Source organism: Leopardus geoffroyi, chromosome A1, assembly GCF_018350155.1.
Source record: "Leopardus geoffroyi isolate Oge1 chromosome A1, O.geoffroyi_Oge1_pat1.0, whole genome shotgun sequence".
NCBI lineage: Eukaryota > Metazoa > Chordata > Mammalia > Carnivora > Felidae > Leopardus > Leopardus geoffroyi.
Window position 1 is genome coordinate 103865203 of NC_059326.1, and position 288358 is coordinate 104153560.

Below are 288358 nucleotides of genomic sequence, written 5' to 3' on the forward strand. Positions count from 1 at the left end.
TAAGCCAGGCAGAATGTGACTGACAAATATCCACTTGCTTGTCATTTCCTTCTGTATTGTTCTGCTTTCCCCACACAGGGCCTAGAGGGGATCTGTGGTATGTCTGAGAACCCGAGCAGAAAACCGTACCCATACAAGTCACAGGGATGAAAGGTACAGCCCAGGAAATACAGTCCATGGTACTGTAGTAGCGATATATGGTGAGAGATGGAAGCCACAGTGTGCTGAGCAACACGCAACGTGTACAGCTGTGGAATCACTATGTTGTATTCCTGAAACTAAGGGAACACTGTGTATCAACTACACTTCAACAAAAAAATGAAACTACACAAATGATGAATGAAAGCAAGCAAGCAAGCAAGCAAGCAAGCAAGCAAGCAAGCTGCGGGGGGAAAAAAAGAAAAGAAAATCATATCTGGAAAACCAAGTAAGAAAGCCAAGATCAAGTGCCAGGCTCTCAGATTTTGCTGGTGGGCGAATAAATTGGACCACACCTTCTCTACAGGGCAACTTGGCCATCTACCAAGGGATTTAAAATTCTGCCCATGCCTTGACCTGTCACTCCTACTCAGAGAAATTTAGCCGAAGGAAATAATTATGCCTGCGCAGGTGGTGCAGCCGAAAGGGTAGTCATTACAGTGTTGTTTATAATTGAAAAATTAGAAATGAACTGCCCGATAATGTTGGAAATGTTAAACCAGCTATGGTCCTTCCATTAAGCAAAATAAGATTCAGCCTTTCCTACTGGTTTGATAAAGTCGAGTGGTGATGTTGGAATATGTTTAATATATTAAGTGGGAAAAGCAGATTCTAAAATACTTTCTAAATGGTTCTATTTTGGGGCGCCTGGGTGGCTCGGTCGGTTGGGCGGCCGACTTCGGCTCGGGTCATGATCTCGCGGTCCGTGAGTTCGAGCCCCGCGTCGGGCTCTGTGCTGATGGCTCAGAGCCTGGAGCTTGCTTCAGATTCTGGGTCTCCCTCTCTCTCTGCCCCTCCCCTGCTCATTCTCCCTCTCTCTCTCTCTCTCTCTCTCTCTCTGTCTCTCTCTCTCTTTCTTCCTCTCTCTCTCTTTCTTCCTCGCTCTTTCTTCCTCTCTCTCTCTCTTCCTCTCTCTCTCTCTCTCAAAAATACATAAACACAAAAAAATTTTTTTTTCAAATATGTTCCAGACGAGTAGAGTCTGAGGATCCTTGATCATTAAGGTCAGTGGCCAAAAAGGAAATTTGGAAAGGAAGAGACATAGGCACCTGTCAAATATAAGCATCAACAAGAAAACTAAAACCAAGAAGGCAACTATTCCAACATAGCAAAGCTTCAAGGTAGCAGCCAACCCCTGAGAGGAGAAATTCCATGAGCCACAGGGTCCACAGCAGGGACCAGAGATGCTACAATAAACAGGTGAGGTGACACACCCACCCAACCCCCTCTTCTCCTCCTACTGAAGCGATTCTTGATATATAAACTCTTTGTATATAAAGCTGATAATGAAATAAATCCAAGTTTCTAGAGCTTTACTAAAAGTGGCTCCAGGAGCACCTGGGTGGTTCAGTTGGTTGAGCATCCGACTTCAGCTCAGGTCATAATCTCCCGGTTCATGGGTTTGAGCCCCGCATCGGGCTCTGTGCTGACAGCTCAGAGCCTGGAACCTGCATCGGACTCTGTGTCTCCCTCTCTCTCTGCCCCTAACCCACTCGCATTCCGTCTCTTTCTCTCTAAGAAATAAATAAACATTAAAAAAAATTTTAAGTGACTCTAAAAGTCTTAGCCTTGGCAAAAGATGTTGATATCCCCAAGTACATGCCTTCCCTAGTCCAGAGAAAAGTGTCCCATGTGTAAAGGAGATATCCGTACCCTTTCCTACCTAACGAAAATTAACAGCAGGCTCCAGCTTCTCTGTCAATGGTGGTTTTTAAAAGGAGACTTTGTTTCACAGAATGTTTGAATTTGTTCCCTTGTAAGTGTGAGCACTTTTAACTCAGAAACATGTTAAAATCTCAAAACAGGTTCCTTAGATTTGTGGGCCTCCAATGATTTTTTTTTTTTTTTTTGTCCTATAATCTATGCTTCCAGGCCTGTCTGCCTTTCCACAATGGGCTAAAGTGCTCTGTGGACCCCATCTCCAAAGCACGGAAGTCTGGAGGGATGATCCACAAACCCATCAATGACACTCTCTTTTTAAAAAAAAAAAAAAAAAAAAAGTTGCAAATTCCCTATTTGCATGACTTAAAGACTATCCTTTGAGACAATATTAGCTGGGACCAAAACCTCGATGTCAAAGTTACAGGTAATTTGACTCACATTTGGAGCTCCCAAGTGGCAAAAGTAATAAAAACCCAATTTTCATTTATCTGGAATCCCTTCCTTTTCATTGGTTGTATCTGAGTTCAGGGGGATTCACATAAAGCCGAGCCCTTGAGTGCTCGGCTGGTTCTTCGGTCATGATTCATAAAGGTTCCCTCCAGGCTGCACCCAGCTGCCCCAAGGGCTGAGAGGAGTCACACCTTTTTGTGTGTAGAAGTTCAACATTGTGCCAACGGTTGTTAAACCAGACGCCAAGGGGTCTATCCAGATGTGATGAGTTCAACGTGCGTTGCTGGTGTAGTGGTGAGCCTGGCCGCCTCCCCAATGTGATGCCTCCAGGGAGTGAATCTCTAGCCTCGATGAAAAAAAAGAAATCAGTCCGCAGAGTCTACAACTGGAAACTATCATTTTCTTTACCCAAGTACTTTCCCTAGGCCTTTCTGTACCAAAAATGAAAACAAACAAACAAACAAAAAGCTAGTTGCAACCCATCTTTAGTCAACTCTCTCCAAGTTTCCAATTGTTTTTACATTTTAATGATGCTAAAGTACACACTCTGGAGTATAATTAATTTAGACATAGTACGTACTTGTGTGGCTTTAGGTCATACTGGTGTATGGGTTATCCCAAGGTTAACGCTACGCTCTTCCAAGGACAATATGATGCCTCTTTCTCCTGTCAACCCAAGCTGTAGCAGGTGGTTGGTAAACGCAGGCTAGCCCCTCTTTTCCTTGTGATGATGGAGCATACTGTCACGAGTGTGGGCCCTGAACTCTGAGTGCTGGATTTGAATACTGGCCCTACTGCTTCCTAACAGGGTAATCCTAACCAAACGACTTGTGTCCGCTACATCCTGGTTCCCCCTTCTGTAGAGTAGGGTAATGATAGCACCGGGCACAGGGCCTTGTTTAAAGGATCATATGACATGATGTATATCAAGCACACAGAAAAGTGTGTGATACAAACACAGGCTATTGGTAAGATTACCATGAAATCAGATCATAAATCAGACCACCCTGAAGTGAATCGTATTTTTTCTCACACTACGCTGCAAGAGTACTATGTATTTATGTAGTTTGCTTAGGTGTTTGGTGGGGAAGCAGGTCATGTTTGTTTACCATCAAACGCCCAGCGGCTAAACCAGCAAAATCTGTAGACACACACACACACACACACACACACACACACACACACACAAGATTATGAAAATGTTAAAGCCTTATAATTGGACTTGAATTCTATATTACATTCAAATTCGAGATTAGTATGCCAACCAAACCTCTAAAATTTCATCTTAAGAAATCTTACCACCAAAATTCACTCTCACTGGATAGCACACCCATACATACCAAGACTGTCTAAATATTAAAAAAAAAAACAACTGTAAGAAGGAAAAGTCAAAAAATTGTACATGCTCTTATTTAACAGCACACTTCCAGAGAGCAATCCTCATGTATTTTATAGAAAGTGTACCAGGAAGGTGAGGAGGGCTTACCGTTCCCACAAAGAATTATAATATGCAAGATATATTCTATTGATACTATGGATACTGACTCTTTCACAAAGGCAAGATACAGTGTTGGGGTTTTATTCTTCTGATTCATCCCACGAAAAAGTCACTGATCAAGTACTCCTTAGCCAGGTAGCTAGATGCGTGTTGATTTAAAATCCTTCTAAAGATAACCCTCTGCACTGTGAAGAGGCCTTCTTAGCCCTGGGCATTTCATTCATCATCCTTAGCTTTTGCTGAAAAAATGTCGGCTGCTCACCTCTCTCTAAAGATCAAATCTACTGTGTTCAAGACAAACTGCTTCCTTCTTAGGGCTTTAAAAATATATGTTTACTTCTAAATCCTAATGAAGATGTATCACTTCGAAAGCCACAAAGTAGAGGTCCCAGATATGGCTTTTGAGTGCATCCCAAGAAAGGTTGTTAGGTTGTAGGCATAAGAGGCTTCTGCTGCCTTGAATCAATCCCTTAAAGTGTCCTCCAAGCTCTCTGCAGTCTGTGCTAACCAGCAGCCTCGGAGGGTCAAAGAAGGGCCATCCACTGGAAATGACTTGCACCCTGACACAGAACAATGAGACGATTCTTCTTCCCTTAAAGGAGAATAATCCTATGCTCTTTTCATACAATATGCTCAGAGGGGAAGACCAAAGTGGCAGCAGAAAATGCTTCTCACAAAACGTGTAATAATAATTTTCTTTACTTGAGCCCTTCGAAAGCAAGTGGTTAAGAGTATTTTACCAGACTAGGAGATTCTCAGAGAGACATCAAGGTCCAGAAGAGTTCAAAGCTCCACCAGTCAGTTGAGAACAAAGACATCACTTTGAAAGACAGATGCCAGCTCCCTCTTTTCCCAGAACCTCAAAGTGAGGCACATTCCTGTCAGAGGTCTTTATGGAAAAACAAGGGGGAAAGGAGGTGTGAAGATCCTGAGCAATTTTCAAAAGACCACTCAGCAGATCATCAGGAAGACTGTTTCCTGCCTCTAACTGGCTACTTTTCATTTTCTCTAACACAAGAACTGATCCTGGTACCCAACTACTAGATAACCACAGTAGCAAAATTTCTCTTGTTAAGGAAACCAGCCGAAAATGTAATGTGGAAAAGCAAAATATCCTCCCCACACACATCTTTATTCTCAAGATACTTCAGGCCACAATAATCTCTCCTGACTCTGGAAAGCAGATTCAGTCAGGTCCAGTGGTTTTCAAACCTGGCTCCGTGGATGCCCTTTTCGGGGAATACTTGGGAGAGTTTTAGAAGAGCCAGGTGAACTCTGCCTTCCTCGACTTCAACCAGAAAAGCTCTAAACCTACTTAAAGGGTCCATGATTTTTAAATTTTTATTTAACAATCTAGGGGAACCCTATACCTTTAAAAATGAAGGAATCGAAGAGAAGTTAAATAAGTAGAGAGAAGTGTTGGCAAGAGAATGAGTGGTGGAGATCAATATGTAAATGAAGAAACCAATGTCTGAGGTCTAAACAAGAGAAGGAGGTGAAGTTACCTGATCATAGGACCCAGAAGGATGAGCGCTTTCAAGAGATGGTTCCTCATAAGCATGAATTACAAATCCAAAGTAGGTTTTGTTGACTGACCTAATATTCCTTCCTGGGAACCTCATTTTCTCATAACAGTGAAATAAAAAAATGGCAGCATGACTATTGGCCTCTTTCATCCCAAATGCATTTTTCCTGCTGCAAATTACTTCAGTGATTCTATTCCTTTTCTTGTCTCTCCATTCTGCATCCCTCCTTCCCACAGCTACCTCTTCAAACGCCAACCCTTCCGTGAGGCTCCATTTTGAATCAGCCAAACCAATTTGGCCCCATACAACTGTGTGTAAGTTATCTTATCCAAAAGCATCAGTTCCATCTTGTACCTGTGGGCGATTTTGTTTTCTGGAAGGCTTTGAAAAGAATACTTAAAACAATACAAAAGGTAATATAAGACCATTAGCCCCCTTCATATAGTGGTAACAGTGGAACCAGATGGCATGGAGGACCTACGGCTGGAAGGGTCCTTAAACAGGCCATTCAAATCACCACCCCCTTCACAGAACAACATCCTTAGGCTCTGACAACAAGAAACAATTCGGAAAGCAACCAGAGATGAACTTTAACACTAACTTTAAATAAAACTGTTCACCTGCCTTCTCTTGTCAGTTCAATAATCCCATTTCCACACTCTGTTCTTGCATTTTTTATATTCTATTTCTAATCGTTTTCTTTTGACCCTTTTATATACTGGATCTGCAAATACCCCCTCTCATCCTGAAATGCCAGACTACCCACTAGGTTTCAATAGGGTCTGAATATGAAAAAGAACAGTTTTCTAAGCTCCTCCACATTGTATTCTTTTATGTTTTAAGTTTATTTATTTATTTTGAGAGAGAGAAAGCAAGCACATGGGTATGCGACAAGGGAGGGGCAAAGACAGAGAGGAGAGAGAGAACGCCAAGCAGGCTCCACACTGTCACTGCAGAGCCTGGCACAGGGGCTCGATCTCACGAACCATGAGATCACGACCTGAGCTGAAATCAAGAGTTGGATGCTTAATCAACCGGGCCACCCAGGCAACCCAACCATACTATCTTCTTAATTGGGCATCTGAGTTGCTTTTTCTCAAATTACCCAAAAGCCTACTGGCAAGTAAATACCTTCATTAACATCTTTGTATAGTATATTCTCTTTTTTCTCTGCAGAGGTATGGATGGATCAAGAAGGGGAGACTGAGAGAGAGAGAGAGAGAGAGAGACAGAGGGGGAAGGAGAGACAGATTGATTCAGAAACTCATTGCTCACGTTTTTGTAAGCTTTTCTGTTCAGCACTATTTTCTGGACATCTTTCAATATCTTTAAAATTGATCACCATTATTGTTTGCATGATCTGACAGTATTCCACCAACTGCACACCATAACTCGTTTAAATCCAAGATGAAGCCTGCCTTCCAAGAAATTGCTTCTTTAGTCTGGTCCAAAGTGTTGATTATTCCAAGAGTTCCTAGCTGGGGTCCTTGTCTGCTTTCCCCTCGACAACCCATTGTCTACCCACTGCTGATCTTACCCTCCTAAAACACACGGACGATCACGCTACTGCCTTTGTTACAACCCTTCTACTGCTCTTCCAGGAAAATCCAAACTCCTGCTCAGGGCATCCAAGACTCTTCCAGAACCTAGCCTGGATTTCCTGCTCCATTCCTAATACCTCCCATTTCCTCCAGCCCCTCACATAACAGATTTCTCACCATTGTCTGCTCACTCCATGGAAACTCAAGCCTCTGTGCATTCCTGTAATGTCCTTCCCCACCTTGTCTCCGTGAAAAATTTCCACTCCTCTTTTAAGAGCCTCCTCCAAAGCCTTCTGCGCCACCAACAGAGTTAGCTGATTTCTTTTCTCTGTGTCTGAAGCCACCTCTTTATTTCCATGCAAGGGCACTTATCATATTGTGTTATAATTTTTTATATACATGTTTATCTCTCCTACAGTTCTGGCTTCATCCATAATGTTTTGTACCGTAACTGTCACTCAGGAAATGTTTGTTGAGGTGAATTCAATCCCTCAACAAACAGTCCCTCCCTCTCTCTGCCCCTCCCCTGCTCATGCTTGCTCTTGCTCTCTCTCTCTCTCTCTCTCTCTCAGGCTTACAACTACATGGCATAAAACATTCAGTGAAGCTGAAATTCTGAGTCCCAAGGATGAAATGCATTTCCACCCACCAAGGTTGTATCCCCGGTACATGAGGAGCAATTGAAATGGCTAATCTATTTTTTCTCCACTAACTTCCAGCTTCTATGCAAGGGACAGAGTCTTAAGGATGCTATCATTGGTAATATTTGAGCTGTTTCTACTGGAAGGAAGGAAGGATGAATTCAGGCATTATGTCCAACATGCTATAACAATTAAAAAAAAAAAAAAAAAACCTCCTGGAAGAAGCACCCACTATGAGATTGCAGTCAGTACTGTTACAGGAAATAACAGAAGTCGGCCAACAACATATAAGTAACATTTAAATGTGATTATGGGCAAATGTGAAATATTTCATTAACTTTACCAGTCTTTATGACTTCCTGTTTCTTTCCCTTTCCAGAAAATAATACACAACTTCCTGCTGAACAGAATCAACCAAGAAATATCAAATGATAGGGGTGCCTGGGTGGCTCAGTCAGGTGAATGTTTGACTCCTGGTTTCAGCTCAGGTCATGATCTCACAGTTTGTGAGTTCGAGCCCCACGTCGGGCTCTGCGCTAATGATGAGGAGCCCACTTAGGATTCTCTCTCTCTCTCTCTCTCTCTCTCTCTCTCTCTCTCTCTCTTCCTCTCTCTGCCCCTCCCCTGCTCATGCTCTCTCTCTCTCTCTTTCTCAAAATAAATATATTAAACTTTTAAAAAATAAAAAAAAAGAAATATCAAATGATAGGTGACCTGGTCTTACATGGTATTAGGGAAGAAAATAAAAGAAAGAAAAAAAAATAGAGAAGTTGTCTGGATATATTGGTTTCAATGATATTAATGTTTAGTTTCCAGCTTCCTCGTAGGGTTTCTAGCCTTAGTGGAGCGTGACTATTGTTCTTTCAATAAAATACAGTCCTGCAGCACTGCCATAGTGATCACCTAGAGTTTGGCTTTGCTTTGTATTGCTCTTGTGTTGTTTCTAATTGCCACTGATTTATAGGATGCTTGACCTCCTCCATGTGGTTTATGTGGACACTGAAACCCAATAAAATCAAAATCAACACTGCAACAAAGCGGGTCTCAAAAAATATATAATGTTGCTAACTTAACGATTCTTTCCTTAAAAACCACCAGATGCACCCAAGCGCAGATTTCCCTGAAGCCAAAGGAAAAAGCCATCCTTCCTCGACGGCTCCACTTTTTCAAGAAGTGTAACAAATGAAAAACTGCACAAATCCTAAGTGCACAGCGCGATAAAAGTTCGCAAAGCAAGCCTGCCAAGGGACCCGGTACCTAAATCCAGGCAGCGCCCCAACATTTCCACTTGCTTGCACTGTCCAGCCTATCTACCTAAGTAACCCATATCCTGGTCGAACGGTACATTAACTTTGCCTGTTTTGGAATTTTACATAAGTGACTTACACAGCATGTACTCTTGTGTCTGGTTTCTTTTGCTCCAAATTCTATTGTTGAGATGTATCTTCATTTTCACCTGTGCCAGCAGCTTGGTTCACTGTCGTTGAGAGACAGAATCCCTCTTTCTCGGTTTCAGGAGCATCTAAACAAACAAGCCGGCCTTCCTGGGAAAACCCGTTGAGACACGTGGAGCCCAGCATCAGAATATAAACATGGTAGTCAGAAGAGGAAACAGTGAATACGATGACCTTTTGAAACAGCTCAAAGTCAACTTTTCAGAAGCAGCTGTTTGAGGTGAGAAACGGAAGGGCAAAAAGTCGTGTGAGAGAAGCCAGAAAAAAAAAAAAAAAAAAAGGTCTTGGAAAGAAATGCCCAGAACTGAATCACGGATCTTGGTTCAAAAGAAAAGAAAATTGGTCCTTCTGAAAAGATTTTGATGTAGGCTGCCTTTGCACTCATCTCTTTAGCAAAATCGTGCTTTTTTTTTTTTTTTTTTTTTTTCCTGCCTCTGCAGTTCTGCAGTTGTTCTTAGGGCCACAGCTCTGTTAAGGGAGAAGATTTTCCCACAACTTTTCTCCCACTGTATGGTATGTGACCAAATGATTCTTCACAGAAAAAAAGCCATTTCCGTTCTGTTTCTGACTCTTTTACTTTTCTCCAGTTCCTTTTCTTTTTAAGTAATCTCAGGGTACTTGGATGGCTCAGTACGTTAAGCTTTTGACTTCAGCTCAGGTCATGATCTCGCGGTTCATAGGTTTGAGTCCAGCTTCTGGCTCCGTGCTAACGGCTCGGAGCCTGGAACCTGCTTCAGATTCTGTCTCCAGCTCTCCCTCCTCCTCCTCCTCCTCTGCTCATTCTCTCTCTCTCTCTCTCTCCCCCAATGTAAATAAACATTACAATTAAAAAAAAAAAAAGCTTTAAATAATCTCTACATCCAGTGTGGGGCTCAAACCTACAACTCAGAGATCAAGAGTCACATACTTTACCGACTGAGCCAGCCAGGCACCCCCTATTTCTGCTTGTTTTATTTTTTTTTAAGTTTATTTACTTTGAGAGACAAAGAGAGAGCATGAGCAGGGTCAAGGCAGAGAGAAAGGGAGAGAGAATCCCAAGCAGGTTTCACACTATCCACATGGAGCCCAATGCAGGATTTGAACTCATGAACTCTGAGATCATACCCTGAGCAAAATCAAGAGCCAGATGCTTAATCAACTGAGCCATCCAGGCATCCCTATTTCTGCTTCCTTTAAACAGGTTATCAAAAGCTTTCTTTGTGTTTGATGTTTCCATTACAGTGAGCAATCCTGTCATAAAAGTTTATAAAATTAGTAAACTATTCTTACCAGGTAATTCTGAAATTTAAGATACTGAAATTTTTTTTCTAGTGTTTCATGAAATTGCATGCATTTAAAACATAAATTATTTTTATTCCATTATGAAGGTGTTTATTAGGACAATTATGAAAATAATCTCATAAATATCAGTGCCATACTGTGAAAATAAAAATACCTTTTTCTTTTCCCTTACAAAAAGACTCAAATTCACACACACAAAAAAATTTCACTAGTTTAAACTAGAACTCACTTGGGGCACTTGTGTGGCTCGGTCAGCTGGGCATCTGACTTCGGCTCAGGTCATGGTCTCACGGTTCGTGAGTTCAAGCCCCGTGTCGGGCTCTGTGCTGACAACTTGGAGCCTGGAGCCTGCTTCGGATTCTATGTCTCCCTCTCTCTCTCTCCGCACCTCCCCCATTCACTCTCTGTCTCTCTCTCTCTCTCTCTTAAAAATAAATTAAATTAAAAAATAATAATAATGAATAAAAATAAAATAGAACTCATTTGAAATATAATTACTATAGTTTTGAAAAGATATTAACTAAGTGAGTCCAGTGAATCTGGAAAAAAAATTTTTTTTAATCCAAGCTTTTCCCTACACCCTTCCACTTAGGGAAGGTTAATTCAACTTGTCACAGATATAAAATATTTCTCAGGATATTTACCACATAAGAGAGAGAGGAGGTGTGACTGGTCAGCACATAAGTAGCCGAATTCTGGTTTGTTTTTTTTTTTGTGTTTTATTTAATGTTTATTTATTTGTGGAGAGAGCATGAGTGGGGGGGGGGGGAGTGCAGACAGAAGGGGAGAGAGGATCCAAAGCTGACTCAGAGCTGAAAGCATAGAGCCCGACACGAGGCTCGAGCTCATGAACCGTGAGATCATGACCTGAGCCAAAGTCGGACGCTCAACCCACTGAGCCACCCAGGCACCCCGAATTCCAGTTTTAAAACCAATTCCAGGTATAAGAGGACATGGTTCATTTCGTTGGCTACTAAGATGGGCTGCAGTAGTAAATTAAAAGGGGTCTTAAATTCCTTGAGCTCTTTCCGTCAAGAGATGGAGTCTACTTCCCCACAGCTGAGTCACCTTGTGATTGCTCTGACCAAGAGAATGAGACAGATGTGCCGAACGTGACTCTGAGCTCAGGCTTCAAGAACCTCGTGACTTTGCTGCCCCACCACCCCGCCTCGTGCCCCAGACCTGTCGCCTCCAGAGGAGAAAGCGTGTGACTGGGAAGGACAGCACGTGGAGCAAAGACAAGCTGTCTATGTCGCGGTCCCTGACAGTGACGGGTGGTTTTTTATGTCAACGTGATGAGCCTCACAGCTGCCCAGATAGCTGGTAAAACATGTCTGGGTGAGTCTGTGCGAGTGTTTCTGGATGAGATTAGCATCTGATGCAGTAGATTGAGTGAAGAGACCTGAGGTCACCAATGTGGGCAGGCAGCATCCAATCTGTTGGAACAAAAAGGGGAAGAGCGGACGAACGTCTCTTTCTTCTTGAGCTGGGATGTCCATTTTCTCCTGCCTTCAGACATGGGAGCTCCTGGTTCTCAGCCTTCAGGCTTGGCCTGAATTATGCCACCAGCTCTGCGGCTTGCAGACAGCCTTCATAACTGCCTGAGCCAATTCCTACAACAAATCTCCTCATGTATATTGAGATACAATGAAACCTTGGTTTGGGAGCCTAATTCGTTGCGGACACATGCTTGTAATCCAAAGCACTTGTCTATCAGAGCGAATTTCAAGGACCATTGGCTCAGGTGTGATCATGTGACATTCAGTGTCACGTCCTACTCATATCGCAAGACATCACTCATTTCATCTAGTTAAAATATATTAGAAATGTTTGCTTATCTTGCGGAACACTCGCCGGAACAAGTTTCTCGCAATCCATAGTTTCCCTGTCTATCGTATTGGTTCTGTTGCTCTGGAGAACCCTGACTACTACACTGACCAGCAAGCTTGCACAGAGAACAACCAGCTGCATATCCCCAGGTAAGAGCAGCAAAAAGAAACGCCTAGGTAAGCCCAGCCCAACTTTATGAACAACAGCAAAACAACTGGCCATTTCAGCCACTAAATTTGAGGGAGGATTGCAAAAGAGCAACACAAAACAAAGACAGGGACCCTGAGCCCATTTCATGGGCTTTCATAAGCCCAATTCAATTCAGGAAGGAAAACAGACCAGTACACTTGGGGGGGAGAGAGCGAGAGGGAGAGCGAGAGGGAGAGGGGGTTACTATCACGTCTCCTACTTCAAATTTCTACTGCATTTTTCTGCCTAATTTAGTCCCAATTTATTTCAAATCAGAGCAACTATAATCAATGCCTAGTATCTGTCTCTGACCCCATTTATTTCCCAAACCAATCCCATCTCCATGGTACCACCAAAATATCTAGGATCCTAATTAAAATTCTCCCTGCCACTACTCTTCCCTTCAAACACACTTCTGCCCATGGGGTAAAGTCCTGAGCCTACCATTCCTACATAACCCCTCATGAGGCCCTTCCCCAAGCAGAAGAGGCAGGAGTATTGACCCATTGGCTCCCATCCCCCATGATCATGGATTGCTCCCAGATGTGTTAACCTCCCCCGTGCTTCCAAGCTGGGCATATGTCATAACCTAGAAAGTTCCTTATGGCGTGTGCAGCACCAAAGGAAATCCTGGGGCATTAGGTGAGGACTTGAAGGGGGACCTTATCACCTTAAAATGAGTGGAAGCCTGAATGGAACTGTCCACTACATTCACAGCTGAAATCTGAGCACAGTCAAGCACATGTGAGTCAATGTGCCAGATTTTTAAATTTTTTAAAATGTTTATTTATTTTTTGAGAGAGAGAGCATGAGCAGGAGTGGGGCGGAGGTGGGAGGGGTGGGGGAGAGAATCCCAAGCAGGGTCCACTCTGAGAGGCAGAGCCCAACAGGCGGCTTAATCTCAAGCACTGTGGATCATGACCTGATCTAAAATCAAGAGTCGGGTGACGTAACCAACTGAGCTCTGTAGATGCCCTGAGTACTTGTTATTATGAGTCTGAGGTCATATTTGAAGATTCATTTCCTTGGGAATCCCTCAGGAAGCCTTAAATAAAAGGTCTTCTGAGAGGGGCACCCGAGTGGCTCCGTTGTGTTGGACTCTTAATTTCAGCCAGGTCACAATCTCACGGTTGTGAGATTGAGCCCCACGTGGGATCGAGCCCCCTGTCGGGTTCCACACTGAGTGTGGAGCCTGTTGGAGATTCTTTCTCCCTCTCCTTCTGCCCCTCTCCCCAACCTGTGCTCTCTCTAAATAATAATAATAATAATAATAATAATAATAATAATAATAAATCCAGTTACTTAATTAATTTTTTTTAATTCTGCTTTAAAAAGTTCACCTGGGAAATGCCTGGAGCCCCTGAGGTGGCTTTGCAAAGCCTGGACCTCCATGAATTACTGGAACTTCTCCTTTCAGACACTATTACCTCAATTAAACCTATCTGTGGCCAGGATGGTCTTTCTGGAACAAATTTACGGCAAGACAACCAGAAACATCGCTAGAGCCACTTGATGTATGATTATTTTTTTAAAAAGCTAACTAAAAATTCTACAGTATCACCTGGGAAACCCGTTTTCCAGACTCTGTTTCCCAAGCCCCACATAAGAACTATAGGATTCTGAAATCTATAGCAATGGGTGGGAGGTGGGGGGGGGGGGGTGGGAATTGCACAAGCTCACTGTATGATTCTAAGACATAACCTGAAAGTTTGAGACAAACATTTAAGAAAAATGGCGGGTCTCTAAAACAGGCTTCATTCACCACTAGGTGGCGCCAGAATTTCAAAGATGAAACTATCTACTGTATACCTTTCCCTTTGAGAATACAGGATATTTCCCATTTTTCTCTCTCCTCCACATCTCTCCAACTTTTAGAAAAGGGCTATACCACGCCAAAATAAATATTCCACTAATTATCAATGTGGCACTTCTTCGAATTTATTTTGGTTATAACAGACAGTCTCCTTCTGCAGGGACCTTAGAGGGGGCTATTTCAGTGCCACCCCACACCTTCCCTTAGCATCCCTCCTTTCCAAGTGCAATGTTTGGAAGAAGTTAATCCACTGGCCTCCATAGCAAGGAGTGATTGGACAAAAAAAGAATTACATGACAAGTTCCCAAAAGCCATGTTTAACCATTTGTAGTTTCGATCCCTGCCCTCTCCTGGAAACCATGACTTAAAAAATACACCAGAATCACCAGTTTATCCTTTCCAAACCTCCACTGCCTCAGTGCAGAAGTATCTGATGACTTCTTCACAGTGTTGTCCTTTCTTCTATCTCAGAGTTTTTACACATTAAAAAATCCCATGCACGCCAGTCAGAGTGGCCAAAATGAACAAACCAGGAGACTATAGATGCTGGAGAGGATGTGGAGAAATGGGAACCCTCTTGCACTGTTGGTGGGAATGCAAACTGGTGCAGCCACTCTGGAAAACAGTGTGGAGGTTCCTCAAAAAATTAAAAATAGACCTACCCTATGACTCAGCAGTAGCACTGCTAGGAATTTACCCAAGGGATACAGGAGTGCTGATGCATAGGGGCACTTGTACCCCAATGTTTATAGCAGCACTCTCAACAATAGCCAAATTATGGAAAGAGCCTAAATGTCCATCAACTGATAAATGGATAAAGAAATTGTGGTTTATATACACAATGGAGTACTACATGGCAATGAGAAAGAACAAAATATGGCCCTTTGTAGCAACGTGGATGGAACTGGAGAGTGTGATGCTAAGTGAAATAAGTCATACAGAGAAAGACAGATACCATATGTTTTCACTCTTATGTGGATCCTGAGAAACTTAACAGAAACCCATGGGGGAAGGGAAGGAAAAAAAAAAGAGGTTAGAGTAGAAGAGAGCCAAAGCATAAGAGAATCTTAAAAACTGAAAACAAACTGAGGGTAGATGGGGGGTGGGAGGGAGGGGAGGGTGGGTAACAGGTATTGAGGAGGGCACCTTTTGGGATGAGCACTGGGTGTTGTATGGAAACCAATTTGACAATAAATTTCATACATTGAAAAAATAAATTAAAAAAAATCCCACGCAGATAATAATCTCATCTAAAAATTTTTCTGAATACAGGTGCCTGGATGGCTCATTCAGTTGAACGAGTGACTCTTGGTTTCCACCCAGGGTGGTGATCTCATGTTGTGGGGTGAAGCCCCATATCCGCTTCCAAGTTGGCAGTGTAGAGCCTGCTTGGGATTCTCTCCCTCCCTTTCTGCCCTCCTCCACTCACGTGTGCACATGTACTCCCTCTCTCTCTCCCTCTCTCTCTCTCTCTCTCAATTAATTAATTAATTAACATTTGGGACACCTGGGTGGCTCAGTTGGTTAAGCGTCCGACTTCGGCTCAGGTCATGATCTCACAGTTTGTGAGTTCGAGCCCCGCCTCGGGCTCTGTGCTGAAAGCTCAGAGCCTAGAGCCTGCTTTGGATTCTGCCTCCTTCTCTCTCTCTCTGCCCCTCCCCACTTGTGCTTTCTCTGCCTCTCAAAAATAAACACATGTATAAATAAATAAATAAATAAATAAATAAATAAATAAATAAATACACATTAAACATTTCTTTCCAAAAAGTACATTTGTTTGAAATCTGCTGAAGACACTGTGTGTAGCCTTACATGTGTTTGATTATTTTTAAGTGTGCGCTGAACAGAAATGGCTGGGAAGATGAGCAAGACAGATAACATTTATTTTATTAAGCCTGCAAATATCTACTGAGCCACTATATGTACGAGGCACTGTGAAACACACCAGCAGGGAGACGTGGGGTTGAACACAACAAAGAGAGGGAAGCTCTCATGGACTTACCTTCTAGTTGAGAGAAATAGGTGGGAGGGTAGCAAATAAACTAATAAAATAACAAGAGGGACAACTCCTTTGAAAAACAAAGCAGAATCATGTGATAGTTTCTGCAAAACGTGGGATCATTTCTGAAAAGGTGGTCAGGGAAGGCACCCCTGAGGAGACAACATTTGAACCAACAACAAGTGAGGATGAGAAGAGCCATCCAGGCAGAGGGCAAAGCAAGCGAAGCAATCTGGGGTTGAACAAGCCTGGTACGTTGCAGATTGGGAAAGAAACCAACGTAGGGAGGGAAGCATCGGCCAAATGAGGTTGGAGACATGAGCAAGGCCAGAGACTGCAACTTAGATCTTTTTTTTTTTTTTTTTTTTTTTTTTTTTTTTTTTTAGCGAAATGGAAAATCATCAGAAGGTCTTAAGGAGCAAAGTAACATGGTCTAAGTTTTTTCTTTCTTTATTTTATGTAACAGAACACTTAATTACATCAGCTTTCCATCAACACACTAGTCATTTAATGAGGATTATATTGGCCATTACCAGTGGTTGGCAGGAGCTCTTCCACTGAAGGCTCCCATGGTTTCCGATGTATCATTTTTCCTGCCAGACTTTTTTTCAGCCTGAAGAATCACCTCTTCTAGTTGGCCACCCTGAAGTGGGTCTTCTAATTTCTCAACATCTGGTTCCGCTTTAACCATACCCCACTTCTCATTTGTAATCCATTCTATATACTTGCTGTAAGCTGCATTTTTAGGAATTTGCTCAAGAACATCAAGAATCTTTGTGTACGATACACTTAGACTCTTGTGTGGACCCTCACATACAGCCAATCCCACAAGGCTGGTGGTCTTCCTCAGCAAACCGGCCAAGACAGTGCCTGTATTTATGTCTTAGATCATCTTGGCTCCTGATTGCAGACAGAACACAAGTAGAAACAAATGGAACAGTGCGGTAATTGTCCTCATAAGAGATGATGTAGCTTGACCAGAAATACACATGGAAATGGAGAGAAGCAGTCACATTCTAGATGTGTCTTGCAAGAACAGACTGGTTGATACACTGCACATGGTGAATGAAGGTATCAGAGAAATCAACATCTAAATTGCTGTTTGACATGGCAGACATGGAGGCCAATTACTAGGGGTTAACTGGGCAAGAAAATTTTAGAGGAAAGCTCTGAATTTAAAATGCTGGTTTGGTCACACTAAATTTGAGATGTTTATTTAATACAGGAACAGTCAAGAGAAAATTATGAGATTTCATAGTCATCAGTCATCACCACACCATAAGAATAGTATTAAAGCCCTAGGGCTGGATAATATCACCTAGAGAATGTGTAGAGATAGAGTATCGGGGATTGTGCCCACTGACTCTACATTGTTGATGTACTGTTACTCTCTCAGTAAGACTACAGTAGTTATGAAAAAAAATGATGTAGTTAAGATCAATATCAGTAAGGTGAGAATAATAATACTCCACATAGTATTGCAAGAAATAAATACGGAATACATAGAATATCTAACACAGTGCCTGACACAAAGTAGACAACCAAGAAAATATGATTTTTTTTAAAAGATTTTATTTTTAAGGGGTGCCTGGCTGACTCAGTCAGTGAAACATGTGACCCTTGATCTCAGGGTTGTGAATTCGAGCCCCATGTTGGGTGTAGAGATTACTTAAAAAGAAAATCTTAATGGGGCGCCTGGGTAGCTCAGTTGGATAAGTGTCTGACTCTTGATCTCGGCTCAGGTCATGACCTCACAGTTTGAGAGTTCTGAGTCCCACTGCACTGACCTTGTGGAGCCTGCTTAGGATTCTCCCTTTCTCCCTCTCTCTCTCTGCCCCTCCCCTGCTCTCATGTGTGCACTCTCTCTCTCTCTCTATCAAAATCAATAAACTTTAAAAAAGCAAATATTAAAATAATAATAATAATAATAAAGATTTTCTTTTGAAGTGACCTCTACACCCAACATGGGACTCAAACTTATAACCCCGAAACCAAAGTAACACATTCCACCAACTGAGCCAGCCAGGTGCCCCAAAATATTATTTTTTTCCCTGTTTCCTTCCTTGGTAGAAAGTGGAATCAATAACTGGTCACAGCACATTCATAATCACTGTATTTTTTGACCCTGATGAAAACAATTATTTGGATGGTGTTCTGGCACTGTGAATGGTGACATGTACATTATTCAGTAACTTTTGCGTGTGGGGCAGGAAGAGAGGGATGGAATCCAGAGACACTGCACACATTACATCCTATCTTACCACCCCCCATTTTGTGACCCTCTTTATATACTTTTTTGTTAAAATAAAAGCATTGTTGCTAGAAAGAAAGAAAGAAAGAAAGAAAGAAAGAAAGAAAGGGAGGAAGGAAGAGAAAGAAAGAAAGAAAGAAAGAAAGAAAGAAAGAAAGAAAGAAAGAAAGAAAGAAAGAAAATGGAATTAGCCGTAAATTGCAACAGAACGAAAGATCTATTAGCTCAGATGTCTTTATAGCCAAAGGAAATCGTAAGAATCATCTGACTGTACATTTCCAAAATGGCATTCTTCCTTTAGGTTCTTAAGAGGTTTCCAGGATCGCTATGACAGACTTCTTGAATACAGACCTTCAGAAAGGTCTCTAAGGGATGGATGGACCTTGTAGATAGCATTTTCCAACTTTCACATGGGCTAGGGAAATTGTCCACAGACCACAGTTCAGGAAAGCACTGATTGACTCCACACCCACATTTACAGATGAGGAAACTGAGCACGAGGGGGATTAAGTCACCCGGCTTGGAGCTTATTGTTCTAAAAGGCACCATTACGATGACAACACTTGCCCCCACTTTCCCACCAGGCTTCCCCGCTGAGTGGCCTCTTCCTGCTGTTTTCCCAAAAGCTGAGTTTATGAGGGGTCTACAATAGGCTTTCAGGTTGATAAGATGACTCTGGTAGGGCTCGAGTTCCTTCATGTGTCTGAAGGAGAATGCATGCGGTTCAGGAGGTACTGCCTAACTCGAAAGACGATGTTACATATCCATACTATGGAACGGGAGGCAGATTTTTAATTTTTTTCGAAAGTACAAATTAGACACTCCAACTATTACTACATTTATGGCTTTGCTATATTTATGGCTTTGCCTCTAATCACATGTGTGACTTTGGATCCATTCACATCATGTAAAATCTCTGAACTATCATTTATCTGACTGTTAATAATAAGGGCCGTAAAATTAGAGTTAATATTTGCTAAAGCTTTGGCCCATACTCAAGGTTTCTAAATCAGCAGTAACTATCTTTACCAATGATCAAAAGAACGCTGGACTCACTTTCTGAAAAGCCAAACCTTCTGTTTTTCCCTAACTTCTTTCTTTAACTGTAAAGTTGAGCAGGAGAGAGACAGAGCAGAGCTTTGCTGAGGGTCTTTCCCCACCACCGTTTTGCAGAAAAGAAAACCAGATTACATAAATGCGAAACCCTTAGCATGTCTGAGGGTTCATTATGCATGAGGCAGGAGGCAGGACTGGGGGTCACCTTTGACTGGTGCTAGCCCTTCAGTGCAAAACCCTGGAGCACAGCTGATATACGGGATGGAAGAAGGGCTTCTGTGAAAGACCCGAGAAGAGTGAGTCATGGGTAGTGCGGTCTGCTGTGCAGGGGGAGGCTAGCCTGGGGAGTGGGAATGCCGTGGGGGAGGTTGGGGAGCATGCGTGTGGGGACGTCATGGCAGCAGTTTGGAGGTCTACCGGCTACAGCTTTGAGATCTCTAACTGATGCCACCCACCTGACCTTAAAACTATGTTTTCTTGTGTCTAATAATAGCCTTCTGAAGTGCATGGGACTACAATCCCAGGAAGATTCCATTGCATGCCCTAAGTTTCCCATCTTCACTTACTGAAACCAAAGACACTCTCAAACTTACATTCGTTTAGCTCAATCAGCTGACAACAGTTAAAATATAATAGTCCCTGGGAGGACTTACTACTGACTTACACTATTAGTATTACCAACATAAGATGTGAAGTTGTTAGCTATTACCCCTTACCCGTCTCAAAACATATGCTTTATTGTATTTTTATTTTTATTTTTATTTTTATTTTTATTTTAGAGAGAGAGCAAGCAGGGGAGAGGGGCAGAGCGAGAGAGAGAGAGAATCTTAAGCAGGCTTCATGCCAGCGCAGAGCCCGACATAGGGCTCGATCCTGCCACCCTAGGACCGTGACCTGAGCTGAAATTAAGAGTCAGATGCTCAACCAACTGAACCACCCAGGTTGGCCCCTCAAAACACAGGGGTCTTAAAAATCTATTTATTATTTCTTAGGAGGCTACCGGTGGCAGGTAGTTCTACCAATCTAGATCCATCAGATTTTATCTGGGCTCGGTCTGTGGTCAGATGGCAGGTCAACTGGGAGCTGAGGGCTCCATGATAGCTAAATGACTCAGTTCTTCTCCATGTGGCCTCACATGGAGCATGCCCCAAATGCAGACTTGTTGTCATGGTGACCACAGAGAAGCCAGAGAGGGAGCAGAAACATGTAACATTTCTTGAGGTCTAGACTCAGAATTGTCACATCATCACTTCAGCCACACTGTACTGGCCAAAGCAAGTGACAAGGCCAGCCCAAATTAGAGTGAGCAGGGACTACAAAGATATTGGGCAAAGGGTACGGATAAACAGAGGCCATTAATTTAATCGAGATCATCAACACCTTCGGACAAATTTTGATTCAAAGAGTAGAAAAGGGGGGCGCCTGGGTGGCGCAGTCGGTTAAGCGTCCGACTTCAGCCAGGTCACGATCTCGCAGTCCGTGAGTTCGAGCCCCGCGTCGGGCTCTGGGCTGATGGCTCAGAGCCTGGAGCCTGTTTCTGATTCTGTGTCTCCCTCTCTCTCTGCCCCTCCCCCGTTCATGCTCTGTCTCTCTCTGTCCCAAAAATAAATAAACGTTGAAAAAAAAAAATCAAAGAGTAGAAAAGGGAGGATAGAGAATAAAAGTTGTGTACATTCTTAATAATCACATGCCTAGAAATCTTGTTCTATTATCTAGCCTTGAACTCAAGTAAATTGTACTCTTCCTTCTCATGTGTAAATCTTCGTCTTAGTTTTTCCTATACAAGTAAATCACCTCCACACATACATTTTGTTTTGCAATGGTTATAGATTAAAATTTATTAAATATTTAAAAGTAGTTTATCGTTTGAGTTCAGCCAATGTCTTTTTTTTTTCTTTTTTTCTTTTTTTTGAGAGACTGAGAGAGACAGAGGGTACAAGTGAGCAAGGGGCAGAGAGAGAGAGAGAGAGAGAGACAGAATATCCCACATGGGGCAGGAAGAGAGAGGGAGAAGGGGCTCACCCAGGGCTTGTGTTTTACCCGAAGCAGGGCTCACATTCACCCCAAGCAGGGCTCAAGCTTACCCGATGTAGGACTTGAACTCACAAACTGCGAGATCGTGACCTGAGCCGGTCAGATGCTTCATGACTGAGCCACCTAGGTGCCCTCATTCTTTTTTTATTCTTCTAATTAAGGAGCAACTTTAGTGTTTGCATTAGTGATGTGATGGAACAGCTAAAAAGAAAGAAGAATAAAAAAGATCAACGTTTTTTACAACTACTTTGCTGTAAAATAACCTTTTCTAGTATGAAAATTTATCAACAGGAAATATTTATTGAAGCCCCACCATGAGAAAAGAACCATAATGAACACAGCACAAAACACATTTCTTTAAAAGTATATTCTGGAGGGCGCCTGGGTGGCTCAGTTGGCTAAGTGTCTGACTCTTGGTTTCAGCTCAGGTCGTGATCTCGCGGTCGTGAGATAGAGCCCCACATCGGGCTCTGTGCTGACAGTGTAGAGCCTGCTTGGGATTCTCTCTCGCTCTCTCTCTGCCCCTCCCCCACGTGCACTCTTTCTCTCTCAAAATAAATAAGTAAACATTTTTTTAAATAAAAATAAATAAAATAAAAGTATATTCTGATTACAGAAAGCATAGCTGAGGCAGCAGGGATAAAACATTGATAATATCATTTAACAATCAGTATCAAAGTTGTTGTGTTGGGCATGTTCAATGTAAACAATGTACACTCATGGGGAGCCTGGGTGGCTCCATTGGTTAAGCATCTGCCTTTGGCTCAGGTCATGCTCTTACAGTTCGTGGGATTGAGCCTTGTGTCGAGCTCTGCACTGACAGCATACAGACTGCATGGGATTCTGTCTCCCACTCTCTCTGCCTCTCCCCTCTTTGTGCTGTCTCTCTGTCTCTCTCTCTCTCTCTCTCAAAATAAACAAAAACTTAAAAAAAAAAGGCACAGTCATACAAAGAGGAGGAAGTGAGAGGAGGGAGAATTGGGGTGCAATCTCTGAGGTAGCACATTCTCACTATCTTCTGAAGGGAGGAAAGACATAAAGATTGGAATAAGACATAGGTCATCATGAGCAAGGGGTCAGTGTAAGTGACCTCACACCAGCATCAAGATAAGATGAAGCTCTTGAGGTGAGAAGGAATATTATCTTAGGAGTCACACAGAATGTTGCTTTTTCATAGGTGTGTCAGGCAGGGGTAGACTTCAAACTCTGGTTTACCAGAAATCTCCAAATGACACCTGACCTGTCTGAGCTAACCACTCGCTGCGCCCATGGAGGACATGGGGAAGCATCGGTATCTGCATTTGAGTCATTTGCTGACCCACACTTGCACGTCTCAGGCGTGGCTGTGGCCGATCACATCCCCCTGAGCAGAGTCTGAAAGAGAAACCTTCTGAGATAGCACCTTATACAGTGAGGGAAAAGCAGGCCACCTGGCTGAAAGGGCTGTCACTGGCCCGATCAGGAGTAAACTCAAAGTTCCTTCCTGGTACTCCCCAGAGTTTCTTGAAGATCAGCTGACCTCTAAAAGAGAAGATCAGCGGCCTCTAAAAGATGTGGAAAAGGCAGCAGGCCATTCAAGCAAAGACGAACATCCAGCAGATCTTACAAGCCCAGCTCCCGCCCCATAAGAGCATGTTCAAGAGGAGGGAAGTGAAGCCAATGGACCCAGACCCACAACAGTAAGTGACAGGTCTCAGACCTGGAAAAGAAATAGGTGAGAAGAGGGTATTGCCTCTTTGTTATATAAAAGGTCTCTCTTTAGCATCTCAAGGACAGAAAGCCTCCACTTGAGGGAGGTCTTTGGCTGCCCATTGGGAGCATTTTCCTTGTTTATCATCAAGGGCTTGAGAAAAAACAAGAGTGATCCCACATGCTTTAGGAACCTAGGACATATTAACCTACGACACAAGCGTATTTTGCTTCTAGGGTTATTGCGTCGAAGAACTGGCAAGGTTTGAGGGTTTTTGTATTATTCAAACCGAAAAAAGAGACCTCGAGTAGAGAAGGACAATGAGCAATGCTAGGAAAGGCTTGAAAAGTATGGTTGCAGTCCAGGACTCCATTTGTTCAAGAGAATTCAGTATTTTCCAGTGAAAGGAAAATGGGACAGAAAGAAAGAAGGAGGAAGGAAGGAAGGAAGGAAGGAAGGAAGGAAGGAGGGAGGGAGGGAAGAAGGAGAGCACTGAATCCTAACCACTAGACTATCAGGGAGTATCTAAAGGAAAGGAAAAAAAAAAAGGAAGGAAGACAGGCAAGGAGGCAAGCAGAAAGACAGAGAGAAAAATACAACAAAAGAAAATGCAATTGTAACACACTTGCACTTTTGCACTTGCATGTTTGAGTTTTAAGTTCCTTTTAATCTAGAAAGATAGGTTTGGTTTTAGGTGCGATTTCATCGACTTCCTTGTAAGCAGGCACTAAGGGTGAGGTTTTTGGTGTTCTGACTTTTGCTTTGTTCTCTGGTTTACATTTTGTAAAACCTCTGGGGGAGTACCAATTATATGTGGAGGAGTTTAATTTTTTTTAAAAATTCCTCGAGAATTCCAACTCTAATTGCTTTAAAATCCCTCAAAGAATGCTGTCTTAAAAAGAAAGAGAATTTTATGGGAAGGTTGTCAGGCTCAGCCCAGACCTAGGGCAATAATAAAGAGAGAGCCTCCAGAAACACATTTAAAGGAATCACCATGGGTACACACAACACTGGGAAGACAAACATTGTCCATGAGACATGACGGGAACAGAAAACATAACATAAAATGTAAATGGGCTGACGAGACAAGAAACCACGTGCTTTCTTTTACTTCCAGGAGACCATGTGTAATAAGGGAAAGATGCGTGCCTTTTGATTCTGCAAAGTTGCCCTTCAATCCTAGTTTTGTAGCTGTTTAACTGGAAGTGTGCACTAGGATAAGAGACCATGTCTCTGGAGTTTGGTTGTCTTATCTCCTTATCTTCTGGAGATAAGGAATGCTATTCCCCAGCATTATTAAGAGGATTAAATAAGTTTCTATACGTAAAGTACCAGGCATATAGGAATTTAACAAGAATTAAGTTCCCTTGCAGTCTTTATCCTCTGTCCCTGAAAAATGAACAAACACTAGAACGGAGTTTCAGAGATAAATAGCCTATGTCCCCACAGCCCCCATGATGGTCTGGTCCAAACACCAAACCCCACCTTAATTCACAGCATTTTCGTGGGTGTGTCAGGCAGGCATAGACTTCGAACTCTGGTTTACCAGAAATTTCAAAATGACATCTGAACCCGTCTGGCTAACAGCTCCCCAAGTCTATGGAGATTGGGAAAGCATCTGGATCTGTACTCGAATCTTAGCCTGCTTACTCACAAACTAGGAGACACAGACAAGTTCATTAAACGGTCTGAGCCTCCGGCTTCTCTGCAAAACGCGGGCGATAACTCCCGTACAGAGTCACTTCCAGCACTGCACACAGCATGGTAGCAAACCGGCCACCTTCGCCACAACTGCGGTGACCTTTAAAAAACTCTGTCCATTTGTTACCCAATTAGGTCATCTTCTGCATTTTGGGGGTAACTAGGAGAGAATATTTTGTATTTGTTGATTAGCCCTGTGCATTCTTTCCTCCACAAATTGCATGCTTATGACCCGGCTCACATCTTAAAAGGTCCTATGAGCTGAATTCTCAAGACCAGACTATCCTAGACAGCACCTGTTCTGAAGTCGGCCCAGCCTCGCTGCTCTTCACTGTTTTAAAACCCTGCAGGATGAATCTTAAACCGAAGACTGGTAATCACTGGCAATAGCTCGTGCTATTATAAATGCCTGATGATTCTGTAGAGAGAGTCACCATTTTTAGTGTTCTTGGTTATTACCATTGTCACAAACAGGTGAAATAAGTACCTAAACAACACGATGTCAGGACTGTCAATCAGGATAGAGGGAAAGGAGCAAAAATGCTGGCTCTAGACTTACATAGTATACATAAAAAAGATAAAAGCCTGTGTCTCCGGGGCACCTGAGTGGCTCAGTCGGTTATGCACCCGACTTTGGCTCAGGTCAGGATCTCATGGTCCACTGGTTAGAGCCCCGTGTCAGGCTCTGTGCTGACAGCTCAGAGCCTGGAGCCTGCTTCAGATTCTGTGTCTCCTTCTCTCTCTCTCTTTGCCCCCCACCTCCCACCCCCCTGCCACTCATGCTCTGTATCTCTCTCCCTCTCTCTCTCAAAAATTAATAAAACATTTAAAAAACTTTTTAGTAAGATAATTTTTTTTAATAAAAATTTACAACATTTAAAAATTTAAAAACTTGGTACTTCAAAAGACACTGTCAAGAAAGTAGGGGCACCTGGGTGGTTCAGTCAGTTAAGCGTCCGACTTGGTTCAGGTCATGATCTCACGATTTGTGGTTTCAAATCCCACATCAGGCCCTGTGCTGACAGCCTGGAGTCTACTTCGGATTCTGTGTCTCCTCTCTCTCTGTCCCTCCCCTGCTCATGCTCTGTTCTCTCTGTCTCTCAAAAATAAATAAATGTTAAAAAGGAAAGTAATGAGACAACCTATAAAATGGGATAAAATATGTACAAATCACAAATCTGATAAAGGACTTATATCCAGAATATACAAAGGACACAACCCAATAATAAAAAGACAACCCAATTTTTAAATGGGCAAAGGATTTGAATACATTTTTCTCCAAAACAGATATATGAATGGCCAAAAAGCATAGAAGAGATGCTCAACATCATTAGTCATTAGGAAAACGCAAATAAAGAAACATGAGATACCAGTTCACCAAAAAAGAAAAAAAATAGTTAAATGTTGGCAAGCGTGTGGAGCGATCGGAACCTTCATCTATTGCTGGCTAGAAAGCAAAATGGCACAACCGCTTTGGAAAACATGTTGGCATTTCCTCAAAAAGTTAAACACAGCAATTTTACTCCTATGTATTTAGCCAAGGCCACTGAAAATACATGTGCACACAAAACTTGTACGCAAATTTCCATAGGAGCATCATTCATAATGTCCAAAAACCAGAAACAATCCAAATATGTACCAATTGAAACATGGATCCATAAGGTGTGGTATATCCATAAAATGGAATATTACTGGCTCATAAAAGGGAAATTCTGATGCCTACTACAACTTGGAGGAAACTTGAAAACATGTAGGTGAGGGAGGGGTGCCTGGCTGTCCCAACCAGCAGAGCATGCAACTCTTGATCTCAGGACGATGAGTTCAAGCCCCACATTGGGTGTGGAGTGTATTTAAAAACAACAACAACAACAACAACAACAACAAAAAGGTGAAAGAAGCCAGTTACAAAAGATTACATATAGTACCTCCCATTTATAGGAAATATCCAGACTAGCTACTTTCTATCTCTACGTGAAACGTTTCATCCATAGAGACAGAAAACAGTGGTTGCCCAGGGCAGAGAAGCAGGGAGGTAGGAGGATGGAGATTAACTGCCAATGGTTACAAAGTTTCTTTCTGACGAAGAAAACATTCCAAAAGGAGATGAGGTGAAAAGACAGTACCTCTGTAAACATGCTAAAAATCACTAAGCTAAATACTTTAAACAGGCGGACTTGATGTTATATAAACTATACGTTAAGGTGTTTTTTTACTCTTCAAAAATAGTTCCTGTAACTAAGGCCCTATGATTTTACTATAAATGTTGGTAACAATAATTATAACAGCTTATCATACAGCTGTTATATTATAAATTATAATTATAAATTATAAAAGCTTATTATGTTTCAGGCAATATTCAAAGTCTTTACAAGTACTAATTCACTTTCCTGACAAACCTGGTAGGCAAAGACCATTATTATTCCCATTTCACAGATTAGAAAACTAAGCTATTAAGAGGCATCATAAGAATTCAAACATAAAGGGGCACCTGGGTGCCTCAGTCGGTTGAGCAGTGGACTCTTGATTTTGGCTCAGGTCACGATCTCACGGTTCTTAGGATCAAGTCCTGTGTGAGGCTCTGTGCTGACAGCATGCAGCCTACTTGAGATTCTTTCTCTCTCTCTCTCTCTCTCTCTCTCTCTCTCTAATTACACACAAGTACTCTCTCTCAACGTAAATATTTAAAAAAGAAAACAGAATTCAAACACAGAGAGTCTGTGTTTTTAAATAAAATATATACCTGCTCCTGTAATCCAACAGCAAAATATGGGGAGGAAATCCCTGAAATTCAGAGAACTGGGGAAATTTTAAAATATTGTAACAAACAGGGGCACCTGGCTGGCTCAGTCAGAAGAGCATGTGACTCTTGTCTCCGGGTTATGAGGTCAAGCCCTATGGTGGGTATAGAGATTACTTAAAACTAAAAAAAAAAAAAAAAAAAAAAAATCTTTAACATAAAATAAAATATAATAAACGACAGAGCTTAAGAAAGTTAAAGCCTAAGAGCAAAATAATTTTTTTTTAGTTACTTCACACAACAGCAGTGGAAAATGAAAGGCTGAAGATGACATGGCCATGTCCCTCTCTTGTCCTACATGAAAACAATATTAGTGGCTCAGTCGGTTAAGCGTCTGACTTCACCTCAGACCATGATCTCGCGGTTCGTGGGTTCGAGCCCCATGTCGCATCCTCTCTGAGAAGGGCTCATGACTTCAGAGGAGGAATTAACCTCCTCTCCAATTGTGATCACAGAAGCCACAGACCAAAGGGGCTTGAGAGGAAGGAACAAGGGACTTGAGATATGACCTACTTCATTAGTTAGACTGAGCATTCCAGGCTGCTTGGGGGGGCCATTAGCACCAATGTCAATACCCCATGGGCACAAATTGGTAGTACTTGATCTCTCTCTCTCTCTCTCTCTCTCTCTGAGATTAGATTTTCCACAAGCCACATGCAGGCCCACAGCTGATGTCACATTCCAGAGAAGAAAATCATATCTTTGGATTGTATTATAATAAGACCACTCAACCATATCGCTAGTATCTTCTGCATGCTTACTGAGTACAGGCTTCATGCTTAAACTGTATGTTATTGTAACAAGTCCTCTCCAGAGCCTTTTGAGACTGATACTGCTATTGCCATGTTTCCAGATGTTTGGAGAGGTTAAGAACCTTTCTAAAGTAACACAGCAAGGAAACAATGGAGCTACCCTTCCAATGCAAATAACCTACCCTCCAAACACACATTATAAATCACTCTAGAAATGTGGATACATTCACAACATACTGAAACCGGTTTTCCATAGACAGCTATTCCAAGATGAAGTCTGAATTTCAGGGCAACTCCACCAGAATACACACTTTTTTGCCCAAAAGTTACTAACATACACTTAAGAGTATAAAATTAATTATATTAATAATAACCTGAGGGGCACCTGGGTGGCTCAGTCAGTTAAGTGTCTGATTCTTTTTAATTTAATTTAATTTAATTTAATTTAATTTAATTTAATTTAATTTTTTTTTAATTTTAGAGAGAGCATGCGCAAACAGGGGAGAGGGGCAAAGGGAAAGAGAGAAAGAGAGAAGGAATCTCAAGCAGGCTCCACACTCAGCGTGAAGCTCCATGCAAGACTCAATCCCACGATACTGGGATTATTACCTGAGCTGAAATCAAGTCACACACTTAACCGACTGAGCCAACCAGGCGCCCTTTTTTTTTTTTTTTAAGTTCATTTATTTATTTTGAGGGAGAGATAAAGCATGCACACACAGGTGGGGGAGGGACAGAGAGAGAGAGGGAGAGAAAATCCAAAGCAGGGTCCACACTGCCAGCACAGAGCCTAGTGCAGGGCTCGGACACAGGGCTCAAACTCACAAAAGGTGAGATAATGACCTGAGCCAAAATCAAGAATCAGATACTTAAGGGGTGCCTGGCTGGCTTAGTGGGTTAACTGTTAAACTCGTGGTTTCAGCTCATGATATCACGGTTAGTGAGTTCGAGCCCCAGGGAAGCTCTCTGCTGACAGCACGGACCCTGCTTGGAATTCTCTGTCTCCCTCTCTCTCTGCCTCTCTCTCTCTCTCTCTCTCTCTCTCAAAAATGAATAAATACTAAAAAAAAAAAAAAAAAATACTAACCTGAACACAGCATAATCCACCAGATAAATCTTAAAGCACGAATACCTGTAACATTGCTCAATTGTAGAGGAAATTTAGTGTATTTTTAAATGCATATTCACAATCCATGCCTCTGGAAAGTTCAGTTTTGAAGCTGTGATGTTTATCTGGTGTTTTCAGTTTGGTCTTGTGCCCCAGCATCCCATTCCTACACCTCAAGGAGGAAGGGCGGGGTGGGCGGGGGGGCCGAGATATAGGCATGAGTTTCCCACCCCCCACCCATCTGAGCACCAGTAAGCATATTAGGTCCCTATTTGTGGACTTCAGAATGACTAGACATAATAACTAAAGATAGTCATCATTGAACAAGACTTAAATTCTTGGAACTACAGACCTTGTTTCATTGAAGAAAGAAAACTCGGGTTTAAGGAGAGAAAATTAGGGCTAGAGGAGACTTTCAACACCATGTAAGCTGGCAGTGTTAAACTCAAAACCACGTTTTTGAGTACTCAGTGAATCAAAGCAGGCAGAATGAGCCATGGAGAGGGCTGAGGGCAGAGGCAGCCTGCAGAGATCAACCCTGCCACAAGGGGGCACTACTACTTCGTATCAGCCAACTATTACCACACTTGCGGATCCGATTTTCTAGGCAAGGTCAGATAAAAACGTTTTCTGTGAAATGCACAAGAAATTTCTACTTATGAAACATGGCAAAGGCCAAACAGCAGATGTCACCAGGCCAAATCTAGCCTAATATCTTTTCATTCAATAGCAAGGAAAAAAGTGCAGAGATGTTCATTGAACTTACCAAATGGGAGAGGTCAAATTCATTGTCCTCTTTTCTACCTCAGAACGTCTTTTACAGCCTCTACTTATAAAGATATAACATGTGACTGGGGCACCTGGGTCCGACCCTGGCTCAGGTCATGATCTCACCGTTTGCGGGTTCGAGCCCCACATGTGGGGGAGCCTGCTTGGGATTCTCTCTCCCTCTCTCTCTGCCCCTCCCCCACTCGCGTTTTCTCTCTCGAAACAAACCTTTTTTTTTTTTTTTTTTAAGAAAGATATAACGTGTGACTTACTGGAGAGCATCAGAAAAATGAGATATTTGAATCATCGGTGGTCTTGCTTCAGGCTCCCTGCTGTCAGCTTCTGTCTTGTTTGGTTTTCGTAATCTCAGTTTCCATGGGAGGAGATAATAAGGTCTCTGCAATCTTTATTTTACATGTATTCTACCTACTGCCATTTTTTTCCAGTGTGTGTGCTACTGTTATAGCTGTATTTATATAAATATCCTACTCCAGGTGTTTATCTTTGATTGCCTGATCTTTGTTTTAATTTTCACACACAAAAATGAAAGCTACGGCAAAGGCAAGCAGCACCCTAAGCAGGAGCCACGTCTAAACAGCTGAAGGGGTCAAACACGGCAGGTGGGTGCCTGCGGATGTGGATTCCTGCACAGTGGGCAACTGCCATTAATCTTAAAAATAAAGCGTCGGAATTCACGTTTTCCCTCTGTGGTCGTGTGCCTTTGGAACCTCATTCCTGCTTGACCATAAGGTCCAAACATAACGACTAGCAAATTTTGAAACATTTAGCATAGACAGCTCCTAACCAGAAGTGCAGTTCAGGGGGCACGCCACAGCGGGATCCCACACTGACGCGGGTTCACGTTGTCCATGCCACCAGCATCTGGGCATTTAAAACCTGACTGTCCTTGACTAATGAGTGATGTTCAGCATCTTTCCGTGCGACTGTTGGCCGTCTGGATGTCTTCTTTGGAGAAATGTTTGTTCATGTCTTTTGCCCATTTTTTAATTGGATTGTTCAGTGGTGTTTTTTTGTTTGTTTGTTTGTTTTGTTTTGTTTTGTTTTTATGTTGACTTGTGTAAGTTCTTTATAATTGGTGGTTACCTGAGGGGAGGTAGGTGAGAGGATGGGTGAAGTAGGTGGTGTAGATTAAGAATACATTTATAGTGATGAGTACTGAGTAATGTACAGACCTGTTGAATTGCTATACTGTACACATGAAAGTAACACAGCACTGTGTGTAAACTATACCAGGACTAAGAACAAAACAAGTGTGCCTGGGTGAGCATCCGACCTCAGCTCAAGTCAAGATCTCACGGTTCGTTGAGGTTAAGCCCTACGTCAGGCTCACTGCTCTCAGATCAGAGCCTACTTCAGTCCTCTGTCCTCTCTCTGCCTCTCCCCCACCCATGCTTGCTCATGCTCTCTCTCTCGCTCTCTCTCTCAAAAAATAAACATTTTTTAAATTTTTGTTTATTTTTTGAGAGAGACAGAACACGAGCAGGCGAGGGACAGAGAGAGAGGGAGACACAGAGTCTGAAGCAGGCTCCAGGCTCTGAGCTGTCAGCACAGACCCCAACATAGGGCTCGAACTGACAGACCACAAGATTACGACCGGAGCCTAAGTGAGATGCTTAACTGAGTCACCCAGGCGCCCCAAAAAATACACACTAAAAAAAAACAAAAAAAAACTTGAAGGTCCCTAGGGAGAACATACACACTGCCCTTTTCTACCACTTTCTGCTGGCTTCTAGCCCCACCTCACAATTTTACTTGCTTTCCAGGCTCTTGACGGTACTTGAGTATGTGACCCCTGCTCTCCACTTTCAGCAAACCTCATCTTTGACACAATTTCTTCTGATAAGAAAAGAATTCGCATCTTACATAAGAGTTCAGTCAATACTGCTTCAACTACTTCAGAGTTGCTTTCCTAAGACTGATAGCTGCTACCTGAATGAAGTAATTGTATCACCAAGACGCTTGAGGTCATTTTCTGCTTTCAAAGTATCATGTCCATGGCCTTCAAATTCACTTTGCATCTTTGTATTCCTACTACCTACAAGATAAAGCTTGAACTAGCCACTGGCGTTCGGGGTCCTTCATCACTCAGCCTCCACGTAAGTGTTCGAAACTATTACCTTCCTCACCAGTCTCCACTCACACACACACCTGGTCAGAGTCTAATTATTTGCTCATGAACTCCCCTCCCTTCCCCTTCTGCCTTTCCAATCTCTCCTCATCCTTCAGAGTTTAACTCACACTCCACCTGTCCCTGTAGGCTTTTCTAAATCTTCCCAGATTCAAAGATCTTGCCTCCTCTTAAATGTAAATAAATAATCTCTCCTCCTTTTATATGCTTAATAAACATTTGCTGAATGAACGAATGAATTGCAGCAGGGCCGCATTCTTATGGCCACTTAATTATGGCCAAGTTGCTTAACCGTTTTTAAGATAAAGTTTCATCGTCTGTAAAAATGTGGTTTGGGCAAGGATTGACTGAGACGTTATTTTAAAATTACCTAGCAGAGGGGCGCCTGGGTGGCGCAGTCGGTTAAGCATCCGACTTCAGCCAGGTCATGATCTCGCGGTCCGTGGGTTCGAGCCCCGCGTCGGGCTCTGGGCTGATGGCTCAGAGCCTGGAGCCTGTTTCCGATTCTGTGTCTCCCTCTCTCTCTGCCCCTCCCCCGTTCATGCTCTGTCTCTCTCTGTCCCAAAAATAAAAATAAACGTTGAAAAAAAAAAATGCTTAAAAAAAATAAATAAATAAATAAATAAATAAATAAAATTACCTAGCAGAGATGCTACATAGACTCAAAAGATATTAGGTAGTCCACAGATGGGAGAAGTAATAGTCTGATTTACTGCCTTCCTTCCTCCTGTACTGTTAGTTAACTTTTCAGTTATGTACAGTGTCTCTTCCTAGCTTCGTGATTGGAGAAGGACCCATTTTTTAAAAACATTTTTGTATCATGCACTGTGGCTAGCAGGGAATTTTGCTAATAAAACTTTGTTGAGGAGTCAATAGCTTCTCTACTGAAAAATGTATCCAAAGACTGCCTGCTGACACTGGAATTTCCTTCTTTAGAGGAAGTTAAGCAGTGCCCCAGCTAAAATCCAACCATGCCTGGGAGATAGTAACAAAGTCTGTTGCATTAGTTATTGATACATGTGCCGTTTAGACTTTTTTGTTTACAAGGAGCAGAAACTAGCTCGCAGGTTGTTGCTCTTATATGAAGTATGATATTGGTTTATTTATTCCAACACCTTAGTAAAAGTTTATCTAATGTCTTTCCAACATTAGCATAGAGATAAGTGGGAAAGGAGAAATACAGATATCGCACTATCAAAGAGGACAAAGAAAAGCTGGGCGAAGCGCACCATCAGAATCGCAGCCAGAAGGCGCTAGGAACCAGTGTGAGCAGGGAAGCATGGGTGGCTCAGTCAGATGAGTGTTTGACTTGACTCAGGTCATGATCTTGTCTGGCGATCCGGGAGTTCAAGCCCTGCATTGGGCTCCACGCTGAAAGTACAGAGCCTACTTGGGATTCTCATTCTCTCCCTCTCTCTCTGCCCCTTCACCACTTGCACACTCTCTTTCTCTCTCAAAATAATAAGTAAATAAAATTTTTTAAAAAGGGGGGGGGGGCGCCTGGGTGGCTCAGTCGCTTAAGCATTCGACTTTGGCTCAGGTCATGATCTCTCACCGTCCATGAGTTCGAGCCCTGCGTCTGGCTCTGTGCTGACAGCTCAGAGCCTGGAGCCTGCTTCAGATTCTGTGTCCCCCTTCTCTCTCTGCTCCTCTCCCACTCATGCTCTGTCTCAGTCTCTCAAAAATAAACAAATGTTAAAAAAAAAATTAAAAAAAGAAAGAAAGAAAGAACCAGCATGACCAGCTGTAACGGTTTGCCCCACACTGAGCGGACACAGAAAGGCCTTCAGGGCTAAACCCAGAAACTCCTGGACAAACTGGGATAAGTTGGTCACCCTATTAGGAACCACTAAAATCCCAGCAAAACACATACTTCCTTTAATTTCAAAAGTGTACTTAGAGTCAGTGCTGCACACAGAGCAGCACAAACCTGTCCCTGGCTGGTGACCAGCTAGTTAGAGAAAAGGGCTAATGAGGCCAAGGCTAAAGATTTGATCTCCCGGGGAAACTTTGCTCTCTTCCACAGTCTGTGACTCACTCAAACCACCATTCGCCAATGCCAGTACGTGTGGCCACTCTGGACCAAATCCTTCACTGCTGCTAGGAACATGGGTGGTGGGACACAGATGTTTTCCTTGTGTGTGAACACAGGGTGAGTGAATAACGTCACATAAAGAAACTCACCTGCTGAACTTCCTGCTTAAATGGGTTCTAAATAACAATAACACATAGCAGTATGGCAAATTTCCACAGCATTTTCTCCTAGATTTCATTCCCTTTTTTTTTTTTTTTAATGTTTTATTGATTTTTTGAGAGAGGGAATATGAGCGGGGGTGGAGGGGCGGGGAGGGGGAGACAGAGGATCCCAAGCAGGTTCTGTGCTGTCAGCTCAGAGCCCGATGCAGGGCTCGAACTCACAAGATCGCGACCTGGGCTGAAGTTGGACGCTCAACTGACTGAGCCATCCCAGGTACCCGAGTACTGTGAGACAGGCATAGCAGACACCACACTCAGCAGGCTGGGGATAACCGGAGGTTACACAGCCAGAAAGCAACACAGATGGAACTGGAACCCTCACCTCCTACGGATTATCTGTTTGTCTTTCTGGTGGGGGTGCGGGTGGCAGTGAAAGAGGTCACGGCTGCCCGTAACCCAGCAAAATACACAGCCTGAATCCTGAGCTTCTCTTTATACGTGTCCCCTTCCATAAGAATTCCAGAACTCTTGGAGCGTTCAGTCGGTGGGGTGGCTCCGTCGGTTGGGCGTCCGACTTCGGCTCAGATCGTGATCTCGCGGTCTGTGGGTTCGAGCCCACATCGGGCTCTGTGCTGACAGCTCAGAGCCTGGAGCCTGCTTCAGACTCTGCGTCTCCCTCTCTCTCTGCCCCTCCCCTGCTCATGCTCTCTCTGTCAAAAACAAATAAACATTAGAAAAAAAAGGAATTCCGGAACCCTTCAGGTCCCAAGGACCATGGAGCACAGCCCCCGAGCTCTTGCGAGTCTTGCCAAACTTGCCCACAGTGTGGGCTGTGGCGTGCTGGTGGGCTGGTTATCTCCTACATGCGTGAAGGCATAGAGCACGTCCACATTCTCCACCCCAGGGGTCAGGCCCAGGAGATACTGCTGACAGTTTCTGCACCCCACTTTTTTTTTTTTTTTTTTTTTTTTTTTTTCAACGTTTATTTATTTTTGGGACAGAGAGAGACAGAGCATGAATGGGGGAGGGGCAGAGAGAGGGAGACACAGAATCGGAAACAGGCTCCAGGCTCTGAGCCATCAGCCCAGAGCCTGACTCGGGGCTCGAACTCACGGACCGCGAGATCGTGACCTGGCTGAAGTCGGACGCTTAACCGACTGCGCCACCCAGGCGCCCCTGCACCCCACTTTTTATGTGTTCACTTTCCCGGACACTTTGCTGCCTAAACCCACAGAGTTGTGTGGTGTTCATATTAGTAAACCGAAAGCTGAATTTCCCAAACACGTTTATTTTTTCCTTCAGAGCAAATGTGGGCAGGATGAAAACCACTCTGTGTCATACTTCCACGTTACTCATTAACCGACTTCAAAAAAAAAAAAAAAATAGCCTCAGCCAGATTAGGCGTCACGTGAGGAGTTTCCTGCACTGGGGGAACGGAGCAAAGCCAAACGCAGGGATTTTCACATCATCGGAGGTGGGGGATTCAGAAATGAGCCTTTGAGCTTATTTCCTGACCTGCCGATCGGCACGGGCGCAATGGTGAAGAAAAGGCTGTCTTCCAGTGACACGGTGTTCCGGTTTGACATTCCGGGCAGCCCAAGAAAGGCAGGCACCGAGGCCCCACACAGTGCCACAGACTGCCCCAGCTCTGTGCTTCTCAGGTGGGTACATCTCGCGTGTCACCTTGGTGGCCTCAGCCACCTGACAGGTGTTCTGGGGAGAGCTCCTTCCTCATCCTCTGCCAAGGGGAAGGACAAGGCACAAGCCGAGGCATCTGGGCCAGTGGACTGGAAGGGGGTACACAGCAAAGAATGTGACTTGCTGAGCAAATAGAGCTATGACCATGATTAAGGGAAAATAATCGTTAGTGCCTTCTTTAGGACTTTTTTAGTACTAGATGACTAGCCAGCTGTGCCATTCTTTAATTCCTGGTCACTTTCAGGTTCATAGGAACTGAAGCCCAAATAGTTGAGCCCAAAACCTTACTTTGGTGTCAGAATTACTGTGTCAATATCAAAAAAGTAAATGCAGGGGCTTTCTAAATTAATTATCAAAACAGTATTAGCTGTGCTGTGTGGTTCAACTACTTACCGTATAGTGATTTATAGCTGCTTTGGCCTGATTCAGAACATGCTCTTTTTAGCTATAAATATTAATGCCTCTATTAACATCACTCTGATAATTACATTTTTTAAAATGTTTATTTATTTTGAAAGAGCGAGCATGCGTGCGTGCACGCACAGGGGAGGGGCAGGGAGAAAGACAGAGAATCCCAAGTAGGCTCCTAATGTCAAGACACAGCCAGATGCGTGGCTGGAACTCACAAATTGGGAGATCAAACCAAGAGTCGGACGCTTAACAGACCGAGCCACCCAGGCGCCCTTAATAATTACATATTTTTAATGAAAATTTGTGTCGCTAACTCTTTATTCATTTTGGTCTCATAATAATTCTCTAGGAACTTATACTTTATAAGTTCCTAGAGATATAATTTGACATAAGATATCAAATGCAAGTGGAAATCAATTACAAGAAAAAGTTTCTTACCCAACTTTCATGTTACTTCCATTAAACCTGTCAAAGGAAGGCAGAGAAGTGACCTCCAAACAGGAAGTTGACTTTTTACACAGCACCACAGCCAGAACGGTGGTCGTTTGTTTTGTTTTTTAATCATTTTAAATCATTTATACAAAAAAGTGCTCAGGGCACCTGGGTGGCTCAGTCATTAAGCATCTGACTTCAGCTCAGTTCATGATCTCACTGTTCGTGAGTTCAAGTCCCACATCTGGTAAGCCCACTTCTCTCTCTCTCTGTCCCTCACTCACTTGCACCCTCCCTCTCTCTCTCTAAAAAAGAAAAAGTGCTCAAAATTATAGCTTTTAAAAATTAAACAGAAACCAAGAAATCCCACTTCATTTAATGGTGTTTGGGTATCAGAATGTTGGGTTAAGAAACAAGTGAAGACATTTTTTTAAAGAAGTTTTAGGGACAAAGAGCCTGAATTTACACAAAATGTTGCATGATGCACCTATTTTAAGTTAACTTAATTTTTCCATCCATCATTAACATCCATCTATCTGATGTGAATTGTCTGAGCATGAGCACAACTCCTATGACTGAGCATGTAAAATCTTTGTATTAGTTTGTATTACTTCCACATTTGAAATGTTTCTCGAATCATTTTGTCTGCTTCATCCATCTCTTGTGTAGGCTGTAATGCGGACGTTTCTAGGAGTTCAAGGTCTAATCAGGCAAAATGAAATTAAAGTACATAAATAAATTTTTTAAATGCAAAAAATACAGAAAATATAATTTAAATAATATGCATATATTATTTAAATAAGTATAAATAAATAGGATAAAAATAAAAACCTGCATCAACCTAAATTCAAGCCCCTTTCAAAAACAGCCCAGGCCTATTTTACCTGCATATCAGAATATTCAACATTAGGGACGCCTGGGTGACTCAGTCAGTTAAGCATCCAACCTTGGCTCAGGTCATGATCTCATGGTTCATGGGTCTGAGGCGCCCACGGACTCTGCACTGACAGCTCAGAGCCTGGAGCCTGCTTCGGATTCTGTGTCTCCCTCTCTCTCTGCCCCTCCCTGGCTCATGATCTGTCTCTCAAAAACAAATAAATGTTTAAAAAAAAAATTTTTTTAAAGAATAGTCAACATCAAACGTCTATATTAGTAGCTAGAAGCATTTCTTTTTTTAATGTGTATCGGAACCAATCTAAAAACATTACACGTATCTCCAAACAGTTTGGACAATGAAGGACTTTCAGTCTAGGTGAAAAATCTGCTTAATGTATTATATATTAAATCATTCAAAATACTTCATGGAAGCACATTGGTCAATTATTTCAGGTAAAAAACAAAAACAAAAACAAAAACAGGTAAACACTTCCCTTTAACTTCTAACTAAATACTAAGAATTTATGTGGCTGATGTGGGATCCCATTACCCTTTCCATGAACTAGAGCTGAAAGGTATTCTGAGATCAACATACTGCTTCAAGTAGGCACAGATACAATTTATGCAGTTTTCTTATTCAATCATTCAACAAAGATGTAGTGTGTGACTATCATACGCTAGGCTATGTGGAATGCACAGTGGATACAGACATGAGCAAGATAGACCTAGTCTCTGCCCTCATAGAGGTTATTAGTTTAATGTCAAAGAGGATAAAAAATTATGAACGCATGAATGCATCCACACATGCATACATAATTCTTGTTTTAACATATATTATCATAGGAAACAATTACAGGGCTGATATAGAGAATAAAATAGGGAAAACTAACTTAGATGGGGTGGGAAATAAAGGACTCTTCAAGGAAGTGATAATTCAGCTGTCCAAGAGGATGAAAAAAGAGCCAACCATGGAATGACTGAGAAGGAACATGTTGCCCTGAGGTGGGGAGGATCTTATGTCTTGAGGAACCAGGGGACAGTGGCATCCAATGAAATCGGAGGGAGAAGCATTGGATGTAGGGGTTTAGAATTCTATTTTAACTGCAGTGGGAAACCAATGGGAGGTTTAGAACTTGGGAGTATCACGATGTGTTGTTCCCTGTAGAAGGGCATTCTGGCCTGTCTCTGGGTGCTTTCCAGTTTTTTGCTCTGTCAGGAAATACTGCATCCTGCCCTTGCCTTGCCATGTGCTTGTGTAAGAGTGTCTGTAAAGTATGGACCCAGCGGAGGAATTGCTGGGTCACAGATTACAGGCACGACTAACCCTGCTCATGATGTCAACCTGTGTTCCAAGCTGGTGTCATTTACGCTCTCACCCACAGCTATTCCGCTGCCTCCACAACACTGGCATTGCCTGGCTTTTAAGTTTTTTCCAATATGGAAGCTGTGAAATGCCATCTCAATGAGGTTTTCATGTTCATTGCCCTGACCCTTTGGGTCAGGAGGCAGGGGAAGATGGGTTACTGCCTTTTTCTTTCTTTTTTTTTTTTTTTTTTTTTTTAGATATTTTTTAATGTTTATTTATTTATTTTGAGAGAAAGAGGATGTGTGTGCACCCACATGCGCATGAGCAGGAGAGGGGCAGAGAAGGAGAGAGAATCCCAAGCAGGCTCCATGCTCAGTGTGGTACTTGACAACAGGGCTCGCTCTCACAGTGAGGTCATGACCTGAGATCATGACCTGAGTCAAAAGTCAGTTGCTCAAGGGGCGCCTGGGTGGTTCAGTGGGTTGAGCGGCCGACTTCAGCTCAGGTCACGATCTCGCGGTCCGTGAGTTCGAGCCCCGCGTTGGGCTCTGGGCTGATGGCTCGGAGCCTGGAGCCTGCTTCCGATTCTGTGTCTCCCTCTCTCTCTCTGCCCCTCCCCCGTTCATGCTCTGTCTCTCTCTGTCTCAAAAATAAATAAAAAAAACGTTAAAAAAAAAAAAAAAAAGTCAGGGGCGCCTGGGTGGCACAGTCGGTTAAGCGTCTGACTTCAGCCAGGTCACGATCTCGCGGTCCGTGAGTTCGAGCCCCGCGTCAGGCTCTGGGCTGCTGGCTCAGAGCCTGGAGCCTGTTTCCGATTCTGTGTCTCCCTCTCTCTCTGCCCCTCCCCCGTTCATGCTCTGTCTCTCTCTGTCCCAAAAATAAATAAACGTTGAAAAAAAAAATTAAAAAAAAAAAAAAAAAAGTCAGTTGCTCAACCAACTGGGCAACCCAAGCGCCTCTTATTTTTAGATAGTTTTAAAAACACTTCAGATACTAGATTTTTGGTCAATTATACGTGGTGTAAATATTTTATTCCAGCATATGACCTGTCTCTTCACATTCTATACCATATCCACATTCTTGTTTCTAATTTATCAATGCATTATTTTCTTAATGATTTGCACTTTCCATGACTTATGTAAGAAATCCCTCCCTACCCTGGGGCCATTAGAATGTTCTTACATATTTTCTGCTGAAAGTGTGTTTTCTTTCTTCTTTCTGTCATACATTGTTGTCTTAATTACTATGACTTTATAATTAAAAGTTTTGTTGTCTGAGACAAGAATCCTTACATAGTTCAGAAGTGATAGGCTACTCTTGACCCTTTTGCGTTTTCATTTACATTTTAGAATCGGTTTATCAAATGAAGATTTATTTTTAATTGAAATTGCATTAAGTCTATTACTCGATTTGATGAAATTGCTTTAAGTCTACTGCTCATTTTAGGGTGTTAAGTATACTTATTCATGCACGTGGTTTGTCCCTCCATTTATTTAGGACTTCTTTAATATCCTTTGATAAAGTTTTAGAATATTCTACACAAAGACCTTATACATTGTTAGATTTATTCTTAGGCACTTTACCCCTCTGTTGCTATTGGAAATATGTGTATGTGTGTGTGTGTGTGTGTGTGTGTGTGTGTGTATAATTTTTAATGTTTATTTATTTCTGAGAGACAGCACGAGCAGGGGAGAGGCAGAGAGAGAGGGAGACACAGAATCCAAAGAGGCTCCAGGCTCTGAACTGTCAGTAAACAGCTAAACAAGGGGCTCAAACCGTGAGATCATGACCTGAGCCGAAGTCGGTTGCTTAACCCACTGAGCCACCCAGGCACCCCTGGAAATACATTTTTAATTGCACTTTCTTTTGATGATGTTACAAAGAAATGTAACTAAATTTCTGAGTTTATCTTATATTCAACATTCTTGCTAAATCTTATTAATTTTAATAATCAATCTGTAAAATCTAAGACATTTTCTTTATACACAATAACATTATTTGAAATAATAAAAAAATTTGTTTTCACGATTCCATTCTTTACTCTTTCTAAATCTTTATTTTATCACACAAGCAATGAACTCCATGATAATGGTGAGAGTGAGTAGTAATTCCAGACATTCTTGTTTTGTTTCCTATTTTAAATGGAATGCTTTTAACATTTCAGGTTTTATCAGTCCTTTTCTCTCAGGTTAAAAAAGGCCTACCCCCCTCCCCCAAAAAAATTTTGTTTTAATTAAACAAAAAGGGGGGACTTAGTTGGTTAAGCATCTGACTTCAGTTTAGGTCATGATCTCACGGTTCATGAGTTCAAGCCCCACGTCATGCTCTGTGCTGACGGCTCGGAGCCTGGAGCCTGCTTCAAATTCTGTGTCTTCCTCTCTCTCTGCCCCTCCCCACTCATACACTGTCTCTCTCCCAAAAAAATAAACACTAGAAAAAAAATTAAAAACAAAAAAAAAGGTCCCTTCCAATGTTCCAAGATGTCATTGAAACTATTGAATACTTTCCTGGCCTCCACTGAGATGATCCTTGTTTGAAAATCTTTAACATCATTTCCCCAAATATACAGAACATCGGGCAACCTTGAAAAACATGAATTACTCTAACCTCCTCTTTTTTTTTCCTGAGAAAAGGTTATTTATTTATTTATTGTTAATGAAGAATAACTGACATACAGTATTGTATTAGTTTCAGATATACAATGTAGTGCTATTTATATACATTGTGAAATGGTCACCTTAATAAGTCTAGTTACCACCTGTCACCATACAAAGTTGTTACAAGATGACTGACTATATTCCCTGTGCTGTACATTACATCCCCATGTATATCTTATTTATTTTGTAACTGGAAGTCTGTACCTCTTAATCCTTTTTACCTATTTCATCCATTCTCCCACTTCCCTCCCCTCTGGTAACTCTCAGTTTGTCCTCTGATCTCATAAGTCTGCTTTGTTTTCTTTGTTTTGTTTTTTAGAATGCACACATAAGCAAAATCATATGGTAATTTGTCTTTCTCTGTCAGACTTAATTCACTTAGCGTAATACCCTCTAGCCTCTCCATATTGCCACAAATGGCAACATTTCAATTTTTATTGGCTAATGCTCCACCGTGTGTGTGTATGTGCCCGTGCGCCATATCTTCTTTATCCATTCATCTATTGGCGGACATTGAGGCTGCTTCCATATCTTGGCTACTGTAAATAATGCTGCAATGAAAAGAGACATGTGTACAGCTTTTCAAATAGTGTTTCTGTTTTCTTTGGATAAATTTGTGGAAGTGAAATTGCTGGATCCTACGGTAGTTCCATTTTTAATTTTTTGAGGAAACTCCATATTGTTTTCCATGGTGGCTGTAGCAGTTTACAATCCCACCAACAGTGCATGAGAGTTCCCTTTTTCCTGCATCCTCAATAGCCCTTGTTATTTCTTGTCTTTTCGATACTAGCCATTCTAACAGACATGAGGTGCTATTTCATTGTGGTTTCGATATACAATTCCTTGACGATCAGTGATGTTGAACATCTTTTCACGTGTCTGTCGGCCATCTGTACATATTCTTTGGAAAAATGTTTATTCAGGCCCTCTGCCCATTTTTTTAATGGGGTTGTGTGTTTTTCTGCTATTGAGTTATATGAGTTCTTTATGTATGTTGGATTTTAAACCCTTATCAGATATATCATTTGCGAATACTTTCTATTCAATAGATTGCCTTCTCATTTTGTTGGTTTCCTTTGCTGTGTGAAACGCTTTTTAGTATGATATAATCCCATTTTTTTTAAGTTTGTTTATTTTGAGAGAGAGAGAAAAAGCTGAGGAGGGGCACAGAAACAGAGAAATAGGGAGAGAGAAGCTCAAGCAGACTCCGCACCGTCAGCACAGAGCTCGACACGGGGTTCAAACTCATGAACCATCAGGTCACAAACTGAGCAGAAATCAAGAGTTGGACACTTAACCAACTGAGTCACCCGGGGGCGCCTATTTATTTTTCCTTTTGCTGTCTTTGCCTGAGAAGACAGATTAAAAACAAACAAACAAACAAACAAGATCCAAAACGATGAGGCAGCACTAAGCTGGAATGTGGGACCACAATGGGACCAGCTGAGGCTGGCTCAGACTCTTTCTGTGTTCTGCTTTGGGGACTACTCCAGGTTGCAGTCAACAACAACCCTGTCAGGTCCAAGGTAGCCCTGGAGTCCTATGCATCATGTCTCCACCTAGTGGCTCCAATGGTTCTGTTTCTATTCTGCCTACTGTCCCAGCTGCCACCAGTAAGTGGCAGAGGAAGTGTTTGCCCTTCTTCTCTCCCTTCCCACCAGTCTTGATTTTTCTTAGCGACGCCCACTCCTCCTGCTATTAGGGAAAGAACAAGAGCACTTTTTGGTACCTAAAGAAGAAGAACACTGTACATGGCATATTATGACCCATTTTCACCAGATGAGCCCATTGTCTCAGCTCCTGCTTGCTGGAGTTGTAGACATGAAGGGTTATATTTAGAACCTGGAGGGAGTAGAGTTCTGGGAAACGGGCTTCCTTCTCCAGGAAGAGGGATGAGGAGATAACAGTCAAAGAAAGCAGGACTGTGCTAAGGGGATACAGTAGTAGCAGTGTCCTAAGTGTGGAGTAAGTATTTCAGTGAATGGAGTATTCTTAGTGGGTAAGGTTCACAGGCAGGAGCTGTGAACTCGGCTGAGCCTCAGAGGAGAGTGAAGGGCGGGTTGCCAGAAGGCAGAGAAATGATGGAATACATCAGGATGAATGGGGCTATAGAAGTTGGAGCAAGAAGGTAATAAAGGACACAGGAACAGTCCTCTCTGGGAGCAGGTTTAGAATTTTCCCTGCAGGAGAAAACAGAACTCCCCCCACAGCTACCCTAGCCAGGGGAGAAAGGACCTGCAGTCTCGTTTCCAAGCTTTGCCAGACACTTCCCCACAGTCTCCTCACACCAGGCACCCAATGTTCTCTCAAAACACACGTTCTATCCTGGCCTCAGGTGTTGGAACGTGCTGGAAACCCACGTGAGTGCCTCAAAAATTCATACTCGTCTTGCCTGATGCACTTCCGGAAGGGTCTAGGATAGCATCTGGGGAGACTTCCTGCTTCCACCCCTCAGGAGTAGCAGTCTTTCTTATTTGTTGGCGCCATATGCTATATTGGCCACATATCAGAATGGATGGTCAGGAGGGATGTATTTATTATAAAGCCAGTGAAGCTTAATCTTCACTCACTCACACAGGCCTCTCCCAAGGCCCTGGGAGTGTCTACAGCAAGCTCTGCACCTAGTCCTACATTTCTGTAAACTTCTCAGACAATCTCTTAACTACAATTACGACTCTCTCTCTCTCTTCACTCCAATTTTCTCTCTGTCACACTTGCCCTCCAGTCGAGTGGGCAAGGGCATTTTTGGCATTATGAGCTAAGGGGAAGTTGTTTGGAGATACAGTGACTTTGGGATTAGTGGAATTGGTCTATGTGAGTTGCCTGTGTACATGAGTTGCTGTTAGCCAACCTGACTCTCCAGAACATTCCACCACCCACTAAAGGCCAGAGATGGCATCATGATATGAATACGTCCTCCAGGTACCATTTATCAGCAGTATGAAGGCAGTGGAAGAAAAACAAGGCTGGAAATGTACAGAACCAGAAGGTAGTCTCTGGCAAACTCTTCTAGTAATCACATGTGTAAATTGTGATTGATTCTCATCAATGCCAATGACAAACACAAGTTCTCTCCTGTTAGGACTGTAACCTCCATAATACAGCTGATATCATTATAAAAGTACACCAAACTTTCTTTTTTCTTTTCTTGTGGTAATTGCATGACTTATGAGAATTTCTGTGTTTATGGGGCAAAAACCCAAGGTAATACTAAAAAAAAAAAAAAAAAAAAAAAAGCTATTGTCTTTTTAAAGTTATTTTATTTTTTAATATTTATTTTTGAGAGACAGAGCATGAGCGGGGGAGGGGCAGAAAGAGGAGACACAGAATCCGAAGCAGGCTCCAGGCTCTGAGCTGTCAGCACAGAGCCAGACGCGGGGCTGGAACCCATGAACCGTGAGATCATGACCTGAGCCAAAGTCGGATGCTTAACTGATGGACCCACCCAGGCGCCCCATAACAGACTTAAAAAAAAAAAATCAATCAGCTTCACTTACATGCCTTCATCTCTCTCTCCTTCTCCCCTCCTTGTCTAAGGTAATGCTGGGCAAGCATACCTGAGCTACAAGTTCTAAGAGTTGCCTCCATGGGTCACTTTGTGGAGTTACAGGAGGGCAAGTTGTCCAGCCCTGCTGAGAAGTACATGAAGGATGAATGAGTACCTGTCTAGAGCCAAGAGCAGTACTAATAACCTCTTCTATTTGCACAGTGGCCTTTACTCATGGGAGCTTTTTACAGATGTGACTTTACAAACCTTAGTGGCTTTTCACTATGATTGATGGATTACAGTCATTACTGTCTACATTGCTTAGATATGAAAGCAAGGAACAGAAAAAGGAAAAAAGGTTTTCTGTTGTGGCTGCGTGGCAAAATTAAGCTAATGACATTAGTTCAGGTAGTGAATGCACAGCCAGATAGGTGGCCAAATGGCATTATCCAAGTTCACCGATCAATTTGTTTGCCTGGCGTGACTTCAAATTATTTGGGCTATTTCAGAAAATCAAATCCATCATCAGGGGTCATTGAATTCAGTTTCTTCAGCCCACCCAGGGGGACTTTGATGACCTCAGAAGGGACACCGGTTTCAGAAGTAGGCATGCAACTCGCTTTGAAAGAACAAGGTTAAGGGAGCCACCCTGGGATTCTCAGTTCTATACGGACCCATTATGTGGTTCTGTTGGTCCCCGTTAAATTCATTTGTAAAAAGACAAAGGTATTGGTCCTAGGTACTTTTCGGGAGTGGTGAAAGAACAAGTGTCATGGGTAATTTCATTTAACCAACAGTTCTGGAACACTGTTTCTGTAATCGCTGTAAGGGGACACGCTATACGGAGCCCTGTCTGGTGCGCATCTGGTTTCATCACTCACTGGCAGAGTAAACTCTCTGTGCCTCGCTTTCCTCAATGGTAAAAGGGAGACAATGGTAGGACTGTGGGGAATATGAAACAAGGTAACACATAAAGTGCCTGGCACACAGCAAATGTTCTAACGCTAGCGGTGGTTATTGTAAGGCAGGAGGGATGATCCATAGACAGATAATGGTATATTTAGTCACCACCAAGCACTCTTAGAAGCTGGAAGTACATTCTTTGCTCCCTATCCCTAGCATCTGGCACGTAGGAGAAACTATAACGAGAAGGGAGCCTTGTGAAGTAAATTAATGGCTAAAGACCCAGCTCCCACTTCCAGAGGCTCCAAATTCTGTTGGTGATGGGCGCGCGCACACACACACACACACACACACACACACACACACACACAGGCTCCTGTACAAAGCAGGCAATGTGCACGCACTATGAAGATTACATTATTACCCTAACTCTCTAATCTATAATTTCGCACAGCATGTTGATGGCTTATCCCCATGTTGCAAAACCTACATCTAGAAATGACTGCACATTTCAAATGCTAAGGGCCACAGAATAAACCTTACCTGGTGTAAAAAATACTAATAGCTGTCAGGGCTACCCTGGAGAAAAAGAAGCCTGTTTTATTATTGCCAACAAACCCACAGGGGCAGAACAATATGCCATGAATAAACCTGACTCCAAACGTGCTCCTGTGAAAAGGAAAGAAACCCAGAAGCAGGAATGGTGAGGTCAGTCAGCTGTGTGCCTTTATCCCACACACTTGTCCTCTGGACACTGGGAAATTCGTGTGTGACCTGGCCGCTTTCCCTGGTCCCACCTCCAGCTCCAGGAAGCCCCCACTCCAGCCACGGACACTAGTTCTGTCTTGGCACCTTCTGACCCGCCCACAACACTCTGGCAGGGTAAGTTCTGTGCCATCCCTCAAACCTGGACCTTCAGAAAGCCTCCCCCGGCAGCCGACTCCGTGGTACATTCTATCCTTTGCTGTCTTCCACGACAGCATTTACCACACACTGAATGGCTCCTGTTACCTTTGTCTTTCTTCCTCATCCTGCTGCCTTGTTTCTAACCAACCATTCAGCACAGTTCCTGGCGCGAAACAGACAACGATCAGTGTCGCAGGGCTGAATAAATGGTGGTGGGTGTTACAACGATAAACCGCTCCCCTGAGTTAACAAGCAAGGCTGGTGTTTGCTGGGGTGCTGCTGACCTAGCCCCGGGAAGGCCGAAGGCTCAGCAGAACACTCAGGGCACACAAGTCAGCCATCAGCTCAGTGTGGAAGAGTAGCTAGTGGCCAAGCCAAATGATGCATCAGACCTCTGACTCATAGTCCTGGACCCTTTCAGTGTTCCACAGTGATTTATTATTAGATCTGAACTGGCATTCGCCTCAGCTGTGGCCCCAAATGTTTCATCCCTGCAACTGGGAAAAGAGAAGGAAAAAATTACAAGGAACAATAGAATGGCTGAGGTTTCTGTCTGCATAAATTTAAGTGCAAACTTAATTATTTTTATGTTTTTAATGTTTATTTGTGAGAGAGAGAAAGAGAGAGAGAGAGAGCAAGCGGGAGAGGGGCTGAGAGAGAGGGGGACACAGAATCCGAAGCAGGCTCCAGGCTCTTGAGCTGTCCGCACAGAGCCCGACGCACGGCTCGAACTCAAGAACTGAGACACCATGACCTGAGCCAAAGCTGGATGCCACCCAGGGGCCCCAGTGCAAACCTAATTTTAACTTACTTTCATGTTGAATTAAGTTTAAAAATAAACCTAATTATTATAAAATTGAATTGAATTAGATATGAGAGAAAAAAGAATTTAATAAGGCATTCATTTTTAATTTAATGAATAATCCCTCACACCCGCCACACGCTTTCATACCTTCCTGCCTCTGCACTTGTTTGCTGTCTGCCTGGAATGACATTTCCCTCCAACAGTATTAAATCAGCAAATGTTTATTGTGTAATAAGGTACCAGCAATCCAGTGGTGAATACAACAGGGGTGGTCCATGTTCCAACATTGCTTTCATGAGAGGAAGACACACGTAAATAGGATTTTGAGCATCGTGCATAGGAGAGTACAGGGCACAGGTAAATGGAGCAAAGGGACTGAACCTAGCCTCCGGGTCACAAAGCAGCACCTGGGGATACGCAGTTTGCAACATAAAAAAGAAACGGCAACTGTGGGTCATGATAAAGGTGTTAGCTAACCCTACTGTAGTAATCATAACGCAATATACAAATGCATCAGAGCACCGGATTGCACAGGTCCAACTTTCACAATGTTATGTGTCCATTATAGTTCAATAAAAATAATAACTAAAAAAAAAAAAGAAATTAAATATGAGAGCTGAATGTGGGGCAAGGAGACAACACAGAAAACAGCTAGAACCCAACACTGAAGAAATAGCATTTGCTATTCTCTGTGCAACAGAAGAATGCATTTCAAATTGCTGAAAGAACCCTGAGTCTCTGGAGCAAAGAGATGCAGAGGGGAAGTCAGAGAAAATGAGGCAGAGCTCAGACACACTTTGCTCAAAGAGTAAAAATGAGGGACACCCGGGTGGCTCAGTCGGTTAAGTGCCTGATTCTTGATTTCGGCTCAGGTCATGATCTTGTGGTTCATGGGATCGAGCCCCGCATCGGGTTAAGTGCTGGCAGGGTGGAGCCTGCCTGGGATTTAGGGCTCCCCCCCTCTGTCTCTCTCTCTCTCTGTCTCTCTTTCTCTCTGCCCCTCCCCTGCATGTGCGCTCTCTCATGCCCTCTCTCTCAAGATAAATAAATTAACAAATTTTTTTAAGTTAAAAAAAAAAACGAGTATAATGAAACTCAAAGGCTTATTTGGTCCCAAGATCCGAACAAAATAAAACACCCGAGAGAAATAATAACATCCCTATTTCTCTTCCTGTCGGAGATAGTATCCAGTTGATGTAGACTTTGAGTTAGCAGTGACTCTTTCAACATGCCACGTTTGGGGAACAGAAGACATTCATTTCTCCTTTGTGGCTGTGTATCACATCACCACACAGGCTCTGCCCACTGGCCTTTGCCTGACTCCATGCTACCCAACACGCAAAAGCCAATGCAATTCCAGATCACTCATTTACCAGAACATGAAATCGACAAGGAGGCTCACTCCAAACTGAGGAAGAATGGCCAATAGAGGCTCCATGAGTTACCGACTGCTTCACAGCACGTTACACCAAAACGTTACCCCTTAAAAACATAAGCGTTTATTATCTTACGCAGTCTCTGTGGGTTTTGAATCTGGAAGGGAAAAGCTGGGTAGTGCTAGCTTAGGGTCTCCCATGAGTTGCAATCAGCCATCAACCAAGGCTGCAGTCATCCAAAGGCTGGATTGGGGCTGCGGGGTGTGTTTGCAAGCGACTCGCTTGGTTAGTACTGGTGTCTGTAGGAGGCTTTCAGTTCCTCTCCAAGTGGATAGAAGGCTGTTTACAACATGGCAGCTGGCTTCCTCCAGAGCAGGTGATTCATGAAACAGAGGAGTGTGAAAGACACGACGTCTTTTATGACCCAGTTTCTGAAATACACCACCATTTTTGCAATATCCTGTTGATTAAACAGGTCAGCCCTGTGGATTCAGTATGCAAGGGGACAATACAGGGTGAGGGTACCATCTGGGGCCATCTTAGAGGACGGTCACCACAAGAGAGCTATTGGATGACACCAAAGCTGCCACATGTTTCTAATCTGAAGGCAGTGAGAGCAGCCTTAGAATTGTGCAGGCCTGTATTTGATCACGATGCTGGTATTTGCCATTTCACCTTAATCCAGCGATCTGAACTTTCTAAACCTCAGCTTTCTCATTTGTGAGACGGAAAATATAACACCTACCTCTGAGGACTATTATGAGCATTAAGTATGGATACTATATTGTTGCTGGCAAGTAAGAGCACTCAAGAATCGCTAACTATTATAGTAACAAAGTAGGCGAAATGTTACTATGGCAACACAGTTGGAAGTCATTATCCACACAACCCTGTGTCAAACTCTAAGGGTTTTTTTTTTATTTGTTTCTCTGTCCCAATCCATTCTTTTATAACTTATAAACGCCTTAAAGCTAAACACAGGGTGGGGGCAGTACATAACGCTAAAAAATAAGTATTTCTATTAATATATTTGGAAAGACGTGGACACCATGAAAACTTTAACATCTAAACCTGAAGAACCCAGCAGCTGTCAGGCTAGTGCATTTTTTCCATGTGGCCCAAGTTCCCTATTATCATGACCTTAAAGGAACATGGAAATAAGGTAAGCAGGGGGGAAAGTATGGAGCTCGGTTGTTTTTTCAAAATCACAATTGTTCTGAAGGGGAAAATGTGATTATCTCTAGGAAAACAACCAAGTTCAAGTGGTCAAGAAATATGTTCTTCACTCAGAAATTTGAGAGTTTGTGTTCTGGCTTTGTTGCAAACTTTTCCAACCTTAGCTTCTTCACCAGTAAAATACGAGTAAAGACACTGAGAAGAAGCTTCTTCATAGTTGTACTTAGAATATTACCTCTCTAGGGGCGCCTGGGTGGCTCAGTCAGTTGAGCGTCCGGCTTCGGCTCAGGTCATGATCTCGGGGCTTGTGAGTTCGAGCCCCATGTTGGGCTCTGTGCTGACAGCTCAGAGCCTGGAACCTGTTTCAGATTCTGGGTCTCCCTCTCTCTCTGACCCTCCCCCGTTCATGCTCTGTCTCTCTCTCAAAATAAATCTCTGTCTCTGTCTCAAAAATAAATAAACGTTAAAAAAAAAATTTTTTTTAAAAAGAATATTATCTCTTTAAATTCATATACCAAGAGTTTAAGTGGAAAGAGCCCAGGCCTGGCCCTGATAGGCCTCTGTGACCTGGGACAAATCAAAGACCCTCTCTTTTTCCTCATCTCACAAAATGGAGAAATCTACCATAGAGAGGATTTTTCCGGACAATGGAGAAATTAAAGGGAGGGGGGGAGAAAAGAAATGAGGTGAAATATATACACACCTATATTTTTTAAATTATAAGCTCCTTTTGGGGGAAAAAAGTGCATAATTCTTTTCAGGGATTACTTTAGTCTTATGGAATTCAACATTTATTTTATTTAAAATAGAAAAATACACAAAAATAAACTCAAAATGGATAAAGGACCTGAATGTGAGACAGGAAACCATCAAAACCTTAGAGGAGAAAGCAGGAAAAGACCTCTCTGACCTCAGCCGTAGCAATCTCTTACTCGACACATCCCCAAAGGCAAGGGAATTAAAAGCAAAAGTGAATTACTGGGACCTTATGAAGATAAAAAGCTTCTGCACAGCAAAGGAAACAACCAACAAAACTAAAAGGCAACCAACGGAATGGGAAAAGATATTTGCCAATGACGTATCGGACAAAGGGCTAGTATCCAGAATCTATAAAGAGCTCACCAAACTCCACACCCGAAAAACAAATAACCCAGTGAAGAAATGGGCAGAAAACATGAATAGACACTTCTCTAAAGAAGACATCCGGATGGCCAACAGGCACATGAAAAGATGTTCAGCGTCGCTCCTTATCAGGGAAATACAAATCAAAACCACACTCAGGTATCACCTCACGCCAGTCAGAGTGGCCAAAATGAACAAATCAGGAGACTATAGATGCTGGCGAGGATGTGGAGAAACGGGAACCCTCTTGCACTGTTGGTGGGAATGCAAATTGGTGCAGCCGCTCTGGAAAACAGTGTGGAGGTTCCTCAGAAAATTAAAAATAGACCTACCCTATGACCCAGCAATAGCACTGCTGGGAATTTATCCAAGGGATACAGGAGTACTGATGCATAGGGGCACTTGTACCCCAATGTTCATAGCAGCACTCTCAACAATAGCCAAATTATGGAAAGAGCCTAAATGTCCATCAACTGATGAATGGATAAAGAAATTGTGGTTTATATACACAATGGAATACTACGTGGCAATGAGAAAAAATGAAATATGGCCTTTTGTAGCAACGTGGATGGAACTGGAGAGTGTGATGCTAAGTGAAATAAGCCATACAGAGAAAGACAGATACCATATGGTTTCACTCTTATGTGGATCCTGAGAAACAACAGAAACCCATGGGGGAGGGGAAGGAAAAAAAAAAAAAAGAGGTTAGAGTGGGAGAGAGCCAAAGCATAAGAGACTGTTAAAAACTGAGAACAAACTGAGGGTTGATGGGGGGTGGGAGGGAGGAGAGGGTGGGTGATGGGTATTGAGGAGGGCACCTTTTGGGATGAGCACTGGGTGTTTTATGGAAACCAATTTGGACAATAAATTTCATATATTATAAAAAATAAAAAAAAAATAAATAAAAATAAAAATAAAAAAATAAATAAATAAAAATAAAATAGAAAAATAAAAAATAAATGAATAAAATTTATTTTAGTGGCCATCTGATGTGGTAGGTTTACCACAAAGCTGATGAAGCTGAAATTTCAGGGCCGATCACCTGAACAAACCCCTTCTAATTCAATATTCTTTGCCTGCAACTAATTTTCGATTTTTTTTCTGAAAGAAGTCCCCCATATTGTCTAAGCTGCAGGTCCTACAAAACTGAATCTGCCCCAGTTGCTGTTGCTAACACACATTTTTCAACCAAGACAATTTTCTAATATTATCACAGTACCTCTTATCAATAAAAGAGATACTGTCCACTAACAACTTAGCAAATCGATACAAGAAAGGGTTTTTCCAAAATGACTGATTCCTGGAAAATATGGAAATAAAATTTATCCCCTACACATGTGTATTATATGACATTCATATTGTCATTTATACCAGATGATCATATTACATAAATTATGTAATTCATGAGTCACATATACTGGAGTATATAACATATATTGAATGTAGAATTTAATTTTAGTCTAAAACAGAAACATGGTAATATCTTGATTTTCCTTCCTAAGAGAGAGAAAAAATATTATTGAATCTTTTATTTGTCTACATTAGTACATCCCACATTTTGGGGGGTTTCAAGAAATAGAGATTCCAGAAATTCGCCAAGTTGCCCTACCGATAATAATTCCTCTTTGAGCTGAGAGAGAGGTAGCCTCGAACGGTAGTTAAGAACAGCAGGTGCTGAGCAAGACTGAGCGGGGTCCCATCTCAATGAAGAGACTGGCAAGTCTACACTTCAGGGTCTGCTCCTGTTACAAAGGGGGAGTGACAGGTGCTATCTCACAAGGTGCTTGTGGGGAGTGAATGAGTGACCATGCTTGTGAAGTGCTGAGAAACCTACCTAGCAAATGCAAGCTCTGCCTCAGTGCAGTTTACAACACCTGAGACTACTTTTCACCCTAGACTGGCACCTCGCAAACTGCTTTATCAACCTGGGTAATTAATGACTGAAATTTTCTCATTTTACCCCAATGTCACTCTCCCACTAATGACAACATCTTGCCTCTAGATCACATATTGAACTGACATATTTCTACTGGAAAAGACTATGTAATTCATCTTTGTATCATATTGTTAGCCCTGTGTCCTTAGTAAGGACAGAAGTAATCCCTAACAGTTTCTTTGGATTGCAAGTTAGTCGAGAAATAGCTAAAATAGACAACCTCATTTAAATTAAATACAGCTTCATTTAAATGCTTCGCAGTATAGATTATGTGTTTTTATTTCAAAAAGGTTCTTAATATTTGCTAAATTGTCCAGATTAGGAAATATAGTCATGCCATCACTGACCAAGAGTTTAACTTCTGATGATGAATAAACTGGCAAAATTTTAGGTTGAAATGTTTAAACAAAAGTTTTTTTAAAAAGAAAGAAGGAAGGAAGGAAATAAGGAAGAGAAAAAGAAAAAGAAAGAAAGAGAGAGAGAGAAAGAGAAAAAGAAAGACTCTTTCTGTTAAGTATTAATAAGTTTATCTCTATTGGAAGGTGCCTGTGTGTCAGACTGCAGGAGCACTGGACTAAATAGATGATTTGACTTTGAACTTTCAACAATATCTGGGTTTACAGTAATAAAACAAAGTGTGCTCTAATGTAGCCCTAAAGCACTCTGTACCTGTGAACACCAAATGATTGGATCATTAATATCGAAGTTCTGAGGTAATGCTATAAAGCACAGTAAATATTTAACGGAAATATCAAACCACTTTTCTTAAAGTCCTTCTATCCGAGTGGCAGGGAAGGAGTTTTGTTAATTTCCTTGTAATTCTATACATGGCCCTTAATTCATGAGAAATAAAAAGGAGTACACATTGTGATGAAACATCCAGTCACTGCAGATGCCAATTTTCTGCCCCTTCTTTTGATGTCGAAAAGCAAAAGCATTGTTTATTCTTGAATTCAAAAGAAATAAAATCTTCCTACTATAGACCTATCAGGTTTTTCCATGGTTCCAGAGGCTATATAACCATAAGCAAACCTAGTTTTATGTAACTTTTGCAGCCTTTCAAATATACATGGTTAAGAGCACAGTGATGACCATTGGGTAATTCTTGATATGGGCCAGCCGTGGTTCTAAAATCTTGTAATAAAAAGGACAACAACCTCACATTTATTATATGTCTCCTGTGTGCTAGGTACAGTACTAAGCCATTTTCACAAATTAGCTAATTCAAACTTCCCAATAACCTTATGAAACAGGAACTATTATTACCCCAGTTTCCAGATAGAAAAGAGGATTAAAGGGGCGCCTGGGTGGCTCAGTTGGTTGAGCATCCAACTTTGGCTCAGGTCATTATCTCACAGCTCGTGAGTTCGATCCCCACATCAGGCTCTGTGCTGAGAGCTCGGAGCCTGGAGCCTGCCTCAGATTCTGTGCCTCCCTCTCTCCGCCCAACCCACTCGCATTCTGTCTCTGTCTCTGTCTCTCTCAAAATAAATAATAATAATAATAAAAACATTTAAAAAAAAAGAAACGAGGATTTTAAAAAATGAAGTACTTAATTCCCATGATAAAAGCATTGACTCAATTTTTTTAAATTTTTTTAATGTTTACTTATTTTTGAGAGAGAGACAGAGGGTGAGTGGGAGAGGGGCAGAGAGAGAGGGAGACACGGAATCCGAAGTAGGCTGGAGTCTCCCAACGCGGGGCTCGAACTTGCGGACAGCGATATCATGACCTGAGCCAAAGTCAGACACTCAACCAACTGAGCCACCCAGGTGCCCCTTAACTCAATTTGTTTTTAATTTTTTCAATGTTTCTTTACTTTTGAGAGAGAGAGAGAGAGAGACAGAGGGTGAATGGGGGAGGGGCAGAGAGAGAGGGAGACAGAATCCAAAGCAGGCTCCAAGCTCTGAGCTGTCAGCACAGAGCCTAATACAGGGCTCGAACCCCAAAGTGTGAGATCACGAACTGAGCCGAAGTTAGACACTTAACCAACTGAGCTACCCAGGCACCCCTAGACTTGACTCAATCTTAAGACTCTAAAGCCCATGTTATTTCTACTCCACTGGACGCTAGCTCTTGTAACTGTTAATCTCTTTTCATCTTGGAATAACAGAATTGGGCTAACGGATGTAGAACTTCTAAAGTAAGTGTAGTTCTTAAAATCTGATATGCGAGTTAGATGTGACACCAAAAGTATAACCTACAAAAGAAATAATAAATAAATTTGACCTCATCAAAGTTAAATGCAAAAGACATCACCAAGGGGCGCCTGGGTGACTCAGTCGGTTAAGCATCCAACTTCGGCTCAGTCGTGATCTCAAGGTCTGTGAGTTCGAGCCCCGCGTCGGGCTCTGTGCTGACAGCTCAGAGCCTGGAGCCTGCTTCAGATTCTGTGCTTCCCCTCTCTCTGCTCCTCCCCCACTCATGCTCTATCTCTCTATGTCTCTCAAAAATAAATAAACATTAAAAAAATTTTTAACGTTTTTGACCACCAAGAAAGTCAAAGACAATCCACAGAATGGATGAAAATATTTACAAATCATTTATTACATGAAGGTCTAATATCCGGAATATATAAAGATTTCTTACAACTTGGTAATGAAAGGACAACATATTTATTTTATTATTATATATAATTTTTTTTGAGAGAGAGAAAGGGAGAGAGTATGTAAGCAGAGGAGAGGGCCACAGGGAGAGAGAGAATCCTACACAGGCTCCACACTCAGTATGGAGACAAACACAGGGCTCGATCCCCCAATGCCGGAATTATGACCTGAGCCAAAATCAAGAGTCGAATGCTTAACCAACTGAGCCACCCAAGCGTCCCTCCTTTTTTTTTTTTAAACTCATCTTCTGTAAGTACAAACCATAAAAATAATGTTTGCATGACCAACAAATTGGCATCCTGATTTTCAAAAGAAATGACATATTTTTATTAAGCTAGATCTTCTAGATCAGTATTTTCTTAATTTGCCATTTAACGTTTTGAAAACATTTCCCTTTTATCCTTTCCCTGAAATTGTGCCAGGTTAAGGTAAGGATGTAGGAGAATAAGTACTGTAAGAAAGGGGTCGTTCCAGGGTCCAGATGATTACAGCACACCCAGGGATTCACCAGCACTCACAGAACTCAGCATATAGTAGTACACAAGGCTAAGATTTAATAGCGTGATAGTAAACTGGGCCATAATGGCAAAGATTCAGGTGGAGTCTGGAGGAATCCTTATATAGGCTCCCTTATGCCCTCTCCCTCCCATGATAGGTCCCAGAGAACACCCTCCTCCCCCATCAAGGAAAATGTAACAACAGACATATGATGTTTTTGCCCGGAGAAGCCCTTTAGAGACAGGGGAACCACGGTTTTTATTGGAGGCTGGTCACATAGGAACCCTCTGCCTAGACATGCTCCAAATTTAAACTCCCAGAAGGAAAGCAGATGTTGAGCATAAGTCACACTGCTTGCATAGTCTAGGCCCCATGAGCCACTTTTACCAGCCTGGGAAAAGTGGGAACACCCCCAAAACCTAAGCTCCCAAGTGTCAGCTAAGAGCTGAGCTTGCAAACAAGCCCTTCTAAGAAGACCAGTCTCGGGCCTGCTACGGTGACTCTATTCTGCACAGGGGTGAAAAACAAAGCCCTCAGAACCACCATCCAATGACACACAGATTCTTGAGGGAAAGACAAAGAGGACTGAGACACTCTGGAATAGACTTAACAGGGTTTCAAGGCCAAGGGGACCCTGTAAGGTTTGGCTCCTACATCAAAAGTCTACCTACATCCATGACCTGGGAAGTTGGACTGGTTCAAGGACTAGCCTAGAGTCAGTTAGGCCTGAGCACTTTGAAGTAGTCCCGGGATTTTCCAGGGAAAATTACCACCTGGCTATTACCGCCATCAGGGTATTCCACTCCAGTCCTCCAGGTGAAGACACCTCCCCTAGTGCTATCCTGGAATCAGCGTGTTCTTTGGAGAAGAGATAAAAGGACAGGGAGATGAAGGGAAAAGGTTCTCTGACCTTTACCTTTCGCCTGTGGCATTCAAGAAAGAATCCTCGCAGATGTACAGGTGTTGAAATGGTTATCGCCCAGAACAGAGTTCATGACTCACTGCTGAAATACTGACCAGTCCCGCTGTTCCTGTAGCCCAGATGCAAAAGTCTACGAGGCAACCCCGAGGAAGAAACCTCAAGCAGGAGGAACCCGATTTCATCCATGTCCCCACTGCAAATGCCTCGTAAGAATATCTCATGAAAGCCTGGAAGGACCTACTTGCTGTCTCAACTGTTTCGGGAGTCAATGACCACCACAAACTAACTAGAATAGACTGGGGGAATAAAGTGGAAGGGACATCTTTTTTTTTTTTTTTTTTTTGCCCCTAGAACAATGACTTTCTATTACATAAGAACTGCTGCACTTTGAGCAGTGAGTTACAAAATGTACCGACGCAGGGCAGAACCCAAAATGCACGCCAAGCAAGAGAATGAGAGTTCAGGCTTCTGTGCCTGCTTGGCATTTCAGAAATGTCCTACCTTTTCTTGTATCACCTATTCCTAATTTCCTTCTGCTTCTTTCGCCCGCAGTCTCTTCTTCTCCCTCCCCCTCACTCCCCCAACTCCCCCGAACAGTTAGAAACTGGCTGTAATTTCCAACGGTTCAAGCAACTGAAACCAAGTGTTTTCTTTTACAATTTGATTTCTCCGATTGCCCAAAGATGGTATCTCACGAACAGATGATTTCTAGTAAAAATTCCTGCATGTTTGCCTAAGCGTCTACTGCCTCTTCCACATTAACAGTTTGATTTAAATGTTAGCTTCAGGAGGGGTGCCCAGGTGGTTCAGTTGGTTGAGCATCCCACTTCAGCTCGGGTCATGATCTCTTGGTCCATGAGTTCAAGCCCCACGTTGGGCTCTGTATGGACAGCTCAGAGCCTGGAGCCTGCTTCAGATTCTGTGTCTCCCTCTCTCTCTGCCCCTCCCCCACTCACACTCTGTCTCTCAAAAATGAATAAATGTTGTAAATATTTTTTTTAAAAAAAGAGTTTCTTAAAAAATAAAATAAATGTTAGCTTCAGCAAATATTAAAGGTCATGAAAATCAGTAAATTCTTTTTTACACTGAATTGCACTTCTGGCCCTATGAAAAAATAGACAGTAAATTCTTAGTTAGCAGCAGCCTTTCAAAGTCTTCCAAGCTCTGCCTTAACCATTGGACAGCCACATGGAGAAATCAGTTTTCCAGGATCAGACTTGGTAGCCCCATGACTCGCTTGACGGACAGGGAGGACACACTCTTGGCAGAGATCAATCACCCAGGGAGGGGCCCTGCACCAAACAATCCACATTTAATCTTCACAAGGAATCAAAAGGTCTTGAATCCAAGAAAGTCACCTTAGGCACAAGACACAGGAGGTGAAGCATTAGCAAGTAAGCCTGTTTCCAAGATAGTAAAAGCCTTCCATTTAACTTGTCTTCCACTGAGGCAAGGTTTTACTAAGACTAATGGAGAAGTTTTCTGTGAAGAGTTGAAAAAATTGCTTCCTCCAAAAAATTAAAAAGTTAAAGTTAATTTGATACCAAATAGCAAAAGTAGACTTCAGAATGAGTCACCATCCAATGCGTGTCAGGCCTTCCCTGAACCATGGTCAGGCTATGCAAAGGTAATGTTCTGCAGCATGCTCAGAGATCTGAGAGCACGAGTGAACACGCAGATCTATGTCGGCCGTGCAAGAACTGGGGATATTAGTCTGCAGAAGTAAACCTCAGAAGCCAGGTGGGGAGAGTAGGGCAAGAGGGTCAGCTCAGATACTTAAAGCTTTATCATGTTGTAGAGTCGATCTACATGGCCTGAAGGAGAAGAGATGACAGTCCAATCATTACAAAGATTTTTTTAATGTTTATTTAGTTTTGAGAGAGAGAGAGCATGAGCAGGGGAGGGGCAGAGAGAGAGAGAGGGAATACACCATCCAAAGCAGCCTCCAGGCTCTGAGCTGTCAGCACAGAGCCTGACATGGGGCTCAAACTCATGAACCTCGAGATCATGGCCTGAGCCGAAGTCACATGCTTAACCGACTGAGCCACCCAGGTGCCCCAAGTCGAATCATTATATCCATTCTGATACCCTATGTCTTTTGGTTGGCACATTTAATCCATTTACATTCAGTGTTATTATAGAAAGATACGGGTTTAGAGTCATTGTGATGTATGTATGTTTTATGCTTGTAGTGATGTCTCTGGTACTTTGTCTCACAGGATCCCCCTTAGGATCTCTTGTAGGGCTGGTTTAGTGGTGACAAATTCCTTCAGTTTTTGTTTGTTTGGGAAGACCTTTATCTCTCCTTCTATTCTAAATGACAGACTTGCTGGATAAAGGATTCTCGGCTGCATATTTTTTCTGTTTAGCACACTGAAGATCTCGTGCCAATCCTTTCTGGCCTGCCAAGTTTCAAAAGACAGATCAGACACGAGTCTTATAGGTCTCCCTTTATATGTGAGGGTACGTTTATCCCTTGCTGCTTTCAGAATTTTCTCTTTATCCTTGTATTTTGCCAGTTTCACTATGATATGTCGTGCAGAAGATCGATTCAAGTTACGTCTGAAGGGAGTTCTCTGTGCCTCTTGGATTTCAATGCCTTTTTCCTTCCCCAGTTCAGGGAAGTTCTCAGCTATTATTTCTTCAAGTACCCCTTCAGCACCTTTCCCTCTCTCTTCCTCCTCTGGGATACCAATTACCAAGTTGAATCATTATAAAAGAGAAGGTGGAACAACCAGAATTCCCAAGGATGAACTGGGCTGCTGTGAGTAGTAATGAGCTCCTTGTATCCAGAAGTATTCAAGTCTTTGATAGGTTCATTCAACATTCTGCATTCCTTTATCAAGGGTTTACTCCAGAGGCTCCACACTGGCTACACACAGGTGACTGGAAAGGTTATGATTCCTGCTTTGATCCAACTTAGGGTCTGGTGAAGTGATCTGCTCAGAGGTAGACTCTGAGGGAATTGCTAGAGGGGACTCAAACATACAACCAGATAGGACCTGTCAAGTTCTCCCTAATCTCAACAAACATTCCATGAAATAAAGCCCTAGGTTTTTCTACATTCGGAGAGCCCCAAATGTTTTTTTTTCTTGCCAAGAATGAGCCAGCCAGATTACCAACTCTTAACTATGAAACTGCTTACAGCTACCTTAAAGAACATTTGGGAGATTGTTGGGATCAGGGTTTTAAACCCATTTTCCTACAGTGAGCTATTAGAATCATTCTTCTGCTCTTGGTTACATTTCTCTTTTCTTCTTTATGCTGATTGATTGATTGATTGAGCTTGGCTTTTTTTTTTTTTGAGAGAGCGGCTGAATGGGTAAGGGGCAAAGAGAGAGGGGATCGGAAGCGGGCTTTGTGTTGATACGCTGAGCACGACGTGGGGCTCCAACTCACAGAGCGTGGGATCATGACCTGAGCGGATCCCAGACACTCAACCAACTGAGCCACCCAGGCACCCCTGTTACAGTTCTTATAACTTAGAATTACATATGCTTCATGGTTACAAGATACATTTCCTTGGGAATGACAGTGTTATATACTTAGGAAGGCAACACAAGTCTGGTATACATTGAGGAAACGTAGGAAAAGGATTCTTTTTAACGGCTCACATTTATTCTCAGAATTAATTCCTTAACACAAAGCTGATTCTCGTCTCTCTCGTTATAATTAGTGAAGTTCATTTTCTAATCACTTGGAATATGCACATTTTAAGATAGGATGACTTTGCTTCAATCTCAATTTCACAACTATGATCTCAGGTTCGAATCACATGATGATATGGAAAAATTACCTCTTGTAGCTACAAGGCCCCTGAGAGTTTGCCTAGTTTGACCATGGGACACAGGTGAGAAGCTTTGGGAAAATTCCAGGAAGTTAGCCTCAGTGAACCTCCCAGTATGCCTTTAGGCAACAAAGAATTCATAAACATGTCTTGATGGAAAATAAACTGGCACTAACAAAAGCTCATTTCACTTCTCTTTTGAAGTGTTTTTTTTTTTTTAAGTTTATTTGAGAGAGAGAGAGAGAGAGAGAGAGAGAAAGAGAGAGACGAAGAGAGCGGGGGAGAGGCAGAGAGAGAGGGAGAGAGAGAGAACGTCAAGCAGGCTCTGTGCTATCAGCACAGAGCCTGATGTGGGACTTGAACCCACAAACCATGACATCCTGACCTGAGCTGAAACCAAGAGTCAGACACTTATCCAACTGAGCCACCCAGGTGCCCCTGAAGTGTTTTTTAAATACTAAAACTAATACAAAAAAATCTACTAGGAAATTATGTGTTAATTAATGCTAGAATGCCAGAAGTTTAAAAGACAAGAAAAAGAACAATGTTAGGGACTGCCAAGTCATAAGCAGCAGGAGAGAACCTGCTACTCGGTTTCCAGAACAAGAGGGAATGCTTTCTAGAAACTTCTAGATATAGACCTGTTTTACCTAGTCCTTCAACAGAAAGGTTTACTATCAAATAGAACAATGGTACTTTCCATTAAAGTACAGTTTTCTAACCATACTCTTGAGCAGATCTTATCTCTGCTGCTGGTTAAGCTCAGGCAATTAAATACTGAGATAACCCTTAGGACCCCCAGGCATACACAGGATCACAGATGTATAAATCATACAAGTAAGATAATAAGGACAATGGGGCTAACCGAACATTGGAAAGTTTCCAGTTCGTTGTTAGGCTTTCAAATTCTAACAACACACACTGGTTGGCTTACATAGCTGAGGGTCACTTATCTCATGACAGTGCAACCAACCAGAGAGATTATCAAAAGTGTAGGAGGGGGTCCTTGAATCAGGTTTCAGGCCCAACCCTGTCCCAGTATTGGTCCTCCCCTCCAGCATCCTCAACAACATCTTGCCTTTTCCTCTATCTTTAGGGCTCCTCCCAACATCCCCAATGGGGCTCCAAACCACCCATGTACCTTCCTTCCTAGCACCGACAGTGGAAAAAAGTCTTCTCTCTAAGTAGGACAGTTCTCTCACCCAACTCAGAGAGCCTGGCTTGACGAGCAAGTAGACCTACTGATAAGAAATGTACAGCTAGGGGCGCCTGGGTGGCGCAGTCGGTTAAGCGTCCGACTTCAGCCAGGTCACGATCTCGCGGTCCGTGAGTTCGAGCCCCATGTCGGGCTCTGGGCTGATGGCTCAGAGCCTGGAGCCTGTTTCCGATTCTGTGTCTCCCTCTCTCTCTCTGACCCTCCCCCGTTCATGCTCTGTCTCTCTCTGTCCCAAAAATGAATAAACGTTGAAAAAAAAAATTAAAAAAAAAAAGAAATGTACAGCTAATGAACCTACGAGTTGGCTAAACCAAGAAGCCCTGGTAAAAAACCACCTAGAAAGATATTCTCAGCCTTCTGGTCAAAGGAGGTGATTCTCCTCTATCTCTAGGTAGGATCCCTGCTGCTCAAGAACCTGCCCAGGGTTCTGAGACTAGGACAACCTTCATTGTTTTCTTTGTTGAGCCATTATTTCTTTGGGATTCCTGGTCCACAGTCTCCTACCAGTAAATCTGAGGTAGGAAGAGCTTTGAAAACCACACCACCTTCATCACTTAGCTAGCAGAACCTGAAATGCGGTGATGTGAGGCTGTAAGCTGCCTCTCCTTAGAGGACTTAGCAGGAATAGTCACATATTTAGCTGAAGAAATATTGTTTGATTGAATTACAAGCTGGGGATATTTTGTAACAGGCAGCATATGCGTCATATTACTTTGCTAAAATCCAAAAATATCTCTGTATTCAAAACATATCTGGCCCCACGGGTTTTGGATCAATGCCTGCGGATCTGTAGTAGCTTCAAAATTAATTCCAGAATTTTCCTTCACTATTTCCCTCCAGGGCCTGAATTAATTATACTGGATTTTGTGGCTAAACGGAAAAGGTCACATATGGAAATTGGAAGTCTTCATAATTTAGTGGGGAATTTAATGGGAGGGGAGTACTTTTATAGAGCCAGGGGTTAGGGTAGAGTCTCCCCCAAAGACCTGGAGAAGACAATATTTACCCCTGAGCAACGGGTTCCTCACCCTTTTGTATACCTTTGGCTAATATTCACCCAGGAAGGAGACTACAAAGAGGGAAATTTAGGGGCACCTGGGTGGCTCAGCTGGTTAAGCAACTTACTCTTGATTTCGGCTCAGGTCATGATCTCACAGTGTGTGAGTTCGAGCCCCACATCAGGCCCTGCGCTGATGGTGCAGAGCCTGCTTGGGATTGTCTCTCTCTCTCTCTCTATGCCCGTCCCCTGCTTGTGCTCTCTCTGTTTCTCTCAAAATAAATGAATAAAAAGGGAAATCCATTCCCTGATTCAGTTGGGGAGCTCATCATAAGGTAAGAACTGCCTTCACTATACAAACAGGCTTTAAAATGAGGATTTGATTCACTAACCAAGCCAGAAAAGTTTGCTTCTGGAGTAGCAAGAACAAGAGAATTGACACTATGGGATCAGATCACTTTTATAAGCCAAGTTTGGAATCTACATTCCTTTTACATTACTTTTTATATGAGAAAATGTATTCTGCATACAAAATGCCATGTAGAGCACAACGCATTTCTAAGTCGGACACTAGCTATAAATACGTAATATTCTTCTAAGTGTCATCATTTTATTGTCCAAGAAATATGTATTGGGCACTTATAACAGGTACTCAGAACAGAAGGTTCAACAAGAGACAATGGACCAGACCTCACACTATTCAGACACTAGGCAGAGAGACAATGGGGAGAAAGTAAAACGCAGATTAAAGTAAACTCAAACTGACCAGCCGTGAGATCATGACCTGAGCAAAAGTCAGAAGCTTAACCGACCCAGCCACCCAAGTGCCGCATAAGAAACTTTCTAAATACATATATGTATCCTCCAAGTTCTGCTAGTAAGAAAGAGTTTATCTGGAAAAGAATCGCTTACAGAGTTCACAAAAGAATAAAAGCGTAATTTTCCCAAAATTTAGATGTTGAACACTATTTGAATCTCAAAACAATAGTGCGGAAGTTTGTCATTAAAAAAAAAAAAAAAGTTCTCAACTTTGCCAAAAAGGAGGTGGAGCGTTCGTGTCTGATCTGATAGCTGCCATCCACATTTTTAGAAAATGTGTCCCAATATTCTACATACCATCCTTTTGAAAACAACAGTCTAGTGCCATTGAAATGCCAAGATTAAATTTTCTAAGTGGAAACCAAAAAACAACTTCTACCTTCCCTGAAATCAGGAAATCCTAGAAAGTCCACAACACAACCCAAGGAAACAAAGCCTTGGATTCACACAAGTCCTTTTCCTAATAGCGGTTATTTGGTAGAGAGTGCATATAAAGGAAAGCAAGAAGACAAAAAAGGCTTACTTTTCCTCATGGCAGCTCATAGCGCGGTTGAGGGTACCACCGTCAGCAGAAACGGGAAGCTGTAGGTTGAAAGCACACAGAAGAATTACATGCTTGTTCCCTTAGGCCAGTTTGCATCAACCACATAATACCAAGGACCGAAAGTCAGTCCATGCTTGATGTTAATCCCCTAAAGGAACAAAAAAGAAATAACCAAGTCCTGAACTGAGTCTCGGGCATAACGCAACTACCCCTGTACTTTCAGATTTCTAAAAGGCATGAGAAATCCCGTGGGACAGAAATGCCCGCCTGGAAATCAGTAATCAGGATCCTCAAGAATAAGGTCTGGGAGGTGTGGAGTACGTACTTGATGAAGTTATTAACTTGGGAAATTTGGACCATGGGGAAAATTTTGAAGGTCATGAACCAGGAAAGTGAAATCAGTCCAGGAGGCCTGTGTTCAGTATCTAGAATTGTGAAGCACTCATCTCGGCACTAAAGGGAGAATTACAAAGATGTGTAAGACATCACTTCCATCCCATTGAAGAGATAAGCCGGTATACATATAACCAAAAATTGAGTATTGTGCACATAGTAACAACAGCTAATTATTTTTTTAACATTTATTTATTTTTTGAGAGACAGAGAGAGAGCGCGCGCGCGCGCGAGTGGGGGAGGGGCAGAAAGAGAGCCGGAGACACAGAATCCGAAGGAGGCTCCAGGTTCTGAGCTATCTGCACAGAGCCTGATGCAGGGCTCGAACTCAAAAACTGTGAGATCATGAGCTGAGCCAAAGTCAGATGCTTAACCAATTGAGTCACCCAGGCGCCACAGCAGCTAATTAGTAATACTCACAAGATACATATTACATGCCACATGTCATTCTAAAGGGTTTTCCATGTTTTATTATATATCACAACCACCCCATGAGACAGGTACCATTATTATGCTATTTTACAATGAGAAAACTTAAGCTCAGAGAATCTGAGTAACTTACGTAAGGTCACACAGCTCCTAAGTGGTAACCAGGGATGTAAACCCAGGCTCCAGATGCACTTACCTCTCTGCTCACCATACAACATAAGATGCAAAGGGTTCTAATTCTGACTATAGTAAGTTATGGAGGCAGGATGAGGTGGGGAGGTAGGGAAAGGGGAAGAGGAAACTTCAAGGAGAAAGTAGAAATTGAGAGGTATGTTGCCCAAATGGACACAATACAACCTCCAACAAAACAACTGGGTTCCCTAGATCTAGTTTCCTTATCTCTAAGCAAGACTGATGAGATTATCTCTCAAGTCCCTTTGGATCTTTTATTTTTATTTTTTGTTTTTTTAATGTTTATTTATTTTTGAGAGAGAGACAGAGCATGTGCGAGCAAGGTAGGGGCAGAAAGAAGGACAGACAGAATCCCAAGCAGGCTCCCCATTGTCAGTACAAAGCCCATTGCGGGGCTCAAACCCATGAACCATGAGATCATGACCTGAGCCATCCCCTCTTTTGACATGATCTTTTAAATCACTTCAGAATTCCACTCTTGTGCCATCACCAAAGACAGTACAAAAAGAAGGAGCTTTGGGACAAAACAATTGAATAATAGCTATGTGACACTCAGAGAGTTGTCTACCTTTTCGGAACCTTAGTTTTTTCATTGATACAATGAGATCATCTTTATAAGGTTGTTGTACAGGTTAAATAACCTATGCACAGTGCCTGGCACATAGGAGGGACTGGATTAATTTCAGTCTCTACTCCCCCTTCTTTTTTCTTTAACTACAAAAAATTTCAGTTCTTGAACCAAGCTAAACTTTAGATGAGTGACTGGCCACACATTAGGAGAATTTGGAGGAAGACTGAAAAATAAAAGGATATTTTCTAAAATATCTCAGAGATTTTGGGGCACCTGGTGGCTGGGTCAGTTGAGCATCTGACTCTTGATTTTGGATCAGGTCATGATCCTAGCATCATGGGATCAAGCCCCACATTGGGCTCTACACTGAGCATGGAGTCTGCTTAGGATTCTCTCTCTCTCCCTGTGCTGTTCTTCCCACTCATGTGCTCTCTCCAAAATTTAAAAAAAAAAAAAAAAATTTTTCCTTCTCTTGATCTTTTTTTTTTTTAATCTTTATTTATCTTTGAGAGAGAGACAGACAGACAGAGCACAAGTGGGGGAGGAACAAAGACAGAGGGAGACACAGAATCCGAAGCAGGCTCCAGGCTCTGAGCCCGACGCGGGGCTCGAACTCACAGACCACGAGATCGTGACCTGAGCCAAAGTCAGACTCTTAATTGAGTGAGCCACCCAGGCGCCCCTTGATCTCTTTCATTATACAACTCAACTACCTTAATGAACAGTCACATGATAAACTGGAAATCAAGAGGTGAATGCACATACTATTTATAAGCCATGATTTATATGGCCTAGGAAGCTTTCAGTATTCCATAAGTTACGGAAAAGTGCACTGTTAAAAGAATCAAAGTCTTTGTAATGTTACATACTGAAGTGGACTAGTTTGTTTGAAAGTTTTCAAAGTTTCAAACTGGCATAGTTTGAAGTTTTATTATCGAAGATTAAGTAAAGATAGAGATCATGAAGCATATCTGTAGAAGGGAAATGACAAATATATTGAAATCCAGGAGAAAACAAGATTATGTAAGTAGATGTTTGGTTTCTTCTTGACTAACTCAGAATACATTTTTTTTTTAACCAGCACTAGCTCAGGAGATTTGAGGCTTTTATTTCCTTCTTACTTCTTTTTAATTAAGGTTTAACTTAACATATATTAAAGTGACCAATCTTAACTGTACATTCAGTTAATTTTCATATATGCATACACCTATGTAATCATCACCCAGATCAATATAGAGAACATTTCGAGAATCCCTGAAAGTTTCCTAACCCCTTTTCAGCCCACACCCAAAAGGTAACCTCTCTCCACACTTTTAAATACAAAAATAGGCAATGATCAGTGAAAAGGTAAAGGAGTCCTAAACGTAATTTTGTTGTGTTTCCTAGGGTGTGCTAGTTTTTCATTACAAACACTACTCATGGGCAGTTTAGTAACCAACAGATACCCAAGGTGCTAAGGAATTAGCCCACTGGGTGATAAACTGAAACCCAGAGCCTAGAACGTTCTTACCCTACAAGAGTCCCATGACCCATTTCTTTCTTCTAGAGCAAAATGCTTAAAGAAAGAACTGCGAGAATTAAACCAGACTGCCAGCAAACCTAGTGTCAATATAAAAGACTCATAAGTGACTCAATGAGGGCTCAGCAAAAATTCTGCCTTGGGGTTAGCAAAGTCAAGATAGGTAATAACAATGAGTCAGACCCCAACTCTTGATTGGATCATGAAGCAGTCAACCGTGCATAGAGATGCCTCTGATTTGACACCAATGGAGCACGAACTTTGAGTTGTTTCCCAAATGTCATAGTTTGACATTCTTGCATACATTTCTTTTTTGCAACACATTTGTTCTGATAACTTTCAGGTCTTTTAGTAAAAGTTGGGAATACTATGAGTGACACAGGGGGTCTACTGGGCAGCAAGGCAATAAGATGTACAAGTTTGGTTCGTGCCTAATCTCAACACCTGAGCTAATGCCATATTTTAGTTTAGTCAAACTATAGATTGTCTGTTAATAACTTTTCCAAACATGGATACCTTTTGAGAATAAAAGGGGACTCTCTTATAAATACGCCATATAGTAGTGGGACTGAATCAGGACTCTCAAGGCAACCAGACTCTATAATCATCCTCTGTCAGACTTCATATTGATTACCTCCTAATTCCAATGACTTCTTTACCATTAAACTAAAGCTTTTAGAGTGGCAAAGACATTTGAGAGAGGAAAAAACCCAGGACACGTCAGAAACTACAGATGAGGCCTCGCAGGCTAAATATATCGATGTCACTGATCTAAGGATGGAGTCTTAGCTTGTGATATAAGGAAATCAGGTAGAAAAGGACTGAGGACTCAGAGGGGAATAGATGATACATCTTCTATAGTTGGTAATGCCTTCTAGCAGGTGACACAATGATTTAAGGGGCTGATGATCTAAGGGACGGCAGGACATTCAATTTGCTAAAATGTTATTCTCATCAATAGCAACCTGATAATGACAATCAACAGTTTACTGTACTAATTCCTTTATATACATTAGCTTTTTAAATTCCCCAATGATCCTGTAACATAGATACTACCGCTGTTCCCATTTTTTTCCCCACAGATGAGGAAACTGAGGCTTAGAGGAGGTAACTCACTAGTCAAAGGTAGTAAAATGCATATTAGGACTCTTAGATCAGTTTGAATCTCAATCATTCTGTATTTTACCTCACTTCATCCCCACCCCTCCCCTGGCCGAGACTCTTTTGCCACAGGACAATTCCCTCAAGTAACTCCAGTAAGGGGAGTTATTTACCAAAGGACAGAGACAGAGGGGCAGAAAAGCCCCTGAGACAGAGGGGCAGAAAAGCAAATACCCTAGGACTGCATGAGCAGTTCAGCTGAGAAGCCAGGAATCAAGACCATTCCCACCAGCTCTCACCTCCTGTTTCTTTGTAGTGTCTACTACTAATTTATACATTTTCTCAAAATCTGGAGACTTGGGATTCTATAGGACTAAGCATTTCCAGTGTCTGAATCTCCCCCTAATGTGTGTTTTACTAAAGCGATTATTATATGTTTTTTAATAAAAAGGAAAGATGAATTTTTAATTTTATTTCTTTTTATTTATTTATTTAAATAGTTAAATAGTTTATTTAAATAGTTAAATAGTTTATTTATTTTATTCTGAGAGAGAGAGACAGAATGTGAGCAGAGGAGGGGCAGAGAGAGCAGGAGAGAGAAAATCCCCAGAAGGCTAGGTGCTGTCACCTTGAACTCACCAAATGTGTGATCATGACCCTAGCCAAAATCCAGAGTCGGATGCTTACCCAAGTGAACCACCCAGATGCCCCTAATTTTATTTCTGACTACTACTAAAAGTAGAAATTAAATTCTGATTCTAGTCATCCTGTGATCATAACACACAGGGAAACATTCTGTTGTGATCTGGTATGCTTTTAGAGGTAGAAGCCAATACAAAGAAGCACAGGGCCCCAAAGGAAGGAGGCGAATGCACTTACTTTCCCAAGAGAATAGACTGTAATAATTACTCTCACCTCAGGAAATTTATTGAAAACTGTCATTTTGCAATTGGTACTTCCAACATTTCTGGGTAATGGGGCGGCTGGGTGGCTCAGTCGGTTGAGCGTCCGACTCGGTTCAGGTCATGATCTCATAGTCCGTGAGTTCAAGCTCCGCGTCGGGCTCTGTGCTGACAGCTCAGAGCCTGGAGCCTGTTTCAGATTCTGTGTCTCCCTCTCTCTCTGACCCTCCCCCGTTCATGCTCTGTCTCTCTCTGTCTCAAAAATAAATAAACGTTAAAAAAAAATTAAAATTAAAAAAAAAAGTTTTCCCCCCTTCATTCTTTTAGTTTCTGTAAGACGGAAAGGGATACAGCTGTAACCACGAAGTCTAGAGCCCCTTCCTTGAGGCCAGCATTCTGTTACTTCAATGCTGTATTCCATTAATAGATGCACATTCCAGCACAAAGCACAGTGCCTGGACCAGACCCCAGTTCTCCTGACTTCCAGCCTAGAGTCTTTCCAACAAGTTGTGTGCATGTGGGGGAGGGGGGGGGCACGTGGAGAGTGGGAGTGACTTGTGTGTGACCCGAAACAGAAGAACGTGAAGCATCCCATGGCCATCACCTGCCCCTTCCCACCATCTGACATCCAAGGGTCTAGTCCTGATATATAAACGTGATAGGTTTTTGACTGAGGTTCTGTGTATGTATATATTGTAAATAACCATTTACTGAACTCCTTTCCAGTGGACTGTGAACTCACTCAGAGCACATAGGTGCTTATTTATTTTTAAATCTCTATCACGCAGAATATAGCTTGGCACATGAAAGGCACCAAAAAAAAAAAAAACAAAAAAAAAAAAAAACAAAAAAAGAAAATACTGGTTAGAATAAAGGAAGGAAGGAAAGAAGGAAGGCCAGACTGCAAAATTTGCCTCAAATGATGGGTCTATTTATAAAACTGAAACTGAGGCACCTGGGTGTCTCAGTCGGTTGACTGTCGGACTTTAGCTTGGGTCATGATCTCACAGCTTGTGCTTTCGAGCCCCATCGGGCTCTGTACTGACAGCTCAGAGCCTGGAACCTGCTTTGGATTCTGTGTCTCCCTCTCTGTCCCTCCCCCATTCACACTCTCTGTCTCTCTCTGAAGATAAATAAATAAATAAAACATTAAAAAATAAAATAAGATATAAAACTGAAACAAAAAGTAAAAGCAAAATAAATCTGTGGCTACTTGAGGGAAACAAAAAAACTTTCTTGTTTGTCTGAAGGGTTTTCTGCATTCGCTCCTCCCCTGTTCCTCCTGTGCTATCGTTTTTGTTAAGTAATTCTTAGAAAGGAATACCATCAGAAAACCAATTGGAAGAAAGGATAACAAAATGCTAATAGGAATTGTTGAAAAGGAGTAACATGAAAGTATGTAAAAAGGAATGAAAATCCAAAGAAATAAAAAGTGTGCAACTGGTGATATAAAGAAAAAAATTTAACAACAGTAACTCCTTTGAATAATTCGGTATTAACTGCTTCAAAACAGTGTCCTAATTGCACTATGCAGACTGCTTCCTCAGAACATTTCACAGGGAGCAAAACAGCACATGTGAAACCCAGGCACAAGGAAAGAGCACAGCCAGTGCTTATAAGGATGGCATGATCATCAGTTCCCAGAACAAGGAAAGGAAGTTGCTGTATGAATGTTTCCCTAAGAAAAACTGAAAGATTCCCTAACTTTCAATCGTTGCCTGTGGATTATAAACAGTGATTCTTGGACTTACTTCGGAGCCAGACCATCTGGGAGTCATGGGACCTCTCTGACCCATTTGAAACACGTGCCGTCCTAGCATAAGCCAAAGGTTTTCTTTTTTAAGTTGGAGGTGCAGGGTGGGAGGATTTAATTTAAATTTCTTTTTCATGAACTCTCTTTTTCCCCTGCAAATTACACACACACACACACACACACACACACACACACACACACACACACACGACAAATGTGGGGTACCTGGTTGTCTCAGTAAGTGGAGTATGTGACTCTTCATCCCAGGATTGTGAGTTTGAGACACATGTTGGATGTAGAGATCCCTTTTAAAAATTAAAAATTCTTGGGGCGCCTGGGTGGCTCAGTTGGTTAAGCGTCTGACTTTGGCTCAGGTCATGATCTCACGGTCCGTGAGTTCGAGCCCCACATCGGGCTCTGTGCTGACAGCTCAGAGCCTGGAGCCTGTTTTGGATTCTGTGTCTCCCTCTCTCTTTCTGACCCTCCCCCGTTCATGCTCTGTCTCTCTCTCAAAAATAAATAAACCTTAAAAAAAAATTGAAAAGAAGGTCAGGGGTGCCTGGGTAGCTCGGTTGGTCGAGCATCCAACTCTTGGTTTTGGCTCACGTCATGATTTCATGATTTCGTGAGTTTGAGCCCTGCGTCAGGCTCTGCGCTGACAGTGTGGAGCCTGCTTGGGATTCTCTCTCTCCCACTCTCCCTCTGCTCCTACCCCATTCACGTTCTCTGTCAAAATAAATAAATAAACTTAAAAAAAAGGTCCAATGCTACTACTCAACATTAGAAGATCTCAGGTCATCTGGAGTTCCAAAAGATTCTGGCTGAGAACCACTGGTTAGAAACAACCACCCAGGGGCGCCTGGGTGGCGCAGTCGGTTAAGCGTCCGACTTCAGCCAGGTCACGATCTCGCGGTCCGGGAGTTCGAGCCCCGCGTCAGGCTCTGGGCTGATGGCTCAGAGCCTGGAGCCTGTTTCCAATTCTGTGTCTCCCTCTCTCTCTGCCCCTCCCCCGTTCATGCTCTGTCTCTCTCTGTCCCAAAAATAAACGTTGAAAAAAAAATTAAAAAAAAAAAGAAACAACCACCCAATGATTCCTTCATTCATTCAACACATATTTATTAAGCCCCTAACATTAACCAGGTACTGTGGATAGAATGGCAAACACAAGCCCCTTTTGGGGGGGTGGGGGGTGGGGGAAGATTCCAATCTTATGGGAGGGGACAGATAAGAAACAAATGGACACAGAAGATAATATCTCTAAGAGACCATCTCCCACCAACCTTCTCTTCCCTCCTTACACACCAGGCACAGTAGAGAACAGTGGCCTTTTTTGATGTCCCTAGACTATGGCCCAGGTCAGACCTGCCTCGACACCTTTAGCCATGTTCTCCTCAATGGCTGCCCAGATTTGCACTCAGACTTCACATGGCTTCTTCCTTCCCCTCTTTCAAGTCTGACACGTCACGTCTTAAAGAGGTTCCCTGATCTTCCTGTGTAAAATAGCCCTCCCTCATTCTCCGATGTTTTCTGTTTTTGTTGTTTGTATCTCTCATCTGTTGAAATTGTGTTCTTTATGTGCTTATTGTTCTCATTTTCAATTGTCCCACTAGAATGCAAGACCCAACACACCATGGATAATTCCTGTTTTGTTCACTTGTATACCTCATGCATGTACAAAAGTGCTGTTAGAAATGCTCACTTATGGAAAGCCTGGGTGGCTCAGTCAGTTAAGCATCAGATTCTTGATTTCTGCTCAAGACATGATCTCACAGTTCATTCAATGGAGTCCAGTGCTGGGCTCTGCGATGGCAGCATGGAGACAGCTTGGGATTCTCTCTCTCATCCTCTGCCCCTCTCCCCTTCTTGTGCTCTCTCAAAATAAGTAAACATGAAGAAAGAAAGAAAGAATGAAAGAAAGAAAGAAAGAAAGAAAGAAAGAAAGAAAGAAAGAAAAGAAAGGAAGAGAAAGAGAGAAGGAGAAAGAAAGAAAGAAAGAAAGAAAGAAAGAAAGAAAAGAAAGAAAGAGAAAGAGAGAAGGAGAAAGAAAGAAAGAATGAATGAAAGAAAGAAAGAAAGAAAGAGAAAAGGGGTTCCTGGGTGGCTCAGTCAGTTAAGTGTCAGATTCTTGGTTTCTGCTCAAAACATGATCTCACAGTTCATTCAATGGAGCCAGCTTGGGATTCTCTCTCTCATCCTCTGCCCCTCTCCCCTTCTTATGCTCTCTCTCAAAATAAATAAACATGAAAGAAAGAAAGAAAGAAAGAAAGAAAGAAAGAAAGAAAGAAAGAAAGAAAGAAAGAAAGAGAAAAGGGGTTCCTGGGTGGCTTAGTCAGTTAAGCGTCAGATTCTTGGTTTCTGCTCAAGACATTATCTCACAGTTCATTCAATGGAGTCCAGTGCTGGGCTCTGCGATGGCAGCATGGAGCCAGCTTGGGATTCTCTCTCTCATCCTCTGCCCCTCTCAAAATAAATAAACATTAAGGAAGAAAGAAAGAAAGAAAGAAAGAAAGAAAGAAAGAAAGAAAGAAAGAAAGAAAGAAAGAAAGAAAGAAAGAAAGAAGGAAGGAAGGAAGGAAAGGGAAAGAAAAGGAGCGCCTGAGTTCAGGCTCAGTTGGTTAAGCATCTGACTTCACTCAGGTCATGATCTCACGGTTCATGGGTTCGACCCCCCACTGGGCTCTGTGCTGACAGCTCAGAGCCCGGAGCCTGCTTCAGATTCTGTCTCGTGTCTCTGGCCCTCCCTTGCTCATGCTCTGTCTCTCTCTTTCTCTATCAAATACAAAATAAAACATAAAGCATTTAAAAAGAAAAAACAAATGCCCATTTATTCACATCCACACTGAAAAAGTATCCAGTCAGAGAGCCTCATCTATTATCTGCACTGTGGAAGCCACTCCCCAGACATGGTCCCTGGTAAACTACACTCCAGGTATTTACACCTTGATTGTGGGCTGGCTCTGGGGCTCACCTTTGACCACTAGAAAGCAGAGCTGAAGCTGCCTGATATCCAAGGCTATCTCATAAAAAGCCTTGTGGATTCCCCTTTAGCATTACAGAACACGTGTTCCGGAGGAAGTCAGCCATCAGGTAAAAAGTCGAAGTATACAGAGATGGCCATGTTGTAAGGAAACCCACCTGGCCACGGGGCGGGCCATGCAGGGAGACAAAATGCTCAACTACTCTGCACCTGTTCCAGCTATCCCAGCTGAAGCACCAGACATAGGAGGTGCATGTCTAGCTCCATCGAGTCTTTAAATGACTCCAACGACAGTGACTGCCTGAGAGACCCCTATGAGAACTGTGCAGCTGAGCCCTGTCAACCCACCGTACCATGAGAGGAAATATTAAATTATCGTTTTAAGCCACAAACTTTGAGGTAGTTATGCAGCAATATTTAACGACAAAATGCAGCCACCAAAGATAGCTCTAGACTCCAACAGTTCTTTGCTCACAAACATTATACACATGTAGGGTCCTTGGGATCTCCCTCCCACAAACTCTCTGATAAGGTACGTTTCTCTGCCATTCTGCTCACTCTCCTACACCCCTACAACTACCCAGTGAAACTCAGGAAAGCTGAATTTTCATTCTCAAGGGATCACTGTCATCTTGGCCAAGTCCCTCAACCCTCTGAAGCTCAGGCTCTTCTCTGAAAAATGACTGTAGATTTCATTTGAAATTTTTGTTCAGTGTGGCACAAGCAACACTTTTCCCCTTCTTCAAATAGAAACTAATACAGAACACAAATACATGAAAGAGGGGCCCCTGGGTGGCTAAGCTGGTTAGGCATCCAACTTCAGCTCAAGTCATGATCTCGCAGTTTGGGAGTTCGACCCCCGCGTGGGGCTCTCTGCTGACAGCTCAGAGCCTGGAGCCTGCTTCAGATTCTGTGTCTCCCTCTCTCTCTGCCCCTCCCCTGCTTGTGCTCTGTCTCTGTCTCTGTCTCTCTCTCTCAAAAATAAACATTAAAAACACTTAAAAAAAAAAAAAAAAACCAAATACATGAAAGAGATTTAAGAGGAAGAGGTCTAGCAGAAGCAGGAGAGGCTGTGTATCTGAGTGGTGCCAAGAGGGAGGCTGTTGTCAGAAGACCTTAGTTGAAAGGCCGGCTCCTCAACTCTCTAGTTCAAAGAGCCCTGACTCTCGCAGAACCTGGTGTGAAAACCACATACCGGATGGTCTCAGGGGCTTCCTTACTTCACATGTGACCTGTAACATTAACCATACAGAAAACAGACATCTACTTTAAAACTCTGGGGTCGATTTCAATGTATTAATTATGTGGCATTGTGTATTTTATTTTTATTTTCATTTGACACAGAGAGTATGCATGCCTAAGCAAGGGAAAAGGGCAGAGGAAGAATCCTAAGCAGGCTCCACACTCAGCACAGAGACCGAGGTGGGGCTCAATCTCACAACCCTGGGATCATGACCTGAGCTGAAATCTAGAGTTGGACACTCAACTGACTGAGCTACCCAGGTTCCCCTGTGTATTTTAATTTTTAAAAAGAACATTGGACCGGCAGAGTTTTGTTTACTGCTGCTGCTTTCTCCCAGAACATGACTTAGACTAGTGTTTCCCAGCTACCGCTGGCCCCTACACCAGGAAGCCCTTACCATCTTGTCCACTTCTCTCAACATGGATGCTAAACTTGGTTCGTGCCTCATCCCTAGAGAGAGGAAGAGAGTATTTCAAGTTTTCCCATTTGCAGTATAACCTGGCTTGGGAAATACTGGTTTAGAACCATTCTATTTGACTTTTTTTAAATATTATTCTCAAAGATGTGCATAGTAGGAGATTCCATGCCTTACTATAGATTCCCATTCCAGTGTTTAATGGCTGTGCTCATCAGCAAATTTCCCTTCCTATAAGTAAATGCTTCTCAGCTTTCATTCTTAAAACTTTTTTTTCGAAGTCTTAAAATCAAACTCTTCAGTGTCACCATGGGGCTCTCTTCTGAACTCGTGCAGTGTTTTCCATTTTCTCCTTTGAACACTGAGCTTAAATTGAAAACGGGAATGGTCTGATGAGTGTTCATGAATTTCTTTGACTTCTGACACTGATACATTGAATATTATGCATAGTTATGACAGCTTGTATCTTGGTAAGAGCATCAACAGCTTCTTAAACATGTCGTCAGACAATAGTTACGAAATTACAGGCATGTGATGATCCTTTAGTGTACCTCTATTGGCTAATAAATACATTGCCTGCCATTTGTTATCAATTAGGCAATTACTTGACCACACCTTACACTATTATCTCCACTCAAATCTCTAAACTCATATTTGAACTCTGCCCCTGAGACTATGAACGCACAGTGTATCTGATCAATGTAAAAAAGACTCTGTCTTTGATCGATATTCCAAGCCGTTAAGTAGGAGTCTTCTGCAACCTGAAAGGTGATGGATTAGGCATTTACTACTGGATCTGATTAAGTAACTGGAAAAAGTAACAGCTAGAACTCTTCTTTGATGTTAGTAACAAGAAATTAGGTGCCCAGAGGCTAGGAGGAAGAAAAGTAAAGGGTCTGTTATTGGAGCAAAATCAAAGAGCCCCCTAAAATATATTTCAGACATAATCTTACGTTTCTATTTGTCACACTACAGTGAAATTTCCCCTATCATCTACTGCTGCTGCCTTTTAAATACCGCATTCCACTTTCCTGTATGATAGCCCCACGAATAAACAAATTATGAAGCTGTCTGACAAAGTCTTTTAAACCCAGGCAAACATCACTAAGTAAAATAATAACATTTATTTGCTCCTTTGTAATTCTTCCCCGTTCTGGGGAAGGACTAGCTGCTATTTCCACCACCTGCCCCTAAACCCACCCCCCTCCCTTCCTTTCTCCCTTAAGATCACACTATTTTCAGTCCTCATCCTACACATTACAGAACAAGTTTGAGGGCACCCAAGTGCGCATTGATTGAGCTGTAAGCCCATGCTGAGGAATCTTTCAACACTGGTTTTTATTCATGCATCAAAAGAGGCCTAGCCAAGGTATCTCAAAAGGTTAAACATGTAACTACCATCTGACCAGCTATTCCACTCCTAGATATATACCCAAAAGAAATGAAAGCAGGGACGTGAACAGGTATTTGTATGTCGTTCACAGCACTATTATTCACAAGAGCCAAAAGGTAGAAACAGGTTAAGTGTCCATGAACAGGTCAACAGATAAACAAATGTGGAGTATACACACAATGGATTATTATTCAGCCATAGAAAAAGAATGAAGTGATGAGATACTCTATAACTTGGGTGGAACTTGAAAACATTATACGCAGTGATACAAGCCAAACATAGCAAGAAAAATATCACATGACGGCACTTACATGAAGTATCCAGAACAGACAAATTCAAAGACACACAAAGTAGAATAAAGGTTACCAGGGACCCAGAGGAAGGGAGGAAGGCTTATTGTTGAATGCATACAGAGTTGATGTTGGATAGGACAAAAAGTTTTGGGCATAGAGTGTGGTAACTTTTACACACACTGTGAGTATATTTAATGTCACTGAATGTACGCTGGCCAATGGCAAAAATGGTAAATATTATGTATACTTTACTGCAATAAAAAAATAGTTGGGGGCAAAAACTGAGCTCTCCTCTGAATTGTAGTGGGTGCTGTTAGGAAGGCACCTGAGATTTAAGGAAAGAGTACTACCCAGTTTAGGACGGTGATAACCTCCTATATTTCAGGCCCACACCTGTCATGAGTAGGAGAGGTGGCTAGAGAAGCGACCTGGCGGCTGAAGGTGTAATGTCCCCATGAAAAGCCAGGAAGGGATCCCTAAGAGAGCTTGCAAACCTTCTGGTCACACAAAGCCCTCCCCACCACACCCAGCCAGGCTTCCACAGGAGTCAATGGTGAAGAGCAACCCGCCCTTTGCAGCAAAATAGGTGAGAAAAAGAGAGCGCATGAGATACGGGGCACGATCTGCTAGGCCCACTCTCCTAGATTTTACAAAAACATTTTTATTTTATTTTCCAAGTGTTAGGACAATTTTGGAGCAAGCAGGCTACAAAAAGATGCTTTTGTTCTCTCAGCCTAATCACACAACTAGTAAATGAAAAGGCAAAAAGAAATCTTTGGAAAGGCCTTGATCCCCCAACTGTGTGCAGTTATCCGAAAGGGTAGGTGTTTTCTTTGACACACACCCTATATACACACATATACAAACATAAACGAAAACACTATGGTTCCGTAGTCTCTGCCATTATTCTGAAATCTAAAAATTAAGTTTAAAGAAACAGAAAGGTCTTGCAGCCGCAGGCAGGGCCAAAAGATCGCTTCCCTCTCCCTCCCCCCCCCCCCCCCCCAGCCATGTCATGAACTATTGTTGCCACTTGTAATTGTTTTAAAGTCAGTTTGGGCTTCCAACAATAAGGTTTTACATTCCTCTTATTGTCAACGACTTAGAAAATCACCAACACATACTTTATTTGTTATAATAAGGGAATGTTTAGAAGGATGCCTGGCACCTAGAAGCTCTCAAAAATATGTGAAAGAAATGAATGATGTGGTTTTTTAAAATGTTTTAATATTTAAAAATATTTATTTACTTATTTATTTACTTATTTACTTACTTATTTATTTATTTTGATGGGCTGGGAAGGGGCAGAGAGAGAGAGAGGGAGACACACAACCCAAAGCAGGCTCCAGGCTCTGAGCTGTCCGCGCAGGGGCTCAAACCCACAAACCGTGAGATCATGACCGGAGCCCAAGTCGGATGTCCAACCAACTGGGCCATCCAGGCGCCCCTGGAGGATGTTTCAAATACAAACCTTGAGACAGACTCAGCAAGCCAAAACCTCACCAAAAAACGGGAAGAAGAGGCATTCCTTTTCCAGGTGGGGGGGCACAGTCGACGCTAAGTTGCTAATGAGATTTTGAGGAACGCTCTCCCTGCACCCCCACCCCCACCCCTCTCCCCACCCCCACAACGGGGAAGGGTTAACCAGACAACCTCTAGAGACAACCACGTCTCGCTACCTTTGTCACTGAACTGACCTATTGTTGGAGCCCCGACGGAGCAGTCCCCAATGAGGCAATATCCTGTCTGAATAATTTAGGCCGGGACACCGCGCAGCCCACAGCGCGCATCTGGGAGACCGAGCGCCTCGCTCAGTCCGAACCATTTCCTGTAGCCGTAGAAAGCCGCCCGTTTTTAAAACTCCCCGGTTACAGCTGGGGTGGGGGGGGTGCTAGGAGGGCGGGAGGAAGCCCAACTTACCAGGAGGCTAAATATACGGAGCCTAGTTAGGCAACTGTTCCACCTGCGTGGCCAATTAGCTTCCTCCCCCAGCCAGACTAGTTCAACAGGTTTGCAGGCGCTCGGGCCGGGCCTCGCGGGTTGGGGCAGGAGGCTGTCAATTGCCTTCGGCCCTCCCCTTCCCTCCCCGGCCCGCACGCCGGCGCCGACCAATCGCGGCCGCCCGGACGTGTCCAGGTTGGCGGCCCCGCGGCTCCGGGCCGGCCTGGATGCGCTGAGCGGCCGGGAGCGCGCGAGGAGGGCGCACGGAGGGCGCGGGGAAAGGCGCGGCTCGCGGGGCCTGCGCCCGGGACGCTGGGAGCCGCGAGGGGACGTCTGAAGGTGCCCTCCACCCGCGGCCCCGATGACCGAACTACAGCAAGATGTGGAAGACGCAAAGCCTGCCAAAGTGCTCGCGAAGAGAGACAGCAAAGTTGGCTCAGCCCAGTAAGTAGCGTCCGGCCCGGGCGGGCGGGAGCGCTCTGCCCAAACTTCTGTGCCGGGGACGGGTTTGGCTTGGAACTTGACCGTGGACGGACAGCCCCGTGGCTTGAACTCTTTCGGGGGGCGTCCGGGCTCTTCTTTCTCTCCGATGCTGTAGTGGGGAACGAGGCACAGCAGCGTTTGAGGAACGGACCGCGGCTTGCAGTCTGGTGGGGATGTGAAGGATTGGAGCGAAAGCACGATTGGCGTGGTATCTGTCCCGAGGGAGGTCTGGGGCAGGCATTCAGATGTCTAAGTCAGGTCAAGGAACAGCGCTGACCCTTCCTTCTGTTCCTTACTTCTTCATGACGTGTATGAAGACGAAGCTACCTCGTAGATGCCATCTGGTTATTAGTTTCACAGCGATGTGTATTTTGTCATTTGATCCGGAACTAAAGGGTGTCTTTTCCCCATCTCCTTCGTTTCTGCTCAAGTGAGAGAAGTAGGAGAAAACATGAAATACGCTTTATCTTTCCCTTCAAGGACTGTCTGCCTTTGCTTGGGAACTTGACACAAACTCGCTACATACTTTTCTTTTTTCCTTTTTTTTTTTTGAGAGAGAGAAAGAGAGAGAGAGGGTGGGGGAGCGGCCGTAGGAGCACAATGAATATATAATAACGTAAAACATTTCGAACATTGGGTTATGACTATCCTCTTAAAAGATTCATGTTCATAATAGGATTGGTACATTGCTGGGCCTAGAAACTCTTCTGGTTTCAGAAACTGGAAACTCAGATACTTGGATCACAAGGATTACCTTCCTGTAACAAAACTTATTTATCTTTCCCTGTACTACTGTTTTTAAAATCCAGAAGTATTATTTCCATGCTTGTACTTGCCAAACATTCTTCTTTCCAAAAGGAAAACGATCATTATTTGGTTATTTTCTGTGTCGCTGTAACTTTAAGTGTTACTAAGGTAAATATATAAATAACCTGTTAAAGAAGCCAAAAAAAATTTTTTGGTACCAACCTGTTGGGGGTACCTAAAAAACAGTGAAAGTGTGATCTCCATTGTTTCAACATTTACTCAATTTTTATAACACGGTGTGGTTCCACATAAAGAATGGTGTTTATAAAAGCATATTCCATCTGTGTATTGGAGTTTGGGCTTAAGTTTTGGAAGAAAAATAGCTTTTACTAGCTGCTTTGATTTGTTGTGTCAAAGGCTTTGGTCATAATCTCTCCCAGTGTCTGCTTTCCTTGGCTGCCCTTTCTTCTGCCCCTCAGCTTTGTCAAGTTCAGCTGATATTCTTTCCTGTTTGAATGAACGATAAAAAGATGATTGAGGGGGAAAAAATGCCATAGGTATAACCCTCACAAAATGTTTTTGTTTTCTCTCCCCAAAATAAAGTCCTAACTCTGTTCTAATAACTCAAGCCCAAGAAAGAGATAAAGTAGCAAAGGACATTTCTTTTGCAGTTCATCCTTCTTTTATATACTTCTCTTAAAAAAGAGGGAGTGTGGGGGCGCCTGGGTGGCGCAGTCGGTTAAGCGTCCGACTTCAGCCAGGTCACGATCTCGCGGTCCGTGAGTTCGAGCCCCGCGTCGGGCACTGGGCTGATGGCTCAGAGCCTGGAGCCTGTTTCCAATTCTGTGTCTCCCTCTCTCTCTGCCCCTCCCCCGTTCATGCTCTGTCTCTCTCTGTCCCAAAAATAAATAAACGTTGAAAAAAAAAAATTAAAAAAAAAAAAAAAAAAGAGGGATTGTGGCATTCTCAACAGCACTTCATAGAGGTGACAGGAGTGTTAAGTGGGCCAAGCAAGACTAGAAATCTGGACTGTAAACTCCTAGCCTAGAAGTCAGCCCAGGCAGTGCTAAGTTCCAGTTAAACAAAGCAAAATGATTCAAGTCCACGCGGCCGCTGGTAAGTCTTTACATCTTTGCATTCCCAGTAGTCTACTCAGTTGAGGAGAGTGTTTTAATAGATTGAGAAAGCCTGTTGTCTGTTCAGATGAATTCTGTTAACTTCAAACTCTTCAGACGCTGGGGAAAATAATTTTATAGACAATAAACATAACCACCTTGAAGTGGAAGGCCCCAAACAGCCACACCTTCATTTGGAACAGCTAGTTTCACAAATTCATTTCAGTTCAACAAATACAGGAACGCCTACTATTGGTTCCATCGTGGTGGGGAATACAGGAATGAGGGCTCAGAGGACATTGCTGGGGGCTGTGGCTACCTTAAACTCAAACAAGATACTACTATAAAAAGTTTGGCCTATAACTGAATCTTCTCCACAGTTAAGGATGTTTGCCCGTTCAACAGTCTTTGGTAAGTTTTTCTTGGTTGAGGGAGATTTTTGTTTGTTTTTCCCTGCAAAATGGTCACTTCCAGCCCTGCTGAAGTCACTTCTGAATCACTCAAAGACTTGAGACACTCTATTTCCTGAGCTTTAAACTCTTGTTTTGGTACCAGAAGAAGAGTAATTTTAAGACGGAGGTAGATACATTATCAGTGTTACATATATGTGGTGATCACTCCATATTTGAAATCATTTGGGTAGGAAAATTTTGACGCTTAGGCACCCAGTCTTCTTTGTTCTGAACTTTGTAACTTAGATTAATTATGACAAAGTTCAGACTCGTTGGAATCTGGATGTCCTGATGGGCGTTTTCTTCTTGGAGTATTAGAATGGCTTGCTCTTGGGGCGCCTCGGTGGCTCAGCCACTCAAGCATCCGACTTTGGCTCTCATCATGATCTCACGGTTCATGAGTTCAAGCCCCACGTCGGGCTCTGTGCTGACAGCATGGAGCCTGCTTCAGATCCTCTGTCTGCACCCACCTGCCCACTCGCATGTGCGCTCTCTCTATCTCTCTCTCTCTCTGTCAAAAATAAATATTTAAAAAAAGAGAAGAATGGCTTGCTCTTGCCACATAGTCCTCATCACCTACAACCTGGCCTCCTAGTTAATAATAGCTGGCATTTATTGAGAATGCTTGCTGTGTGACAGGCATTGTGCTCAACATTTTGCATTCATTTTCACACAGAATGAGACGGATGCTGTCGTTATCCACTCGACACATAAGAACATGGAAGGTCTGAGAATTTAAGCACCTAGGTAGGGACACAGCTAAATTCAAGTCCAGAGCCTGCACTCTAACACTAGAGCCTGAACTTGAACACTTCTCTACTCTAGAATCTGTGATGGCCCACATGACCTCGTCTCCTCTGCCAGGAATTTAAGGACATTGGAGTACATGTAGATCATGTCAACTTCATTCCTAATACCACGAGCATGACTATCTTTTCCATCCAAACAATCACATTAACTAGCCGCTCCAGACTTAAGAGGTGATGATGCAGAAGAATAAGGAACAGGTGTGCCAAAGGGACTGCTGAAGGAAGTTACCTACATTCTTTCCCTCTCATCTCTATTCCTTTGCTCAAGCATTCCCCTCTGTTCTTTTTCTCAATATACCTGTACAAATCTACTCAAGATTTCCTTCCTTTAAAGTCCTTCCTTATCGCTGGCCATACTTACCTCTTGTTTCTCCATGTTCCCCTTGCAAGTCTGTGATCAACCCCATAGATTTTAGCTGTTGCTATTATTGCTGTTGATGAACAGTGAACATTTATTGAGCATTTATTATGTACAAAGTACTATTTCAAGCTGTTAACAGTTACTAGCTCACACACCAGTCCCATATATATTAGTGAACCTTAAATAGATTGCAAACTCTGATCACATTTTTTTCTTCCTGAATTTCTCAGGGGGCCTAGCTAATAATCACTTTCGATAACCATCTGTTAGTGAGCTAGGAAGGCTGAGACGCCATTCCCCCTAATTAAGGTGTATAATATACTTATAACTGAGGTTCAGCTTGACTATCTCAGGGGAAATTTTACTCTGTTAAAGTTGTTTAATCAAATTTTCTATCAGTAGCAGTTAGAATTTTTAGGTGCATTAACTTGCCCGAGAGCTGTGAGTTACTCATCTTTGTGTTAGCAGTAAGGCTGCAGATTTACTCATCACCAAAATGCATATTCGATTTAAAAATACCCCCTTTCTGGGGCGCATGGGAGGGTCAGTTGGTTAAGCATCTTCAGCTCAGGTCATGGTCTTGTGGTTCATGGGTTCGAGCCCCGCGTTGGGCTCTGCGCTGACAGTATGGAGCCTGCTTAGTCTTCTCTTTTTCACTCTCCCCCTGCCCCTCCCCTGCTCACGCTCTCTCTCTCTCTCTCTCGCTCAAAATAAATACATAAACTTAAAAAAAATAAAAATAAACCAATAAATAAAAATAGCCCCCTTCTTACCAAGAACTGGTAATTTAGCTGCATATTTCCTTTTGAGACCCTACTTTCCTTCCTTTGAGTACTTTTTTCATTCTGAATGTAATGTTCCCAATATATAGACATTTCTAACCTAATGTTTTTCACACACATTTTCTGAGATACACTTTTATTTCTTAAAGTCTCTTGTGGATCTGATTTATTAACGGGCTAAGTTATTTTTTCCTTCTTTCTTTCTTTCTTTCTCTCTTTTTTTCTCCCTTTCTTTCTTTCTTTCTTTCTTTCTTTCTTTCTTTCTTTCTTTTAATGTTTATATCAGGGAGACAGAGACAGAATGCGAACAGGAGAGGGGCAGAGAGAGAGGGAGACATAGAATCCGAAGCAGGCTCCAGGCTTTGAGTTGTCAGCACACAGTCCAACCCGGGCTCACACTCACAAACCGTGAGATCATGACGCGAGCCAAAGTAGGACACAACCGACTGAGCCACCCAGGCTCCCCTTAATGGCTAAGTTACTTTCAAGGAGTTACAAAAACTGTCTAAAATGACTGATACATTTCTGAGCAAAAGTTTTCTTGATTCATATTTCAAATAATAAATTACATGACCCGTAACATATTTGTAATGCAATCTTAATTTTTAAAAATTTTTTAATGTTTATTTGTTTTTGAGAGAAAGAGAGCATGAGGGGGAGAGGGACCAGAGAGAGAGGGAGACACAGAATTGGAAGCAGGCTCCAGGCTCTGAGCTGTCAGCACAGAACCTGACATGGGCTCCAACCCACAAACAGTGAGATTATGACCTGAGCCGAAGTTGGATGCCTAACTGACTGTGCCACCCAGACACCCCTTTAATTTTTTTTAATATTTATTTATTTTGGGGGGAGAGAGAGAGAGTGAGCTGGAGAGGGGCAGAGAGAGAGGCAGACACAGAATCTGAAGTAGACTTCAGGCTCTGAGCTGTCAGCATAGAACCCGACACAAGGCTCAAATTCAAAAACTTCGAGATCATGACCTGAGCTGAAGTCAGACGCTTAACCGACTGAGCCACCCAGGCACCCCCACAGTTTTTTTAAAATTCTCATTTCCAGGTCACCAATTCTGGTAATTGGTAATTCTGGTTATCCGGTATACTTTTTAATATGAACTTTGGAATAGGAAGAAAGAATTATGACATTAGAAACTATTAAAATTTTATTAAAGTGAAACAGTTGAGTTTGAAAAGACGGAGAAAAATGAAACAGCGTTCTTGTCTAAAATGTTTTTGCAAAAGGAATTTAGTGAATCAAATCAGTCCTATGGCTAAAGGTTACTATCATCGGAAATTGCTGATCTATCGAGGCAGTTCGTAAAGATGTTAAGAATTCAGGCTCTAGGGGCACCTGACTGGGTCACTTGGTGTAGCGTGCAAGTCTTGATCTTGGGGTCATGAGTTTGAGCCCCGTGTTGAGTGTAGAGATTACTTACATTTTTAAAAATTAAAAAAAGAAAGAAAGAAAGAATGCATGTTCTAGGAAAGTAGAATTTGAAATCTGACTTCTCTGTCTCCTGGAAGTGTGACCCTGGCCAGTTACTGAACGCCTCTAAGCCACCCCTTCATCATCTGTAAAGGGGAATACTTAAGTCACTGCTTCATAGATGCTTGCTATCAACTATAAATGAGAAGTGTAAGAAATTCACTTCACCCAGTGTCTGATGTTGTTAGCTCTCGATAACCATAGCTGTGTCAATCTTTCCCACTGAGCGTCTGGAACATGCTGTGGCGTTGGGGTGGGGGTGGGTGGGAGGATTACATAAAAGATAATTAGTCAAAATTCAACAGCCCTAACTCTGACAGTAGCAAGCCCAAGGGTTCTATTTTTTTTTTTTTTTTTTGTTAATGTTTACTTTTGAGAGAGAGTGAGAGCGAGTGAGCTAGCAGAGGAGGGGCACAGAGAGAGGGAGACAGAATCCCAAGCAGGCTCCATGCTATCAGCGCAAAGCCCGGTGAGGGGCTGGAACTCACAAACCATGTGAGATCATGACCTAAGCCAAAGTCAGACACTCAACAGACTGAGCCACCCAGGCGCCTCTTCCCCAGTATTCTGTTAAAAGTGAGCCTCTGTTGCAGCAGCTAGACCTCAAAGACACGTGGGGCAATACTTCCATGAAACCAACATGGTACCTTGGTTTTTACTTTATGTTAAAAACCTCTCCTACGAGAACTTCTTAGTGACTTACCAGCATATTTAAATATTGCTTACTGCTTTGGTGTTTTCCCATCTACTGTTCAAGTACTTTTATCTACAAGCCATTGATTTTCGATATCCTGCTTCCTGGCATTGAGCTTTTATCTCATGGCTCCTCATCTTTACATTGTTCATTGTTTTCCAATTGTTAAACTCTAAAAGAGCTCTCCTTCACCATCTTTCTAACTCTGTAAATGCTCAGTTCTAGGCGTCTCACACATTTTCAAAGGTCCTTGAGAGAGACTTCCAGAGCCATATCAGTGACTGTTCTTAAAGGAAACGGTGGGAGGGAGCCTGGGTGGCTCATTGGTTGAGGGTCCGAATCTTGATTTCAGCTCAGGTCATGATCCCAGAGTTGTGGGTTTGAGCCCTGCGTCCGGCTCTGCATTGAGCTTAAGATTCTGTATCTCTCTCACTCTGCCCCTCTCCCCTGTTCACGAGCTCTGTCTCTAAACTAATTAAAAAAAAATTTTTTTTAAAGGAAAGAAGGGGCTTTATCTAAACTTAAATTTAATTATTTACCCCTAGAAGAGAAGCAAAAGCAACTTAACTGCATTCTCAAAGATAAACTGGTTTGTATGTTATCATCAGTCACTCTGTGTGCTAGATTCCCACATTCTTAATGGGACATGATGTCTCAAGAGGCAGATTATTCTTTTTTTTTTTTTTTTTTTTTTTTTAATATTTTTTTCAACGTTTATTTATTTTTTGGGGACAGAGAGAGGCAGAGCATGAACGGGGGAGGGGCAGAGAGAGAGGGAGACACAGAATCGGAAACAGGCTCCAGGCTCTGAGCCATCAGCCCAGAGCCTGACGCGGGGCTCGAACTCACGGACCGCGAGATCGTGACCTGGCTGAAGTCGGACGCTTAACCGACTGCGCCACCCAGGCGCCCCAAGAGGCAGATTATTCTTAACAGGGTTCTTGAGATATATTTTCCAGGTGATAAAATGTACCCATTTCCAGCTGTATACCTCAGTAACTTTACTGAGTGGTGCACCATTGTCATACCTGGTTTTCCAACATTTTACCACACCCCACCCCAAAGATTACCTGCACCCATTTATGTTTAACCCCCATTCCCACCTTGCCCCAGGTAACCATTTGTCTACTTTCTGTTTCTATAAACTTGCCTTTTCTGGGCATTTCATATAAGTGGAATCATATAATCCTTGGTCTTTTGTATCTGCCTTCTTTCAGTTAGCCTTGGGTTTTTGAGGTCCATTTGTAAAGTAGCGTATGTCATTAGCTGAGTCATTTTTGTCACTGAATAGTATTCAGCAATACTATGTGAATATTCCACATTTTGTCCATCTGTTGGCTTGTTCAGGAACATTTAGTTGGTCTCCAGTTGTTGGTTATTATGAATAATGCTGTGAATATTTGTATGCAAGTCTTTGTGTGGACATATGCTCTCACTTCTTATATACGTAGAGGTGGAATTTCTGAGTCATATGGTCAATCTGTGTTCAACTTTTTGAAGAACCGGAAAAATTTCTCAAAGCAGCCATACTATGTTATGTTTCTACCGGCAATGCACGAGGGCATATGGTATAGCTTTAAGAGAAATCCTTTCACAATCCAGGAAAACAAGACTGTAAGTGCTTTAATTTTTTTTTTTTTTAATGTTTATTTTTTTTTTTGAGAGAGAGAGAGACCGTGCGAGCCAGGGAGGGGCGGGTGGGGGGGGGGGGGTGGAGGGAGACACAGAATCCAAAGCAGGCTCCAGGCTCTGAGCTGACAGCACAGGGCCCGACACAGGGCTTGACTCACGAACTATGAGATCATGACCTGAGCCAAAGTCGGACACTTAACTGACTGAGCCACCCAGGCATCCCAAGACTGTAAGCACTTTAAACGCAGATCAGTACCTTACACTTCAGAAGATAGTAGGTGACATTCATACTTAGGATTTTGAAAACTCCCCCAAAGTGCAGTGTTATCAAAGATGTGAACAGATGTGACAGTGCTAACAAAGATAACTCAGGCTGTCATACTTGGGTACATTTTTTACAACCTCTTAAATTTTTGCTGGTGACATTTATCACTGTTTTCTTTTTTTTTTATGACAGAGTAATACAAAGAAGAGCCTAAGAAATTGGACCATAATCTCCCCTATCTGTGTTGACATAGTTTAAAGCAATATGCGTATAAGGCTAGAAAAATAGTGTAGCCTCTGTTCAAGATGAAAAGCGAGAGCCTTCTTCCTGCCTTCCACGTTACATTTCCTCGTCTGAAGGGTAACCGCCTGCTGAGGTTTTTGTTGTGTCCCCATGCTGCTGTCATTTAAGGCCAGAATCCAGCTTTTTGTAGGTTTGGTTTGTTTTAGAATATGCATCTCCCAATATGCATGTAAAAAGGTTGGCCTTGGTGAAATGAAGTGCTTTGTGAGTGTGATCATACAGTATTTGGACTGCAAACAGTAGGAGAGTTCGGTGAATGGCAAACAGTATTCTCATAGAGCACAGTTTTCTCAAACCTCTTTGCAGAATAGTTATCTACCAATGAAGTGGCTTATTCGGTTTTAGCCCTGAAGGATAAATAACTCCATCAGAACACAACTTTCTTAAATGGATCTTAGCAAAATGGATCCATGGTATTAGAGGAACTGTTATCTGACTAAGACATTCTCAAGTTACAGATTCAGTTTCTTTTTTAAAATTTTTTAACGTTTATTTATTTTTGAAGGAGAGGGAGAGACAGAGCATGAGTGGGGGGAGGGGCAGAGAGAGAGGGAGACATGGAATCCGAAACAGGCTCCAGGTTCTGAGCTGTCAGCACAGAACCCGACGCGGGGCTCGAACTCAAGAACGACAGGATCATGAGCTGAGCCGAAGTCAGACGCTTAACTGACTGAACCACCCAGGCGCCCTTGATTCAGTTTCTTATTTCTTCTGTTCCCCTCTCCTGAATGGGTGATGCTAGACAGGCCCCTGATCAGATGAGGTAGCAGTATTTGGTCATATTAGCAGATAGGTATGTTGGCCACCTCATCTGGTCAGGGGCCTATCTGGGACCAAATGAACATGAACACGCCAACACAGGTCACAGTAGTGATGAGATGTGTTTAAAAAAGAAGAGATCCAAGTGCAGAAGTGGAAATTTGAAGGTGGAGACAATGAGTAAGGAGATGGGGAGAGAAGAGAAAAAAAAAAACTGAGGAGAGATACCGAGTTACCTTGAAAAAGGAAAGAGAAAATGTTAATTTGCCATTAATGTGTGTGTCTCCCCCTTGCATCCTGTCCGCTTTCTCTCCTCTTTTTTCCAGATACTGCTCTGTGTCATGTTGGTGAAATCTCCGGCACCAACATGAGTAGCTGACATGCCTCTTCTCCACTCATGGAGATGCTGGTCTGTGTATAAATGTTGGTGTGTGTTTTTTTTAAGTCCATATATATCAGGTTTGTGTTTATATCCATATTTGTTGCCTTCTAGATTTTTCAAATGATGTCTTCCATCTTGTGTGGTGATTTAAAAAATGTGAAGAACCTTAGAAACAGGCTAATTTTTGTCTTTTATTGTTAATACTGAGGATTATCGTCTGAAAACGATGATCTTGTGATCCTCCAAGTTACTTTGAAATCCCTAGTGTGTAGTCCTAAGCGTGTTTTGTGAATTAAGTTCCTGTATATCAACAAGGATGAAAAACTAAATTCATCATGACGGCTTTCGTTATCGCTGTATTGTTTCTGTAATTCACTGGAAAACAGCACCTCATTTGATCCCAACAACTTAAATATGGTGCTGGATGTGTTACATAACATATAGTGTGGTCTTCTGAGAGCCCATAGGAACTATCAAGAATATTTTCCTTTCCGGGGCATCTGGGTGGCTCAGTTGGTTAAGCTTCTGACTCATGATCTCACGTTCGTCAGTTTGAGCACCACGTCCGGCTCTGTGCTGACAGCTCAGAGCCTGGAGCCTGCTTCAGATTCTGTGTCTCCCTCTCTCACTGCCCCTCCCCTGCTCACGCTCTGCCTCTCTCTCTCAAAAACAAACATTAAAAAAAAAAAAACTTAAAGAATATTTTCCTTTCTTGTCATAATAAAATTCTGTAGTGTATGAAGTTAGACTAGTTTGACATCAAATTGGTAGATTCCTACGCTGGTCCTCGTTTTGATGCAAATCTTTGCTAAAAATTTTACAAGCAGTCACAGGCCCTTGGCTGAAATCAGATACTAAAATCACAAAACATCAGACCTTTCATCAGTACCTGAGAGGAGCTAATAGTAAATGGCCTATGAGCTAGGAGAAAGGTGATTATTGAACAGCTGATAATGACCAGAGAGATTTGCTCATGTTGTCAACTAACATTGAGTAAGTAGTTCTGTGTGTTGAACACCAGCCTGAGTGTCATGGCAGTCACCAAGCTGAAGAACACAAGGCCTTTGCCCATAAGGAAAGTAAGAGTAGAGAACAGCAATATTTTTTTTTTTATTTTTTTTTTTAAATTTTTTTTTTTCAACGTTTATTTATTTTTGGGACAGAGAGAGACAGAGCATGAACGGGGGAGGGGCAGAGAGAGAGGGAGACACAGAATCGGAAACAGGCTCCAGGCTCTGAGCCATCAGCCCAGAGCCCGACGCGGGGCTCGAACCCACGGACCGCGAGATCGTGACCTGGCTGAAGTCGGATGCTTAACCGACTGCGCCACCCAGGCGCCCCGAGAACAGCAATATTTTGAAGTTTGATCTTTTTTCAGAGAAGTTTCAGAAAATGTATCAAAGCTTACATGAGGTGAGGTGATACCATTATTATGTGCTAGACAGCAGTTAGAGTGCTTTCACATATATGACACAGGTACGGTTGTCATCACATTCTATGCATAACAGAGACACAGCCACTTGCCCAAGATCGTAACAGCTGTTGAAGCCAAAATTCCAGTGTGCGGTCTAATCTGAACCAGCCCCCTAAAATAATTAATGACACAACCTCACTAGATTTGGGATGAGGAAAGATAGAGAAGGCGCAGTGCCTCCCATTAAGTGTCTGTGCATCCCTGAGTAGATCTCTTAATTTTTTTTTTTTTTTAATGTTTATTTTTAAGAGAGAGAGACACAGAAACAGTCTGCAAGCAGGGGAGGGACAGAGAGAGGGAGACACAGAATCTGCAGCAGGCTCCAGGCTCTGAGCTGTCAGCACAGAGCACGACATGGGGCTCAAACCCATGAACCGTAAGATCATGACCTGAGACAAAGTCTGACGCTTAACCGACAGAGCCACCCAGGCACCCCAGATCTCTTAATTTTAATAGGTTTGTTTTCTCAACTGTGAATCCAAGATTCATTTTCATTCAACAATTCTAACATTCAAAGGATTTCTGATGTTATGTAGAGGACAGGAAAGAGGGAGCACCTCTAGCTCCCTGTTGAGCATGGAGACTTCCTCTGTGTATTGTCAGACACAGGTACCCCTCTCTGGCTCCTTCTGCATTCATCTGCACTCAGACCTGGCCACAGGGAACTTTATCATCGCATTTGCAGCTGTACAATGTGATTTGCCTGGCAGTCATTCATAAATTCCAGGTTTTGTTTATTTATTAAACATTTTTTAAAGTTTATTTATTTTTAGAGACAAAAAGCACACGCATGCATGCCTGGGGAGGGGCCGAGAGAGAGGGAAAGAATCCCAGGCAAGGCTCTGTGCTGTCAGCCCAGAGTCCGACGCTGGTCTCCATCTCATGAACCGCAAGATCATGACCTTAGTTGAGATCAGAAGTGGGACACTTAACCGACTGAGTCACTCAGGCACCTCCCCCCGCCCCACACACACACATACACACACCAGTTTTTAAAACCATGGTTGGATTCTTCTTTGCATAAGCACAGAATGTTTCTATAAAGTGATGTGACTGCTTTGTTTTAAAAACATGGGAATGTTGTCTCTTTAAAAGTAGTCACCAAAGGAACCCAAGTACTTTTCCAAAAATGCTGCAATTGCACAAAATCTTTTTGAAACTCTTCTTGCAGAGTTACTTTCAAAGCCTGGAGCCCATTCTTTGAATAGTCATAAGGTTGGCAAATCCTCGTCTTTTGAGAATGAATTCAATTTCTGGAAATACCCTAAAGCCAAATGTGGTGAATTAGGTGGATAAGAATAATTTAAATACCTTTAAAGCATTCTTGGATAGGATCATTTTTGATCCCAAAACAGGATGTGACTCTAAAATAATAAGACTGAGTTTCTAGTGACACAAACCAGTTTATACTTTCAAATTCAGGTCATTACTTTGCAACCTTTGCATGAAAACAGTAAAATGTTACAATTATTTTTCCATCCTACAGTCATTTTTCAGTGTTTGTAATATGCCCAGGTGGGTTTGGGCCAAATCCTAAGCATTAAAAAGTACATTGAGTATGCACATGTAACATGCAATATCTTCTCATTGAAGTGTATTCCCTATGTTTTAGGGAAAACAATTTTTTAAAAACTTGCCCTGAGTTCAGACGGTGAAGTAAGTGAGGTTCAGCAGTCAATATCTTGTATTATCTTCTCCTTCGTTACACGTTAAAGGAATTTGTATGCCAGTTACATTTTTTAGGCCCTCTCCCAATATCACAGCTTTATACCAGATGGACTTTTTTCACATATCCAAGATGTCACTCCTGACTTTTCCACATGATGGCTATCAGTTGTCAGCATGTAGCTTTCCTTTTTGGTTCAAGTGGATTTATTTGTTCAAATTGCATTTCCCAGTTTGGGGTCCAAATGGATTTATTAGCATAGCACTTTAATCAGAGATCTGATTTTAATGCTATGTGTTTGATACTTTGTATGTGCTATGCCTCTGCTCTTCCATAATCCCCTGGAATTCAACAAGCATTTCCCCACTGCTTACTCTCTGCTGGGATTACAAGGTAAATGGCATGTGTGCAGTACCCTTAGGAGTCTGGGGAGAAGAGAGTGGGGTACGCGTGCACACACACAATTAATACCATGCGATAAAAATTCCACAGTGGTTATCAATTGCCCATGGGAACAGAGATGTAGGCAATTTGTTTTCCTTGAAGGGAGCTGAGGTAAGAGGTGATACTTGAAGTGAGGGTGAGGGGCAGGAAAGAATTTGGCCTCAGCAGAAGGTTGAAAATTATCCCAGGCATTAGGAAGGACAAGGATAGGTTGCTTGAGAGTTCATAATCGCATTTTTGATCAGTATGTAAAGGTCTCCTGCGGCTAGCATGGTGGGGGCCGGGGGAACTAGGAAGAACACAGTGGGGGAAGAGTTGGAGCCCCCATTTAGGACGCTCTTCTTCCTTTGTTCTCTTTCTTCACTTCCGGCTTTGGCTCTGCTATGGATTCTTTGGAACTTTAGGGAATTCATTCACCCTGGTCTTCACTTTTCTCCTATGTAAAGAAAGAGGGCTGAATGACCTGATTTTTTAGATTCCTTCCAACCTGAAGAGTAAGAGTCTTTGAAGAAAAACTGCCCTACTTCTTTGCACTCTTCTACAGCCTTTGTGTAAAGAATTCTGTCAGAATGAACAAACCAAGGAAAGCCTTTTGAATGTGAATAGAATCCTTGCTCTCTCCCTTGGTTTTGGCTTCTCTTATTTTTTGCTTTTCCTTCCCTAGGTAAACGTATACCTGGTTAAGGCAGGATTGCCATTGGAACATACCTAAACCATTCTCTTACAAGTTTATAGATACTTATCAGCATTCCTGTAGCATTCAGACATCCCTGCTTTGCCCTTTGGCAGCGGCTGACAGGGTCACAATGCCTTCTGGACCAGTCATAGTAGAAATACCTAATCAGTGGGGCGCCTGGGTGGCTCAGTTGGTTAAGCATCCGACTTCGGCTCAGGTCAGGATCTCGCGGTTTATGGGTTCAAGCCCCGCGTCGGGCTCTGTGCTAACAGCTCAGAGCCTGGAACCTGCTTCAGATTCTGTGTGTGTGTCTCTTTCTCTGCCCCTCCCTTTTCATGCTCTGTCACACTCTCTCTCTCTCTCTCTCTCTCTCAAAAAGAAATAAACATTAAAATTTTTTTAAAAAAACCCTAATCAAGTTATTTAATGTCAAACCTATAACACAAATGGAGACCAAACTTATTTTTTTTAATTAATATTTATTTAGGTAATTTCTACACTCAACATGGGGCTCAAACTTCGAACTCCTGAGATCTAGAGTCCTATGCCCTTCCGACTGAGCCAGCCAGGTGCCCCTGGAGACCAAACTTCTTATCAGTCGAATTGGAAGCTTCTCAGCCGAATTGGAAGCTTCTCAGCTATAGTGCAGGTCTGAAAATAATCATCTACTTCACTTGAATACAGAGGACACTTTAAGGTTTAAAAAGCCCTTTTCCTCAGAAATGAAGTCAGGGATATTTGCTTGGCACTTCAATTTAATAATTATTAAAGCCTTTTATATTCTTTAAACATAAAGTACTTTAAATAAAATAAAATATATATAAATAAATAATAAATAAATAAAATAAAAATATAAAGTACTTTAAATATAAAGTACTTTTATTTACACCGGTAGGTGAATTTGACACACACAGACTGAGGGCTTGCTGTTATTAGGGATTGTACTATCTATTTTAAGAGTGAAACAACCATTTATTTTACCATCACAATCGGTTTATTAGGGAACAGCAGAAGAATTGCAGTCTGGGACAAGCAAGTCCAGGAAAAGCCACAGGCAAGTCCAGAGAACAAAGGAGAGGAATGCTCTTTTACAGAGGAAAAGGGGGAGTTGCGAGGGGCTGTTAAGAACAAAAGGCCATTGGTACAAACTGGGAATTTGAAGTGTAGTGGCTTCTTATTGGCTGATTGGTGACAGTTTCTCATTGGCTGAGCTCTTGCTAGGCAAGGAGAAAAATCTTCCTCCTCCTGGAGTCCTAAAGTAGGCTTCTTCTTTGGGGGACTGCAAAGCCTGTCTCTTTCTGCTGGCTGGGCTAAGTGGGGCAACTAGGGGTGCAGCTTCAGCTCCCCTCTTTCCAGGCCTCTGACTCCATTTTAGCTGAGGTTTCCTGTATTCATTTTCACAGTACTATTTTGTAAGAATATTAGGTTGTATTAGACATGGACCCTGCCCTCTAGAGCAGATGTCACTGTAATTTGATCAATGTCTTAATATGATATTAAATATGAATTTCAGTCTATTGTGACAAATAATAAGTACAGGTCAGGGGCGCCTGGGTGGCTCAGTTGGTTGAGTGTCCAGCTTTGGCTCAGGTCATGATCTCAAGGTTCACGAGTTCCAGCCCTGCGTCAGGCCCTGCGTCCAGCCCTGCTTTGTCCCCTCCCCCACTCATGTTCTGTCTCTCTCTCAAAAATAAAAAATAAAAAGGATATGTACAGGTTATTTTTTTTATTCTTCTTTTATATATAGAAAGAGCATGAGCTGGGGAGAGGGGCAGAGGGAGAGAGAGAGAGAGAGAGAATCTTTTTTAATGTTTATTTATTTTGAGGGAGAGAGAATCCCAAGCAGGCTTCACCTTGTCTGCGCTGAGCCAGACGCAGGGCTCGTTCTTAGAACTATGAGATCATGACGTGAGCCCAAGTCAAGGGTTGGATGCTCAACTAACTGAGCCACCCAGTTGCCCCTATACAGGCTATTTTTAGGAGAATAGTGTAGGAGAAAGTAGCCCAGTGTAAGGACTGAATAACAACTTCCTGGCAGGAAATAGTGACACTTAGTGAAACCTAAGTTTAACAGGAAAAATAGGAATCAGTGTGAAACAGCTAGGTGAGAGTTTTTTAGAAATGACCCCATTAGCAAGGTTTAAGGTAGATTTGATGGAGAACAAAACTGGAAGCAGGGATTCACTGGCTGTGAAACAATCCAGATGACATTGTTTTAGTAGGAGAAGTGAGGGAAGAATAGGTTTGAGAAATGTCAAAAGGCTTAAAATTGGAAGAGCCTGGTGATGAGTTGGATTGATGGAGGGAAGAAGCTAGAATGGTAATTTCTCTCTCCAGGAAGGCTCTATAGATTGCGATGCCATTCATAAAGCCATGGGAGGTAGAAGAAAAAGGAGTTTGGGGATATTAAAGTGATGAATTTCCTTTTATAAGAGTTGAGTTTGGGATAAAAGTCTGTGCTGTAATAAGAAATGTATTTTGGGGGGCGCCTGGGTGGCTCAGTCGGTTAAGCGGCCGACTTTGGCTCAGGTCATGATCTTGCGGTCCGTGAGTTCGAGCCCCGTGTCGGGCTCTGTGCTGACAGCTCAGAGCCTGGAGCCTGTTTCAGATTCTGTGTCTCCCTCTCTCTGACCCTCCCCCATTCATGCTCTGTCCCTGTCTCAAAAATAAATAAACGTTTAAAAAATTTAAAAAAAAGAAAAGAAAATGTATTTTGGGGTGCCTGGGTGGCTCAGTTGGTTAAGCATCCGACTTCGGCTCAGGTCATGATCTCACAGTCTGTGAGTTCGAGTCCGACGTCCAGCTCTGTGCTGACAGCTCAGAGCGTGGAGCCTGTTTCGGATTCTGTGTCTCCTTCTCTTTCTGCCCCTCCCCCACTCATGCTCTGTCTCTGTCTCAAAAACAAACATTTTAAAAATTTAAAAAAAAACAACAACAAAGAAATGTATTTTGTCTTTGTCCTTAATTCCTGGTACAGAGCTCCTAAAATTAGTATTTCCTGAGTGATGGTGGAGTATCTTTTGTTACTCAAAATAAGCCCCTTTTGATCACACCTGAGTTTATGCTAAAAACGTGTTTTAGGGTAGGGCCTTTAGATGGAGTGAGGGTGGGGCGGATCAACAAAACGGCCAAGTGAGAATAGGATAGGAGCTTACAACCCTACCCTTAGCCTCCTAGGAGGTGAAGGGGGCTTGAGATTAGGCGCTGTAAAAACTCTTGAACAGGAGTTGGTGATCTTTCAGATTAGCGTACCCATCGAGGTACTGCGGGATTTAACGCACCCAGTGAACACAGGGGAGCCGCCCTTGCACCCATACCTTGCCTTAGGCTTCGCTTCCATCTGATTGTTCCTGAATTGTTTTCTTGATAATAAACCCAGAAGTGAAGCATTTCCTTGAGTTCTGTAAGACATTCTAGCAAATTATCGAACCTGATGAGGGGGTCATGAGAACCCCTAATTTACAGCCGCTCGGCCTGGGGCTTAGAGCTGGCATCTTGAAGTGGGGGCAGTCTTCGGGACTGATCCCTTAACCTGTAGAGCGTATGCTAACTCCAGGTAATTTGTGTCCGGATTGGATTGTTGGATCCCCAGCTGGTGTCTGGAGAATCAGAGAATTGGTGGTGGTTGTCAGAAAACCCTAGAAGGTCAGAGCCAGGCGGCAGATTTGGGAAATGTCAGCATATAGGTGACAGTTAAAATCATGAGGGTAGACGGAATTTTCCAATGGAAAGAAGAGTCCCAAAGAGAGAACCTAGGAATGATTTTATGTCGGAATGAAGGTCAGAAGAGGCCGCAAAGGTGATGGAGAGTCAATGGCACAGCAGAAAACAAAACAATAATAAAATGAAACAAAATGGAATAGAGTCATGAAAAAACAATCCAAGGACTGAGACTCTCAAGAGATAGCAGGGGCAGGCACTACCAAGAGCAGCATTAAGAGAACTCCTGAAGGGCCCGTGGCACTTAGCAATACAGAGATCACCAGCGAACTCTGCCAGAGAAATTTTAGTGGAGCCTTGGAAATGGAGTCCGGACTGTAGTGAATTGGGTTAATGAGAAATGAAGAGGGAGACACAGCATGGATAGGCCGTAGCTTCAAGAGACTCCCCTGAGAATTGAAGGAAAGGGAGGGAGGAAACTAGAGGAAGTGAGGTCAAAGGAAGGTTTTGATTGGGGGTTTTAAATGAGAGAGCTTTGTGAGACTGTACATAAACTCTGAGCAAGCCAGCAGGGAGGGGAAAGATGACGTACCACAGAGATGGACTACGCGATGGCACAAGCCCAGCGGTGTGGGAGAATGGGCTTGCACGTCAGTATGAGGGAGCCCTTGTCTTCGGAAACTGGAGAAGTACACGGATGTGACAGATGCACACCACACACTGTGGTGGGTCAGGGGAACACACGGGGCTATGTTCCTCTGAATGCTTCCAGATTTCAGTTTTCTTAGCTGAGTAGTGACATGGCCGCTTTCATCCAGAGGGATGAGTTGTGTTTGGCTTGGGCCTTGGAACGGGATGGAAGGGATGTCCACGGGCTGCTGAGTGTCCAGTGACAGCAGCACCAGTCCACAATAAGGGCTCATTTCCGCCCTTCCGCAGTGGTCACCACCCAGGAATTAGGAGGTTAAAAGGGCTGGCTGGTTTTGAGCCCATCTTGGGATGTTGATGCTGGCAGAAGGTCTGGCATGGCTAGAAAGGCCATCAGACATGGAGGTGGTCTGAGCCGCTTCAGGAGATAAGCCAGAAGGGATTGATCAGCCAGGGAGAACATAGACTATCAAAGACAGTTATCTGTGTCTGAGGCTGAAAAGCATGTATGGCAGGACTGGTGAGGGTTGAGAACGGGAATGACAGAAGACTTCAGGCAGACAGCAGGAGAGAGGATTTCCGTAGGGAGCCGTCTGAGCAGTCAGTGATCTGATGGAGTTAGTGCCAAGTGGCTGGATGCCGTTCACGTGGACACTCAAGGAGCCAGGTTTCAAAGTTCTCAAGAAAGGGAAGTGGTCCTTCTGTTGGAGGATGAAGGCAATAAGGACCATGAGAGGCAGCTGTCAAGACTAATCCCCGGGAGGCTGGACTTCCTGTATGCTGAGTATAGGTGAAAACTGATGTCCCTTTTTAACCTCAAACAGAAACAGAGAGTAGTCAATAGATTGATCATCAGGAAATATTTTAAAATCCATTGCCTTTCACATCGACAGTAACAAATTTAGAAAACAAATTGGAGGAAAATGTACAGACAGGCAACAAGAAATATGAAGGAGCCAGAAAAAAAGTTTAAGAGGAGTGAAAACAGTACACCTACAATAGAAGACAACTTAATGGAGAGGTTTACCTCTTTGAAAGGAAAGGAAAACTTAACATTATAAGGATTGTCGTGTTCCTTAAATTTTAAGTTCAAACAGAATTTGAGCGACTCTCTCCCAACAGTAGAGAATGATTCTAAAATCCCTCTGAAAGAATAAGCATTTAAGAAGGTCTGGACTAGTGGTGCCTGGGTGGTTCAGTCGGTTAAGGATCTGACTTTTTTTTTTTTTTTTAATTTTTTTAAAAAGTGTTTGATTTATTTTTGAAAGAGAGAGATTGGGGGGGGGAGGGACAGAAGATTCAAAGCAGGCTGTGTGCTGAGAGGAGGAAGCCCAATGCGGGGCTTGAACTCAGGAACTGGAAGATCACGATCTGAGCCAAAGTCGGATACTCAACCAACCAAGCCACCCAGGTGCCCCAAGCATCTAACTCTTAATCTCAGCTTAGGTTTTGATCTTGGGGTTGTGTGTTCAAGCCACACACTGGGCTCCTTGCTGGATGTGAAGCCTACTTAAAAAAAAAAAAAAGAAAAGAATGTCCAGATAAACCTAAATGATAGACTTGTGGCTTGTTGTGTTGGATTCTCATGTTGTAAGTTTTAACTTGAGCACATCAAACCCTGTTAACTCTTAACCTCATTGCCAGCTACCTTCTTTAACTGAATATTTACAGTACTCTTAATTTTGAAACAAACTCAGTCAACACTATCTAAAATGTATTTTCCAGGGGTGCCTGGGTGGCTCAGTCGGTTAAGCGTCCGACTTCAGCTCAGGTCATGATCTCACAGTTCTTGACTTCGAGCCCCATGTCGGGTTCTGTGCCGTCAGCTCAGAGCTTGGAGCCTGCTTGAGATTCTGTGTCTCCTTCTCTCTCTCTGCCCCTCCCCCGCTCGTACTTTTTCTCTCTCTCTCTCTCAAAAATAAATAAGCATTAAAAACAATTAAAATAATAATAAATGTATTTTCCAAGGTGTATTCACATTTATGCATTATAAAACTTAGAAATTTTCCTGTGCACCTTGTGCTAAAAATTCCTCCCTAATTTGAAATTTGCTCTTGTTTACAAGACATTGAGCATAACTAGTGTCTTGAAATCCAACCTTATCCCTATGCTTCCTTCTCTTTTTAATGTTTACTTATTTTTGAGAGAGACAGCAAGAGACAGAGTGCAAGCAGGGGAGGGGCAGAGAGAGAGAGAGAGGGAGACACAATATGAAGCAGGCTCCAGGCTCTGAGCTATCAACACAGAGCCCGATGCAGGGCTCAAACCCATGAACCATGAGATCATGACCTGAGCCGAGGTCAGACACCCAACCGACTGAACCACCCAGGAGCCCGTTGTCTTTTTCAAAGAAGTTTCAAACACATTAACATCTGTGATTATGAGAGGCTACCTGTAGTAACCTTGACAATGATAGATCATAGCAAAAAATAAAACAAAAATCACGAGTAATTGTGTCTCCCAAAGAAAATTCAAACCATGGTTGGTGTTTAGACTCTGGATAATGCATTTAACTAATACAGGAACTTCATTCCTGAGGTAGCATAACATATTCATCATCAATGGGGATTATTTTTCAGAAGTACTAGTTTATGCTGATAAATTGACCCCTCTTTCCCATCTCACATTATAAGATCACTGGGTGAAAGAAACAAAAGTAATCCATTTGCTTCTCGCTTGGCCTAGTAATCTTTGGCTTGGCTTATATTCACGTCAGTAGTTCTAAGATTTTAGTGGGCATAAGACTTAAGTCTTGGGGCACCTGATTGGCTCAGTTGGAAGAGCATGCATCTCCTGATCTGGGTTTGTGAGTTGGAGCCCCACATTGAGTGTAGAGATTACTTTAAAAATCCTTTAAAAAAAAAAAAAAAAAAAAGACTTAAGTCTTAAAAGGATGTGAAGTAGGGTTAAGAACATTCAGTGTTGGGGCACCTGGGTGGCTCATTCAGTTGAGCGTTGACTTTGGGTCAGGTCAAGATCTCGAGGTTCGTGAGTTTGAGCCCTGCCTCGGGCTCTTTGCTAACAGCCTCGCTCCCCTACCCCCACCCCCACTCCTTGCGCGCATATGCTCTCTCTCTCTCTCTCTCTCTCTCGCTCTCTCGCTCTCGAAAATAAATAAACATTAAAAAAAGGGGGACTGGGTGGCTCAGTTTGCTGAGCGTCTGACTTCGACTCAGGTCATGATCTTGTGATTCATGAGTTAGAGCCCCTCATCAGGCTCTGTGCTGACAGCTCAGAGCCTGGAGCCTGCTTCGGATTGTGTCTCCCTGTCTCTCTGCCCCTACCCTGCTTGCGCTCTGGCTCTCTCTGTCTCCCAAAAAATGAATGAACTTAAAAAAAAAAAAAAAAAAAAAGTTCAGTTTTACAACTCCCCAGCATCTCCCAGGTGGTTCTAACAGAGAAGGTGCTTACATCCCACTTTGGGAACCACTAATTTATGGAGTTCGCAGACAGATTTTACTAGAAACCATATGGCTCAAGCACCCCTAAAATGACCTGTCACAGAAGAAAGGAGAGTCCTTCAGCCTTATTTGTATTCTGTGCTCTGGTTTTGCTAAATATTGTTTCATTCTGAGCATTCTAGTCTTAGGCCAGGCTCCCATTAGTTAGTAAGAAAGTGGGGCCCTCCAGGCAAAAGCTTGAGGCCACATAGCCTGCTCACACCCTTTCACATGTTTCTCCTCTATCTCCAGAGATAGCCTTTATCTGGTCACCTGCTGCTGTGCCTCTGTAAAACCAGCTTTCTCTGAGCCGTTGGTGGGAAGATGCCACCAGAGACTTCACGTGTTGGTGGTATTATGTTCGAAACAGTAAAAGAGAGAGATGCCTTCCTCTCCCCTCCCCAATTCAGTCCTACCTTGTCAGAGATTACTCTAAAGAAGTATAGGGGGGCATAATGGAGTGGGGCTGGAAGAGCAAGCAGGGATGGTGGTGAGGGGATTCAGGGATACAGCAAAAGATGGGCCCTTCGCATTGTCTCTCATGATTGAGCCAACTACACCATGCAGGTAGCTGCCTTTAAAACAAGCTTGCCTTCAGCTGAGAAAAGACATTTCCTCAGCACTCTCTGTAAGGTAACCTGACAGTTTGGTATATGAAGCTGTTGAAGGAGAGGGTAGAAATTATTGTTACATAAAAGCTCTTTTTTCATGAGCAGGATTCTAGAGGTTTTTGTTGTAAGAATGGGCAGGAGCTTCTCGCAAAGGGCGAGGGGGGCAGTTATCATTTGTGGCATATATTTATGCTTGACAGTGTCTGAGAATCTAATACTTTAGGGAGATAGCTGATCTTTGCACCTAGAATGCCATATTTTGTTTCAAACCCACATGCTACTTGCTTTTCAGATGGGTACTTTCCATCACTTTACTGTGCCCAGGAGGGCTGACCTAACCCTGCAAAGTCTCAGAAGCCAGTGAGCACATCTGTGGAAAGCCCAGACAACCTCGAATACCAAGGCCTCACTGACAAATTGTACTGATGGGCCAGAGGAAATGGGTGGTTGTGCTATCACACCACCACGTATGTCTGCCATGCGTAAGGTTTCTCTCAAGAATATCCCTTGGGTATCGAAAGGCAAGAGTTGGGAGGGGGTAGAGAGGAGCAGGTGGTACATGAGTTGCAGGCGAGATACGTGTGTGGCACTACCATCCCACCTACCGTCATGGCAGCTCATCCCGTTAGATCCGTTCCGTTCACAATGAGAACCAGCTTCTTGTTGACCCATGTAACTGCAAATCTCTCTTCCTTCAACCCCAAGAAGACCTCATTCGGCCCAGGTGTTGAGATTAGGTTCTCTTTCTGTTTCTTCTCCCCATTGTAGCCAAAGCAGCTAGGCCCCCAAGAGAAGACACTCCAGCACTTGGAGATATCAAAGGGTTACCTCCAATTGCCAAGCTGGTGCCAGCCATGTGGACTAGTGCAGGGAACATGAACCTTCCCAAGTCCCATACTAGATATTCCCGATATCCAGCACGTGCCTAGAGATGATTTCGTCCACTCAAAGCCTAAGTACTGGAGAGGGGGAAAATAATTTTCCCTCTACTCTCCCAAGTTCTTAGCCAAGACTCCTATAATAAAAGGCAGATTAACAAGAGAGGAATGTTATTAACATGTTGACCTTATGTGTATGTGGGAGATAGCCAGGAAAAAGTGAGCAACTCAGAGAGGTGGCTTTAGAATTCAGTATGAAATACCATCTTTGTAGGGAAAGGGGAGGGAAGAGATGGGCCTCTCAGGGGACACTCAATGATTTTTAGGAAAGAAGAAGGATAGGCAGGAGGTATGATAATTTATGACGGTTTGTCTGGGTGGGTGTGGTGTGAGCTTCTAGTCTGCTCTTTTGTGATGAGTCAATCCTTCATAGTTGAGGCAACTCCCCTGAGTTCCTTCTGGAGGATCCATCTTTCGGTGGGGAAAGGGAGTTCAGAGTAAGCCTCTCCATGCACCTGTTCTCCTTCAAGTGCCTACAGCTTAAAATAGTCCCCATACCAAAGCAGCATCTTTTGGGATGGCATGTCCTGCTACTCGTCCGTAATAGTATGTGATGCTAATACCTTCCCTGAACAAGAGCTAGATTTCACATATTTTCTAAATTAGTTATTATTGTTAATCTTTTTGGGGTTTGGTATCGGTATTGTGTTTATCCTTTTTTTTAATTCAACATCTAGCCTCCTACTGCAGTAGTTACAGATGCAGTGATAATATGGGGATTTGCTTCAAAATGAATGGGAGTTGGGAGGAGAGGGTGGGATACAGATGAACCGCGATTGGCCAAGAGTAGATGATTCTTTTGTCCACTTTGTATATATGATAAAACTTTTCTAATAAGTAGTTGGAAATTTTTTCTAATAATTTATGAAAATGAGTGGGAGGTTTTAATTACCCAGTCAGTTATGATGTAAGTTAAATATTAATCCCCAAAAGTAGGCCGGCCTGAGTTTTTCCAATGAGATCTGTGACTGATCTTCAAACGCTGTCACTATTCTTTTTATAAACATCATCTACCTCCATTGGCCAAATAAAAAGTGCACGCACTACCCTAAGCTCCCTTACCCCAAATTTTTTAAAATGGGGGAAAAAAAAGAATTTCTAAATTCCAGTGTGGTATGACAGAGAGCAGCTCTGGAACAGAGGCCGTGGGAGCAAGGACCTGGTGTGGGGGAGTCAAGAAAGCCAGGCTGTCATTAAGACACTGAAATATCATAACATCCCTTATGAAGGTGCCACTCCCAGAAACCATGCATTGGGCTGCTCTTAGGAAGCCACAAGATGATGGAATAGATTACTCTCCTTGAGCCTTATCCATTTCAGAGGTGTAAAACGAAGGAAGGCAATCCTGTTTTCTTCCAGCTTCTGGGAATCTGCACTATCTAAGCATTGCCCTTTAGACTCTTAAAAAAACAAAACCAACTAAGGTGTGATGGCTCCTCCCAGCAGCAGTGATGAGCTCATATGGGCTTAGTAAAGCTCTACCTTTCACCCAGTTTCCTGGGAAGAAACCATAAAGCTTCCTCAATGGAAATGTTCCTTCTTGACCCACAGTATTTGCTGTATCATTTTGTGAGATCTTTGCCTGGAAGAATTAGAAGGGCAGGCCACTGCCTCACAAAAACTACCCCTGGCCAGTTTCATCTAACTCTGCCACAAGGATATCCAACCCAGTAGGAAACTTCTCTGGTCTTTCTCATGCCAGGCTTTGTAAGTCCAGGAATCCCAAGTGAAGGACATCCCTTCATGTTGTTATTTTTGCTGTCTGGTGTAGCCACAAAAGGCTCTGGAGTAGAAATCAGAATGCCTGGTGTCTGGTGCTGATTTGATGAACCTGGTAGAAATGAGTGGAGCACTTTCCCCCTAGAGTCACAGAGACCCTGGATCCTGCCCCCCAGAGGCTTATGGTAGCCTTTCATAATTTTAAAGCAAACCTCACATTAATGCATGTAATTGCCATGGAAGTCATACCTTACAGGGTACTGGGAAGGAGCATTTTCATGGGGCGCCTGGGTGGCTCAGTGGGTTAAATGTTAGTTTCTTGATTTTGGCTCTGGTCATGATCTCATGGTTCATGAGATGGAACCACACATCAGGCTCTGCGCTGTCAGCACAGAACCTGCTTGAGGTTCGTTCTCTCTCTCTCTGTCTCTCTCTCTCTCTGTCTCTCTCTCTGTCTCTCCTCTCTCTCCCTCTCTGCCCCTCCCCCTCTCAAAAATAACTAAATTAATTTAAAAAATAAATAAATTTTAAGAAGCAACACTTCTTAAAAATGAAAATTAAAAACTAAAAGGAGCCTAAGGGGCACCTGGGTGGCTCGGTTGAGCCATCCAACTCTTGATTTCGGCTCAGGTCATGATCTCCCAACTCATGGATTCGAGCCCCACGCTGGGCTCTGTGCTGACAGTGTGGAGCCTGCTTGGGATTCTCTCTCTCTCTCTCTCTCTCTCTCTCTCTCTCTCTCTGTCTCTCTGTCTCTGTCTCTGTCTCTCTCTCTCTCTCTCTCTCAAAATAAATAAACTTTAAAAAAAGTTTTAAAAAGGAGACTCAGTCCTCAGGGCACACAGGGACTGGGAAGCTTCCGTATAGGACAAAGTCCAGCCAGAGCTAAATCTTGGAAGATAATCAGTGCTTGCCAGGGACCAGGAAAGACAGAAAGACGGCTTAAGCAGTACAAGTGCACGACTGGGGGGCAATATGACAGAAGGTTAAAAGCCAAGGAGGGAGGTTCCAAATTGCAGAGGGTCTCCTTCATTCATCCTTAGCAGCATCCTCTAGACAGTGGAGAACTGGAAATGTTTTCAATGGAGTAGTGGTGGGGAGATGATATGAGTATTGTATCATATTTGGGTTTTTCCAAGATCACAGGGTAAGGTGTGAGATGGAGGGAGTGTCTCTCATAGCTCACATGAAGTAGGGAAATACAGTAGCCCAGGCAGGAGACATTGAGGACCCTGGCAAAGCCAGCAGCAGTGGGAAAGGACAGGAGGGGACATAACTGAAAAATATTAAGCAGATAAATTCCACAGGTCTTCGTGTCTAAATGGGTTTAGTGGGAAACAGCGTATGGGAGTAACAGCTCTCAGATTATTATGTAGTCCCTCAGTGCTCTTACTTAGTTTGCTTATTTATGAAATATGGATAATACCTGTCTTACACACTCACCTCGTGAAGTCATCATGAGGCGTGGTATGGTGTCACGCTGTGGGTGTGAATGCTCTTTGAGAACAGCGATGCCAGTTTAAAGTCCTCTGGAAAATCCAATACGAATGGGTGGCAAGGGAGAAGGAAGAGGCAGACAACAGATGTTTGGCAAAGCAATACATTTTCAGCGCAGGTAGAGAAAATGCATATTTGTGGTGGGAGAAATTAAGGACAGGAAGTAAGGCTGTCAGATGTAAGACTTAATAAAATCTATTTAAACTTCTTATTTTCTTGAAATAATTTTCATGTATAAATTACACTAATTCTAACTCTTCCATCCTGTGCTAGTTAGTTATCTTTAAAATACTGGGATAAACACTTCTTTTCACCAGCAGTGAGGAGTCACTATAATTATTACCTATTTTGATACATGAAATAACAATTATGTTATATAATTTATATGATATATCATGTTAGTAGCAATATTATATGTGCTATATTATTTATATCATATGATATATTATATAAATATCAAATATTTCTCTAACACTAATAAGTAAAAAACACGGCGATAGATTCCAGCGGGAAAAAAAAACAGGTAAGAGACAGTTCACGGCTTTACTTTCATAAGCAAGTCACATGAATACTTTTGAGTCTTACAACTTGAAACAACCAAAAATGTACACTTTGTAAATTTTTTTGCCTTTGGGTAGCATGAAATGTTCTTTGCTTAAGTAAGTACCTAGTTTGGAAGTGTTTTGGTTAAACCAAAGCTTCTTATAGAAAACTATTTTCTCTAATGGCTGGGTATTGCATTTTTTAAAAGTGACAGTACCTTTCTTGTCTGGTAGTTGAGTCCTCTTAATTTTCATTGGGAAAAAAAAATCCTGATTTTTGGAAATAGAAAGGGTTTAAACAAAGAGAATTTTCAAGTGCACTCATGACGTCCAAAGGGTCTGTGCCCATTTTGATCACTGGGGGTGATGTGGCAGGAAGTCTGAAGCTGACTTTTCTGGAAATTCCTGTACAGCACAGCTCAGTGAACATCCTGAGCTGTCCTCACACACATGCAATTCTGAACCGTGAGAGCAGAGTACAGAAGACAGAGGAAGTAGTTCAAGTGGGGGGAAACAAAGGAGAGACAGTTTTCCGGAGCGCTCTCTGGTGCTATTTTGGACTCTTGTGGCAACTTTTAACTCCGCTGCGATGCCCACGTATCTGGGTTTTTCAGCTCGCTGGCTTTTGATCTCCCCCTGCGCGTGTGGACGCACGCGCGCACGCGCACGCACACACACTCACACACACACCGTTACATAGAACAGAAAGAGTTCCAGGAAATGAAGGGTGTAAGAGGAAAGAAAGCACTTCAGTCCTCACAGATGACAGCCACTGGGGGCAGAGGCGGTTCGGATCTCCCGTGCTTCCAGTCCAAATGTCTCTTCCAACAGCTGAGGGCCAAAGCAGCCCAGCCTGTCTCCACGGACACAGGTGGGGGTGGAGGGGAGGGCCTCGAAACAAAAACACACATTTCTCTCTTCAAGCCAGTATCCAGTGGCTCTGGTTTGTTTTTTTAAACCTTTAAATGTTACTGTGCTATTAATAGGTAAACTATCCCCTTCTGGTTAAGTACGTGTGTTTCTGGCATGATACGTTCCCTCTCTTTCCCATTTAAAAGTTACTATCACGTATGGTACCAAGAGAAAGGAAGCTTAATTCAGGAGGCATTATTAACATAGAGACAGGTTCTGCCCGAGTACTGGACTAGTGACGACCTGCTTTGGGGATTTGTAGCTTTTCCCCTTTCTCTCCTAACATCTGGCCCTCTTCCTTCTCTTTCCTGGAAGACAAGCTATAAATCCAGACCCCCTCCCCTTCCTTTCTTCCAGTACCCATCGATCAGAGAACAGACCGTAATTCTCTCAGGAGTATCATTTTAAGAAAGCTCTGCCTCATTTCAGGGCAGGACGCCCTGTTGCTTTCTCATAAACTTGAGTCTCCTCTGCTCAGTGACACCCTCACCCCTTCACCCGGCAGTACCATGCCTCAGCCGCTTGATTTTTATGATTCTACCCACCTCTCAGGTTCCTACACTACAGACACTTTCTCTTTGGCACTCGTGGTATACATGTTAATTGTTCCTTTTGCTTTGTATTCTGTCATTTTTTATGACTTGGGCCTGAAACCCTTATCCTTCCAATTTTGTACTACCTTTTGGTCCTCTTTTCCTTTAAAATGAAATTCCTGGGGTGCCTGGGAGGCGTAGTCTGTTAAACGTCCGACTCTTGATCTTGGCTGAGGTCATGATCTCAAGGTTCTTGAGTTTGAGCCCCACACCAGGCTCTGAGCTGGCAACGCAGAGTCTGCTTGGGATTCTGTCTCGCATTCTCTCTGTCCCTCCCCCTCTTGGGCTCTCTCTCTCTCTCTCTCCTCTGGAAATAAATAAATAAACTTAAAAGAAATTTTTAAAATAAGGTTCCAAATTCTGTGAAGGAACCCTACTGAATTCTGACACCTCCAAAATGGAGGCATTAACACTTACATTTGGGTTTTAAGGGGGTTGATATGACAGTGAGTTTGGTTTTTTATGTGTGCTGTCTTCCTTTCAAATATAAACCTATTGAGACAGAGACAGTTCTTAAATATTTGTCCTTCCCTTCTTCCTTATCATGTTCAGGATATGGTAGTTTCAAAAACTAAGCACGTGGCTATTTATCTTTTTTTTTTTTAATTATTTAATTTAACTTATTTTTTAATTTACATCCAAGTTAGTTAGCATATAGTGCAACAGTGATTTCAGGAGTAGATTCCTTAGTGCTCCTTACCCATTTAGCCCATCCCCCCTCCCACAGCCCCTCCAGTAACCCTCTGTTTGTTCTCCATATTTAAGAGTCTCTTCTGTTTTTGTCCCTCTCCCTGTTTTTATATTATTTTTGCTTCCCTTCCCTTATATTCATCTGTTTTGTACCTTATATTCCTCATATGAGTGAAGTCATAGGATATTTGTCTTTCTCTAATTTCGCTTAGCATAATACCCCCTAGTACCATCCACGTAGCTGCACATGGCAAGGTTTCATTCTTTTTTATTTCCAAGTAATACTCCATTGTATAGATATACCACATCTTCTTTATCCATTCATCCGTTGATGGACATTTGGCCTCTTTCCCTATTTTGGCTATTGTTGATAGCGCTGCCATAAACATTGGGGTGCATGTGTCCCTTCGAAACAGCATCCCTGTATCCCTTGGATAAATACCTAGTAGTGCAATTGCTGGGTCGTAGGGTAGTTCTGTTTTTAATTTTTTGAGGAACCTCCATACTGTTTTCCAGAGTGGCTGCACCAGTTTGCCTTCCCACCAGCAGTGCAAAAGAGATCCTCTTTCTCCGCATCCTCACCAACATCTGTTGTTGCCTGAGTTGTTAATATTAGCCATTCTGACAGGTGTGAGGTGGTATCTCATGGTGGTTCTGATTTGTATTTCCCTGATGATGAGTGATGTGGAGCATTTTTTCAGGTGTCGGTTTACGATCTGGATGTCGTCTTTGGAGAAGTGTCTATTCATGTCTTCTGCCCATTTCTTCACTGGATTGTTTGTTTTTTGGGTGTTGAGTTTGATAAGTTCTTTATAGATTTTGGATACTAACCCTTTATCTGATAATCATTTGCCAATATCTTCTCCCATCCTGTTGGTTGCCTTTTAGTTTTGCTGATTGTTTCCTTCGCTGTGCAGAAGCTTTTTATTTTGATGAGGTCCCGATAGTTCATGTTTGCTTTTGTTTCCTTTGCCTCCAGAGACGTGTTGAGTAAGAAGTTGCTGTGGCCAAGATCAAAGAGATTTTTGCCTGCTTTCTCCTTGAGGATTTTTATGGCTTCCTGTCTTACATTTAGGTCTTTCATCCATTTTGAGTTTATTTTTGTGTATGGTGTAAGAAAGTGGTCCAGGTTCATTTTTCTGCGTGTCGCTGTCCAGTTTTCCCAGCACCACTTGCAGAAGATACTGTCTTTATTCCACTGGATATTCTTTCCTGCTTTGTCAAAGATTAGTTGGCCATACGTTTGTGGGTCCATTTCTGGTTCTGTATTCTGTTCCACTGATCTGAGTGTCTGTTTTTGTTCCACTACCATATTATTGTCTTGATGATTACAGCTTTGTGATAACAACTTGAAGTCTGGGATTAGGATGCCTCCTGTTTTGGTTTTCTTTTTCAGGATTTCTTTGGCTATTCGGGGTCTTTTCTGGTTCCATACAAATTTTGGGATTGTTTGTTCTAGCTCTGTGAAGAATGCTGGTGTTATTTTGATAGGTATTGCATTGAATATGTAGATTGCTTTGGGTAGTATTGACATGTTAACAATATTTGTTCGTCTTATCCAGGAACATGGAATCTTTTTCCATTTTTTTGTGTGTCTCCTTCAATTTCTTTCATAAGATTTCTATAGTTTTCAGTGTATAGATTTTTCACTTCTTCGGTTAGATTTATTCCTAGGTATTCTATGGGTTTTGGTGCATTTGTAAATGGGATCAATTCCTTGATTTCTCTTTCTGTTGCTTCATTGTTGGTGTATAGGAATGCAACCGATTTCCGTGCATTGATTTTATATCTGCCACTTTGGTGAATTCATAGATCAATTCTAGCAGTTTTTTGGTGGAATCTTTTGGGTTTTCCATATAGAGTATCATGTCATCTGCAAAGAGTGAAAGTTTGACCTCCTCCTGGCCGATTTGGATGCCTTTTATTTCTTTGTGTTGTCTGATTGCTGAGGCTAAGACTTCCAATACTATGTTGAATAACATTGGCGAGAGTGGACATCGCTGTCTTGTTCCTCACCTTAGGGAGAAGGTCTCAGTTTTTCTCCATTGCGGATAATATTAATGGTGGGTCTTTCGTATATGGCTTTTATGATCTCAAGGTATGCTCCGTCTATCCCTACTTTCTTGAGGGTTTTTAACAAGAAAGGATGCTGTATTTTGTCATATGCTTTCTCTGCATCTATTTAGAGGATCATGTGGTTCTTGTCCTTTATTTTATTGATGTGATGAATCACATTGATTGTTTTGTGGGTATTGAACCAGCTGTGGCTATTTACCTTGGATACAAGATCTCTTTTGGTTTAGAGGTGTTTAAAAATCATGGCCCTCTGGAAAGCTCATTGAAAGAACTTCTTAATTATCCTTAAATTCTAGCATTCCTGCTCTGGACAATAGGCACATTTATGAACTTGAACAGTTACACGTCCAGCTCATGTAAACAGCCTTGCTTTGATCATTCAGAATTGCCTTTAGTTGCATATAGCTATTTTGATTTATCACATGGCATATTCTTTTTCTCTCTTGCCTCCTGTAAATGTATTTCTAATGACCCAGCTGCTCTCCAAAATCTAAGTTTTAATTTATAGTTATTTCTAAAGTACCTGAGGTACTTTCTGATCTTAATATTTTTGATATTTTGAGTATTTCCCATAATAGCTAAAGATTTGTTAATACTGTACTTTCACTATTGTTTTTCTGGGTTTCATGCCCTATTTTTTTTTTTATTTATTTTTTTATTTGGGGGTGGGGAGCACAGAGAGAGAGAGAATCCTAAGGAGGCTCTGCACTGTCAGGGCTCGATCCCACAAACTGAGATCATGACCTGACCCAAAATCAAACGTCAGATGCTTAACCAACTGAGCCACCCATTGTACCCTATTCTTTTGTATTCTGTCTTTCTGTTTTGGTAAGTTTTTCATTCTGCTTTTAAAAGTTAGCTCTTTCCCCAAACACATCCTTCAGGCCAAAGCTTTAATAAATGTCCTCTAATATATCTTAGGTACGTGAAAGGGGCGTATTCTGATACTTAGCAATTGCTGGTGTTTAAGTTTAAAGTCCTTGGCCCTGAGAAAATTATATTTTGTTTAAAGGAGCTGTATGAAACATATTTTTAGAAATTTTGTTAGCAGGAAACAATGCAGCATACAAAATACTGTTTACATGCTGAGGGTGTAAATAATAAAAGCGAACTATCAACAGCATCAATCTACCTTTCCTGGAAATTGGAAAAGTCAATTGCTGCCTCCTTGATATATTCTCTTGTCATTTTCTTTTGTTGTTTTCCATTTGTGCTTGGCCTCAAAATACCACTACTGAGGGGTGCCTGGGTGGCTCAGTCAGGTAAGCGTACGACTTCATCTCAGGTCATGATCTCGTGGTTCGTGGGTTCGAACCCCTCATCGGGCTCTGTGCTGACCGCTCAAAGCCTGGAGCCTGCTTCAGATTCCGTGTCCCTTGCTCTCTGGCCCTCCCCCACTCACACTCTGTCTCTCTCTCTCTCTCTCTCTCAAAATAAATAAACATTAAAAAAAAATTTTTTTAAATGCCACTACTGAGAAGTTACTTATTTGATTATGATTCTGCTTGCAATCATGGTTTCTTCCAACTATGAAGACAGTCTGTTCGAGGTGCCATAGGGTTTAAATTATCACTCACCTAACTAATGATCATTTACATACAATGCTGGTTCAGTGAAAGGGAGAGTGAAAAGACCACCTTTTTCTCCCCTCTCCCATCTTCCCCATGGCCCTCTTCCAGTACAAGCTGTAAATCACACCTGGGAAGGAGATGACCGTGTAGGTTGAGAGAGAACGTAAGCCCAAGCCCTTTTTAAAATGCTGATTGTCGTCCTGTACTGCAAATATACTCAAATTTGTGCAGTCAGCAAGTATTAATCACACAGTTTCTTATATCCAGACATCGGAAGGGAACAGATGGAGGCCAGTGTCAGAAAGGTATGTGATTCGACATGCCCTGGACATGGAACCGGGCGGTGGGGAGGTTGTGGGGAAAGAGCACAGAGAATACTCCATTGCACGGACGGAGGGCAGAACATGATACAACCAAGGCCACAGGGAGAAGACCAACATGGCTGGAACGGAGAACTCTTTCTGAAAAGTGAAGGAAGATGGCACAACTCTGGCAGGTTTTGGCTCATATCCAGATTTCACAATCTGATGCCCAATAGAAAGCCGCTGTTGGTTCTGGAGCAGTGGCCTAACATAATGGAGGCCGTGTCTCAGGAGGATGAATTGGGCATTGATGTCCCAGGGGACTTGCAGAGGGAGACCCTGGAGATCACTGCTTTGTGTTCAGATGTCGAAGGGAAACGTGTGCAGCTGCAGCTCCCCAGAGCTAGTGACTTCATCCTGAAGCAGTGACAAAAGCCCTTTTGGGCTTTTTTTTTTTTTTTTTTTTTTACACATAAGCTAGTTTGAGTTGGGTTTCTGTCCCTTCAGAATCAGAATCGTGACAATTAAATGCTTTTTGGGATTGAGTTGCCTTAAGCTTTGAAAGAAGAGCGGGGATTGGGGCACACAGAATCAGAAGATAGAAAGGTAGCAGTGAGTCACGTGATTAGTCACCAGATAGGTACGTGTCCATTTTAATGCGAACAGAGGGGAGCTCTGTGGGACCCATTTAAAGAGGTGTGGGGGCGCCTGGGTGGCTCAGTTGGTTAAGCATCTGACTTTGGCTCAGGTCATGATCTCGCAGTCCATGAGTTGGAGTCCCCGCATTGGGCTCTGTGCTGACAGCTCAGAGCCTGGAGCCTGTTTCAGATTCTGTGTCTCCCTTTCTGTCTGACCCTCCCCCTTTCATGCTCTCTCTCTGTTTCAAAAATAAACGTTAGAAAAAAAAAATTTTTTTTAATTAAAAAAAAAAAAAGGTGTGTTGGAGGGATGCCTGGGTGGCTCAGTCGGTTAAGTGTCCCAACTTCGGCTCAGGTCATGATCTCCCAGTTTGTGAGTTCAAGTCCTGCATTAGGCTCTGTGCTGACAGCTCAGAGCCTGGAGCCTGCTTCAGATTCTGTGTCTCCCTCTCTCTCTGTACTACCCCCATTCACATGCTGTCTCTCTCTCTCCCAAAAATAAGTAAACATTAAAAAAAGAGAGAGACAGAGAGACAGAGAGGTGTGTTGGGGCCAGTTGGTGGCCTGGGGTAAGCCATTCTTCCTTGCCTGGTATAGCTGCTGAGTAGGAGCTAGCCTCTTGGCTATGGCAGTGTGCTTGGGACTCGGCAGAAGTAGTTTCCAGCCAGCAGAACCTTCCTTCTGCAGTCAGATAGCCTTTTTGCTCTTGTTCTCTTGGGCTCTGATGGTTTCTGAGATGCTTTGCTAATGATATGTTAGCCATCTATTGCTGACAATAGACATCTGTTACGTCGAACTGTCACATCTAAATCTATGTTTGCAAAACCCCACTCACCCAACTCCATTCCCTCCTGTGGTCCCTGTAGTTTTTGGTGGCAGTTTTATTTTCCCCATCCCCCAGAACGTTGGGGTTATCTTGGATGTTGCTCTCCATTGCTTGTTCTCTGCTCCCTTCTGGTATTATCTCTGGATTTGTTCTCCAGTGCAGTCTCTGCTTCTTGCCTTAAACTCGTCCTCCTCTCTGCCTCCAGCACCCCCCACCCCACCCCTGTGCCTGGCCACAGATGGAGTATAATCCTCCAGAAGTATGTAGCTCATCAGGTCCTCACGATCGAAGTGTGGGAAACGGTGAGCACTTAATATCCTGTCTGCTTACAAATTCCTTCTGCTTAACAAATGTTCACTTTATCCCTGCTGCACAACAAATGAAGTCCAAAGGCAGCCCGCTCTCATGGGACTCAAACTTGACCACAACATAATTGACTCTTCTTTCTGCTGCCTATACTCCAGAGAAAACCAAACTGCTAGATTTCCTTCTGCATGTGTGACTCTACCTTGTCTGCGTGTTTTTGCTTCTGCCTTTCCTTGTATTTCTGCTGCCCTTTTGGAATCTCTACAAGTCTAAATTATATGTACCCAGCTCAAACGTCCATCCTTCCTTCCCCCAATGACCGTTGCACAAATAGAGTGTCTCTTTGGATAGAAAAGTGGCAAAGGTGACCACATTGTGATACTGGAAGGTTTTGATTTTCTCCGTCCAACGGGATTGATTGATTTTTACTTACAGCACAAATAGAAATACAATTTACACTTCCGGTTTCTTGTACTGAAATGTATTTCTGACAGCTTTAATATGTGTCTGCTAAATGAGAAAAGACATATTGCTCCCATACACACACACAGTGCTCATGCTTATTTCCTCCACAAATCTTCCCTGGTTTTCCTCTTGACAATTGGAAGAGATTTCTGAATTCCCAAGGCACTATCTTTGTGGTAGACATCTCTTATAACCTATATTATGCTTTACTTAGGTGCTAAATTAAAATTCCCTGTAGAGGCTAAGTCCTGGAGAGGGCAGCATCTGGCAGTATATTTTACACTTAGTAGGAACTCAAACATTGGAGGATAGTGGGGCGCCCAGGTGGCTTAGTCGGTTAAGCATCTGACTCTTGATTTCGGCTCAGGTCATGATCTCATAGCTGGTGAGTTTGAGTCCTGGGTTGGGCTGTGCACTGACAGTGCAGAGCCTGCCTGGGATTCTCTCTCATTTTCTCTGTCTACCCCTCCCCCCCTCATGATCGCTCTCACTCTCTCTTTCTGCCTCCTCCCCTCCCTCCCTCTCTCTCAAAATAAATAAAACATTAAAAAATAAAAAAACACTTGAAAACAAGGACTTGGATAGCAGACCCACCTACTTTTATGATTTATGCTATATTTTACAACTTCTTTATAAGGATATTAACATGTTTTTAAATGTTCACAAAATAATACAGTGCATTAAAATTTATCAAGAACTCAATTCCTGCCTCTCCCATTCTCCATCTGCCTCCCTGATAGCTTCTTCTGACTATACCTGATTTACCTCTTGTGGTTACTTCATTATCTACAAAAATGTTTATATTTTTTATTACTAACTTTAAACCTTATCTCTTCACTTTCCTGTTTTGATGGAACATAAGTCTACTCAGACTAACTCTCTGCTTCCCTCTACCTACCCCCAATGTTAAGTAGGCATATCCCTCTAAGTCCTATTTTCTCTTTTATCCCTTTGTTTTTTTAATTTTTTTAATGTTTATTTATTTGAGAGGGAGAGAGAGCACGTGCAGTGGAGGGCCAGAGATAGGGAGACAAATAATCTGAAGCAGGCTCCAGCCTCTGAGCTGTCAGTCCAGAGCCCGACACAGGGCTTGAACCCACGAACAGTAAGATCATGACCTGAGCTGAAGGTGGATGCTTAATCGACCGAGCCACCCAGGTGCCCCTCTCTTTTATCTCTTTCAATAATAGGTCAACCTAAGTCTGATGAACAGCCAGTGCACCGGTTTTCTCATGAGAGTTTGGGAGTGTGCTTGAAGGGAGGTGAGTGAGGGTGTCAGGAGCACAGGAGAGGTGGACAAGGCAGGTCACCAGGTGCCTTGTAAGCTATTATGGACTTGGACTCAGAATTGAAGAGTCGGGGCTCCTAGGTGGCTCTGCTCTGTCAATTAAGTGTCAGACTCTTGATGTCAGCTCAGGTCATGATCTCACAATTCGTGAGTTTGAGCCCCATGTTGGGCTCTGCACTGACAATGTGGAACCCCATGGGGATGGTCTCCCCTGCCCCCTCTGCCCCTCCCCCGCTCACTAACTGTCTCTCAAAATAAATAAATAAACTTACTATGAAAAAAAAAAAGAGAATTAAAGAGTCAAGGAAGGTTTCCCTTGCCCCATAATGTTTCATGGGTACCATCTTCTCTCTCAGAAGATATGCATTAGAAGACTATGGGTTTGTGCTTGTTTGGTTGCCTGTCTTAAGTTTTCTTCTGTGCTCTCAAGTCTGTTTCCTAAGGATTTTACTTCGCTGTTGGTACCAGAAAGGTTGTCAACTAAAAGACTGAACATACTTAGGTGCAGGATACCCACTATGGAGTGTGGAGCCCCACAGTGCTGTTGGTTTATGTTGGTCTTTTCGTTAAGACTTCAGGCTTTCTTCAAGGGGCTGGCAGTCCTGTGTTGTCGTCTCCTATTTCAGAAAGAGGGACTAGAGAGCTGTTCTGGGATCTATGGAAGGACATGGGTAGTGGATTGGCGCCTAGCCTGGGGACTACTTGATTCCAAATGGGAGGATGAGAAGGATTCACTGTGGGGCTCCACACTCCCTCCTGGGTGCCCTGCACCTAAGTATGTTCAGTCTTTGAGTTGACAACCTTTCTGGTATCTCACCCCCATGGCTAAGTATCTGCCAGCTTGATGGTAGGTCTGATGATGGCAGCGGGGGTCCAGAGGAGGCATTTAAAGAACTCTTATTCAGGGGCTCCTGGGTGGCTCAGTCCAGTTGAGTGTCTGACTCTGGATTCTGGCTCAGGTCACGATCTCAGGGTCATGGGATTGAGCCCCATCTTGGGCTCCATGCTAAGCGTGGAGCCTGCTTAAGATTCTCTTTCACTATATGGCCCTTTGTAGCAACATGGATGGAACTGGAGAGTGTGATGCTAAGTGAAATAAGCCATACAGAGAAAGACAGATACCATATGTTTTCACTCTTATGTGGATCCTGAGAAACTTAACAGAAACCCATGGGGGAGGGGAAGGAAAAAAAAAAAAAAAGAGGTTAGAGTGGAAGAGAGCCACAGCATAAGAGACTCTTAAAAACTAAGAACAAACTGAGGGTTGATGGGGGGTGGGAGGGAGGGGAGGGTGGGTGATGGGTATTGAGGAGGGCACCTGTTGGGATGAGCACTGGGTGTTGTATGGAAACCAATTTGACAATAAATTTCATATATTGAAAAAAAAAAAAGATTCTCTTTCACTCTTTCTCTGCCCTTCTCCCCCATTCATGCTGTCTCAAAATAAAATAAAATAAAATAAAATAAAATAAAATAAAATAGCATAAAATAATAAAATCTCCTTGACACCTTTAATTTAATCTCATGTATTCATCCACTTCTTAGTCCTCCTCCTACAGCACCTCACGGGACTCTCATAGACCAGATCACTGTTTTCTTATCTTCCATTAACGCCCATGTTCTAAGTACAGCTTCGTTACGTTGCTGCACAAGTTAATATTGTACTTTACTTTCCACTTTATATATTACAGAAATTTGGGGACTTAACACTTCTGTTGATGGTTTCCCTCCATTATCAGCAGGAGTGTTACTTTTTTTAGTTATTTTAAAGGGCTCAGAAAGGAGAGACAAACATTTGTGCTCGATCTCTCCCTCTTGAACTAGAAAGCCTGTCAGGTTTCATTAAAGGTTTCACTGAAACCAAAGAATACTATGTTTTGGGCATTTTTTTCTATCTGCCAGGAAGCCCATCAGAAAAAAAAAAAAAAAGTTAATTTGTCAGAGATATTTTATTATTTGTCAGAGACACTTATTTATTTTGAAATTTTTAATGTTAATTATTTCTTTTTGACAGAGAGACAGACAGAGCACAAGACAGGGAGGGGCAGAGAGAGACAGAGAGGGAGACACAGAATCCAAAGCAGACTCCAGGCTCTGAGCTGTCAGCACAGAGCCCTATACAAGGCTCGAACTCACAAACCGTGAGATCATGTCCTGAGCCGAAGTCGGACGCTTAACCAACTGAGCCACCCAGATACCCCGTTACTTATTTTGACAGAGAGAGAGGGGGAGGGAGGGGGAGGGAGGGAGGGAGAGAGAGAGAGAGAGAGAGAGAGAGAGAGAGAGAGAGAGAATGAATATCAATCCCAAGCAGGCTTGCGCTGACAGCACAGAGCCCGATGTGGGGCTCACTCTCACAAACCATGAGATCACCACCTGATCTGAAATCAAGAGTCTGATGCCTAACCGACTGAGCCACCCAGGTGCCCCAAAATTTTATCTTAATGTTATGCCAACCCCTAATATCCACTGAACTTCTAATTGTTTAACATCATTTATTCAAAAAGTCAATTCTAGAATATTGCAAGCATTGGTTATGTAGTTGTGATAAGACTGTGTCTCCTAAATGTTTCAATCAATTACCCATTAGAAAAATTGGCAAAATGTACATGCAAACAGCTAATTCACAATACAGGAAATTTAAAAATACATGAGAACATACTCAAACTTACTCATAAGAAGAGAACAGTAAATCAAAACGATAATGGGATTTTTCTTTACCTCTCACATTTGCAAAGATCAAAAATTTAAAATGAGTCATTAAATTACTATTGTTACCCTGTGTACCAGGCACGCAGAAATTTTTTTTTTTTTTAGTTTCACACTTTACTAGTAAGAATGTATAAACACTGTTTTATATGGTGGGTGTGGCTTACAAAACCTCTACTGAGGGCAATTTGGCAACAACTATAAATGTTTTAAATTGTGTTTGTTTTGACACAGGTGATCCATTTCCAGGAAATTATCCTATGGATGTATTCACACACATAATAAACATACAAGGATATTTGTTGCAGTGTTATTTTTATTTGTCATTAGACTGAAATCCACCTAAATGCCCATCAATAAGGAACTGATTAAATTATAATTCATCCTTTACAGTGGAACTCATGCAATCATTAAAAAGAATGAGGAAGCCCTGTATATTCTGATAGGGAAAGAGCGCCAATATAAACAGAAAAAAGAAAAGAAAAGAAAAGGAAACTATATGATAAAATGGTATCATTTGTGCTTTAAAAATACACACTCAGATGTGCCCAGCCTCTTCCTGGAAAGACACACAGTTGCCAGGAACAGTAGTGGGTGCCTCTTTGGAGAAAAACAGGGCCATAGTGAAATAGGGATAGAAAGGAGATTTGGTTTTTGATTTGTAACTTTTTTTTTTTTTTTAAGTTTATTTTTGAGAGAGCACGAGTAGGGAAGGGGCAGAGAGAGAGGAGGAAACAGGATCCAAAGCAGATTCCATGCTGGCACCAGTAAGCCCAGCGTGGGGCTTGAGCTCAAGAACAGTGACATCGTTGAGGTTTGTTGAGTTCAAGCCCCACGTCAGGCTCTGTGCTGACAGCTCAGAGCCTGGAGCCTGCTTCAGATTCTGTGTCCCCTCTGTCTCTACCCCACCCCTGCTTGTGCTCTCTCTGTGTATTTCAAAAATTAATAAACATAAAAAAAAACAAAGTAAATAAAAAAGAACAGTGAGATCATGACCTGAATTGAAGTCAGAAGCTCAACCAACTAAGCCACCCAGGCGCCCCATTTTTGTAACTTTTTTTTTCATTGAAGTCTAGTTGATACACAATGTGACAGAGTTGCAGGTGTACAACATAGTGATTCCACAGGTCTATACCTTATGCTGTGATCACCATGAGTGCAGTTACCATACAGTATTAAATACCATCCAACTGTATTCCCTGTGCTCTACCCTTCATCCCCGACTTACTCATTCCATAACAGGAAGCCGAATGTCCCCTTCACCCGTTTTCCCCATCCTCCTACTCCTACCCCTGTGGCAGCTGTCACTTTGTTCTCTGTATGTATGAGTCTCTTTCTGCTTTTAGATTGTATTTATTCATTTTTTTTTTAGACTCCCACTATAAATGAAATCGTAAGATACTTGTCTTTGCCAGTCTGACTTCTTTCACTTAGCACAATACCCTCTGGGTCTATCCATGTCGTGACAAATAGCAAGGTCTCATTCTTTTTAATGGCTGTGTGATATTCCAATGTGTATCTATACTGGATCTTCTTTATTCATCGATAGATGCTTGGCTTGGCTTCCACAGCTTGGCTTTGTAAATAATGCTGCAGTAAACATAGGGGTGCATATATTTTCTCAAATCAGTATTTTTGTTTTCTTTGGGCAAATACCCAGAAGTGGGATTGTTGGGTTGTATGGTATTTCTATTTTTAATTTTTTGAGGAACTTCCATATTGTTTTCCACACTGGCTGCCCCAAGTGACATTCCCACCAACAGTGCACAAGGGTTCCATTTTCTTCGCACCCTCACCAGCCCTTGTTAGTTCTTGTCTTTTTTAAGTCTGGCCATTCTGACGGGTGTGAGGTGATATCTCACCGTGGTTTTGATTTTCGTTTCCCTGATGACTGGCGAAGATTAGACACATCTTTCCATGTGTCTTTTGGCCTTATGGATAGCTTCTTTGGAAAAATGTCTATTCGGGTCCTCTGCCCATTTTCTTAGTGAGATTATTTATTTTTTGGTGTTGAGTTGTATAAGTTTTTTATGTATTTTGAATACTAACCGCTTACCAGATAAATCATTTGCAAATAGCTTCTTGCATTCAGTAGGTTGACTTTTTATTTTGTTCATGGTTCCCTTCACTGTATAAAGGCTTTTTATTTTGGTGTAGTCCCAATAGTTTATTTTTGCTTTTGTTTCCTTTGCCCAAGAAGACATATCTAGAAGAATGTTGCTAAGGTTAATGTCAAAGAGATTACTCACTCTGTTTTCTTCTAGGAGTGTTATGGTTTCAGGTCTCACACATAAGTCTTTAATCCATTTTGAGTTTATTTTTGTGTATGGTATAAGAAAGTGGTCCAGTTTCATTATTTTACATGTAGCTGTCCATTGTTCCCAGCACCATTTATTGAAGAGACTATCTTTTCCCTATTGTGCATTTTTGTTTCTTTTGTCATAGATTAATTGACCATATAAGTGTGGGTGTATTTCTGGGCTCTCTATTCTGTCCCATTGATCTATGTGTCTGTTTTTGTGCCGGTACCATACCGTTTTGATTACTATAGCTTTGTGTAGTATATCCTGAAATCTGGGATAGTGATGTCTCCAGGTTTGCTCTTCTTTGTCAAGATTGCTTTGGATATTTGGGGTCTTTTGTGGCTCCAAACAAATTTTAGGATTATTTGTTCTAGTTCTGTGAAAAATGCTATTGGTATTTTGATAGGGATTGCACTGACTGGGTAGATGGCTTTCGATAGGATGGACGTTTTAACCATATTCTTTGAATCCATGAACATGGGCTGTCTTTTCACTTGTGTCCTCTTTTTCTTTCGTCAATGTTTTACAGTTTTCAGAGCTCCATTTGTAACTTTTGAATTATGCCTTCTGCTTCTAATACTCAGAAATGAATATGTAGATAGATAAATAAAATGTAAAGCTAGACCAAGACAGACTGTATCTGAATTACAAACGAAACTCTTTTTCCTGACGTACAAAAATCTAGTTTGGGAGATTTGGCATTTACTTTGTAATTGGAGACGCTGAGGGGTCTTAGAGGGGTCCTGGTCTCCATCACCAACTCCTGCACCTTTGCACCCCATTCTGTTCCCTTATGGTTCCTGTGAAGTCTCAGTTTGTACTGTGGCTGCTGCCCACCCACCCCCAGAGCCCTCCTCTGTCCTTATAGCCCATCTTTTGCTTCTCACAAATTGCCACCCTTGCCTGCCAGCCAGTCTTGAAGCCACTAAGCAAGCAGCACACCCAAATCAAGGGTTTGGTGCCCCAGGCCTTGGCTTGCCCAGGTGCACATGAGTGTTCAGTACAGCATTTCAGCACAACACTGTACTGTGACAGACCTGGCCTTCATCACAACAGTCCCATTTCCAGGATTTTATCTCATGGAGACTGTCTGGGGAAACATATCCTATCTTCAGGTCACTTCCAAACTTTGTTGGTCAGGACTGTGGTTTCAGGATATGATGATCAGGGATTTTTTTGTTTAAGTGACAATGGATATAAACCTACCCTCACCCACACTACCATAAGGGAGTTTATGACATTTTTTATGCCTTCGCTTAGACCGATTTAACTTGAAGGTAGGTTCAAACACAGGAATTCACCACTGGAATTGGAAAGAAACACAGCTACCTGGACTGAACCACAGGGAGTTACCAGTTCTCATTTACCTGGAGACACAGCCCATTCACTCACATGAGATGCAACTGAATCCTCATTCTGCCCAGTAGCTCCTTGGACAGCTTGTAACTTTTGAATTATGCCTTCTGCTTGGGACTTGCTTGGGATGATGGCTAAATTCAACTCATTCCCAGCATGAGGGACAAAAGGCCTGGGAGATGAATGTGACAGGAGAAAGGAGAGTGGAGTTTACCTTAAACTCAAAGAGACTCTTTCCAGGACGAATGGGACTTGGCTTCGTGTAAGAATTCTGATTCTGAAAAATGGTGAAAGGTTGATCATCTTATCATCAGATTAATGAGGTCTGGGAATTGACACATAATGTACTGTTGATAGGGATTGTCCAACCCGTGTTTTTATTTGTAGATTGCGTAACAGCGCGGGGCAGTGTCTCTTACTGAAAATAGCACTTCCTAGCCGGTGATGAGAACGCATTCTCCTAAACAGTACTATCCGGCTTGGTTAGCATGAGCATGACTCTGTCTCACTGCTCTGGAATCCCTACTGAAAGCTTTCAGGGCCTATAAGTGGCCCTTCAGTTGGGTTGGAGATGGGAGAAGAAATAACTTGCCGAGGCCGAGTACAGATTGATCCTCTGTCCCCAGCATCTGCTGCTGCTTCTAAGCATCCTTAAAACCACCAGCCACTTGTTTGTTCAGCTGCCCAGCCCTGAGCATCCTGCCCTGCCATCGGGAACCCTTCTGATAAGCATTTGTTGAAAGAGGAAGGTTGGGGCGCCTGGGTGGCGCAGTCCGACTTCAGCCAGGTCGCGATCTCGCGGTCCGTGAGTTCGAGCCCCGCGTCGGGCTCTGGGCTGATGGCTCAGAGCCTGGAGCCTGTTTCCAATTCTGTGTCTCCCTCTCTCTCTGCCCCTCCCCCGTTCGTGCTCTGTCTCTCTCTGTCCCAAAAATAAATAAACGTTGAAAAAAAAAATTAAAAAAAAAAAAAAAAAAAAAAGAAAGAGGAAGGTTGGAACATGCCACTCCTGGGGCGTCCACTAGGGCCACCTCCAATGATCGCTGAGAAGTTCCAGCAAGTACGTCTTGCAAGTACCCAACACCAGCAATTATTTGGCGGAAAACAGCCTTTGCCATCACTGCAGTTAAGGGTGTGGGGCAAAGATCGGCTCATGGGGTGTTGGGGAGAGCAGACCTCACCCTCACCAGTAGGGCAGGAGAGCTCACTGAGGACGACATGGACCGTGTGTGTACCATGATGCGGAATCCATGCCAGTAGAAGCTCCCAGACTGGTTCTGCAAAAGACGAAAGGACGTCAAGGCTGGAAAAAATACAACCAGGTCCTGGCCAATGGTACAAACACCAAACTACGCGAAGGCCTGGAGAGACTGGCGAAGATTCAGGCCCAAAGAAGGTGGCATCCCTTCTGGGGACTTCGTGTCCGAGGCCAGCACTCAAAGACCACAGGCTGCTGTGGCCATACTGTGGGTGGGTCCAAGGAATCTTTAGGCCTTGTCTGTGAATAAATAGTTTATACATGGAAGGAAGGAAGGAAGGAAGGAAGGAAGGAAGGAAGGAAGGAAGGAAGGAGAAAGAAAAAAAGAAAAGAGGAAGGAAGGAACAAGGAAGGAAGGAAAAAGAAGGAAGGAAAGAAAAGGAAAAGAAAGATTATTCTTTTGGTTTGGTTTTGGGGTTTTTTTAGTTGACCCTCCTAGTCACTGTCCCTGAAAGGCCTTGTCTTCTTGTTTAAAAAAAACAAAGAGGGGCGCCTGTGTAGCTCAGTCATTTAAGCGTTCGACTCTTGATTCCGCTCAGGTCGTGATCCCAGGGTCGTGGGATCAAGCCTCGGGTCTGGCTCTGTCCTGAGCACGGAGCCTCCTTAAGATCTCTGTCTCCGGGGCGCCTGGGTGGCGCAGTCGGTTAAGCGTCCGACTTCAGCCAGGTCACGATCTCGCGGTCCGTGAGTTCGAGCCCCGCGTCGGGCTCTGGGCTGATGGCTCAGAGCCTGGAGCCTGTTTCCAATTCTGTGTCTCCCTCTCTCTCTGCCCCTCCCCCGTTCATGCTCTGTCTCTCTCTGTCCCAAAAATAAATAAACGTTGAAAAAAAAAAAATTAAAAAAAAAAAAAAAAGATCTCTGTCTCCTTCTGCCCCTCCCTGACTCATGTAGGTGTCTTCTCTTTCTCTCTAAGAAAAAAAAAACAAAAACGAAAAAACCTGATTTCTTTATTTTCATGCTTTAAATGAGACCTGTTACTTCCTCTCCCTTGCTGGTGAATTCAGCTTTAGTGACGGTAACTTGAGAGCCACTGAGGGGCCTCAAGGAACCGTTCCAGTCCCCTCCCACGCTCTGCTCACTCAGACACTGGCAGTCTCTGCTGTTGGGATTGTCCATAGTTTAGTCTGCTGCCACAGGACGTCAGAGGTAAGGGGTGCTTGCAGGAGTGATCTCGTCTGCGTTAGGAATCAACTTCCTTGAGTTTTCCGTTAGCATCTTCAAGTCAACAAAACTCTAAAACTGAAATCAGCCCATACAGCAGTGTCACTTTGTGTTTGAGACACTACAGGATGAATCCCATATCAGTCAACATGTATTAAGGACCACTATGAGCAGGGGCACCTCAGTGGCTCAGTCGGTTGAGTGTCTGACTTCAGCTCAGGTCACAAACTCGTGGTTTGTGAGTTCGAGCCCCGCATCGGGCTCTGTGCTGACAGCTCAGAGCCTGGAGCCTGCTTTGGATTCTGTGTCTCCCTCTCTCTCTGCCCTTCCCCTGCTTATGCTCTGTCTCTCTCTGTCTCTCAAAAATAAATAAAATGTTTAAAAAAAATTTTTTTAAAAAGGACCACTGTGAGCCAAATGCTGAGCTGAGTGCTGTGGAAAAAACACACGAGTTCCCCATTTTTAAAGAATTTAGTAATTGGATAAATAAGACATTTGCCCAGAGGTGAGGTCCCCTTAGGGCTACATCCAAACAGAGGGGCACATTTTTATGAGTGCTTCTTAGTGGGAAGGCTATTTCTACGTACACAGAAGTGCTGGATAGGACAGCAGTGGCTCGGTTCTTGTATAAAATCGGTAAATATGTAAATAAATGCTGAGTGGATTATTGAGGGTCCACACAGATTTATTCTCCCTACTTCAAGAGGGGCTCTCAAGTGGATTGCTGTCTGATGCCTTTGAAGAATCAGAATGTGTGTGTGTCTTGGGGAGGGGAGTTAGGAGAGATATGCTCTAAAGCCCCTTAAGAGTTCCCAAATTCTCTGAGTCTGTGAATTAAACTGGATGCTAACATTAAATAAAATCCTCTATTTTAAACCAGAGTGGTGTTTTCCTATTAATATTTCAAAGCCTTCCCTTTACCTTTCATCACATAATGCAATTCATTTGTGGACTGAATTCTTTTAATGTACTTAAGTGCTTTTGAGTGCTTTGAGAATTGAAGAAGTGGAAAGTTGGGCTCCTGTCCTTGAATATTTATGTACTTAGGAAGAGAGAAATACTAACCACAGTATAAGAATATCCACCATATGTAGGGATTGTCCATTGGATACCTTGTCAAATACCCTTGGTGTTGATGGTGACACTACAGCAGTATTACTGGTATGGGCTGGCAATCTCAAATACTGTGAAAAGTGTCTTAAGCAAGCAACCACAAAACTTCAACTAACCGGTGACATTTCCTGCCTGTGCGGTTATCTGCAGGTGAAGACACCAAGTAGGTGGTGAATGGGGATTAAAATTAGCCGAACGATCATAGCGACGCTACCTTAGTATTTTCCCTTTCTGTTCAGCCACCGTGGCGTTCTCACATTCTCAGAAATCTGTCTTGTGAATCCTGTGCTTTGCAGACTGACACCAAAGAAGGTCTGCTCCATGGAAATTAAAACACCGTGTATGTGCCTTCCCGCCTTCCTTTCTCTCCTCTTGCTCGTATTGGAATTGGTGTCCCCAGTCCCTGACACTGAGGGAACTCAGCACCTGTAGCCACCACACTCATTACCTCCATTGGTTTGTGATTCAGCGTGCAAACCATCCTGACTTGCTTTTGCCTCTAGTCCTTCTTTTACCAAGGTCAGCCCTTAAAGCCTAGTGATCGTGATTATATACCAGCACTCACCTAGACTCTGTGGTCAGTATAAAAGGCAATAAGATCCTCACCCCGCCCTGGAGCTCTCACACTGAAGAGCTAATATGGGGGCTAGATGGATGGACCAGTGACTGGGGGAGGGTGGTAGATGGCAGGGAGAAGAGTTAGAGAATAGGAGGGTGAGTGTGGACCCAGAGGCCTCCCAACTCAGAAACATTCTGATTCTGTGAACTTGGCCAAGTTGATAAGTGAGAGCCTCAGATTCCAGATCTGTAATCTGGGAGTAATAATTCCTACCCAGCCTGGGTGGCGGTGTAGATTAGACTGGAAATTGCTTAGAGAGGTCCTTGGTTAAAATATCGACCACCCGAACTGGGACCTCTATAACTACAACACTGGGTGTTAAGGGAAATGCAGACAAAGGGGCGGGGGCTCCCAGCAGAGGCTCACAGCTGGCTGTGAGCCTGTGTGCTGTGCACGTGTGTGCAGGGGCCCTCCCAGCCTCCAGGTGATCTGTCGCCTCAGCATGCTAGCCGGGCAGAGCTGGGCAGCGTGGGGCCCTCCTGCGCACGCCCGGCAGCCACCAAGTCCCCACAAAGTCGGATGTTTACCTACAGCAGCAGGCAGGACCTGGAGCTCCTGCCCTTGAGGCACCAGCTGAGAGGTTTCAGAATGGAGATCTGGAAAGCGCACAGCTGTCCACGCTGACTTCAGCCTGTTGTGGGGCTTGAACATCATTCCCCTCTCCAGAAAGCAAGGTTTTCTCATCGTTTTTCCTTCCACATGTCCCCCTTCCCCGGATGTCTAAGGTGAAGCGTTTTTCTCTCTTCTCCAGCTCAGAGGCTGAGAATGGTTTGGAGGAGAAAAAGAAGATCTGCAGGTCGCCGACAGCCCAGTCCCCTACCCCGTCCTGCGAGGCTGAGTCCTCAGACCAGAAGAGAATCATTTCCTTGCGGTGAGTGTCCTCACGTTGACGCTTGGTTCTTTGGGGCCTTTGGGGAGGAGGGGTGGCTGGGAGGAGCTGATGTTTCTAGTTCAATGGCCGTTGTCACAAGTGAGGATCCACTGTAACCAGATAACCCCCTGAGAAAGAAGTGGGGTGGTTTTCCTCAGTCTCGGCACGGATGCGTGCCTTCCTTTCTCATCCCTTTCTGTCAGCTAACTTTTCTCCTTCCTGCCTGCAACCTACTAACTTTTCTCCTTCCTGCCCCAACCCCTCTCTTCAAGGACTGATCTCGCTGAGTGATAAAGCCAGGATAGCCCATTGCCTGGCATAGGTTGATACGGCACCTGGAAAGGCTGGCCGGGGTGCTGGTGCGGCCCGCCCAGGTTGGAGTATCTGCTCTGCCTGTGCGTGTGCACACCTGTCTCGCTTTCCTGGCAGCCACGAAAAAGCGGAGGGGGAGCCCTGCCTGGGATCCCCGGACAGCGTGTCCATGTCTGTTTCTTGGGGCCGGTGCTGGTGGGCCCAGCGGCAATTTGGTCGTGAGCCTAGAAGGGAACAGGCAGTTTTGAGATGAGGCGCGGTCCCTGTCACTCTCAGAGACTCTTCGTTACATGCTTTTTCTCACATGCAAGGAAGAAGTAGGAGCTCAGAGGTGTTTTTGTGCCCTCATCAGAGAATGATCATTTCAGTGGTCAGTTACGGTGCATGTAGCCAGGGGTCTGCACTGAGTGGTGGAGCGATTGCTCATGTCTCTGTTACTGGAACTGTCAGAACTGTACCTTCTGGGTCTTCGGGCCTCTGCTAAAGGATAATTAAATAACTCCTGCCTCTCCCTTCCTTCCTGGCTACACAGCCCATTCCCTCTCTCCGCATCCTTCCTTCACTCAAGACCAAGCCTAAGTCTTCTCTCTCCCCCACATTTTTCTTTCCAGCCCCTTCCACTTCTCTCTTCATCAGTTCTGCATGGCTGTTTGGACACATCTCACTTTCAGCACTTCTTTCCATAGCTGTTTGCTGTCAGAGCACCTTGCCTCACTCAGCAAATGAGGCTCGGGCAAACGCACAAAGCATGTCGTTTCTTGTATCTTTCACCATTATTGACTGGCTCCAGCAGGCGCTTTAAAAACACTGTGGCTTTTTCTCTGCCTCCCCCAGGCTTTGGGTGAGAATAATACACTCATCATGAGGGCATGTTTGTCAAACGGTGTGGGTGTGTCATCTGTGCAGTTGCAAAGAGCCCCACGCTTGATGTAATGCTCTGCTCTCGCTGTCTGGAAATTCCTAATACTTGAATAAGAGGCCCTACATTTTCATTTTGCACTCGACTTCCGGTCCTGCGCATAGTGACCTGTGAGATGAGAGAGTAACAGGGTAGACACAAAGATACCAATGCCATATAAATAAGCGCCCCTTCCACCCCTTCCCCAGAGACCAGTGCTGTGCACACAAGCCCCTTCTGCTTGCGCCTCTTGAATTTGTCAGGGGTACATCTGCCTTGCCTGTCAATTTGCTTACAGTCCTTCAAAAGGCCTGATCGTTGCCTTGATGATTCCATTAACATTTACTAGTGTGAATCAGTCGAGGTAATTAATTCGGATTAGTGGATGGTATACTAATAGGTAAATTGCCATTTGTAAAAATTATTTTTGACTACAAATGTTTACTCATAATTTCAAAAAAAAAAAAAGTAATCCCTAGAATTCCAAAGTCATTTGTATCTGCAAATAGGTTCAGTGGCCAGTAGCTAAATCCAAATCTGACACCTGGAATCAATGAGAGGTATTTCACCTGTGGTTAGAGCATCATGGACCCAAACTGTTGTGGCTGGCAGCAGCTTGGAATATCATTTGGCCCATCTTTTCAGGGATGAGAAACCCAGAGTCTAAAGTCTTAACTGCAGTCATTTCTGTCTCTCAGTCACACCCTTGTGCCACTTGAATTACTCAAGATTCTTAACTCTGCTTTGAACCAAATACTCATTTTTTTTATTTTTTTTTTTAACGTTTATTTATTTTTGAGACAGAGAGAGACAGAGCATGAATGGGGGAGGGTCAGAGAGAGAGGGAGACACAGAATCGGAAACAGGCTCCAGGCTCTGAGCCATCAGCACAGAGCCCGACGCGGGGTTGGAACTCACGGACCGTGAGATCATGACCTGAGCCGAAGTCGGACACTCAACCGACTGAGCCACCCAGGCGCCCCGAACCAAATACTCATTTTAACTGAGCCTCTTTCTAAGGAATCATACTGTAGGATCATGGATTTCATGTGCCATTTTTCCAAATACATAATTGTATCATAAAAGTTGTTTGTATATACATCTCTGAAAACCATACATGCATTCCACTTGAGAATGATTCTGTTTGTCTGTCAGGTTGAAGATATGTGCAAATTCACACACCTACTCAAATGAAGAGCCAGGACTAGAATCGCCTTAGAAACAAATACTGGAGCTCTGACCTCTGTCCTTAGTAGAACAAAGGAAAACTTGACTTTCCAACATGGTCTTCATTTTTATCCTGATTTCACTTCTACTATTTTCCCACTCTGGGATGTTTTGTTTCTCTTTTCCTTATACCCAACTCCTGCTTATCCTCTGAGGCCCAGTGTATTAAACCTACGTTGTGCTGTCGATCTCTTCTTACCTCCTTTTGAACTTAGGGTCTCTATACCTCCTCCTAATAGCTGTGGTATGTATTATTATTGGGCACTACGTCTTGTACTGCCTTAGAAAAAAGATGTTGGATGCATTCACAGGCTTCTTAAGGAAAAAGACCGTCTTGCGTCCCTCTAGGCCTTTAATACAATGCCCTACTCATTTAACCCATGTTAAATATTAATAGAATGCTGAAACGAAAATATTCTTTGATCGAATTATAGCTGCAGTTTTGTTTAATAATTTGCCTACAGTACTTTTACTGCTTAAAATCCTTCGAGATGGTATAATTACCTTCACAATTCAGTTTGTATTTCTCCCTTCTAGAAGTCTGCATTTCTGCAGATTGAGGTTGTGGCCCTGTGAAACCATCCCAGCCTCCCGCACACTATGCTGTGTAAATGCTCTTAGAGTATTAGGAGTGATCACTGGTGTCCAGAAAAGCAAAACAAAACAAATGTCAGGTTTTCTTGTGAGATGGCATGCTAATCAAGATTTATTACAATAGGATTAATGAGTAGCATTACACAATTCATCTTACAGACTCCCTGGGTTCTCTTTGCTCAGGTCAAAATCCAGTTTTGATGGTGCCTCTTTAGCAAGTGATAAGAACGACTGTAAAACAGAAAGCAAAAATGAATCTAAGATGGACAGGAAGAAGTCTTCGTCTTCCAGCCAGGTAACTTGGGAATGCGGACTGCACTGATCAGAGGATGGGGCGACCCCTAGAGCCAAGGGAAAGGAAGGACCCAAATGTGTATCTTCCTGCCGTTCACGACTCTCGTAGGCAGATAGTAGAGAATCTGGAACACAGAACAGGATGCAGATCCTTCGGCCGACTATCAATCAGTTTCATATTTCCCCACTGACCTTCCGGTATGTCCTGGGTGGCGGTGAGTTGCATACCGTGACCCCTAACTCTGACAAGTGCCCCAAGAGCAGGGACCTATGTGGTCATGTGCTGGTCTAAAAACCAGCCAAGATAATTAGCTCGCCTAATGATTAAGAGAGTTGTGATGTCCTTGCATCAAAATGAAAGAGTGTGATACAGCACCTGTGTGAATGGAAGGCAACCCAGCTTCCCACTGAAGAGGAAAACCTGTGGACCGTCACGATTCTCCTCCAGAAGCAGTTCAGTTCCACTCTAAAACCCACCCCGATAGGTAACTAAGCCCAGTCCTGTGTCATGGAGTTGGCATACTTACTGGGACCAGTAGTTTGAGGTTGTTTTTTAACACTCCCCCCCGCTAAATACTCGAATATGTGTTTCCTAAGAAGGAGAACAAAAAACCGATTGGCACACACAAGAAATTTAACTGAATAGTAAATACACAAAAATATTACTCCTATAAAATCCATTTCAGAATTCCACAATCTTCCAGTAGTCACTGCCTGCATCAATGTTTTTTGCCCCCCTCCCCCCCCAAAATGAATCCAGTCAGGAGCCAAATAATGGATTTATCTGTCCCTTTTTTTTTTTAATTTTTTAATGTTTTTATTTATTTTTGAGACAGAGACAGAGCATGAGCAGGGGAGGGGCAGAGAGAGAGGGAGACACAGAATCTGAAGCAGGCTCCAGGCTCCGAGCTGTCAGCACAGAGCCTGACTCGGGGCTCGAACTCACGGACCGTGAGATCATGACCTGAGCCCAACCGACCGAGCCACCCAGGCGCCCCTATCTGTCCCTTTTAATGTACATCATTTCCACTGCCTTTTTTTTTTCTTTTTTTCTTTTTTTTTTTTTCCGTTTATTACATTCACATTTGTGAAGACTTCATGTTCCAGGTTGTTTTTTGGATTTTTTGGCTCAGGTTATTTTTCTTAAACGCTTTCATTTTTGAGAGAGACAGACAGACAGATCACGAGCAAGGGAGGGGCAGAAAGAGAGGGAGACACAGAATCCGAAGCAGGCTCCAGGCTCTGAGCTTTCAGCACAGAACCCAACAGAGGGCTCAAATCCACGAACCAGGAGATAATGACCTTAGCAGAAGTCGAACAAATAACCACCTGAGCCACCCAGGTGCCCCTTGGCCCAGGTTACTTTTATTTATTTATTTTTTTTTAATTTTGTTTTTTTCAACGTTTATTTATTTTTGGGACAGAGAGAGACAGAGCATGAACGGGGGAGGGGCAGAGAGAGAGAGGGAGACACAGAATCGGAAACAGGCTCCAGGCTCTGAGCCATCAGCCCAGAGCCCGACGCGGGGCTCGAACTCCCGGACGGCGAGATCGTGACCTGGCTGAAGTCGGACGCTTAACCGACTGCGCCACCCGGGCTCCCCGGCCCAGGTTACTTTTAAATCAACTCATGCAACCAATGCTCACTGTAGCCATTAAAAAAGAAAAAAAGTATCTCAGGAAAGCCTCCTTGGAATACCTCGCTTTAATCCGGGTAACTTTCTGGATGCAAAATGTACTTTTAGGAAGCAGCATGAGATAACCTACTTTACATGAGGCGTTTATAAAATAGCTGACTTGCGGGGCCCCATCGATCACCTGTAGGACCTTTCTAAAGCTCTTCCTTATGGCGATCTTGGGCCAATTCTGTGTGGTTTGGCATGAAGGGCCTGCTTGTACTGTCTCTCTGTTCTTCTCATAAGACTTTTTTTTTTTTATCAAAAGCATCCTGTCAGAGAGCGCCTGAGTGGCTCAGTCATTTAAGTGTCCAACTTGATTTCGGCTCAGGTCATGATCTCAGCATTTGTGAGTTCAAGCCCCGCGCTGGGCTCTGTGCTGACAACATAGAGCCTGCTTGGGATTCTCTCTCTCCCTGTGTCTCTGCCCCTCCCCTGCTCATGCGCTCTCTCTCTCTCTCTCAAAATAAATAAATACACATTAAAAAAAAAAAAAATCGTGTCAGGCAGAGGTCCTGTGGAAGGAGGACCAGTTCTGCCTCTTAGCTGAGTGGTGCCATTTAAATGACTCAGTTTCCCTGAGGCACACTGTCCACACGAATGGAATGGGGACACCAGTTCCCCGGGTTATTTTGGGGATGCTATTTGGGAAGGCATGTGACCAAATGTAAATGGCTGGCTGTACATTGTTGTTGTCACAGTTGTGGAAACACATGCCTTGAACATGAAGCGATGTGCCATCTTTCAGACTCTTGGGGCTGCTACCGCCCTGGAGAGTTAAGTTTATTTTTACGAAGTCCTAATTTGGCTGGATGGTCGTGTCACCCTGACACTGGCTAAGGATATGCCCTCACGACAAAAGGAGTGATAGGGACAATACCAAGTAGTGGGTCTTTTGGATGTATTGTCCATTTAAGCCTTATGGCGGGCCTCTGAGACAGGTAGTATATGTGCCTTCTGGCACAGAGGAGGAAGCTGAGGCCCAGCAGAGCTAACTCACTAGGTCACGGTCACACACCAAAGGGGACATGTAGCCAAGACTTGAGCTAGGTTTATCTGAGCTCTTAACCACTGCTCTCCTCCAAGAGTACTTGGATCTTTAGTGTCCTAGGATCTACTGCCTTCCCTGGTGAGATCCCTTCGTGTCATTTATTAGGAACGTCCTTGGCCAGCCACCTTGGCACAAGGCTGCAGCATGATTTCACGTGTCTTTCCAACCAGCAAGTCACTATCTTGTTGGAAAATGAAACCTTTGTGCCCTGCCTTCTTTGAGGGGTTGTGTCGAAGACTGTACGATCAGAGACAAGGAGTTCCTAAAGATACTCTGTGAAGGGAGGGGAAATCTGTTACGTAATTTACATTGAAGTTAACATTGGTGATGTTATGCCAAGAAATGCCAGCGGTGACGCCTGTGTTGTGTTCTCCTTGTAGTATAAGGCAAACATGCACTTCCACAAGCTGTTTCTTGATGTCCCCACTGAAGAACCATTGAGGCAGAGTAAGTTCTGACCTGTTTGACTGTTTTGAAAATACGCTAGTTGGCTGGGGGAGAGAAAGCGGGCTCCGTCTGGGAACAGAATCACCAAGGGGAACGTGGGTTCGAAAGTTATGATGTAACGGTGATGGCAGCTTCATTCAGCTTTCATCAAGCATCTTGAAAGATGAGAGAGTAGAATGGGAAACTGAATCCCTCCACACGACAGGGAACCCTCCAAGATGATTCCGGAATGATCTCCTCACCTTCTGTATTCACTGCTGCAGTGCACTGCATTTGGGCTGTCCTGAGATTTCAGATAACAAGGCTGGAGGAAGAGAGGCCACTAGAAGAAGGCTGAAAGGAAACACAGATTCTCATGTGCAGACACGTGTCCGTCCCTGAGCTGTACTGGGCGTGATTATCACACCAGAACATCTTATCCAGCACGCCAGTTAGGACCTACTCAGCTCCTCTTAGGTCCATTAAGACCAAGGTTCCATTCTAGCTTCCAGGATACAGATGTTGAGGCAGGATGCCTCTCATGATGGCCAAACATGTGGGTCACATGCACTTCCCACAGTGAGATCATCCACTTCAAAAGGAGTCGTTAGTGACAGTCCCAGGGAAGGAGGGGCAGGACTGCCGACATTAGCACAGGCTGACATACCTTCCTAAGTAGAGGACATTTTGAAACTCCATTCTTGAACTCTTATTCGCAATGATAGCCTTGTCTTGCCATTTTGATTGTTGTACTCCTGTGTGTAAGGCTTTGGATTAAAACACAAACCCTCTTCCCCATATCTTTATTCCACTAAAGATGACTGACAAAGAAGTGACAGATCTTTTGAGTACAAGTGTATTGCCTCTGCCAATCCTGAGTCCCCAACATACATACGCAATTTTTATTTTACATGGAAACTCTAAATGCTCTTATATATATTTTCCCAGGTTTTACGTGTGCTCTACAGAAAGAGATATTATACCAGGGGAAGCTCTTCGTATCAGAAAACTGGATTTGTTTTCATTCCAAGGTGTTCGGAAAAGACACTAAGGTTAGTATAATTTTTTTTTTTAAAGAAAGCTGTGCACTTTATTATATATTGTGAATTTCAGTCATTTTCAATGTAACAGTGTTTATAAATATTTGTATTGTTATCATACCCTTATATGTTTATTTCCTTTATTATTGTTCCTAATATTACAGGTTCTAAATGCCTCTAAATGACACTAAGTTCCCTTTTCCCCTAAAGACCACTCTCAATGTATTTCTCTGTATACATATATCCCTCCCACAACTCTATGCTAACGCCTTTTTACCCAGATGTCACCAGAGACCTCTTACAGCTATTCATTTGGAGAGTGTGCCATAATTTGTTTCAAAGACATATATTACACCCAAGACCTTTTTTTAAATAAATAATGATTTTTGCACTGTGTACATATCAGTTACCAGTCAGAGACACGTAGAAAAACAAGCCTATCAATAAGCTAGTGATTAGAGCTCACTTTGTAGCATCACCAGCACCACATGAGCAGGAACTGAAACATTTTCGGCCTGGTCTGGGAGAGTCAAACACCCACCATCCCCAGTGGACCACAACTGACAACTTGTCCTTCTCATAAAACAGATGTGGGGGAGGACAGGCCCAAGACATGTGAGCTGTTAATGAGGGTAGCTTGAAGGAACTGGCAGTTTTCCCAGTGCACTGCCTTCTAAGCAAAGACCTTGGGACTGTGTCATAAGAAGGAAAAAGATAATTCCATCCCACTGACATTCTGTCCCTTTAACCGGCGATGTCACACCATTCAGGCCACCACAGCGAGGAGTCAGAGATACACCTTCTTAGGGTCATGTGACCTAATGAGTTTTGAATCATTCTGATTCATGATTATAAATAAGCAGCTTTTATATCCATGAAGTCGCTGACTGAAAACCTTTTGTTTTGAGTGGTAGATAGGTTTTCTTTAAATAGTCTCCCTAAAGCCCCTGTCAAGCTTTTAGACAGTGACCACATCACAAATACAATGGAAATTCTCCATTTTGCTGGTGTTGGGTCAACAGACTAGCACACCACTCTTCAGGTCAGACGTGTTATTTTAATGTTGTTCCCAAATCATAAAGAGTCGTGTTTAGATACACATACTTTGGTAAACACTATTACCCGAATCAGTATCACACAAAGCACGATTAAGCAGTGCTCCACTGTATTTCTAGATTTCTCATTTATAAGAACTTGCTCATGGAGTACGGAAGGGATTGGGTAGCAATGATCTCCTGTTCAGCGTGATAGGCTAATTCTCAGGAATTCAGACAGAGCCAACGTCTCTGATGAAAGCAGCGCGTCTAGAGACATTAGTGAACAAAGACTTAGTCTTTGTTAAAGGATGGAAGGGATGGGGGAATTCTTGTTTGTTTTTTAAGTTTACTTATTTATTTTGAGAGGGAGAGAGTGCGCATGAGCAGGGGAGCAGGGGAGGGGCAGAGAGAGAATCCCAATCAGGCTCCGCACTGTCAGCACAGAGCCCAATGCAGCACTCGAACTCAAAAACCATGAATGAGTTCAAGTCCTGGCTACACGTCTCCCTTGGCGTGTGATTGTGACCTAGTGAGTTAGCCTCGCTAGGCCTTAGCTTCCTCCTCTGCACCAGAAGGCACATATACTACTTGCCTCAGAGGACCACCATAAGGCTTAAATGGACAATACATTCAATACTAGGGCCATTTCTGGGTAGTTTGGCATGAAAGGCCTGCTTGTACTGTCTCTCTGTTCTGCTCCTAAGACTTTTTTTTTTTTTTTTTTTTTTTTTTTTTTTTTTAATCAAAAGCATCCTGTCAAGGGCACCTAGGTGGCTCAGTCAGTTAAGTGTCCGACTCTTGATTTTGGCTTAGGTCATGATCTCACAGTTCATGAGTTCAAGCCCCGCACTGGGCTCCGTGCTGACAACATAGAGCCTGCTTGGGATTCTCTCTCTCCCTCTGTCTCTGCCCCTCCCCTGCTCACACACTCTCTCTCTCTCAAATAAGTAAACATTTAAAAAAAAATCGTGTCAGGCAGAGGTCCTGTGGGAGGAGGACCATTTCTGTCTCTTAGCTGAGTGGTGCCATTTAAATGACTCAGTTTCCCTGAGGCACACTGTCCACACGAATGGAATGGGGACACCAGTCCCCCGGGTTATTTGGGGGATGCTGTTTGGGAAGGCATGTGACCAAATGTAAATGGCTGGCTGTACATTGTTGTTGTCACAGTTGTGGAAACACATGCCTTGAACATGAAGCGATGTGCCATCTTTCAGACTCTTGGGGCTGCTACCGCCCTGGAGAGTTAAGTTTATTTTTACGAAGTCCTAATTTGGCTGGATGGTCGTGTCGCCCTGACACTGGCTAAGGATATGCCCTCACGACAAAAAGAGTGATAGGGACAATACCAGGTAGTGGGTCTTTTGGATGTGCTACAGCTACTCTAAGAGACAAGAGACTGGAAATTACCAGGAGGTGGGAAATAGGAACCATGAGAGTGATTTGTACGTTTCTTCCCCTCTGAGGATGGTGTCAGGGAGATTGGGTCCTCAGATCTGGGGCAGACTTTCCTTACTGGGTCCAGCACCTTCCAATATGAACTAAAGTCGACCAAACAGTGCACTCTAGGAAGAGACATTTTCTAGGCACCCTACCCTGCAAAAATATTAATAAATGTAATCAGGACCTTTTGATCATTCTGGCAGTATTTTCAGATGCTGGTAACATTAAATGAACGTATAAGATTCCATCTAGGCCCAAACGGAAAAGTGATTGATGCTTTATTTCTCAAATGTGATCTGGCTGTCATTTTATACTTAAGAAGCTGTTGGTTGAAAACTCCTTGTTAAAAGTGTTCCATTTTCTAGGTTATGAAGATACCCAAATTTATAGCCCCTAGTTTCTGTGTGTTTGTGTCACTACTCAGAAACAAAATTAGATTCACTTTTATATCCTCATCCATCTTGGTATCCCAACTTAAAACTTAGGAGTCATCTCATTCTTCAAAATTTTAGAGGGTAGAGTTCTTTAGCAAAATACTTTTTAGCAAATGTCTCATTAAGATTAGCCCCTCGGGGCGCCCAGGTGGCTCAGTCAGTTAAGCATCCAACTCTTGATTTGGGCTCAGGTCATGATCTCACAATTTGTGAGCTTGAGCCCCACATTGGGCTCTGCGCTGTCTGGAGCCTGTTTGGGATTCTCTCTGCCTCTCTCTCTCTCTCTGTTTCTCTCTCTCAAAATAAATAAATAAACTTAAAAAAGATTAGCATCTCCTTCTTCCATAGTCTTCCTATCTGGAACTTTGAGGAATAGAACATTTCCATCTCATAAGCCTAAATATGGGAATGTAAGTATTCAGAATTAAAAGCTCTTTTTTCTTCCTTCAAGTTAGCGGTACTAACCTAAGGCCCTCCTCTCCCCCCACTGACCTCGTTCTCTTTTAGAATATGCAAAGCATTTTTACAAAATGTACATGTGAGTGTGTGTACCCATGGAGGGAGTCAGGTCATTTTGCCATGGATGTGTGTTACTCTGTTTTCCAGGATCAAAGGGATATTATCCATTTCTCTGTGAATCCAAAGTGGGTTGGAGGGATATAACATAAAAGTATCAGGAAATCTGGTCTTTATAGTATCTGGTCCATGCTTGTAGTACATTGTATGAAAAACAACGCACATCTTGGATCAGATTGGTTCATCTTTGTAACCTGTTATATTTATGACCTTGGGCAAGTCACATACCTCTTGAAACACATTTCCTTATGTCTTAGAATATCTCCTTCCTGGGGTCCCTGGGTAGCTCAGTTGATTAAGCATCTGACTCTTGATTTCAGCTCAGGTCATGATTTCACAGTGAGTTCAAGCCCCACATCGGACTCGCTGCTTCAGATGCTCTGTCCTCCTCTCTGTCCCTCCCCTGCTTGCTCTCTCGCTCTCTCTCAAAAATAAAAATAAACCTAAAAAAATTTTTTGAAAAAGATGAACTCCTTCCCAGGACTGTCATAATTAGATGACATTCTCATTTGGTGACTAGGAGGCAACAAATGGTAGCTGCTTCATTTGTCATTGTTTTCATTCTCTATTGTTTGAACCAGAAAAGAAGTTAGAGTTCTTTTATTTTACCCAATCTTTGTATAGGAGACAAATGAGGAAATGACTTTTTTTTTTTTTTTTTTTTAATATGGACCACTTCATGAATTTGCACATCATCCATGTGCAGGGGCCATGCTAATCTTCTCTGTATTCTGATTTTAGTCTATGCACAGGCTTCCTAAGCGAGTACAATGAGTGACTTTCTTAATGAGTGCTAGGCATTTTCCATATATTACCTCATTTAATCAACAGAAAATCCTGGGGAAAGGTAAGATTATCTCCATTTTACACATCAGGAGACTGAGGCTTAGAAAGGGTAGCTTTTAAGGTTGACTAGGTCACATAGATAGCATGGACCTTAAAAGTAAAACAGCCAGTTGTTTTATCAGCAAAATGGGTTTATTCAGGAATAGCACTTTGAGACATGCAGGCTATGGCAAATCATAGGCAAGCCTGGAGATCAAAGGAGGGAAAGTTAAATTACGGAGAAAAGGAGGAAGTTGGGAAGGGTTGCTCTGAACACAAGCCCATTGGAGGGAAGTGAGAATTCAGGGCTTCTCACCGGATCAGATGTATTTTCTTACTGGCTGAGCTTGTTGTTGGGCAAGGAGAAATTCTTCCAGCTGGTGTGAGTAGTAAAGTGGGGGGGCTTCTTCCTGTTGGAGTCTGCAACTGAGGGCCAGCGGTGGGGGCACAAGAGCTCCCCTTTCTGGCCTCCAGGTTCGTTTAAAACAAGGTTTTCTTTTTTCAGAACTGAGCTGAGAATTCACGTCCCAGGCTTTGTGTCTCCCAGTGCTATTCAGTGTTTTCCCTACCCGCATGTGCCTCAGGATGTAGGAGAGCGGTGTATGCGGAGATTAACCCCAAGTGGATGTCCACATAACTGCTTTAGAGCCTTGGGCCTGTCTTTAAAATGACTGTGTTTCTTTGCATTCATTCCCTTGTTTCAAGATGAAGGTTTCCCACCAAGCCCTGAAGTAGAATTGATGATGTACATTTGCCCTCTGGCTGTGTAAAGAGAACTTTGAGGAGACTGGTTTTTCTTCTTGGAGGCTGGAGAGCTTACTGCTGGTTTTGATTTCTTAGTTAAACTTTAAAAAATTTTTCCCTTGAATATGACGATTTGAAATCCTGACCTATGAGGGGCGCCTGGGTGGCGCAGTCGGTTAAGCGTCCGACTTCAGCCAGGTCACGATCTCGCGGTTCGTGAGTTCAAGCCCCGCGTCGGGCTCTGGGCTGATGGCTCAGAGCCTGGAGCCTGTTTCCGATTCTGTGTCTCCCTCTCCTCTGCCCCTCCCCCGTTCATGCTCTGTCTCTCTCTGTCCCAAAAATAAATAAACGATGAAATCCTGTCCTATGAAGCCTGAACCCGTATTAACTCACTGACTCTGTTTCAGATCTCTATTCCGGCTTTCTCCGTCACCCTAATAAAGAAAACCAAAACTGCCCTTCTGGTGCCAAATGCCCTGATTATAGCGACAGTCACAGACCGGGTGAGTACGCCTCAGAGCAAGGTGCCTTTCCTTTGTCCTATTTCTGTAGTGTTGTTTCCCCTCACAAGGAACTTTGTTCTCACACACTTGTTGACAATTTTGCATTTTCTGCTGACTTCATTAGACTTGCTTGATCAAGGTCAAAAAAAAAAAAAAAAAAAAAAAAAAATTCTTTCCCAGCTTCCCTTTCCCTTTCCCTAATATCTCTTAGAACAGGCGAAACTGATATATTCACTTTCTTTAATATTTAATATTTGAAACAGCCACCACCACCCCACTGTTGATGGGGTGAGGCAGGGTGATATTGAAGAGCCCCCCCACACTCTCCCTTGGTATTTCTCCAGAACCATCCCAAATACATAAACTGGGTTCTTGCTGTACACATGTGGCTTCAGGACCAGTTCCTAGGCCCACTTTGCTTCCAGGTTGCTTTAAGTCTTGTGTTCTTCTGTATAGAAATTCTAGAGCAGCTCGGTACTGCTGGGCTGCCCCAAACGTGTGCAACCAGAAATACCTACATGTAGAGTGGTGTGGATTTCACCTTGGCCAAATAGAGGGAGTAGAATTCTATGGTTACTCATTTGTCACTGGAAATTACTGTTTTAATGTTTATTTTTCAGAGACACAGAGTATGAGCAGGGGAGGGGCAGAGAGAGAGGGAGACACACAATCCGAAGCAGGCTCCAGGCTCCCAACTATCAGCACAAAGCCTGACGCGGGGCTCGAACCCACGAACCATGAGATCATGACCTGAGCCCAAGTCGGACGCTGAACTGACTGAGCCACCCAGGCGCCCCTTGAAATTAATTGTTTTAATATTTTACTGAATATTTCTATGAAAGCATAAAAGCTACATTCCATTTCCAACCATACTGGATAAATTGAAGAGGGAAGCAGAGTGAAGGATAGATATAAGAGGCTATTCTGATGTGGTAGGAAATATATTTTGAAAAAAAAAATGTTAACATTAATGGCTAATAAGCATGTACTTCTCGCCACGCATATGCTAAACACTTTCCTTCTGTTTTCCCATTTGTCCCACACTGCTACCTATTAGGGGTAGGTGTCACGAAAACTGAAGTCAAGTGGCATCTGGGTGGCTCAGTCAGTTGGGCATCCAACTCTTGATTTCAGCTCAGGTCATGATCCCAGGGTCACGGGATGGAGACCTGCCTCAGGTTCTGCGCTGACAACATGAACTCTGCTTGGAATTCTCTCTTTCCCTATCCCTCTGCCCCTTCCCTGCCAAAATAAAAATTAAAAAAAAATTTTTTTTAATTAAAGAAAACTGAAGCCAAGAGTGGTGGGGCTGTTAGCCCAATGTCACCTACTTCCTGAGTGTCAGAGCCAGACTCTGCAAGTAGGTCTAATGCAGAACCCATAGTGTTAACTACTTTGGAATACATGCTTGCTTGGAAAGCATATCGAGGGGCGCCTGGGTGGCTCAGTCGGTTAAGCGTCCGACTTTGGCTTAGGTCATGATTTCGCAGTTTGTGAGTTCAAGCCCCACATCGGACTCTGTGCTGACAGCCCTGAGCCCAGAGCCTGCTTTGGATTCTTTGTCTCCCCCTATCCCTGCCCCTCCCTGCTCATGATCTGTGTCTCTCTGTCTCTCAATAATAAGAAAACATTAAAAAAAGAAATTAAAAAAAAAAAGCATATCGAGTGCTCTCTTTGATGAGTGAAAGGGATAATCACAGACTTCTGAAAAGGGGATGTGAAAAGATTTTGTGGCTCTAATAGGTGGAGAAAGAGGGAGTTTTAGTATTTTCTTCAATGTACCGCTTAGTAAAATTACTTTTCCTTATGTCATTTGTCTCCAAATTACTTGTCTAATCTGATTTCACTTCTTTCCCATCGCTTATGTGTAAGCATCCACTAGAAATATCTCCATATTTGTACAAGGAAGAATCTGGATGTGGCTTGAAAAAGAATGAGCCTGTGAGAGCCTCTGGGAAATTTTTAGTGGAAATCTAGGTCAGAACAGAGAAAGCAGACCCTTGGGAATTGTTAAATACCTTAAAAGAAAAGGGGTAGGCAGTGGGGAACAAGTTTTAAAGAGGACCTGGCAAATATCACCACCCTTTTTTTTTTTTTTCTTAGTGTCCGGGTCTTGCCTGCCTGTTGGGGACATCAGTGTCAGGGTATTGGAGCCTTCATACCATTTAGCATCTCTTTATTACTTGAAGGGGGCTTGAAGGTTTTGTTGCTGTTGTGGGGGAGTAGATTTTGTTCATTCCAGGAACAGAATAAAAACTGATAGAGGTGAATGAGATTGTAGACCAGGGGAAAAGAGAAGAAAACACGTATACAGATAAAGTTCTGCACTCTGAACTCTGACTTCTGGTCAGGCAGTATCTGTTTCGTAATCACTCTGTTTTGTTTTGCAGTACATATTTGTCTCCTTACTCTCCAGAGATTCCACTTACAAACTACTAAAATCTGTGTGTGGACACTTAGAAGTGAGTACAACATCCCCGAGCCTCACCTGCTGTCTCTCTTCTGGATTTCCCGTGGTTTCGTAGTTGATCTGGTTTTCCTTTTGTTTCACTAATTTCAGAATACAAGTGTTGGGAACAGTCCCAACCCGTCTTCTCTTGAGAACAGTTTCCGGGCAGACCGCCCTTCATCTCTGCCTCTGGTGAGTTGCCTACATAACTAGCTCAGTGCGAAAGAAAGGGGATGATGCGTCCCACAGTTACACTTCTCCTGACACCATGACCAGGGGACCTTAATATCTGAGGTAAAATTGAAGACACAGGGTGTTTCTGTCCTCAAGAACGGGGGTGGGCATAGAAGGCCATCAACGTTTTCCAAGTAATCGAAGAGCTGTCCTACCAAAGAAAAGCGGTATAGGGGCCCCTGCGGTGGCTCAGTCAGTTAAGCATCCAACTTGGGCTCAGGTCATGATCTCACGGTGTGTGAGTTCGAGCCCCACGGGGGGCTCTGTGCTGACAGCTCAGAGCCTGGAGCCTCCTTCGGATTCTGTGTCTCCCTTCTCTCTATCTCTGTCCCTCCCACACTTGTGCTCTGTCTCTCTCTCTCTCTCTCTGTCAAAAATAAAGTATAAAAAAATTTTTTTTAAAGAAACAGGATAATGGCTGTCTGGGTGAGTGGGTGGTCCGTGGAGGTGATCCTAAAATCTTGCTCCATTTGCTTGTCAGTGTTGTTTTAGAGGGATTCACCAGTGGTTGGGGGAGGGGCATGGTTCATCCCCACAAATCACTTATTGTCTTCTCTGTTCAAGGCACTGTGCTAGTGTAAGGCTATAAGGACACCAAGAAAGCCCAAAACTAGTTCTTGCCTTCCAAGACTTTCTAGCTTAGTAGAAAAGATGAGGAACATCCAGAAATAATTATAAAAGAAGCACTCTATAGTGACCAAGTGAAAGAGATTTTTTGATTCCTTCAGATTCCATTGACAGTACAGTAAATCTCCAGTGGAAAGTAGCTCTCCCCCATTTGTAGACGTTTTCTACCTATGGTGGTATCATGTTGGCTCAAGCGAGTTCTAGCCGTATTTATTCAAGTCATTATTCCCAAACAAATCACTGTTACATGTTGAAATACCTTTGGTGTAATGGTATGAGCCCATGGTTTTAACATCTACAAATCTTTTTTTTAAGAGCTGTGAAAAAGTACAGGGATTGCAAACCTGTCCACATAAAAAGTTGTATAACAATGTACACAGCTGCTTTGTTCATAATAACCAAAAAATAGAAACACTCCTGATGTCCATCATCTTCTGAATGCATAAGTCAAATGTCATATGTCCATACAACACAATATTATTTGACCCTGAAAAGGAAGGAGAACTGATAGATACAACATGGAGGAACTTCGAAAACATGAGGCTAAGTCAAAGAAGCCAGACACAAAAGGCCACATACTAGATGATTCCATTTACATGACAAATTGATAGGGAGAGAAAGTGGATTAGTGGTTGCCAAGGGATGGGGGAAGACAGAGAAATTAGGGTGACTGCTAATAGTTAAAGGGTTTCACTTTGAGGGTGATGGAAATGTTCTGAAATAACACAGAGGTGATGGCGGCATGACATTGTGATTGTGCTAAACACCACTAAATTGTATGCTTTCAATGATGTCTTTTGTATTACATGAATTTTTATCTCAGTTCAAAAAAAAAAAAACACACCTTGAAAGAAAGTAGGGGAGAGCAAGAAATGAACACAATATGTAGGGGAAAGCAAGTAGGGGAGAGCAAGAAAATGAAACACAATATGATTTGCAACCAACAAACTTGGTTTCAAATCTGGGCTCCACCCAGCTGAGTTATGCCATCAGACAAGCTCTTGAACTGCTTTGACTCAGTTTCTTCATCCAGTAAAATGCCAACCTCACGATGTGGCTGTGCAGATTGAGTGCAGTCGTCTATGCAAGGAGCTGTGCCTACTGTCTGATAGATGATAGGCATTCAATTACTAATTGTTACACCCAAGAGACTTGAATTTTTCAACTTTCTGCCTCCTATAAATTCGTGCCTGAAATGGAAATGAGTTATTCAACGATCAACAGATAGCTAGTATCAGCTGAAAGCGTAGTCATTTGCTTACCAGATAAGTCTCTTCATTTGGCAGCGACCTAAATCGTGAAAAGCTCAGCCTAACAGGACCTTCCCCAGGACATTTTAATGACACCTGTTGTGACTCCAGTTCTTAAGCATTTGTGGAGGGAAATGAAATACAAACTAAAACATCCCTGCTTTTTCCCTACTCCTTACCCCTCCATCATTCCTCTGGAATTCAAAAGTAATAGCACTGACTGTGTTTTAAGAGAGTCAGAGATGGAAGAAAAATAGCCAAAATTTTCCTTTCAGTGTGTAACTTGTTAAAGCCCTTTTCCATTTTGTTTTCCACACCTTTTTTAAACTGTGTTTTAACGAGTACCTTTGCATTTAACACATGTATTCTAGAAAACTTGACATCTTATTTTTTTCTCGTATATATGTCCATGTCAATCACTTTTTCTCATTACAACATCCTAAAGAGACTTCTCCAGTTTTATCCTGGAAGCTTTTCAATCATTAGTTCAGCTCTTTTTTTTTCCCCCTAGACATTTGTTGTTTGAAACAAGTTGGCCACTGTTGACAGGATTCTAACTCCTCAGAAAAAATGTGTTTCAGTAACCAGATCCTCTGACCTGTTGGGGGAAATCCCAGTGGTACGGGGTAATCTTCCCTTCTTTTCAGTATTTTATAGGTTAGGCCTAAGTGGAAAGGCCTGGGGGTTCCAGAGGCCTGCCTGTGTAATGAGGGGAATTGGATTTTGTACACTGCCTTGTTTCCCTTCAGGATTTCAACGATGAATTCTCAGATCTGGATGGAGTAGTTCGACAAAGAAGGCAAGACATGGAAGGATACAGCAGTTCTGGTTCCCAGACTCCTGAATCCGAGAACTCTCGAGGTCCGAGAAATTTCTAAAATGTCATGCTCCACAAAACATCCTCATGTCACCCCTTAAAAACAAAGACAAAACCAACAGAAATCAACACCTTGTCAATTAATCAGCAATTAAGAAGGGACTAATTAACAATGGAGAAAGGGGTGCCTGGGTGGCTCAGTCAGTTAAGTGACCAACTCTTGATTTAGGCCCAGGTCATGATCTCATGGTTCATGGGTTTGAGCCCTACGTCAGGCTCTGAGCTATCAGGGCAGAGCCTGCTTCGGATTCTCTCCCTCTCTGCCCTTCCTCTCAAAAATAAATCAACTTTTAGAAAAAAAAAAAAAAAATTGACAAGGGACTTTGGAGAAAGGGTAGTCTGAAAGTTTTAGGGGAAAAGAATGGTTTACATGGTAAAAATCCATTTCTCTTTATACACAATAAATGTCTCTTTTTTTAATTTTTTTTCTGTTTTTTTTATTTTTGAGACAGAAACAGAGCATGAGCAGGGGACGGGCAGAGAGAGGGGGAGACACAGAATCTGAAGCAGGCTCCAGGCTCTGAGCTGTCAGCACAGAGCCCGACATGGGGCTCGAACTCAAAGAGTGTGAGAGCATTACCTGAGCTGAAGTCGGACGCTCAGCTGACTGAGCCACCCAGGCACCCCAATAAATATCTCTTAAATCGACATAATATGAGAGTGATTGAAAGAGAAAAACATAGAATGTTTTCTTATCTCAGTAATACTATTCACTGTTAGAGCTGAATGGTCCCCATGAGTCAGTGGGCTAAGGAAAGACTGTCCTTACATCATTTTCTTACTTGCTTAAGTATTGGATTTCAATACCTCACCACTGAACCAACTTGTGAGAAGATCAATTTATATTCTTGGCCATTCCACATGTTGTGAGACTGATTTGCTTTGTGGTTGCTCCTGTGTTTTTTAAATGCATTGGGAAGAAAACTCAGCCAGCTCCATTTTGGTTTGATAGATTTCCATGTGACAGAATCCCAGACAGTTCTGAATGTCTCCAAGGGAGAAACAAAACCAACTCGGGCAGATGCCCATGTGAATAGAGTGCCTGAAGGAAAAGCCAAGAGTCTCCCTACACATGGTAAGGAATCAATGTCTTGGGTAAATGGGATAGTGACAGACATCTGCCTGTAACTTTTAAAGGGCCCACATATTTCACTTTATGACTGCCTTTCATATTCCCTCCTCCCCTTCCTACTGAACATCTATTTCCTTTGCATATTAATTCATTTATTCATTCAACAAACAGTACCCAGTTCTGTGTCTTACTATGGAGGATACAAAGGTAAATGGCCTTCATGGAGGTCCCTTTGTTATTGTGAATACTTGGAGATTATGATTCCAAAATGGCTGGTAAAACTCAAATTACTGGATTATTTTTTATTTACTAATTATTCTCCTAACTGGTTACCAATTATACTGGTGTGAGGGCAAGGACGGTGTCTGTTTTGTTTACCATTCACTCCAGTGCAGTGCTTGACAGAGAAAAGGCTCTCAGTAAGTATATACTGGATGAAATGAGATGGAAGGAGTTAGAACTACTGCTTAAAAAGACACCTGGAAAGGGGCCCCTGGGTGGCTCAGTCGGTTAAGCATTCGACTCTGGCTCAGGTCATGATCTCACGGTTGGTGAGTTCGAGCCCCACATCCAGCTCTGTGTTGTCAGCATGGAGCCTAATTGGGATCCTCTGTCCCCACTCTCTCTCTCAGAAGTAAGCATTTAAAAAAATAAAAATTGAAAAAAAAATTCAAAAGATACCTGGAAGGCTTTACTTCATGTTTTCTCCTATTTCTGTTACCCAGGAATAATTATCTCTTTCAACTATCCCTTCCCCACAGGGATTTTGCTGGATGAAGGAGGTGTGCTGTAGTTTTAAAACTGTTCCCTTTTTTTTCTTCCCAACAGGTCAGTCAGAAACCATTGGAATCTTACACAAAGTAAAGCCTCAGACATGTACGACTCTCCACCATATTCTAATTTTTTACGCAATCGTGTAAGTAGATGAATTTATTAGGAATGACTTAAGAAAATGATTCCACTCTCTAAAAAAAATAATTTCATGGTTGCAGAACCTTTATAAATCTCAGTTGTCTCTAATGTAATCCAGAGCTTTTCTTTGACAATTTTTGTGTCTTCTTCCAACGTTTTCCCCCCTTAGGCTTAGGTTACATTTTCATATTCATCTCCTTATTTAAATAAATAGAAGGGAGGAAGGAAAACCAAAATGTGCCAGATCCAGCAGAGAACTAAGTTCTGAGTGGATGCCATTCGTTAGAAAATTGTCCTGTGAATTATAAAGCATCGTTGGCCTTAGTGTTTATTTTTCTATCTATCCCATGTCCTCTGGATAGAAGCCAAAACAGCTTTAAAATACCATCATCCCCTTCAACGAAAACTCAGGCACTGACTTTTAAAAATTCCCCCTCAGCTTCCAGTTTGTAATCAGTTGTTTTTCTGAAAATAGCCTGACCTAGTTCTAGGCTGCTCCTGACAACCAAGGAGGATGTGCCCAGTTTGGTTTCCAGATAAAGAAGGGAATTTATGAGTCACCAGATAACAAGACTAGGCACTCATTGCCAGGCCCTTCTGGTGAGGGCCACAGCACTGGGAGTAGGACCATGGGCTTGCTAATCCACCTTGGGCATGGCCTTGAGAGATCCTAGTAGGATGGCCATTGTTTGTCAATTGAGGAAGCTGGGCCAGAGAATTTTAAATCTCTTTCTAGCTCTCAAGTTTTCTGACCAGCATCAGCCTGTTGGAAAAAAGACCTTTTTCAAGTCTCTTTGGCAAGTTCATTTTGGAGAATATCTTGCCTCAAATGTCCAACACTGGCTCTGAGTTGATTGTTTTAGGGACATCAGTTCATTAACCTATTGAGAATTTCTCTTTTATGCCTTTCCAGTGTCTGTGCACTAATCATCTCGACCTTCTACATGAGATACAGAATTAATACTCTGGAGGAGAGGCTGGGATCACTAACCTCCACTGTGGACATTCATCATAATGAGTAAGACAATTCCCTCTGGTGCTATCATCTGCTTGCTCTTGAGACTAGCATAATGTTTGACTGGCGTTTACCATCCTTAGCAAACACAAATTAAGTCTACATTCTGTATGCGACATTTTCTGAAATGTGTATGTGGGAAGCAAAGACGTAGGTGGGAGGGTCCCCAAAATGAATGCTGTGCCTCTGAACCATTCTTAGGTTGATAAGGCAAGAAACAAGCCTGATTTTACATTATCTTGTCCTATTATCCTAAGACTCACTTGTGACCTTGGCCTGTTGATTAACCTATACCAGCAAAACTTACCTTAGTAAAATGGCAGTGGGTGAAGACATTGATAGGAAAGAAGCAATTCAAGTACCTCAGCTCATTTTTCATGTATGAATTCTTTATATGAACTCCTATAGTTACGAAACTTTTGACCACTATGAAGATCCATGTGACTAGTAATTAGCCGAATGCATCTGTGAAGATTTTCCTTCACAATGTTTTTTTGGGGTTTTTGTTTTGTTTTTTTGACTGGACTAACTGGCCTTATTGGGGAAAGCCAGGACTACAGTGGACTTAAGAACTGGCATTGGGGCCCTTCTTCTTGCCAAAGGTGGGCACAACGTTGACAAAGTGCCTGTTGTATACTGCATTCACCGCTTGGCTTGGCCTGTCCTCTTTTTCTCCTCTTTGGCCAACCTGGGAGTGTGCCCTCTTACTTTCCCAGCATGGGTCCAGGAACCATGGACTTTATCTCCAAGCCTGTGGCCAGCTACTTCCAAGGTGGTCGGAGCCTCTTCTCCATACTGACCCAGGGTACCTCATCCTCTAGGGGCGTGCCTGCCAGGGGCACAACTTGATCTTCTGGAGCGATGCCCTCTAGCCAGCCTACGTGAGGCTTGCTTTGGGCGACTGTCTCCTAGCCCTCACCTCAAGGGGGTGTAGCTCCTGGGCATGGACAAAGAGGTGCATGTCAGTGACTCAACCACAGCCATCGCAGCCACTACCATGAAGACGGTATCCCCATCAGTCATTTTTAACAGGTCTGACCTAATTAAACCTATTTAGACCTAGAGCTCTTGCCTTTACATCCATTCATGTAAGGATTTTGATGAATTACCTAAAAAAATAAAATAAACTACTCTGTATTGGAAAGCATACTTTTAGCCCAAGTTCTGGAAGTAGAGATACTCGTTTACAGAGTTTGTACCATGCGCTAGTACTGTGTCTTACAGTTTGTTTTACAGTTTGTAGTAAAATCAGGATTCAAATGCAAGTCTGTATGACTACACAGAGGATAGGCTTTCCAGCCCACCGGTGGCTTGGTTGTGAGGTACAGCCTAGGACCTGGGTCAGGCTATTTTGACTGTGCTTCAGAATCATCTGGATGGCTTGTTACAACAGATGTCAGGGCCCATCTCCAGAGTTTCTGAGGCACTAGACATGAGAGCCTGAGAACTTCCATTTCTGTCAATTCCCAGCTGATGCTGATGGTGCCAGCCTGGGTCTATAATTGGAGGACTATTATGCTGTACCAGTCTGGGTACAAACAACTTTGTGCTCAAACAACTACCTAAAGTCTTAGTAGTAGTTTACAGAGACGCTGGTGTATAGATTCTTTTGGACATGTGTGTATGTATGTATGTGTGTGTGTGTGTGTGTATATATATATATATATATAATATATATATATTATATATGTGTATAATATATATATTATATATGTGTGTATATATATATTATATATATGTATATATATATTCTTTAGGTTCTGCATTACTGGTTATATATACATATATATATATTTAAACAGGTAATGCAGAACCTAAAGAATAGTCTGAAATAGTGCATACCCTTACTCAAATTGTTAACATACTTAGTCTGCAAAAATCTAGTGTTACTTCCTAGTTCACTATCATATACAAGGTTGTTTTTTTGTTTGTTTGTTTTTTTAGGAAAGTGTTACCTCATGTCCTATTATCATTTCACTAACTTGGTGATGATGAGGGGGAAATGCCACTAACAAGGGCAAATGGAATATTTCATTCCATTATTTAAATCAACTCAGGAAGAAGTACAATCTGAAAAATAATCACTTACAGGAAAAATCACAATGATTATTTATGACATGAGACCAGGAATACCCATGACGGGAAAAATTTGTTCATAAAGTACTTTTACAGGACCTGAGCTTCCCCCATATCTTTCTTACTCCAAGGTGCTCCAGCCACGCTGCCCGATAGCTAAATCCGTATTTGTACTTGGATTGTTTAGTTGGACCATTCCTTTTACCAGCTTCACTAGTATATTAATAGCCTGTACACTGTCAGAATTTCATGTTGATGGGTCAGTCTTCTGGATCGCAGTTCCCTCATCTAAACACTGAAACATTCCAATTCAGCCTCCTTTTTTGAGATATAAGGTTTTGATGGTAGGGATCAAGGGTAAAGAAAAAACTGTTTTAGTACTAGTAAACACAAAAACATCTGATGGCTCTGTTAATATTTACATGATCATAATTTACCAAGTAAATCACCATCTGAAATTTACCATGTGAAAAACTGATCCTGTGTAAAATAGACCCATCATTGCCATCTAAAAACTTAATATCTAAAAATAAATTACAATCAAGAAACACGAAGTTCTAGACCCCTGTTCTAAACCTTAATGTAAAAATCCAATAAACGCCTTTAGAGCATAATGTACATACATCTCCAGGATAATGTACATATCTCTTAATTTCCTACAGTTTTAGCTGGTAGATGACCCCAGTGGACCCTGGGGAAGAGAAGAGCCCACGCCATAAACAGTTCAAATGGTAAACACTGACTACATCTGTTTTAAGACCACAGCGGTTACATTGGCACGGCAAGTCTCAAAAACAGAATTGCTAAAGTCTCACGCTTCAAAAGCAATCAATTTGATTAAGGACATTCCTAAACATTCTGCAAGTTCTAGTGTAAATGGCTCCTCCTCCCATAAAAAAAAAAAAAATGCCTGTGACTGAGGAGAGCAATAATTCTTGCAAATTTCTGCAGTAGTGGGGATGGAGAGGACATTAGAGGTTAACAAAAGAGGTCTTAGAAGCCATGTGCTTGAGCAGAATTGCCTGATTTTTGTCTGGAAGCCAAGGCACAACACAGCCACCTCAACAAAAACAGCTTAAGAGACTTCCAGCTGAGCTTTTAAGATACAGTCCCCTCAACACCCAGTCTGGACTTAACATCAGAAAGGCCCTGCAGTAATCTTCACAAGTTACTACTGTAACCTGATTTTCTGTTCAAATAAATTTGTGTTCACCCCACTTCTTCCCTTGCCACCCCCGCCTGCCCACAGCGTTTTTCTTTTTGTTCTTACAGACAGACAGCACCATCCGGCCTGGGGTCACAAGTCCAATTAAACGTGGAGGTCCTCTGCCAAGAGCTTACAGCTAACATAATGAAATTAGAAAAGGTGACTCATTTATTTCCTGTGTTGGGGTGGTAGCGGTGGTGACTGTTGATGGCCACAGAACAGGGGCGACACGCTTAAAACACTTCCAGGGTGCAGCAAGCAGCCTAAATGGCCAAACCCAGCCAGGGGACTGCACGGTAAATGTGAAAGAGTATTTTTTATTTCCACAAAGACCTAGGTCTCAATCTCATTTTCCCTGTTGGTCTATCTTTTGCTTTTCCTCCCTAGAAATATTTCATCCTAGGGGTTCCTGGGTGGCTCAACCCGTTAAGGGTCCGACCCTTGGTTTTGGCTCAGGTCATGATCTCACAGTTCGTGGGTTCAAGCCCCATGTCGGGCTGTGCGCTGACAGTGCAGAGCCTACTTGGGATTCTCTGTTTCCCTCTCTCTCTCTCTGCCCGTCCCCTGCTCTCCCTCTCTCAAAATAAATTAACTTTCGAGAGTAAATCAATAAAACATTAGTTGCTGAGAAGCGGAGGTAGTTTTTTGGTTTTGTGATGAAATGCTTACAAGTGTTTGGCTTCCATGCTGACCTAGAGGATGGGATGGTGTGAATTCTCTGGTTTGTTCACTCTGGCATACAGTGGTATTCTTGGACCAGAAGCACACACCAAATCCCGCCTCCCCCTTCTTGTGCCAGGCCTGGCTAGGGCACCACATGCTGTAAGAAGGGACACAGAAACAGGAGAGCCTGTCCACAACAGGCAGACCAGTGGCCATGTCTCATGCATGGCTTCCGCTAGAGCAATGCAGCACAGCCTGGCGGTGAAATAGCAGCTATCCCCCTGGTTTGAGTTTCTTTGTGGGTGTGTTTTATACATTTTGGTCATAACTCCTTTGTTTCATTTCTTTTTCTACCTTCCCACTCTTGCTTTTCTGTTTATCTTGGGTCCTGCGGGGTAGGTAGGAAAGAGAGAGAGTAGAAATGAGAGAATGAAGGCAATGCCTTTCATCGGTAATGAAATAAATATATTTTTTTTAATATTTATTTTTGAGAGAGCGAGAGAGAGACTGAGCACGAGAAAGGGAGGGGCAGAGAGAGGGGGAGACACAGAATCCGAAGCAGGCTCCAGCTCTGAGCTGTCAGCACAGAGCCCGATGTGGGGCTCGAACTCAAGAGCTGTGAGATCATGACCGGAGCCAGAGGTGGATCCTTAACCGACGGAGCCACACAGGTGCACCAATACGTACCTTCTTAGTGCTGCCAATGGCATTAGTGATGGAGCAGTGAAGAGACAGACCCGTGTTCTTATCCGTCCTCTGCTACTTCCTGTCTGTGTAGCTGGTCTTGTTTCGTGGTGTCTCCACATCATACGTGAAATTTTCTCTGTGTGGTTAAGGTGAGCACACATGAAGTTCGGGGCACACGCATTCTAGATCCTTCCCTCTTTGCCTACAGGACATCGCAGACTGTTCCACAAAAACATACACATATCCTCTTTCTTTTGTCCCATGGGGTTCCCCACTGCCATCACACTGTTGCTCGTTGAGACTTCCTTGCTCAGAAATCTTCCAAGTTCGCTTACTCAGTAGACCTCTACCAAGCACATTTTTAATGCCCAACACTGAACTGTAGTCTCGAGATCCAAAGACATGTCATGGACCCTTTATCTGTGGCATTCAATCATCTGGGAAATGTGTAATATCTGGTAGGAGTATTAAACATTGATGATTTGAATCAGACACCACATGATACACAGGCTCTTTAAGGATCAGTTTCCCACTCTCTCTGCATTTAGGTCACACTTGGTGTGTCCTGTGCTTTTGTTCTTTTTCTTCCATCAGACTTGTCTTGGTCTTTCCTGACATTTTATTGCAGTGCCATTCTTTCTTTTTTTAGCACTTTTTTTTTTCACTTTAAAGTGGATTATCAACAGAGTTTTATCCACTTAAAAGCATTTGCCTGATTTAAATTGAACCCCTGGGTAGCTTTTTATTCCAGGTAGAATCAATTCCTCTCAGAATTATGTACGCCATGGCAGATAGGCCCTTGATATATTCCATTCTGGGTTTTATTTTATGTTTATTTTTTGAAAGAGAGACAGAGAATGAGCGGGGGAGGGGCAGAGAGAGAGAGGGAGACACAGAGTCTGAAGCAGGCTCCAGGCTCTGAGCTGTCAGCACAGATCCCGACTTGGGGCCTGAACCCAAGAACCGTGAGATCATGACCTGAGCAGAAGTCGGACGCTTAACCGACTGAGCCACCCAGGCGCCCCTCCATTCTCTTTAATAACAGGAACTTCTCTCTTACTATTTTAAGATACAAAACAACCTACAGAAGCTACTTGAGAATGGTGACTGAAGGACCACATTGTTCGGGCCAACATGATACCTCGTGCTTCCCTTTGAAGAAAGTGTTCGTTCCCCCAGTCATTGTGGTGGAGCGCTCCCTGCTGGCCAGAGGAGCGAGCTGATGGGCATCCCTAGCCATGTGTGCACTTGGAGGTCTCCAGCTCAGGAAAGGGGGGAACAGAAATAATTTTGGTTCCTGTGCAATAAACATGGACCCTGTCTGAGGAAGGTTTCAGTGCTTCTTCCTCAAGAAAACAGACCCATCTCTGGAGGTCTCAGGAAGGGCCTTGGTGGACACCCTCTCGGATGATTGTGGTTCCACAGTTAACTTGACTGTCAGCAAACACACTCCACTCCATGCCTTTTCGGTCCTTTCCCTGCCCCTTTTCTCTCCTGTACACCCCTCTGAACCAACCTTCAAAGTAAGGAATAGATCACGTGCCAATAAACTTGATACGATCCTTACAAGAATTAGCCAGAACTCTCCAAAACAGCAAGAAAGAGCTCTAACGGACAGACTCGCCTCAAGCGACACCAACATATTTTTCTTTTCCCCCCTCCTGCTGTTCTGTTCTGCTTTAAATCACCTGTATATCTTCTCAATCGAGTACTGGCAAGAACATCACAGAGCAGACTAAACTATCCCACGTGTGTTGTGTTTTGTTCAACTAACACTTAACTGGACTGGTCAGCACCCACCCCAGACCCAGAAACTGTGACACATGCGACTCAAGTACTAAATTAAGCTTACTCTGCAACCAAAACTAATCTTTAAACCAAAAAGTACCATAGTGCTTTGATACTGGATGAAAAACACTGAACTTTTAAATGGACAGGTGAACTATGTTACTTTTGAAACAGGATGTCCATAGTGAACGCTGAAGCCCATTTGAGCATGACAAGTGCATGCTTCTCCCTCTTGCTGACGAAAATAAAGAAGTAACTGGTGGTTTACTAACTTCTGTTTCCCATATGAGTTGGCTGGTTTTTATTAATAATTATTTAGGTACCATAAGATCTGTAATATAAATGATACTCTGTTTCTATCGGCAATGCGTTTTATAATCATTTCTATGAAATGTATTTTGTTTGATCAGATAAGCTAATAAATGAATTACAACATTTGGATTTGTTAGCCTCCTGTACAACTGTGCCTGGTGCACCCCGGCTTTTAATAAAAACTCGTTGGTTAAACTGCCCTGCTAATAACACTGTGTTCTGTCAGTTCGTAAACTCTTGTAACATAAGCATAACATAACATAAGCATAAGACAATATGCTTTTTTTTTTTTTTTTTTGAACTGCTTCTCCCCTCTTCTTTACTGCTTCCAGCTCACTGGTACTTCATGCCTCCCAAGCATTCAGTCCACAACTCAAAAAGGATTTAAATTCTGGGGTTGCAATGATACAGGGGGAAGATGAAATCAGGAAAATAATGCCTGATGTCTGGGTCCACGTTTTATGAGTTGTGTGACCTTAAGCTTTTTGGCCATTTCCCCCCATTTTATTTATGTGACCAAAACTACCAACAAAACGTGTGTCACTGTGAGGATTCAATGTGATGATTGTTTCTACAGCACATCACAGGTCAGGCAAGTGGTACAGTCTCAGACCAAGTCCCATATTCGTTATTTTCAGCAGTGTTTTCATGTCTGACATTCCAGTCATATAAAAGTCCTAGGTCCGTAGTTTATAGTCAAGGGGTGCCTGGCCGGCTCAGTCGGTAAAACACGTGACTCTGGATCTGAGGGTTGTGGCTTTGAGCCCCACATTGGGTGTAGAGGTTACACAAAAATAAAATCTTAACAAAAAAAATAGTTTATAATGAAAACCCACTAGAGATTCAAGAATGAGTAAGCCACCTATACAGACAAATTTTACGGGTATGAAAAGCCCTTAAATGGTTCAAGTTTCACAGTGAAGCAAACCATCAAAACTAAAAAAGCAACCTACTGAATGGGAAGAGATATTTGCAAATGACATAAATGATAAAGCGTATCCAAAATATATACAGAACTGCTACAACTCAACACCCAAAAAACTAATAATCCAGTTGAAAAATGGGCAGAAGACATGAACAGGTTTTTCTCCAGAGAAGACCTACAGGTGGCCAACAGACACATGAAAAGATGCTCAACATGACTCACCAGGGAAAAGCAGATCAAAACCACAATAAGAAAATACCTCACAGGGCACCTGGGTGGCTCAGTCCATTAACCATGTTCGACTCTTGATTTCGACTCAAGTCATGATGTCACGGTTCGAGCTGCGCATGGAGCTCTGTGCTGTCAGCTTGGGATTCTCTCTCTCCCTCTCTCTCTGCCCCTCCCCTGCTCACTCTGTCTCTCTCTCTCTCTCTCAAAAATAAACTTTAAAAAGTTCTTTAGAAAACACCTCACATCTGTCAGAGTGACTAAAATCAAACACATAGGAAACAAATGTTGGCAAGGATGGGGAGAAAGAGGAACCCTTGTGCACTGTTGATGGGAATGCAAACTGATGCAGCCACTCTGGAAAACGTTAAGAGGTTCCTTAAGAAGTTAAAAATACAACTAGCCTACAATCCAGGAATCACACTACTAGGTATTCTCTCCCAAAATACAGAAACACTAATTCAAAGGAATACACGCACCCCTGTTTATAGCAGCATTATTTACAACAGCCAAATTTTGGAAGCAGCCCAAGTGTCCATTGATGGATGGATGGTATATATACACAATAGAATATTATTTAGTCATAAAATGAAATCTTGTCATTTGCAAAGACATGGGTGGAGCTACAGAGTATAATCTGAGTGAAATAAGTCAGATATAAAGAACTCACCAAACTCCACACCCAAAAAAACAAATAACCCAGTGAAGAAATGGGCAGAAAACATGAATAGACACTTCTCTAAAGACATCCAGATGGCCAACAGGCACATGAAAAGATGCTGAACGTCGCTCCTCATCCAGAAAATACAAATCAAAACCACACTGAGATACCACCTCATGCCAGTCAGAGTGGCTAAAATGAACAAATCAGGAGACTATAGATGCTGGCGAGGATGTGGAGAAACGGGAACCCTCTTGCACTGTTGGTGGGAATGCAAACTGGTGCAGCCGCTCTGGAAAACAGTGTGGAGTCCTGAAAAAATTAAAAACAGATCTACCCTATGACCCAGCAATAGCACTGCTAGGAATTTACCCAAGGGATACAGGAGTGCTGATGCACAGGGGCACTTGTACCCCAATGTTTATAGCAACACTCAACAATAGCCAAATTGTGGAAAGAGCCTAAATGTCCATCAACTGATGAATGGATAAAGAAGATGTGGTTTATATACACAATGGAATACTACTTGGCAATGAGAAAGAATAAAATATGGCCTTTTATAGCAACATGGATGGAACTGGAGACTGTTATGCTAAGTGAAATAGGCCATACAGAGAAAGACAGATACCACGTGTTTTCACTCTTATGTGGATTCTGAGAAACTTAACAGAAGACCATGGGGGAGGGGAAGGAAAAAAAAAACTTAGGGAGGGAGCCAAACCATAAGAGACTCTTAAAAACTGAGAATAAACTCAGGGTTGATGGGGGGTGGAGGGAGGGGAGGGTGGGTGATGGGCATTGAGGAGGGCACCTGTAGGGATGAGCACTGGGTGTTGTATGGAAACCAAGTGGACAATAAATTTCATGTTAAAAAAGACAAATACTATATGATTTCACTCATGTTGAAAGATAAAAGAACAAAGGGGGATAAAAAAGAGACAAACTAAGAAACAGACTCTTAACTACAGAGAACAAACTGAATGTTACCAGGGGGAAGTTGGCGGGGGGGGGGTGGTGGTGGTGGTGAAATAGGTGATAATGATTAAAGAGTACACCTCCTGGGGCACCTGGGTGGCTCAGTCAGTTAAGCGTCCAACTTCAGCTCTGGTTATGATCTCATGGTTCACAGGTTTGAGCCCTGCAACAGGCTCTGTGCTGACAAGCTCAGAGCCTAGAGCCTGCTTCAAATTCTGTGTCTCCCTCTCTCTCTGCCCCTCCCCTGCTTGTGCACACTCTCGTGTGATCTCTCCCTCTCTCAAAAAAAAAAAAAAAAATTAAAGTTTTGAAGAAAAGAGTATACTTATCAAAAAAATAAAAAAGGTTACAAACACAGGAATTAGTAATCTGCTCTCTAAATGTATCCTGAAGCAATAAGCAGAGAGCTAGTCTGAGATTTAGATATCAGAACATTCTTTGAAGCATCATGACAGCAAAATATTAGAGATTCCATTCAATAGCAGAATATTTAAATGATATAGCTATTTAGAGTTGTATTGTCTAAGAATGGCATAGAAAATTCCATTAAAAAGGGAAGCACAAAACTATGGTATGATCCCAATTTTGTGAAGAAACTCAAACATTTCCTACGTATGTATGTGTATACACCTACATATGTATATATAGAAGCACACGCACAGTGACCTTTTCTATATTCTCTCAAGTTTGTACAATGAGCAGTTACTGCCTCTTTTTAATCAGATAAGTTGATTAAAAACAGGAAGTGGCTCTCAGTAGGGAATCAGATCTTATCATTCCACCCACCTCACCCAATAACCATGCCCCTAGTTCTGTACCAGGAGCAACTTTTTTTAGTGGTTTTTCCAACAACCACTACATTGAGTTTTCCAGAGAGAAAGCACCTCATCATTTCTAAATTTAGTTGCTATTTTTGCTTTGGGTATGCTGTTACTTGTTTTATTTTTTGTTAGTAGCTCCTAAGTCTAAGTCTGGTATGATCATCTGAATGATGATACCCAAGTCATATGTCTGCACATTAACTCTAAAGAAGCAATGGAAAGCAAGTATCTGGGATTTTTCAGCCTCTACCACTGAGATACTAAAGTGGGGAATTCTGAATTAGGAAGGGGTTTCAGATGTTAAGCGGCCAAGATAACAGCAAATGTCTACCATATTCCTCACCCTTTAAAACCTTGGCATTACCTTTCTAGAATGAAAAAAAAAGAAAAAAGTTAAAAATAGATTAGCTGGTTGGGGGCCCTAGGTGGCTCAGTTAAGTGTCCAACTCTTAATTTCGGCTGAGGTCATGACCTTGAGGTTTGTAAGATCAAGCCCCAAACTGGGCTCTGCCCTGACAGTGTGGAGCCTGCTTGGGATTCTCTCTCTCCGTTTCTCTCTCTGCCCCTCCCCTGCTTGTGCACAATCGTGCACTCTCTCTCTCAAAATAAATCAACTTAAAAAAAAAATGGGCAGAAGAACTAAACACATTTTTCCAAAGACATACAGATGACCAAGAGGCACATGAAAAGATCTACAACATCATTAATCATTAGGTAAATGCACATCAATATCACAATGAGGTATCACCTCCACATATTAGAATGGCTATTACCAAAAGGACAAGAAATAGCAAATACTGGCTCCCTCTTACACTGGTGGTGGGAATGTAAATCGGTGCAACCACTGTAGCAAACATATGGAGGCTCCTCAAAAACTTAAAAATAGGTGCAACTGGGGGGTTCAGTTGGTTAAGCGTCTGACTCTTGATTTTGGCTCAGGTCATGATCTCACAGTTTTGAGTTCGAGCCCCACATCAGGCTCTGTGCTGCTTGGGATTCTCTCTCTCTACCTTTCCCCCACTCATTCTCTGTCTCTCAAATAAATAAACTTAAAAAAAATTAAAAACAGAGCTATCATAGGATCCAGCAATTCCATTTCTGTATATTTAACCCAAAGAAACACGCCAAAAAAACATGGACTCAAAATGATATTGCAGCACTATTTATAATAGACAAGATATGGAAACAACCTAAGTGCATATTGAAGGATGAATGGATAAAGAAAATGTAGTGGATATATACAACGGAATATATTATTCTATAAAATAGGTACATTATCCCATAAAATAAGAATGAACTCTTGGCAGTTCCAATCCAAGACGGTAGTATGGGAACACCCTGAACTCACCTCCACCACGGACGCACCAAGTCTACACAAATTTATAGACCAACTTCACCTAAAGAACAAAGGGCTGACTGAACAGCTTCCACACCCCAAAAGATGAAGAAACCACACAGAAGATGGTGAGAGGGATGGAGACATAGTTACAAAGGGAACCTGCTCTTGATGCAAGTGCGGTGGGGAGGGATTGTACTGAGGGAACCTGAATAGATTCATCTGCCCTGGGGCATAGAAAAAAAAGTCATAGTTTATAAAAGCAACTATAAATGATCCCACCCTAGAGTTGTGCCAAACAGCAGGGAGGCTGCTGGACTGCTCTTTGGGTGGGAGGGGCTGGTGAGCACCAGTTTAGGTTTCTTCACCTTGATAGCGTGCATAAGAGCAGAGTATGGGCACCCTAGTCAGCCTGCTGCCTCACTGAGACCCTGGCTCCTAACTCACACCAGCCCCATCATCCCACCAAGGTGGCCCCAGCAGGGTACCCTCCTGATCAGTGCTCACCACAGCTCCAGCCCTCTCACTGAGGTGAGACAGGCACAAAGAATGCCAGAACACTCCAGACCCACCCTACTTTGGCTCCAGACAACTCGCGGGGGGCATGGAGCACCCAGGACACCCTGGCTTGTACTGAGTGCAACTTCAGCCAGCCTCCCAGGGTGCCCTCGAAGCAGAAAGCTGCAGGACCCCACAGTTTGCACCCACTTCAGCTCATATCATGCCATCAAGGCAACCCTAGTACAAAGTGTCCCAGAACTCCCAGCCAACACTAATCACAGCGAAGTTAGTGGGCACACACAGTTTCTACATGGGATGACCGTACACAAGGTCATTACTTCAAGTTTAGGGAAGTAGCTGTTCAACGTAACTCATAGAAACAAAATCAAACAAAATGAAGACAGAGAGGAATGTGCTCCAAATGAAAGAATAAGACAAAACCTCAGAAAAAGAACGAATCTGCATGATAAAAAGTTCAAAGTAATGGTAATAAAAAAACTCACCAGACTGGAGAGGAGGGAGGATGAATTCAGTGAGAGCTGCAACAAACAGAAAACACAAAAAAGCACCAATCAGAATTGAAGAATACAATAACCGAAATGAAAAATACACCAGAGGGAATCAACAGTAGATTAGAGGATACAGAAAAAAAAGATCAGCAAATTGGGGCACCTGGGTGGCTCAGTTGGTTGAGCGTCTGACTTCGGCTCAGGTCATGATCTCACGGTTCATGGGTTCGAGCCCCACGTCAGGCTCTGTGCTCACAGCTCAGAGCCTGGAGCCTGCTTCGATTCTGTGTCTCCCTCTCTCTCTATTCCTCCCCTGCTCTCACTCTGTCTCTCCCTCACTCTCTCAAAAGTAAATAAAGATTTAAAGAAAACAAAAACAGCAAAGGGAAGACAGGGTAATGGAAAGTACCCAAGCTGAAAAGCACAAGGGAAAAAGAATTTTTCAAAAATGAGGACAGGTACAGTATATCTTTGATAATATCAAGTGAACAAACATTTGCATTATAGGGATCCCACAAGGAGAAGAGAGAGAAAAGAAGGGGGGCAGAAAACTTATTAGAAGAAATTATAGCTAAAAACTTCCCTAACCAGAGGAAGTAAAACAGTCATTCAGGTTCAGGAGGCACATAGAGTTCCAAACAAGATGAACTCGAGGACATTCACACCACAACACATAATAATTAAAATGTCAAAGATCAAGGATAAAAAGAGAATTATAAAAGCAGAAAGTGAGAAGCAACTAGATCCATACAAGGGAAACCCCATAAGGCTATCAGGTGATGATTGCAAAAAAAACTCTGAGAATGAGAAGAGAGTGACATGATATATTCAAAGTGCTAAAAGGAAAAATGCTACAACCAAGAATTCTCTACCCTGCAAGATTATCACCCTCAACAATTGAGTTTCCCAGAAAACTCATAGCAGTTAAAGCTCATCACCACTAAAATGGCCTTAAAATAAAGTTAAAGGAACGTATTTAGGTGGAAAAGGCCATATTTGGGAGAAAATTATGAAAGGAAAAAATGTCATAGGTAAAAGCCAACATAAACACCTAATAAAGGTACTAGAGCCATCACTAATAAAGCTGGTATGACTGTTAAAAGACAAAAACAGTAAAATCAATTATATCTAAAAAATTCCTTAAACGGTCTCACAAAATGAAAACATGTAAAATATGACAGCACATACATAAAACATGAGAGGGAAATAAAAATGAAGTTCTTTTACAATGGGGTTGAATTTAAGTGAGCATCAACTAAATATGGACTGCTATAAACTTAGGATGTTATATATAAATTTCAGGGTAAACATAAACCAAAGACCTATAATATATACACAAAAGAACAAGAGAAAGCGAAGTATAACACTAGATAAAGTCATTGCTCACAAGAAAAGAGAGCAAGAGAAGAAAAGAATATATAAGAACTACAAAAGCAACCAGAAAACAATTATCAAAATGGCAATATACCTATCAATAATTACTTTAAATGTAAATGGCCTAAATGCTCCAATCAAAAGGCCTAGGGCAATGAAATGGATTAAAAAAACAAACCAAAAAACAAGACCCATCTATATGCTGCCTACAAGAAATTCATTTCAGACCTAAAGACACAGACAAGCTGAAAGTAAAGGGATGAAAGATATTCCATACAAATGGAAGCAAAAAAAAAAAAAAAAAAAGTGAGGGTGGGTAGCAAAACTTATATCAGACAAGATAGATTTTAAACTAACACTGTATCAGAGTGCCTGGGTGGCTCAGTCAGTTAAAGGTCCCACTCTTGGTATCAGCTCAGGTCATGATCTCATAGTTCATGAGATGGAGACCCACTCCATCAGGCTTCACATTTTTAAAAAACCCACTCTATCAAAAGACAAAGAAGGGCATTACATAAATATAAAGGGATCATTTTAACAAGAAGATATAAGAATTGTAAATATCTATGGACCCAACATTGGAACACCTATATACATAAAGCTAATAACAAAGTACATAAAGGGAGACATTGACAGTAACACAATAATAGTCAGGGACTTTAACACCCTACTTACATCAATGGATAGATCTTCCAGGCAGAAAATCAGAAAGGAAATGGTGTCTGTGAACAACACATTATACCAGATAAACTTAACAGATAAATATGTAACATCCATCCTGACACAACAGAATACCCATTCTTTGCAAGTGCATATAGAACATTCTCCAGGATAGATCACATGTTAGACCACAAAACAAGCCTCAGTACCTTTATTAAGAGTGAAACCGTATCAGGAATCTTTTCTGAATTCAACATCATGAAAGTAGGAATCAATTACAAGAAAAATTGGAAGCTGGGCAAAAAAAACCCATAAACACATGCAGGCTAAATAATATTCTGTTAAACAACCAATGGGCCAATAAAGAAATTAAAGAGGAGATAAAATACATGGACAGAAAGGAAAACATAACTGTCCAAAATCTTTGGGACACAGCAAAAGCAGCTCTAAGAGGGAAATTTATAGCAATAGAGGCCTTACTCAAGAAAAAAGAAAAATCTCAAACAATCTAACCTCACACACAAAGGAACTAGAAAAAGAACAACAACAACAACAAAAAGCCCAAATCAGAAAAAAGAGGAAACAATAAAGATTAGAATAGAAATAAATGACATAAAGACTAAAAAAAAAAAAGAAAAAAAAACAATAGAAAATATCAATGAAACCAAGACTGGCTTTTTGAAAAAATAAACAAAATTGATAAACCTTTAGCCAGACTATCAAGAAAAAATGAGAGGACCCAAATACATAAAATCAGATAAAAGAGAAGTAATAACCAACACCAAAGAAATACAAAAAAGTTATGAGTGTACTATGAAAAATTATGACAACAAACTAAAATAAATGGATAAATTTCTTTTAAAACTGAATATGGAAGAAATATTAAAACTGAACAGAACAATTTCTAGTAATGAAATTGTAACTGTAATCAAAAAAGTCCCAACAAACAAAAGTCCAGGACCAGATGGATCCACATGTCAATTCTACCAAACATTTAAAGTAGAGTTAACACCTATTCTTCTCAAACTATTCAAAAACATAAAAGATGAAGGAAAGCTTCCAAATACACTATATGAGTCCAGCATTATCCTCAGGCTGAAACCAGACAGAGACACTACCAAAAAAAAAAAAAAAAAAAAAAAAAAAAAAAAAAAGGAAAACTACAAGCCAAAATCCCTGATGAACATGGATGTAAAAATCCCCAACAAAATATTCGCAAACTGCAGAAAACAATACATTAAAAGTATCATTTACCACAAACAAATGGGATTTATTCTGGAGATGCAAGGACAGTTCAATTCAATAAATCAATTGATACGACATGCCACATTAACAAAATGGAGAGAAATCACATGGTCATCTCAATAGATGCAGAAAAAGCATTTGACGAAATCTGACATCATTCATGGGGTGTATTCATCGATTTCAGCTCAGGTCATGATCTCATGGTTTGTGAGATTGAGCCCTGCATCAGGCTCCACACTGTCAGCACAGAACCTTCTTGTGATTCTCTCTCTCTCCCTCTCTCTCTGCCCCTCCCATGCTCATGCTCTATCTCTCAAAATAAATAAACTTTAAAAATACCTGACATCAGGGGTGCCTGGGTGGCTCAGTCGGTTTAGCGTGTGACTTCACCTCAGGTCATGATCTCACTGTTCATGGGTTCGAACCCCATGTCAGGCTCTGTGCAGACAGCTCAAATCCTGGAACCTGCTTCAGATTCTTTGTCAGTCTCTCTCTCTCTCTCTCTCTCTCTCTCTCTCTCTCTCTCTCAAGAATGCCAAGAAGAATCTGACATCACGATAAAAACCTCTCAACGAAGTGGGTTTTGAGGAAATACATCACAACATAATAAAAGCCATATATGGAAAACCCACAGCTAACATACTTAACGGTGAAAAACTGGGAACTTTTCCCCTTACAGTCAGTAACAAGACAAGGATGTTCACTCTCACCACTTTTATTCAACATAGTATTGGAAGTCCTAGCCACAGTAACTAGACACGATAAAGAAACAAAAGGCATCCAAACTGGTAAGGAAGAAGTAAAATAGTCACTACTGTCGATGACCTGATACTATACATAGAAAACCCTAAAAACTCCACCAAAAAACTATCAGGGACAATAAATGAATTCAGTAAAGTTGCAGAATAGAAAATCAATAGACAGAATCTGCTGAGTGTCTGTACACGAACAGTGATGCAGCAGAAAGAGAAATTAAGAAAACAATTACATTTACAATTGCACCAACAAGAATATAATACCTAGGAATAAGCTTAACCAAGCAGTTCAAAGACTTGTACAGTGAAAATTATAAAACATGAATGAAAGAAATGAAAGATAACACAAACTAATGGAAGTCAATCCATGCTCATGGATTGGAAGATTTACTACTGTTAAAAAGTCAGTAGTACCTAAAGCAATGTACAGATTCAATGCAATACCTGTCAAAATACTAACAGCATTTTTCACAGAACTACAACAAACCCAAAATTTGTATGGAACCACAAAAGAACCTAAAGAGCCAAAGCAATCTTGAGAAACAACAAAGCTGGTGGTATCACAGTCCCAAATTTCAAGATTGTTACAATACTCTAAAAATCAAAACAGTATGGCACTGGCACAAAAAACAGACACACAGGTCAATGGAACAGAATAGAGAACCTAGAAATAAACCCACACTTACATGGTTACTTTATCTATGACAACGGAGGCAAGAATGTACAATGGGAAAAAGACAGTCTCTTCAACAAATGGTGTTGGGAAAATTAGCTGCATGCAAAAGAAAGAAACTGAACCACTTTCTAAACTCAAATGGACTAGAGAAATACTCAAAATGGACTAGAGAAATAAATGTGATATCTGAAATGATAAAACTCCTAGAAGAAAACATAATAATCTTTTTGACAGTGATCTTAGCAACATTTTTTAGATATGCCTCACATATAAACTCAAAATGGACTAGAGAAATAAATGTGATATCTGAAATGATAAAACTCCTAGAAGAAAACATAATAATCTTTTTGACAGTGATCTTAGCAACATTTTTTAGATATGCCTCACCAGGCAAGGGAAACAAAAGCAAAACAAACGACTGTGACTACAGCAAAATAAAAAGCATTTGCACAGTGAAGGAAACCATCAACAAAACAAGAAAAAAAACCAACCTACTGAATGGGAGAAGTTATTTGCAAATGAATATTTAATAAAGAATCGAAATCCAAACTATATAAAGAACTTAACTCAACACCAAAAACCCTCAAATAACCCAATTAAAAATGAGCAGAGGACCTGAAAAGACGTTTTTCTAAAGAACACACACAACAAACAGAAACATGAAAAAATGTGTCTGATCATAATTAATCATCAAGGAATTACAAATCAAAACCACAATAAGGTATCACTTGTCACCTGTCAAAATGGCTACTATCAAAACCACAAGAAATAACAAGTGTTGGTGAGGATATGGAGAAAAGGGAACCCTCTTATGCACTGTTGGTGGGATCATAAACTGGTATAGCCACTGTGGAATAGTATGGAAGCTCCTTAACAAATTAAAAATAGAAATACCATATGATACAGTAATTCCACTACTATTTACCCAAGGAAAATTAAAACACTAATTTGAAAAGCTACATGCACCTCTATGTTTATTGCAGCATTATTTACAATAGCCACACTAAGGAAACAATCCAAGTGATGGTCAATAGACGAATGGATAAAAAAGAAGTGGTTATATACACAATGGAATATTAAGCAGCCACAAAAAAAGAATGAGATATTGCCATTTACCTCAACATGGATGGACCTAGATGGTATTATGCTAAATGAAGTAAGTCAGAGAGACACAAACACCATGATTTTACTCACATGTGGAATCTAAAAATAAACAAAGTAAATAAACAAAAAAAAAAAAAAAAAAGGAGAAAGAGATTTAGATGACAAATTGGTGGTTGCCAAAGGGGAGGAGTGTGGGTAGATGAGCAAAAAGGGGTGAAGGGAAGTGGGAGGTACAGACCTCCAGTTACGGAATGAGTAAATCACAGGGCTGAAAGGTACATCACCGTGAATATAGTCGCTGATATTGCGATAGCATTTCATGGTAACAGATGGTAGCTACACTTGTGGTGAGCAATGCATAATTTACAGAGTTGTCAAATCACTATGGTGTACTCTTGAAACTAATGTAACACTGTGTGTCAACCATAGTTCAACAAAAAAAAAAAACCCCTACCATTTACAACAATATAGGTGAAAGTTGAAATTATTACACCAAGTGACAAAGGTCAGAGAATGACAAATACTTTATAATCTGAGTTATGTGGCAGAGGCGGGGAAGTTTTACATAGACAATAGATTGGTGGTTTTCAGAGGCAGAGGGTGGAGGAGTGGGGAAAAATGGGTGAAGAGGGTCAAAAGGTACAAACTTTCAATTATAAAATAAATAAGTCATCAAGGCACAAAAACAGACACTCAGATGGATGGAAGAGAATAGAGAACCCAGAAATGGACCCACAAACGTATGGCCAACTAATCTTTGACAAAGCAGGAAAGAATATCCAATGGAATAAAGACAGTCTCTTCAGCAAGTGGTGCTGGGGAAACTGGACAGCGACACGCAGAAAAATGAACCTGGACCACTTTCTTACACCATACACAAAAATAAATTCAAAATGCATGAGAGACCTCAATGTAAGACAGGAAGCCATCAAAATCCTCGAGGAGAAAGCAGGCGAAAACCTCTTTGACCTCGGTGGCAGCGACTTGTTACTCAATACGTCTCCAGAGGCAAGGGAAACAAAAGCAAACATGAACTATTGGGACCTCATCAAAATAAAAAGCTTCTGCACAGTGAAGGAAACAAATCAGCAAAACTCAAAGGAAACTGACAGAATAGGAGAAGATATTTGCAAATGACATATCAGATAAAGGGTTGGTATCCAAAATCTATAAAGAACTTATCAAACTCAACACCCAAAAAACAAATAATCCAGAGAAGAAATGGGCAAAAGACATGAATAGACACTTCTCCAAAGAAGACATCCAGATTGTAAACCGATACCTGAAAAAATGCTCCACATCACTCATCATCAGGGAAATACAAATCAGAACCACCATAAGATACCACCTCACACCTGTCAGAATGGCTCACATTAACAACTCAGGCAACAACAGATGTTGGCGAGGATGCAGAGAAAAAGGATCTCTTTTGCACTGCTGGGGGGAATGCAAACTGGTGCAGCCACTCTCGAAAACAGTATGGAGGTTCCTCAAAAAATTAAAAACAGAACTACCCTGCAACCCAGCAATTGCACTACTAGGTATTTATCCAAGGGATACAGGTATGCTGTTTTGAAGGGACACATGCACCCCAATATTTATAGCAGCACTATCAACAATAGCCAAAGTATGGAAAGAGCCCAAATGTCCATCAATGGATGAATGGATAAAGATGTGGTATATATATATATATAATGGAGTATTACTCAGCAATCAAAAAGAATGAAATCTTGCCATTTGCAACTATGTGGATGGAACTAGATGGTATTATGCAAAGCGAAATTAGTCAGAGAAAGACAAATATCATATGATTCCACTCATATGAGGGCTTTAAGACACAGAACAAGTGAACATAAGGGAAGGGAAGCAAAAATAATATAAAAACGGAGGGGGACAAAACAGAAGAGACTCTTAAATATGGAGAACAGAGAGTTACTGGAGGGGTTGTAGGAGGGGGGTGGGCTAAATGGGTAAGGGGCATTAAGGAATCTACTCCTGAAATCACTGTTGCACTATATGCTAACTAATTTGGATGTAAATTTTTAAAAAAACAATTAAAAAATAAACAAATAAATAATAAAAATTTAAAATTTAAATAAATAAAATACGTCATCAGAATATAATGTACAGCATGGTGGCTAAATAATAGCATATCGCATGTTTGAAAGTTGCTAAGAGAAAAAATCTTAAAAGTTCTGATCAACAAGAAACAAAATTTTGTAACTATGTAAGGTGACCAATGTTAACTAGATGTATTGTGATCATTTCACAATATATACAAATATCAAATCATTACATTGTATGGGCACCTGGGTGGCTCAGTCAGTTGGGCACCCGACTTTGGCTCAAGTCATGATTTCACGTTGTGTGGGTTCGAGCCTGAGTCAGGCTCTGTGCTAACAGCTCAGAGCCTGGAGCCTGCTTCGGATTCTGTGTCTCCCTCTCTTTCTGTCCTTCCACTACTCACACTCTGTCTCTCTCTGTCTCTCAAAAATGAATAAACATTAAAAAAATTTTTTTTTAAATCATTACGTTGTACACTTGAATGAATATGTTACATGTCAATAATACCTCAATTTAAGAAAAAATAGGGGCTCCTGGGTGGCTCAGTCGGTTAAGCGTCCAACTTCGACTCAGGTCACCATCTCGCGGTCCGTGAGTTCGAGCCCCGCGTCGGGCTCTGGGCTGATGGCTCAGAGCCTGGAGCCTGCTTCCAATTCTGTGTCTCCCTCTCTCTCTGCCCCTCCCCCGTTCATGCTCTGTCTCTCTGTGTGTCAAAAATAGGTAAACATTAGGAAAAAAAATAAAAATAAATAATTTCTGTTTTTAGCTACTCTTATTAATGCAAAATTCTTTTCAGTGTCTGCTTTTAATCTCTTAAAGGGCTATTATATGTCTAATTCTAGGGAATTGTATTTCCTTAGGGAAATTGTACTTCTAGGGAAGTGGATTTTCTCAAACATTTTATTTTTTTATGTTAGAGAAAGCTCACAAGCAGGGGAGAAGGGCAGAGAGAGAGAGAGAGAGAAAGAGAGAGAGAGGATCTTAAGCAGGTTCCATGCCTAGCACAGAGACCAACACAGGGCTCAATGCCATGACCCTGGGATCATGACACAAGCTGAAATCAAGAGTTGGACACTCAATGGACTGAGCCAACCAGGCTCCCCTCATCAAAGAACATTAAAAAAAAATTTTTTAATGTTTCTTTTTGAGAGAGAGTGTGAGCAGGGGAGGGCCAGTGATAAAGGGGGATACAGGATCTGAAGCAGCCTCTCTCTCAAAATAAAATTTTTTAAAAATTTTTTCAATGTGTATTCATTTTTGAGAGAGAGAGAGAGAGAGAGAGAGAGCACAAGCCACAAGCAGAGGAAGGGCAGAGAGGGAGACAAAGAATCAGAAGCAGGCTCCAGGCTCTGAGCTGTCGGCACAGAGCCTGACACTGGGCTTGAACCCACAAACTGTGAAATTATGACCCGAGCTGAAGCTGGATGCTCAGCCGACTAAGCCACCCAGGTGCCCCTCAAAAGAAAAATTTTAAAACAAAGATAATTTTTTAAATGCTAAGACTTCCTAACTTGAAAAAAAAAAAAAAGAGACCTGTTCTAATTCTTGTAGTTTCCTATTTATGTTTCTAACCACTTTATATAGTCTGTCTTCACACACACACACACACACACACACACACACACACACTGTCCAGTGTAACAATATTCCAAGTATGTGGTAATGAAAAGTGGGAAGGGAAGATAGCCCTGCTTCCCATAGTTAAAACTACCTCAGGGGGTCTTGGGGAACCATGCAGCCCATTCGTCTTTTGTCTTAAAAATTCCTCTAGAGGGGCGCCTGGATGGATCAGTCAGTTGAGCGTCTGACTTTGGCTCGGGTCATGATCTCGCAGTCTGTGAGTTCAAGCCCCGCGTAGGGCTCTGTGCTGACAGCTCAGAGCCTGGAGCCTGCTTTGGATTCTGTGTCTCCCTCTCTCTCCACCCCTCCCCCACTCATGCTCTGTCTCTCTCTGTCAAAAATAAACATTAAAAAAAATTAAAAAAAAATTCCTCTAGAAAGTCTCACTGTGACTGCTCTGAAATGACCTTGACTATAAAAAGCCTGCTGAGGGGCGCCTGGGTGGCGCAGTCGGTTAAGCATCCGACTTCAGCCAGGTCACGATCTTGCGGTCCGTGAGTTCGAGCCCCGCGTCGGGCTCTGGGCTGATGGCTCAGAGCCTGGAGCCTGTTTCCGATTCTGTGTCTCTCTCTCTCTCTGCCCCTCCCCTGTTCATGCTCTGTCTCTCTCTGTCCCAAAAATAAATAAACGTTGAAAAAAAAAAAAAAAAAAAAGCCTGCTGATACACAAAAATGAGAGAGGACGTCATACAGGGAATCATGCCTAACCGTCTGTCCTGCCACCACTGGTCATGATCTGGGGACACGTTAGCTTGCCTCCTCCTGTCTCTAGAAAGCTACAGTTAGGCATTTTCAGAATGATCCTTATTCTGTTTCTAATGGTCCCTAAGCTACATGTGAATAAATAAATTCAGTCACACATTTTTTTTCACTTTCCCTCCCCAGATGATAATGGGAGGACAGAACAGCCAGTAATCTCTGGACCTCAACAGTGTAGGCTCTGGCTTTTCCCCATTCTTGTGCCCTGGCCAGGCAGTGATCCCATGACCGCTTTGCTATTTTTTCCTTTAAAGATTATGAGTGTGAACTCTATTGCTTGTTGTCTGCACATACATGGGCCACAGAAGCAAGCAACAAAAATCTTCCCCAGGACCTAGAGCTGGGGGCTGTTTGCCCCAGGGTGAGCTACCCCAGGGAGTGCGGAGTCTAAGGCAGCAGAAGTAGGAGAGAAATAGGTTTGTTAGCTGCCGAAAGGAATGTGTGTGCACTTTTATCTAACCAGAATCACCACCAAAGCTTTCTAATTTGTTTTATTTCTGACTTTTAATACTTCTATTGAGGTATAATTTATATACAGTAAACCATGCCTGTTTAAACTGTAGAATTTAAGTTGTGACCTAAGTATATACACGTAAAACCATCACCACGATCGGGATAATAAACACATGCAATACGCCCAAAAGTAATTCGTCTGCAATCCCTCTGTTGCGCCCCTCCTTACAAGGTCCATCCCCAAGCAACCACAGATCTGTTTTCTGTCTCTATGTATTAGTTTGTGTTTTCTAGAATTTTATATTAAAACCATACAGTACATACTGTTTGTCTGTAATCTTCCATTGAAGATTTTAACATTTATCAACTTTCTGCATGTTTCAAGAATTCATTCCCTTCTTTGCTGAATAATACGTATGTATGTATGCACCATATTTTTTTATTTATCAGCCTGTGGGTGGCTATTTTAGTTGTTTCTGGTTTTCGATTATCACAGACAAAGCTGCTATGAGTATTCCTGTAGAAGTCTCTGTATGGACATACACTTTGTCTTGGCTAAGGACCTAGCAGTGGAATGGCTGGTTCATTAGAAAGTATATCCTTAACTTGTTAAGAAACTGCCAGACTTTTCCCCAAGAGTACTAGTGAACATACCCACCAGCAGTACATGAAACTGCCAATTTCTCTGGCATCCTCACCAACACCTGACACTTGATGTGATCTGTCTTCAAAACTGTAGACTTTCTAGCATCGGCATATTGTGGCATCTCGTTGCAGTTCAAATTTGCATTTCCCTAAGGACTACAGATGTGGTCCATCTTTTCATGTGTTATCCGACATCATCTGTGTATCTTCCTTGGTGAAGAGTCTGTTCACACCTTTTGTCCATTTTTATAGGACTGTTTTCTTACTCTTGAGCTGTGAGGGTTCATTATATATTTTGCATAAAAGTCCTTTATGAGATACGAGATTTGCAAATATTTTCTTCCAGATGGTGGCTTGCCTTTCCATTCTCTTAGGTCTTTTTTTTTTTTTAATGTTTTATTTACTTTTGAGAGAGTACAAGCAGGGGAGGGGCAGAGAGAGGGGGACAGAGGATCTGAAGCAGGCTCTGAGCCGACAGGATGACGGCAGGGAGCCCAATGTGGGGCTCCAACTCACCAACCGTGAGATCATGACCTGAGCCAAAGCCTGACATGCAACCCTCTGACCGCCCAGGTGCCCCTCTTAATGCCTTTCAAAGAAAGGTTCTCCCCCCTCCAGGACTCTGCTCTGCAAACTCAAGCCGCCTGGGCTTAATCCTACACCCATTCCTACAGCGGCTCCGCCCAGGTTCCCTTCCCTCCACCACAGCCTGAAAACTCCCTCCAGGCAGTCAGCTGGGACAATAGCAGGGCTCACTTCCTTTGTTTCCCTTCTCTCAGGCATGACTGCCCTTCCTTACCTGATTTCCAGAGTCCCGAAAATCACTGCTCATATAATTTGTCAGCGGCATTTGGGTGTTGCAGGTGTTCAAACCAAACACAAATGGAGACCAGCCTTGAAAATTCCCTGAGTCAACAAAACCAATGTAGCCCTACGAGCACAGCTTCGCTGAGCTTATTTTGCAGGACTGACCTCACCTGGGTCACTTCTTGTTTAGGCCTCTGGAATTCATAAGCAAAACCTGAACTGTTGCCCCACGTTGAGTAAGAGGTAACCACTGACCAGTTCCCTATCGCTTAAGGCAAGTCTAAAATTATAACCAGTCGCTGTCAAGAATAAACAGTCACTGCCTTCTCACTATATAACTTCATATGCTTTCTAACAATATACCTCTGAGCCTCATTCACTATTTGGCAACCAGGTAAGCAAACTGTCCTTCTGGTGTGTGCACAATAAACTTATACTTATTACTACTTTAGTGATACCCTGGGGGTACTTCAACTACTGCTAAACTTTTCATAGGGACGAGAGGTCAAATCTAGTCCCTGGTAACTCCATCCTGGAAAGACATGGAATCCCCACACCAGAGAACGTCTTACCCCAAGGACTACCAAGCAGGTAGAAAGAATTGTCAACTTGGTGACAGAAAAGGGAAACAGAACACTAACACAGCACACAGGTAGCAAACCTAGGTTGGGGGGAACAAGAGAGAGGTGGCTGACACTATTATAAAGCTTGGTCGCCCCCGGAGGGGCTCCAGGCAGCAGAAGCCCAGCGATCTGCGCCAGGGGCGCCCAGGGGGAGCTCATGTCTCAGGGAAGCTGGTTCTGCAAATGCGGAGAGAACTGCAACCTGGATTCTGCGGCTGCAGCAGAAATAAACCGCCACAGTCAGGGTGAAGAAGCGAGAGTAAGGGGACAACACTCACTGGCACAGAAACAAGTCGGGAAGCTCTCGGGAGCAAACAGGAAGGCGCAGTCCCGCTTTCGGTCCCAGCCTCACGGGCTCTCGCTAGCGCCCCCTAGCAGAGTCTAACGCGCAGCGGCGGGCGCAACAGAAACGCGGTTGGAAGAGTTTCAACACGGGCATCACAAAGCTGAATCTAGAAGGGAGGCCTTGGAGCTGAGGTTAGTAACTAGCTGATGTCCACCCCTCTGGCTGAGCCGTGCACGCTCGTCTAGGCATTTGGGAGCTCTCACACAAGAAACTCAACTCCAGGTTTCTGGCCAACAAGACGCAACTGTACCTCACGTACAGGAAGATCTCCTTGCGCTTACCTGAAAATGATGAGCTGCGAAGTCCCAGCCTGCGCGGGTCAGCGTCTGTGGTTCTGAGACTTCCGGGTGCTGCGTGCGGACCGGGCCTCCCGCCACCTCCACCTCTCCTGCCTCTGCCACCACCGCCGCCTGGGCCTCCTGCTTCCCGGTGCCCTGGTATTGGCGGTTCCAAGCATCAGTGATGAAGGAGCAGAAAGGGGGGGCCTGGATCTCTTCTTTGTGGGAGCACAGAGACACCCGATTCCCCTGCCCGACGCCCCCTGCGCCGAGGCCGAGTTTGCCCTTTGACCCCTTCTCCAAGAAAGGTGGTGCAGGCTCCAGTCATAGCCCATACAGGTGAGCTGGCAGCAGCCGGCGGAGCCCGACAAGCTGGAGCAGGCACCTCAGGAGCCAGGAAGGCAGGAGGAGAAAGAGGAAAAAGGGCCCGCTCTTGGGTATCCGTGCCAAGCCTCAGAGCCTCATCACGCAGGCCCTCCAGGACCAGAAGGCACACCGGGACAGGTGGCGCGCGCATCCTGGTTCAACGAATTCCCAGTGACACATCCTCTGCCTGCCAGGAGGATGGGAAAACGGAAGCCCTGTGCCTGAAGCGGGCAGAGGAAATCCCACACGTGCTCCTCCCCTTGAGAGGGACTGAACCCTTCCTCAGGATCCAGCTCCAGCACTGTCTGCCCCCCCACCCCCTTCTCCTCTCTCTCCCTGGTGCTTGGTCCTAGCTCCTGGTCCTAGAACTCCAGGGGCCATTTTTGTACTAACTGGACCAAGACTGGGGAAAAAAAAAAAACAAGGAATTGAAAGCTCCCTTTACATAATGAATTTTTCATATTTAACAAGTGTCGTTATTAACTCTTCCTCCCCACCAGAATAGTCTCTTCCCTAATGAGTAAGTTGTAAAGTCAGCCTCCAACGAAACTTGTATAAAGTACTAACGGGAGGGACAAAAGGAGACAACTGTTACTCTACACACATTTATTATGATAATATGGCCTACAAATTCACTTGCACACGCGTACACACACAAAGCAAAGAAGGACATACGCACAGTGGCTAGTCTTCATCTCTGCAAGTAATCACAAAGATATATTTATAACCTTCTTTCACTACCCATTTCATCCTCACACTCAGAACCACAGCTGTTCACTCTTCTTTAGGTGCTCAGGTGATCCAAATCTTTATCCTGAAGGCTTTGAGTTCTGAGCTTTTTTTTCTTTTTGTTGTTGTTTGTTGTTGCTGCTGTGTTGGTTGCCTGTTGACTCCATGGCATTAGGAGACGAAAATGGGTCTTCGGCAGTGATCTCTTCCAGCTCGATGGAAACACTTGTCCACTGGGAACTATAGTCCCAAGACTGGCAGGCTCAAAATTGCAGGGCAAAAAAGCAAGCGGGTTGTTCGTTGGCATAGTGAAAGCAGCCACTCCTGCCTCCAATGTTGGTTGGGAGACTATAGGAGAGATGCACGCATCTTGACTTCTGCTCCGCAGCACCTGCTGCATCCTGTTAGAATAAAACAAAACAAAACAAACAAACAAACAAACAAAAAACATGCTTTCTGGGTGTCTCTCCCAACTGGGAGCTTAACAGGGTCTTCAGTAGGCCATGCCATAGTCTTCTTAAGCCAGCAGCTGCTGACAGAGTAGGAGACAAAAACCAGTGGATCCAATGAACACTAGCCCTCTGCTGAAAGTCTTTTGCTGTAATGGGCTTCTCGATCAGAAGCAATACGGTGTGCAGTCACCACGACGGTGAATAAGTCAGAAACGTGATGGGCAAGGAAGCCAGCCCAATATTGAGAACACCTATCTATTCCAAGGAAGACAAATCTCTTTCCCCTCTGTGCTGGAAGAGAGATCCAAACGAATAGGCTTGCCACCCAGTGGCTGGCTCGTCTGCAGAGGAGTGAGGCTATACCCAAGGTTAGGCACTTAGGTCAGGCACTCAGCTGTGTCCACCCTGGTGAAAGGAAGTTTGTGTGGTTGAACCCACAACAAAACTTAATGATAATCAATCTTTATTCTCTATTTTTTTTTAATGTTGAGGACTTTTAAATTTTTATTTATTTTTAAATGTTTATTTATTTTGAGAGAGAGAGAGAGAGAGAGCACACACGTAAGTGGGGGGGGGCAGAGAGAGAGAGGGGGAGAGAGAATCTCAAGCAGGCTCCCAGCTGTCAGCACAGAGCTCCATGAGGGGGCTCCCATCCCATGAAGTGTGAGATCATGACCTAAGCCAAGATCAAGAGTCAGATGCTCAACCAACTGAGCCACCTAGATGCCCCTATTCTCTATTTTTTTAAGATTAAAATTTGGATGGGTTATTTTAGATTGAACCCAGGCCAAGGATTCTAGCCCTTAGAGCCATACTTCCAAAAAAAAGAAAAAGTGAGATATTTACAGGTTCCAGTCTGCCTCCCCATCAGCACTGACCTTGTTAAAATGCTATTTATTAAGTGAATGCTCAGTTAGGAAGTCAGTCAGAGCCAGTCAGCTGTTGGGGTGGGGGGGGGGGGTGAAGAAATTTCTAGATTGCATGCAATTAAATTGTTCTGCTGACTCCTTCAGGAGAAAACAGCAGTGAATGAGCAATTGCTTTTCTTCCACAGGCTGTGGCCAATTTCTGTTCAAGGGTTAAACTCGCCCCCGGGAAATTAAGCCATTTCTTGCTAAACTAAGAAATAAGAACAACAGTCACATGACAACGCTGGGGCTCTGACACGGTTGATCTGTGTAACGCGGTGTGGAGGATGTGATGTGCTGTCGGCCTTACAGACAAGCAGACTGTGACCCAATTTGTTTGCCAGGCAGTTGTTCCACGGAGGTAGTTTACTGACAGAAGAAAATTGAAGGCAGAGTACTGATTGTACAATCAAAGCCGAGTGGCTGCTGAACTGAACGAAATGCTGTATAAATCCAGAAGTCACCCTGGAGTAAAGGAAATTAAATAACAAGGGGGAAGATGGATTAACTCACAGTGAAACACTAGGTGATTCCTACCTGCATCTTCCTGTCCAACACTGATCTAGTGGCTAAACTCAGTCAAGTTATCTCCATCCAAGCGTTTGGATTCCTATGAGCAGAAACCTACTGGTAATCTTGGTAGAAGAAGTGAATAAGCTCAACACACACATCCTTGTGCTGCCATTGTTTTTTAATTCTTGAAAAACCGTAAGGGAGATTTCCAGTTGTATTTTACGTCCTTTCGCATGATCCGCGAGGAGTGTATAATTTTCGTGCTTTCCTCTAACACTATTTTCTGTGATGCTACAACACAAAATTTAGCTTGGGGCCGGTCTGTCTTGCAGGCTTGGCGACTGGATTGACCCCACTGCACAAATGGACTTGTGAACGAAGTTTTGTAAGAAAATAACATTATGTATGGACTTTTTTATTTTTATTTTTTTTAACGTTTTATTTATTTTTGAGACAGAGAGAGACAGAGCATGAATGGGGGAGGGGCAGAGAGAGAGGGAGACACAGAATCGGAAGCAGGCTCCAGGCCCTGAGCCATCAGCCCAGAGCCTGACAGGGGGCTCGAACTCACGGACCGCGAGATCGTGACCTGAGCTGAAGTCGGATGCCCAACCGACTGAGCCACCCAGGCGCCCCAATGTATGGACTTTCTAAGGGGCTTGAGACCCCTCAAGTCTCCTGATTTTTTTCCTCGTACTTTCACTGTCAGGAATAATCATTAATTTCAAAGAATAAATGATCATGAAAACGGGTCTCCAAAAGTGAGATGAGTTTGGTGGTCATTTGGAACAACTGTAAACCTTCCCAAGCAATTCAGTCATTTCTCCTTTTGAGGGCCACAGTATTAAATTAGGTGGGAATCCAAATGTTATGTCAAGTTGTCACTTCCAGAAGATGATTCTTCGAAATACACCCTCTCCTGACTTAGCTGGGGAAGGAAAGAACATGACTGGGTACGGGGCGCCTGGGTGGCGCAGTTGGTTGGGCGTCCGACTTCAGCCAGGTCACGATCTCGCAGTCCGTGAGTTCGAGCCCCTCGTCGGGCTCTGGGCTGATGGCTCAGAGCCTGGAGCCTGTTTCTGATTCTGTGTCTCCCTCTCTCTCTGCCCCTCCCCCGTTCGTGCTCTGTCTCTCTCTGTCCCAAAAATAAATAAACGTTGAAAAAAAAAAAATTAAAAAAAAAAAAAAAGAACATGACTGGGTCCAATCAGAACTAGAGTCTCCCATTTTATTTTTAATTTTTTTTAATGTTTATTCATTTTTGAGAGACAGAGAGAGCGTGAGCAGGGGAGGGGCAGAGAGAGAGGGAAACACAGACTCCGAAGCAGGCTCCAGGCTCTGAGCTGTCAGCAAAGAGCTCAATGTGGGGCTCGAACTCACAGACCGCGAGTTCATGACCAGGGCCGAAGTTGGCCATTTAACTGACCTAGCCACCCAGGTGCCCCTAGAGTCTCCCATTTTTACATGGTGAAGCCTAAGGGAAGGCTAAAAGTTTGCTAAATAATGAAGCACCTGGGTGGCTCAGTTGGTTAACCATGTGACTCTGGATTTCAGTCAAATCATGATCTCAATTTGTGAGATCAAACCCTATGTTGGGCTCTGCCCTGACAGCACAGAACCTGCTTGGGATTCTCTCTCTCTCTCTCTCTCTCTCTCTCTCTCTCTGCCCCTACCTGCTGTCAAAATAAACAGATAACCATTAAAAAAAAAAGTTTGCTAAATATCATCTGCGGAAGGGGTGATAAACAGGAAGTATGGACACCTATGAAGCCCTTGAAGCTATAGAATGACATATAACCACAGTATGATGAAGATGTTAAGAGACCTGCATTAGCTCGGTGATGAGTAACCATATGGCTTGAATAGATTTGTGTTAAAGGTTGCCAGCTATCTATTCCCATGTTACCACACCTGCTACTGAGGTGAATGCATAGAACCAGGAACATGGTCTTCCTGGAAAAATAGGAGGTGTATCTATATCTAAATCAATATTTTTACAGTCTTTTGTTTGGGTACCATCAGGCTTCTTACATGTGAAAGGCTTCCTGACATGTGGGTAAATATTAATAAATCAACCCATGATGTTTACAGAGGACAAAACGTATCACTCCCATCCTCAGCTTTGCAAACAGTACCTGAGACAGCAAGGTTAAATAATTTTCAGGAGGCCAAGAAGCCAGAACCAACCAAAGGGGGGCTTCCTGTAGGTGGTTCCACTTCCTTTCAAATCTGGGATCTCATCATGTAGATATTTTCATCCATATAAACCTGTACTGATCTGAGGAAATGAATGAGCATGGAACTGAGTTCCTCGTCCCACGAATTTCGTTTACAGGAAGTAGTAGGATCCCATAAACACTTTCTTATTTCATGCTTGATATTATTCATTATTCATTTTTGGTATTTGACACTAGTAATGAACACACCCCAAACAGTATAACGAGACACTGAAATTCCTGATGAGACCCTCATTTAATCAGTTAGGACACAAACACCGCCCAAAGTTGAAACATTTGAAGCTTTAGCTGCTCATTTTCCTACGTATTAAGTTTCGCTACCTTTCGAGCTGTCACAGGCACCCTGCTCTTCTAACTTGCTCTGGTCCTGGAGAAAACACAGGCCTGCCTCGACACATCTTTCTCAATTCAATGACTCCTAGACCAGGGACCCACTCTAAGGAGGAAGTCCTTGATTCAGCAGTTCCATTCAGCAACCACACGTGTCCCCAGGGATTAACTCATAGTGAGATCAAAGACATTGGCCCTCCCCCAAAACACTGTCCAAGGAATGCCTACTGCAGAACCTTGAGGAAGTAGATGTTAGTTAAAACTGATCCCGAGATGTTTATCAAATCTCCTGAAATAATATCTCTGGTGGTGGGTGCGGGAACCTAGGCCCCCTCGGTTACTCCAGAGTGATATGTTAAATCCAAATTGACCCTGGTTGTACACCATGAAGTCCTTTCAGAACATAAAGGAGAATTCACTGCAAGCAAGATCCAAGTCCAAGTGCTCAAAGAAGGAGTAAGAAGCAGCCAACATTGCACACAGCTCAGGTTAGGCCCTGAATTCCTTTAGGCCATCCCGCATTTCTTTTTAGCACTGAGGACGTGACCTAGGGCTTGCCTTCATGGTTACATGATACATGGTTATGCCTATTCTGGATTTCTTAATGCCAGAGATCTAAACCACCATCAGTACAGAACATGAATAAAAATGTTCACTGAGGGATGCCAGAGGACATTTCAAACCACAAATTTCCACTGATGTAAACTGAGCCACCCAGGTACCCACTGTGCCACTTCTGAGAAGGGTTTCACCAGGACAGCAGCTGTAAATGGGAAGTGTCCCAGGAGATCCAGGACTTAGAGTCACCCAAGTGATAATATGCCAAAAAACATATCCTTCAAGAAAAACGTGGGTATTCAAAGTATCTAGGTGTGTAAAAACTTTGTAAACTTTGCAACATTATTGGTGGTAAAATGCGGAAAGCTAAACTTTGCAACATTATTGGTGGTAAAATGCGGAAAGCCAGGCTTCGGAATCTCTTGCAATAGGCGGATTTCAGTGCCTAAACACTCATGAGAGTTTTGGCCTTCTTGTGCCTCAGAGATCCGTCAACCTAACTTCAGTCCATGAGGATCCATTATTCTTAGCTGTCCCAGCTCTCATGTCACTTGGTTCCAAATATTTCTTAATTCTGATTTTTTTTAAATTTGAGTTCTTTTTAAGTCTAAGGTTTATTTAGTGATGTTATTTGGTTTCCAACACGAGATGTTTAAGCTATCCTTCTGTTACTGATTTCTAATATTATTGACAAGTAAGGTCAGATAACAGTCTGGATGATATTATTCCTTTTGGAATTTCTTAAGGCATCCTATATGGCATAGTGCATTATATTAGTCAGAATTTTCCAGAGAAGCAGAACCAATAGGATATGTAGAGATATATAAGTGGAGATTTATAATGGGAATTGGCTCATGCAATTATGGAGGTTGTGAAGTCTCATTATATGCCATCTGCAAGCAGCAAAACCAGAAAAGCCCATGATATCCTTCGGTCTGAGTTCAAAGGCCCGGGAACATGGAGCTCTGATATTCATGGGCAGAAGATAACTGTTACAGCTCAAAAAGAGATAACAAATTGCCCCTTCTCTACCTTTTTGTTCTATTTGCACCCACAGGGCTGGATGTCCACCCACATTGACGAGGGTGATTTTTATTTAAATCCACTGATTCAAATGCTGACCTTGTCCCAAGACACCGTCACAGACACACCCAGGTGTCTGGGCAGCTCTTAGCCCGTTCAAATTGACAGATAAAAGTAACCATTATATGTGTAGTTTGTTGTATTTTTCTTTAGTATTAGTTTTCTTTTTCCTAAAAGAATGTACTTTTTGGTTTCATACGTTTATGTCTCCATTTTTCACTTCTTTGTGGTACTTGTGTTGCCCATTCTGTGTCTGCGGGTGCTGGTGACCACCACTATCTTCATCATTTTGCAATACGAGTTCCTAAACGTATAGACTTGCCTGTGATGTGAGAGGTCCAGGGGAGAGCATTTATCATGTACTATCCGGCCTGTGCTATCATCCTGCCCTCGCTCCTGTCCCCCTCAAGTGTCTCAGAGTCTGCCTGTTGCCAGGGTCCTTGCTCACACCAGGTGACTTCCCTGAGCGTGCACCACAGGCATGCTCCAAACAGCCTCCCCAGCCCAAAGGCTTCCCGTCTGTCCCCAAGGGACAAAGATGAAGCCCTCCCTACAAAGGATTTGCTTGCCAGCAGCAAAGGGGGTAAGACTGTCTTCAAAGATTGGACCAAGTGATAGTAACTCTAAATATCACATTTATTTGATAACTTGAGAACTCCGTTCGCAAACATACTAAAAGAGATCACAATATGCCATCTCCAAACACGTCATTTGCACAAAAGAATCATTGTGCGCTGCAGGCATGTGGGTCCCTGCAACCCCTTATCTTCCTAAAGGCAGGGCTTCCCAGAAGAACTGCTGTCATAAATACCCTCCTTGAGAACTCTAATCACACCCGAAAAGACACTGTCACAAGACTAGCACATATCCATATAGTTCCCTAAGGGCCCCTTTATCTTTCCAAAAAGTCATTTGTTTTCTCATAAACGTCCTTTCTTGCACTCCTTTTTTTCCTACTAAGTTAGGTATATAAGATTCCAGTCTCACTGCTTCTTTGGGGTTTTCATTGCTTTTCTATGCAGGCTCTCATACATGTAAAATTATTAACATCGTTAAAATCTGTATCTTTTCTCCTGTTAGTCTGCTGTTTGTCAATCTAATTCACATGCCACAGTAACTGGACCTGAGAGGGTAGAGGAAAAATTGTCCCTCTTTCTTAGTATCAAGTAAAGTCCATAAAAAAATTGTGCTGTTCAAAGAATGAAAATACGAATTTTCCATTTTTATTTATTTATTTGTTGGTTTGTTTGTTTGTTTATTTTTTGGAGACAGAAAGTAGATGCATGTGAGCAGGGAGGAGGAAAGGGAGAGAGAAAGAATCCTAAGCAGGCTCCATGCCCAGCCCGGAGCCCAATGTAGGGCTCAATCTCACAACCATGAGATCATGACTTGAGCTGAAATCAAGAGTCAGATGCTTAACAAACTGAGCCACCTAGGTGCTCCAGTATCTTAACATTTTTAGATCAGACCTGACCGAACCAAAGGACCTCAATGTTCTTGATAATCCCAGCAGTTCTGGAAGAAGAGATAGACCAATGAAGATAACATTCCTAAACCCAATGACTTGTGAGCTCAAAGGCAAAATTATCAACTATTGAAAGCATGGATTCTAGAACCCAAATCTCTTGACTCAAATTTTTCTTTTGGTTACTAATGAGGTTTGGCAAGGTTCCCTATCTTTCGAAGCATCAGTCACATCACTTGCAATGGGGATAATGACTCACAATTCTGCAGATTCATTGGGAGGATTCATTGAGATAATGAGCACAGTGATGCATTAACAGTGTCACCAAGTGCTTAGGGCTGCTGTGTTGATGGCATGATAGGAAGACAGCCTGAGTCTCACCTACCAGGAATGTTGTGCACATACTTCTCCCTTCATTTTTTTAAACTTGTTTAAGTATCACTTGTGTTGGAGACGAGCACCTCATAATTGAATGAAATTAACAACAAACCTGCAGTTTCTTCCTATGAGACAAATTATATGAACTTCCTTATACAATAGAAATAGGAACTTGTTACAAAGCCCTTCTTTATACAATCTACCTTCAAGCCTTCAAGCCACACACACACTTACTCTCTCTCTCTCTCTCTCTCTCTCTCTCTCTCACACACACACACACACACACACACACACACACACACACACACACACAACTGGTTAAAAAAATTAAGGCACATATTAGTATTACCATCGTACAGATGAGAAAGCTGAAGTCCAAGCTAAGGGACTTGCCCAAGGGATTAAATGGCAGGGAAAAGCACTTGAATCCAGGTGATGAATTCAAAATGCTAGCCTCTTCATACCATACTCTGTGCTTCATAAACTTGTCCTAAATCCAGAGTATAATACTTTGAAAAATCTTATAACTAGTAGGAAAAAAAAAAAACTAATTCCAAAGATACCTCAAATTAACATTATTGTAGACTCCATGTTATATCACATGTTATTAACCAGCAAACACATCACAAACTATTATATGGACAAGATAAATTCAACCATTCTGAAAATAACTCAGTTTCCATTTTTTGTGAAATATAACAAAAGCCCAAGAACTTACATTTTGCCTCAGGTTATGCAAACTTTCTCCAGAAACTTTAATAAATATTTGATTTTGATCTTTTTGGGACAATTTGCCTTTCCTTAAGAGCAGAATGTTGTGCTCAATTGCCTATCAAAACCCATTTAGCAGTATGATCCTAAGACTTCAAGGAGGTATGAAGTTTAGGTTCAATTTTAAGGCCTGTATTCATGATTGTAAGGGCCAAAGGCAGGCTGCCCCCACAAGGTGCTACTTTGGCATATTGACTATTTTACATACAAGTTATACAACAAGGACACTCAGAACCTCCTTTGTCCCCCTGAAAGCAGGAAATAAATCTCCCAAGTGAAAGGTACCTTCCTATACCAGGAGGAAGAGACATGCTTTTCACCAGAGATGGGAAATTTAAAGCCAAGAAGTCAGTTTAAACCACCCCTTGTTTGTTTTTGGTTTTGGTTTTGGTTTTTTTTGATGACTTTACTACCAGAGCCCAAATTCCATTTAGAATTTCTCTGTCTTGTCAGTTCATCAGGGATTTATTGTCTCTTTGTCTAAAAAGTATAAAGGGGAACCTGGGTGACTCAGTTAGTTAAACATCCAACTTGTGATGTTGGCTCAGGTCATGATCTCACAGTTTGTGGGTTCCAGCCCAGAATCAGGCTCTGTGCTTATGGTGCAGAGCTTGCTTGGGATTCTCTCTCACTCCCTCTCTCTCTGCCCTGTATCCTCTCTCTGTCTCCCAAAATAAATAAACTTTTAAAAGTCTATCTTTAAAAATATATATATATATAAATAAATAAATAAATAAATAAATAAATAAATAAATAAATATAAAGAAACAAGCAAATATATAAATGAAGTGTAAAAAAGTGCCCGCCTGCCTTGGTCATTTCTTTAGGTCTCAGTTTCATTACTGGTCTTCTGTGAGCATGTAATAAAACTTTGGCTTTTTCTTCTATTGATCTGTCTCATGTCAATTTAATTCTTAGTAAGTCAGAAGACCTTGAAGGGGAGAGAGTGACTGTTCCTTTGCTTCAGATTATATTTTTACCACTGATAATTTGTGTTGGGGAGGAAAATTTTTCCTCTACCTTCAAGGTTCTTCTGGCTGGTCTATGAATTAAATTGACATAAAATGGATTAACAGGATAAACTCAAATTTAATTACGTGTACACAGGGAATCCACGTAAACATGAGAGATTTCAAAGACAGTCAGGCAAGAGGAGATTTATAGGACATTCTGGACTAATGGAGGGGTTCTGGGTCTGGTGCTATAAAGAGAAGGCAGGTAAAGAGTCAATGTTTGGTAAACAAACATTTGCTGGGCCATCCAAAAACAATGGGACAGAAAGAGAACTTAGATTGAATAGGCACTGATAGGTTCCTTCTGTCTACCATACCTAGTTCATATTATACTATAGTTTCTATGGTGGTAGGTAGCTCCTTTCCTGGAGAAGTTTATCTAGGTCCTTTCAGGCAGTTAAGGGAAAGGTCAAAGGTTCTTTCTGAGCCTTCTGTTTCTTGAAAACAGTCCAAAATAACCCACGTCCCAAAGAGACACATTTTGAAGAGGCAAATTTTGCTCCCCTACAGTTGCATCAATATGAGGAAGTTTAATTCACATGGAAGGTTGCCATTATTAACAGGGGAACAAATTCATTACCAAGTTATCTTTGCTAAGAATTAATTGATGTTCACAAAGTCTTTTGAAACTAATATTTTCTGGATCTTAGGAAAATGTAAATCAATGTATTACTGCTACTGAATATCTCCTAGGACTCTGGTCCTACCACATAAGATTTAAACATCATCCAGATTCTATTCCAAGTGTCTAAGGCATTTTGTTTTGATCTTAAAAATTCTTTCCTCCCCAGTAACAATGAAAATCCTCATTTGTTCCATTAGTTTCTATTGCTACATAACTCGTTTACATCACCTCCATTATCCAGGTTGCAAACCTCCAGAATTCTCAAGCAACCAGACTACCTCAGAACCTAATAGTTCAAAGCAAAAGAAAGCAAGAATTGGTGACTTAAAAAGCACAGGAAAACCAATTAAAAAGAGAAACATCTCTAAGAATAACTCAAAACACAATTTTTGGAGGCTTGCCAGAAGGAAAAGAGTATTCTGGTCATCTTCTTCTGCTTCTGCTTCTTCTTTTTTTTTTTTTTTTTTTTTTTTTTTTTTTTTGAAGTTTGTTAGTTTGTTTATTTTGAGAGAGACAACAGAGAAAGCAGGACCAGGAGGGGACAGAGAAAGGGAGAGAGAGAAAATCCCAAGCAGGTTCTGCATTGTCAGCACAGAGCCCAAGGCAGGGCTCAAACTCATGAAATCATGAGATCATGACCTCAGCCCACACCAAGAGTGGGACACTTAACCAACTGAGCCAACCAGGCGTCCCAAGCATTCTGGTTTTCTGGTGACCAGGTCTGACTCTTTGTATGAGGCCATAATGCAATGGGGAAACAGAAGATGATAAGAAATAAAGCAGAAGAAAGGAGAAACAGGCAGTAAAGAGGAAAGAGTGGTGAGCAGGGAGCCCAGCATCCACTCAGGCAGAAGACAGCAAGCCTCTCTGCTGACAGGGTCACCCTCTCTGTTTGAGTCACTCATGCTTCACCACCCTGCAATTGCCAACCCCAGACCACTGTGTGCCAGAGATGACCTCCACCTGGCACATAGTCTGGAGCCCAACCTGTCCTTGCAGTTACCATGAGAAAAAGTAAAGCACATTCAGTACTGATCATACTGTCTAACTTTTTTAAAGCTTATTAATTTATTTATTTGAGGAAGAGAGAATGCAAGAGAGACAGAGAGGGAGAGCAACAGAGCCCAACACAAAGCTTGAACTCATGAACCATGAGATCACGACCTGAGCCGAAATCAAGAGTCGGATGCTTAACCAACTGAGCCACCCAGGCACCACCCCACAACTGAATTTTTCTAAAGAAGACTTTCAAGTGTATTTGGCATTGCTTCTAAGTTATCCCCACTAAATAGAGTCTCCCATGCTTTGAGAGGCCATTCAGGGAAGAATAGCCATACCTGGCTTCCATCCATCCATTCAAATGCTGCATCCAAAGGACCCAGCTGGGAATCTTACAGCTCCCCTACTTCCTCAAGGAAACTTGCCCTCTTTCCGGACCTCAGACTTGCTTAATAAAACACATTTCAAGGGGCACCTGGGTGGTTCAGTCATTTAAGCATATGACTCTTGATTTCAGCTCAGGTCATGATCTCACAATTCGTGGGTTCAAGCCCCACATTAGGCTCTGTGCTGACAGCTCTGAACCTGCTTGGGATTCTCTCTCTCCCTCTCTCTAAATAAACAAACATTTAAAAGGAAACACATTTCACATATCTTCCTCTCTTCACAGGTGACAGAAGACCAGGAAACAGGTTGGATTTGAAGAAAATCCATTAACAGCAATAACCTAATTGTATTAGATTTTTCTCCCTTCGTGATAATTCGGGAAAACAACTGCCCAGTACAATGGTACTCAATCTCTTAAGCATCAGACTGGTCTGAATTTGCAGTGTATTTTGCCCCCCGATACACACACACCAACACTAATCATGGAATGTTCTGGTTCATGGGACGAGAGCTGGAGCCACCTGTCACATCTCATATTTCAGTTTTACCAAAAAGTGGATCGAGTGGGGAATTCCAGTTGGGTGGAAATTGCAGGCGGTGTTTCCCTCAGAGTGGGTGTGTGAGGATGTGGAGGTGTTTTGTTTTTTTTAATCAGTCTAACCAAGTCAAGTTTTCCAGGGCACAGACCTGAAAAGAAATTTCTCTTCTCTGAGGCCAGTGCAAACCCTGGGAAATTACCCAAGTATAAAAATGGTCCCTGGCTTGTTTTCTTTCTGTGCTTTGTCTTGGGTAAGCTTGTCATTAAGTACCACCCAAAATATGCCAGCCATTTTTGTTGTACTTGCCTCTCAAGACATAGTCTTTCACACTTGAGCCTGTGACAGTGGATTTGTCAGGACCAGATACTGTGATTTTCAGTGTTGTCAGGAGTAACAATCACATCCCGGCACTGGCACATGCCATTTTCCCCGTGGCCATTCAGTGATCAATGGAAAACACTGACGGTGACCAACAAGAGCACAGTGATTCAAAGCGAACAAACTATCTTCCCAAATCCTCCACAGAAGGGCAGAGGGGGCATATGAATTTCCTGGAAAAATCAGAGTATGGCTCTGATTAAACACCGAGTTATGGCAGATTTGGAAGAAAATAAGAGGAGGTAGATAATGTGATTTTAAGGTGCTAGAATTTAATGATATGAACACTGTACAAATTTGATTTTTGTCCTCTGCCTAAGCTTTCAAAGAGGGTAGGAGATAGGCCAGTAACAAAAAATATTTTCCAGGAAGGAAAATGTCCATGTGTGGGTTTTACTCAGTCCTGGGGACCTACTTTCATAGCTCTGTGTACAAGAAAGCAGCAGTTTTTCTTTTTCCCAATTTATATTATGTCAGTAGAAATAGGTCGCCTAGTTTTTTCTCTCACAAAGGCAGTGGGAGAGCAAAGAACAGGCAGGGTTACCCATGGAAGGACATTCATGCACAGAGACTAAGCACTCACCATCTATGTATTGATAATGAAAAAACTAACAAACAAACAAAAACAAGTGACAGTGATGATGCACACAATTTTCCCTTTTTTTTTTTTTTTTGTTTCTAAAATTACATGTATAATTAATGTCCCCATGGGACACAATTCTCTCTCTCTTCTGCATCCTATGAAAATGTGCGACACAGGTTCTAGCCCGTGTGCCCTGCCTCACTCCAGACCAGCCATCTTGGTCTCCTGTTCCTCCTTTTGGAAAGCCTGTCAAATGTGCCAGCCTCCTTCCTGCTGAAGGGGAGGAGAGACTTTTCCTTGGCCCTCTCAGGTTGTTTGGCTGGGGCCCAGGAATTGAACTGACTCAGTCAGTTAAGCCTCTGACTTTTGGTTTCGGCTCGGGTCATGATCTCACTGCTCATGGGAGCCTGCTTGGCTTTCTCTCTCCCTCTCTCTCTGCCCCTCCCCTACTCATGCTCTCTTCCAAAATACATAAAAATAAAAAATGTTATAAGAAAAATACATGGGTGTTTTCCTAGACAGAAGTGAAAACCCCGAAGAAGCAATTACACCTGGGGGCTTGGGTACCAGTACAGCAAAGAGCAATAAATCGCAGAGAGGTGACAAGACAAAGGAAAAGTGGATTGGGGCTAAAAGCAGCAAAGTGTGAAAAAGCGCCTAGGAAATACGAGGAGGAAGTTAGCACCAAAAAAAAAATGTTGTTTTCATAAGGCTTGTTTGTGCAGACTCATCTTGTGTTGACGCCCTGTGTAAAACGGTAAGAAAGCGCTCCTCTTCCTGGCACAGGGAGGGCACCTTGCTTCCAGGAGAGCTACGCTCCACTTTTAGGCACCAAGGGAGAGGTCAGAGAGCTCTTCCTGCATCTGCTGTTTCTCAACCACCTTCAGCTCTCAATGTGCAGTATGCCAAAAGCAGACCTTTTTTGGGGTGGCCTGTTCTGATCCCCCTCGCTGCCCTGACTGTACCTTGGCCAGACATTCGGCAGTTTGTATCATGACTACTTAACCATTCTTATCTCTGCTGAAATGCCTTCCCCTCAGCAAGGTCATTCCTTATCTTCCGGTCTAAATCAGCATATTCTTCATTCCTCTCTCACTCCAGAATTCCTTATCACAGCTCCCCTCTTTTTTTAATGGCATTTTGTTTCCAATATCTCAACGTGTAGTCAATGTATTTGTTGGTTTACTTGTTGATTGACTTTGGCCTCCTCTAGACTGAGGGCAAAGACTATGTCTGCTTGTTCTCCAAACTTCCCCAGCACTTAGTACAGTATATGGCACAGAGTGGGTGCTCCATAAATATCTGTTAAATAAATGAGCACAGAGAGATCAGGACAAACATCCCACTGTTGACAGTGCTAGTCTCCAGGTGGTGAGATCACGGCTGCCACATTTTGTCTCTTCGGCCGACATATACTTTTTGGTTTGTTGGTTTTTCCAAATGCCTTGCTTCCCTAATAAGAAAATAATTTATTTGTACATTTAAAAAAGATGGTTGTTAATGCTAACAACATACTGAAATGCTTTTTTAATTTCAAGAAACTACATAATTGTAGAGAAGCTCAAGGCTTTCCAACAGCTCCAGTGAATGCTCACTTCTAAACTTGACCAAGGAGGTTACTAGACTGAATACAAATCAAGGGACAGTGAGACTTCATGAAAAGTTCATGGGTTTCAGATTTAGCCAGCTGTAGGTTCCCTTAATTATCTATTTCCCAGCTCTGTGCATGTGGACAAATGATCTCTATTTCTCTGAGGTTATTTTCCTTATTTATAAATTATTCACTTAAACTTTCAGCCATTGCTTCATATATAATATTTTCCTTCTCATAATATTCAGGATACCAATTCCTTTTTTAAAAAGTTTATTTATTTTGAGAGAGACAAACAGGGGGAGGGGCAGAGAAAGAAAATCCCAAGCAGGCGCCGCGTGGGGCTCAATCCCATGAACCATGAGATCATGACCTGAGCTAAAATCAAGAGTTGAACACGTAACCCACTGAGCCACCCAGACGCCTCCTAAGTTAACTCTTAGAAATTAACTCTTCTAGAAAAAAAAAGCATGAAAATTAAAACCTCATGTGTAGTTTGGCCCAAATAAACTGCCAACATTTAATCATTTTTTTAACTTAAAAACAAACTGGTGATTTGACAGGATTCAATGTAAAGGGTGTTTTTGAACCTGAGTGTTCAGGAGGACACCTAACACTTTGGACTGTGGAGTCAGCTGAGGCAATGCCCAAACAGCTCAAGTTCCCCAAGTGGCCCAACCTGAAGGGACCTTCTGCTGGTTCAAAGTCCGGAGGCCATCCAAGAGCAAAACTTCTTATTTTAATGTCCCATGATTTTTGCTGTTGTTGTTGTTTATTCATTTTGAGAGAAAGGGAGAGGGAGGGAGACAGAGAAAGAGAATGAATCCCAAGCACGCTCTGTACCGTCAGCACAAAGCCTGATGTCGGGCTTGAACCCATGAACCATGAGATCAGAACCTAAGCCAAAGTCAGATGCTTAACTGAAAGAGCCACCCAGGAGGCCCAATGTCCCTTTATTTCAATTAGAATGTTATTAAGTTCCAGAGGCATCTGGGTGGCTCAGGCGGTTAAGCAACCAACTCTTGATTCTGGCTCGGGTCATGATCTTGTTGTCATGAGATGGAGCAGGGCTCTGCACTGAGTCGGGGAACCTGCCTAAGATTCTCCTTCTGCCCCTCCATTCTCACTCTCTCTCTCTCTCTCAAAAGCAAAACAAAACAGGGGTGGCTGGGTGGCTCAGTGGGTTAAGCATCCAACTCTGGCTCAGGTCATGATCTTACGGTTTGGGAGTTTGAGCCCCATGTCGGGCTCTGTGCTAACAGGTTGGAGCCTGGAACCTGCTTCAGATTCTGTGTCTCCCTCTCTCTGCCCCTCCCCCACTCACGCTCTCTATCTCAAAAATAATAAACATTAAGAAAAAAGATTTAAAAATTTTTTAATGTTTATTTTTGAGAGAGACAGAGGGTGAGCAGGGCAGGGGCAGGGAGACAGGGAAACGCAGAATCTGAAGCAGGCTCCAGGCTCTAAGCTGTCAGCACAGAGCCTGACGTGAGGCTCAAACCCACAAACCATGAGATCATGACCTGAGCTGAAGTCAGATGCTTAACCAACTGAGCCACCCAGGTGCTCATTTAAAAAAGATCATTTAGGGGCGCCTGGGTGGCGCAGTCGGTTAAGCGTCCGACTTCAGCCAGGTCACGATCTCGCGGTCCGGGAGTTCGAGCCCCGCGTCAGGCTCTGGGCTGATGGCTCAGAGCCTGGAGCCTGTTTCCGATTCTGTGTCTCCCTCTCTCTCTGCCCCTCCCCCGTTCATGCTCTGTCTCTCTCTGTCCCAAAAATAAAAAATAAACGTTGAAAAAAAAAAATTAAAAAAAAAAAAAAAGATCATTTAAAAACAAAACAAAAAGAACTTTATTAAGTTCCCAATTTCACAAGTGTCTAAACTTAATGAGAATTCCTATACAAAAATTTAAAAAGTTCTTAAAAATGAAGGAAAAGAACTTTCTTATGGCTCACAAACTTGCTCAACTTGAGTCATAGCTCATAGACTGCTCCCGCCCCACCATCTGCATGTCACCCACCATCAACACTCCCTTGAAAAAGACACCATTTACCTGTTCCTTTATGGTTAAGAGGGTAAGTGAAATGAGGTTTGACAACCAGTGTGTATAGGAAAGAACTAGTTTAAGAAATAAACATGTCACTGTGAAGGAAGTATTTAATTCACAGGTCCCAGTTAACGAACCTAAGAGGGTAGAATAAAATGTTTTTCTTTCCCTATACATACATAAAGAAGCCAAAACTTCGACAAAGCATCCATTAATTTGCTTACTCAGAAAACATCTACTGATTCCACACTAGGTGCCATGCACCTCGTTAGATGCAGGAGAGACAACTAAACAAAATCCTGAATCAACTACACAAGGTCTTGACCTCAGACAGCTTTCATTTACTGAGGGAAACAGTTGAAAATAAGGGCACATCCTAACTGCTGGGGGCAAAAGGAGAGAGAAGTCAATTTGACTTTGGGGGTGAAGATGCTCGTAAAAAGCTTTCTGTAACCTTCCTTGTTAGGGGACCCACAAGAAAAAAGAAATAACAATGAACCAGAAGCAGACCTTGTAAGTCCAAGAAGCATCCTAAAGCAAACTTCCTGTAGTGATTATTTGAGTATGAGTCACAGTGCGGATGGCACTATGAACCTTGATGGTACACAAGTCAGCCAGAGAGTCTTTGCTGGAGGAAACAGTTAAAAGCCCCTTTCTTTCTGAAAGCTACTAAAAATTCAAGCTCCTCAAGTCATTTAGGCAACTCTAAGGGAGCAATCAGGCTTTTGCCCACTTCAGAGAAAGCATGTTACAGAGAAGCATCCTGTAGGAGGACGGAGGAAATGACACAGGGACTAGGTTATTTATAAAAGCCCAAGACTGTGATGAGTCCAGCCACTTAGCCTGAGAGGCATGCAGCCCATGAAATCTCTACAGTGGGGCACGCACCCTCTGTGGTGTGGACGTTCTGGAAGGCCACGGTGGAGATAGTTCTGGTGAAGTCCAAACCACCTGCAGCCAACATGCGAAATCCCTCAAGGAGGAAAGGAGGCAGTACAATCATGAGAAAGGCATCATTAAACGTGTAGAGGTCAAAAAATACAAATGGGCAAGGAGGCTGGGAGGCCCTCAGCTTACCTGAACTCACAGAAAATACTAGAATGATTTGTCATTGACTTGGCAGCTAAGGGGAATGGCAGAGGGAGGCCGAGGCGAGAAAACGTCCTATCTTTGTCTGACTCTTTGCATGGAGCAAACTGTGAGAATAAAAATTCACGGAGTCACCAGATGAAGAGTCTACAGCCCAGAAGCTGTAGAAAATGTCCTGAAACTTTTCCTTTAAAGGTTCTTTTCCATCTCAAGAGGTTAAAATCATTTGATCACTCTGCTTTGGGTATCTGGAGTCACAATTTAGAGCACCGGGGAGGGCACCTGGTGGCTCAGTAGTTAAGCATCTGACTTCTGCTTAGGTCAGGATCTCACAGTTCGTGAGCTGGAGCCCTGCCTGGGGCGAGTTCAAGCCCCACTTCAGGTGAACATGAGCACCCCCCCCCCCACGGAGTAAAACACGAGCCCCAGGTGAGCCCCACTTCTCTCTCTCTCTGCCCCTTGCTCACTGTGACTCTCTCAATCACTCCATCAATCGGTAAAACAAAACAAAACACTGGGGAAATACTGCAATGATTACGCCTAATTTTGTAAGTTGGAACAGATTACTTCAGGGCAAGGGAAAAAAAAATCTTCATTGAATCTTGATTATTTTTAAAATAGTCTGTTAGACTTCAAAATTAAAGCTGCTAATACTGAGGGATGTGGTCTAACACAAACACCTGATTCTCCAAGTTGCAGTGTGAAATACAACAAGATGCATCCCTGGGACGCTGTCCCCCTCCTTCTATCCCTAGGAAAGATAAGGCAATGTGGCACTTAGGCTACAAAAAAGAACACAGGTCAAGCTTCGCTCACGTACACTGTTGGAGAGGGTGAGCAAAGCTCACCTTCCTAGCTCACGGCTGCATGTCCTCAGGTGGCAGCACACTCAGTCCCCTCGGGGGATTTTCACAGCTGAAAACCAAACAAGCGACGAGATCACCAGCTCGACCCAGGTCAAATGTGGACACACTCAGTTCTGTGGCTATTTGGCTCCCAGCAATCCAAGATCAGACAAGTTCAAGCCATGTTTCTTGGGCCCCTGTCAAAAGTCCCCTGCTAGGACTTCCTCAAAGGGACTGGGCACCATCAGAGGCCGCTCTGGAGATGCTACGATTCCATGGCCCAGCCTAAGGTGTTTTTCTCCATCCACCTGAGACACACTCATTTTCTTCTCCACCTCTCCAGACAGGTAGCTACTCTGAAGCCCAGGACCTGTCAAATAGGGGCCTACTCCCCTGGACCGTATCTGCGAAAGGAATGACCTTTTAATCAGGGTGACCCCTATGGGTCAACAACTGTGACCTCGTCTTAACAAAATCCCTGCCCCTGGAACGGCCCAGGCTTACACCACTTCCACACAGAACGCAGGGAGCTCTATCCCTCCTATCGATACCATCGGTCTGTTAGACTTTGCACAGAAAATTTTCTTATGTGAAATTGCATTTGTATCTTACGGGAGTGTTGGGAAGAGAAGCATGGAAGGAGGATCAGGCCCAATTTACGGAGGAAGATAGTGGGTCTTAGAAGAGATATGGCTTTCCCAGTGTCACATGGCCCAGAGCTGGCAATCGAATCCAACTCTTGTGACAACCCCCAGTGTGAAGGATTAAGAATCCACTGAGCCAGAGAGTAGAAAACGGAGCAGAGAGGCCTCACTGGTGGAAGCTTACATCCTGGTTCCTGGGTTCTCATTTCCCCCTTTTGTTCCAGCACCACCTTTCCCCAGGATTTGCTCCTTCCTTTTAGCCCGTTGTTTCCACAGGGCCTCCCACCTACCTCTGCCAACCCTGCCTCCCTCGTCCCATCTGCCCAAATTTCTCTGTTCCACCTCCTCCCACTCTTCCCTAACCAACTTCAAAAGTTCCCTAATTAGCTGCTTTGGGAGCTCACTACCTCTCTTTTTTTGCTAAGGGATGAAGGCAGAATCCAAATACATTCTTAACTGGCAGATTACCCACATAAAGAAGCAACACGACATGTGACGGAGAATATCCCAGACAATTCCAGAGGAGAATGTTTGTTAATAAATACAGCTTTGGAAGCTGTTAATTTTCCGATAACTCTTCTATCATCTCTCAACATAATGCAACACCCAAGTTTTGACTGGATACGTGGCTCCCAAGAAGGAAGCTTTGGGGGTGCCTGGCTGGCTCAGTCGACAGAGCATGCAACTTTTGATTTTGCAGTCATGAGTTCCAGTCCAACGTTGGGGGTAGAGATTGCTTTAAAAAAAGAAAAAAGTGGGGCACCTGGGTGGCTCAGTGGGGTTAAGTGTCTGACTCTTGGCTGCAGCTCAGGTCGTGATCTCATGGTTCGTGAGTTCAAGCCCTGCACTGGGCTTTGCGCTGGCAGTGCAGAATTTGCTGGGGATTCTCCCACTCTCAAAATAAATAAACATTAAAGAAAAAAGAATTAAGGTTTGTTTCTCAAACTCTCATGGGTTGTGTATGCTGTGTGATTAAGTTCTGCCTCTGTAATGTGAGTGGAGGTAACATGTGTCACTTCTGGGTCACACCCTCCAGTGGAAGAGTGCCTTCCCCTGACTACCTATGAGCTGAAATGTGTGATGGCACTGAGCCATCTCTCACTATGTGGAACAACACAGAAGCCTAAGGCCTGGACACCATGGGTCACTGATCCATCCTGGACTACTTACACCTGAACTGTTGAAGGAGAGAAACAATTTTATTTTGCCTTTATTCTTTGTAGTATCTGTTCAAGCAGCTAACGTAATATCCTAAGTAATGCCAGCTCCCTGACTTCAGTCTAGAAACTGCTTCACTCTTGGCAGAAAAACTGTCCTTAGCCAAGAAGGGCTCTTTGAGATATGCCTAATTCATGAGACCCGAAAGAATAAAGCCACTGAGCCCTTGGGCTGGAAAGAAATGTGTGAAGCTGGGTAAGGTCTGAGCTGTGGCCAAGCATGGCTAATTAAAGTCCACCACCTCCACTGTAAGAAATGTTAATTCGATTTTTATAAAAGCTAAACCCCAAACAGAAAAGGCACCAAGGCCAGTTATGGGCCATCAGGCACGAGTTTTTTGTTTTTTTTTTTTTTAACTTTTATTTCAATGTTTGTTTTGAGAGAGAGCAGGTGAACACAGGCGGGGGAGGGGCAGAAACAGGAGAGAGAAAATCCCAAGCAGGCTCTGCACTGTCAGCACAGAACGCAACGGGCAGCTCGATCCCACAAACCAGGAGATTGTGACCTGAGCTGCAATCAAGAGTCAGACGGTTGACAGACTGAGCCGCCCAGATGCACCACACCTCCCACCCCTATTAGGCACCAGCTTTGTGACTGCAGATGTGGTCCAGCCCATTCACTTCACACACAAGAGCTAGGGCCAGAGAGGTCAGATGATTTCTCACATGGCCTTCAGCCCACTAGAAGCCGAGCTGTGCCTAGGACACAGGTGTTCCACACCCCAGATGAGTGTCTCCCTGTACACCCAGCTGAAGCCCCAGGCATCTGTGCTCCGTGACTGGCAGGGAGGCAGGCAACGAGAGGGGCACTCAAACACCATTGGGAATCTGATCTAAAACTGTGCAGCTCCTCTTTAGTGCCTCTCTTCCTCAACAGTGCAGTCCTAAAGCCATTACATGGGTAAGATGGACGTCCCCATGCAGAAGAAAGTGTGGGTGGAGATCAGAGCTTGACGTGGGGGAGGAAGATGGCCATGTTGGAGGTGAGCCCAGCACCCTGAGAACCAGAGTGAGGTGAGCAGGGTGTTCTCGGGAGGATGGGAGATTGGTTAAACCGACGAGAACAAGCCACAAGGGTCCTGGGAGGCAGGTTTCTGACTATGAGAGACAAGAGAAGCAAATCCTGGAAGGCAGAAACTAGAAAAGGCACTGTGATGTTGAACTGGACGTGAAGTTCTGATGTGGCCTCATGGTAGTCCATAAATGCAGAAAGGTTATATAAGTACAGATGTATTTGTGTGTGCATGTTATTTCCCAGCTCTGTCCACTCTGAACTCCCAGGAGCACTGACATCTTCACGTTGACGCGCCTTGGCCTCTAAACAAGATTCTTGACTAAGAGGCATCAGAGCTCTTCGGAGAAAATGGCTGACTCCAGGGCTGGTACAGGCAGGTCCAAGAAGGACCTGAGACGTCTTTCCCCAAAAAGGAAGGAAGGGCTCAGAGAGTGAGAACACATCAAAAGTAGCCAGTTTCACAGGAATCCTGCTGGCCAAATCCTGCTGGCTCCCAAAATTTATTGGGAGCATGTAACTTATTGGGAAAAATAGAGAAACCTAAGTACAAATAGAAATAAGTAAAGAAATGAAAAATTTGAGGGGAAACAGGCCACGTAGGTAGTTTCAAAGTTTCTCCCCACAAAAGATGTTCATTTACAAAGGGGGCAAGAAATGCTTTACATGGAGAAAGCTGGCGGACACCACCCTAAGAGGGAGATAGACATTAACGTCCTCAGTAATAGACAAATTGCAACCAGGCACCACCTGAGAAGATGCTGCGAGAGAAACACAGCATCACCCGTGACTGTACTTAAGACACAAAATCTGAATCTACTCAAGAGGAAACACCGAGTTGAGGGGCATTCTAGCGAGTCAGTGGCCTGCAATTTCAGAAGTGCCAAGGTCATGAGAGTCAAGAAAAAACTGAAGACAAAATGTCCTTTGGGATAAAGGACATTACTGCTACAAGGGGCAAAAGTTGGATGGGAGCTGAGAATAAGATGTAATGTATCCGTAACTCCCTGATTTTGATCACTTATTACAGATATGTAGGAAAATGTCCTTGTTTGTGGGAAATATGCATGCAAGTATTTGGGGGGGATGGGAGATGAGGTCAACAACATACTCTCAAATACTTAATGGGAAACAAGTTCTTTACACTGTATTGGCCATTTTTAAGTTTGTGATTATACCAAAACAAAAAATATAGAACTGTATAGAAGAAAAAATGAACGGAGAGCAATTAAAAGAGAGGTAGGCAGAAAGAGTCCTGCAAAAACTTGCTAATTTTAGAGGCACCTGGGTGGCTTAGTCAGTTGAGCATCTGATTCTTGGTTTTGGCTCAGGTCATGATCTCAAGGTTCTTGAGTTTGAGCCCACATCACAGCTGTCAGCAGAGCCTGCTTGGGATTCTCTCTCTCCCTCTCTCTGGCCCTCCCCTGCTCACTCACTCTCTGTCTTTCAAAATAAATAAATAAACTTAAAAAAATTATTTAAAAAAACACTCCCTAATTTTAGGTGATTTGTCACCAGGGTACTAACTAGGGAGCCAGACTGCTTTGGTTCACATTTCGGCCCCATTGCTTATCAGCTGGTTCACTTGGGGAAAATTTACTTAACTTCTCTGTACCTCAGTTTCCTCATTAATAAACTGAGGATTATATAGTACCTACTTCACACCTTGTTAGGAGAATTAAGTGGGTTTACATTTGTTAAGTGCTTTGGAAAGTGCCTGGAACATAGGAAGTACCATAAAAGTGTAAGTAAAACAAATACAATATCCCCCGGGGTTGCTCAAACTGGGGGGAACTCACACATACGCCAGGGAGGGGAGTGGGTGGAAAATAAAACAACTTAGTAACATTTCTTAATTTAAAACAAAAGACACTAATCTGCAATTACAGTCAAACGCTGTTTTTTTTCTCTGACATTCTGGGGCTTAGGTTTTACCCCAAGTGAGTAATCAACTGAAGCTCAGGTGATCTGTACAGTTAGCAGACCAGAGGTAGGAAAAGGGGGTTACCAAGGGTGCTGGAATGTAAAACAGCCCATAAAAGTGGAGCATGGTGCTTACCACGTCTGTGTGCTGAGCAGAACACCTTTTCCATGGTGACCCAGACACCACAGGCCACACAACTCATGTCCCTGCCAAAATGAGGTGCTTGTTCTGACCAACACTGCCACCTACAGCTCAACACCATAAAGACAACTCAACAGTACCCCAAACTTTAGAATTGCTGGGCTTCTGAAAAAGACCTTCAACAGCCCAGAGCAAATGTAGAACAGTTAAAGGATCTGAGTTTCCATTTCCAAACGTAATCTACCTCCTTAGAAAGCAACAGCCTAGGGGCACCTGGGTGGCTCAGTCATAAGCATCCAACTTCGGCTCCGGTCATGTCATGATCTCAGGGTTCGTCAGTTTAAGCCTCACGTCAGGGCTCTGTGCTGACAGCTCAGAGCATGGAGCCCGCTTCAGATTCTGTGTCTCCCTCTCTCTCTGTCCCTCCCCCACTTGTGCTCTGTCTCTGTCAAAAATAAACAAACATTTAAAAAAATTAAAAAAAAAAAAAAAAAAAGACAACGGGCAGGTAAAATACTTCACAAATGATCCAGCTAGGCCCACTGCCTGCTGCTTCAAGATTTTAATTTTCATTGGGGTGCCTGGGTGGCTCAGTCGGTTAAGCATCCGACTCTCACTTTCAGCTCAGGTCATGATCTCACAGCTTGTGGGTTCGAGCCCCACAATGGGCTCCATGCCGGTTGTGTATACACAACCACATATATACACCCATCAACAAATCAGTTTATACTACCTACAAACAGATCCTGGTAACCACAAGAATGCACTGTATTACACAAGGCATCAGTGGGGAAAGGGAAATTCATTTCATCAAATTTGGAGTTGGGAAAATCAATTCAGATCAAATCATAACATATACCCAAAGGTCAAATGGACTAAAGATCAACAGGTCAATACCACAAAACACTTATGGGCCTTTCCAGTACAAAAATAAAATGAAACAATCTGTATTTTAAATCCAGAACCCTACACCAAATCTTCCATTCCAACTAGGAACAAAGCCCTTTCCTTTAGAAGACTTTGCAAAAACTACCTCCAAATCACCATACTCGGGAAGTTTCTGCAGGATGTGCCCCACCAAAACTACTGTATCAATGCCATCAGAAGGAATGCATAGGAGCCAGGAAACAAGAGTCTCTATATCGAAGAGCAGCAAAGGGATACCCACAGATGTCACTTGCAACCTAGCCCAGGGCGGCCAGTCTAATTGAAGCAGAGGACAAAGAGCACTGGGAGAGCTGATTCCAGGAAAAATAAAAAACAGCTACCTGAGTAACTGGCAAATATTAATAGGCATGTAACACAACTCAGGCATTTGGAAATCATTAGTAATAGTCCATTTTTATGAAATATCCAGAAAAGACAAATCCGTAGAGACGGAAAGCAGACACGTGGTCGCCAGGGACTGGGGCAGAGGGGAGAAAGGGGAATGACTGCTCAACAGATATGGGGTTTCCTCAGGGGTGATAAAAATGTTCTGGAACCAGACAGTGGTGATGGTTGCACCGATGAGTGAATGTACAAAATGCCACTGAGCCGCACACATTAAAATGGTTAAAATGAAGTTTATGTTGGATTTTACTACACTAAGACAGAAAAAAACATAGAGCCAATTAAGCAATAAGGACAATTATTAACTCCAGGAAAAACAAAAGATAAGTATGCATGACTTTATGGCAGGATTTATTGCCTTTTGCAGTCATAATTACATCATGACTACAGACTTAACCAAATGCTGTGCTATCAACAGAAAAGAGAAATGGGGGGAATGAGAAGAGCTGATAAGAAGTTAATCCTAGGGGGCCTGGATCCTGATCTTGGGGTTGTGGGTTCGAGCCTCATGTTGGGTGTAGAGATGACTTAATAAAATCGTAAAAAATAAAAAAGTTACTCCTCACCTATTACACTGAGAACTCTGCAGACAACATCTCAACTGATTTACTGAAAAACAGCAGGAGGATCTTATTACTTAGGAAATGAGGTGGTCAGCAACCCTAGAAAATGTACAGGAGGTCATTCTGGTAAATTGGGGGGCAGTTCGGGAAGTAAGAGGAACAGCCTGTGTTTTAAGCATTCTAGGTTCATTAAATTTTTAACTGTGTACAAGTATTCTTTAAAAAAAAAAAAAAAAAGAAGCTTTTAAAAAAAGAAAAAGCAGAGGAAAAATTTATAACCTTTCTCCCATCCAAGTACTAACCAGGCCCAACCCTGCTTAGCTTCTGAGATCAGACGAGATCGAGTGCATTCAGGGTGGTATGGCTGTAGACTATAACCTAACTTTCTACACTTAAATTGTTAAAACTATAAGAGATCAACAGATGTGGGGCACCTGGCTGGCTCAGGTGGCACAGCATGTGACTCTTGATCTCCGAGTTGTTAAGTTCAAGCCCCACGTTGTTTGTAGAGAGTACTGAAAAATAAAATCTTTAAAAAAGAAACCAAGCGGGCACCTGGATGACTCAGTTAAATGTCTGACTCTTGATTCTGGCTCAGGTCATGATCTCACCGTTTTGAGTTCGAGCACCACACTGGGCTCCGCACGGAGCATGGAGCCTACTTGGGATTTTCACTCTCTCTCTCCCCCCCTCTCAAAGTAAATAAATAAAGATTTTTTTTTTTAAATCAATAATTTGATTGCATGAAAAGTCCAAAACTTGAGTGCATCAGAATGTGTGAACATTTTCTGGAACTGAAAACTAAATGTCCTGGTACTTAATCTCATCATATATCCTCGTAAAAACCCGTTAAGGTCAACAAACAGCAGGGAAAAAAAACAAACATGAGCAGTTACGTTCAAGAGGGGATAAACAGGAAAAGGGGAGAAAGCAGTCATCACTGCAAATGTCTACACCTAGCAGGCAGATAAAAGAACGTTACAGTGAAGGCAAGAGGAGACAGATCTGTGAGTGTTAGGGAAGGGCAGAAGGGCAAGGAGGCACACTCCTCAGTCCCTTCAGCATTCTCAGGGACAACAAATGCCACCAAGAACGATCTGTGGTTACACAATAGGGAAGACAGGAGTGAAAAAATTGCACCACGTTGCCTTTGAGAAAACTGCCCCATCACCACCGCGTGTGGTCTTCATCACGAGTGCGCCTCTCCCCAAAGGGAAGCTAGAACAATCGAGCATCCCAACGCCTGCCGGTGGAAGCACAAGAGTCAGGATCGTAGGATCAGCCGTCGGGATGCTCTCTCCCCGGCCTGGAGAAGTACAGCAACACGCCAAGAAACAGGGTTCACGGCAGAGTGGGAGCTGGCACGCTAACCCCACCTCCTGTGTCCACACAGGACACACAGGGGATGGGGAACCGGCAGTGCCACTACAGTAGCAGATGCAAGCAGTCATGAGGGGCTCCGTGGAAACGGTGATCACGAAACGCTGCAGGATCGCTAGCGCCTGAAAAAATATGACCGTAACAACACACACGGATGGATACCTCCAATTGCTTGCGCCTGGGTGGCTCACTCAGTTAAATATCCGACTCTGGATTTCAGCTCAGGGCATGATCTCACAGTCTGTGGGGTCAAGCCCCACATCGGGCTCTGGGCTCCTAGTGCAGAGCCTGCTTGGGATTCTCTCTCCCTGTCTCTCCCTCTCTCTCTCCCTCTCTGCCCCTCCTCCTGCTTGCTCTCTCAAATAAACATTAAAAAAAAAAAAAAAAACCACTAATAAGCAACTTTTATTTCTTAGGTCAGTAAAAAAGAACAAAGGGGGCCAATTTAAGTACAAAATTTTTTTAATAAGCATTGTGACAAAAACATTTCCTTGTAACTGCTAGAAACATTATGTAGAAAAATTATGAATTGGTTTCAAAAAAAGCTTTCAGATTTCGTTTTACTCAGCTTCTACACCTAAGACGAGGGCTGCCAGTCACCCCAGCATGCCAGGAAATCGGCCACCATGTCATGGCTTTAACAGATACACAGGAGGATGGAGAGCCTCCTTAAATACGTAACAGAAATTATAAATGTAAAAAACGTTAAGTGAAAACACTGATACAGCTTGTAATTTAGAACATTTGTTTAAAAATAATATGCTGGAAAAACCCAAGATATAAGAAAATATTTCAATCAAAAAATCACCTTGCAGAATTTTACAACATAATAATGGCCTGTCAGTATATGATTCTTAAAAGTTTATCTCCCTACCTGCATGAGCCTGTTACTATTTCTTTTGTAATTTTAGGCACTATTGATTTTCCACTGAAGAACATGAACCGTCCACCTCTTTGATGTACCCGACTTCTTCCGGACAACAAGCTCTCAAGAGATACGCATCATCAGCATTTTGCTTAATTAATACTCAAGGTTGACAACAGCATGCATTGGTGAACACCAGTTACAGCTACGCCATCGGACATATTACGAATACCTTTCCCACCCTGATAAATTTATAACTGCCTGGTTTTCTCATTTGCTTATTACTTCTCTGGGTCATAACCCATTCTTTGCCAGTTGTCCAAATCTGTCCATACATCCTGATGCATCAAATTATCTACAAATGTTATCTTCTTGGAAGGCTTCCGCCCAGCTCCAAACTGGCAAGAGAGTACAGACTGCCAAGACGACAGGAGACCTTCAAGAACCAACAAGGACTCAAGAGGAAACCTTGGGATGACCCACTCCAAAGACTCAGCTTCCTGAGAGGAGGAGGCAGATTCTCAGCCACGAACGAGTGAACGTTCCTCAGGTCACTACTACCACATGCTGCCACACACACTGTAGTCATTCTCCCAGAACAAATCCAAGGGCAAATGCATAAACATAATAGCTAAAGTCAATGGTCTAATGTTGCGTAAGAAACCCAGCACACTTTCAGTAGACACAGGCACAGCCCTTGGCGGGTACAGGTCTACGGCAGGAGCAAAACCTAGGTCCACCATGCACAGCTCTTTTGTGGGGACACAAGTGGACATGAGCAAGGCAAGCGGTAATGGTGATGAATAACCCTTAGTCGTTTCACACAAAGCAAGGCATTCCCCATGGATATTGCGCTGTGCTCCTCGACGTGCACAAACATCAACACACTCTCTTCAAACACCACTCTTCCCCGCACATGCTCGAGGGTAAGGTGAATCAATACTCACTACCGAAACCTTTACTCACACTCGGCCTACCAAGAAGACTTCCTTTTTCTTCTCCATTCTGTGTTTTTCCAAATTCCTACTATAGCATCTACTAGTTTCTTCTAAATTATAATATAAAAATTTTTTTAAAGCATGAACTACTAGCAACATAAAAATTCACCCAATCTATCTGTTACTAAATACGGCTCATGTTGTGACATCTGTATTTTTATTTGTTTAAAGATAAGTCTCTTGACTTAGTTGGGGCCTCAGGGCTAAGAGATTAGCCAAGCATATTCAAAATAATGCATTTATTTATTCAGGGCAAATCTTAATTTTTCTTTGTCTTCAGAAGAAAGAGTTGCGAGAATGCCTGTGAGCTGTGATGTAACGCCAATTTACTGTCACCTTTACTGAAACTTGATTCCTTGAGCTAGAGGAAGGTCCTTACTGTAGTTGATGGTGCTAGAGGGGAAAAAAATATGAACAAATTACAAAAAGAGTAGTGCACACATAATATAGACTGTTTTATGCCATTAAGAAAATTTAGCCTATCTGTATGTATTACAAGGTGAGATGTCCAAGATACAAGTTGGTGAAGAAAAACAAAATTAGGACAAAGTTAGTATAGATCCAGTGTTAGGGAAAAAAAAAAAAAAAAGAGGGAGAGAAACAAATCTGGGAAAACACCTATCAAACATGTTATTCATAGTCTTCAGGGCACAAGAATATGGGGAATATAATTTTCTTCATTTATCTCTCAATAACTTGTACTGAACTAGAAGGAAAAACATAGATATTCTCATTCCAAAAGAAATAAAATAAACTGCAATATTTTAGAAAATAAATATCTTGCCTAGTAATTATATACCTAGATTTTCTCCTGAGAGGAACAATATCCCTATTAAATGGGTCCTGGGGCTCCTGGTGGCTCAGTCAGTCATGCGTCCAACCCTTGGTTTCAGCTCAGGTCATGATCTCATGGCTTGTGGGTTCAAGCCCCGTGTCAGACTGTGCGGACAGCTCAGAGCCTGGAGCCTGCTTCAGATTCTGTGTCTCCCTCTCTCTCTCTCTGCCCCTCCCCTATTCATGCTCCGTCTCTCTCTCAAATATAAACAAACATTAAAAAACTTTTAAAGATAGTTATAGCCTTAGAAAGAAAGAAAGAAAGAAAGAAAGAAAGAAAGAAAGAAAGAAAGAAAGAAAGAAAGAAAGAGAGAACCAAAACTAAGTGAAGCAAACCAAAATTAAGTGAAGCTGTGCACAGAACAGGAAGTAGAAGAGCTTTTAATTTTAAAAGAGCATTCCAACCAACAGCTCGAAGCCCAAACCCATCCTCCCAAAGCCTGGTCTTACCAAGTGGATCTTCTCATGTACTGTTTCCAGGCATCACTACCAGACTCGCGGCCGCCCCCAGTGTGCTTTTCTCCTCCTAGAGAAACACACAAGAAATTTGTATCTCTTGAGCAGTTTGTCTTTACTGGCTCCTACTCAGCAGCAGAGAAAGATACCAAAAGAAGACCAGAGCTACCCAACCAGTGAGTTTACATTTAGCTCAGAGTATCTCCTCTACAAACAAAAAGCAGAGATAAAATAAACCAAATAAACAGGAAGAAAGAACTAGTAGGGGGGCGGGGGGAGGATTAAGAGGAAACAAATTTGCCAAGAACCAAAAGAAAACCAACCTTACCATGACACAATGTGTTAAAATGGGAAACCTCTAGATGGTAGAAATAAAATTTTATTTTCTCGTTTATGCTTAGCTATACATTATTATCTACAATATACATACTCTGCTTTTATAATATTTTAAATGCTATGGTAATATCCTTAGATTATAAGAAGTGATTCTTATATATATAATGATTCCATACAAGAAAAGGATACTATGTAAAAGTGTGCCATCAAATCACAAGACATTAAGTCTTGATGTTGTGTTTAGTAATAGATACTAAATACTATACAGATACTAAACAGAGGAGAAAATAGTTAACAGAAGAGCTAAGAGAAAAATCTGAGGGGCACCTGGCTGGCTCAGTCAGAAGAGCATAAGACTCGTGATCTCGGGGGGGTATGTTCAAGCCCCACACTGGATGTAGAGATTACTTAAAAAAAAAAAAAAAATCTTAAAAAAAAAAAAAAATTGAGGATATCTCCCATATGGAAAAAAAAAACCATAAAAACAAAAAGATGCAAAATAGGAGGAAAAAGATAACAAAATTAGACAATTCTTCAAGAGCTAGTATTCAAGTAATAATTCTAGTAATTAGCAAGAGAAAAATTGGGGTGCCTGGCTGGCTCAGTCAGTAAAGCTTGCGACCCCTGATCTTGGGGTTGTAAACTCAAGCCTCACGTTGGCTGTACAGATTACTTAAAAATAAAATCTTTAAAAAAAAAAAAAAAAAAGGAAGGGAAAATAATTGTCAAAGAAACATTACCAAAACAAAACTAGTCAAAACTCCCCAGTACTGAAAATGAGCCCCAATATTCTAATGCTCATCACTGGCCCACTGCCAAGAAAATTTTTTACAGTGATCTCCACCGACATAAAAAGTAGACCCCAAATTTTTTGATATGGGAAAAAAAAGAAAAGAGACCAGAAATCAAAGTGGACTGGGCTTTCCAACCACAATACCAAAAACCATAATGCCCATGGATAACAACGTCACAAATCTGAGGAAACATTATTGCCAACTACACAGGAAACGCACGGCTTGTGATCTTGCTGCATCTGGGAACCTGGCTGCTATACCTTTCCCGACACTGTAAAACTTTCCCTAAAAGATACAAGTGTCTCACTGGGCCTCACCTGATTTCATACAACGGGGTTTATGTTAAACACCTGCTTTCCTTCAGGGAGTCTGGAATTTTGGTATATGCCAGGGAAAGGGTGCCTAGATGACCAGCCCCCAGTAAACGCTGTGGGTGCTGAATCTCTAATGAGCTTTCCTGGTAGCTGACATTTTAGGTATTTTGTCACAATCCACTGCTGGAAGAATTAAGCACATCCTGTGTTGACTCTGAGAGAGAGAGCACTCTTAGAAGCTTGGTTGGTTCCTCTGGTCTCCCCTTAATCTCTCCTGGCATGATAATGTCATGCCACACACACAGAGAAGGAGGGTTGAGAAGGTTCATCTATCCTAACAGAGGGTCAACACATAATGGAGAGAGAGTAAGCAGTTAAAACACTACTTTGACGCCTGGCTGGGTCAGCTGGTAGAGTATGTGACTCTGGATCTCAGGTTCAAGAGTTCAAGCCCCAAGATGGGTGGAGAGAGTGCTTAAAATAAATAAATAAAAATTAGGGGCACCTGGATGGCTCAGTTGATTGAGCATCTGACTTCAGCTCGGGTCATGATCTCAAGGTTGTTGAGTTCGAGCCCAATGTCGAACTTGCTGCTATCAGTACACAACGCGCTTTGGATCCTCTCTCTCCCTCTCTCTCTACCCCTCCTCCCTCCCGCTCTCTCAATCAAAAAAAAAAAAAAAATTGATTAAAAATAAATAAATAAAAACTTTTTTTTTTAATTGAAGTAAATTCAAAGGTAAATTTATATTTTTTTCCCCCCCAGTAATAATCTCAAAGTAGTTGCCTCTGGTTATGAGGAGGAAAAGTGGGAGAACAGCTTTTTCCATCTAAAAATTAACTGTGGAGGGGAACCTGGGTGGCTCAGTTGGTTAAGCATCTGATTCTTGATCTCGACTCAGATCATGAGCTCAAGGGTCATGAGATCAAGCCCATCTCAGGCTCTGTGCTGACAGCATGGAGCATGCTTGGGATTCTCTTTCCCAAAATAAATAAACATTAAAACAAACAAACAAAAAACCTCAAGACTTAGAAAATACAAGTAGAACCCGGTGAAAAAACCACTTTAGTATTTTATCTAAAATAAAAGATAATGTTGGACACTTAGCACACTGCTTAGCAATTAAAAACCAGAATTTTTCATGTGAAACTTTCTGGCTTATGCCTAAAGCCAAGGGTTCTTAATGCTGTCTGGGTCATGGACCATTTCCCCCCAAAAGAGATGCCATTTCAAGGGGTCACATATCTTAGGTTAAGGGCCCTGGCTCTAATGGGATACTGCATTGGAGAAAAAAGTCAGACCCTGGACAAGAACTCTGCACATGACACATAAGCTCTCTCAAGCATGTAAGACCAGGTTGTTACCAGGTTCTATTATTCCAGTTTTTTAGTCAAACTTTTCTAAAAGCTACTACTGCTTTTCTTGTGCTCTCTTGATTGTGTCCCCACCCCAAATTCCCAAGCTGGAAGACAGAACTTCCAATACTTAGAATGTGGCTGTGTTTGACAAGAGAACCTTTAAGGAGGTAATTAAGGTTAAATGAAGTCATAAGGAAAAAAACCCATGAAATCATAAAGGTGGGGGCCTAAAACAACAGGACTGGTGTCCTCAGAAAAAAGGAGGAGACAGCAGTGATACATGTGCTTCCACAGAGAAAAAGCCACGTAAGGACCACAAGCCAGGAAAGAGGCTTCAGGAGAAACCAACATTGCAGAAACCTTGACCTTGGCTGGACTCACAGCCTTCAAAACTGTGAGAAAATAAATTTCTGTTGTTTAAGGCACCCAGTCCATGGTATTTTGTTATGGCAACGCCAACATCTAACATACTGCCCCCAACGTGGAAAAGGATTCTTTACATACCAAATGCACCTCCAATTTCGGCCCCACTCGTTGGGATATTGACGTTTACAATGCCACAGTCTGATCCTTTCGGTCTGTGTGTAAAAAGGGAAGCATGGTTGAGAGCAACCCATTAGGAAATTAAGAAACAAGGGGCGCCTAGGTGGCGCAGTCGGTTAAGCATCCGACTTCAGCCAGGTCACGATCTCGCGGTCCGGGAGTTCGAGCCCCGCGTCAGGCTCTGGGCTGATGGCTCAGAGCCTGGAGCCTGTTTCCGATTCTGTGTCTCCCTCTCTCTCTGCCCCTCCCCCGTTCATGCTCTGTCTCTCTCTGTCCCAAAAATAAATAAACGTTGAAAAAAAAAAAATTAAAAAAAAAAAAAAAAAAAAAGAAAACAAACAACAGATGTCTGGGGGGCTCAGTCGGTTAAGCGGCGGACTTCAGCTCAGGTCATGATCTCCCAGTCCATGGGTTCAAGCCCCATGTTGGACTCTGTGTTGACAGCCCAGAGCCTGGAGCCTGCTTTGAATTCTGTGTCTCCCTCTCTCTCTACACTTTCTCTGCTCAAGCTCTGTCTCTCTCTCTCAAAAATAAACACTAAAAAATTAAAAAAAAAAAAAAAAAAAGAAAGAAACCCAACAAACAAAAAATCCAAACCTCTAAGACTCTAGATGCTCAAATACTTATTTCAACTAGGATGGCTTCACTTTCTTTTTTATAAGTCCATTCACGAGACAAATTAGACTTACATAAGTTTTCAAAATAGACAAAGTTATACCCAAGCCAGCGGAAGATTCTGCCCAAATCCTTGGTAAAGATGCTACTTGAAAGTCCCTGTTTTACTTCATTATTCCATGCAAAGACTTCTTCTTCACTCTAAAAGGACAGACAGTGGAATGATACAGAATTCAGGTCCAAGTTCACACTGGTACATTCATAAAACGTATAACTTTAGTGCACAAAAGTAAACTAAAGATTAACCTACTAATTCCGTTTCTCTGATACACATCTTTGTATGTTTTTCCCTTAATTGTACTCTGAGACACAGAGGAGTACATGCTTCCATTCAAGCTACTATGTAAGAATTTACAGAGCTCCAATTATGCACAACCCACATATCTAACTGCTTACAGTACACTTAGTTATTTAATCCTCATCCGATGATACAAGTTTTATATTATCCACGGTTTAAAGACTAGGCAAGAGACACTAAATAATTTGCTCAAGAATTTAGTCACACACACACTATACAACATGAAATTATACCTCTAGTGACATCATGTAAACCAGTGATAAACCATTTAAGTCAAGTGTTTTAAACATCAATCATATAACTGTAAAAAGACACAATTCTCATTATTTTTTAACTGTTAATTACGGCACATTCCAATCTCGATTCAGTCTCTTGGGATTGCAGAGAGTGGACCTGGGAGGGGTGGCGGTCAGGTTTTGTCTAACCTTAGCCGAGAAGGGCATAGGTGCCTCTCTTTTATTCCCCACAGGCAGTTTTTCTTGCAGAGTAACTACCTAAAACCTCCCTATAGGCTAACAGAGTGAAATTTCACATACTTTCATTTTCTTTACTTTTCTCATTTGTTTTTTCAACATTAAACTAGAGAAAAAGCAAACAGAACCCATTTTTACCTTGAATTTAAAGACATAAAGGATCGGAGCAAACGTTTCTGTGTGGGCAATGGACGCATCGTGGGCCAGACCTGTCACAATGGTTGGTTCTACATAATTTCCAGGGCGATCCATAACCTTCAGTAGAGAAGTAAAATCACAGGAATGAAAGCATTTTGTTTTCTGCTACTTTGGGTCATCAGATACAATCTTTGCCGTACTTGTGGAGGAAAATTAAAAAAAACAGACAAACACCATCTACAGGTGAATTATTTCCCAAAAATAACATCATCACGAATGAAAACGTTCTCTGCCTCCTATCGTTCCTAAGTTAGTCGGTCAGATAAAAATAGAAAAAAGAAGGATGAGGTTACACTGAAACACCGTTACAGGTGGCTTTTTAAAAAACTTATACAAGGTAAAAATATGTCATCTATACCATCTGTGTTTTAAGACTGTAATGTGAGGGGCACCTGGGTGGCTCAGTCGGTTAAGTGTCTGACTTCAGCTGAGGTCACGATCTCGCGGTCTGTGAGTTTGAGCCCTGCGTCGGGCTCTGGGCTGATGGCTCAGAGCTCACAGCCTGGAGCCTGCTTCCGATTCTGTGTCTCCCTCTCTCTCTGCCCCTCCCCCATTCATGCTCGGTCTCTCTCTGTCTCAAAAATAAATAAAATGTTAAAGAAAAAAAATTTTAATGTCTGACCCTTGATTTCGGCTCAGATCATGACCTCACAGTTTGTGGGTTCAAGCCCCACATTGGGCTCTGTGCTGACAGCATGAAACCTACTTGGGATTCTCTCCCTCTCTCTCTCAAAATAAATGAATGAACATTAAAAAAAATTACAATAAATAAATAAAGACAGTACTGTGTCCACCATCCCCAAATTCCTATACTGAAGCTTTAACCGGTACAGTGTGACTGAATTTGAAGACAGAACATCTATTTATTCATTTTTGAATGTTTTTTCTGAGAGAGAGAGAGAGAGAGAGAAAGCACGTGTGTGCACATGACTGGGGAGGAAGACAAAGAATCCAAAGCAGGCTCCAGGATCTGAGCTGTCAGCACAGAGCCTGACACAGGGCTCACTCCCACAAACTGCAAGATCATGACCTGAGCCGAAGTCCAATGCTTAACTGCCTGAGCCACCCAGGCACCCCTGGAAACAGAATCTTTACAGAACTAATTAAAGTTCAAATGAGGTCACATGTGAGGGGCCCTAATCAGCCAGGACTGACATCCTTACAAGAGGAAGAGATACCAGAAACACAAAGGAAAAGCCACGTGCGCACACCAATCTGGTGGCCGTCTGCATGCCAAGAACACAGGCCTCAGCAGAAACTCTGCCAGGACCTTGATTTTAGACTCAGCCCCCACAACGGTGTCAATTTCTGTCATTTAAATGAGCCAGTCTGCCCTAGCAAACCAATACATACTGTACAAAAATCAAAAGCCCCAAGAGTATACTGTAGACACTCTCCTAACCAACCTCCATGAAACCAAATTACTAGTTCATGTCCACTTAACTAATGCTTGCATTCCTTCTGTAAAATACTCTTGATGCCCATGGTTGGGTGGTCTAGTCTCCACTGTGCTTGTGTTATTCTTTGAGCTGTGTGTTTTCCAAGAGTCAACTGTATCAACTCCCAATCCCATGCATGACAGCAGTATCTATTACTGTAACACCACAGTGCATTACATAACTTACGTACATGTTACACAAAGAAAAGAAAGTAACACGAGTAACAAAAAATACACAAATATACAAACACACCTCTATTTAACAAGGCGTGTGTGCATGTGTGTGTGTGTGTGTGTGTGTGTGCACGTGCTCTGCTGTCTGCAGGGCCCGCTTCTGATCCTCTGTCCCCTTCTCTCTCTGCCCCTCCCCAGCTTGCTCTCTCTCTCTCTCTCTCTCTCTCTCTCTAAAATAAGCAAACATTTAATGCGGTGCCTTGGTGGTTCAATCAGTTAAGTGTCTGGCTTCAGCTCAGGTCGTGAACTCATGATTCATGAGTTTAAGCCCTGCATCGGGCTCTCTGCTGTCAGTGTGGAGCCTACTTCAGATCCTCTGTCTTCCTCTCTCTGTCCTTCCTCACTCCCACATGTGACTTACTTGCTCTCTCTCAAAAATAAACACTAACAAAAAAATTTTATTTTTTATGTTTTTAAATGTTTTATTTATTGAGAGAGAACAAGTGAGCAAGAGAGACAAAGCGTGAGTGGAGGAGGGGCAGAGAGAGAGGGAGACAGAATCAAAAGGAGGCTCCAAGGCTCCAAGCTGTCAGCACAGAGCCCGACACGGGGCTCAAACCCACAAACCGTGAGATCATGACCTGAGCCACCCAGGTGCCTCTAACAAAAAAATTTTTTAATAAACATTTAAAAAAAAACCAGAGAGGTATCAGTTCCCAAATACTAAGATACATATTTTTAACAGAGCTTTGTATTGTGCTATGAAAACCTTCTACCCTGTGTTTGTTGATCTACACATGTCGCCGCGTGTCCACTGACAGACGTTTCAAAGCTCTACGGGAAATGCAAAGTTCAAAGTTCCATGGGAAACGTGAGTTCAGAACTCGGCACCACTACAGTGACCGTCATCAGGGCTAAGATTTATGTGATACAAAAATGGGAGTACACCATCAATGGAAAAAAGAAACCCCGGAGTCAACCCAGTGACTAGACCAACACACTGCCCAACCAAATGGTCAACCAGTTATTTTTGTTGCCTTTATACCAAATTGCCTTATAACCGATTGGTTATCCAACAGTAACGTTTGTGGTGGAAACACTTGCAGCCAAGAGATCTACAGCGAAACTGCTTCATATCCTTTGATTTCCTGCCTTAACTGACTTTTAAAAGTAACCACTAAATACAGATTCTGATTGCTCTGAATACAAAGTCTTGTACTGTCCCATGGAAAAGTCTCCCTTCCATACAAATTCCCAGGGTCTCAATTCAACAGCCATCACGACTCGGAGTTTCTTGTGTGTCCTTCCAGAAGTTTTCCATGCATTTTATGTTGTCACTCATTGAAACACCTATTTCCCCCTTATGAAAAGATGGAGAAGGCAAAGTCAGTAGTTGGGGGACCCTTCGCCATCTGCCCAGAGCCCTGCTCAAGCTGAAAGGAAAGGAAGCAAACGTCTGTCACTACCAAGCTGGGCTGTCATTACCTTGCCACCATAGACCACAGTGCCACCTTCTTTCTTTGCTTCCTCCACTGCTCCAAGAAACATGCTCACTGACTGTTTGGTGTGGAGTGGCCCATAGAGGACATTAGCTGCAGAGAAAAAGGAATGTGTGTCATTTCACCCCAAAAGGCATCATTATTGTTAGAAAACCTTTCGCAATGAACAGCCCCACCCCTTCAGACAGCCTCTCAGTGTAGACAAGGAGTCAGCAAACTCTTCTGGTAAAAGGCTAGACAGGAAATAGTTAACGTTCTGCATGACACAGGCCGTCTCTGCCACAGTAGTCACAGCAGACACTTAAACCAGGGGGTGGGACTGTGTCCTGCTTTAAGTTTCTCTACATAAGCAGGTAGTGAAATCTGTCAATCCCTGGGTTAAAGGAATGGCTACCAATTAATCAGAGCGCCACACTTAAAATATACGATCCGTTTATTCATGACCATGAGATCATGCTCTAAGAAGTTCACAGGCTCAGGAACGGAACAGGGAAAAACAGATGCAGCCCTATATGGCTGCTGGAATCCAGACCATTAAAAGTGGCCAGGGGACAGAGGAAGAAGGGAGATCTAGGGAGGCCTCAGGGGCATCTTAGAGCACCAGTCACGGGAAAAGCCGGCTGAAGAGGATTCCAGCGCGAAGAGTAGCAGAACGGAGTGTGGGCACTGGGAGCTCTACAAGAAAGATGGGAACGCTGGAGCTCAGGGAGCAAGGGAGGAAATGGTACACAGCCAGTCAGGGGGTGGGCAGGGGAGGAGGCAGAGGTCACGTCACAGAGACTGTGAGCCTGATCCAGAGAGACTTGGAAGGGATCCAGGTTTCAGCTGAAGAGCCATTAGAAGTCACTGGAGTGTATGAAGCAGGAAAATGAATTATTTCATCTAATTACATGTTTAAAAAAACCATTCTGGCTTCTCTGGAAGGCAAAAGTGGAAGCAGGCAGGTCAGGGAGGGGACACTCTTGCAGCCTTCCATGAGAATGGTGGTGGCTTGCACAAGGGTCATAAGAGTGCAGAGAGGGGCGCCTGGGTGGCTCAGTCGGTTGGGCGACTGACTTTGGGTCAGGTCATGATCTCACAGTTCGGGGGTTCGAGCCCCACATCTGGCTCTGTGCTGACGGCTTGGAGCCTGGAGCCAGCTTCTGATTCTTTGTCTCCCTCTCTCTGCACCTCCCCTGCTCGCACTCTGTCTCTCTCCGACTCTCAAAAACTAAATAAATGCTAATAAAAGAAAAAAAATTTTTTTTTTAAAAGAGTGCAGAGAGAAGAAGCTCGTCAAAGTCATCCCATCTGAACATCATCTCCGAGACTCACCCACCAGCCTACATCAAGCACCCAGGATCCTAAGCTAGGAGCAGACTTGACGCCCCACGTGCCCGATAACCTGCTTCATATGCCCTCAGGCCTCTCAGAAAAGAAAAAACAAAAAGTCTGGGATAGAAACACTGGTAACACCAACTGTCAAAAAGGAATACCTTCGAAATCAACCAGATACTCACAGTCCCAAGGGTTCCCCACACGGATCTGTGCATAGGCCTTTTTAAGTCTATTTACAACTTCATCATGGATGCTCTCATGTAAAAACTAAGCGATAAAAGAAACATTCAAGGGAAGATTCAAATAAACACATAAATTTGTCAACAATGTGCGATTTTTATTAATAGTACTAATTTATAGTTCATACTAGTTCTTAGACACTGTGATCTCTGAAAACAAAAGCAAACAGAAGTATACGTTCTTTAATTATTTAATTCCTACTTTTAATAACTACATTAAGATAATAAATTTCCACTCGGTAGATGTTAAACAGAAATCATAAGCCTTGTCTTTACCAAGTTTCTAAGGACCTGTCTGGCCAAGCTTCACACAGCAATTATGCCTGTTTTTACTCTAAAGCATTCAACATCTTAATTACCAGAGAACCTCAAGTGTATCTGTCCCAGTTGTGGTGAACACATATTGACAGCTGTTTGGTCTGCCTTGGTATGGCTGTTGTGTAATAGCATGCTCTCGGCGGATTAGGTCTCCAGAGGGAGGACTCAACCAGGAGGACCGCCTTTGGACTCACACTAGGTAGGATGTGAGCTCCAAGCTATGTTCCCACTGACAGGGGTGAACTGGTCCAGCCATCCATTCTCTGGGTCGGTTTTCATGTAGCAAATGGATTGGCAGTCATGGAGAGGTCCACAGTACTGGAATCGGTTTTTCTACATATCACTGTCCCTATGAAAACCAATCTGGGCAGTGACTAATAGCATCCTTTAATGTTTAACACTAAATGTAAAGCATGGACTTGTATACTTGCTCCAAGACACAAAGGAAAAGTAAAACTTAGCTGAATATACGAAGGCTTGACTTCCATGTCATTTCACATTTCACCATATCATTAAAATTATAATCTTTTGGATGACCTGTTTCCTTCTTAGCATTAGTGTAATAAATGTCTAAAGTAAATTCAACAAATTGTAAACATTCTATGAATATCATATCTCAGATGTTTCTGGAGAACTATAGAAAAACAAAGGAAAGACAGATCTGCAACTGTTATAAAATACAGAGAAAAAATGAGTATGAAAAGTTACAGAAAAAGTAGGCTTAATTTCCAGACCCATTTTATTCTAATTTAGATTATGTTAACCTTATAAAGAATTCGTTCATATTGAGGCTAAGAGTAAAAACACAAAGCCAATTTCTCTGTAATTTAAATGCACAACTGTTTGAAATTTTTAATTACAAGAGGAAAACTCAACAATAATAATTTTTAAAATGTCAAATGTAGCCACACTTTGTACCTAATCAAAACTTGCTTGGTTGTAGTACTGAGTTTTCAGGACCATGAGAGCCATGAAAATCAGGCTGATACCCCACACAAAACCGAAATCCAGCTCAAATATAAGTACAGACATTAAACTTCCCAAACCCCATACGCTGATGCTAAATCACATCTCCCTCTGTGCACTTAATAATAATGTGTCCTATATATGTGTGCACAGACTATACATTCATCCAGAGACAACCCACATTTGCTTTTCAATAAACCATGTCACATCAAGTCTAGAAATGTAAGACCAGACTTATGGCCCCAAATTAGTACCTTTATGTTTTACTGAAGTGGCTTTATAATGAAGCCAAGGCTCTATATCCTTTAGCGAATAATTTTCGAATTCTTCAAACTTATAACTGATTTTATTCTCCAAGTGACATTGGACTTTGTCCATATTGTTTGAGGTCTCCGTCCCCAGTCCAGCTCCACCACTTGTAGCTTGGGCACAATCCCTGGTTCATCAGCCCTGAGCACATAAGAGTGTATCAGGGCCACAGATGTGTTGTGTCTATGGGAACACATTTTTCCAGTAATACTTGTACACCACTTCCTAACAGCGCAACGTGTAACCAAGTGGGGTGTGAAGACAACGTCACGCGCCCAATGCCGACACACTCACCAGGCGCCTCGCAGTGGTACATCTCTGGCCCGCTGTCCCCACGGCTGCGAAGAGAGCCGACGGAACGACCAAGCTGAGGTCTGCATCCTCAAAAGCTTGGAGAAACAAAACACACACCTGTCAGTGTCGCCATGTAGACGGGCTAACTGGTCGACCAGATGATGCCATCAGAAAGCTCAGGAAGAGAGTGTCAGCATTACCCCAGTGATGTAAGCATGTTCACACCACGAAGCCTCCATTAAGAGCAGAATAACGAGCTCTATGGTCTTTACCTCAGTACAGTTGTCAGAGATATTAATAATGGTAGGCACCTGACAGGATTTTTGGGGGGATTAAAGGAAATAAACTCACATGAAACAGCTGAGCACAGTCCCTGCAACTACCCAGGCTCACTAAATGCTAACTATTTGCAAATGAACACTCTCTAGATTAGAAGTCCAACCCGAACAAACCCATCGCCACATGCTTTTTAAACTTCTGGTGTTCACCACAATATAGGCATCTACACATGGTAACAATGGCAATATACAAATTACCAGGTTTTGCCTTCTTATCACAAAATCCATGCTTCTATTAAATCTCAATCCATCTATGTTCATTATCCACAAAAGGCTAATAACCTATTTTGTGCCTGACAACTGAAAATGAGAATTGGGTAAACTCCAAGCCTATGGCTTAGGTGATAAAATGCTTTAAGGAAGTGATCCTTCCCAATAAAAAAGCACTCAACCAAGATCTTACTATAGACAAACTAATTTTTTAATATATAAAGGAATCAACAAGTCATGTAAGAGTTACTTACTTTAGAGAAACATGTGGCCAGTTTTCAGAAAGCAGAAGGAAAAACAAGAAATCATGCCAAGCTACAAAGGCTCAGACACAGGCTCGAAGCCCCAGGTAACATTTCCCAGCATGAACACCTGTCCTTCCTGGTTATCTCTGCCTTCAAACCTTTGTGTCGTATCTCACAAGTGAAACTCTGAAACCTAAAATTAGGTCTTACATGCACACAACAGAGGAGGGAAGAAAGAGTGTCCACCCAAGTTCTGTATGGTCACCATGGCTACCGAAGCTATTCTCAACAGCAAACAAATAAAGGGCGCCTTACCAATGATGGCATTGTTTCCTCCAAGTTCTAACAAACTTCTCCCTGTAAAAATACACAAACACACGTTAATGCCCATTTCAGTACTTAGCGCACACTGACAGATGGCCTCAAATCACAGCCTATCTCAACTGTGTTTTCTTTTTTTTTTTTAAGTTTATTTATTTATTTTGAGAGACAGAGAGAGAGAGAGAGAGAGAAGGGGAAGGGCAGAAAGACAGAGAGGGAGAGAGAGCAGCCCAAGCAGGCTCCGTGATGTCAGCACAGAGCCTGGCGCGGGGCTCCATCTCACAAAACACAAGATCATGACCTGAGCCGAAACCAAGAGTTGGACACTTAACAGACTGAGCCACCCAGGCACCCCAGTTTATTTTCTGATTTAAACTGTAGCATAAGGGGGCACATGGATGGCTCAGTCGGTTAACGTCTGACGTCAGCTAAGGTCATGGTTTCATGGTTCGTGAGTTTGAGCCCCACGTCGGACGCTCCACTTTCAGCGAAGAACCGCTATGGATTCCCTCCCTCCCTCTCAGCCCCTCACCCACTTGCTCACTCTCTCTCAAAAATAAAACACGTGAAAAAAAATTTTTTTAAACTCTATCATAAGGATTGCATTGATGTCAAATTTCTTGACTTTAATAACCTTATCATACATAGTTATATGGCACAATGTCCTTCTTAAGAAATACACCAAAATACTTGGTGAAGAAACACAATGTCTTCACCTTTCCCCAAAGGTTAAAAAACAACACGCACCCACAGTTTATGTGTGTGTGTGCTGCCGGAGAGAAAGAAAGTGATAAAACAAATGGGGAAACAAGTAAGTAGTGGGTGAATTTTGTTCAAGGGTATACAGGAATTTCTTGTGTTAGTCATGTAACTTTTCTCTAAATGTGAAATTATATCCCCTCCCCAACTCCACAAACATTTAGTGTAAAATGGAGCAGTCATTGTGGAAGACTGTGTAACTTTCCAAGAAATGAATCACAGGATTACCATATGCCTATCAATCCACTTCTGGGTACCTAACCAATAGAAGTGAAAACAGGAACGTGAACAGGTAAGAGCAGACCTATGTTCAGAGCTGCGCTGTTCGTAACAGCCACAAGGTGGAGACAAAAATAAAAACAAAAAACAGGAGCTGCAAGGTAGCAGTAGCCCAAGTGCCTATCAATAAATGCCCGAATCAGGGTGCCTGCGTGGCTCAGTCGGTTAAGCGTCCAACTTCAGCTCAGGTCATCATCTTATGGTTTGTGAGTTTGAGCCCCACATCAGACTTGTGCCGACGGTTCGGAGCCTGGAGCCTGCTTTGGATTCTGTGTCTCCCTCTCTGCCCCTCCCCCTGCTCACACTCTGTCTCTCCCTCCCTCAAAAATAAATAAACATTTTTAAAAAAATTTTTTAAATGAATGAATGAATCAACCAAATGTGGTAAATACATACAAGGGAACAACCTTCCGCCCTAAAAAGGAAGAAAATTCTGACACACGTTGCAACCTTTAAGACATGCGATGTGAAGTAAGCCAGTCACAAAAGGACAAATATTGGGTGGTGATTCTACTTATAGGAGGTTCTTAGAAGAGTCAAATCCACAAAAGAAAGAAAGGAGAATGATGGTTGCCAAGGGCTGGAAGAAGGCAGAAATACGGAGGTGGTTTTTAATGGGGATGATGTTGGGAAAACAAAAAAGGTCTGGAGATGGATGATGGTGATGGTTGCACAACAATGAACATGTACTTAATGCCACAGAAGTATACACTTAAAATGGTTAAAATGATACATTTTATATTATATACATAATACAAAATATATATACATATATACGCTTTTACACACAAACATTTTTTTACCACAAAAAAAAAAAGTTAAAAAATTATGTGCTCAGATGGCTCAGTCAGTTATGCATCTGACTCTTCATTTCGGCTCAGGTCATGATCTCACAGTTCATAGCATCAAGCCCCACATCGGGGTCTGCACTGATAGTGTGGAGCCTGCTTGAGATTCTCTCCTCCTCTGTCTCTGCCCCTACCCTGCTCATGCTGGCTCACTCTCTCTCACTCTCACTCTCTCTCAAACTAAAGAAACTTTAAAACAAGTATGTGCTCACTGCAGGAAAAAATGTTTTAATCAGAAAGTATCAAACAGGCAAAAAGTCATGGCTCATAAGCATAATGAAATCTCTCCTCATAATTTGGTATAGGGCCTTCAAATCTCTTCAATGTTCATTTCTATTTACTTGAGATTGTACAAACTAATTTGCTCTTACACATTTACCTAAGTTGTTAAGAGCTGTTTAAAAAAAATCACTGCACAGTACTACACCATGATGACAGACTAAATTTTACTTAGCTACTGCTCTAGTGTTGGATATATTGGTTAATTTTTTTTAACGTTTATTATTTATTTCTGAGCTGGGGGAGGGGCAGAGAGAGAGAGAGGGACACAGAGAATCTCAAGCAGGCTCTGCGCTGTCTTCGAGGAGCCCGATTTGGGCTCGAACTCACAAACCCTGAGATCATGACCTGAGCCGAAATCAAGAATCAGAGGCTTAGCCGACTAACCACTCAGGCACCCCTGGATTGTGTTTTATATTGCTGAATTTTAAGAGTCCCTTTTTATTCTAGATACCAATATGTTATCAGATAAAGGATTTGCAAATACCTTCTCCCATTCTGTAGGTTGTTCCGTCCATCTTTTTGATAGTACCCTTTGAAGCACGAAAGTTTTTTTTTTTATTTTTTTTTTATTTTTTTTAATGTTTATTTATTTTTGAGACACAGAGAGACACAGCATGAGTGGCAGCGGGGCAGAGAGACAGGGAGACACAGAATCAGAAGCAGGGTCCAGACTCTGAGCTGTCAGTACAGAGCCCGACATGGGGCTCAAACTCACAAACCGTGAGATCATGACCTCAGCTGAAGTTGGTCGCTCAACTGACTGAGCCACCCAGGCGCCCCTGAAGCACGAAAGTTTTATTTTTGATGAAGTCTATCTCATGTTGGTTATGTTTTAAGGGTCATATCCTAGAAACCATTGCCTAATCCAAGGCCACAAAAACCTATTCCTATGTTTTCTTCTAAGAGTTTGATAGTTCTGGCTCTCACATTCAGGTCTTTGATACATTAGGAGTTAATTTTTCTGTACAGGAAGAGGTGGGGTCTACTTTCATATGTACATACTTGGATATCTAGTTGTCCCAGCACCATTTGTTAAAAAGACTAATTTTTCCCTCCACTGAAATGTCCTGGCACCCTTATCAAAAATCAGTTAACCGTAACTCGAAGGGTTTATTTCTGGACTGTTATTCCACTAATTTTTATGTCTATCCTGATGTCAGTACATAGTCTTGAGTTTTTTATACTGAATTTTTTAGACTAAGTTGCAGTATTAGGACATATGGGTCCCCCTTTGGTCGTTTTCAAGACTGTTTGGCTGCTTGGGGTCCTTTGCATTTCATCTGAATTTTAGGGTCAGCCTGTCAATTCTGCAAAGAAGCCAGCTGACATTTGGAAAGGGATTGCAGTGAATCTGTAGATTACTTGGACAGTATTGATCTTAGGCTACAATAATACTAAGTTTCCCAAACAGTAAAAATGGGATGTCTTTACATTGACTTAGGTGTTCTTTAATTACTTTCAATGATACTCTAGTAATTCCTGTGTGAAAGACTCCAACTTCCTTTGTTGTATTTATTATTTTTTAAAGATTTTATTTTTAAGTAATCACGTCCAACGTGGGGCCTGAACCCACAACCCTGAGATCAAGAGTTGTATGCTCTACTAACTGAGACAGCCAGGAGCCCCTATTGAATTTATTCTTAAGTATTTTATTCTTTTTGACACTAGTGTAAATGTCTTCAGAATTTCATTTTGAGAATGCTTATGGTCAAAGTAAAGGAATGCAAGTGATCTTTGTATTGTATCTTGTATCCTGTAACCTTGCTGACCTTAGTTATTAGCTCTACTGGTTTGTAAACTTGCTGTTTAAAAGCAATGCCTTTGGCAGGCACCTGGGGGCTCAGTTCAATGTTAGACTGTGGATTTCAGCTCAGGTCTTATCTCACAGTTGGTGGGATCAAGCTCCGTGTTGGGCTCTGGGCTGACAGCATAGAGCCTGCTTGGGATTCTCTTTATCTCTCTTTCTCAACATAAATGTATGAATTTTAAAAAAAATAAATAAGCACACAATGAAATGAAATGAAATGAAATGAAATGAAATGAAATGAAATGAAATGAAAACCAATGCCTGTGGGGGCACCTGGCTGGCTCAGTTTGGTAGAGCATGGGACTCTTGATCTTGGGGTTGTGAGTTCAAGCCCCACACTGTGGGTAGAGATTACTTTAAAAAATTAAATCTTTTTAATAAATAAATAAATAAATAATAAAACTGCCTTAATGAGCCATAAAGCATACAAGGCTGTGTGTATAAAACCCTTTTCAGTCATATATACATAAAATGTAAACAAGAACAGATTTAAGTCTTCCGTTCCATACTTATTCTAGGTCCTGTACTCCCTGGTCCTGCTTGGAGCATGAATTTTCTGTTTTTAATTTGCCAAACACTTCTGATAGAAATAAAGAAATGTATTTGATAGGATTTCACTATGGTAATTTAGGGGGAAAATGAAATCCTTCTGAAAATTATGCTATTAAATTTGCAATCTCCCCATTAATAGCTGTATCCCTCTGTTACCTGGATATTCAAATAAACATGGCTGCTGTCCCTTCAGAAGGAATCAGGGAGGAAAAACCCAACTTTTAGATTTCATATCCATCCCTGATGGAACGGCAATCCTCATTAAAAGGCAACACTTACCAAATCTCTCCTGCACCATAAGGGCCACCTGTTTTCCCACCTGTGTGCTCCCGGTGAAGGACAGCAGGTTCACCTGTTCATCTTTGGCCATCGCAGTGCTGCAGGGGAATAAACACAGTCACCCAAGGCAGAGAAACCCAGCAACAGTGGTACCTGCTGGAACCAGGTCAGAACATTTCCTCATCGTGAAAAGACTCAGTCAAAGATACAAATATGTCTATCCCAAGGATGCAAAGGAAAGTTTTCATGAAAATGAACTAGATGTTCACAGGCAGAGCCATACAGCACAATAGGCTAACCTGGTCTGGGAGCTCTCTGTAAACTGAAATCACCTTGAGGACATTGTTAAGGATGAAAGTCCTTCCTATACATTATGACCTTAGCACTTCCTTGATTAACATCCCAGTTATTCTGCAGACCCCTCAACTACTAATTCCTTTAAGAATTAAAAATGTGGGGCGCCTGGGTGGCGCAGTCGGTTAAGCGTCTGACTTCAGCCAGGTCACGATCTCGCGGTCCGTGGGTTCGAGCCCCGCGTCGGGCTCTGGGCTGATGGCTCAGAGCCTGGAGCCTGTTTCCGATTCTGTGTCTCCCTCTCTCTCTGCCCCTCCCCCGTTCATGCTCTGTCTGTCTCTGCCCCAAAAATAAATAAACGTTGAAAAAAAAAAAATTTTAATAAAAAAAAAAAAAGAATTAAAAATGTGAAGGCTGCAGGAAAGCATCTTAAGTATCTCTCACGAAAGCTCACTTAATAAAGACTGTGCTAGGATTTCCAGTTACCTCTAAGAAATATAAATCAGATACTATCGATCTGATCCACCTGGCTCCTGGTTCAGAGCTTCAAAGGACTCAGTATGGACCATGAAGGGTAGCCAGAGCATCAGACTTAGGTTAAGGCTGGAACAGCTTGATGAGATTATGCATGGAGACTTCCCCAGGTTCAGCCCAGCAAATGTGAGCACGGATATGGATACTCAAAGTGGCTGTTACTAAATGCATGAATGCAAACACTACTCTATCTGAGCTAGCTCAAGACCAACGTGAAGGACTCATGTCCAAAGAAGAGGGGCGCCTGGGTGACTCAGTTGGCTAAGCATCCAACTCTTGAGTTTCACTCAGGTTACGATCTCATAGTTCATGGGTTCAACACCCGCATCGGTCCTGCCCTGACAGTGCGGTCCCTGCTTGGGAATCTGTCTCCCTCTCTCTCTGCTCCTCCCCCACTCATGATTTCTCTCTCTCTCAAAAATAAACATTAAAAAAAAAACAAAGTACAAAGCGCAAAAAAGACTAGGTCAAAGGATATATTATTCATTTTATAAATGACATTTAGATATTATTTCACTATCCACTCTATATGTGAAAGTTGTATTTTCTAACACGTTCCCATTTTTATAAAAAAAGGACTGATTCATTCGTTCGTTCATTCATTCATTCATTCATTTTGAGACTGACCAGTAGGTGGAGTAGTATGATAACAGTGATGGATGGAGATCAACATTTTAACCACACCAGTGTGGGCTGTGAGGCCTGACTCCTATGAAACCACACTTAATTAAAGTCTAAGCCAGGGGCACCCGGCTGGCTCAGTGGGCAGAGCATGGGACTCTTGATCTTGGAGTTGTAAGTTCGAACCCCACGTTGGATATAAAGATTACTTAAATATGAAATCTTAAAATAAATACATAAACAAAGTCTAAGCCAGTAGTAACAACTTCAACTTCCATCATTGTTCAGGGCAATCAGAGTCAGTTCCCAGCTTAAAAACAGGCTCTGATGTTATGCTGAGTTAAAGAAACCAGACACAAAAGGCCACATGTTATATGATTCCATCTACATGAAATGTCCCAAACAGGCCCAACTATAGAGATAGAAAGTACAGGAGTGGTTGCCAGGGGGAAGAGGGAAGATGGTAAGTGAGTGCTAATATGTACAAAGTTCCTTCCTGGTGAAATGAAAATGTTCTCAAATAAGGTAATGGTAATGGTTGCAAAACACTGTGAATATTCTAAAAACCACTCAACTGTACCTTTTTAAAGAGAGAATTTCATGGTATGTGAATTATATAGCAATTTTCTTAAAACAATACATTTTTAAAAAGAGGCTCTATTCCCAGGGGCCCCTTTTTTTGTTCAGCTCAAGAACCTAGACAATAGGATGTGGGGGGAGGAATACACCAGACTCCAATTCCACAGCTTTGCTTTGTGAGTAAGCACCTTTATAAATCAAGTGTCAGGAAGCCATAGACGTCCCAATGTTCCAGCAGTTTCTTATTTTAGGCTGTAAACATCTTACACGAGTAGCTCTGGGTAATTAAAAAAAGTAATTCTTACTCTTCTTCCAACAAAGACTAATGAAGACAAAGCCCAATAAGGTACGTAATAATAATGATTCCAAAAAACCACTCACACCTCCTCAGCTTTACTGGGTTTCATTATTGTAATAAAGATGATTCTGGAGCACCTGGGTGGCTCAGTCAGCTAAGGGTCTGACTTCAGCTAAGGTCATGATCTCACAGATCATGAGTTTGAGGCCCGCGTCGGGCTCTGTACTGACAGCTCAGAGCCTGGAGCCTGCTTCGGATTCTGTGTCTCCCTCTCTCTCTCTCTCTCTCTCTCTGCTCCTCCCCCACTGGCATTCTGTGTCTCTCAAAAATAAATAAAGATTGAAAAAACTTAAAAAAAAAAAAGATGATTCGGATCAATCAACCCGGAGTCCTTCAACAGAAGACGACGCAGGGCCCTTTGACCTACCCTATATCTGCTCCACCACAGGTCAAGGAACAAATAGCACCAGGCAGTTTGTTGTCTTCTAGAACCTTGGCTATTATCCTAAAAAAGGAAAAAGCAATTACTAAGAAAGAAAACAATTTCTAAGGATTTTTCTAAAACTAGGAATAATTTCCAACTGCGTGACTTTCCTTTTCCAACTTTCTCCCTCACTCTGACCCCAAACGTGCAGGCCTGCATTTCACCTCACATACTACAGACGAGGTTTTCCAACACTTAAAGGCAGAACTCTTTTCCCCCTAAAATCTTTAGAAGAAAAAAAACATACAAAATAAATAAAAGATACAATGCAATGGTCAGGTAGTTCAACTGCTCACTGTTTTCTAACATTTTTCTGCCAAACTAGGAACACATATCTAGCTTAAGACGACAGAGTGATCACAGGACGTTTGTTTTTGGTTTTTGTTTTTGTCTCTTGCCACAAACCCATCAAAATGATGGCAAAGAAATAAAAAGATGCTTCGAATTCTGTGTCTCCCTCTCTCTTGCCCCTATGATGTTCATGCTATGACTCTCACTCTCTCCTTCAAAAATAAACGCTTAAAAAATTTTAAAAAATAAAGAAAGAAAAAGGAAGAAAGGTAGTCCCCATCAGCAAATGAAATCCCAACACATCTGTGCAAAGCGACAGACAGCCAGAGAAGTGGTAAAGGAGGAAACCGAAAGAGGCCCCCAAACCTAGTGTAGTTGCTGAGGAGGTACAGCAGAGGGAGCTACACCTGCCAACAGAACCTCAACAAGTTCACAACTAGTCTCCACTGGCTTCACACCAAATCCTTTACTAAAGAAATATCAGCACCCTCCAGGCTAAAGCACTGTGGGCTAGCAGTTTTCTAACACTGAATAATACAACTTATTCTATGAATCCAAATAATAACTACAGTTCCATACACCTTAAATCTGATGAGGAGTTGTAAACAATGGTAATTCTGGTTTCTCTTTCATTCATTTTGAGCTTCCTGAATACAGCCAAGACTACTCATCAATCCTCCTAACCTTCTGGCTACTTTCTAGTTTGTTTAAATTTTTTTAAAAAATCCAAATTAAAAAAACAAACACTTCCATAAAAAAAGGGACCGCTGTTAAACATAAATTCTTTAACTGTCCCCAAAGCTGTCCTTTATAGTGGTTTTCTTTTTTCCTGCCCACCAAGGATCATACATGCAGTTGTAATGTCTGAACCTAGATTTCAGGTCGTACAATTTCTTCCACAGACTCGGGGTATATACACTGTCTGCAGAAGGAGGCAGATTGTTTTTGAAGGGTCAGGATTTTGCTCTGTGTCTGTGGGTTTACAAAACCCTTTTCCCTATTGCATGAGCCTCTGACTTTGGGTTAAGTCTCTCGTTCTGTTGCCCAGGTGACCTGGTCAATGTCAGGCATCACCAGTGCTAGAGACACAGCATGACTTACGGTAGACACGATCCCTGACCGGTGAACTCATCTGGACTGGCATAACAACGTGAGAACTGTAAATGGGAACCTCGGGCTTTCTGCTCTTCCCTGAGCACAGGGACTTTTGTAACTTCATGTCCCTTATGGGTAACTGAAAGCTGTGCCTATGGAATTTTTCTAAGACATTCTGCTTCTTGTGAGTCAGCAGGCTTGTGAGTCAGAGCAACCCCCACACCTGTCCAAAGCAGATCTCACCTCCTTCCTCCTGCATAAAATATTACAAAGACACAGAATAAAGAGAAATACTGGATGCTATCCCTCCTGGCAAACTATGACCTTTCCTACATCTTTATGAATAGAAAAAGGGACAACGCGTAGCCAGTGTTCATCTAGGAATCTGAACGTTTAGCTGATTCTGCAGCACCTTTAGTTAACTCCAGCAAAATCTAGCATCATTTTATTTACTGTCTTCTCTAACAGAATCAGCTAACATTCTCAATTACCTAAAAAATCAGCCACACTCCCATAGGAACATTTCAAATCCTTCAAACTATTTAGAGCAAATAAATAAGATCAAAGGAGCAATCACGTAGAACATGTGAAACTATTATCAAAATAAATATTTTAAACCAGCTGATGGGGCAACTGGGTGCTCAGTCAGTTAAGTGTCCCACTCTTGATTACAGCTCAGGTCATGATCTCATGGTCAGGCCCTGTGTTGCCAGCGCAGAGCCTGCTTGGGATTCTCTCTCCCTCTCTCTCCCCCAAAATAAAAAAATGAACTTGAAAAAAAAAAAAAGCTGCTTAATAACAATCGGTAAGTCTGTTCACTCTGTCAACATTAACTGTTTTGGGTTTGTTTTTTAAGGTTTATTTTTAAAAACTGCCCAGGAATCTCATATTTATACATGTGATTTGTCTCATGTGTCCTGCAGATTAGAGTTGTCTTTAATACTTAATTATAATTTAAGTATAATTATAATCATAAATTTTAATTATTATAAATAAGTCAGTAGTTATTTGTTAAATTTAATTATCTTGCCTTGGAGGATAAAGTTTCCTCAATATCATGTATTCCTTTCAAGTAAATACTAACACCTACTACTCTCTCTTTCAGCCCACGTGTCAATTCCTAAGCCACTGTTCCTCAATGGACTTCTAACCTCAAGGACCCTCTTCCATAAAGACTCCACAGGCTTTCTACCAGCAATTCTTAAATCAGAGAAAGAAGACCATGCAGCCAATGGAACAGCAAGAACGGTCACCACTCTACACGGGAAGACATCTTGTTCTATACAGACTCTAAATGCCACAACAATAAACCAGTAATACTGATTTTATGTCCCAATCAGAGTTGTCAAGTTCTCTAAAATGATTAAAAAAAATTCCTGTCGGGGCGCCTGGGTGGCGCAGTCGGTTAAGCGTCCGACTTCAGCCAGGTCACGATCTCGCGGTCCGTGAGTTCGAGCCCCGCGTCAGGCTCTGGGCCGATGGCTCAGAGCCTGGAGCCTGTTTCTGATTCTGTGTCTCCCTCTCTCTCTGCCCCTCCCCCGTTCATGCTCTGTCTGTCTCTGTCCCAAAAATAAATAAACGTTGAAAAAAAAAAAAAAAAAATTCCTGTCACCAAAAGATGAAATACATTTTAGATAGTGTCAGAAGAGTCAATAGAACAGTATAATAACCATTTCTTTGTTTTGCCAACCACCTATTAAACAAAAGCCAGGAAACTATCACCTGGGTAAAAATCAAAACCATGAATATATTTAGAAGTTACTAAATACAGTCCGTAAATTGTAAGGATATTTCCTTTCCAATGGATTTGGTGTTATTTCCCAAAAGACATAAAAGTTTTGAAGAGCCCAATTTCACTACCTTTATCAATATCTGGCTTGTTTCCAAAGAGTTCAATTACACAGCTCCGCAAGAGCTCCATATCCCGTAAAATGATGTAAAAGTTATTACAGGGGCACTTGGATACCTCAGTCAGTCAAGAAGCCGACTTCAGCTCAGGTCATGAACTTCCCATTGTGAGTTCAGGCCCTATATTGGGCTCTGTGCTGTTAGCATGGAGTCTCCTTAGGATCCTTGGTCTCCCTGTCTCTCTGCCCCTCCCTTGCTAGATCTCCCCTCTCTCCCCATCGTACCCCTCCCCCCCACCGCCGCCTCTCTCTCTCTCCTTCTCAAACATTTAAAAAAAAAAAAAAAAAATCTGATTACAAGCCAAGGAGAAAAAAAGGTTACCCAAGTTCCACACTTAATAAATATGACCCTTCCACACTGGATTAAAAGGTAGGGCCTACCCATCACCTTTTCCGATTATTCGATACTCAGGAAAAGAAAGCCACACATACTTACTTTGTGACAGCTACACTAATGAGGGAAGTTGTTGGAGCTCCTTTCCTTGAGAGGATCAAAAAAAAAAGCAACTTAGTTTGGTGGAAATCATAAATACCTTTTATTGTCAAGCAGAAACAAGTCTTTCTGAGAAGTTCTGTCCAATTAAACCACAGAGCCTAATAAGTGATATCAACATTTGTCCTTGAGCTTTGCGTCTCTGGGAGCTCAGGTACTACAAAACTTTGAAAAACATAAAAATGGCACCGAGCAACTTTGAACCTGCTTGCTGCACTGATCACGGGAACTGTTACATTAACCTCTGTCAATTACGGAAATGGAAATCTATCAACATGAACTTTACAAGTTCCTTAGAAGGCTCAAGGCGCTGGAAAAAAACCACACGACTAGTCCTTATGGATTAAAACATTAAAAGGCATGGGTCCCTTTGGCAACATGGTGCCAAATCATCAATCTCCCACTGATGCCTGGCCTTTGTAGAGAGTCTGTGAAAGCATTCAACCGAACACAACATTAACATAAGTTAATTACCAATGGAACAGATGCCAAATGGGCAAAGACAACTGTTCTGGCCTTCCTAATCTAACTTCTCCCATTCAACACAGAAGTTAAAAACAAGCAACTGTTTTGTCATCTACAAAATACAGACATTCTCCCAAATAACATCTACTATCCCATATTTTCCAGAGAGGTAAAAGTTAATGTATCAATGGGAACAATGGTCAAGGGCTGCAGAATCACTTGGGAATTCAGTATGAAATTTTTCCTGAATGGGAAAAAAGTAAGTCAAGTTTCACAAAGAGGATTGGGACTCTTCCCAAGTTCTTTTTTCTCCAACTTTCTAACTGGGTTTTCTATTTGCAGAATGTGTTATAAATAATATATCCAGCCTTGGGTGCCTGAGCAGCTCAGTTGGTTAAGCATCCAACTTCGGCTCAGGTCATGACATCACAGTTCGTGCATTCAAGCCCCGTGCTGGGCTCTGTGCTGACAGCTCAGAGTCTGAAGCCTGCTCTGGATTCTTTGTCTCCCTCTTTGTCTGCCCCTCCCCCCCTCCATGCTGTGTTTCTCTCTCAAAAATAAATAAATGTTTAAAAAAAAAAAAAAAAAGGAAAGAAGAACAAAGAAAGTAAGCAGGTCTTACCAAAGGCAGACATTCCCACAGATCATGGCAATGGCATTGTTCCAGCCATACACTGCCACAGGGAAGTTGAACGCAGTGATGATGCCAACCAGGCCTACAGGATTCCACTGTTCAATGAGGGCATGGCCAGGTCCTGAGGACAGGGAAGGAGTGGACCGTGCTTAAGCATACTGATTTAATGCACATGATGGTGATAATAACAAAGCCTGAAATCATTCATTTTCAGAACTAAGGTGCACGAGACCAAGAGGGGATTCCAGGTATCTCGCAGTGGTTCACTTTACACAGCTAATCGGCATACCATAAAAGCTGCTATTACCGCACTACCTTATAAACTGTAAGGATACCATTATGCCTCTGACACTCACAGGAACTCCGTGTGGATCAGGGTAGCATGAGCACCATCCAAGAGATGAGGAAAGCTCAAAGAGGTGATGAGAGGTGCCCTGGGTGAGGTGAATGCAAAGGGCACAACACAGGAGTTGTGACTCCTTTATATTGCCTGTAAAGCCCTTGGCCAACCTCTCCATATGAAGACAACGACACTCACTTACAAGGAACAAGAACAGTTCTAAGAATTACATACGTGTTAAATGAATGACCGGCACAAGGCTTCACATTCATAGAGAAAAATGGGAACTACAAAGACACCATGTGTTCGCTATATACAAATTTTACATGTAACATCACCCACCGCCCCACAAAGGGCCTATTTTTTTTTAATGTTTACTTATTTATTTAAAGTTTACTTATTTATTTTTGAGAGAAAGCGTGAGCAGGGGAGGGACAGAGAGGGAAGAAGAGAGAGGGAGATAGAGGGAGAGAGGGAGGGATGGAGACAGAGAATCCCAAGCAGGCTCCATACTGTCAGCACAGAGCCCAAGGCTGGGCAGGGCTCAAACTCCCATAAACCATGAGATCATGACCCAAACCAAAAGCAAGAGTTTAACCAACTGAGCCACCTAGGCGCCTCAAAGGGCCTATTTTAATCAAAGGCAGATGGAGCAGTGAACTGGAGCAAGGAGGTGGACAGTTCACAAATGGAGTTAAAACCACACACCGACTGGAAGGTGATGCTCCCAGCCGTCCATCTTTCTGGCCACACTCACCCTGTGGGAACAGGGTGCCCAGGAGCTGCTGCCCTCCCTTTCCTCGACGCACCTCAATCCTCCTCCCCTCCCTGAGATGATGTGCTGACACACTCTTCCTGGCAGGGCCTGCCTCCTCCTCTCCTGCCCTCCCCTCTTTGTCCTTCCCCCCAGAGGCCAGTGCAGCCCTGATCACCTCCCTCCCCTGCTTACAACTCTGTGGTATCTGGATCACTACCGTAACTGCCCTCAGGACAAAGTCCGAATTCTTCAACAGGACAAGTGCCTTCCCGGGGCTCCCTCTCCACCCTGCCTCCCCACTCAGATGGTGCCTGCAAGGTGGGTGCAACCAAGGCAGTTGCCCAAATAAGCCACATTCTCCCAGCTTATTTTTTTTTTTTTTTTTTTTTTAATTTTTTATTTATTTTTGAGACAGAGAGAGACAGAGCATGAGCAGGGGAGGGGCAGAGAGAGGGGGAGACACAGAAACCGAAGCGGGCTCCAGGCTCTAAGCTGTCAGCACAGAGCCCGACGAGAGGCTCGAACCCACAAACCGTGAGATCATGACCTGAGCCAAAGTCGGACGCTCGACCAACTGAGCCACCCAGGCGCCCCTCTCCCAGCTTATTTCATGTGGGCTTTGGCCCAGCGTTAAGACCATCCTGAGGGGCGCCTGGGTGGCGCAGTCGGTTAAGCGTCCGACTTCAGCCAGGTCACGATCTTGCGGTCCGTGAGTTCAAGCCCCGCGTCGGGCTCTGGGCTGATGGCTCAGAGCCTGGAGCCTGTTTCCGATTCTGTGTCTCCCTCTCTCTCTGCCCTTCCCCCGTTCATGCTCTGTCTCTCTCTGTCCCAAAAATAAATAAACGTTGAAAAAAAAAATTAAAAAAAAAAAAAAAAAAAAAAAGACCATCCTGCCCCACCCCTCTCACCCCTGAGGCCATGCCTTGGATTACTGGCTCCCAGGGGCCTTTCCTGACCCCCGCAAGGCTGGCTCAGGGCCCCACCCTCCCCTGCACCCCACCACAGGACTTACCATGCTCTGTTACACTCCTCCCATTACTTGTCCATTACTTGCCTCCCACTCTAAAACATGAAGAATCTTCAACCTTATAAATTCCTTTAGGGCAAGGACAACGCTTTATTGATCAAGTATCACCTATCCGTTCACCTGGCACCTGCTAGACATTCAGTAAGCATCTACTACATCAACGAAGTCAAAGTTACCCGCAAAGCCTCTGTAGAGGTGAGTAAATCTACTCTCCTAAAACAGGAGTGTAAAACAGCTGAAAAAGGTTTTAATTGGTGAGACAGACATCTCAGCAGGTATAAATCAAAGAAGTTTCTGTATGCAGATGTATATTTCTCCAAATTGGAAATTTACTAACTTTTCAAACTAGAAAAGCCTATTAAAAATCATCAATAAGGGGCACCTGGGTGGCTCAGTCAGTTAAGCATCCAATTCTTGGCTTTGTCTCAGGTCATGATCTCGCAGTTCCTAAGGTTGAGCCCCATGTCCAGCTCTGCGCTGTAAGCACAGAACATGCTTGGGATTCTCTGTCTCCTGCTCTCTCTGCCCCTCTCCTGCTCGTGCTTGCTCGCTCTCTCTCTCTCCCTCTCAAAGTAAACAAACAAACATAAAAAGAAAAAGAAACAGGGGTGCCTGGGTGGCTCAGCTGGTTAAGTGTCTAACTCTTGATTTCAGCTCAGGTCATGATCTCACACTTCATGAGTTTGAGCCCTGTGCTTGGGATTCTCTCTCTCTCCTCTCTCTCTGCCCCTCTCCCACTCCCCACATCTCTCTCTCAAAATTTATAAATATTTAAAAGAAACAAAGAAAGACAGGGAGGGAGGAAGGACGACAATAGCAGCCATCAGTAATTCTGCTGCACACAGACAACCACTGGGACTGCTTTGGCCAACTTCCATTCCCAGGTACTTTCTACACAGACATGCAGTCACCTGTTTTGCTCCATTAACAAGGCAAACTTTCCAAATCACATAAACCCTTATCCTCACTGTTGAAACCTCCTCAGAGTACAAGGTCAGTCATTGCAACATAGTCATTTTCAGCAAAAAACTGAAAAAATACCCCACGTATCCATTATTTGGGAACTGGCTAAAAAATTAGTGTCCTGACAACAAACAGACTAATAAAAAAAGATGAAGGAAGTCCCCTCCTGGAATGAGAAGCAACAATCTCTGAGACACCTTAAGTAAAAAGTAAGTATAGAATAGAACATATAGCTTGGTCATGTCTGTGTGCCTAAAAGACACATATTTGCCCACCCAAAAACAAAAGCTCTAAAAAGATATACAAGAAACCAGAAACATTCACTACTTCCATGGGGATATTTGGGAGCATCCAGGAGGGTAAGAAAATAACTTTTCATCCTTTACCATTTCATACTTTTTCAATTTTGTGATACAAATTTATCACCTCTTAAGAAAAAAAGAAAAAACCTAGAACAATTTAAAAGTAAACACAACTTTCCCATAAAAGTGTGCGGTTGTGGGAAACAATCTTCCCAAGTATGACTTTTAAAATATGCTAATAGACTGGGGCACCAGGGCGGCTCAATTAAACGTCTGACTTTTTTTTTTAAAGGAGAATGGTTATATTTATTTTTTTTTTTACTTTTTCTTTTAATGTTTTTATTTATTTTTGAGACAAAGACACAGCATGAGCAGGGGAGGGGCAGAGAGAGAGAGGGAGACACAGAATCCGAAGCAGGCTCCAGGCTCTGAGCTGTCAGCACAGAGACTGACGTGGGGCTCGAACTCATGGACTGTGAGATCATCACCTGAGCTGAAGTCAGACGCTTAACCGACTGAGCCGCCCAGGCGCCCCAAACGTCTGACTCTTGATTTCGGCTCAGGTCATGATCTCACAGTTTATGTGTTTGCGTCTCACAGTGGGCTCTGTGCAGGAGCCTGCTTGTGATTCTCTCTCTCCCTCTCTCTGCCCCTCCTGTGCTCACACACTCTTTCAAAATAAATAAAAAGAATATATACACACACACACACACACATATATACCAACAAACTACCAAAATTAGCTTAACCTTTGTCATATAAAATGGCACTCAGATCATTAAAAATATTTTTAAAATATTTATTCATTTGTAAGAGACAATAGAGACTGAACACGAGTGGGGGAGGGGCAAAGAGAGGAGACACAGAACCCAAGGTAGGTCCCAGGCTATGAGCTGTTAGCACAGAGCCCAACACAGGGCTCAAACTCACAGACCACAAGATCATGACCAGAGCTGAAGTTGGACACCCAATCAACTGAGCCAACCAGCTGCCCCTAGATCATTTCAAATGTTTCCTATTGACACTACAAGGAACATCTTTACATATAAACATTTGTCACATTTCAGGGAATTTACTCAAATTACATTCTTGAAACTGGTATTAAATATTTCAGGCCGTCTGCATAGATTTTTGAATTGTTTTCCTGATGGACTAGTGATTCATGTTACCAAAAGTCCCCATTAAAGAACAGCTGTCTCGGGGCGCCTGGGTGGCGCAGTCGGTTGAGCGTCCGACTTCAGCCAGGTCACGATCTCGCGGTCCGTGAGTTCGAGCCCCGCGTCGGGCTCTGGGCTGATGGCTCAGAGCCTGGAGCCTGTTTCCGATTCTGTGTCTCCCTCTCTCTCTGCCCCTCCCCCGTTCATGCTCTGTCTCTCTCTGTCCCAAAAATAAATAAACGTTGAAAAAAAAAAAAAAAAAAAAAAAAGAAAGAACAGCTGTCTCACCCATGGACTTGCCAAAACAGTCTTATCTTTAAAAATAGAAAATTAAAAATAAATAAATAAATAATAATTTAAAAAAATAAATAAATAATAAAAATAGAAAATTTTAAGAAGGATCTTCATCTGATGTTCTCACCTATTGTAATTTACATTTGTTCATGCAGAGATTAAAGACATTTTCATATTTTTATGTGATATATCCAATTCCTCTTTTGCAAACTGTTCACAGCCAGCACATTTTTTGGAGCTCTAAGAGTCAAAAACTCTTAGTTTAACTGACTTCATTGCTTACTTTCAGAAGGCAAGATGGGTCCCCCAATCATCCGTGATAAGCCAACAGCATAATCACAAATATCCACGTACTCTTGAACTTCTCCTACACCTTCCACTAAGATTTTCCCCATCTCCAAAGACACCTAAAAAACAAAAAGCCAAGAAGCATTTTTCCGACACAACTCACAGTTTAATTACTAAATTCATGGGGCAAGGAGGTCGGGCAGGAAAGCAAACCATATTTTGGGTCTCTTTTGTGAAGGTAATGATCTTAAAAAAGTCTGTTATTATCTTAACAATTTAAAAAACCAAAAACAGGGTGCCTGGGTGGCTGTCAGTTAAGCGTCCGACTTCGGCACAAGTCATGACCTCACAGTTCGTGGGTTCGAGTCCCACGTCAGGCTCTGTGCTAACAGCTCAGAGCCTGGAGCCTGCTTCGGATCCTTTGTCTCCCTCTCTCTCTGCCCCTCCCCAATTCATGCGCTGTCTCCCTCTCTTTCAAAAAATAAACATTAAAAAAAGAAAAAAAAACCCAAGAACTGTCTTTATTTTTCTTTGTTCCTCTTGTCCATCTTTCCTCTAAAAAGAAGATTTTAAATGTACGAACTGTTTTCCTTAAGCATCACAATCTTAAACACAGATGCACAACAGTCTTATGCCCCACTCAAAGGACTGTGTATTTACTACAAAAATACTTTACCAAACTTCCTAGTACTTGGATCTTCTCCCGCAAGGCATCCCCAATCTGTCTCACTACTTCTCCTCTCTTCGGAGCAGGAACCTAAGGAGAGAATGGAATCTTAGTGTCTGATTCAAAGTGTGAACTCACATCTGTAACACAGTATTAGACCAATGTGCTGTGAGAGAACTAACTACAAACCCACCAGATGACTTCCTGATCACATCAAGAACGTGGTTATCACACATCCCGTAAACCGATACCAAGAGACCCAGAAAACATCCAGACGACTGGCTCCTGGAGAGCAAGGGACTGTGCCATATGCACAGAGAAATTCAGAGACTGAACACACCTCTGGAATGACTCTAGAAAAGGCTTAAAATACCTTAAACACCCCTAAACCTTTATGATACCCAGAAACGTTTTCTTATGGGTCAAACTGCACTACACCACAGAGCCTGCTTGGCATTCTCTCATTTCCTCCCCAAAACACATGCTCTCTCTCTCGCTCGCTGTCAAAATAAATAATGTTAAAAAAATTTTTTTAAAGCCCGTTCAGGAAAAGAAAGATCCTGAATACACACACACCTGGGTAAATACACACATAAATTAAAGGTTTCTGGTCAAAAGTTTCACTGGCATTTAAAACAGTGCATGCACACAGTCAATCCTAATGTAAATTGTGCACTTTAGTAAATTATGATTTATCCAAATTGGTTTTCCAACTGTAACAAATGTATGGGGTTAACACAAGATGACGTTAAGAGGGAAACATGAAAAGTGTGATAAACTACACAAACTCCCTACTTTCTGCTTATCTTTTTGTTGATGGGTCAGAATAAGCCACTCCAGACTATGCCACTTTGGCATGAGGATTATTTTGAGCAGAAGGCAAAGGCCAAACAGACTCAGGAAAAGCTTTCAACCCCTTTGTAAAGAACTTACAAAGGGGATCTATGCCAAGAAGTCTGTTATTACTTTTATTATTTTTTTTTATTATTAACATGTATTATATTATTATCTTACTACTCTTATTATCAAAGTAAACTTTTGGGGTGCCTGGGTGGCTCAGTCAGTTGAGTGTCCGACTTCAGCTCAGGTCATGATCTCACAGTCCGTGGGTTTGAGAGAGAGATAGAGACAGAACACAAGCAGGGGAGAGGCAGAGAGAGGGGAGCCACAGAATCTGAAGCAGGCTCCAGGCTCCAAGGTGTCAGCACAGAGCCCGATGCGGGGCTCGAACTCACAAACCGCGAAATGGTGACGTGAGCTGAAGTCAGACGCTTAACCAACTGAGCCACCCAAGCACCCCAATTTTATTTCATTTTTTAAGTAGGCTTCACACCCAGCACAGAGCCCAATGCCAAGCTTGTACTCAGGATCCTGAGATCGTGACCTGGGGTGAGATCAAGAGTTGGATGCTTAACCAAATGAGCCATCTAGGTGCCTCACCAAAGATAACTTTTATAGGGGCGCCTAGGTGGCTCAGTTGGTTGAGCATCTGACTTCAGCTCAGGTCAGGATCTCATAGTTTGTGAGTTTGAGCCCCACGTCGGGCTCTTTGCTGATGGCTCAGAGCCCGGAGCCTCTTCAGATTCTGTGTCTCCCTCTCTTTCTGCCCCTCCCCCGCTCATGCTCTGTCTCACAAAAATAAGTAAATGTAAAAAAATAAAATTTTTTCAAAAATTTAAAAAAAAGGTAACTTTTATAAAGACAGACCTAGTGTATGGAACGGAAAACATTTCTGTACTGAACATCTGCTCCTTTCACCTTCCTGTGAATTGCCTTCTTCCTCCATGAGGGCCCAAAGCTCTGGGTGTATATAAGCCTAGATGCCTGGCTATTCTTGGGTTTCGATCTTGGTCACCATCATCATCCTTACCCGCCCCACATAAGAAATTAAATTTGTTTCTCTCCTGTTAGTGGTGTTTTTTTTTTTTTTTTTAAAGTTTATTTATTTTAAGAGAGAGAGAGAGAGAGACATAGAAAGTAAGCACATGCCAGGGAACGGGCAGAAAGAGAGGGGCCAGATCTCAGGAACCGAAGCATGAGATCATGACCTGAGCCGAAATCAAGGGTTGGTCATTTAACCTACTGAGACCCAGGGCCTCCTATTAATGTGTTTTATGTCCGGTATTAGACCAGCCACAATACACAAAAGTGAAAACAAAAAATTTTTCCTCCTCTATGATGTGGGAAACAAAGGCAGAAGGAAATGGCAGATAAAATTAAATATCCTTATAATCCACAGCCCATTGATGAATACATGAGGCCAGGAGAGTAAAAAGCTTCTCCAGGAACTTCCTAGGGTCTTAATGCTAATGCTTTGCTAGAGGGAAAACCACCTTAGCTCAACAATAGCTAGGCCTCCAGTATCCTGACAGTCTTCTTTAGCATATGAAAATCTCACTGGAAACTTCCACTGGACTTTACCACCCCCACCCCCCCACTCCATAGTATATAACCAGTCTTTCCTCATGGTCCTGGGGCAGCTCTTCCTGCCCACAGGTCCTGTCCCCGTGCTTTAGTAAAATCACCTTTTTGCACCAAAGATGTCTTTAAGAATTTTCTTGGCCGTCGGGTCTGGACCCCGTGAACCCCATTATGACCTCAAAAAACCTCATCACTCTATACTACTATAAACTAAAACTGCTCTAAAAAATAAACTGTAATTAAATTTTTTGTAAATAGCTTATGTACACAGAAACAATGATTTTAAAAAATTACACAGTAACTTTAAGCTTGTATTCAGTACCATGACAGGTCACAAACTTTTACACACGCCATGTACATAGGCAGTAGGTATAATAATCACAACTATGAAATACATAAAAGACTGGAAGGAGGGTCGCTTGGGGGGCTCAGCCAATTAAGCGTCTGACTTCGGCTCAGGTATTGATCTCAGGGTTTCTGAGTCAGACTCTGAGCTGACAGTGTGGAACCTGCTTGGTTCTTGCTCTCTCCTCTCTCTCTGCCCCTCTCTCTCTTGCTCTCAAAATAAACTTAAGCCAAAAAAAAATATATATATATATATATATCGGGGTGCCTGGGTGGCTTAGTCAGTTGAGCATCAGACTTTGGCTCAGGTCATGATCTTGCGGTCCGTGAGTTTGAGCCCCGAGTCGGGTTCTGTCCTGACAGCTCAGAGCCTGGAGCCTGCTTTGAATCTCGTGTCTCCTTCTCTCTCTACTTCTCCCCTGCTCATGCTTTGCCTCTCTCCCTCTCTCCCTGAAAAATAAAAAAAATAAAAAAAAAAAGCCTGGAAGGAAATGCACCAAAACATAACTCTAACAAACATTCTGTATCGAACTAGAGGAGGTAAGGGGATTAAATTTAATTATCTCATTTAGTGCATTACCCATTTTTTTAGCAAGGAATAGGTATTTATGATCAAAAAGAAAAAAAATTTAATGTATTTATGTATTTGGAGAGATAGTGAATAGTGAAGGGGGAGGGGCAGGGGGATGGGAAGGGACATAATCTCAAGCAGGGTCTGGAAGATGTCAGCATGGAGTGGACACCGGGCTCGAACCCACAAACCATGAGATCATGACCTGAGCCGAAATCAAGAGTCCAATGCTCAACCAAATGAGCCACCCAGGAGCCCTCAAAATAATTATTTTTAAAACAATAAGTTGGTACTGCTTTGGACACTCTTCTCTTAGGTACAGTGAACTTTAGTTACCACTCTATTTACTTTTGGAAGTGGTATTTCACTGCTCAAGGATATTCTGATAGCACATAATGGAACCCTGAGCCAATTTATAGCCTCATTTAAAGTCAAGATGTTTCTCCCGCTTTGCAGAGAGGGGGTCCCCTGGCTGACAGCTAAGGAGCATCCAATTCAGGGCTCTCTGGGAGAGCCTGCCCCTCCCCAAGTCACCCTAGCAATCTTTGATTCAGAGAAAACACGGGCTCAGCAGCCCGCAACTTGGCAGCACTGGGTTCTGTAACTCAGGTACAGAGGTTGGCAAAGGCCACGTTCTCCAGTAAGCAATTCCAATTAGTAACTTGTTTAAACCTCACCAAAACTGCAGGAATGGAGGAGGAATTCTGGGTCTTCTCTATTTACAAGACAAAACAGAGGGGGGAGAGCTGGGTTAAACCATCCCCATATTCCTCCAGCCTCAGGTCTATAACCTTCGGTGGTAGATCAAAAGGGATACTCAGGGTGGGAGAGGAGAGGGAGGACTGGGAAATCCAGGCCACCCCAGTTCTTCCCTCTCTTCTCCTCCAGAGCCTGGCCCTCACATAGTGACAGCTCCCTGTGACCCAGCCCGGCCAGTCACAGCCCCTAGAGCCGCTCATATTACCCCGGTGGAGACAGTGATGGAGGAGGCACAACTTGCTTCCAGGCCTAATCAGATGGTGAAGGAACTCAAGCCCCTGTCCTCTGAACCAGGAATATCTGAGACACTCCTTCCCACACTCCCACATCCCCACCCTTGCATAAAGCTGGCAGGGGGAGTGGGAAGAAACGGCGATAAAAAGGGTGTTTCTAGAATACATATTCTTTTCTTTTTGTTCAATTAGAAAATCAAGAAATTTCAAAAAAGTAAAAGAAATTTAAGAAACTTCATTTGGAAAATAAGAGTATTCAGAGCTGAAGTTTACACTACATCACTACAGACTTTTAATCCATTTTAAATCACCCATTTACTGAAAGCCAAATATGGAAAAGGCACAATCCCAGGTCTACAGCAAAGGAGATTATCACAACCCCCAAGGAACTCCCATTTTAGGGAGACGACTCCTCATCAGATTTCTCTCTATCTCCCTGCAGTTACAACAGATCATGGTGCTGTGACCTTCATACTCACCTCTGCCCAGATTCTCCATGCTTCCCTTGCCTTCTTCACAGTTTCTTCATAGTCAGCCACGCTGGCCTAAATTAACAATTAGGGGGGAGACCAAGGGAAAAAGAAAAGGAAGCAATGATCCCCTTGTGAGAACCTACAAGATTTTTGCAAAAGGACTGGAATCTCTCTGAGCGACCCTAAGATTTGTAGATTCCAATGATTTTCACAGCCTATGTATTCAAACACTCATGAGAAACCAGTAAGACAACTTCAAATTTAGCCATGCTTTTTACAACATTGCTCTTTATATATATATATATATGTTTATTTCCTTCCATCAGCAGCATTTGAAAGGTTTTTTTTTTTTACATTTCTTTTTTATTTTATTTTATTTTTAATTTACATCCAAATTAGTTAGCATATAGTGCAACAATGATTTCAGGAGTAGATTCCTTAATGCCCCTTACCCATTTAGCCCATCCCCCAACCCCTCTAGCAACCCTCTATTTGTTCTCCATATTTATGAGTCTCTTATGTTTTGTCCCCCTCTACAACATTGCTTCTTGAAGCAAGGTCCATTAGCCTCATCTGGGGACAACACCTGAGATTGTATCAGAAATTCAGAAACATGGGCTCCATCCCAGACTCCAGAGGTCAGAACCTTCTTTCAAAGAGGAGAGGATTCTGAAAAATGGCCTCAAAGGGACACACCCTCACGACTTTTCTGTTCCACCTTTTCTAAGGCACCCGACCCAAAGAGTGGGCAGTCTCTCCCAGACACTCTTAAAAGTGAAATGAAAAAGAAACACATTATTCTCGGACTTTGAAATTTCATGTTGCTTTTTTCTTTTAACATTAATTTATTTCTTTTTTGTTTTGTTTTTTGTTTTTTATTTATTTTTGAGACAGAGAGAGACAGAGCATGAGCAGGGGAGGGGTAGAAAGAGAGGGAGACACAGAATCTGAAGCAGGCTCCAGGCTCTAAGCTGCCAGCACAGAGACCGATGCGGGGCTCAAACTCACAGACCATGAGATCATGACCTGAGCTGAAGTCGGACGCTTAACCGACTGAGCCACCCAGGCGCCCCTAACATTAATTTATTTTTGAGACACAGAGACAGAGCACAAGCAGGGTAGGGGCAGAAAGAGAATGAGACACAGAATCCAAAGCGGGCTCCAGGCTCTGAACTGTCAGCACAGAGCCCAACTCAGGGCTCAAACTCACAAAAAAAAAAAAAAAAAAAACTTACCTGTCGGACTCTTGCTATTGGTTCATTGTTAGCAGGACAATAAGTCGTAATAACCTTAAAACAAAAACAAGATGACTTAGAAAATGCAATTCTTTCCAAACTGGCAGAAAAGATCAAATGGGGGAAAAAAAGAGGAGAAAGGGGAAAAAAAAGATACCAAACCCAAACTGGGAATTTTTACACTAACTTCTATGACAAATAGGCCACCCATAGAGCTTTCATTCTGGACCTAAACATTCAGAAGCACTTTTTGCAAAACCCACCCTTGCCTTCTGAACGTTAGGTTTAAAAGCAATAGCTTGACTTAATTACTTTGCCACTTTTTCTATTAATAACAGACAAAACTGACGAGTTTTACTTACTCTTCTCTCTTACTCTGCCCTGGTCAGAAGGTGAAATAGTCAACAATGGACAACTATGGGAAAAGGCTATGTCCACCCAAACTGCAGAGATTAGAAAGAAAAAAATCAAGACGTAGCTAAAAGATCTTCAGAAGAGATTAATGTATCGAGGAGCCTAATGATTCGATGCCACAGGAAAAACATGTTCAAACTACCAAACCGAAGAGGGGATTAGGGAAATAATTTAAAACACCTGCATTTCCTACAGTCACAGATAACCAAAAAGATATTTCCTGTAACAGAGCAAGTTCATTATATCACACATAACAAACTTTGTGGCATGTTATGTAACTTTTTTTGTTTAGTTTTTTGTTGTTGTTGTTGTTTTGTTTTTAAGATTTATTCGTTTTTCAGAGACAGGGACAAAGCGTGAGTGGAGGAGGGGCAGAGACAGAGGGCGACACAGAGTCCGAAGCAGGCTCCAGGCTCTAGGCTCTGAGCTGTCAGCACAGAGCCAGAGGCGAGCTCGAACTCATTAACCGCCAGATCATGGCCTCAGCCCAAGCCTGACGCTTAGCCAACTGAGCCAACCAGGCGCCCCTATGTAGCATTATCTTATCAAACCTTTCTTTTGCATGCGGCCTTCAAAACATCTGATTGATAATAACCTTACCTTTCCATTGTATTCTAGAAAACATTTTATTGAGCTTTAACTGGGTGCCAGTCATGGTGCCTGGCCACGAAAACAGAACAGGATTCCAGCAAGTCTGAGCTTGCAAACTCCAACAAAACATTGCAGAAAAGACAGTGGAAAACTAAAAGCAGCACATTACCTGGGGCGCGTGTCACATCAGAGGAGCCAAACACAAAATTGAGGGAGTTTCCCACCGCTAAAGCGTGTGGCATTTCTCACTACCCATTGCAGAACTCTGCCACTAAGGCTGTAAGCATGCATGCAAAGTTCAGGCCCCAGCAGCTCCCAAATGACACTGCTTCGCCACAGCATACAAAGACCGAGAAATCTAGGGGCATTTTTTAAGGCACGCTACACAAGGGCACTTCTACTGTGTGGTTTCAAAACCTCCCACCCAGTACAACGGTCCACAGCTGCAGCGGGGGGTCGGGTGGGGGCAGTGCCCGCGCGGCCTCCCGGGGCGCACTGAGGCCGCACAGATTCCCGGGACGCCCGCATACCTCTCCCCGGCCTCCCCAACTTCCATTATACACGCCCTCGTTTTCCTCGCGGAGGCCCAGCTCCTTCAGCCAAGCGTACTGGGCCTGATTGATGAGCAAAGTGGACATGAAGGCGGCAGGCCTGTTCCAAGCGTCCGAGAGCTTGCTTCCCCTCAAGAGGTGCGCACACAGCTGGCGGGGCACGCGCCACATAATGAGACCCGGACGCTCAGCGCGCCCGCGGCCCGGGGAGCGGCTGAAATAGCGCCCCGCCCCCCGCCCGGGGAAGCCTATTGGGCAGAACGGGCCCCGCCCCTGGAGCTCGCCCCTGTTGCGCCGCCCGGCCGGCCTGGGTCTTCCGGGGACGCGCGGAGCTCGCGCCCGCCTAGAACGGAGCGCGTGCCACAGGGAGGAAGCGAGAAGGCAGGCTAGTGCCATCTGGTGAAAGACGCCGGGAACGCGACTTCAGCTAGAAATGCACTTTTTTTTTTTTTTACATTCATTTATTTTTGAGAGGCTGAGTGAGACAGAGCACAAGCGAGAGAGGGGCAGAGAGAGGAGACACAGAATCCGAAGCAGGTTCCAGGCTCCGAGCAGAGCAAGCGTTCAGCACAGAGCCCCACGCAGGGCTCGAACCCACGAAGGGCGAGATCACGACCTGAGCCGAAGTGGGTCACCCAACCGACTCAGCCACCCAGGCGCCCCCCCTCCCATTTCTTTTTTTTCTTTTTCTGTTGTTGTTGTTGTTGTTGTTGTTGTTGTTTTGAAATGCACATTCTGATTCGCTGGCCCTGGGCTGGGGTCTGAAAGTCGCCGCCGTTTCTAATCAGCTCCCAAGTGATGGTGGCTCGGTTGTTTCCGGGGAGTAGCCAGAGGAGGTTTTTGATGGAGGGAGGCAGAGGATTGTTTTCACTGCTTTGTTAAATTACAAATTAGAGTTTTCTAATTAATGAAAAGTGTTAAATGATGACACTTCTTTCTAAATACCCTGCCAGTGTATATTCTTGCTTTTGAAGAACGAAGACAATTTTGATCAAGTCTCTTCATTCTCCATTTCTTCGATTTTCCTGCAATAGCCTTTCCACTCGCTCTCCACTTCCCCGGCGCTTACCATCTCCCATCTTACTCCACAGTGACTGGGTCTACATTGTGTACGGAAAATACTAACTTCTCCAAGAGTTAAAAATAGGCATGCACTGTTGAATCAATTGAGTTAATAGTTCCCTCAGTGATTCCCAACCTACCTTTTCAAAATATTACTTCTAACTGCAGGTGGCCTTCCACATTGCAGCCAGACATACTAAGTCCCTTTGTTTCTATACAAGCCTGTTTTCTTCCCACTGTGCTTTTGCCCTTACTATTCTCCCCACCTGTAAAACTCTTCCTTCCATTTCTGCATTCAAGATTGACCTTTATCTGTTCCAACCTGTGGCTCAAATAATTTCAAAAATCACTCTGCATGTATCAGACAACTACCAGAAAGTACAATGTAAGTGCTGCATATACACAAATGATGTTTCTGTTTGTAAATGTTACACTTGTACCTATTCAGGCAGGGATCATCTCTAACTGACCCTTGCATGGCTGCACAATTCCCAGCATTGAACAGGCTCATGTGCGCTTATATGAATGAATGAACCAGCACTGGTAATCTATCAACAGCCCAGCTACTATCTTCATCTACCCCTAGGACTGAAGCACTAATTTCCTTCATTCTAACTCTCATTTTTTTTCTCAGTCATTTTAACCGAGAATTTAATTCTCCTCACTTTCTGGCTGAGATAGTAAGATCCCTTATGCATGTATCCCAACACCCCAGTCTTCCTTTTCTTCTCCTCTATTTAATTCACAAGACATTCACAGATGTACTAAATTTTAAATTTTTTTTAAATGTTCATTTATTATTGAGAGACAGAGCATGAGCAGGCAAGGGGCAGAGAGAGGAGGAGACAGAATCTGAAACAGGCTCCAGACTCCGAGCTGTCAACACAGAGCCTGACGCAGGACTTGAACTCACAAACCGCGAGATCATGACCTGAGTTGAAGTCGGACGCTTAACTGCCTGAGCCACCCAGGCGCCCCCAGATGTACTAAATTTTAGGAGCAGTACGTAATGCTCTCAAGTAATGTCAGATTCTTTCTGTCCACTATGTCAAGTACAGAAGTTCCTAACTGTCTCTCTAAACCAGTTCTAGGAAATGAGACACCAGCAACTGCTTACATTGAAAACAGAGATTGCATCTCTCTCTTTTACCTCCATTTTTCAAAACTGACTTAGCCCTGCCCAATAGGAGGGCAGGAAAAATTATAAGCAATGAATTTTGATGGGGCAGAACAGGAAGAGACAATTAAATGAATCATAAGAGTACATTTCATATATGAAAGAGAATGAAATGAATCACATATGCAAGCATATATAAAAACTGCAAAGCCCTACAGAAATGTAAATGTACAGACTGAACTCAGGACACCTTGAAAGCATTCTGAGGTAGAAGTGGCCGTCTGCAAATGGCCAATGCTGCTTTCCAAATACCTTTTTGAAGGCATTGTAGGATGGTGATTAAAACAAGGACTCTGGAGTCACATGAACAGTGCTTATGATGTCCTCAGTGAATGCTAGAAGTCTTCGTTCCTCAAGGAGAGCTAGCCAGGAGGCAGAGGGATGTGACCTGAACATGAATGCTTGCCCCAAGGCAGCGATAAATTAGAGAAATCACCACCACTTGGGATACAATTTCAGTTTTGCAAACTCAAAACCTGATTTGTCAGAGCATTGGTGAGTGACACCGTCGCTCTGGGCAAACTCATTAATCAAGCTCACAAAGAAATGATGCTCCAACTAGAAAGCTGGCATATTATTTTTTGGGAAAATTATCTTCAGAAAGGACCAACAATTCACATCCTATGATCACTGCATTCTCTCCCAGGATACAAAATCTATTTATTTAACAAGCCCAGAATCAGAAGAGTTATTGATTAGCAATATGATACCAGCATTTAATGGCATCAGGCTAAGATAGTTTCCCCAGTGTCCAAACTAAATGATAGATTCAATGTAGCCCCAATCACAATACCACATTTGGCTAGCAGATCTAAAGTTTAAATGGAAAGGATTGAACAATCCTGGGGAAAATGAACAAATTTACATTACCTAATTCTAACAATTATTATACAGTTGTACAATTATTATAAACCTAAGTAGTCAAGACACTGTCACGTTGGTATAAAGATAGACATCAAGGTTAATGGAACAGAATAGAGAACCCAGAAATAGACTCTCATATATATAGTCAATTTTCAATGAAGGTGTCAAGGAAATTCATTGGGAAAGGATAGTCTTTTCAACAAAAGGTGCTATATTAATTAGATATTCACATGCCAAAAAAAAAAAAAAATGAACCTTGACTTTCACTTCATATCATATACCGTACTTAACCCCAAATGGGCCAGGGACCTAAAAGTAAGAACGAGAACTGTAAAACTTCTAGAGGAAAACAGTGGAGAAAATCTTTAAAAAGGGACCTATTCTATGCATTTTATGATATTTAGCTGCATCTCATACTACATAGGAAAATGTTAATTCTAGCATGAAATTTGACTCCTACCTCACACCATACACAAGCAATTCCAGGGGGATTGTAATTTTAGGTAGGAAAGATAAAGCCATAAAGTTGTCTAAGAGTTAAGAGACCTGGAGTGAAGACTCAGCTCTTATATAGCATGGCTGCAATCTCTTTTCATTGTCAGAATAAGGAATTGGACCAGGTGATTTCCAAATTCCTTTATAGGTTTAAAAAAAAATTTTTTTTAATGTTTATTTATTTTTGAGAGAGACAGAGACAGAATGCGAGTGGGTTAGGGGCAGAGAGAGAGGGAGACACAGAATCCAAAGCGGGCTCCAGGCTCTGAGCCGTCCGCACAGAGCCGGATGTGGGCCTCGAACTCATAGGGCTGTGAGATCATGACCTGAGCCGAAGTCAAGCGCTCAACTGACTAAGCCACCCAGGCGCCCTGCTTTATAGGTTTTAAATTCACATTTCACAAATTTACATTCATTCCATTCCATACAGTCTAGAAGTTTATTCCAAGGAAATAATAAAACAAGTTTATAAAAGTATGTGTTAAATGCAAAATTGGCTACAGCCTAAATGGGTACCATCAGAGACTAAATAAATGATGGTATCTCCAAGCAAGGGAATACTAGGTAGACATTAAAAAGTATCCAGGATAAATTGCTGTATTTTCTTTTTTTAGTTTTTAAATTTTTTTTTAAGTTTATTAATGGGGGGGGGGTGGTGTAGAGGGGCAGAGAAAGAGGGAGAGTGAGAATCTGAAGTAGGCTCCATGCTGTCAGCACTGAGCTGTATGTGGGGCTCAATCTTACCAACTGGGAGATCATGACCTGATCCAAAATCAAGAGTAAGAGGCTTAACCCACTGAGCCACCCAAGCGCCCCTAAATTTTGTAAAGCTTTTTTAAAAGTACAATCTCCCCCCTGACCCGAAGTTGGAACTCACAATGCCAAGATCAAGAGTAGCATGCTTCAGCGTGGGGAGTGGCTCAGTCTGTTCAGCGACCACTTAAGGGTTGAGGTCATGATCTCACAGCTGGTGGGTTCAAACCCAGTGTCTAGATCGGTCCCACCAGTTGGGGAACTGAACACTGGAGAGAAACAACAGTAAATAAAAAGACATTCCGGGGGGGGGAGGGGGGAGAAGAAAACAAAATGAAAACAAATACACATGGCTATTGATGTCATGAAGAAAAACAAACGTTTGTTCAAGAGTGAGAGCAGAGGATCTTGTTGTAGTTAACGTGTTTGAAGGTGGCCTCCCTGAGAAGGCAGCATTTAATCAGAAACCTGAATCATGTAAGAGGACAACCTGCGCAAAGAATGGAAGTGTCAAGGGTCCGCAAGGCAGAGGCCACAGCAACTGCAATTGCCTTGAACCGTGAACAACAAAGGATGCTTGAGGGACAATGTGCACCGAGCTCAGTGCGCTTGGAGAGCTACCTCACGCGCTGTCTGAAAGTCTCCCCAAGAAGCTACGAGAAGAGTGGATTGAGCAGGAGCAAGAATGGAAGCAAGAAGCCTTGCGTGGAGCATCCTGGTGAGGGATGTGAGGCCAAGGTAGGAATCCCCGACGGCCGCTGTCCATGCACAACCTTATGTTTGCACGAAAACAAAGTTTGAGAGAAAACGTGCCAAACTGTTGGGGAAACAGGAGATTGATTTTCCACGGCGCGGCGCTAGTGGTGCACAGTTTGCAATGATTGTGCATATCCGCCGGCGTTGACCCAGGTATCCGGAGTAGGCCGCGCGCAAGGTCAAAACGGGAGCCGGCCCCTCGCGGGGGCGCCCGAGCAGCCGCCGCCGTCTGGACCTTCCCGCCACCCCGCCGGAAGTGCTCTCCTGACCCGCCGCGCCACGCCGCGGGAAGATGGCGCAGGACGCCGGCGACATGGAAGATGGGCAGCTTTCGGACTCGGATTCCGACATGACGGTCGCACCCAGCGACAGGCCGCTGCAGGTGCCGGTGAGTGTGAAAGGCGGGCGGGTAATTCGGAACGGGGAGCGCGCAGCCCGGGCTGCGAGGAGGCACGGGCGGCGGTGTGGGTGAGGGGCGGGCGCGCGGAGCCCGGACTGCACAAGGGACGCGCGGCGGTGTGGCTGAGCGTCGGGCGGGCGTCCCCGGCCCGGCACGCGGGCCCTGGCGGCGGGGAGAGGCACTGGGCGGGGACGCGACAGCGGGCCGTCCGAACCCTGGCGCGGCATTTCGTTGCCAGGCGGGATCGCGTGGCTTTCGGCCTCCTGGAGACTGGCGTGCAGCGGTCGCTTCGCCTGCCCTGCGGTGCTCTGGGTTTCCCGAATTTACGGAGTTTGCCTGCCGCGGCGCGAGTAGGTTGTCTCGGCCCGGCAGATGTTGCCGAAAATGTATGAGCTGGGGACAGCGGCCAGAAACAGCCTGTGGCTATCCTTTTCGCCTTGGGCAAGTAAGGAGACTGAGGACCGGGAATGAAATTCATCGTATGCACAGGGGCCTAGTTTTCCATAGTCCCAACCGACGCCGCTTCGCCGTGCCATAATGTGACACCCGGTTTTGTATTAACCTCCCCGTTTTTTAAATGGGGGTGTATTTTGATTGCCTGCTAAGTAGCAAGCACTTTGAGCGAGCTTTGTGCTAGGCTGCTTGCCTTCGAAAACTGGCGCCTCTACTCTGTGACCAGTGCCAAGGTATTTAGCCTCGTGCCCCAATTTGTGTAATGGGAATGATAAGAATACGCCGCTGATAGGGTATTTGTTAGGGATTTAGTGAGTCATACAGTGCACAGCAATGCCTGACGAATCTTAGATGCCTTAGTTACTTGAACAGGGGAAAACTGGCTCCCCTTCCTGCCTGCCATTTCTAGCACATACTTGTGTTTAGTACAAAGTTGTTCCCTTTTGAATGATGTCTTGGGAAATTGATACAAAGGTTTCAGTTTTGGTTTTCAGTCTTTTCCAAGTTGTTTTACATGGATTGACCCATGACTCGGTAAGCTTAATAGCGTGAACTGTGCAGTTTTAGAAGTAGTCAGGGCTTCCTATGTGTAGGAGGAGTTTACTATTCAATATCAAAAGAATATGGTCACAAAACCCTACAAAGGAAGTTGATTTGTCTAAGCGCAAGAACGGCGTGTTTTGAAACAAAGAAAAATTGTCATAACTGTGTTCACCCTAAAATAAAACTTGTCAATTATTTTACCAGCAAAAATGGGATTTATTCTGAAACAGCAGAGAATCACAACTCTGACCAAGCGTTGCTAGGGCAAAACCGTAGGCAAGTGGGAATAAAGAAGAGGAATGCTCCTTTATAGGGGAGGGGGAAGAGTTGGGAGGGAATAAGCTGGGAGTTTAAAGTATAGTGGCTTTTCATTGGTTGAGTTGGAACAGTCTCTCAGTGGCTGGGCTGTTGCCAGGCTACAAGAAAAGCTTCCGCTTGCTGGGTTAGTAAGGTATAGGCTTCTTTCTGTGTTAGGTGCAAGTTATGGTCTTTTCCTGATGATAGGGCAGGAGAACTCCCTCTTCTAGCCTGCTGACCCTAGTTTAGTGAGGTTTCCTTTTATTAATTTTCACAACTGGTACTAAAAATTATGGCGTATGTCATTTTCGAACATTCTGACGATAGCTGAAAATAGTGAAAATCTTCCAAGGTGGCAAGTTTTTAGACTTTAGCTTCGGTAAGTTTTTAGAAAAAAGCCTTAGAACCAAGTGCTGTATTAGCTTTACAAATAAGAATTTGTGGTTTTAAAATGGGAAGATTCCGTGTAGAACTTTAGAAAAGTAGGGACTGGATCGGTTTCAGAGATTCATTGAGGATTGTTCTGCTTCACGGTGGTCCTGCCGAATCCCAAAATAACTTGTTTAAAACTGGGGCGTGCTGGGTGCAGCTGATGTGTTTCCTGCGAATTGATTGCATTTCTTTTCACTTGCAGAAGACACTAGGTGGGGACAGCATAGTGAGGCCCTTCCAGGGTACTGCAACGCCTTGTGCACCAGTGTCACATTATCGGACTGTTAAAAGTGTGGATTCCAGTGAGGAGAGTTTCTCTGATTCCGATGATGATAGCTCCCTTTGGAAACGCAAGCGACAGAAATGTTTTAATCCTCCTCCCAAGCCAGAGCCTTTTCAGTTTGGCCAGAGCAGCCAGAAACTACCTGTTCCTGGAGGAAAGAAGGTTAACAACATATGGGGTGCTGTGCTACAAGAACAGAATCAAGATGCAGTGGCCACTGAACTTGGTATCTTGGGAATGGAGGGTACTATTGACAAAAGCAGACAGTCCGAAACTTACAATTATTTGCTTGCGAAGAAACTTAAGAGGGAATCTCAAGAACATACAAAAGAATTAGACAAAGAGCTAGATGACTATATGCACGGTGGGAAAAGAATGGAATCAAAGGAAGAGGAAAACGGGCAAGGTCATCTCAAACGAAAACGACCCGTCAGAGACCGACTAGGGGACAGACTAGAAATGAACTATAAAGGCCGGTATGAGATCACAGAGGATGATTCCCAAGAGAAAGTAGCTGATGAAATTTCTTTCAGGTGAGCATTAAAATTTGGCCTACAAATGAGTGCTTGGCCAACAATCTTCCGTTTATTGGAAAAGAATCTAGGTACATTAAGAATGTTTCTTTTTAAGGTTGAAAAATTTTTTTTAATTTATTTTGAGAGAGAGCGTGCGTGCGTGCCTGTGTGTGAGCAGGGGAGGGGCAGAGAGAGGGAGAGGGTGGATCCCAAGCAGGCTCCGTGCTGTCAGTGCCCCATGCCAGGCTCGATTCCAGGAACTGTGAGAGTGTGACCTGAGCTGAAACCAAGAGTTCAGTGCTTAACCGACTGAGCCACCAAAGTGCCCCTCTTTTGAGATTTTTAAATTTGAAGGATGGACTCTGGGCTTACTTGGTTATAGGACTATATCTGTGTTTCCTTAAATTTGGACAGGCCTGATAAAATATTTTTGCAAGCTTTTAGGAACTTTTAGCAGCTCTTCCCATTTAGTGCTTATCTTTTTAAAAGCTTATCTTTTCAAATTGTGGGGTTTGGTTTTGTTCTTTAGCGTTTTTGTTTTGGTTTTTTTTTTAGTTTTTTATAATGTTTATTCATTTTTGAGAGACAAAGAGTGAGCAAGGGAGGGGCAGAGAGAGAGGGAGACACAGAACCCCACAGGTTCCAGGCTCCATGCTGTCAGTACAGAGCCCAACATGGGGCTCAGACCCACAAATCATAATACCATGACCTAAGCCAAAGTGGAACACTTAACTGAGTCACTCAGGCACTCCTGTTCTTTAGTGTTTTCAAATACTCATCACCTTTCTTTTATACTTTCATTGAGGCATATTGTACACATGATAAAATTCACCCATTTTGGGTATTGATTTTTTGGCACATTTATCAGTTTTACAACAATAACCATAAACCACTTTTAAAACATTTCCATCGCCCCAATAAGATCCATCATAACCATATGCCCATTTAAAGCTATTCTTTGTTCCTATCCCAAATAACTGCTAGTCTACTTTCTGTTGGCATAAATTTGCATTTTCTGGACATTTCATATTGTTGGAATCATACAGTGTGTATTCTCTTGTGCTGGATTTATTTCACTTAATGTAATATTTTTGAGATTGTCCATGTTGTAGCAGGAATCAACACTTTTTTAATTTATATACATATACAAACATCCATATTGAATTGCTGTTCCAATTCTTGGCTATTATGAATAATGCTCTATGAGCTTTGACATACAGATATTTGGAAACATTTTAATTTCTGTCAGGTAAATACCTAGAATAGAATTTCTTAGTGTGTAGTAAATTGATATTTCATTTTCTTAACAAGCTCAAATTTTGTTTAGCTTTTTATTAGCTCTAAGTCGTTAATGAATAATGTCACTTGAAAACAGATATGGTTCAAGAGTAATATTGGTGGTAGGAAAACAAGTATTTACCTTCCAGGCAAGCCTGTCAATGTTAGTACTGGATTTTTAACCTGCAGGGAAAGTTTGGAATTTGAGCGTTGGAAAGGAAGTTAGAGATTTTTATAAACCAAAGACATCACTTTACAGATCAGGACACTGAGACCCAGTAGTTCATATGACTTCTCAAAGTCACAGTTGTGTCAGAGAGTCGGAACTAAACCTTAGTCCCTTTGTTCCTAGTCTAGTGCTCTTTCCACAGTAATACAGTGCCTCTTGTTGAGAAGGATCAAGGAAGCCAGGTCTGGTTAGAAAACTGGTAAAACTCCCATATTAATCCTTTATCTCTCTGGAGTATGGACTCTGACTTTAGAAGTGTTGCTTAGGCTTCCTCTCTTTTTACCTCTCAGTAGTAGGATGAGGATAAGTACCTGTTTCATGAGGTTGTTGACACAATTAGCTGGGATAACGCCTACAAAATTTTTAGGATTGTGCGCATCCCATAATAAGTCAGTAAATATTAGCCATAGCCTTTGTTCTGAGGCAGAGAGACTAAGAGGAAGGTGCTGTCCATTTTAAAGCTCCCAGACGTCTCTGGGACTTTTAGTCATAATAATTGAAAGCATAGTGTATGTTTTTTAATTGTTTTGAAAAGAATGGACTTACTTCTTTTGCTTTTAGGCTTGCATTCCCTTTGCTGGATGGGCACATTTATTTTCAAACCACCATAATCCATGAAGGCAAAATGAGGAGGCGAGTTATGAGACTTGAGGTGGAACCTTGAGGTTACTGTCTTCTTGGGTGACCCAAGGTAGCAGCGTTTCCCTATCAGTGATTCTAAGGTTAAATATTGAATATTTCAAAACACAGATGTTAGCAGAATAGGATTTTGATCCTACTTGGGCACTAACCCAGGAGACTAAGGTAGATTTCTTCAACTTTATACAACAAATGAAGAAGTTAATATTACTCTGTTTGTTCCTTATCAGGTTGCAGGAACCAAAGAAAGATCTGATAGCTCGAGTAGTGAGGATAATTGGGAACAAAAAGGCAATTGAACTTCTGATGGAAACAGCTGAAGTTGAACAAAACGGCGGCCTTTTCATAATGGTAAGACTAACTACTTTGTTGTTTCCATTTTATATCGTGTTTCGTGTGATTATTTTACAAAATAAACTTATCTCTGATTCTTGGATCTCTTACTTACCAATTTATTGCCGTGTGTTTCAGATTTTAAAAAACTGAATTTAAAAATTCCGTATCGTTGGTTTTTGCATTTATTACTTTTCTTACAAAAACCATCCATAAATTGTATCCTGTTAGTGAGTGGTCAACAACACATCTCTTACAGGGTTTGTTGAAAGTAGGGGCTAACATTTTTTTTTTTTAATGTTTTTTTAAGTTTATTTATTTTGAGAGAGATCACAAGTAGGGGAGAAACACAGACAGGGAGAGAGAGAATCCCAAGCAGGCTCTGCACTGTCAGCACAGAGCCCGACGCAGGGCTCAGACCCACGAACAGTGAGATCATGACCTGAGCCGAAGTTGGACACTCAACCAACTGAGCCACCCAGGCACCCCTTTAATGTTTATTCATTTTTGAGAGACTGAGAGAGACAGAGTGCAAGCACGGGAGAGGCAGAGAGAAAAGGAGACACAGAATCTGAAGCAGGCTCCAGGCTCTGAGCTGTCAGCCCGGGGACCGTACCCACGAACGGTGAGATCATGACCTGAGCCAAAGTCTGACACTTAACTAACTGAGCCACCCAGGTGCCCCCGATATGGTGTTCCTATTTTTAATTTTTTGAGGGACCTCCATGCTGGTTTTTATAGTGGCTGCACCAATTTACATTCCCACCAACAGCGTACAAAAATTCCCCTTTCCCCGCATTGTCACCAGCAGTTGTTATTTCTTATCTTTTTGATACTAGCCATTCTGACAGGTATGAAGTGAGAAACACTACCATTTGAGAATGACCAGAAAGACCACTATTTTTGCTTAGGTCAGATCACACGCAGTGGCAGTTTATCCTATATAATGGTTTTGGAGATAACGTTTAATTCAGCTTTCACCCTGGGAGACGATGAAGTCTGAATGGCTTCTTTCTTATTTGCTCTTCATGAATTTGAAAAGTAACATCACGTGAAAGTGAGTCAATATTATACTTTAGAAATAGGAAAGAAACCCATTAGAATAGATAGCAGTGGCTAAGGAAATAGCCTGTGAGCATAGATTATAGAAGTTAACAACAGGACGAGTTATAATCGTCACAAAGAGCGCTTGGGTCGTTCAGTTGGTAAACATCTGACTCCTGGGTTCAGCCCAGGTCATGATTTCTAGGTTGATGAGTTTCAGCCCTGCATCGGGCTCTATGCTGGCAGCATGGAGCCTGTTGGGGATCCCCTGCTTGTGCTCTCTCTTTTTCTCTCTCAAAATAGATGAACTTAAAAAAAAAATAGTCATGAATGTATTGGCACCCCTTTTTGTGTCACTGCTAATAGTTGAACACAAAGTTATAGATTCATTAATATTTTATTAAAAGATATTTTTTTTAAGCATTTATTTATTATTGATAGAGATAGAGTGTGAGCATGGGAGGGGTAGAGAGAGAGGAGAGACACAGAATCTGAAGCAGGCTCTGGGTGCTGCTGATAGCACAGACACGGGCTTGAACTCACGAACCGTGAGATCATGACCTGAGCTGAAATCAAGAGTTGGACACCTGACTGACTGAGCTACCCAGGCACCCTGGTACCTGTCTGTTTAAAAGACCCTTTGGCCATTCGTGGAAAGAGTGTATACAGTATCATATTTCTGCTTCTTTTTGTAGAATGGTAGTCGAAGAAGAACACCAGGTGGGGTCTTCCTGAATCTCTTGAAAAATACTCCTAGTATCAGCGAGGAACAAATTAAGGTAAATAAAAACTATATTGCCCTTGACTTTTAAGACCCATCATAATTTGACTTCTCCTCAGCTTCTTTTAATTCCCATCACCTGTTTTGCCTTAAATTGACCAATTTTGTCATTGTCTCATTTCAAGTAAAACATGTGCCTTTATAAACTCTTCCTCTTCGTTTTCTTCCCTTGCTGAGCAGCGTCACAGGTTCCTTTATGGCCATTTTCCTGGTCGTTTAGCATGTGATTATTTTTTCTAGCCTCCTACAGCCTTTTATTAATGAAAGATTTCAAACATGGAGAATGGATGAAACAGTAACGGGATGAATTTCCTGCACTTAAGATTCGGGGTTGTTAATATTTTGAGATTCTTACTTTACAGTTGTTCTTCTGTACCAGTTGGAAAAAAGTAACAAACATCATGACACTCAGCCCTAATTATTGTAGGAAGCAACTGTTAATAATAAGGACACTGTCTTACATTTTATCACCTAAGAGAAAGAAAAACAATTTCTTAGTATCAGGTATTGACTGTATTCCAATTTCCTGAATTGTCCCCAGAATGTATTTTCTACTTTTTTTCCCTCCCTCAAACGCGGATCCCATCTAGATTTTCACATTTCATTTGTTGTATCTCTTTCGCTCTCTTAACTCCACATTTTCTTTCATGATTTAGACATTTTGAAGAGTCTGAGATGGTTGTCTAATAGAATGTACCACATTGTGGTCATTGTCTCCTTATGGATTTGTTTCATTTCATTCCTCTGTCTCCATTAGTTCTTATGAACAAAAGCTAGCCTCTTCACTATTAATCATTTGTCCGTTACTAGAATGTCCTCTTTGGGCATTCTTCTGCAGTGTGAGTTTTTCATGGCTCAGCATTTATCTTTTAGTTTGTTAATTAAGGAACGTGATTACATTTAGCAGATACAATCAAGATTAAGAACTTGCTTCTTGCATAGGAAAGAGGTGATGGACATGGGACACAGATGGTGTATTGGATCAGCTTTGTGTTCTCTTTATTATAACTGGATAGCACATGTCACAGCATTGTGGTTTAGCCGTTTATAATGCTAATGATGACAGGTAAATAAAAGCCACTTCTCTTGAGCTAACGCACGGTCAGCACAGAGCCAGACTTGGGACTCGATCCCAAGGAACCGTGAGATCATGTCCTGATCCGAGATCGAGATCTTGTCAGACGCTTAACCAACTGAACCACCCAGGAGCCCCTCAATGTTAGTTTGTTTCCCCTCTTTTCTGGCTGTCCACTTCCAGTCATTTTTTTTAAATCTGCTATTGAAATTGCTACAGGAAATGTTACTGTTACCGCACATTTGAAATCTCCTGTCCATACTGCCTTTTTTTCCTCCTGAAACAATGACTGGTAGATTTGTAACAATGTCATTTTCCTGAGGAACACGCCTACTGAGTAGTAGAGCAGGGCTTAACTGCTTGCGGTTTCCCTCCTCCCACACTGTAATCCCTGACAAAAGGTATGCACTGAGAAGGAGCATTCTTCTGAGGAACATGAAACATTGTTTCATAGCAGAATGTCCCTGTTTACAGAGAAATAGCAAGGTGAGATAAAAAGAATTCTCTAACATTCAAAATCTGGGTTTTAATCTTAATATTGCCATTTAGTGATTACATGAATACAAACAGAGCACTTACTTTCTCTCAGCCTTAATTTTGTCATCTATGAAGTGGGGACTGTAATAAGTGCCCTGCCTATTGAATGGAGCTCTGAAAGGATTAAAGAAAGTGGTATCTGGAGAAGATTCTTCTAGGTAACCAAACTTTGGACAGACAGTTTCCACAAGCAGAAGAGAAGAAAATAACATTTATTCACCATGTCTGCAGCGCTGGGCCACTTACTTATAGGATTTAATCTGCACCCCATTCTGTCAAAGTAGATGTTCCTGTGTTATGCGCAGGACGAGTAATAAAAATGATTAGCCTGGGATTGCACAGAATACTGACTTGAAACAGGTTTTTTTCACTGAATCACATGTCTTTGAAATTCAGTTCTAACTCATTGTGGAGAAAGAGATTTTAATGTTAGTAGGTTATGTTAAACTACCAAAACATTGCGTTGTAACAACAAACGGTAGAAACATTTGGAATACTTAATAATTAAAGAATGTTGACCAAGAGGAACATTTTTTAAAGTTTATTTATTTACTTATTTTAAGTAATCTCTGCACCCACTGTGGGGCTCGAACTCACAACCCTGAGATCAAGAGTTGCATGTTCTTCTAAGCCAGCCAGAGGGACATTTTTAAAAAGGACTGCCCTTTAGCCTGTATTTTTGTGAAGCATTAAAAAAAATTTTTTTTTCCAACATTTAGTTTATTTTTTGAGAGGGGGAGAAAGAGCATGCATTGGGGAGGGGCAGAGAGAGAGAGGGAGACACAGAATCGGAAGCAGGCTCCAGGTCCTGGGCTGTCAGCACAGAGCCCCACACAGGGCTCAAACCCAAGAATGGCAAGATCATGACCTGAGCCGAAGTTGGACACCCAACCAGCTGAGCCCCCCCAAAGCACCCCTTTTCACAGCATTTTTAAGAAAAGGAGAAAAATGCAGTATTATTCAAGTTTTTTGAAAGGCAAAGTACAAATTTATAATGAAAAAGAGGCATGGGACAATTAGCTGATATGTAAAATAGCAAAAAGTTACCAATGATTTGGTCTACTTTAGGGGGTTTTAAATGTTTTGGCTTTTAAGGTTTTCCTTTGTTTTTCCAAATTTTATGCATGGTGCATGGCTTGAGTAGTTTTGTTATTAGAGGAAAAAACCTAAAGCAAATAGTATTTCATCATAGGTCATTTTAAGTGTCTTCAAATGATAATGTTATAATTGTTCTTTGATCACTATAATGCTGACATTCAGTCTGTAGGATTCGGAAGGAAGTGGGAGCTGAATTGAGTGGGTCTTTTTGCCTTTTTAAAATTTGATTGTGTTTTGGTATGTGACGTACCATTTTGTTTTGGTTTGTAATTAAGTTTTGTTTTGGAAAGTATAAAGTTTGAGAGAAAAAAAAGAATGGGTAGTTAAAAATAAATTAATTTGCTATATATATATATATATATATATATATATATATATATATACATACACACATACATGCACACACACACTTTTTTTTTTAAATGTCTATTTATTTATTTTGAGACCGAGAGCATGTGCACATGTAAATGAGCAGGGGAGGGACAGAGACAGAGGGGGAGAGAGAATCCCCAGCAAGCTCTGTGCTGTGAGCACAGAGCCCAATGCAGGGCTTGATCCCACAAACCATGAGACCGTGACCTGAGCCAAAATCAGGACTCAAGACACTTAACTGACTGAGCCACCCGGGCACCCCTTAGCTGCTATATTTTTTAAAAGTTTGGCTCTAATGGGCCCCCTCTGGAAATAGCATACAGTTGAGGTTCTTAACTTGTAAAATTAATTATATACACGTAGGAAAAACTGCCCTCAGATTATCTCTTGTGTGCATTTGTCATAACAACACTAACAACAGGTTACAACATTTCTTTGGGCCGTTTCCCAGTTTGTTCTATCACATTCATAACCCATGGAATACAGTTCCTTTTAAAAAGTCTTGATGTAGGGGCGCCTGGGTGGCACAGTCGGTTAAGCATCTGACTTCAGCCAGGTCACGATCTCACGGTCCGTGAGTTCGAGCCCCGCGTCAGGCTCTGGGCTGATGGCTCAGAGCCTGGAGCCTGTTTCCAATTCTGTGTCTCCCTCTCTCTCTTCCCCTCCCCCGTTCATGCTCTGTCTCTCTCTGTCCCAAAAATAAATAAACGTTGAAAAAAATAAATAAAAAATAAAAGTCTTGATGTATTTGGAGTGAAAAGGGCAACTTTATAATTTTACTGAGTGTTGCCAAGCATTGTACTACTTAGAATTGTTGTTATCAACATGCTCAGATGTGCTTTGCCATGAAATGGAAATGCCTCTCCTTGCAGCTTCTTTTTCTCTCTCCGCTTGAAGGTTAAGTAGACTCTTTAAAAGATTGTGAATTGTCACTCTTCTGTGAAGGCAACGCAGTCGGTTTTAAGAATGTGAATTTGGGGGCGCCTGGGTGGCACAGTCGGTTGGGCGTCCGACTTCAGCAAGGTCACGATCTCACGGTCCGTGAGTTCGAGCCCCGCGTCAGGCTCTGGGCTGATGGCTCAGAGCCTGGAGCCTGTTTCCGATTCTGTGTGTCTCTCTCTCTCTCTGCCCCTCCCCCGTTCATGCTCTGTCTCTCTCTGTCCCAAAAATAAATAAACGTTGAAAAAAAAAAAAAATTTAAAAAAAAAAAGAATGTGAATTTGGAGAGCTACTAGATGAGCTAACTTTTTATACCTTCACCTGTTGGCTCTGCAGTCTTGTGCCTCACTTTCCTCCTCGGATTTTAATGTATGTGCTGCCGATGCGGGCACTCTCCCTTTCCTCGTCAGAAAAGGATAATACCCAGTCCATGAGCTTCTGGTGAGAATGAACAGTTCTTAGCACCATGCCTGGCATGTAAATGTGCCTGTTCAGTAAATGGTTGCCAGCCTCATTTTCCTCTCGTCACTTTCTTGTGTCCTTCCTCCACTTCTTAACACGCGTACCCTCCTTCTCCACCTCCAATCCCTTGTCCTTTCTCTAGCAAATACTTTTAGTCCTCCTGTCCACCAAAGCATTCATCTTCTGAAGCTTTCCCTTGTCTCCTTAATTTGAGAGTTCCTTACTCCTTCCTCTGCTAATTCTGTGTGCTGCTTGTAACTACTTAGCATAAATTTTTGGAGAGGGCCCCCTTTATTTCACCGTCTTCCACAGTGGTTTTTATAAACAAGGAGGGATTTGTGATTTGTGCACTTTAAGAACATAATAGAGACTGACTTGGTTACAGCTTTTAATAATCCCTTCCCAGAAGATAATAGGGTGCCCATCCTACCTTCTGTTTTAAACCTTTGAACCTGCTCTGTCTTAGCAGTCATTTTTGGCCTTCTCTTCAGATCCCTGACCTACTTTTCTTTCTTTTGTACCCTCTGAATCTACACTTCTCCATCTGTATCAAGGTTCCCAGAGGCTCTTTTAACGTTTTTCCATGTAATAGTTTAATAAAATGCATTTTCCACTTCAGCTCTCATCTGCTGGCAGTTTTGCCTCTTGGAGGAGGTGAGGACGTTTGGCAATGCCTGGAGAAGTGTTTGGTTGTCACAGTTTGGGGATGGGTGGATATATGCTAGTGGGTAGAGGCCAGGCATGCTGCGGAACACCTTGCAGTGCGCGTGGCAGACTGCCACAGCGGTCGCCTCGCTTGAGATTTCGGATTGCCAAGGTGGTGGGCCCTGGACTAACAATCTCGTATTTTTGTGTTATAAAATCCCTTTTCTGTAACTTCCTGGAATATATCCTAGTGCTGACTATATTGTGTTTATGCCTTGTGGTCTAAGTTTTTGACAGATTTATGTGCCCACGTTAATTACAGTGACATTTTTAAGGAATGGATTTTTTCCATTGTATAGGTTACGTGATCATACTTAATCACACATTTCAGGCGTTGCTTGGTTTCTTAGCATGCGCAGTCACGTATGGTTATTATGACAGTTTCCAAGTTAGTACACTTTATTTCAAAGACTTGTGTTTTTCTTGTGACAAATTAGATTTTATTTAACTCCTGAATGATGTGATTTTCCTGCTGTCTCGTCCCACGTAGGAAACCTGTAGCTCTGATGGTATGTTATGGTTGAATAAGCATGGGCCCCAGAGTGAACATGGGGTTGAGTTGGAATTACAGCTTCATCCTGTCTGCAGTGGGGACTCCCCTACTGTCTTAGACTCTGTGCGTCATTTACGAGTCTAATAATATTTCCTTGTTTTTTGTGAGAGATGGAGATCACGAAGGGTCCGCCTTCTACCAAACATTTAATAAACGGTCCTTCTTGCTTAAGGTTGTTCCTTTATTGTAGGACATTTTCTACATTGAAAATCAAAAGGAGTATGAAAATAAAAAGGCTGCTAGGAAGAGAAGAACACAAGTGTTGGGGAAAAAGATGAAACAAGCTATTAAAAATCTAAATTTTCAAGAAGACGATGACACATCACGAGAAACTTTCGCAAGTGACACCAACGAGGCCCTGGCCTCTCTTGACGAGCCGCAGGAAGGCCACGGAGAGACCAAGTTGGATGCAGAGGAAGCCATCGAGGTCGATCATTCTCACGATTTGGACATCTTTTAGTACATTTTGAGGATTAAGCCTTTCTAGAATAACCTTGTAATAAGCCATTTCTACTGAGATTGCTTCGTTTTACTTTGCACTGATAAACCTAAAAATCTGGACAGAAAGAACTGTTTTCTTGCTGAAAATAATGTTGAATTTGTGGGAAGACGAATGTTATTGATAGACCCATTTCTCATGTCTGACAAAATATTTAAAAGTATATAGCAGAGATTTAATTTCTGAATCTGTTGCATGTGTTAGTTATTACTAGTTGATAATTACTTTTGTCCAGGTCATTGTAACATGCCATTCAAAAAGTTGTTTTCCTTTTTTGATTTATCTTTGTAGCGAATTATGATTGGTTTCAAAACATTCCGTAAAAAGATCTTAATAAGGCACATAAATTGTTAAACTGTTACAAATGCATTCAAATTTAGTTTTTCTGTGTTCTGAGAACTTTCAAGCAATTTTAAGGACAGAGACAAAATAGGTTTATACTCATCAGTATAAACTTATTTGTCAGGAAGTAAATTAACATCAGAAGCTTTTCAAAGAAGTCTTCATTCTTAACTTTTTTTTGACTTCCTTTAAATTAACTCGATCTTACACTGAATACTGAATGTGATCCATACGTGTGTAATTACCATGTACATTTAAAAAATTCCCGGTGGTTGCCTGCCTAAGACTGCTTTACCTTATGTTAAGGAAATTGGGTATTAAAAATGTTACATCTGCCTGAAGTGTCAAATTACTCATTCTTATTGAAGGAAATAAAAGTAGTTAAGGTGTTCCAAGGGTTGACTTTAGTCTACAAAATAGATTAGGCAAAAATATGTAAGAAGCAATTGTAAACTCTTCTTTACAGATAGTTCTTGAAGTTTTTCTTTAGTTTCTGGAATACATAGTCATTGAAGTTGGATCTAAGGATACAAGTGGGAAAAGAAGAGGAAAATGGTTATTGGTTGCTTTTTATTCATAAGGAACACAAAAATAAAACTAGATTTTGGGCAGTGACTTTTTTTTTTTTTTTTTTTTTAAGATTTATTTATTTATGTAGTGTCTATACCCAGCATGGGGCTCAAACTCGGCGTTGTGAGTTCAAGAGACTCAGGCACCTCTCAGCCAGGTGCCCCTCAAGTGACTGTTTTTGAAACCTCAGACATGCTTTCATAAAATTGCTATAACCAAGGGAAGAAAAATATTTTAAATATGTAACTGAATATTGTTTCTGAGATTCTTTATGAGAGGTGATCTTAAAGGTATGTTACGTTGGGATAGGGCACCTGAGTGGCTCAGTCATTTGAGCGTCGGACTCGATTTCGGCTCAGGGCGTGATCTCCCGGTTCGGGAATTCAAGCCCTGCATCGGGCTCTGTGCTGACAGTGCGGCGCCTTCTTGGGGTTCCCTGTCTCCCTCTCTCTCTGCCCCTTTACCCCTGCCTCAAAAATAAATAAACATTAAAATAATAAGAAACGTGTCATACTTTGGGAAAAATAACATCCAGTTAAGTGCTAGTTTATATGCCACACGTTCATGTAAATACTGCTAATATTTCTAGTTACACTTGTTGAAGAGCATTAACACTACAGTCTAGTTCATCTTCACTAAATGGACCATCCTGGTTCATTTTCACCAACAGTTGTTACCTTACTATCTGGAAACTGTACGGGTTTCTGGTATGGATTAAACCCTAACGTTAAATGCAAACCAACAGTTGAGGTGTTTAGTTTTTTAGGAATCCATTCCATATTATTATTATTTCATCTTGGATTCTTACCCTGTACTTCTGCCACAGGGTACTGAAGTTTCGAAAAAAGCGAACAAACCTGTCAAAATAATTATGCAAAATCTTTCCTTTTTTTTTTTTTTTTTTCAACGTCCATTCATTTTTGGGACAGAGAGAGACAGAGCATGAACGGGGGAGGGGCAGAGAGAGAGGGAGACACAGAATCGGAAACAGGCTCCAGGCCCTGAGCCATCAGCCCAGAGCCCGACGCGGGGCTCGAACTCACGGACCGCGAGATCGTGACCTGGCTGAAGTCGGACGCTTAACCGACTGCGCCACCCAGGCGCCCCCCAAATCTTTCCTTTTTAAAAAATATTCATTTTGGGGAGAGCACAAGTGGGTAAGGGGGCAGAGAGAGGCGGACAGGATCAGAAGCAGGCTCTGCACTGACAGGGTGACAGCAGTGAGCCTGATGCGGGGCTCGAACTCACCAACAGTGAGATCATGACCTGAGTTGAAGTCGGACGCTCAACCGACTGAGCCACTCAGGTGCCCCACTGCAAAATCTTTCTGAAATGACCCAGAGAAGGATGTCAATTGGCGTTCACCGGTACCTCTGTATAGAAACTGTGACTTCCTGGAATTCTACAAATACCCATTGCAGCCATACGCTGAGGGAATTGATGCCAAATGTTCAGCAGGATTTTTGACGTGTCCCAGATTGGTTTATTCATTAGTGTGAAAGAACTGCCTTAACCTCACAAAAGAGATGCAATTCAGGTTCGGTATCATGGGGGGCAAGTTCAAGTTAGGGAACAAAGGAACTCCACCGAAAGCAGCCTCTGGAAAAAGAAGCCCCAAGATGGGGATACTGCTGTTGGCTGATGGCTCTAACAGCCCCATAAGCCTTCTTTTCATGTCCAGGTCACCCCAGGACTGAGTACATGTATGAAAAAGACTCTTACTGTGATCCTTCCTCTTTAAAATAGCATCTTGGGCCCCGGGTGGCTCGGTCAGTTCAGCGTCTTCAGCTCAGGGCATGATCTCGCGGTTCGTGGGTTTGAGCCCCACGTTGAGCTCTGTGCTGACTGCGCGGAGCCAGCTTCGGAACTTCTGTCTCCCCCTCTCTTTGCCCCTCCCCTGCTTGTGTATTCTCTCTCCCTCTCAATAATAAACATTTAAAAGATAGTAATAATAAGTAAAATAGCATCGTGGCCACTACCTCAGTCGAGGATCTACCCATCCTCTCCTCTGTCACCTCAAAGCACCTGTTGTTGCTGCCTGGAGTCCTCACCATCAGCTCCCCGCGGAGATGTACATCCACGGCCAGATTCTCCTGAAAGAATTTCTCCACCTCTGTGTCTGCACCTCTGTGTCTGCTTTTGTTTATTTGTGCCTGATGATTCATACCACTGACGGTGAACACCTGCGTCCTGCTGGGGAAGGTGATATGCCCTCTGGAAAGTGCAGAGTTTGGGGGTTCGTCAAGGTCTTCTGCTCCCAGACCTGCTCCAGAAGCAAGATGACCTGGTCAGAATGGAGTGAGGGTCCTATTGGGGCACAAGCCAGGGTTTGGAGTCCTCTCCAACACTTCTACGTTGAGGGTTCTTTATATTTTTACCTATTAAAATTACTCTTCTCTGAACCTTTCTGCCCATTCAAATCTAGAAATGTCTAACCATCCAGAAGCTTCTGGCTGGCTCAGTTGGTAGAGAATGCAACTCTTGGTCCTGGGGTTGTGAGTTTGAGCCCCATGTTTGGTGAGGAGATTACTTTAAAAAAAAAAAAAAAAGAAAGAAAAGAGAAAGAAAAAAGAGGGGTGCCTAGGTGGCCCAGTCGGTTAAGAGTCCGACTCTTTATTTCAGCTCAGGTAGTGATTTCATGGTTTGTGAGTTCGAGCCCCAGGTCCAGTTCTGCACTGACAGTGTGGAGCCTGCTTGGGATTCTCTCTCTCCTATTCTCTCTGCCCCTTCACCCACCCCTTCTCAAATTAAATAAATAAGAAAGAAATGTCTATCCAAACTATTGCCACGTATATATTCAGTTAATACTCTCACCAAACTGGCTGTAATTCTTATGCTCAGGCTTTTTTTTTTTTTTTTTTAATCTTTTTTTTAACATTTATTTATTTTTGAGACAGAGACACAGGGCGTGAGCAGGGGAGGGGCAGAGAGAGAGGGAGACCCAGACTCCGAAGCAGGCTCCAGGCTCTGAGCTGTCAGCACAGAGCCCGATGTCAGGCTCGAACTCACAAAGTGTGAGATTATGAGCTGAGCTGAAGTCAGATGCTTAACTGACTGAGCCACCCAGGTGCCACTCACCCTAACTTCTTACTTGCTGGCTATGGGATCGATCCTAATAACCTTCCACCTACTAATAACCCTCCACCTCTCATGGCGATTTAAGTGTCATTCCTCTAAGACACAGTCGCTGTGATGAGTTTTTATAATCTCCAATATTCTGCAATATATCTCAGATCTTCAGGGGTAAAATGGCTTGAATTGGTTTGGATCGAAACATATTTGACTCCCACTCATAAAGTGTGTGTGTAAGCAGTTGGTAGCAAACATAAATGACACACAACCACCATGCACAAGTAAGAAAATAAGCTAAGGGCAAATAAAGAATGTGAACATGGAGGGCTTCTTTGTGAATAATAATGATACAGTCCAGAGTGCCGTCTAGTATGCTTGTGTCAAATGTGTACTATGTCCGGAAGCATCCTCATTTTTTTTTTTAATTTTTTTTTCAACGTTTATTTATTTTTGGGACAGAGAGAGACAGAGCATGAACGGGTGAGGGGAAGAGAGAGAGGGAGACACAGAATCGGAAACAGGCTCCAGGCTCTGAGCCATCAGCCCAGAGCCCGACGCGGGGCTCGAACTCACGGACCGCGAGATCGTGACCTGGCTGAAGTCGGACGCTTAACCGACTGCGCCACCCAGGCGCCCCATTTTTAAAAAAAATTTTTTTTTTCAACGTTTATTTATTTTTGGGACAGAGAGAGACAGAGCATGAACGGGTGAGGGGAAGAGAGAGAGGGAGAAGCATCCTCATTTTTGAAAAATTGTTCATGATGGGAACGTTTTAGTCATGCAGCTATAACATCACTAAAAATGGCTGAAAACTCCACATTCTTTTTTTTTTTTTTTGAAATGTCAAACATGTAATTCTTTAACTTTTTTTTAATGTTTTTATTTATTTTTGAAAGAGAGAGAAAGAGCATGGGCGGGGGAGGAGCAGAGAGAGGGGAGGCACAGAATCAGAAGCAGGTTCCAGGCTCTGAGCTGTCAGCACAGAGCCCAATGCGGGGCTCGAACTCACAGACCGCGAGATCATGACCTGAGCCAAAGTCCGGAAGCTCAACCGACTGAACCACCCAGGCGCCCCTGAAAACTCCACATTCTTAATCAACTGCTGATGTAACTGCTGTGGGTTGCTATGAAGTTAGCAAAACAGTGTGATGTCTGAGGCAGCAATGTCATCATAATTACATGAGTGCGTTAGTGAAGTTCTAGATGAGAATTCTGTCCCTCCTGGAGGTGATGGCTTCGGGCAAGGACACGTGTCCTATCTTACCTAAGATTGCCAACAGCTGCACTGATGAGAGTTCATATAAGCCTTCTAATGAGTGAGGACCTGGGCGTTCTGGATTGAGGGGGGTTTATTTCTTGTTTTGTTTGCCATCCCGGAGCTACAAAGATAAGGACAAACATTTTGTGCTTCCTTTGGCATCTGTATGGAAAACTTTGCATCCCAGAGGAAAACAATGTATATGCAGGGAGAAAGCAAGTCTGACCTGAGTGTAAAGCAGATACTAAATTCAGAAGCTGGTTTTTGTGGCTGGTCAGAGACTTCTTGTAGGCCTGGGGAAAATCATGGAGTCTGCTGCCTTTTCCCTTACTATCAGGTTAAATGAAAACTGAGAGCAAATTGTAAAGGACAGCGTGCAGTTGGAGGCTCAGATATCCAGCCCGGACTCTGGCTCTTGGTGATACTTGGAGATTTAGTGGGTTCATTATTAGATGAGCCTCAAACAGTGCCATAGCTCTGTGTCCTGAAGCTATGGGGATCCACACATCGTGGATGCAGCAATAATGCTAAAACAATTATATTTAACTCACAAGATATCCTTCCTTCCTGCCTTCCCAATCTCCAGGTGTGCTCCAAATGCTGGGGTTCATTTGCCACGATTTTCAGTAAAGCACGGGATGATCCCAAGACGTTATGTTATGCCTTGGAAAGAAAATATGAAATTCAGGAACATGAATCTGAAGGTATTTTCCTATAAATGTTCATAAGAAAAAATTCATAGTTGTGGTATAATTTAATATATCTATGAATAGACATACCTATAACTATACAAAAGCTATTTTTTAAGCTTATTTATTTATTTTGAGAGAGAGTGGGAGAGGGGCAGAGATGGAGAGAGAGAGAGAGAGAGAGAGAGAGAGAGAGAGAGAGAGAGAGAATATCCCAAGCAGGCTCCACGCTGTCTGCACAGAGCCCAACAAGGGACTCAAACTCACAAACCCTGAGATCATGACCTGAGCCAAAATCAGGAGTCAGACACTTAACCAATGGAACCACCCAGGCACCCCTACAAAAGCTATTTTTAAATTCATATTTATTTTTTCCAGCTTTATAGGGAATAATACAGAAATACACATTTTTTAAATGCACAGTGTGATGACTTAATAAACATACACACTGTGGAATCATTACCAGGCTCAAGATAATTAACACATTCATCACCTCACATAGTTAACTCTTTTTTTCTCCTGGTGAACATAAGATCCACTCTCTGCAACTTTCAAGTATGCAATACTGTGTTATTAACAGTATTCAGTTACCATGCTGAAATGAGATCTTCAGACCTTCTTATTCTTATAAGGGAAAGTTTGTGCCCTTTGACTTGTGTCTCCCCACTCCCCCTCCCTCCTGGCAACCACCATTCTCCTGTCTGACAAAAACTATTTGATGTACTTTCATGTGAACTTGCAAGGAAGAGTTAAATAGCATTATCTATTCAAATAACCCAAAGATGAAATTAAAATCGATATTCCAAAAGATTTCCGAGCTCTCTGTCTACCTTTCTGTCCACATAATGCCAACTCACAGTTAAGAACGAACTTAATTAGGGGCGCCTGGGTGGCTCAGTCGGTTGAGCATCCGACTTCAGCTCAGGTCCTGATCTCACTGTGCAGACGGCTCAGAGCCTGGAGCCTGCTTCCGATTCTGTGTCTCCCCCCCCGTCTCTGTCCCTCCCCCACTCAAGTGCTGTCTGTCTCTGTCTCTCAAAAACTAATAAACATTAAAGAAAATTAAAAAAAAAAAAGAAAAGAAAAGAACGGACCTAATTAATATTAATGAAGTATGTCATTAATATTAAAGCTGTGGTACAGAGCATGCATTTTTAAAGCTGTACTGCATATGTGGGTTGAGAGCTACAGGAACAGTTTGGCTAGATTTACAGATAAGACTCACTGCCCATTCACTGCTGCTATTCAGTATTTTCAAAGCAGTATTTTCAAAGCATTTTCCAAATTCAGATGAGCTGATCACTTGTGAAAAGATAAGTTGTTTCTTTGAAGGGGAATAGAATCTATTGTAATAATCAGACTATAATAGGAGACTTCAAATTAGGATTCCTAGGGGCGCCTGGGTGTCTCAGTTAGTTGGGTGTCCAACTTCAGCTCAGGTCGGGATCTCGCAGTTTGTGAGTTCGAGCCCCACGTTGGACTCTGTACGGACGGCTCGGAGCCTGGGGCCTGCTTCAGGTTCTGTGTCTCCCTCTCTCTCTGCCTCTCCCCTACTCGCACTCTCTCTTAAAAATAAATAAGCATTTAAAAAATGACCATTTTATATTTGAGAAAATTGAGTCTCACAGCAGGGCAAATGACTTGTACACGGTCATAAGCAGTGAGTAAGTAAGTACATAAGTAGTCAGCAGTCCACCCTGCTCTTGTGGATGGTCCAGACACCAGCCAGAGAGCATGCTTTAAAAAAAAGGCGGGGATGTTATGTTGCTCTGTCCCTCAGACCTTCCTCCTTAGCGGGGTTAGTTGGAAAAACTATCAGGGAATCTCCATCTTCATCTAATGAAGTGCTGTTTGGTGTGAATTATAGCAGATTTTTCCCCCCTTAGCACGCAGAAGTGTGTGGGATCCACGCTGGCCCTTTCGAAGACTCTCTGTTTTTGAATCACAGCGAAAGGCTTTGTCATGGGGAAGATCGAAAAGTTGTCTTAAAGAAAGACCCACCAGAAATAAAAATTGCAGATATGCCTCTACATTCACCGCTCTCCAAATACCAAAGCACTGTGATTTCCCACGGCGTCAGGAGGCGTCTGGTCTGACGAAAGAATAAAGTGCCGAGGTGTTTCAATCTCAATCTCTTCCTTTCCCCATAAATGTTGAAGGCCATCATACAATTGTATTTCACCTACAGGTTCCATTTGTTTAAAGGCTATAAGTCAGTTGTACATTTTATACATTATGAAAGCTTTTTTTTTAATGTTTATTTATTTTTGAGAGAGGAAGAAAGCATGCGAACGAGGAAGGGGCAGAGAGAGAGGGAGACAGAGGATCCCAAGCGGGCTCTGTGCTGAGAGCAGAGAGTTCAACGTGGGGCTTGAACTCACGAACCGTGAGACCGTGACCTGAGCTGAAGTCGGACCTTCTGACCCACCCAAGAGCCTGTCTACTTTATAAAGGCTTTTGAAAGGAGATAGGCTCTGGGAACATCTAAGATAAAGCGGGGAGGCAAGGCAAACTCTCCCTGAAATTAATTTCACGCCAAATAGTGAAGAACCCGAGGATGCATCCAATCCAACCATCTATCCTCACCGTGTTCCTCTTTGTCTTGTCCTCACCCCTTTGTTGTTCATCCCCTCCAAAACTCAGCCTCAGAGGAGCCAAGCTGAAACAGAGTGGCAGGACGTGGGATTGTTTCGCCTACTTTTCTGACTGCCCCAACGCCATGTTCCTGCCCCACCTCACCAACACACTTCCCCCTACCAAGTCTCTGCCTCCTGGTAACTCATCACCATGGTAACTAGCAGTGTTTGGCAGATACCTCTTTGATACACCGCATGATTTTCTACCGGTTCACTGTATCTAAGTATCAATTTCCTATAGCAAAGAATGGATAAACATAATTTAAAAACGTAAAGACGACCATATGCAAATGGTACACCACTGTGGAAGACGGTGTAGTGGTTTCTCAGGCAGTTAAACATAGAAGAATTACCTCATGATCCAGCATTTCCACCTCTGGGTATATGCCTAAAAGAATTGAAGGCAGGGGGGCACGCGGCTGGCCCAGTCTGTAGATCTTTCAACTCTTAATCTTGGGGTTGTGTGTTTGAGCCCCACATTGGGTGTAGAGATAACTTTAAAAAGTCTTAAAGGGGCGGCTGGGTGGCTCAGTCAGTTATGCATCCGGCTTCGGCTCAGGTCATGATCTTGTGGTTTGTGAGTCCCAGCCCTGCATCAGGCTCTGTGTTGACAGCTCAGAGCCTGGAACCTGCTTCGGATTGTCTCTCTCTCTCTCTCTCTCTCTGCCCCTCTCTTGTTCACACTCTGTCTCTCTCTCTCTCTCTCAAAAATAAATAAATGTTAAAAAATTATTTTTTAGTCTTTAAAAAAAGAGAGATTTGGGATGCCTGGGTGGCTCAGTCAGTTAGGTGCCTGACTCTTGATTTTGGCTCAGGTCATTATCTCATGGTTGGTGAGAGCCCCACATCAGTCTCCACGCTGACAGTATGGAACCTGCTTGGGATTCCCTCTATGCCCCCTCCCATGTTCTCTCTCTCTCTCTCTCTCTCTCTCTCTTTCTCAAAATAAGCTAAATAAGTTTAAAAAAAAAAAAGAATTGAAAGCAGGGACTCAAACAGGTATTTGTCTGTCAATGTTCATAGTAGTATTATTCACAGTAGCCAAAACAGGGAAATAATTTAAATGGCCACTAACAGATGAATATATAAATAAAATGCAGTATATGCATGCAATGGAATATTACTCAGCCGCGAAATGTAGTAAAAATTTGATACATACTACAACAGGGAGGAATCTTGAAAACATGCTAATGAATAAGCCAGACACAAAAGGACAAACATTGTATAATTTCTCTTGTATGAGATACCTAGATACCTAGAATAGTCAAATTCCTAGAGAAAGGAAGAAATAGCAGTCCCAAAGGCTACAGAGGAGGAGAGAATAGGGTCACTGTCTAACGAGTACAGAGTTTCAGTCTGACATGGTGAAAAAGTTCTGGAAGTGAATGGTTGCACAACAAGGTGAACGTAGTTACTGCCACTGAATTGTACATTTTACCACAAACTTTTTAAAGATTTTCTTTTTACTTTATTGTTTAAACTTTACTTACTCATTGCTAAATGTTTTTATTTTTATTTTTTAATGGCTTTATTTGTTTTTGAGAGACAGCATGGGCAGGGGAGGGGCAGAGAGAGAAGGGACAGAGGATCTGAAGTGGGCTGTGTGCTGATAGCAGGGAGCCCAATGTGGGGCTCGAACCCGTGAACCATGAGATCATGACCTGAGCTGAAGTCGGACATTCAACTGCCTGAGCCACCCGGGCACTACTTAGTTTTCATTGAGACAGAGAGAGAGAACAAGCAGGACAGGAGCAGAGAGAGGAGAGAGAATCCCGAGCAGGATCCAATCTGACAACGTGGCTCAGTCCCACGAACCGTGAGATCCTGACCTAAGCCGAAATCAAGAGCTGGACGCTTAACTGACTGAGTCACTCGGACGTCCCAAGATTTTCTTTATGTTTTTCAGTAATCTCTACACCCAGTGTTGGGCTTGAACCCACAACCCTGAGATCAAGAGTCGCATGTTATGCCAAGTGAGCCAGCCAGATGCCCCGTACCTCAGTTTTTTTTAAAAAAGATCATAGTGAGGGGCGCCTGGGTGGCTCAGTTGGTTAAGCATCCGACTTCGGCTCAGGTCATGATCTCACAGTCTGTGAGTTCGAGCCCCACGTCGGGCTCTGTGCTGACGGCTCGGAGCCTGGAGCCTGCTTCGGATTCTGTGTCTCCCTCTCTCTCTGACCCTCCCCCGTTCATGATCTGTCTTGCTCTGTCTCAAAAATAAATAAAACATTAAAAAAAAAAAAAAAGATCATAGTGAGTCTAAACTATGCTTCATTCAGGCAGTGTTCATATCTGATTACCATATGAAAGAAATTATCATAAAAAAGGATATAGATGTCCACCTAGGACCAACTTGAAGATCAGTAAAGTAAATATATATATATAAAGTAAATATATATACACATATAATAAAGATAAAGTAAATATATATATATATATATATATATATATATATATATATATATATATACCGGATATTAAAAAATTATTAAAGAAGAGAATTCAGGTGATACCAAAAACTCTAATACTTTAGGTGGACTGCCTTCCCTGAGAACTACAGAATGGACAGAAGGCAAGAAGCTTGTATAGGATAAAGAATAAGAAACAAGGGGGGGGCGCCTGGGTGGCTGAGTCAGCTAAGCATCCGACTTCAGCTCAGGTCAGCTCAGGTCATGATCTCACAGTTCGTGAGTTCGAGGCCCGCGTCGGGCTCTATGCTGACAGCTCGGAGCCTGGAGCCTGCTTTGGATTCTCTGTCTCCCTCTGCCCCTCCGTCCCTCTCTGCCCCTCCCCTGCATGTGATCTCTCTCTGTCTCAAAAATAAATAAACATTAAAAAAAAAAAAAAAGAATAAGAAATAAGGAAGTAAGTATAGAATCCATGGTTGGCTTGGCCTTGAGGATTGGCTGGATATACTGTGTTTCTGACCAGGAAGAGCATTTCCGTGTGCTGACATGACATCCTGGGCAGGAACAGTTCCATCCTGGACAAGAAATCTCTGGGATTTCCAAAGTCAAAAATGCCAGTTGATGTGTTTTTCACATACTGAGAACATTGGTGATCATACTTGATCTTTACTAGTTAGCTTCCTGGCGGGCCAAAGGGCCACCAAGAGCAGGTCTGGCAGAGGGGAGTCCGGCAAAGAAATTGAGCAGCAGCTGGAATGTGGCCAGCACCCTGCTCACCATGCTGTGTGTGTGTCAGTGCACTGACTGGGGCCCTGGCGGTATAGACACCAGTATAAAAGTACTCACCGATGGGCGCGTGGGTGGCTCGGTGGGTTAAGCGTCCGACTTCCACTCAGGTCATGGTCTCATGGTTCGTGGGTTCAAGCCCCGTGTGGGGGCTCTATGCTGACAGCTCGGAGCCGGGAACCTGCTTCAGATTCTGGGTCTCCCTCTCTCTCTCTGCCCCTCCCCCACTCAGGCTCTGTCTCCCTCAAATAAATAAACATAACAAAAAAAAAAAAAAAAAAGAATATGGAAAAAGAAGTGTGATAAAACACTGAATGAAAAAACCCGGGTTTACCCAGTTTTGCGCATAAAAGAGAATGTACGTCACGAGAGAACAAAGCTGGAAGCCAGTGGATCAGAATGTTTATAATGTAATTTCTGGATGGTCGAGTTATGAATGAGTCTTATTTACATCCTTATGCCTTTATACATTATCTGCACACACTGCTCCCCATGTGTGGGATCAGCCCTCTCCCTGCTCTGCTTATCAGAATTCCTCACTTAATGCCATTGTCAACTCTTTTACTAAAACCTATTTCATATTTCATCTTTTCCTTCGCCACTTCTTCCCACCCTAACTTTTTTCAGGTCAGTTCTCAGCCGAAGACTTCTGCTTCTTGACCAGAAGAGGTCTCCGTTGCATTGCCCAAGAACAAAAATTTATTATTTTTAATTGAATTTAATTTAATTTTGTATTCCACGCTTATTTATTTTTGAGAGAGAAAGAGAGAGGTAGAGAGCATGAGCAGGGGAGGGCAGAAAGAGAGGGACACAGAGCCTCTGATCTGATCTAATCTGATCTGAAGCAGGCTTTGCACTGAAAGCAGAGAGCTGGATGTGGAGCTCGAACTCCAAACCATGAGATCATGACCTGAGCCAAAATCAAGAGCCAGATGCTTAACCAACTGAGCCAGCCAGGTGCCCCCCAAAAACAGTTTTTTAAAAATATTTATTTAATTAAGGAAAATTTTGCCTTTACCTGATGAAGATATGGTGTTACAGAAGTTCGAGAGAAAAGTTTTTCAGTGCCTCTGTACCTAACAAATTATCCAACAGTATTTTATCAACAGAGGGGAGTTTGAACCCTTAGGACTACCCCCGTTAGTACCTAGCACTTTATAGAGTCACAAACGAATTTCATCTGATATGTAAAAAATTGAAAGTAGAAAAAGAGAAAACAAGGAAGAATGTATTTAAACAGGAAAACATAGCTTTTCGAGGGACAAATTAAAAACCATCAGTGAAGGGCTTCAGAGAGTATGGGCTTTATAGTTAGGCTGAATTGGGTAAAATTTTGACTCCACTGTTTACTGTGTGGCTTGAAGCAAGCTTCACATACCCGACGCCTCTCCCTCACTTTCCCATCTGGAAAATGGGGCTAGCGATAGCTAATTCAGAACGTGGTTGTGTATCGTCTATTACATAACATGTAAACCGCTTGGCATATTCTTAGGCCTGTGGATGGGCATATGGGTTAGGTTACCAGTCAAATTTTAGCCATACCATGGCTGACTTAGTTACAAAGTAGCTTTTTCGGAGAGGAAGAATATAGTGAATTCAGGAAATAGTAAGTCCTTGAAAATGAGAAGAGGAACATTTTTCTTTCTTTCTTTTAAAGTTAAAAAATTTTTTTTGATATAATTTATTGTCAAATTGGCTTACATACAACACCCAGTGCTCATCCCAACAAGTGCCCTCCTCATTGCCCATCACCCATTTTCCCCTCTCCCCCACCCCCTCCATCCCCCCCTCACTTTGTTCTCTGTATTTTAAGCGTCTCTTATGGTTTGCCTCCCTCTCTCTCTGTAACTATTTTTCCCCTTTCCCTTCCCCCATGGTCTTCTGTTAAGTTTCTCAAGATCCACATATGAGTCCTTCTCTCACTTATTTCAATTTAAAGTTTATTTTAAGAGAGAGAATGTGCGCACGCACAGAGGTGTGCACGTGAGTGAGTTGGGGAGGGGCAGAGAGGGAGAGAGCGAATCCCAAGCAGGCTCTGCACCATCAGCTCAGCGCTGGAAGTGGGGCTCGAACTCACCAACCACCAGATCATGACCTGAGCTGAAGTCCAACGCTTAACCAACTGAGCCACCCAGGCACCCCAAGAACGGGAACATTTTTCCTCTGCCATTTGGGCTTCAAATAGTCCTGCCTAAGAGAAAACCAAAAAATTGACATCTCTAGTCTCTTTTACAGGCTAGGCTGGAATTTCTACTCCAAGCTGCCTGTTTCAAACAACTGTCCTGCTAAGAGTCTCAAATTCATCAGATGAGCTCATCTTCCCGCTCTTTTTTTCCTTTCAGACCTGCTTTTTTTCCCCTCCTGACTTGCATATTCCTAAAATTATCTACTATTGGTAGACACCATCAATTAATAATGCCCCATATTCTCAGTTTTCTGGGTCTCAGAAATCACTTTGGACTTTTTGTGCTCCCTTCTCTGACAAAACCGTTCAATCACATCTGTCCTTGCAGGTGGACAGGGGTGGAGACACAGCTATCCCTGTAGGGAGCTACTCTCCTCCTTGCACCAAGTTATTGGTACTCTCCTGATCTGCTCTCTGCCCCCTCTCTCACCTTCCCCCATAGATATTTGGGGGCAGCTCAGTCCGTCCCGCATGCTGCTACTAGAGTAATTTTGCTAACGCCCTCTGTGCTACCTTCATTCTCCTGCTCAAAAATCATTCGTAGAAAGTTCCAGAGTCGGATGGTGGTGTTGGTTGCACAACAATGTGAATTACTCAATGCCACTGCCAATATACACTTTAACAGGGTTAGAATGGTAAGTTTTCTGATATGTCTGCTTTACCGCACATATACACATACACGCACAAAAACCCGTCAATGATCCAAAGACGAGAGCATAATGTTATATAAGGGCCATCACCATCCAAGCCCAGTCATCTTCATTAGGACAGTGTCTGGCATCCGGGACAGTGAAAGGAGCATTGGTGGTTATCTTACTGCCCATGACACGCATACTACCACCCCCACATGCTTGCCTTCACTGTGCTTTCTTTTTTTTTTTTTTTTAATTTTTTATGTTTATTTTTGAAGGAGAGAGACAGAGCGTGAGTGGGGGAGGGGCAGAGAGAGAAGGAGATCCAGAATCAGAAACAGGCTCCAGGTTCTGAGCTACCAGCACAGAGCCTGACGTGGAGCTCGAACCCATGACCTGAGCCAAAAGCAAATGCTTAACTGACTGAGCCACCCGGGCGCCCCTCACTGTCCTTTCTTGGAGATCACTTCCCTCCATGGTCACTGGGCATGGCCTGTGCTTTGTCCTCAGTTTGGCCTCTTTTCCCCCACCTCAACCTCTCTAATATTACCATGCACTGATCTATGCATTCAAAGTACAGCTCAACCCTGTTTTGTCCACGAAGCGTTCAGTCTCCCATCTGTCATGTTGGAAGTAATCCTCCCTTTTTCTGGGCTCCCATGGCACTTTTATGTTGCTATTCTGCCTGTATAAATCTTCTGAAATTCTGAGACCATTCCTTAATCCTCCCGATATTTCCCCTTGCTTTGACTTTGGTGCTTGGCACAGAGGAGACTTTTCAGTGAATGTTTATTGAATGGCCGAGGCGAGAGACATAAGGAGGAATTGGAAAGGGCACCTGGGATCTTTGGAGAGCTTTGCACCATGCCTGACTCTAAGCACCCAACGCCCGATAACTGCTCCAAAGTATTCAAAGTATGTGCTTTCATGCAATACATTTTACTTTGCTATTTTTTGGAATATTGGTTTTTTTCTGCTTCATCTCAGCCACTAAATTCCAAATAATGAAATTTCATGTTAATTGTGGGGCCAAAATGGAGTGGATTCACAGTTGATCTTCCTTAGATTCCCATAACACCTACTGTAGGAAAGGAATACTCTGTATTTCTCATTCTACATACACATTGGGTGCCCTGACAGTTCTTTACTATTGAATGGTCTAAGGACATAATTTGTAAGATAGTCAACTAATGTTGATACAATTGTACATATCTATTCATCATTATCTTTTCAATAAACTGTTGCTGAACAATATTTTACCTTCCAGGAAAGTAACCTTGGAAGAATGTGTGCTCGTGCATAATATAACTTTGCCTCAGGCCAGAAGTTAGTATTATGTCTCGATCTCCATTGTAAAGATACAACTTCATTGTAAATGATTTGTCTGGGTTAATAGTGGACTCTGGACTTCCTAACTGTAGTGGAAAAGAAGACCTTTAAAAAAAATTTTTTAATGTTTATTTATTTTTGAAAGAGAGAGGGACAGAGTGTGAGCAGGGGAGGCACAGAGAGAGAGGCAGACACAGAATCTGAAGCAGGCTCCAGGCTCTGAGCTGTCAGCACAGAGCCTGATACGGGGCTTGAACTCACAAGCTGTGAGATCATGAACTGAGCCGAAGTCAGATGCTTAACTAAGCCACCCAGGCACCCCAAAGAGGACCATTTTTACATAAGGAAAAAATTTAACTTACATGGCAAGAAAACAAAACCACAAAACAAAGAGCTTTGATCACAACTGAGGACTGGACCCTTTATCTAATACAAATGTGAATTCTTTATTTCAGAAAACAGCGTTTTTCTCACAAAGACCTTAAAATGTTCCAACCAGGGGTGCCTGGATGGCTCAGTTGGTTAGGCGTCCAGCTCTTGATCTCAGCTTAGGTCTTGTTCTCAGGGTCATGAGTTCAAGCCCCACAATGGGCTCTGCACTGGGCATGAACCCTGCTTGAAACAACATATTCTAACCAACTATCATAACTTCAAAAATGTAGTTCATTTTTTTAAAAAGGATTAATCACAAGTGAACTGGACTTATTTATTTTTTGGGGGACAGAGAGAGACAGAGCATGAACGGGGAGGGGCAGAGAGAGAGGGAGACACAGAATCGGAAACAGGCTGCAGGCTCTGAGCCATCAGCCCAGAGCCCGACGCGGGGCTTGAACTCCCGGACCGGGAGATCATGACCTGGCTGAAGTCGGACGCTTAACCGGCTGCGCCACCCAGGCGCCCCTTGATTTAAGTTTTAAGGAGAGAATAGGGACACATGTTGACAACTGAATGTAGATGGAGTGCAGTAGGATTAAGTATGATTAGTGTCTTTTATTCAGTTTCCCACATTCATTCATGCACTCCTGTTTTTGTTCATCAAACATTTATTGAGCATATATAAGGTGTCAGATACTTAATCTGGGGAATGAATTTCAAGTTTCTGGTTGATTTCTTTCTTTTTTTTTTTTTTTTTAAGGTTTATTTTTAAGAGAGAGACAGAGACAGAGTGCGAGTTGGGAAGGGGCAGAGAAAGAGGGAGACACAGAATCTGAAGTAGGCTCCAGGCTCTGAGCTGTCAGCACAGAGCCTGACACGGGGCTTGAACCCACGAACCGCGAGATCATGACCTGAGCTGAAGTCGGACGTTTAACCGACTGAGCCACCCAGGCACCTCTCTGGTCTATTTCTATAAGGAATTTTATTCTGTAGTGGTTCTTGAAATTTAGTGTACATCAGAATTGCCTGGAAATTTTATTAAAGCACAGATTTATGGGCCCCACATCCAGAGATTCTAATTCAGTAGGTCTGAGATGGGGCCCAAGAATTTGCATTTATTTATACATTTATTTATTTGCTTTTTTATTTTGAGAAAGAGAGAGAGAGAGAGAGAGAGAGAGAGAGAGAGAGAGAGAACAACCAGGGGAGGGACAGAGAGAAAGACAGAATCCCAAGCAGGCTCCACACCATCAGGGCAGAGCCCTGTGTGGGGCTCAATCTCACAAACTGTGAGATCATGACCTGAGCTGAGATTAAGAGTCAGACACTCAATGAACTGAGCCACGCAGGCAGCCCAAGAATTTGAATTTTTAACACACTGCCAGGTGAGGTTTATGTGTAGACCAGACTCTAAGTAACAGTGCATCTTTGTAGAAAGGGCTGCTATGCAAGAAGCCTACTGTGGCCAGTCCTTCCTTAAACGTGATAGTTTGTCCAAAGGTATTCCAAGCCACAGCCCCCACAGCTAATACAGACTTAGAGAATCTGGACTATGGGTAAGTGGTGTTCACTCCCTAGAAGCAGTGATGATGTTTCCGCTGCTGCTACTTCAGGGCATTTACCATCAGGAAGCATTCTGATGGATAGGTGTTAGTGCCATACGGTGTGTAAGTTATTGTCATTACCATCCCTTCCTAGAGAGTTCAGACCTGTCTTTTGAAAATAGGACGTACTAGGAACAGTGAGAGAAGAGCCATCCTTCCCCACCAGATATGGAGTGCTGAGTCTTGAGTACTGGACCAGAAGCTGGTCACGGAGAGTATATTCTGGGGCAAACAGAGACAACATTGCCTTGAAGAACTTGAAGGGAGCAAAGATAGCTTAAACTGGATATGAAAGCACTAACCATAAAGGGAATATTGAAATGTTGGACTTCATTAAAATTAAAAACTTATTTTCATGGGGCACCTGGGTGGCTCAGTGGGTTGAATGTCCAACTTCAGTTCAGGTCATGATCTTGCGGTTCGTGAGGTCAAGCCCCACGTTGGGCTCTGGGCTGACAGCTCAGAGCCTGGAGCTGGGTTCGGATTCTGTGTCCTCCTCTTTCTGTGGCCTTTCCCCGCTCATGCTCTGTCTCTCAAAAAATAAATAAATCAGTTTTAAAAAATTAAAAAAAACTTTTCATCATAAGACTCCATTAAGAGAGTGGACAAGGAGAGAGTCACAGATTGGTAGAAAATGAAATACATAAAGCCGAAGACCTCCATTCAGAAAGTGTAAAGAGCTTCTTCAAATAATAGGAAACAGATGAGTGTAGGGAAGGACATTTTTAACTTTTTTCACGTATCTTCCCAGGTTCTTCTTCTGGGCCCCTGTAAAGTAGACTGACAAAGGACTGATTAAAAAGAGAAAAACAAACAGAAGTTTGTTACTACATGCAACATGCATACAAATGGGAGTATGCAGTGATGAGTAACTCAAAACAATGTTAGAACTTGAGTTTTATAGCATCTTAACAAAAGAATGATAATTTTGTAGAGAGTTGACAAAACAAAAGGGCTTTGAGCTTACAGAGTTTGCAGATTGAAGAGGGTGGTATTTGGAGAAACCATTGGTAGATAAGGGCCAATTTAAGCAAGATTTGTTATACAGTGCGGGTGCCTGGGTGGCTCAGTCTGTTAGCGTCCAACTCAGTTTGAGTCATGATTTCATGGTCGGTGGGTTTGAGCCCCACCTCGGGCTCTGTGCTGACAGCTTGGAGCCTGGAGCCTGCTTCAGATTTTGTGTGACCCTCTCTCTCTGCCCCACCCCCGCTGGTTCTCTCTCTCTCTCTTTCAAAAATAAATAAACATTTAAAAAATTAAAAAAAAAAAAAAGATTTGCTATATAGATTCCTCTGGGCTGATAAGGGTGTAGAGTTTTCCCTGATGATTAACTTCTGTTTTCCTTGGTAGAGATGGAAGCTGGGGACAACTTCACAAGTGGATTTCCTGCATTGCCTGGGTGGTTCAGTCGATTAAGCATGTGACTCTTGATTGTGGCTCAGGTCATGATCTCATGGTTTGTGGGATCCAGTCCAATGAGGCTCCACAGTGATAGCACGGGATCCTGCATGGGATTCTCTCTCTCCCTCTCTCTCTGTCCCTCCCCTCTTCATCCCCCCCTCAAATAAATAAATAAACTTAAAAAAAACACAACAAATGATTTCCTGTTTTAGGCAAGTAGTGGGAAGGCAGAGAGCTTTTCTTGTATCTGCATCTTCTCAATTGCCCTTAGCTCAAAATAATCCTTATGCCAAACTGACATATCTGGGAATGGCATATTCTGCTACCCTTAATTAGCAATTCATTTTTTTAATTTTTTTTTCAACGTTTATTTATTTTTGGGACAGAGAGAGACAGAGCATGAACGGGGGAGGGGCAGAGAGAGAGGGAGACACAGAATCGGAAACAGGCTCCAGGCTCTGAGCCATCAGCCCAGAGCCTGACGCGGGGCTCGAACTCCCGGACCGCGAGATCGTGACCTGGCTGAAGTCGGACGCTTAACCGACTGCGCCACCCAGGCGCCCCAGCAATTCATTTTTTTAAATGGACCAAAGACAAACAGGTGTTAAACAAAAGGGAGTCTTCTCTGCTCTCTGGCAGCGTGAGGAAAAAGCATGCTCTTAATTCTCTACAAACTTCTCGTCTCCTCTGGCAAGTCTTGGGCAAATCACACGCGCACACGCACGCACACTGTCTCTCTTTTCTGTTAATACATTTCTATTTTGACATTATCGAGGCTCACAAGAATTTGTAAAAATAGGACAAAGAGTTCCCATGCATTCTTTACTCGGCTTCCACGATGATAGTATCTTCTATAACCATAGTAATTGGCCAAAACCAGGAAAATGGTTTTGTTAAAACACTATTAATTCAGGTATAGAGATACAGAATTTATTTGGACTTCACCAGTTCTTAGATGCACTCTTTTTGGGGGGGGGGGGCGGGGAGGAGTATATAGCTCTGTGAAATGTTATCAAAAGTATAGATTCAACTCACCATCATGACCCACTAGCACGCAGGGTGGTTTCATTGCCACAAAGAAACTCTCTCACGTCACCTATCGATAGTCACATCTTTCCCCTGGATCTACTACTATTGATCTGTGTTCCAACACTATAATTTTGTCACTTCATGAATGTCATAGTAATAGAATCCTACAGTATGCAACCCTTTGACATCGGCTTTTCTAGGTGTAATGCTGTTGAGATCCATCCAATGTTTTTTGCACGTATCAGTAGTTTATTGTTCTTTACTGCTGAAGAGTATTCCACCATATGGATCTACCATAATTTGTTTGTCCATTCTTCCAGTCACTGTCCTTTGACTTGCGTGCTGGAGGGTCCCCAGAGCACTTATAAGTCCAGGGCTTCATTAGGATGGACTCGCAAAACTCAGTGCATAGTTATACTCACGGCTGTGATTTACTACAATAGAAAGACAGAAGCAACCAACATCAGCGAGGGGAGAAGGCACATGGTGTGAAGTCCAGGGACAGTTGGCATCAGCTTCCAGGAGTCTTCTTGCTGTGGAGTCACCTAGAACATGCTTGATTCCCCCAGCAATGAGTTGTGAGTATTCTGTTCTTTGGTTGCTCGGAATAACAAACTTGTTCATCCTTTTGGTCTTCCTGGGGAGTTAAAATAATTATGGGCAACCACAGCAAGGCTCGTTGCCATCCTGATATTGGAAGGCAAAGATCGTGGTTGCCCTGGAATCTTCCTGAACAATTGCATGTGCATTTTATCCTGATTGCTAGTTGACCAGTCCTTGACTCATGCTACCTTTCAGAGGAGAGAGAAGCTTTAGAGAGTGAAAGGAATCAGGACAAATTCCAGGAGTGTTACCCAAAATTGGGATTGCCACTTGGTGAGTGTAGAGCCAAAAGATACAATCTCAGCAAGGAATAGGAAAAGGAAGGGTTTGGGTTCACCAGTAAGTAAAGGAGAACACCACATATCTTTCCCAAAGCAGCATCCCCCCGAACAACACAACTGGGGAAGTTTTAAGCTAAAGTTGCATATAGATTCACGAAGGAACTTGCACAATGGAGAATGCAGCATGGAAATGGGGCAAAAGTCATTTTAAGGTGTCTGAGTCCAGGTCAAGGTCACGGTTCTTACATTCTTTCACGTGATGGCTGGCAGCCTAAAATGACGTTTCAAAAAAATTTTTTTAATGTTTATTTAGTTTTGAGAGAGACACAGAGGGTGAGCAGAGGAGGAGCACAGAGCGAGGGAGACACAGAATCCAAAGCAGGCTCCAGGCACAGCACAGAGCCTGATGCGGGGCTTAAACCCATGAGCCATGAGCTTATGACCTGAGCCGAAGTTGGACACTTAACCAACTGAGCCACCCAAGTGCCCCTAAAATGACTTGTCTCGTTGCAAGAAAGCTTCTTTTTCTGGGCACCCCTAACTGTTTCTGCTTACAGGAGATGCGGAGGGTTTGAATCATGCGTGAGATGTGAGCAGTAATTTCTGGAAAGAAGTTTCTACATCTGGGGAAATATGAACAGAGGCAACAAGGAAGGAAAAAGCCATTGCGTTTGCAGGATGGTGAGAATATCCTGGCAGAGCAGGAGTTTTCTCTTGGGAAATAAAAGAAGGTAATCGTAGGAAAAGTGATTCAGCTTATTGAGGACTTTAAATCGTCAAACCAGTGAGTAAAATAGGTTACTATGGAGACTTATGTTAATGATCAAAATAGGGTTTTAGCAAAATGAATCTGTCAATAGTTCCAAGGATGGATGGGAGATTAAGAGAATAAGGACATTTGTTTGGAAATACATCCAGGTGAGAAGGCCCAGATTAGGATCAAAGCAATGTGCATGGAAAATAGGGGGCTCCCTCTCGACAGATTATTATTAGTGTGAATCATGTGCACAAGAGAGGCTTGTGCACGTGGAGACAGGATAGACCTGTACAGGAAGAGTTTCGTTGCACTTAGTAGTTACCTTTATAAATGAGGTCGGTAAGGCGGTATTAGGGAGAGCCATTTTAACCTCCACAAAAAGTTGTAAAATTAAAAAACAGATAATAACACAGAGAGGAAAACAGGTCATACAGAGAGGAAAAAAAAATCAACGTGTGGTATAGGAAGCAGCAAAAAGTGCTTTTTTAATGGTGAAGTATTTTTTTTAAAAGCCATGTAGTGTGACTAATCTGTTTTCCCTTTCAGAGATGGTTCATTTAAGTACAGCTTAATTAGGAAGGAATAGATAAGGCACCCAAGGTCAAGATCTGACCGGCTTTGTTACCTTATGAAAATTCATGAAGGGGGAGATATCTAAGATCTGATGCATTGGAAAAAAGGTCTGACGTGATGTGTGAATGTGCGTTGTTGTTTTTTTTTTTTTTAACGTTTATTTATTTTTGGGACAGAGAGAGACAGAGCATGAACGGGGGAAGGGCAGAGAGAGAGGGAGACACAGAATCGGAAGCAGGCTCCAGGCTCTGAGCTGTCAGCCCAGAGCCCGACTCGGGGCTCGAACTCACGGACCGTGAGATCGTGACCTGAGCTGAAGTCAGACGCTTAACCGACTGAGACACCCAGGCGCCCCAGGAAAAACCTTTCTAACGGTGTCACTAGCTCCGATTTCCTCATTGAGAATCACTCAGCTGTCACTTCTCCAGTTATTAAAAAGAAGTCATTCCTGGAGCGAGTTATTTATTTATCAGAAAACAAGTAAGTTACCACCACGCTTCAGAGATAGAACGTGTCTCAAGGAAGCAGTAATCAGAGTAAAAACCCTTTGTCCAGCTGCTCTGAGAGACGTGCAAGCACCGTCTCCCTCTTCCCCGCGTCTGTCACCACAATCTGCCCACATGGGACTTCTTTCTGTATTTCAAACATGCCAAGTCGGCCCGCATCTCAGAACTACCTGGGATGCTCTTCCCAAGAGCTTCACATGGCTCACTCCTTCTCATTATTCAGTTTTTAAAGAGACAATCCTCTGTTTTTTTCTTTCTTTCTTTCTTTCTTTCTTTTTTTTTAGTTTATTTATTTTGAGAGACAGAAACAGTGTGATTGGGGGAGGGGCAGAGAGAGAGAGAGGGACAGAGGGAAAATCCCAAGCAGGCTCCGCCCTGTCAGCATGGAGCCCCATACGGGGCTCAAACTCACGAAACCGTGAGATCATGACCTGAGCTGAAATCAAGAATCGGATGCTTAACCGACTGAGCCATCTAGGCGCTCCATAAAGTGACTCTCCTCTTAGGGAGGTAC

General features: G+C 42.7%; 4 protein-coding genes, 1 long non-coding RNA gene, 1 other non-coding gene and 2 pseudogenes across 8 annotated transcripts; 4 read left to right on the plus strand and 4 right to left on the minus strand.

Moving 5' to 3' along the window:
* Positions 1-15832: 15832 nt before the first annotated feature.
* Positions 15833-19032, minus strand: LOC123578943 (annotated as a pseudogene).
* Positions 19033-22959: 3927 nt separating this feature from the next.
* GRAMD2B (GRAM domain containing 2B) lies at positions 22960-157277 on the plus strand. 3 transcript variants are annotated; one of them, XM_045487228.1, is made up of 14 exons: positions 22960-23102; positions 128702-128821; positions 132036-132147; positions 135254-135320; positions 136248-136351; positions 141806-141901; positions 144292-144363; positions 144462-144542; positions 147211-147322; positions 148291-148413; positions 149239-149326; positions 150236-150340; positions 153686-153779; positions 156040-157277. In XM_045487228.1, exons 1-14 carry the CDS (start codon positions 22975-22977, stop codon positions 156079-156081), a joined length of 1344 nt encoding a protein of 447 aa, XP_045343184.1. In that variant the 5' UTR covers positions 22960-22974; the 3' UTR covers positions 156082-157277. The 3 variants fall into 3 exon arrangements, with proteins under 3 accessions (XP_045343184.1, XP_045343185.1, XP_045343192.1); XM_045487229.1 differs by lacking the exon at positions 22960-23102 and adding an exon at positions 36016-36245; XM_045487236.1 differs by lacking the exon at positions 22960-23102 and adding an exon at positions 80074-80630.
* Positions 122902-125280, plus strand: LOC123602933. The gene is made up of 2 exons (XR_006714637.1): positions 122902-124551; positions 124792-125280. It is a non-coding gene; the product is annotated as an uncharacterized LOC123602933 (long non-coding RNA).
* Positions 140491-140592, minus strand: LOC123581875. The gene has a single exon (XR_006704064.1). It is a non-coding gene; the product is annotated as a U6 spliceosomal RNA (small nuclear RNA).
* LOC123602922 lies at positions 150859-151298 on the minus strand (annotated as a pseudogene).
* A 47701-nt stretch (positions 157278-204978) lies between the features above and the next one.
* Positions 204979-246458, minus strand: ALDH7A1 (aldehyde dehydrogenase 7 family member A1). The gene is made up of 18 exons (XM_045487262.1): positions 246214-246458; positions 244679-244732; positions 243450-243515; positions 238651-238731; positions 237970-238093; positions 232835-232967; positions 231691-231735; positions 227905-227982; positions 225152-225249; positions 220340-220381; positions 219232-219326; positions 217288-217372; positions 215775-215881; positions 212618-212734; positions 211752-211849; positions 210995-211068; positions 207682-207757; positions 204979-206790 (listed from the first exon to the last, which is right to left on the minus strand). The coding sequence occupies exons 1-18, from the start codon at positions 246403-246405 to the stop codon at positions 206736-206738; spliced, it is 1620 nt and encodes a 539-aa protein (XP_045343218.1). The 5' UTR covers positions 246406-246458; the 3' UTR covers positions 204979-206735.
* A 5104-nt stretch (positions 246459-251562) lies between these two features.
* On the plus strand, positions 251563-265486 carry PHAX (phosphorylated adaptor for RNA export). Its single transcript, XM_045487277.1, has 5 exons — positions 251563-251729; positions 253669-254282; positions 256641-256761; positions 258483-258566; positions 264500-265486. The coding sequence occupies exons 1-5, from the start codon at positions 251634-251636 to the stop codon at positions 264767-264769; spliced, it is 1185 nt and encodes a 394-aa protein (XP_045343233.1). The 5' UTR covers positions 251563-251633; the 3' UTR covers positions 264770-265486.
* A 4492-nt stretch (positions 265487-269978) lies between these two features.
* TEX43 (testis expressed 43) lies at positions 269979-272864 on the plus strand. The gene is made up of 3 exons (XM_045487290.1): positions 269979-270108; positions 270637-270754; positions 272626-272864. The coding sequence occupies exons 1-3, from the start codon at positions 269996-269998 to the stop codon at positions 272833-272835; spliced, it is 441 nt and encodes a 146-aa protein (XP_045343246.1). The 5' UTR covers positions 269979-269995; the 3' UTR covers positions 272836-272864.
* Positions 272865-288358: the final 15494 nt, after the last annotated feature.

Coding starts and splice junctions, on each gene's coding strand:
- PHAX (XM_045487277.1), top strand. CDS start 251,634: ATGGCGCAGGACGCCGGCGACATGGAAGATGGGCAGCTTTCGGACTCG. Junction 251,730..253,668: donor ACAGGCCGCTGCAGGTGCCG/GTGAGTGTGAAA, acceptor TTTCACTTGCAG/AAGACACTAGGTGGGGACAG. Junction 254,283..256,640: donor GCTGATGAAATTTCTTTCAG/GTGAGCATTAAA, acceptor GTTCCTTATCAG/GTTGCAGGAACCAAAGAAAG.
- ALDH7A1 (XM_045487262.1), bottom strand. CDS start 246,405: ATGTGGCGCGTGCCCCGCCAGCTGTGTGCGCACCTCTTGAGGGGAAGC. Junction 238,094..238,650: donor TCCAAGTACTAGGAAGTTTG/GTAAAGTATTTT, acceptor TTTGTTTTTTAG/GTGTCTTTGGAGATGGGGAA. Junction 212,735..215,774: donor CTGTGGTCTATGGTGGCAAG/GTAATGACAGCC, acceptor TCTCTACTGAAG/GTTATGGATCGCCCTGGAAA.
- TEX43 (XM_045487290.1), top strand. CDS start 269,996: ATGAGAATTCTGTCCCTCCTGGAGGTGATGGCTTCGGGCAAGGACACG. Junction 270,109..270,636: donor TCATATAAGCCTTCTAATGA/GTGAGGACCTGG, acceptor CCCAATCTCCAG/GTGTGCTCCAAATGCTGGGG. Junction 270,755..272,625: donor TCAGGAACATGAATCTGAAG/GTATTTTCCTAT, acceptor TTCCCCCCTTAG/CACGCAGAAGTGTGTGGGAT.
- GRAMD2B (XM_045487228.1), top strand. CDS start 22,975: ATGTGGAAAAGGCAGCAGGCCATTCAAGCAAAGACGAACATCCAGCAG. Junction 144,543..147,210: donor GCCCTTCATCTCTGCCTCTG/GTGAGTTGCCTA, acceptor GTTTCCCTTCAG/GATTTCAACGATGAATTCTC. Junction 148,414..149,238: donor CAAGAGTCTCCCTACACATG/GTAAGGAATCAA, acceptor TCTTCCCAACAG/GTCAGTCAGAAACCATTGGA.